This window comes from Columba livia, chromosome 2, assembly GCF_036013475.1.
Source record: "Columba livia isolate bColLiv1 breed racing homer chromosome 2, bColLiv1.pat.W.v2, whole genome shotgun sequence".
NCBI lineage: Eukaryota > Metazoa > Chordata > Aves > Columbiformes > Columbidae > Columba > Columba livia.
In genome coordinates this window covers 161,494,100-161,768,662 of record NC_088603.1, presented here as the reverse complement: position 1 = coordinate 161,768,662, position 274,563 = coordinate 161,494,100, and the positions used below count along the sequence as shown (strand labels likewise).

Here is a 274,563-nt window from a genome sequence, read left to right as displayed (position 1 = left end):
TGCACCTCCTTCTTCACTGACCTTGCTGTCTGCAGAGATTTTTCTCTCACATATATAACCCCTCTATTCCAGCTGCAAATTTGAAGTCATTTCTCCGCCTTCTTAAAGATGTTCACACATTTGTGTTACCACCATTGCTGATTGGCTCAGGTTTCACCATCAACCAGTCTGGTTGGAGCTGGCTGGTGCTATTGAATAGAATCAAAGAATTATTTCAGGTACAAAAGACCTTTAAGATCATCAAATCCAAGTGTTAACCAAGCAATACCAAGGTCACCACGAAACCATGTCCCCAAGCACCACATTTACACATCTTTTAAACACCTCCAGGGATGATGACTCCACCACTACCCTGCGCAGTCCATTCCAGTGTTTCGCAACACTTTTGGTAAATAAATTCCCCTAATATCCAATGTAAATTTCACCTGGTGCAGCTTAAGCACATTTTCTTTTGTCCTGATGCTTCTTTCTTGGTTAAGAGACAGAGACGTAGCTCCCTAAAACCTCCTTTCAGGTAGTTGTAGAGAGCGAGACGGTCTCCCCTCTGCCTCCCTTTCTCCAGGCTACGCTTACCGAGGGTCCACTCGATCCCCTCATCAGACCATGAAGACAGATATTAAACAGAACTGGCCCCAGCACTGAGCCCTGGGGAACACCACTTGTGAGCAGCCACCAACTGGATTTAACTCCAGTCACCACAGCTATTTGGGCCCAGCCATCCAGCCAGGTTTTTTGCCAGTGAAGGATACACCTGTCCAAGCCATGAGCAGCCACTTTCCCCAGTTGAATCAGTGTCAAAGGCTTTAATAAAGTCCAGGTGGACAACATCCACAGCCATTCCCTCCTCCACTAAGTGGGTCACCTTGTCAGAGAAGAAGATCAGGTTGCTCGAGCAGGACCTGCCTTTCATCACCCCATCCTGACTGGGCCAGATCGCCTGCTTGTCCTGTACTTGCTGTGTAATGTCACTCAACATAATCTGCACAATGACCTGACCTGGTACCAAGGTCAGACTGACAGGCCTGCAGATCCCTGGATCCCCCTTCTGTCCTTTCATCTTATATAAGCAGCACATTTTCCAACCTCCAGTCAAGTGGGACCTCCCTGGTGAGCCAGGACTGCAGATAAATGAAGCAAAATGGCTTGGTGAGCACCTCCGCCAGTTTCCTCAGTACCCTTGGCTGGATCCCATCAGGCCCCATAGATTTTTGAGTGTCTGACTGGTGTAGGAGGTTTCCAACCATTTCCCCGTGGATTCTGGGGGTTTGTTCTGCTCCCTGTCTTCTACATCAGAGGCTTGGTGTCCAGAGAACAACTGGTCTTATTAGAAAGACTGAGGCGAAGAAAGCATTAAAGCATTTTCCTCATCCTTTGCGCTGCGTGAGTGCCCCCACATCCAGTGAAGGATGGAGATTCTCATTAGCCCTCCTTTTGTTGATAATGTATGTCTGGAAAAAAATTCTTGTATTCTACAACTGTACCCAGATTATGTTGTACTTGCACATTCCCAATTCTAATTTTCCCCCTGCATAACCACATGACATCCCTGTAGTCCTCCTGAGATACCTGCTCCTTCCTGTAAAAGTCATAAACTCTGTTTTCCCTGAGATCCAGCTAAAGTTCTCTGTTTAACCTGGATGGTATTCTTCCCCACAGCTTCATATTTCTGCACATAGGGACTCTCTATGAACATTACAGAACCTTTGAGAACCTTACCTCAGAAAGCACCCCTGCAGCTCTCTTGCTCCAAAACCTGGTGTCATATAACAAATCCACACAGCTACAAGTTTAAAAGCAAGAGGGGCACAAAGACACAAACAGATCAAACCCAATCAGGGAAGCCAGGCCTAAAGACAGGCTTAGAGAGATGTTAGCAAAGAAGGGAGAGACCAAAGACCAAATAAGAGGCAGCTCCTCATGCTCGTCAGAGCTCCAGAGCCCAGAGCAGCCTGCCAGGGCTGTGAGAAAATGAGGCACCATCCACACAATGCAACCGCAAACCACACGAGTGCTGTGGGATGACCTCACTGACGAAACCCCACCTCCCCTGTGCTTCGGCCACATCCTCTGCCCGACCCGATACACACTATCAACGCCAAGTCTTTGGCCTCTAATGCTCGCACTTCAAAGCTGCCGCCAGGGCCAAGTGGACACGTCCTCAAGACAGGAACAAGAAATTGGAGCATTGCGGGAAGGAAAACACACCCTCCTCATTCCTGGCCAGGCTGTGGCATCAAAGAGCTGCTGGCTGCAAAATGCCGCCATGCGCAAAGGCTGTCCCGCCCCTCGGGGACCAGCATAAAAGCCGGCCCAGCGCCTCTCTCCCTCACACACTTCTCCTGACGCCTTCTCCTCCCTCCGCGCTCAACAAGGTGAGCCTCAACCCCCTTGCCCTCCTTCTCCTGCCCCGCCTGGCCCCTCTCTTCCAGCATGCTCTGCCCCAGCCTCAGCAGCCCTCACGCCTCCCCACCGCCACGCTCCCCACAGCCCCACACCAGCCTCCCCACTCCCTCGCCCTCCTGCAATACCGCTCCTCGCACCCCCACGCCCCTGCGCTTGCTCAACAGCCTCTCGTCCCTTCCAGGGCCCCTCCACACCACACACATGGCCTGCTACGATGCCTGCCGCTCCTGGGGACCCACCCCGCTGGCCAACAGCTGCAACGAGCCCTGTTCCCTGCAGTGCCAGGACTCCCGCGTCGTCATCCAGCCTCCCGCCGTGCTGGTCACCCTGCCAGGACCCATCCTCACCTCCCACCCCCAGAGCACCGCCGTCGGATCCTCCGCATCGGCTGCCGTGGGCAACGAACTCGGCGCCCAGGGAGTTGCTGTCAACTCCGGCAGCTTTGGCTACGGCTTCGGAGGCCTGGGCTGCTTTGGCGGCAGAAGGGGTGGATACATCTGCTAAGGGCTCTCGCCACCACCCGTGATGCCAACCACACACACCCTGGAAGCCACGCCACACATTCAGGACATGCACCTCTAGGCCCTTCCTGGCACATGGACCTGCTGTCCACAGCTCCTCGTCTGCAGGCACCAAGCACGGAAGCAGGGAAGTTGCCAGCCTGGGCTGCCTGCGTACCTCGATGAAGGTCCTTCTCCTCTTCTCCCACATCTTTCTTTGTACCTCAGACTTGTGCTGTTCCACTTGGGACTCCTGCCTTTTCACTCTTCTCCCTCAATAAAGTTCTCCTTCATCCCAGCTTGAGATGCAGCCTATTGTCTTTTTCTCCCACGGCTCGTCCAACTTCACTTGAGAACAACCAGGACTCAACAGCCCATCATGGTGGGTGGAAAAGAATAACACGACCTCTTCCAGGAAATATGCCACCACCACCACCAGTGCCCACTGCCTTCCAGGATGTGACACAAACCCATTCCTGGCTCAAGCAGAGCCTTCCACATGACAACGCTTCCCTGTGCACATCTTGGACAAGATCATGCCAGCACACACATCAATAACTCTCTTCCCCAGCATGACTCTCCAGCCCTACCAGCAAATAAACTTAATTTCCTCCCCTCTGAAATTTCCACATTGATAACATCCCCCATGTGCTCTTTCCCTCCTGGCTAAACATCCCAGCTCTCTCAGCCTCTCCTCCAGTGGAAGATGTTCCAGACCCTTTAGCATCTTCATGAAACTGCACTAACACATCCATGTCCTTCGTCCACTGGGGAACTCAGTCCTGCACGCAGGACTCCACATGGGACCTCACCAGTGCTGAGGAGACAAGAACAGCCACCTTCCTTAACCTCCTGTCAAGACTTTTCTCAATGCTGCCCTGGAGACTTGATGGACCCTTTTTATGTCAAGGGTTCATTGCCACCTTAGGGCCCCTTTCTTCTCCCCCAGAACCACAAGACCCTTCTCTGACAAGCTGTTTTCTGTTCAACTGTCCCCCAGTCATTCCTGCTGCCAGCTCTGAGTCCTCCCCAGAACAGGCCTTGGCCTCATCCCTTGCTCAGCTCCATGAGACTCACCCGTGGCCAGAGAAATCAGGAAGCTCCATCGGCAAATGTGTTTAAAACACGTTTTCCCACAGATTTCTACACATCCATATACACAACCCCCGCTTTCTAGGAAGCAGATGTGACTCCACCCGACTCACCAGCTCCGCCAGCCCAGCCCTGCACTGGCCCAACCTGCCTCTTGCCTGCCAGGTGCTCCAGCACCATCAACACACACGCACAGAGACCCTTCCTGCCCCACCTCATCTTCCTCACCAACAAACACTGCTCATGCGCTGAACAACCCTCACGACACTCACGACACATCTTGGGACTCCAGAAATGTTCTCGCTCATTACAAGCCAGCCAACGTTATTCCAGTTTGTAAAAAGGGCGTGACAGAAAATCCAGGAATCTGCAGACCTGTTAGTCTGACCACAGGACCTGGAAAATTATGAAGAAGGTGCAACCGAGTTATGCTGAAAGGCATTTAAGGGCAATGTAATCATCAGGTACAGTCAACAGGGGCTCGCTAAGGGAAAGTCCTGTGTAACTGATTTCCTTTCCTTCTACAATAAAGTCACCTGCCTTGTGCATGAAGGGAAGCTGGTGGACTTTGCTTTTCTGGATTTTAGTAAAGCTTTTGATCCTCTCCCAAATACAGGAGTATTGTGAACTGTTCCATGCTTTAACTTTTACTGAGCCCTGATCCGATCAGGCTTTTGGACTCAATAATCACGGTAGGTCCCTTCTAACTGGACTGGTCTAGTCCCGTCTTTTCTGCTTCAACAACCCTTTCCCATACAAACATCCCCTCGAGGTTCTCAGGTTCACAGCCCCGTGCACCACGCACGCCTCCCATTGCCCCTGCGCTACACCCAGTCCCACTCTGGCCCCACAAACACTGCACACAGAAATGGCCTCACCCCTCGGCGCTCACCCCACATTCACCCCCATAGCTGTCACTCACCAGCCTCCCCTGCCTGCCGGTCCCGCTCCCCTGGGCCTCTCACCGGCCTCACCAGCTCTCCCAGACCTCACCAGCCTCAGCCCCCAGTCGCAGCCTCCCCTCCCCACAGCCAGGCACTGCCTCAGCGCTCTCTGACCAGCCAATCAGGGGGCAGGTAACATCCTGACCATCAAGCAGCAGGTAACAACCTGCCAATCAGGGGGCAGATAACAATTTGACCATCGAGGGCAGCTGACAGGCACCAGCTGCTCTAGAAGCCCCTGGAAGGTTCCAGAAGGTGCCTGTCAGGACTTGAAAATCAACAGCGCCACTAGAATAAATAGATAATCTTCAGCAGACAAACACAAAACAACTGCTGGGAGTGCTGGTGGGTGAACAAGGAAATGAATGAGTAGAAATGCTGCTGAAATCTAAACCAAAGGCCTCGCAGGACAGCAGCTGGGGGACTTAAGAGGAGCAAGACGGTGTGAAAATGCCCTGATTAAATACCAACGCTGCTGAAAAAAATTCACTAAATCAATATATATCAACAGACACTGCACTTTGTGCCTGGCCTGCAGGTTCTCAGGTCCACCCATGTGGGATCCCGTCTCCACATCTCCCCTTCCTGCCAGAATCCCGTACAAACCAGACAAGGTACCCAGGTCACAACACCCTTGCTGAAGGGTCCTCAGCTGACCCAGGTGTGGGTCCTTGTTGCACTGTGAGCCTGGATAAACAGTCCCTGCTCCACCTACAAGGGAGTAACCGGCCACTGTCTCACCTTGTTACAGGGTGGAGCCCAGGGTAGAGCATCCCATCTTCATAGCAGGGCGACACAGTGACCCATGCAGGGAGTCTCTGGACCACCAGCCTCCCTGCTGCAGGGTCCATGGAGCACCACTGCAGGGGACACCAAGCAACTGTCCCTGCGCTCGGAGGTCACACAGAAAGCCCCTTTGTGAGGTCACCGTCCCCCTCAGTGTGGGGTCCCTGAGGCACAGCCTGGGGCACTGAGGACCAGGAGCAGGAACAAGCCTGTGACCCTGCTCTGCTGGCAAGATGGGGCTCTGGGCTGGCTTGACCTTGGCTGGATGGCAGGTGCCCACCAAGCTGCTCTATCACTCCCCCTCCTCAACTGTATGAGGGGAGAAAATCTGAGGAAAGGCTCCTGAGTCTTTGTAAGGACAGGGAGATCTCCAGAGGCTGCAGTGGGACAATCTGCTCCAGCGTGGGGTTCACAACGGGCTGCAGGGGAATCTCTGCTCCAGCACCAGGAGCACATCCTGCACCTCCTTCTTCACTGACCTTGCTGTCTGCAGAGATTTTTCTCTCACATATATAACCCCTCTATTCCAGCTGCAAATTTGAAGTCATTTCTCCCCCTCCTTAAAGATGTTCACACATTTGTGCTACCACCATTGCTGCTTGGCTCAGGTATCACCATCAACCAGTCTGGTTGGATCTGGCTGGTGCCATTGAACAGAATCAAATACTTGTTTCAGATACAAAAGACCTTTAAGATCATCAAACCCAAGTGTTAACCAAGCAATACCAAGGTCACCATTAAACCATGTCCCAAGCACCACATCTACACATCTTTTAAACACCTCCAGGGATGATGACTCCACCACTACCCTGGGCAGTCCATTCCAGTGTTTCGCAACACTTTTGGTAAATAAATTCCCCTAATATCCAATGTAAATTTCACCTGGTGCAGCTTAAGCACATTTTCTTTTGTCCTGATGCTTCTTTCTTGGTTAAGAGACAGAGATGTAGCTCCCTAAAACCTCCTTTCAAGTAGTTGTAGAGAGCGAGACGGTCTCCCCTCTGCCTCCCTATCTCCAGGCTACGCTTACCGAGGGTCCACTTGATCCCCTCATCAGACCATGAAGACAGATATTAAACAGAACTGGCCCCAGCACTGAGCCCTGGGGAACACCACTTGTGAGCAGCCACCAACTGGATTTAACTCCAGTCACCACAGCTATTTGGGCCCAGCCATCCAGCCAGGTTTTTTGCCAGTGAAGGATACACCTGTCCAAGCCATGAGCAGCCACTTTCTCCAGTTGAATCAGTGTCAAAGGCTTTAATAAAGTCCAGGTGGACAACATCCACAGCCATGCCCTCCTCCACTAAGTGGGTCACCTTGTCAGAGAAGAAGATCAGGTTGCTCGAGCAGGACCTGCCTTTCATCACCCCATCCTGACTGGGCCTGATCGCCTGGTTGTCCTGTACTTGCTGTGTAATGTCACTCAACATAATCTGCACAATGACCTGACCTGGTACCAAGGTCAGACTGACAGGCCTGCAGATCCCTGAATCCCCCTTCTGTCCTTTCATCTTATATAAGCAGCACATTTTCCAACCTCCAGTCAAGTGGGACCTCCCTGGTGAGCCAGGACTGCAGATAAATGATGCAAAGTGGCTTGATGAGCACCTCCGCCAGTTTCCTCAGTTCCCTTGGCTGGATCGCATCAGGCCCCATAGATTTTTGAGTGTCTAACTGGTGTAGGAGGTTTCCAACCATTTCCCTTTGGATTCTGGGGGTTTGTTCTGCTCCCTGTCTTCTACATCAGAGGCTTGGTATCCAGAGAACAACTGGTCTTATTAGAAAGACTGCGACAAAAAAAAACATAAATTATTTTCCTCATCCTTTGCTCTGCGTGAGTGCCCCCACATGCAGTGAAGGATGGAGATTCTCCTTAGCCCTCCTTTTGTTGATAATGTATGTCTGGAAAAAAATTCTTGTATTTTAAAACAGTACCCAGATTATATTGTACTTGCACATTCCCAATTCTAATTTTCCCCTGCATAACCTCATGACATCCCTGTAGTCCTCCTGAGGTACCTGCCCCTTCCTGTAAAAGTCATAAACTCTCTTTGTTTTCCCCGAGATCCAGCTAAAGTTCTCTGTTTAACCTGGATGGTATTCTTCCCCACAGCTTCATATTTCTGCACATAGGGACTCTCTATGAACATTACAGAACCTTTGAGAACCTTACCTCAGAAAGCACCCCTGCAGCTCTCTTGCTCCAAAACCTGGTGTCGTATAACAAATCCACACAGCTACAAGTTTAAAAGCAAGACGGGCACAAAGACACAAACAGATCAAACCCAATCAGGGAAGACAGTCCTAAAGACAGGCTTAGAGAGATGTTAGCAAAGAAGGGAGAGACCAAAGACCACATAAGAGGCAGCTCCTCATGCTCGTCAGAGCTCCAGAGCCCAGAGCAGCCTGCCAGGGCTGTGAGAAAATGAGGCACCATCCACACAATGCAACCGCAAACCACACGAGTGCTGTGGGATGACCTCAGTGATGACACCCCACATCTCCTGTGCTTCAGCAGCATCCTCTGCCCGACCCAATACACACCATCAACGCCAAGTCTTTGGCCTCTAATGCTCGCACTTCAAAGCTGCCACCAAGGCCAAGTGGACACGTCCTCAAGACAGGAACAAGAAATTGGAGCATTGCGGGAAGGAAAACACACCCTCCTCATTCCTGGCCAGGCTGTGGCATCAGACAGCTGCTGGCTGCAAATAGTCGCCATGCGCAAAGGCTGTCCCGCCCCTCGGGGACCAGCATAAAAGCCGGCCCAGCGCCTCTCTCCCTCACACACTTCTCCTGACGCCTTCTCCTCCCTCCGCGCTCAACAAGGTGAGCCTCAACCCCCTTGCCCTCCTTCTCCTGCCCCGCCTGGCCCCTCTCTTCCAGCACGCTCTGCCCCCAGCCTCAGCAGCCCTCACGCCTCCCCACCGCCAGGCTCCCCACAGCCCCACACCAGCCTCCCCACTCCCTCGCCCTCCTGCAATACCGCTCCTCGCACCCCCACGCCCCTGCGCTTGCTCAACAGCCTCTCGTCCCTTCCAGGGCCCCTCCACACCACACACATGGCCTGCTACGACGCCTGCCGCTCCTGGGGACCCACCCCGCTGGCCAACAGCTGCAACGAGCCCTGTTCCCTGCAGTGCCAGGACTCCCGTGTCCTCATCCAGCCTCCCGCCGTGCTGGTCACCCTGCCAGGACCCATCCTCACCTCCCACCCCCAAAGCACCGCCGTTGGATCCTCCTCATCGGCTGCCGTGGGCAACGAACTCGGTGCCCAGGGAGTTGCCATCAACTCCGGCGCTTTTGGCTACGGCTTCGGAGGCCTGGGCTGCTTTGGCGGCAGAAGGGGTGGCTACATCTGCTAAGGGCTCTCGCCACCACCCGTGATGCCAACCACACACACCCTGGAAGCCACGCCACACATTCAGGACATGCACCTCTAGGCCCTTCCTGGCACATGGACCTGCTGTCCATGGCTCCTCGTCTGCAGGCACCAAGCACGGAAGCAGGGAAGTTGCCAGCCTGGGCTGCCTTCGTACCTTGATGAAGGTCCTTCTCCTCTTCTCCCACATCTTTCTTTGCACCTCAGACTTGTGCTGTTCCACTTGGCACTCCTGCCTTTTCACTTTTCTCCCTCAATAAAGTTCTCCTTCAACCCAGCTTGAGATGCAGCCTATTGTCTTTTTCTCCCATGGCTCGTCCAACTTCACTTGAGAACAAACAGGACTCAATAGCCAATCATGGTGGGTGGAAAAGAATAACACGACCTCTTCCAGGAAATGTGGCGCCACCACCACCAGTGCCCACTGGCTTCCAGGATGTGACACAAACCCATCCCTGGCTCAAGCAGAGCCTTCCACATGAGAACGCTTCCCTGTGCACATCTTGGACAAGATCATGCCAACACACACATCAATAACTCTCTTCCCCAGCTCTCTCAGCCTCTTCTCCAGTGGAAGATGTTCCAGACCCTTTAGCATCTTCATTAAACTGCACTAACACATCCATGTCTTTCTTCCACTGGGGAACTCAGTCCTGCACGCAGGACTCCACATGGGACCTCACCAGTGCTGGGGAGAGAAGAACAGTCACCTTCCTTAACCTCCTGTCAAGTTTTTTCTCAATGCTGCCCTGGAGACTTGATGGCCCCTATTGCGTAGAGGGTTGATTTCCAGCTTAGGGCCCATTTCTTCTCCACCAGAACCACAAGACCCTCCTCTGACAAGCTGTTTTCTGTTCAACTGTCCCCCAGTCATTCCTGCTGCCAGCTCTGAGTCCTCCCCAGAACAGGACTTGGCCTCTCCCCTTGCTCAGGTCCATGAGACTCCTCTGTGGCCAGGGAAATCAGGAAGCTCCATCGGCAAACGTGTGTTTAAACCACATTTTCCCACAGATTTATACAGATCCATATACACAACATCCCCTTTCTAGGGGGCAGATATGAGTCCACTGGACTCACCGGCTCCACCAGCCCAGCCCTGCACTGGCCCAACCTGCCTCTTGCCTGGCAGGTGCTCCAGCACCATCAACACACACACACAGAGACCCTTCCTGCCCCACCTCATCTTCCTCACCAACAAACACTGCTCATGCGGTGAACAACCCTCACGACACATCTTGGGACTCCAGAGATGTTCTCACTCACTGCAAGCCAGCCAACGTTATTCCAGTTTGTAAAAAGGGCGTGAGTGAACAGCCAGGAATCTGCAGACCTGTTAGTCTGACCACAGTACCTGGAAAATTATGGAGAAGGTGCAACCGAGTTATGCTGAAAGGCATTTAAGGGCAATGTAATCATCAGGTACAGTCAACAGGGGCTCGCTAAGGGAAAGTCCTGTGTAAGTGATTTCCTTTCCTTCTACAATAAGGTCACCTGCCTCATGCATGAAGGGAAGATGGTGGACGTAGCTTTTCTGGATTTTAGTAAAGGTTTTGATCTATCCGAATGGGGGGAATATTGTGAGGTGTTCTGCGAGGTGTTTAAGAGGAATGTCAAGGTACTTGAAAGCACCCACAGGAGGGTAACAAAGTTGTATGAAGATCTGGAAGGCATGTCCTAAAGGAGCAACTGAGGACAGCGGGTTGGTCTAGTTTGGAGAGAAGGAGGCTGAGGGGCGACCTCATTGCTCTCTGCAGCTTCCTGAGGAGGGGACGTGGAGAGGGAGGTGCTGACCTCTTCTCCATCAGATCCAGTGACAGGACACTTGGGAATGGATCAAAGCTGCACCACTGCAGGTTTAAAATTGACATTAGAAACATTTATTTACAGGGACAGTGGTCAAACAGTGGAACAGGCTTCCTAGAGAGGTGGTCGATACCCCAAGCTTGTCAGTGTTTCAGAGGCATTTGGACACTGCTCTTAACACCACGCTTTATCTTTTACTGAGCCCTGATGTGCTCAAGCAGTGGGACTACATGGTCACTACTGGTCCCTTCCAACTGGCTTGCTATGGTCCCGTTTGTTCTGCTTCCCCAACCCTTTCCCATGCAAACATCCCCTCAATGGTCTCAGCTTCACAGCCCCAGGCACCACGCACGCCTCCCATTGCCCCTGCGCTACGCCCAGTCCCACTCTGGCCCCACAAACACTGCACACAGAAATGGCCTCACCCCTCGGCGCTCACCCCACATTCACCCCCAAAGCCGTCACTCACCAGCCTCCCCTGCCTGCCGGTCCCGCTCCCCTGGGCCTCTCACCGGCCTCACCAGCTCTCCCAGACCTCACCAGCCTCAGCCCCCAGTCGCAGCCTCCCCTCCCCACAGCCAGGCACTGCCTCAGCACTCTCTAACCAACCAATCAGCGGGCAGGTAACATCCTGACCATCAAGCAGCAGGTAACAACCTGCCAATCAGGGGACAGATAACATCCTTACCATCAAGCCACAGGTAGTTTACCTGCCAATCAGTGGGCAGCTTACAGGCACTATAGAAGCACCTGGAATGTTTCAGAAGGTGCCTTTCAGGACCTCAAAATCAACACTTCTTTTACAATACAAAGACCTCAGACTAGTGTAGTTCAGGGGACTTGGAAGAGTAAGATGGAGAGAAATTGTCCTGATTAAATAACACCCCAAAAAACTGTCATCAGTAAATAAATCAACAGACCCTGCACTGCTTGCCTGCTCTTGAGGTGCCAGGGCATCCATGTGGGGTCCCTGTCATGGCCCCCCCTTGCTGTGGTCCCCAGCCCAACCACCTGGCAGTGCCCATGACCCCATCTTCACTCACGATCAGGTTCCAGGGACAAAACCACAGAGTCCTGTATCCTGCGTCCCTTTGCTGCCAGGACCCCGGGCAACACATGCTGGGTCACCCCCCCCTTGCTGTGGGGTCCTCAGCTGACCCAAGTGTGGGTCCTTGTTGCACTGTCCCCCTGGCCACACAGTCCCAACTCCACCTACGCAGGAGTCCCCAGACGTCTATCTCACCTTGCTGTGCGGGACATAAAGCAACCGTCCCTGTGCTCTGAGGTCACACAGAAAGCCCCTTTGTGAGGTCACCGTCCCCCTCAGTGTGGGGTCCCTGAGGCACAGCCTGGGGCACTGAGGACCAGGAGCAGGAACAAGCCTGTGACCCTGCTCTGCTGGCAAGATGGGGCTCTGGGCTGGCTTGACCTTGGCTGGATGGCAGGTGCCCACCAAGCTGCTCTATCACTCCCCCTCCTCAACTGCATGAGGGGAGAAAATCTGAGGAAAGGCTCCTGAGTCTTTGTAAGGACAGGGAGATCTCCAGAGGCTGCAGTGGGACAATCTGCTCCAGCGTGGGGTTCACAACGGGCTGCAGGGGAATCTCTGCTCCAGCACCAGGAGCACATCCTGCACCTCATTCCTCATTGAACTTTCTGTTTGTAGAGATTTTTTCTATCACATCCATCCATCCCTCTCTCTCTTCCGGTTACAATTGTGCAATCATTTTCCCCCTTCTTAAAGATGTTCACACATTTGTGCTACCACCATTGCTGATTGGCTCAGGTTTCACCATCAACCAGTCTGGTTGGAGCTGGCTGGTGCCATTGAACAGAATCAAAGAATTGTTTCAGGTACAAAAGACCTTTAAGATCATCAAACCCAAGTGTTAACCAAGCAATACCAAGGTCACCACTAAACCATGTCCCCAAGCACCACATCTACACATCTTTTAAACACCTCCAGGGATCATGACTCCACTACTACCCTGGGCAGTAAATGCTTGACAACAATTTTAGTGAATAAATTTCCCTAATATCCAATGTAAATCTCCACTGGTGCAGCTTGAGGCCATTTTCTCTTGTCCTGTTCCTTGTTCCTTACGAAAAACACTGACACCTACCTCACTACAACCTCCTTTCAGGTAGTTATAGAGAGCGAGACGGTCTCCCCTCTGCCTCCCTCTCTCCAGGCTACGCTTACCGAGGGTCCACTCGATCCCCTCATCAGACCATGGAGACAGATATTAAACAGAACTGGTCCCAGCACTGAGCCCTGGGGAACACCACTTGTGAGCAGCCACCAACTGGATTTAACTCCAGCCACCACAGCTATTTGGGCCCACTCATCCAGCCAGGTTTTTTGCCAGTGAAGGACACACCTGTCCAAGCCATGAGCAGCCACTTTCTCCAGTTGAATCAGTGTCAAAGGCTTTAATAAAGTCCAGGTAGACAACATCCACAGCCATTCCCTCATCCACTAAGTGGGTCACCTTGTCAGAGAAGGAGATCAGGTTGGTCAAGCAGGACCTGCCTTTCATCACCCCATCCTGACTGGGCCCGATCCCCTGGTTGTCCTGTACTTGCTGTGTAATGTCACTCAACATGATCTGCTCCATGACCTGAAAGACTAAGGGGAAGAAATCATTTTCCCCATCCTTTGCCCTGTGATTGCCCCCACAACAAGTAAAGGATGGAAATTCTCATTAGCCCTCCTTTGGTTGATAATGTATGTCTAGAATCATTTTATTGTATTTTGTAACAGCACCCAGATTTTGTTGTAGTAGCGTCTTTGCAATCCTAATTTGCTCCCTGCACAACCTCATGACATCCCTGTAGTCCTCCTGAGTTACCTGCCCCTTCCTGTAAAAGTCATAAACTCTCTTTGTTTTACCAAGTTCCAGCTAAAGCTCTCTGTCTAGCTAGGATGGTCTTCTTCCCCATAGCTTCATATTATTGCCCAGGGGGACTCTATACGAACATTACAGAATCATTGTGAACCTCATCTCAGAAACCACCCTTGTAGCTCCCTTGCTCCAAAACCCTGTGTTGGATAACAAATCCACACAGATACAAGCTTAAAAGCAGGAGGGGCACCAAGACATGCACAGATCAAACCCAATCAGGAATCCAGGCCTAAAGACAGGCTTAGAGAGATGTTAGCAAAGAGGGAACAGACCAAAGCCCATCTTAGTGGCAGCTCCTCATGCCTGGCACAGCTCCAGAGCCAAGACCAGGTGGCCAGGCCTGAAAGGAAATTAGGCCACCTCTTCACAAAGCACCCGCAAACCACACGAGTGCCATGGGATGACCTCACTGACGACACCCCACCTTCTCCTACGCATTGGCTGCGTCCTCTGCCCGCCCTGACAAGCGCCATCAACGCCAAGTCCTTGGCCTCTACTGCTCGCACTTCAAAGCTGCTGCCAGGGCCAAGTGGACACGTCCTCAAGACAAGAACAAGAAACTGGAGCATTGCAGGAAGGAAAACACACCTTCCTCATTCCTGGCCAGGCTGTGGCATCAGACAGCTGCTGGTTGCGAATTGTCGCCATGCGCAAAGGCTGTCCCGCCCCTCGGGGACCAGCATAAAAGCCGGCCCAGCGCCTCTCTCCCTCACACACTTCTCCTGACGCCTTCTCCTCCCTCCGCGCTCAACAAGGTGAGCCTCAACCCCCTTCCCCTCCTTCTCCTGCCCCGCCTGGCCCCTCTCTTCCAGCACGCTCTGCCCCAGCCTCAGCAGCCCTCACGCCTCCCCACCGCCACGCTCCCCACAGCCCCACACCAGCCTCCCCACTCCCTCGCCCTCCTGCAACACCGCTCCTCGCACCCCCACGCCCCTGCGCTTGCTCAACAGCCTCTCGTCCCTTCCAGGGCTCCTCCATACCACACACATGGCCTGCTACGACGTCTGCCGCCCCTGCGGACCCACCCCGCTGGCCAACAGCTGCAACGAGCCCTGTTCCCTGCAGTGCCAGGACTCCCGCGTCGTCATCCAGCCTCCCGCCGTGCTGGTCACCCTGCCAGGACCCATCCTCACCTCCCACCCCCAGAGCACCGCCGTCGGATCCTCCGCATCGGCTGCCGTGGGCAACGAACTCGGTGCTCAGGGAGTTGCCATCAACTCCGGCGCTTTTGGCTACGGCTTCGGAGGCCTGGGCTGCTTTGGCGGCAGAAGGGCTGGATACATCTGCTAAGGGCTCTCGCCACCACCCGTGATGCCAACCACACACACCCTGGAAGCCACGCCACACATTCAGGACATGCACCTCTAGGCCCTTCCTGGCACATGGACCTGCTGTCCTTGGCTCCTCGTCTGCAGGCACCAAGCACGGAAGCAGGGAAGTTGCCAGCCTGGGCTACCTTCGTACCTTGATGAAGGTCCTTCTCCTCTTCTCCCACATCTTTCTTTGCACCTCAGACTTGTGCTGTTCCACTTGGCACTCCTGCCTTTTCACTCTTCTCCCTCAATAAAGTTCTCCTTCATCCCAGCTTGAGATGCAGCCTATTGTCTTTTTCTCCCACGGCTCGTCCAACTTCACTTGAGAACAACCAGGACTCAACAGCCCATCATGGTGGGTGGAAAAGAATAACACGACCTCTTCCAGGAAATATGCCACCACCACCAGTGCCCACTGGCTTCCAGGATGTGACACAAACCCATCCCTGGCTCAAGCAGAGCCTTCCACATGACAATGCTTCCCTGCACACATCTTGGACAAGATCATGCCAGCACACACATCAATAACTCTCTTCCCCAGCATGACTCTCCAGCCCTACCCGCAAATAAACTTCATTTCCTCCCCTCTGAAATTTCCACGTTAATAACATCCCCCATGTGCTCTTTTCCTCCTGGCTAAGCATCCCAGCTCTCTCAGCCTCTCCTCCAGTGGAAGATGTTCCACACCCTTTAGCATCTTCATGAAACTGCACTAACACATCCATGTCCTTCTTCCACTGGGGAACTCAGTCCTGCACGCAGGACTCCACATGAGACCTCACCAGTGCTGAGGAGAGAAGAACAGCCACCTTCCTTAACCTCCTGTCAAGTCTTTTCTCAATGCTGCCCTGGAGACTTGATGGACCCTTTTGCGTAGAGGGTTCATTGCCACCTTAGGGCCCATTTCTTCTCCACCAGAACCACAAGACCCTTCTCTGACAAGCTGTTTTCTTTTCAACTGTCCCCCAGTCATTCTGCTGCCAGCTCTGAGTCCTCCCCAGAACAGGACTTGGCCTCTCCCCTTGCTCAGCTCCATGAGACTCCCTTGTGCCAAGGAAATGAGAAAACTCCATCGTCAAGCGTGTGTTTAAACCACATTTTCCCACAGATTTATACACATCCATATACACAAGCCCCCCTTTCTAGGAAACAGATGTGAGTCCACCCGACTCACCGGCTCCGCCAGCCCAGCCCTGCACTGGCCCAACCTGCCTCTTGCCTGCCAGGCGCTCCAGCACCATCAACACACACGCACAGAGACCCTTCCTGCCCCACCTCATCTTCCTCACCGACAAACACTGCTCATGCGCTGAACAACCCTCACGACACTCACCTCCTCTGAATTCAGGCAGGTCTTGGGAGGCCAGAGATGTTCTCACTCACTGCAAGCCAGCCAATGTTATTACAGCTTGTAAAAAGGGCGTGAGTGAAGAGCCAGGAATCTACAGACCTGTTAGTCTGACCACAGTACCTGGAAAATTATGGAGAAGAAACAACTGAGTGCTGCTGAGAGACAATTAAAAGACAATGCAACCATCAGGCAGTCAACATGTGTTCACTAAGAGAAAGTCACATTTAGTTATTTTGATCCTCTTCTACAATAAGGTCACCTGCATCGTGGATAAAGAGAAGGAAATGGATGTAGCTTTTCTTGATTCTAGCATGTTTTTTGATTCTATCCATCAATGCGTAATTCTGGACAAGTTGTCCAGCTGTCAGATGAGCAGGGACCTGGTACACTGTGTGAAGACCTGGCTGAAGGCCAGAGCTCAAAGTGTTGGAGGCAATCTGGCTACGCATGGCTGGTCACTGGTCACCGGCGGTGTTACTCAGGACTCGGTCCGAGACCCAGCTCTTTTCCAGATTTTTATCTACGATCTACATGAAGGAGCTGATTGCATCATTAGCAAGTTTTCTGATGATACCAAACTCTGAGGTTCTGTTGATTCTCTTGAGGTACAAGAGGCCTTGCAGAGCCATCAACGTTGATCAGAACAATGGGCAAACATCAATTGCATTAAATTTAAAAGGAACAAATGCCAAATCCTTCACATGAAATGAAGCAATTCTGGACACAAGTACAGACTGGGAGAAGAGTGGCTGGAGAGCAGCCCTGCAGAAAGGGATCTGGAGTACTGGCTGACAGCCGCTGAACATGAGCCAGCAGTGTGTGCCCTGGCAGTCAAGAGCACAAAACCCATCCCGGGAAGCTTCAAACACAGAATCACCAGCGGCTCAAAGAGATTATTATCTCACTGTATTCTGTGCTGGTGTGGCCTCATCTTGAGTACTGTGGGAACTTCTGGACCCCACAATTTACAAAGGATCTCAAAGTGCTTGAAAGCATCCAGAGAAGGGCATCAAAGTCGGTCAAAGGGATGTAAGGCAAGTCCTAGAGGAGCAGCTGAGGACAATGACTTAGTCTAGATTGGAGAGAGGGAGGCTGAGGGGCGACCTCATTGCTCTCTGCAGCTTCCTGAGGAGGGGACGTGGAGAGGGAGGTGCTGAGCTCTTCTCCATCAGATCCAGTGACAGGACACATGGGAATGGTTCAAAGCTGCACCACTGCAAGTTTAGACTTGACATTAGGAAATATTTCTTCACTGAGCTGGTGGTCGAAGAAGCTTCCTAGAGAGGTGTTCGATACCCCGAGACTGTCGGTGCTTCTGAGGCATTTGGACACTGGTCTTAATACCATACTGTAACGTCTACTGAGCCCTGATGTGGTCAGGAATTTGGACTCAATAATCACTGTCCCTTCCAACTGGAGCACTGTAGCGTCATCTATTCTCCTTCACCAACCCTTTCCCATGCAGACATCCCCACCAGGTTCTCAGGCACACAGCCCCACACACCACGCACGCCTCCCATTGCCCCTCCACTATGCCCAGTCCCACTCTGGCCCCACAAACACTGCACACAGAAATGGCCCCACCCCTCAGTGCTCACCCCACATTCACCCCCCATAGCCGTCACTCACCAGCCTCCCCTGCCTGCCGGTCCCGCTCCCCTGGGCCTCTCACCGGCCTCACCAGCTCTCCCAGACCTCACCAGCCTCAGCCCCCAGTCGCAGCCTCCCCTCCCCACAGCCAGGCACTGCCTCAGCACTCACTGACCAGCCAATCGGGGGGCAGGTAACAGGCTGACCTTCAGGCAGCAGGTAACAACCTGCCAATCAGGGGGCAGATAACAATTTGACCATCGAGGGCAGCTGACAGGCACCAGCTGCTCTAGAAGCCCCTGGAAGGTTCCAGAAGGTGCCTGTCAGGACTTGAAAATCAACAGCGCCACTAGAATAAATAGATAATCTTCAGCAGACAAACACAAAACAACTGCTGGGAGGGCTGGTGGGTCAACAAGGAAATGAATGAGTAGAAATGCTGCTGAAAACTAAACCAAAGGCCTCGCAGGACAGCAGCTGGGGACTTAAGAGGAGCAAGATGGTGTGAAAATGCCATGATTAAATACCAACGCCGCTGAAAAAAAATTCACTAAATCAATATATATCAACAGACACTACACTTTGTGCCTGGCCTGCAGTTTCTCAGGTCCACCCATGTGGGATCCCATCTCCACATCTCCCCTTCCTGCCAGGAACCCGTACAAACCAGACAAGGTACCCAGGTCACAACGTCCTTGCTGTAGGGTCCTCAGCTGACCCAGGTGTGGGTCCTTGTTGCACTGTGAGCCTGGATGAACAGTCCCTGCTCCACCTACAAGGGAGTAACCGGCCACTGTCTCACCTTGTTACAGGGTGGAGCCCGGGGTAGAGCATCCCATCTTCATAGCAGGGCGACACAGTGACCCATGCAGGGGGTCTCTGGACCACCAGCCTCCCTGCTGCAGGGTCCATGGAGCACCAGTGCAGGGGACACCAAGCAACCACCCCTGTGCTCTGAGGTCACACAGAAAGCCCCTTTGTGAGGTCACCGTCCCCCTCAGTGTGGGGTCCCTGAGGCACAGCCTGGGGCACTGAGGACCAGGAGCAGGAACAAGCCTGTGACCCTGCTCTGCTGGCAAGATGGGGCTCTGGGCTGGCTTGACCTTGGCTGGATGGCAGGTGCCCACCAAGCTGCTCTATCACTCCCCCTCCTCAACTGCATGAGGGGAGAAAATCTGAGGAAAGGCTCCTGAGTCTTTGTAAGGACAGGGAGATCTCCAGAGGCTGCAGTGGGACAATCTGCTCCAGCGTGGGGTTCACAACGGGCTGCAGGGGAATCTCTGCTCCAGCAACAGGAGCACATCCTGCACCTCCTTCTTCACTGACCTTGCTGTCTGCAGAGATTTTTCTCTCACATATATAACCCCTCTATTCCAGCTGCAAATTTGAAGTCATTTCTCCCCCTCCTTAATGATGTTCACACATTTGTGCTACCACCATTGCTGCTTGGCTCAGGTTTCACCATCAACCAGTCTGGTTGGATCTGGCTGGTGCCATTGAACAGAATCAAATACTTGTTTCAGATACAAAAGACCTTTAAGATCATCAAACCCAAGTGTTAACCAAGCAATACCAAGGTCACCATTAAACCATGTCCCAAGCACCACATCTACACATCTTTTAAACACCTCCAGGGATGATGACTCCACCACTACCCTGGGCAGTCCATTCCAGTGTTTCGCAACACTTTTGGTAAATAAATTCCCCTAATATCCAATGTAAATTTCACCTGGTGCAGCTTAAGCACGTTTTCTTTTGTCCTGATGCTTCTTTCTTGGTTAAGAGACAGAGACGTAGCTCCCTAAAACCTCCTTTCAGGTAGTTGTAGAGAGCGAGACGGTCTCCCCTCTGCCTCCCTTTCTCCAGGCTACACTTATTGAGGGTCCACTCGATCCCCTCATCAGACCATGGAGACAGATATTAAACAGAACTGGCCCCAGCACTGAGCCCTGGGGAACACCACTTGTGAGCAGCCACCAACTGGATTTAACTCCAGTCACCACAGCTATTTGGGCCCAGTTATCCAGCCAGGTTTTTTGCCAGTGAAGGACACACCTGTCCAAGCCATGAGCAGCCACTTTCTCCAGTTGAATCAGTGTCAAAGGCTTTAATAAAGTCCAGGTGGACAACATCCACAGCCATGCCCTCCTCCACTAAGTGGGTCACCTTGTCAGAGAAGAAGATCAGGTTGCTCGAGCAGGACCTGCCTTTCATCACCCCATCCTGACTGGGCCCGATCCCCTGGTTGTCCTGTACTTGCTGTGTAATGTCACTCAACATAATCTGCACAATGACCTGACCTGGTACCAAGGTCAGACTGACAGGCCTGCAGATCCCTGAATCCCCCTTCTGTCCTTTCATCTTATATAAGCAGCACATTTTCCAACGTCCAGTCAAGTGGGACCTCCCTGGTGAGCCAGGACTGCAGATAAATGATGCAAAGTGGCTTGATGAGCGCCTCCGCCAGCTCTCTCAGTACCCTTGGCTGGATCGCATCAGGCCCCATAGATTTTTGAGTGTCTAACTGGTGTAGGAGGTTTCCAACCATTTCCCTTTGGATTCTGGGGGTTTGTTCTGCTCCCTGTCTTCTACATCAGAGGCTTGGTATCCAGAGAACAACTGGTCTTATTAGAAAGACTGTGACAAAAAAAAACATAGATTATTTTCCTCATCCTTTGCTCTGCGTGAGTGCCCCCACATGCAGTGAAGGATGGAGATTCTCCTTAGCCCTCCTTTTGTTGATAATGTATGTCTGGAAAAAAATTCTTTTATTTTAAAACAGTACCCAGATTATATTGTACTTGCACATTCCCAATTCTAATTTTCCCCTGCATAACCTCATGACATCCCTGTAGTCCTCCTGAGGTACCTGCCCCTTCCTGTAAAAGTCATAAACTCTCTTTGTTTTCCCCGAGATCCAGCTAAAGTTCTCTGTTTAACCTGGATGGTATTCTTCCCCACAGCTTCATATTTCTGCACATAGGGACTCTCTATGAACATTACAGAACCTTTGAGAACCTTACCTCAGAAAGCACCCCTGCAGCTCTCTTGCTCCAAAAACTGGTGTTGTATAACAAATCCACACAGCTACAAGTTTAAAAGCAAGACGGGCACAAAGACACAAACAGATCAAACCCAATCAGGGAAGACAGGCCTAAAGACAGGCTTAGAGAGATGTTAGCAAAGAAGGAAGAGACCAAAGACCACGTAAGAGGCAGCTCCTCATGCTCGTCAGAGCTCCAGAGCCCAGAGCAGCCTGCCAGGGCTGTGAGGAAATGAGGCACCATCCACACAATGCAACCGCAAACCACACGAGTGCTGTGGGATGACCTCAGTGATGACACCCCACCTCTCCTGTGCTTCAGCAGCATACTCTGCCCGACCCAATACACACCATCAACGCCAAGTCTTTGGCCTCTAATGCTCGCACTTCAAAGCTGCCACCAAGGCCAAGTGTACACGTCCTCAAGACAAGAACAAGAAATTGGAGCATTGCGGGAAGGAAAACACACCCTCCTCATTCCTGGCCAGGCTGTGGCATCATACAGCTGCTGGCTGCAAATTGTCGCCATGCGCAAAGGCTGTCCCGCCCCTCGGGGACCAGCATAAAAGCCGGCCCAGCGCCTCTCTCCCTCACACACTTCTCCTGACGCCTTCTCCTCCCTCCGCGCTCAACAAGGTGAGCCTCAACCCCCTTCCCCTCCTTCTCCTGCCCCGCCTGGCCCCTCTCTTCCAGCACGCTCTGCCCCCAGCCTCAGCAGCCCTCACGCCTCCCCACCGCCACGCTCCCCACAGCCCCACACCAGCCTCCCCACTCCCTCGACCTCCTGCAACACCGCTCCTCGCACTCCCACACCCCTGCGCTTGCTCAACAGCCTCTCGTCCCTTCCAGGGCTCCTCCACATCACACACATGGCCTGCTACGACGCCTGCCGCCCCTGCGGACCCACCCCGCTGGCCAACAGCTGCAACGAGCCCTGTTCCCTGCAGTGCCAGGACTCCCGCGTCGTCATCCAGCCTCCCGCCGTGCTGGTCACCCTGCCAGGACCCATCCTCACCTCCCACCCCCAGAGCACCGCCGTCGGATCCTCCGCATCGGCTGCCGTGGGCAACGAACTCGGTGCTCAGGGAGTTGCCATCAACTCCGGCGCTTTTGGCTACGGCAACGGCTATGGCTTCGGAGGCCTGGGCTGCTTCGGTGGCAGAAGGGGTGGCTACATCTGCTAAGGGCTCTCGCCACCACCCGTGATGCCAACCACACACACCCTGGAAGCCACGCCACACATTCAGGACATGCACCTCTAGGCCCTTCCTGGCACATGGACCTGCTGTCCACGGCTCCTCGTCTGCAGGCACCAAGCACGGAAGCAGGGAAGTTGCCAGCCTGGGCTGCCTGCGTACCTTGATGAAGGTCCTTCTCCTCTTCTTCCACATCTTTCTTTGCACCTCAGACTTGTGCTGTTCCACTTGGCACTCCTGCCTTTACACTTTTCTCCCTCAATAAAGTTCTCCTTCAACCCAGCTTGAGATGCAGCCTTTTGTCTTTTTCTCCCAAGGCTCATCCAGCTTCACTTGAGAACAACCAGGACTCAATAGCCCATCATGGTGGGTGGAAAAGAATTACACGACCTCTTCCAGGAAATGTGGCGCCACCACCACCATTGCCCACTGGCTTCCAGGATGTGACACAAACCCATCCCTGGCTCAAGCAGAGCCTTCCACATGAGAACGCTTCCCTGTGCACATCTTGGACAAGATCATGCCAACACACACATCAATAACTCTCTTCCCCAGCTCTCTCAGCCTCTTCTCCGGTGGAAGATGTTCCAGACCCTTTAGCATCTTCATTAAACTGCACTAACACATCCATGTCCTTCTTCCACTGGGGAACTCAGTCCTGCACGCAGGACTCCACATGGGACCTCACCAGTGCTGAGGAGAGAAGAACAGTCACCTTCCTTCACCTCCTGTCAAGTTTTTTCTCAATGCTGCCCTGGAGACTTGATGGCCCCTATTGCGTAGAGGGTTGATTTCCAGCTTAGGGCCCATTTCTTCTCCACCAGAACCACAAGACCCTTCTCTGACAAGCTGTTTTCTGTTCAACTGTCCCCCAGTCATTCCTGCTGCCAGCTCTGAGTCCTCCCCAGAACAGGACTTGGCCTCTCCCCTTGCTCAGGTCCATGAGACTCCTCTGTGGCCAGGGAAATCAGGAAGCTCCATCAGCAAACGTGTGTTTAAACCACATTTTCCCACAGATTTATACAGATCCATATACACAACATCCCCCTTTCTAGGGGGCAGATATGAGTCCACTGGACTCACCGGCTCCACCAGCCCAGCCCTGCACTGGCCCAACCTGCCTCTTGCCTGCCAGGTGCTCCAGCACCATCAACACACACACACAGAGACCCTTCCTGCCCCACCTCATCTTCCTCACCAACAAACACTGCTCATGCGCTGAACAACCCTCACGACACTCACGACACATCTTGAGACTCCAGAAATGTTCTCACTCACTGCAAGCCAGCCAACGTTATTCCAGTTTGTAAAAAGGGCGTGAGTGAACAGCCAGGAATCTGCAGACCTGTTAGTCTGACCACAGGACCTGGAAAATTATGGAGAAAGTGCAACCGAGTGATGCTGAAAGGCATTTAAGGGCAATGTAATCATCAGGTATAGTCAACAGGGGCTCGCTAAGGGAAAGTGCTGTGTAACTGATTTCCTTTCCTTCTACAATAAGGTCACCTGCCTCGTGCATGAAGGGAAGATGGTGGACGTAGCTTTTCTGGATTTTAGTAAAGGTTTTGATCTATCCGAATGGGGGGAATATTGTGAGGTGTTCTGCGAGGAGTTTAAGAGGAATGTCAAGGTACTTGAAAGCACCCACAGGAGGGTAACAAAGTTGTACGAAGATCTGGAAGGCATGTCCTAAAGGAGCAACTGAGGACAGTGGGTTGGTCTAGTTTGGAGAGAAGGAGGCTGAGGGGCGAGCTCATTGTTCTCTGCAGTTTCCTGAGGAGGGGACGTGGAGAGGGAGGTGCTGAGCTCTTCTCCATCAGATCCAGTGACAGGACACATGGGAATGGATCAAAGCTGCACCACTGCAGGTTTAAAATTGACATTAGAAACATTTATTTACAGGGACAGTGGTCAAACAGTGGAACAGGCTTCCTAGAGAGGTGGTCGATACCCCAAGCCTCTCAGTATGGCAGAGGCATTTGGACACTGCTCTTAACACCACGCTTTAACTTTTACTGAGCCCTGATGTGCTCGGGCAGTGGGACTACATGGTCACTGCTGGTCCCTTCCAACTGGCTTGCTATGGTCCCGTTTGTTCTGCTTCCCCAACCCTTTCCCATGCAAACATCCCCTCAAGGGTCTCAGCTTCACAGCCCCGCGCACCACGCACGCCTCCCATTGCCCCTGCGCTACGCCCAGTCCCACTCTGGCCCCACAAACACTGCACACAGAAATGGCCCCACCCCTCGGCGCTCACCCCACATTCACCCCCAAAGCCGTCACTCACCAGCCTCCCCTGCCTGCCGGTCCCGCTCCCCTGGGCCTCTCACCGGCCTCACCAGCTCTCCCAGACCTCACCAGCCTCAGCCCCCAGTCGCAGCCTCCCCTCCCCACAGCCAGGCACTGCCTCAGCACTCACTGACCAGCCAGTCAGGGGGCAGGTAACAGACTGACCATCAGGCAGCAGGTAACAACCTGCCAATCAGGGGGGCGGTTACAGCTGCTAAAGAAGCACCTGGAAGGTTCCAGAATGCACCTTTCAGGACCCCAAAATCAACACCTCTGCTACAATAAATAAGATAATCCTCACCAGACGGCCCCAAAACAACTGCAGGAGGGTGAACGAGGGAATGAATGAGTAGAAATGCTGCCAAAAACCAAACCAAGGCCTCGGACAAGAGTAGTTGAGGGGACTTGGAAGGGTGAACGAGGGAATGAATGAGTACAAATGCTGCCAAAAAACAAACCAAATGCCTCGGACAAGAGTAGTTGGGGGTATTTGGAAGGGTAAGATGCAGGGAAATTGTCCTGATTAAATAACACACCCAAAAAACTCTAATCAGTAAATACATCAAGAGAACGTGCACTTCTTTCCTGTGCTGCAGGTGTCAGGGCACCCATGTAGAGTCCCTGTCATGGCCCCCCCTTGCTGTGGTCCCCAGCCCAACCACCTGGCAGTGCCCATGACCCCATCTTCACTCACAATCAGGTTCGGGACAAAACCACGGAGTCCTGTATCCTGCGTCCCCTTGCTGCCAGGACCCCGGGGCAACACATGCTGGGCCCCCCCCCCCTTGCTGTGGGAACCTCAGCTGACCCAAGTGTGGGTCCTTGTTGCACTGTCCACCTGGCTGCATGGTTCCCGTTTCACCTATGCAGAAGTCCCCGGACTACAGTCTCACCTTGCTGTGGGGTTCACAAATGATCCCTTGGTGAGGAAGATCCCCAGGCCAGCATACCCTCTTCTCTGCCGGACCCACAAAGACCCATGCTGAGTGTCTATGGGCACCAGCCTTTCTGCTGCAGGGTCCATGGAGCACCAGTGCAGGGGACCCCAAGCAACAGTCCCTGTGCTCTGAGGTCACACAGAAAGCCCCTTTGTGAGGTCATCATCCTCCTCAGTGTGAGGTCCCTGAGGCACAGCCTGGGGCACTGAGGACCAGGAGCAGGAACAAGCCTGTGACCCTGCTCTGCTGGCAAGATGGGGCTCTGGGCTGGCTTGACCTTGGCTGGATGGCAGGTGCCCACCAAGCTGCCCTATCACTCCCCCTCCTCAACTGCATGAGGGGAGAAAATCTGAGGAAAGGCTCCTGAGTCTTTGTAAGGACAGGGAGATCTCCAGAGGCTGCAGTGGGACAATCTGCTCCAGCGTGGGGTTCACAACGGGCTGCAGGGGAATCTCTGCTCCAGCACCAGGAGCTCATCCTGCACCTCATTCCTCACTGACTTTGCTGACTATTGAGATTTTTCTATCACCTATATCCCCCCCTCTCTGCTACTTACAATTTTGCAGTCATATTTATCCTTCTTAAAGATGTTCACACATTTGTGTTACCACCCTTGCTGATTGGCTCAGGTTTCACCAGCAACCAGTCTGGTTGGAGCTGGCTGGTGCCACTGAATGGAATCAAAGAACTGTTTCAGGTACAAAAGACCTTTAAGATCATCAAACACAACTGTTAACCAAGCAACAGCAAGGTCACCACTAAACCATGTCCCCAAGCACCACATCAACACATCTTTTAAAAACCTCCAGGGATGATGACTCCACCACTACCCTGGGCAGTCCATTCCAGTGCTTCACAACACTTTCGGTGAATAAATTTCCCTAATATCCAATGTAAATCTCCACTGGTGCAGCTTGAGGCCATTTTCTCTTGTCCTGATGCTTATTCCTTGGGGAAGACCCTGACACCTACCTCCCTAAAACCTCCTTTCAGGTAGTTGTAGAGAGCGAGATGGTCTCCCCTCTGCCTCCCTTTCTCCAGGCTACGCTTACCGAGGGTGCACTCGATCCCCTCATCAGACCATGGAGACAGATATTAAACAGAACTGGCCCCAGCACTGAGCCCTGGGGAACACCACTTGTGAGCAGCCACCAACTGGATTTAACTCCAGTCACCACAGATATTTGGGCCCAGCCATCCAGCCAGGTTTTTTGCCAGTGAAGGATACACCTGTCCAAGCCATGAGCAGCCACTTTCTCCAGTTGAATCAGTGTCAAAGGCTTTAATAAAGTCCAGGTAGACAACATGCACAGCCATTCTCTCATCCACTAAGTGGGTCACCTTTTCAGAGAAGGAGACCAGGTTGCTCAAGCAGGACCTGCCTTTCATCACCCCATCCTGACTGGGCCTGAACGCCTGGTTGTCCCGTACATGCAGTGTGATGTCACTCAATATGATCTGTTCCATGACCTTCCCTGGTACCAAGGTCAGACTGACAGGTCTGCAGATCCTCAGATCCCCCTTCTGTCCCTGCTTCTTACATAAGCAGCACATTTTCCAACCTCCAGCCAAGCAGGACCTCCCTGGTGAGCCAGGACTGCAGATAAATGATGTAAAGTGGCTTGATGAGCGCCTCCGCCAGCTCTCTCAGTACCCTTGGCTGGATCCCATCAGGCCCCATACATTTGTGAGTGTCCAACTGGTGCAGGAGATTTCCAACCACTTCCCCTTGGATTCTGGGGGCTTCGTTCTGCTCCCTGTCTTCTACATCAGAGGCTTGGTATCCAGAGAATAATTGGTCTTATTAGAAAGACTGAGGCGAAGAAAGCATTAAAGCATTTTCCTCATCCTTTGCGCTGCGATTGCCCCCACATCCAGTAAAAGATGGAGATTCTCATTAGCCCTCCTTTTGTTGATAATGTATGTCTAGAATCATTTTATTGTATTTTGCAACAGTACCCAGATTATGTTGTAGTAGCACTTCTGCAATTCTAATTTTCTCCCTGCACAACATCATGACATTCCTGTAGTCCTCCTGAGTTATCTGCCCCTTCCTGTCAAAGTCATAACCTCTCATTGTTATCCCGAGATCCAGCTAACGTTCTCTGTTTAGTCAGGATGGTCTTATTCCCCACAGCTTCATATTTTCACACATGCAGACTCTCTTTCGAACGTGACAGAATGTTCTGAAAGTCATCTCAGAAACCACCCCTGCAGCTCCCTTGCTCCAAAACTTTGCGAAGTATAACAAATCCACCCAGCTACAAGCTGAAATGAAGGAAGGGCACCAAGGCATGCACAAAGTAAACCCAATCAGGAAGCCAGGCCTAAAGACAGGCTTAGAGACATATTAGCAAAGAGAAACCGAACACCATATAGGAGGCAGGTCCTCAAGCCTGGCACAGCTCCAAAGCCCAGACCAGCCTGACGGAGCTGCAAGGAAATCCGGCCCCCTGCTCACAATGCACCTGCAAACCACACCAGTGCATGGGATGAGCTCACTGATGACACCGCACCTCTCCTACGCTCTGGCCTCATACTCTGCCCACCGAACATGCGCCATCAATGCCAACACTTCGGCCTCTAATGCTCACACTTCAAAGCTGCCGAAAGGGCCAAGTGGACACGTCCTGAAGACAAAAACAAGAAATTGGAGCATTGCGGAAAGGAAAACACACCTTCCTCATTCCTGGCCAGCCTGTGGCATCAGACAGCTGCTGGCTGCAAAATTCCACCATGCTCAAATGCTGTCCCGCCCCTCGGGACCAGCATAAAAGCCGGCCCAGCGCCTCTCTCCCTCACACACTTCTCCTGACACCTTCTCTTCCCTCTGCGCTCAACAAGGTGAGCCTCAACCCCCTTCCCCTCCTTCTCCTGCCCCGCCTGGCCCCTCTCTTCCAGCACGCTCTGCCCCCAGCCTCAGCAGCGCTCACGCCTCCCCACCGCCACGCTCCCCACAGCCCCACACCAGCCTCCCCACTCCCTCGCCTTCCTGCAACATCACTCCTCGCACCCCCACACCCCTGCGCTTGCTCAACAGCCTCTCGTCCCTTCCAGGGCTCCTCCACACCACACACATGGCCTGCTACGACGCCTGCCGCCCCTGCGGACCCACCCCGCTGGCCAACAGCTGCAACGAGCCCTGTTCCCTGCAGTGCCAGGACTCCCGCGTCCTCATCCAGCCTCCCGCCGTGCTGGTCACCCTGCCAGGACCCATCCTCACCTCCCACCCCCAGAGCACCGCCGTCGGATCCTCCTCATCGGCTGCCGTGGGCAACGAACTCAGTGCCCAGGGAGTTGCCATCAACTCCGGCGCCTTTGGCTACGGCAACGGCTCTGGCTTTGGAGGCCTGGGCTGCTTTGGCGGCAGAAGGGGCCGCTACATCTGCTAAGGGCCCTCGCCAACACCCCTGACACCAACCACACACACCCTGGAAGCAACGGCATGGATTGAGGACACACACCTCTAGGCCCTTTCAGGCACACGGACCTGCTGTCCATTGCTCCTCTTCTCCGGGCAGCAAGCACAGAAGCAAGGAAGGGGCCAGCCTGGGCTGCCTTCATTCCTTGTCAAAATATCTTCTCCTCTTCTCCCACCTCTTTCTTTGTACCTCAGACTTGCTGTTTTCCACTTGGTACTCCTACCTTTGCACTCTTTTTGGTCCCAAATAAAGTTCTCTTGCACCCCAGCCTGAGATGCCTCCTCTTGCTTTCTTCTGCTATGGTTCATCCAATCTGACTGAGCAACAAAACAGGGCTCAAGGGGCCATCATGCTGGTGGGTGGAAAATGGCCACAAGACTTCTCTTAGCAAGTAAGTCTTCAGGAACATCACCCATGTGCATTTGGTGGCCTTCCAGGCTGTCATACAAGCCCTTCACTTACCCAAGGAAAAGGCTTGGAAAGTGTCATGCACTTCTACCCTGGCCTCTCACCCACGCTCCCCGTGGCAGCAGCTACTTGTCCAAATCACTTCCTCAGCACCACTCGCTGCCCATCACAGCAAACAGAATCATCGAGTGCACAAGGAACCTCTGGAGATCATCTCCTTCATACCAGCCTGCTCGATGGGGATGTCCATGCAACGTCCAATGAGGTGCTGAGTATGCCCAAAGATGGAGGTTTCACTATCTGACTATGCAACTAGTTCCACTGTTTGACCACCCTCTCACTGAAAAATCATTGCCTTCTCCTCCAAGGAAACAGCACAGCTTCTTCACCTCTTAGTTTTTGCTACGTGAGAGAAGAGTACAACATCCTCCTCTCTACACCCTCCTTTCAGGCAGTTGCACAGAGAAAGAAGATCTCTCTTCAGCCTCCTGTTCTCCTGGCAAAACACCCCCAGATCCCTCAGCTTCTCCCCATCCCACTTGTGCTCCAGATTCTTCACCAGATTCGTTGCCCTCCTCTGAACCCCCTCCAGCTCCTCAAAGGTCTTTCTTGTCATGACGGGCTCAAAAGTGAACGCCAGATTCTAGGTGCAGCCTCACCAGCACCAAATACAGGGGGATGCTCACTGCCCTGCTCCTGCTGGCCACACTGGTGATGAAACAGGCCAGAATGCTGTTGGCCTTGCCAGCCACACGCTGGCTCATGTTCTGCCAGCTGGTCAGCAGTAGCCCAGGTCCTTTTCCAACAGGCAGCTTTACAAACTGTCTTCCACCAAGCCTCTAGTGTTCCTTGGGGTGGTGGTGACACAAGTGCAGAACCCAACACTTGGCCTTGTTGAACCTCAGACAATTACCATCTTATCATCGATCCAGCCTGCCCAGATCCTTCTCTAGAATATTCTTACTGCCCAGCAGATCAACCTTCCTGCCCAACTTGATGTCATCTGCAAACGTACTGAGAGTGCACTCCATCCCCTTGTCCAGATCATGGACAAAGATATTAAACAGAACTGGCCCCAGTACTGAGCCCTGGGGAACCCCTCTTGTAAGCGGCCCCAACTGCATTTAACTCCAGTCATCACAACTCTTTGGGTTCACCCATCCAGCCAGTGTTTTAGCCAGTGAAGAGTACACCTGTATAAGCCATGAGAAGTCTCTTTCTCCAGGAGAAACGGTGTAAAGTCCAGGTAGACAACTTGGACAGCCATTCCCTCATGCACTAAGCAGGTCATCTTGCCGTTGCAGGAGATCAGGTTAGTCAGGCACAACTTGTCTTCCATAAACACATGCTGACTGGGCCTGATCTCCTGCTTGTACTCTGCATGCAGTGTGATGGCACTCAGCTTATCTTTTCCATAACCTTCCCTGGCACTGAGGTCAGACTGACAGGACTGTAGTTCCTTGGATCCTTCTTCCAGCCCTTCTTCTATATAAGTCTCACATTTGCCAATGTCCCGTCAATGGGGACCTCCCTGGTGAGTCAGAACTGCTGATAAATGACGGAAAGTGGCTTGGTGAGCACCTCCATCAGCTCCCTCTGTACACTTGGGTGGATCCCATCAGGCCCCATAGACTTGTGTGGGTCTAACTGGTGAGGCAGTTCACCAACCATTTCCCTTAGATTCCTGGGGCTTCGTTTGCCTCCCCATCCCTGTCTTCCATCCCACGGAGCTGCGTAACTGGAAAACTACTCCTTTTACAATTAAAGTCTGAGGCAAAAAAGGCACTAAGACATTTTACTCATCCTTTGTCATACTGTTTCCCTCGACTTCCACTAAAGAAAGGAGATTTTGTTTAGCCTGCTTTTTGATTCTAATTTCTGTGAACCAACTGTATCTATTGTCTTTTACGTCACTAAAGCGACTAAATTCCAGATGGGCTTCGGCATTTACAGTTTTCTCGATAAATATCCTCACAACATCCTTTTGGTCCTCCTGAGCGGCCTGCCCTTTCTTTCAAAGCTCATAAAGTATCTTTTATTTCCTGATTCTCAGCTAATGTTCTCTGTACAGCCGAGCCCACCATACTCCCCGCTGGCTCATCTTTTGGCACATGGAGACTCTCTATCTAACATGCAGGAAGCTTCTGGAACCTCACAGAAGCCAAGCACGTAGTCCCTTGGGAGCTGAAACCTTGCCATGGAAACCCACCACAGTAAGCTACAATGTTCCAAGACACAGGCTCACCAACACACCCACAGAGCACACCCAACATGAAAGGTCAGGCCTAAAGACAGGCATAGCAAGCTGACAGGCAGGAGGGAGTGACTATGGTACAACCAGGAGCCCTCATGCCTGAGAACACTGCAAAGCCACAACCAGGCTGCCAGGGCAGCGAGGAAAAGGGGCCCCGCTTCCCAACGCATCCACAAACCACAGCCAGGCAGCTTTCCAGCCACTCTTTCCCAAGCCTGTAGCGTTCATGGGGTTGTGGTGACCCAAGTGCAGGGCCCGGAACTTGGCCTTGTTGAATCTCATGCAATTGGTCTCGACCCATTCATCCAGCCTGTTTAGGGGCCTCTGTAGAGCCTTCCTACCCTCCAGCAGATCAACACTCCCACCTCCCTTAGTGGAGTCTGCAAAAAAGGGCACACCCGATAGATCCCCTCATCCAGATCATTGAGAAAGATATTCAACAGAAATGCCCCAAGTAGGCAGCCCTGGTGAACACCCCTTGTGACCAGCTGCCGACTGGCTTTAAGTCCACTCTCCACAACTCTTCAGGCTCAGCCATCCAGCCAGTGGTTTAGCCTGAGGAGAGGATGATCGTGCAAGCCATGAGCAGCCACTTTCTTTGGAGGAAATAGTGTCAAAGGCCTTACTAAATTCTTGGTAGACAAAATCCACAGCCATTCCATCATCCACTAAGCGGGTCCCCTTGTCACAGAAGGAGATCAGGTTAGTCAGGCAGGACCTGCCTTGCATAAACACATACTGACAGGACCTGATCACCTGCTTGCTTGTCCTGTACATGGAAGGTGATGGCACTCAGCATGATCTGCTCCATGACCTTCCATGGCACCAAGGTCAAATTGACAGAGCTGTAGTTTCCTAGGTCCTCGTTCCAGTCTTTCTTGTAGATAAGCATCACATTCGCCAACCTCCAGTCAACTGGGACTTCCCTGGTGAGCCAGGAGTGCTGAGAAAAGATGGGAAGTGGTTTAGGGAGCACGTCCAGAGCTCGCTCACAGCTCCTGGCTAGAACCCATCTGGCCCCAGTATCTTGTATATGTCTAACTGGTGTAGCAGGTCACCAGCCGTTTCCCATTGGATTCTGGGGGCTTTCTGCCACTCCCCATCCCTGTCTTGCAGCTCAGGTACCTGGGCACCCAGAGAACAACTAGTCTTATGATGAAAGACTGAGGTAAAGAAGGCATTTAGGCTTTTTCCTCATCCACTTTATCTGTGCAGACAACTGCCGCCAGTAAACCTTGGAGATTCACCTTAGCTCTCCTTCTCTTGCCAATGGATGTATAGAAATGTTTTTTATTACTTTGTACAGCAGTAGCCAGATGAAGTTCTAGTTGGGCTTTGCTGCTTCTAGTTTTCCCCCTGCTTAACCTCTCAACATTCTTGTGTTCCGGCTGAGTCACTGGTGTTTGGTTGCAAACGGCACAAACTCTCTTTTTTTTATGAATTCCAGCCAAACCTCCCTGCTAAGGCCAGGCCAGTCTGCTTCCCCAACGGTTCATCTTTCGGCAAATGGGGACTGTCCCACCACAGATGGCGGAATCTTCTGGTACCTTCTCACAGAAGACAAACCTGAAGCTCTTATCGTACCAAAACCTTGCCATGAAAACCCAATAACACCCAGCTACAAGTTCACAAACAAGAAGGTAACAAGACACCCACAAGGCACAGTCCAGGGGAAAGGCCAGAGCTAAAGACGGGCTTAGTAAGATGGCAGCAAGGCGGGCAGTCAGTGAATGTGATAGAGGCAGCAGCTGTCATGCCTGGCACAGCTCCAAAGACCAGACCAGCCTTTCAGGGCTGTGAATACTTGGGGCCCCTTCTGTACAATGCACCTTCTAAGCACACCATACAAGAGCATGGTCTCACCTTGCTGTGGGGTCTTCAACTGATCCCTTGGCGAGGGAGATCCCCAGGACACCATCCACTCTTCACTGCAGAGACCCACAGTGACGCATGCAGGGAGTCTCTGGACCACCAGCCTCCCTGCTGCAGGGTCCATGGAGCACCAGTCCAAGGGGCACCAAGCAACCGTCCCTGTGCTCTGAGGTCTCACAGAAAGAGCCTTTGTAAGGTCATTGTCCCCCTCAATGTAGGCTCCCTGGGGCCCTGAGGACCAGGAGCAGGAACAAGCCTGTGACCCTGCTCTGCTCGCATGATGCGGCTCTGGGTTGGGTTGACTTTGGCTGGATGGCAGTTGCCCACCAAGCTGCTCTATCACTCCCTCTCCTCAACTGGATGCAAAAAGAAAATATGAGATAGGGCTCCTGAGTCAAGGACAAGGAGGTCACTCAGCAATTACTGTCACGGGCAAAAAAGACACATCTAACTTTTCCAGCATCAGGTTCTCCACAGCCTGAAGGGGATCAACCTGTGATGTGCAAAGATATTTATCACAGCAGGCAGGGGAATCTCTGCTCTGGTGCCTGGGGCACCTCCTGCCTCTCTTTCTTCTCTGACCTTGGAGTCTCTACATTCATATGTTCCCATTTCTTTCTTCAAGTTATACAGTCAGTCTTTCTTCCTCTTCTTAAATAAATTCTCATAGGGGTAACACCACCATGGCTGATTAGCTCTGAAATGGCCAGCAAAAAGTCCCTACGCAAACCAGGTGGCACTGGCACTACTGAATGTCCTGGTTTTGCTAAAAACAAGTTTCTCTTTTAGTGAATTTGCCTGTCAGCTAAAGCCTTCGAATTAACTGCATTTTCCTGGAGAACCAGACACATGTTTTGGTAAACCTAGCAATGGAATGCAAACTTATTGATAAGCACGGATGGACATCTCGCGAGAGGGGCGACGAGAAACAAGTGACCAAGAAACTGACCAACTGTGTATAACATTGCATTCACGTTAATACTTCATATAAAAGTGCGAGATCACGAGGATCTCATCCCTTTTTTTTCCTTATGGCCGACATTAGGAGAGGACCTTGCTAGTCGTCCCTGCAAACTGAGGCCTAGTGAGAGACTGAATCCAGCTCCGATTGGCTACAGAGTCTAATCCAGGACTTCAGGTGCCGGCTCTGCAGTTGCTGAGACTTTCAAGATTGGTTTTGCATATTTTGTATTATTTTCTCTATTCTTATTAGTAGCATTAGTAAAACATCTTTAATTTTTTCCAGCTCTCTTCTCTCTGTCCTTCTTTTCCTCCCAATTGCCTCTCCTTAGTGGAAAGGGGGGAGAGGGAGGGGCAAAAAGGGGGAAGTGGGGGGGGAAGAGGGGGTTAACAATACATCTGCCAGGGTTTTATTGTCACCCCGCAATCTTAACCCTCGACACTGAACAAGATGGAAGCTTCTGGAAACTTCTCAGAGAAGCAACCAGTGTAGCTCCCTCACTACCCAAATCTTTCCGTGTAAACTAAGTATATGCAGCTACAAGTTTACATGCAAAAAAGCACTAAAACACCCATAGAGAACACTCAAGAGGAAAAGCCAGGCCTAAACACGAGCTTAGCAAGAGTACAGCAATGCAGAAGCCAAGCAAACACCATAGAAGGCACAGGCACTAACACCCAGCACAGATCCAAACTCACACCAGCCTGCCAGAAACGAGAGGAAATGGTGCCCCATCTTTGTAACGCAACCGCAAACCACAGAGTGCCTTGGGATGACCTCACTGACGACACGCAACCTCTCCTACGCTTTGGCCGCGTCCTCAGCCCGCCCGGACACGCGCCATCAACACCAAGTCATTGCCCTCTAATGCTCGCAGTTCAAAGATGCCACCAGGGCCAAGCGGACACGTCCTCAAGACAAAAACAAGAAACTGGAATGTTGCATGAAGGAAAACACACCCTCCTTATTCCTGGCGAGGGTGTGGCATCAAACAGCTGCTGGCTGCAAATTGTCGCCATGCGCAAAGGCTGTCCCACCCCTCCAGGACCAACATAAAAGCCGGCCCAGCACCTCTCTCCCTTACACACTTCTCCTGACGCCTTCTCCTCCCTCCGTGCTCAACAAGGTGAGCCTCAACCCCCTTCCCCTCCTTCTCCTGCCCCGCCTGGCCCCTCTCTTCCAGCACGCTCTGCCCCAGCCTCAGCAGCCCTCACGCCTCCCCACCGCCACGCTCCCCACAGCCCCACACCAGCCTCCCCACTCCCTCGCCCTCCTGCAACACCGCTCCTCGCACCCCCACGCCCCTGCGCTTGCTCAACAGCCTCTCGTCCCTTCCAGGGCCCCTCCACACCACACACATGGCCTGCTACGACGCCTGCCACCCCTGCGGACCCACCCCGCTGGCCAACAGCTGCAACGAGCCCTGTTCCCTGCAGTGCCAGGACTCCCGCGTCGTCATCCAGCCTCCCGCCGTGGTGGTCACCCTGCCAGGACCCATCCTCACCTCCCACCCCCAGAGCACCGCCGTCGGATCCTCCGCATCGGCTGCCGTGGGCAACGAACTCGGCGCTCAGGGAGTTGCCATCAACTCTGGCAGCTTTGGTTACGGCTTCGGGGGCCTGGGCGGCTTCGCCGGCAGAAGGGGTGGATACATCTGCTAAGGGCTCTCGCCACCAACCCTGACATACGCCAGCCACCGCTTTGAAGATACGGCATGAATCGTGGATTCACCTCTGGACCCTTCTGGGCATGTGGACCTGCTGTCCATGGCTCCTCTTCTAAAGGAGCCATGAAGATCTTGGTGCTCTGGCAAGATCTGTGTCACAGAAGCAACCTCAGCTGATGGTCGCCCTACGTGCAGCTTATATTTGTCACTGTGTTCTTGGTGCTCCTGCCTTTTCACTATTCTTTTTCGTCAATAAAGTTCTCCTGCATCCCAGCCTGAGACGTCTCCCTTTACTTTCTTCTCTCAAGGCTCTTCCAACCCCACCCAGAACAAAGCCAGGGCTCAAGAAGCAAATTGGATAGGGGGGAAAAGGGTAACAAGACCTGTCCCAGGAAATATGTCACCACCTATACCAGCAAAAACAGACCAGAATCTGGGGGTCTTCTAGAACATGATACAAGCCCGTCACAGAATCAAAGAAAGACTTTGACACAAGAACACTCTCCTCAACATGCCTCTGGTAAAACCTCCCTATGACAACACACACTTGACCATCCTTCTTCCCCACCATGACTCTCCGGCTCTACCAGGAGCAAAATCACAGAATAATTTAGTATTTAGACTTTCCTCATGGTTTCAGAGGTCCTGCCAATTCTGTGGTCCAACACAGGCTTCCTACAGGGTCACACCTCCTGTGCGTGCACCCACCTGCTCCAGCGTCATGTCCTCTACGGGCTCCAGGCGGTCATCTCCTCCACTGTGGACAACCCTTTTCTGGGAAGAAAATTTTCCTAATATCCAATCTAAACGCTCCCTGGCACAACTTAAGGCCATTTCCTCTTGTCCTGTCACTTGGGACTTGGGAAAAGAGACTGAATCCCTTCCTTACTACAACCTCCTTTCAGGTAGTTGCAGAGAGCCAGAAGGTCTCCCCTCACTTTTCTCCAGGCTATACGCCCCCAGGTCGCAAAGTGGGTCCTCCATCACACCTGTGCTCCCAACTTTTCACAAGTTCCATTCCCCTTGTCTGAAATTGCTTAGGAACCTGGACATCTTTCTTTTTGTCAAGGGCCCAAAACTGCACCCACGATTCAAGGTGTGGCCTCACCAGTGCCAAGGACAGGGGATGGTCACTGTCCTGCTCCTGCTGGACACACCAGTGCTGACACAAGCCAGGACGCCGGTGGCCGTCACGGCCACACACACTGGCTCATGTTCAGCCACTGTCGACCCACACCCCCAGGTCCTTGACCACCGGGCAGCTTTCCAGCCGCTCTTCCACAAGCTTGGAGCCTTCATGGGGTTGTGGTGAATCAAGTGCAGGACCTGACACTTAGCCTTGCTGAACCTCATGCAACTGGTCTCAGCCCATTGATCCAGGCTGTCCAGGGCCATCTGTAGAGCCTTCATAGTCCCAAGTGGGTCAACGCTCCTGCCTAACTTGATGTCATCTGCACATGTACTGAGAGTGCACTCAATTCCCTCAACCAGATCAAGAAGAAAGATATTAAACACAACTGTCCCATGGAATGAGCCGTGGGGAATACCCCTTGTGAGTCCCCACCAACTGGATTATACTCCAGTCCCCATAAACCTTTGGGTCTAGTCATCCAGCTAATTTTTCAGCCATCCAAGACTAAGGCTGTCCAAGCCAGGAGCATCCACATTCTCTGGGAGAAGCAGTATCAAAGGCTTTACTAAAGTCTTGGTAGATAAAATCACAGCAATTCCCTAACCCTTACATCCAGCGTAAGCAAATCAACACAGAAAGTTAAACGCGTGTACAACAGCGACTAGCTATATGTGTAAGCGCCTTGCCTAAATAAAGAGTCTTTTGGCTCACCTGCATCACAAGTCTTTGTCATCAATCCCTTCAGAGAACAACAGGTTTTGCAATTAAAGACTGAGGCAATGAGGGCACTAAGCATTTTCCACATCTTTTGTCTCTGTGTTTTCTTCCTGCGGCAAATAAATGAGGGAAATTCTCCTTAGCGCTCTGTTGCTGATCATGTATGTACAGAAACATTTTTAATGTGTTTTATAAAGTGGCAGATCAACATCTAGATGGGCTTTGGGAATTCTAATGTGCTGCCTGCATAACCTCTCAACATCCTTGCAAAGCGCCTGAGTACCCTGCACCTTCTTCCAGAATTCCTACCTTTCTCGTGTTTGTATCCTGAGTTCCAAACAAACCTCTCCCTTCAGCCAGGCTGGTCTTCTTCCCTGCCAGCTCATCTGCTACACACAGACACTGTCTATTAAACATGAGGAAACTTCTGGAACCTCGTCACAGCTTCCAACTGTGTAGCTCCTTCCCTGCTAAAACCTTGACACATGAACCCTGCACACCCAGCTCATGAGGAAAGCACACACCAAGACACGCAAAGAGCTCAACAAGCGTGGAAGGAAAGGCTTAGTGAGATGGAAGCAAAGAAGGCTGGGATGAAACACCATCCAGAGGCAATATTTCAATCCTGGATCAGCTCCGAAGCCCAGACCGGCCTGCAAGGTCTGTGACGAAAGGGGTCCCTCATCACAAAGCACCCGCAAACTACATGGATGCCATGGGATGAGCTCACTGACGACACCCCACCCCTCCTACGCTCTGGCCGCGTCCTCTGTCACTCTGACATGTGCAATCAACATCAAGCTTATGGCCTCGAATTCACGGACTTCAAAGCTGCTGCCAGGGTCAAGAGGACAAGTCCTCAAAACAAGAACAAGAAATGGGAATGTTGCATGAAGAAAAACACACCCTGCTCACTCCTGGCCAGCCTGTGGCATCCAACACACCCACAGAGTACAATCCAGACCAAAGGCCAGGCCTAATGAGACGCTTAATGAGATGGCAGCAGTCAGGTGAGGGGTCAAACACCATGGAAGAGGCAGACCCTCATGCCCAGAACAGCTCCAAAGCCCAGACCACTCTTCCAGCTCTGCAAGGAAATGAGGCCCCATCCACACAATGCAACTACAAACCACACGAGTGCCATGGGATGACCTCAGTGATGACACCCCACCTCTCCTACTCTTTGGCCGCGTCCTGTGATCGACCTGACACACACCATCAACGCCAAGTCTTCAGCCTCTAATACTCGCACTTCAAAGCTGCCGCCAGGACCAAGGGGACACGTCCTCAAGACAACAACAAGAAATTGGAGCATTGTGGGAAGGAAAACACACCCTCCTCATTCCTGGCCAGGCTGTGGCATCAAAGAGCTGCTGGCTGCAAAATGCCGCCATGCGCAAAGGCTGTCCCGCCCCTCGGGGACCAGCATAAAAGCCGGCCCAGCGCCTCTCGCCCTCACACACTCTCCTGACACCTTCTCCTCCCTCCGTGCTCAACAAGGTGAGCCTCAACCCCCTTCCCCTCCTTCTCCTGCCCCGCCTGGCCCCTCTCTTCCAGCACGCTCTGCCCCCAGCCTCAGCAGCCCTCACGCCTCCCCACCGCCACGCTCCCCACAGCCCCACACCAGCCTCCCCACTCCCTCACCCTCCTGCAACACCGCTCCTCGCACCCCCACGCCCCTGCGCTTGCTCAACAGCCTCTCGTCCCTTCCAGGGCCCCTCCACACCACACACATGGCCTGCTACGACGTCTGCCGCCCCTGCGGACCCACCCCGCTGGCCAACAGCTGCAACGAGCCCTGTTCCCTGCAGTGCCAGGACTCCCGTGTCCTCATCCAGCCTTCCACTGTTGTGGTCACCCTGCCAGGACCCATCCTCACCTCCCACCCCCAGAGCACCGCCGTTGGATCCTCCGCATCGGCTGCCGTGGGCAACGAACTCGGCGCTCAGGGAGTTGCTGTCAACTCCGGCAGCTTTGGCTACGGCTTCGGAGGCCTGGGTGGCTTCGGAGGCCGGGGCTGCTTCAATGGTAGAAGGGGTGGATACATCTGCTAAGGGCTCTTGCCACCACCCCTGATGCCAGCCACAAACACCCTGGAAGCCACAGCACGGATTGAGGACACGTACCTCTATGCTCTTCCTGGCACATGGACCTGCTGTCCTTGGCTCCTCCTCTCACAGCACCAAGCATGGAAGTAGGGAAGGGGCCAGCGTGGGCTGCCTGCAGATGTGGCGAATGGTCCTTCTCCCCTAGTCCCACATCTTTCTTTGCACCTCAGACTTGTGCTGTTTCACTTGGCACTCCTGCCTTTTCACTTTTCTCCCTCAATAAAGTTCTCCTTCATCCCAGCTTGAGATGCAGCCTTTTGTCTTTTTCTCCCACGGCTCGTCCAACTTCACGTAAGAAAAAACAGGACTCAGTAGCCCATCAGGGTGGGAGCAAAAGGGAAACAAGACCTCTCAAGGCTCTTCCAACCTCAACCAGCACAAAGCCAGGGCTGGCTCAAGAAGCAAACTGGATAGGGGGGAAAAGGGCCACAAGACCTGTCCCAGGAAATATGTCAACCCCTATACCACCAAGAACACAGACCGGAATCTGGGGGTCTTCCACAAAATTATACAAGCCCATCACTGGATCACAGAAAGATTTTGACACGAGAACACTCTCCTCAACATGCCTCTGGTGAGACCTCCCTATGACAACACACACTTGACCATCTTTCTTCCCCAGCATCACTCTCCGGCTCCACCAGGAGCAGAATCACAGAATCATTTAGTATTTAGACTTTCCTCACGGGTTCACAGGTCCTGCCAAGTCTGTGGTCCAACACAGGCTTTCTACAGGATCACATTTCCTGTGGGTGCACCCACCTGCTCCAGCATCAGGTCCTCTACAGGCTCCACGTGGTTATCTCCTGCACTGTGGACATCTCCTGCACTGTGGACCTCCATCAGCTGCAGCGGGACAACCTGCTTCAGCCCAGTTTTTCACCACAGCCTGCAGGGCAATATCTGCTCCAGAACCTAGAGCACCTCCCGCTCCTCCATCATCGTTGATCTTGGTGTCTCTTGAGATTTGTCTCCCACATTTATTCCCTCCCCTCTTACGGTTACTATTCTCAAGTAGCTTTTTCCCATCAGAAACATGTTTTTGGATCAACAAGTCCCGCTGTTAACCCAACAATAGTCTACAACTATTAACCTAACACAAGTCTACCACTAACCCCTGTCATCAAGCACCACATCTACGCATCTTCTGCACACCTTCAGAGATGGTGACTCCACCACTGCCCCGGGCAGCCTGTTCCAATGCCCCAAAACCCTTCAGGAAAAGCCATTTTTCCTAATAGCCACACTAAACCTCCCCTGGGGCAACTTCAAGCCACTTTCTCCAGTTCTGTCAGTTGGGAGAAGAGACCGACACCCGCCCCTCTACAACCTCCTTTCAGGCAGTTGCAGAGAGCGAGAAGGTCTCCCCTCAGCCTCCTGTTCTCCAGATTGAACCCTCCAACTCCCTCAGCTGCTCCCCATCCCAACTGTGCTCCAGACTTTTCACAAGATTCCTTCCCCTTTTCTCAATTCGCTGCAGAACCTCAAGCTCTTTCTTGTCATTAGGGGCCCAAAAACGAACCCCAGATTCTGCGTGCAGCCTCACCAGCACCAAATACAGGGGGATGCTCACTGCCCTGCTCCTGCTGGTCACAATTGTGATGACACAGGCCAGAATGCTGTTGGCCTTCCTGACCACCTGGCCACACGCTGGCTCATGTTCTGCCAGCTGGTCACCAGTAGCCCAGGTCCTTTTGAACAGGCAGCTTTACAGCCTGTCTTCCACCAAGCCTCTGGTGTTCCGTGGGGTGGTGGTGATGCACGTGCAGAAACCGACACTTGGCCTTGTTGAACCTCAAACAATTGGCAGCTTATCATCGATCCAGCCAGCCCAGATCCTTTTCTAGAGCTTTCTTACTGTCCAGCACATCAGCATTCCTGCCCAACTTGATGTCATCTGCAAACGTACTGAGAGTGCACTCCATGCCCTTGTCCAGATCACGGAGAAAGATATCAAACAGAACCGGCCCCAGTACTGAGCCCCAGGGAACCCCTCTTGTGAGCGCCCACCAACTGTATTTAACTCCAGTCATCACAACTCTTTGAACACAGCCATCCAGCCAGTGTTTTAGCCAGTGAAGATTACGCCTGTCTGAGCCATGAGCAGACACTTTCTCCAGGAGAAATTATGTCAAAGACTTTACCAAAATCTTACTACACAGCATACACAGCCATTCCCTCATCCAATAAAGTGGGTAACCTTGTTCATACCAAGAGATCAGGTTGGTCAGGAAGGACCTGCCTTTCATAAACCCATGCTGACTAGGTCTGATGACCTGCTGGTCCTGTACCTGCCATGTGATGGCACTCAGGATAATCTCTTCCACGACCTTACAAAGCAACAAGGTCCAACTGACACATCTTTAGTTTGGAGGAGACTAAGGGGGGACCTCATTAATGTTTATAAATATATAAAGGGTGAGTGCCATGAGGATGGAGCCAGGCTCTTCTCGGTGGCCAACAATGATAGGACAAGGGGTAATGGGATCAAGCTGGAACACAAGAGGTTCCGCTTAAATTTGAGAAAAAACTTCTTCTCAGTGAGGGTAACAGAGCACTGGAACAGGCTGCCCAGGAAGGTTGTGGAGTCTCCATCTCTGGAGACATTCAAAACCCACCTGGACATGTTCCTGTGCGACCTTACCTAGGCGTTCCTGCTCCAGCAGGGGGATTGGACTAGATGATCTTTTGAGGTCCCTTCCAATCCCAAACATACTGTGATACTGTGATACTGTGATCTGTAATTCCCCATATCCTCTTTTCGGTCCTTCTTCTAGACGGGTGCCACATTTGCTGACTTCCAGTCAATGGGGACCTCCCCAGAGAGTCAGGTCTGATGATATATGACGCAAAGTGGCTTGGGGAGCATCTCAGCCAGCTCTCTCACAACTCCTGGGGAGAACCAATCTGGCCCCATACACCTGTGTGGGCCAAGTGGTGTAGCACGTCACCAACCATTTCCCCTTGGATTCCTGTGCTTTGTTCTATGCCCCATCCCCATCTTCCAGCTCAGGGAGCTGGGTGCACAGAGAACAACTAGTTTTATGCTTAGAGACTGAGACAAAGAAGACATTAAGGCCTTTTCCTCATCCATTGTAAATGGGTTGCTCCCTGAATCCACTACAAGTTGGAGATAATCCTTAGCTCTCCTTCTGTTGCAAAAAATATACCGAAAAAAGTTTGTATTGTCTTCTATAGCAGGAGCTGGATTAGGTTCTAGTTGGGCTTTGGCCCTTCTAATTTCCCCAATGAATAACATCAAAATACCCTGGTGTTCCTCCTGAGTAACTTGTCTTATCTGGCAGACATCAAAAACTCTCTTTTTTCTCATCAGTTCAAGCCAAACCTCTCAGTTAAGGCCAGGCCAGTCTGCTTCCCTGCCAGCTTGTCTTTTGGCATACGGGGCATGTCCCTCACACATGGTGGAATCTTCTGGTACCTTCTCACAGAAGAAAACCATGACACCCATATGCTAAAAAATCTGTGCTGCCTAAAATTAATACACACAGCTATAAGCCTACAAGCAATAGGGCACCAACACACCCACAGAGCACAATCCAGACCAAAGGCCAGGCCTAATGAGACGCTTAATGAGATGGCAGCAGTCAGGTGAGGGATCAAACACCATGGAAGAGGCAGACCCTCATGCCCAGAACAGCTCCAAAGCCCAGACCACTCTTCCAGCTATGCAGGAAATGAGGCCCCATCCACACAATGCAACTACAAACCACACGAGTGCCATGGGATGACCTCAGTGATGACACCCCACCTCTCCTACTCTTTGGCCGCGTCCTGTGATCGACCTGACACACACCATCAACGCCAAGTCTTCAGCCTCTAATACTCGCACTTCAAAGCTGCTGCCAGGACCAAGAGGACACATCCTCAAGACAAGAACAAGAAATTGGAGCATTGTGGGAAGGAAAACACACCCTCCTCATTCCTGGCCAGGCTGTGGCATCAAAGAGCTGCTGGCTGCAAAATGCCGCCATGCACAAAGGCTGTCCCGCCCCTCGGGGACCAGCATAAAAGCCGGCCCAGCGCCTCTCGCCCTCACACACTCTCCTGACACCTTCTCCTCCCTCCGCGCTCAACAAGGTGAGCCTCAACCCCCTTCCCCTCCTTCTCCTGCCCCGCCTGGCCCCTCTCTTCCAGCACGCTCTGCCCCCAGCCTCAGCAGCCCTCACGCCTCCCCACCGCCACGCTCCCCACAGCCCCACACCAGCCTCCCCACTCCCTCGCCCTCCTGCAACACCGCTCCTCGCACCCCCACGCCCCTGCGCTTGCTCAACAGCCTCTCGTCCCTTCCAGGGCTCCTCCACACCACACACATGGCCTGCTACGACGCCTGCCGCCCCTGTGGACCCACCCCGCTGGCCAACAGCTGCAACGAGCCCTGTTCCCTGCAGTGTCAGGACTCTCGTGTCCTCATCCAGCCTTCCACCGTTGTGGTCACCCTGCCAGGACCCATCCTCACCTCCCACCCCCAGAGCACCGCCGTCGGATCCTCCGCATCGGCTGCCGTGGGCAACGAACTCAGCGCTCAGGGAGTTGCTGTCAACTCCGGCAGCTTTGGCTACGGCTTCGGAGGCCTGGGTGGCTTCGGAGGCCTGGGCTGCTTCAATGGTAGAAGGGGTGGATACATCTGCTAAGGGCTCTTGCCACCACCCCTGATGCCAGCCACAAACACCCTGGAAGCCACAGCACGGATTGAGGACACGCACCTCTATGCTCTTCCTGGCACATGGACCTGCTGTCCTTGGCTCCTCCTCTCACAGCACCAAGCATGGAAGTAGGGAAGGGGCCAGCGTGGGCTGCCTGCAGATGTGGCGAATGGTCCTTCTCCCCTAGTCCCACATCTTTCTTTGCACCTCAGACTTGTGCTGTTTCACTTGGCACTCCTGCCTTTTCACTTTTCTCCCTCAATAAAGTTCTCCTTCATCCCAGCTTGAGATGCAGCCTTTTGTCTTTTTCTCCCACGGCTCGTCCAACTTCATGTAAGAAAAAACAGGACTCAGTAGCCCATCAGGGTGGGTGCAAAAGGGAAACAAGACCTCTCCCAGGAAATATGCCATCAAGAACACCGGTGCCCAATGTCTTCCAGGATGTGACACAAACCCATCCCTGGCTCAGAGCCTTCCACATGAGAATGCTTCCCTGCGCACATCTTGGACAAGATCTATCCCATGTCAGCGCACACATCAATAACTCTCTTCCCCAGCATGACTCTCCAGCCCTCCCAGCAAACAGACTTCATTCCGTCCCCTCTGAAATTTCTACATTGATAACATCCCCCATGTGCTCTTTGCCTCCTGGCTAAAACATCCCAGCTCTCTCAGCCTCTGCTCAGGTAGAAGATGTTCCAGACCCTTTAGCATCTTCGTGAACTTGCACTTCTCCTGCACTCCATGCCCTTCTTCCTCTGGGGAGCTCAGACCTGCACACAGGACCCCACAGGGGACGTCACCAGTGCTGAACACAGAGGAACAGTCACCTCCTTTAACCTCCAGGTGCATTTGTTCTCCACCAAGGCCACAAGGCCCTCCTGTTCCAAGATACTTTCTCTCCAGACAGCCCCCAGCCTTTTCTATTAGCAGTGCTGAGTCCTCTCCAGACACAGGACTTGGCCTCTCACCTTTTGCTCATCTCCATAACATTCCTCTGCATCCACTTCAAGGAAATTAGGAAGCTTCTTCAGGAATCGTGTGTTTAAACCACCATTCCCCATGGACTTATGCACATCCAGATACACAACACCATCTTTTAGGGTCTAGACAGGAGTCCACCTGACTCATCACCCCCCACCACCCAGCCCTGCACTGGCCCAACCTGCCTCTTGCCTGCCAGGTACTCCAGCACCATCAACACACACACACAGAGACCCTTCCTGCCCCACCTCATCTTCCTCACCAACAAACAATGCTCATGCGCTGAACAACCCTCACGACACTCACCTCCTCTGAATTCAGGCAGGTCTTGGGAGGCAAGAGCTGTTCTCACTCACTGCAAGCCAGCCAGCGTTATTCCAGTTTGTAAAAAGGGCGTGAGTGAAGAGCCAGGAATCTGCAGACCTGTTAGTCTGACCACAGGACCTGTAAAATTGTGGAGAAGATGCAACTGAGCGCTGCTGAAAGGCATTTAAGGACAATGTAATCATCAGGTACAGTCAACAGGGGTTCACTAAGGGAAAGTCCTGTTTCACTGACTTCCTGTCCTTCTACAATAAGGTCACCTGCCTAGTGGGTGGAGGGAAAGTGGTGGACATAGCTTTTCTGGATATTAGTAAAGCTTTTGATCCGACTGCAACAGGGGAGAACTGTGAGCTGTTCAGGGTTGCACAATTAAAGACAAATGTCAAGGTACTTGAAAGCACCCACTGGAGGGCAACAAAGGTGATGAAAAGGCTGGAAAGCTTGTCCTAAAGGAGCAACTGAAGACAGTTGGCTTGTGTAGTTTGGGCAGAAGGAGGCTGAGGGGTGACCTCATTGCTCTCTTCTGCTTCCTGAGGAGGGGACGTGGAGAGGGAGGTGCTGAGCTCTTCTCCATCAGATCCAGTTACAGGACACATGGGAATGGATCAAAGCTGCAGCACTGCAGGTTTAAACCAGATATTAGGAAACATTTATTTACAGGGAGTGTGGTCAAACACTGGAAGAGGCTTCTTAGTGAGGTGATTGATACCCCAAGCCTGTCAGTGTTTCTGAGGCATTTGGACACTGCTTTTAAACACATGATTTAAATTATACTCAGCCCTGAAGTGCTCAGGCAGTGGGACTAGTTGATCACTGAAGGTCCCTTCCATCTGGACTGCTCTAGGCTCATCTATTCTGCTTCACCAAACTTTTCTCATGCAAACATCCCCTCGAGATTCTCAGGTTCACAGCCCCCGCACACCACGCACACCTCCCATTGTCCCTCCACTACGCCCAGTCCCACTCTGGCCCCACAAACACTGCACACAGAAATGGCCTCACCCCTCGGCGCTCACCCCACATTCACCCCCAAAGCCGTCACTCACCAGCCTCCCCTGCCTGCCAGTCCCGCTCCCCTGGGCCTCTCACCGGCCTCACCAGCTCTCCCAGACCTCACCAGCCTCAGCCCCCAGTCGCAGCCTCCCCTCCCCACAGCCAGGCACTGCAGGTGTCATGGCACCCTTGTAGAGTCCCTGTCATGGCCCCCCCTTGCTGTGGTCCCCAGCCCAACCACCTGGCAGTGCCCATGACCCCATCTTCACTCACAATCAGGTTCGGGACAAAACCACGGAGTCCTGTATCCTGCGTCCCCTTGCTGCCAGGACCCCGGGCAACACATACTGGGTCACCCCCCCCTTGCTGTGGGAACCTCAGCTGACCCAAGTGTGGGTCCTTGTTGCACTGTCCACCTGGCTGCATGGTTCCCGTTTCACCTATGCAGAAGTCCCCGGACTACAGTCTCACCTTGCTGTGGGGTTCACAAATGATCCCTTGGTGAGGGAGATCCCCAGGCCAGCATATTCTCTTCTCTGCCGGCCCCACAAAGACCCATGCTGAGTGTCTATGGACCACCAGCCTTTCTGCTGCAGGGTCCATGGAGCACCACTGCAGGGCACCCCAAGCAACAGTCCCTGTGCTCGAAGGTCACACAGAAAGCCCATTTGTGAGGTCACCGTCCCCCTCAGTGTGGGGTCCCTGAGGCACAGCCTGGGGCACTGAGGACCAGGAGCAGGAACAAGCCTGTGACCCTGCTCTGCTGGCAAGATGGGGCTCTGGGCTGCCTTGACCTTGGCTGGATGGCAGGTGCCCACCAAGCTGCTCTATCACTCCCCCTCCTCAACTGCATGAGGGGAGAAAATCTGAGGAAAGGCTCCTGAGTCTTTGTAAGGACAGGGAGATCTCCAGAGGCTGCAGTGGGACAATCTGCTCCAGTGTGGGGTTCACAACGGGCTGCAGGGGAATCTCTGCTCCAGCACCAGGAGCACATCCTGCACCTCCTTCTTCACTGACTTTGCTGACTATAGAGATTTTTCTATCACCTATATCCCCCCCTCTCTTCTACTTACAATTTTGCAGTCATATTTATCCTTCTTAAAGATGTTCACACATTTGTGTTACCACCCTTGCTGATTGGCTCAGGTTTCACCAGCAACCAGTCTGGTTGGAGCTGGCTGGTGCCATTGAATGGAATCAAAGAACTGTTTCAGGTACAAAAGACCTTTAAGATCATCAAACACAACTGTTAACCAAGCAACAGCAAGGTCACCACTAAACCATGTCCCCAAGCACCACATCTACACATCTTTTAAAAACCTCCAGGGATGATGACTCCACCACTACCCTGGGCAGTCCATTCCAGTGCTTCACAACACTTTCGGTGAATAAATTTCCCTAATATCCAATGTAAATCTCCCCTGGTGCAGCTTGAGGCCATTTTCTCTTGTCCTGATGCTTATTCCTTGGGGAAGACACTGACACCTACCTCACTACAACCTCCTTTCAGGTAGTTGTAGAGAGCGAGATGGTCTCCCCTCTGCCTCCCTTTCTCCAGGCTACGCTTACCGAGGGTCCACTCGATCCCCTCATCAGACCATGGAGACAGATATTAAACAGAACTGGCCCCAGCACTGAGCCCTGGGGAACACCACTTGTGAGCAGCCACCAACTGGATTTAACTCCAGTCACCACAGCTATTTGGGCCCAGTCATCCAGCCAGGTTTTTTGCCAGTGAAGGATACACCTGTCCAAGCCATGAGCAGCCACTTTCTCCAGTTGAATCAGTGTCAAAGGCTTTAATAAAGTCCAGGTAGACAACATGCACAGCCATTCCCTCATCCACTAAGTGGGTCACCTTGTCAGAGAAGGAGACCAGGTTGCTCAAGCAGGACCTGCCTTTCATCACCCCATCCTGACTGGGCCTGAACGCCTGGTTGTCCCGTACATGCAGTGTGATGTCACTCAATATGATCTGTTCCATGACCTTCCCTGGTACCAAGGTCAGACTGACAGGTCTGCAGATCCTCAGATCCTCCTTATGTCCCTGCTTCTTACATAAGCAGCACATTTTCCAACCTCCAGCCAAGCAGGACCTCCCTGGTGAGCCAGGACTGCAGATAAATGATGTAAAGTGGCTTGATGAGCGCCTCCGCCAGCTCTCTCAGTACCCTTGGCTGGATCCCATCAGGCCCCATACATTTGTGAGTGTCCAACTGGTGCAGGAGATTTCCAACCACTTCCCCTTGGATTCTGGGGGCTTCGTTCTGCTCCCTGTCTTCTACATCAGAGGCTTGGTATCCAGAGAATAATTGGTCTTATTAGAAAGACTGAGGCGAAGAAAGCATTAAAGCATTTTCCTCATCCTTTGCGCTGCGATTGCCCCCACATCCAGTAAAAGATGGAGATTCTCATTAGCCCTCCTTTTGTTGATAATGTATGTCTAGAATCATTTTATTGTATTTTGCAACAGTACCCAGATTATGTTGTAGTAGCACTTCTGCAATTCTAATTTTCTCCCTGCACAACATCATGACATTCCTGTAGTCCTCCTGAGTTATCTGCCCCTTCCTGTCAAAGTCATAACCTCTCATTGTTATCCCGAGATCCAGCTAACGTTCTCTGTTTAGTCAGGATGGTCTTATTCCCCACAGCTTCATATTTTCACACATGCAGACTCTCTTTCGAACGTGACAGAATGTTCTGGAAAGTCATCTCAGAAACCACCCCTGCAGCTCCCTTGCTCCAAAACTTTGCAACGTATAACGAATCCACCCAGCTACAAGCTGAAATGAAGGAAGGGCACCAAGGCATGCACAAAGTAAACCCAATCAGGAAGCCAGGCCTAAAGACAGGCTTAGAGACATATTAGCAAAGAGAAACCAAACACCATATAGGAGGCAGGTCCTCAAGCCTGGCACAGCTCCAAAGCCCAAACCAGCCTGACGGAGCTACAAGGAAATCCGGCCCCCTGCTCACAATGCACCTGCAAACCACACCAGTGCCATGGGATGAGCTCACTGATGACACCGCACCTCTCCTACGCTCTGGCCTCATACTCTGCCCACCGAACATGCGCCATCAATGCCAACACTTCGGCCTCTAATGCTCACACTTCAAAGCTGCCGAAAGGGCCAAGTGGACACGTCCTGAAGACAAAAACAAGAAATTGGAGCATTGCAGAAAGGAAAACACACCTTCCTCATTCCTGGCCAGCCTATGGCATCAAACAGCTGCTGGCTGCAAAATGCCACCACGCTCAAATGCTGTCCCGCCCCTCGGGACCAGCATAAAAGCCGGCCCAGCGCCTCTCTCCCTCACACACTTCTCCTGACGCCTTCTCCTCCCTCCGCGCTCAACAAGGTGAGCCTCAACCCCCTTCCCCTCCTTCTCCTGCCCCACCTGGCCCCTCTCTTCCAGCATGCTCTGCCCCCAGCCTCAGCAGCCCTCACGCCTCCCCACCGCCACGCTCCCCACAGCCCCACACCAGCCTCCCCACTCCCTCGCCCTCCTGATACACCGCTCCTCGCACCCCCACACACCTGCGCTTGCTCAACAGCCTCTCGTCCCTTCCAGGGCCCCTTCTCCCACCTCTTTCTTTGTACCTCAGACTTGCTGTTTTCCACTTGGTACTCCAACCTTTGCACTCTTTTTGGTCCCAAATAAAGTTCTCTTGCACTCCAGCCTGAGATGCATCCTCTTGCTTTCTTCTGCTATGGTTCATCCAATCTGACTGAGCAACAAAACAGGGCTCAAGGGGCCATGATGGTGGTGGGTGGAAAATGGCCACAAGACTTCTCTTAGCAAGTAATTCTTCAGGAACATCACCCATGTGCATTTGGTGGCCTTCCAGGCTGTCATACAAGCCCTTCACTTACTCAAGAAAAAGGCTTGGAAAGTGTCATGCACTTCTACCCTGGCCTCTCACCCACGCTCCCCGTGGCAGCAGCTACTTGTCCAAATCACTTCCTCAGCACCACTCGCTGCCCATCACAGCAAACAGAATCATCGAGTGCACAAGGAACCTCTGGAGATCATCTCCTTCATACCAACCTGCTCAAGCATGGTCAGCTCGATGGGGATGTCCATGCAACGTCCAATGAGGTGCTGAGTATGCCCAAAGATGGAGGTTTCACTATCTGACTATGCAACTAGTTCCACTGTTTGACCACCCTCTCACTGAAAAATCATTGCCTTCTCCTCCAAGGAAACAGCACAGCTTCTTCACCTCTTAGTTTTTGCTACGTGAGAGAAGAGTACAACATCCTCCTCTCTACACCCTCCTTTCAGGCAGTTGCACAGAGAAAGAAGATGTCTCTTCAGCCTCCTGTTCTCCTGGCAAAACACCCCCAGATCCCTCAGCTTCTCCCCATCCCACTTGTGCTCCAGATTCTTCACCAGATTCGTTGCCCTCCTCTGAACCCCCTCCAGCTCCTCAAAGGTCTTTCTTGTCATGACGGGCTCAAAAGTGAACGCCAGATTCTAGGTGCAGCCTCACCAGCACCAAATACAGGGGGATGCTCACTGCCCTGCTCCTGCTGGCCACACTGGTGATGAAACAGGCCAGAATGCTGTTGGCCTTCCCGGCCACACGCTGGCTCATGTTCTGCCAGCTGGTCACCAGTAGACCAGGTCCTTTTCCAACAGGCAGCTTTACAAACTGTCTTCCACCAAGCCTCTAGTGTTCCTTGGGGTGGTGGTGACACAAGTGCAGAACCCAACACTTGGCCTTGTTGAACCTCAGACAATTACCATCTTATCATCGATCCAGCCTGCCCAGATCCTTCTCTAGAATATTCTTACTGCCCAGCAGATCAACCTTCCTGCCCAACTTGATGTCATCTGCAAACGTACTGAGAGTGCACTCCATCCCCTTGTCCAGATCATGGACAAAGATATTAAACAGAACTGGCCCCAGTACTGAGCCCTGGGGAACCCCTCTTGTAAGCGGCCCCAACTGCATTTAACTCCAGTCATCACAACTCTTTGGGTTCACCCATCCAGCCAGTGTTTTAGCCAGTGAAGAGTAGACCTGTATAAGCCATGAGAAGACTCTTTCTCCAGGAGAAACGGTGTAACGGCCCTTCTTCTATATAAGTCTCACATTTGCCAATGTCCCGTCAATGGGGACCTCCCTGGTGAGTCAGAACTGCTGAAAAATGACGGAAAGTGGCTTGGTGAGCACCTCCATCAGCTCCCTCTGTACACTTGGGTGGATCCCATCAGGTCCCATAGACTTGTGTGGGTCTAACTGGTGAGGCAGTTCACCAACCATTTCCCTTAGATTCCTGGGGCTTCGTTCGCCTCCCCATCCCTGTCTTCCATCCCACGGAGCTGCGTAACTGGAAAACTACTCCTTTTACAATTAAAGTCTGAGGCAAAAAAGGCACTAAGACATTTTACTCATCCTTTGTCATACTGTTTCCCTCTACTTCCACTAAAGAAAGGAGATTTTGTTTAGCCTGCTTTTTGATTCTAATTTCTGTGAACCAACTGTATCTATTGTCTTTTACGTCACTAAAGCGACTAAATTCCAGCTGGGCTTCGGCATTTACAGTTTTCTCGATAAATATCCTCACAACATCCTTTTGGTCCTCCTGAGCGGCCTGCCCCTTCTTTCAAAGCTCATAAAGTATCTTTTATTTCCTGATTCTCAGCTAACGTTCTCTGTACAGCCCAGCCCATCATACTCCCCGCTGGCTCATCTTTTGGCACATGGAGACTCTCTATCTAACACGCAGGAAGCTTCTGGAACCTCACAGAAGCCAAGCACGTAGTCCCTTGGGAGCTGAAACTTTGCCATGGAAACCCACCACAGTAACCTACAATGTTCCAAGACACAGGCTCACCAACACACCCACAGAGCACACCCAACATGAAAGGCCAGGCCTAAAGACAGGCATAGCAAGTTGACAGGCAGAAGGGAGTGACTACGGTACAACCAGGAGCCCTCATGCCTGAGAACACTGCAAAGCCACGACCAGGCTGCCAGGGCAGCGAGGAAAAGGGGCCCCGCTTCCCAACGGATCCACAAACCACAGCCAGGCAGCTTTCCAGCCACTCTTTCCCAAGCCTGTAGCTTTCACGGGGTTGTGGTGACCCAAGTGCAGGGCCCGGAACTTGGCCTTGTTGAGTCTCATGCAATTGGTCTCGACCCATTCATCCAGCCTGTCCAGGGGTCTCTGTAGAGCCTTCCTACCCTCCAGCAGATCAACACTCCCACCTCACTTAGTGGAGTCTGCAAAAAAGGGCACACCCGATAGATCCCCTCATCCAGATCATTGAGAAAGATATTCAACAGAAATGCCCCAAGTAGGTAGCCCTGGTGAACACCCCTTGTGACCAGCTGCCGACTGGCTTTAAGTCCACTCTCCACAACTCTTCAGGCTCAGCCATCCAGCCAGTGGTTTAGCCTGAGGAGAGGATGATCGTGCAAGCCATGAGCAGCCACTTTCTTTGGAGGAAATAGTGTCAAAGGCCTTACTAAATTCTTGGTAGACAAAATCCACAGCCATTCCATCATCCACTCAGCGGGTCCCCTTGTCACAGAAGGAGATCAGGTTAGACAGGCAGGACCTGCCTTTCATAAACACATACTGACAGGACCTGATCACCTGCTTGCTTGTCCTGTACATGGAAGGTGATGGCACTCAGCATGATCTGCTCCATGACCTTCCATGGCACCAAGGTCAAATTGACAGAGCTGTAGTTTCCTAGATCCTCGTTCCAGTCTTTCTTGTAGATAAGCATCACATTCGCCAACCTACAGTCAACTGGGACTTCCCTGGTGAGCCAGGAGTGCTGAGAAAAGATGGGAAGTGGTTTAGGGAGCACGTCCAGAGCTCGCTCACAGCTCCTGGCTAGAACCCATCTGGCCCCAGTATCTTGTATATGTCTAACTGGTGTAGCAGGTCACCAGCCGTTTCCCATTGGATTCTGGGGGCTTTCTGCCACTCCCCATCCCTGTCTTGCAGCTCAGGTACCTGGGCACCCAGAGAACAACTAGTCTTATGATGAAAGACTGAGGTAAAGAAGGCATTTAGGCTTTTTCCTCATCCACTTTAACTGTGCAGACAACTGCCGCCAGTAAACCTTGGAGATTCCCCTTAGCTCTCCTTTTCTTGCTAATGGATGTATAGAAATGTTTTTTATTACTTTGTACAGCAGTAGCCAGATGAAGTTCTATTTGGGCTTTGCCGCTTCTAGTTTTCCCCCTGCGTAACCTCTCAACATTCTTCTGTTCCGGCTGAGTCACTGGTGTTTGGTTGCAAACGGCACAAACTCTCTTTTTTTTTATGAATTCCAGCCAAACCTCCCTGCTAAGGCCAGGCCAGTCTTCTTTCCTAATGGTTCATCTTTCGGCAAATGGGGACTGTCCCATCACAGATGGCGGAATCTTCTGGTACCTTCTCACAGAAGACAAACCTGAAGCTCTTATCGTACCAAAACCTTGCCATGAAAACCCAGTAACACCCAGCTACAAGTTCACAAACAAGAAGGTAACAAGACACCCACAAGGCACAGTCCAGGGGAAAGGCCAAGGCTAAAGACGGGCTTAGTAAGATGGCAGCAAGGCGGGCAGTCAGTGAACGTGATAGAGGCAGCAGCTGTCATGCCTGGCACAGCTCCAAAGACCAGACCAGCCTTTCAGGGCTGTGAATACTTGGGGCCCCTTCTGTACAATGCACCTTCTAAGCACACCATACAAGAGCATGGTCTCACCTTGCTGTGGGGTCTTCAACTGATCCCTTGGCGAGGGAGATCCCCAGGACACCATCCACTCTTCACTGCAGAAACCCACAGTGACGCATGCAGGGAGTCTCTGGACCACCAGCCTCCCTGCTGCAGGGTCCATGGAGCACCAGTCCAAGGGGCACCAAGCAACCGTCCCTGTGCTCTGAGGTCTCACAGAAAGCTCCTTTGTGAGGTCATTGTCCCCCTCAATGTAGGCTCCCTGGGGCACTGAGGACCAGGAGCAGGAACAAGCCTGTGACCCTGCTCTGCTGGCATGATGCGGCTCTGGGTTGGGTTGACTTTGGCTGGATGGCAGGTGCCCACCAAGCTGCTCTATCACTCCCTCTCCTCAATTGGATGCAAAAAGAAAATATGAGATAGGGCTCCTGAGTCAAGGACAAGGAGGTCACTCAGCAATTACTGTCACGGGCAAAAAAGACACATCTAACTTTTCCAGCATCAGTTCCTCCACAGCCTGAAGGGGATCAACCTGTGATGTGCAAAGATATTTATCACAGCAGGCAGGGGAATCTCTGCTCTGGTGCCTGGGGCACCTCCTGCCTCTCTTTCTTCTCTGACCTTGGAGTCTGTACATTCATATATTCCCATTTCATTCTTCAAGTTATACAGTCAGTCTTTCTTCCTCTTCTTAAATAAATTCTCATAGGGGTAACACCACCATGGCTGATTAGCTCTGAAGTGGCCAGCAAAGAGTCCCTACGCAAACCAGGTGGCACTGGCACTACTGAATGTCCTGGTTTTGCTAAAAACAAGTTTCTCTTTTAGTGAATTTGCCTGTCAGCTAAAGCCTTCGAATTAACTGCATTTTCCTGGAGAACCAGACACATGTTTTGGTAAACCTAGCAATGGAATGCAAACTTATTGATAAGCACGGATGGACATCTCGCGAGAGGGGCGACGAGAAACAAGTGACCAAGAAACTGACCAACTGTGTATAACATTCCATTCACGTTAATACTTCATATAAAAGTGCGAGATCACGAGGATCTCATCCCTTTTGTTTCCTTATGGCCGACGTTAGGAGAGGACCTTGCTAGTCGTCCCTGCAAACTGAGGCCTAGTGAGAGACTGAATCCAGCTCCGATTGGCTGCAGAATCTAATCCAGGACTTCAGGTGCCGGCTCTGCAGTTGCTGAGACTTTCAAGATTGGTTTTGCATATTTTGTATTATTTTCTCTATTCTTATTAGTAGCATTAGTAAAACATCTTTAATTTTTTCCAGCTCTCTTCTCTCTGTCCTTCTTTTCCTCCCAATTGCCTCTCCTTAGTGGAAAGGGGGGAGAGGGAGGGGCAAAAAGGGGGAAGTGGGGGGGGAAGAGGGGGTTAACAATACATCTGCCAGGGTTTTATTGTCACCCCGCAATCTTAACCCTCGACAATGAACAAGATGGAAGCTTCTGGAAACTTCTCAGAGAAGCAACTAGTGTAGCTCCCTCACTACATAAATCTTTCCGTGTAAACTAAGTATATGCAGCTAAAAGCTTACATGCAAAAAAGCACTAAAACACCCATAGAGAACACTCAAGAGGAAAAGTCAGGCCTAAACACGAGCTTAGCAAGAGTACAGCAATGCAGAAGCCAAGCAAACACCATAGAAGGCACAGGCACTAACACCCAGCACAGATCCAAACTCACACCAGCCTGCCAGAAACGAGAGGAAATGGTGCCCCATCTTTGTAACGCAACCACAAACCACAGAGTGCCTTGGGATGACCTCACTGACGACACACAACCTCTCCTACGCTTTGGCATCGTCCTCAGCCCGCCTGGACACGCGCCATCAACACCAAGTCATTGCCCTCTAATGCTCGCAGTTCAAAGACGCCACCAGGGCCAAGCGGACACGTCCTCAAGACAAAAACAAGAAACTGGAATGTTGCATGAAGGAAAACACACCCTCCTTATTCCTGGCCAGCCTGTGGCATCAGACAGCTGCTGGCTGCAGAATGCCGCCATGCGCAAAGGCTGTCCCACACCTCCAGGACCAACATAAAAGCCAGCCCAGCGCCTCTCTCCCTCACACACTTCTCCTGACGCCTTCTCCTCCCTCCGTGCTCAACAAGGTGAGCCTCAACCCCCTTCCCCTCCTTCTCCTGCCCCGCCTGGCCCCTCTCTTCCAGCAGGCTCTGCCCCCAGCCTCAGCAGCCCTCACGCCTCCCCACTGCCACGCTCCCCACAGCCCCACACCAGCCTCCCCACTCCCTCGCCCTCCTGCAAGACCGCTCCTCGCACCCCCACGCCCCTGCGCTTGCTCAACAGCCTCTCGTCCCTTCCAGGGCCCCTCCACACCACACACATGGCCTGCTACGACGCCTGCCGCCCCTGCGGACCCACCCCGCTGGCCAACAGCTGCAACGAGCCCTGTTCCCTGCAGTGCCAGGACTCCCGCGTCGTCATCCAGCCTCCCGCCGTGCTGGTCACCCTGCCAGGACCCATCCTCACCTCCCACCCCCAGAGCACCGCCGTCGGATCCTCCTCATCGGCTGCCGTGGGCAACGAACTCGGCGCTCAGGGAGTTGCCATCAACTCTGGCAGCTTTGGTTACGGCTTCGGGGGCCTGGGCGGCTTCGCCGGCAGAAGGGCTGGATACATCTGCTAAGGGCTCTCGCCACCAACCCTGACATACGCCAGCCACCGCTTTGAAGATACGGCATGAATCGTGGATTCACCTCTGGACCCTTCTTGGCATGTGGACCTGCTGTCCATGGCTACTCTTCTAAAGGAGCCACGAAGATCTTGGTGCTCTGGCAAGATCTGTGTCACAGAAGCAACCTCAGCTGATGGTCGCCCTACGTGCAGCTTATATTTGTCACTGTGTTCTTGGTGCTCCTGCCTTTTCACTATTCTTTTTCGTCAATAAAGTTCTCCTGCATCCCAGCCTGAGACATCTCGCTTTACTTTCTTCTCTCAAGGCTCTTCCAACCCCACCCAGCACAAAGCCAGGGCTCAAGAAGCAAATTGGATAGGGGGGAAAAGGGTAACAAGACCTGTCCCAGGAAATATGTCACCACCTACACCAGCAAAAACACAGACCAGAATCTGGGGGTCTTCTAGAACATGATACAAGCCCGTCACAGAATCAAAGAAAGACTTTGACACAAGAACACTCTCCTCAACATGCCTCTGGTAAAACCTCCCTATGACAACACACACTTGACCATCCTTCTTCCCCACCATGACTCTCCGGCTCTACCAGGAGCAAAATCACAGAATAATTTAGTATTTAGACTTTCCTCATGGTTTCAGAGGTCCTGCCAATTCTGTGGTCCAACACAGGCTTCCTACAGGGTCACACCTCCTGTGCGTGCACCCACCTGCTCCAGCGTCATGTCCTCTACGGGCTCCAGGTGGTCATCTCCTCCACTGTGGACAACCCTTTTCTGGGAAGAAAATTTTCCTAATATCCAATCTAAACGCTCCCTGGCACAACTTAAGGCCATTTCCTCTTGTCCTGTCACTTGGTACTTGGGAAAAGAGACTGAATCCCTTCCTTACTACAACCTCCTTTCAGGTAGTTGCAGAGAGCCAGAAGGTCTCCCCTCACTTTTCTCCAGGCTACACGCCCCAGGTCGCAAAGTGGGTCCTCCATCACACCTGTGCTCCCAACTTTTCACAAGTTCCATTCCCCTTCTCTGAAATTGCTTAGGAACCTGGACATCTTTCTTTTTGTCAAGGGCCCAAAACTGCACCCACGATTCAAGGTGTGGCCTCACCAGTGCCAAGGACAGGGGATGGTCACTGTCCTGCTCCTGCTGGCCACACCAGTGCTGACACAAGCCAGGACGCCGGTGGCCGTCACGGCCACACACACTGGCTCATATTCAGCCACTGTCGACCGACACCCTCAGGTCCTTGACCACCAGGCAGCTTTCTAGCCACTCTTCCACAAGCTTGGAGCCTTCATGGGGTTGTGGTGAATCAAGTGCAGGACCCGACACTTAGCCTTGCTGAACCTCATGCAGCTGGTCTCAGCCCATTGATCCAGGCTGTCCAGGGCCATCTGTAGAGCCTTCATAGTCCCAAGTGGGTCAACGCTCCTGCCTAACTTGATGTCATCTGCACATGTACTGAGGGTGCACTCAATTCCCTCAACCGGATCAAGAAGAAAGATATTAAACACAACTGTCCCATGGAATGAGCCCTGGGGAATACCCCTTGTGAGTCCCCACCATCTGGATTATACTCCAGTCCCCATAAACCTTTGGGTCTAGTCATCCAGCTAATTTTTCAGCCATCCAAGACTAAGGCTGTCCAAGCCAGTAGCATCCACATTCTCTGGGAGAAGCAGTATCAAAGGCTTTACTAAAGTCTTGGTAGATAAAATTCACAGCAATTCCCTAACCCTTACATCTAGAGTAAGCAAATCAACACAGAAAGTTAAGCACGTGTACAACAGCGACTAGCTATATGTGTAAGCGCCTTGCCTAAATAAAGAATCTTTTGGCTCACCTGCATCACAAGTCTCTGTCATCAATCCCTTCAGAGAACAACAGGTTTTGCAATTAAAGACTGAGGCAATGAGGGCACTAAGCATTTTCCTCATCTTTTGACTCTGTGTTTTCTTCCTGCGGCAAATAAATGAGGGAAATTCTCCTTAGCGCTCTGTTGCTGATCATGTATGTACAGAAACATTTTTAATGTGTTTTATAAAGTGGCAGATCAACATCTAGATGGGCTTTGGGAATTCTAATGTGCTGCCTGCATAACCTCTCAACATCCTTGCAAAGCGCCTGAGTACCCTGCACCTTCTTCCAGAATTCCTACCTTTCTCTTGTTTGTATCCTGAGTTCCAAACAAACCTCTCCCTTCAGCCAGGCTGGTCTTCTTCCCTGCCAGCTCATCTGCTACACACAGACACTGTCTATTAAACATGAGGAAACTTCTGGAACCTCGTCCCAGCTTCCAACTGTGTAGCTCCTTCCCTGCTAAAACCTTGACACATGAACCCTGCACACCCAGCTCATGAGGAAAGCACGCACCAAGACACGCAAAGAGCTCAACAAGCGTGGAAGGAGAGGCTTAGTGAGATGGAAGCAAAGAAGGCTGGGATGAAACACCATCCAGAGGCAATATTTCAATCCTGGATCAGCTCCGAAGCCCAGACCGGCCTGCAAGGTCTGTGACGAAAGGGGTCCCTCATCACAAAGCACCCGCAAACTACATGGATGCCATGGGATGAGCTCACTGACGACACCCCACCCCTCCTACGCTCTGGCCGCGTCCTCTGTCACTCTGACATGTGCAATCAACGTCAAGCTTATGGCCCCTAATTCACGGACTTCAAAGGTGCTGCCAGGGCCAAGTGGACACGTCCTCAAAACAAGAACAAGAAACTGGAATGTTGCATGAAGAAAAACACACCCTGCTCACTCCTGGCCAGGCTGTGGCATCAAACAGCTGCTGGCTGCAAATTGTCGCCATGCGCAAAGGCTGTCCCGCCCCTCGGGGACCAGCATAAAAGCCGGCCCAGCGCCTCTCTCCCTCACACACTTCACCTGACGCCTTCTCCTCCCTCCGCGCTCAACAAGGTGAGCCTCAACCCCCTTCCCCTCCTTCTCCTGCCCCGCCTGGCCCCTCTCTTCCAGCACGCTCTGCCCCAGCCTCAGCAGCCCTCACGCCTCCCCACCGCCATGCTCCCCACAGCCCCACACCAGCCTCCCCACTCCCTCGCCCTCCTGCAACACCGCTCCTCGCACCCCCACACACCTGCGCTTGCTCAACAGAGTCTTGTCCGTTCCAGGGCCCCTCCACACCACACACATGGCCTGCTACGACGTCTGCCGCCCCTGCGGACCCACCCCGCTGGCCAACAGCTGCAACGAGCCCTGTTCCCTGCAGTGCCAGGACTCCCGCGTCGTCATCCAGCCTCCCGCCGTGGTGGTCACCCTGCCAGGACCCATCCTCACCTCCCACCCCCAGAGCACCGCCGTCGGATCCTCCGCATCGGCTGCCGTGGGCAACGAACTCGGCGCCCAGGGAGTTGCTGTCAACTCCGGCAGCTTTGGCTACGGCTTCGGAGGCCTGGGTGGCTTCGGAGGCCTGGGCTGCTTCAATGGTAGAAGGGGTGGATACATCTGCTAAGGGCTCTTGCCATCACCCCTGATACCAGCCACAAACACCCTGGAAGCCACAGCATGGATTGTGGACATGCACCTCTATGCTCTTCCTGGCACATGGACCTGCTGTCCTTGGCTCTTCCTCTCACAGCACCAAACATGGAAGTAGGGAAGGGGCCAGCGTGGGCTGCCTGCAGATGTGGCGAATGGTCCTTCCCCCCTAGTCCCACATCTTTCTTTGCACCTCAGACTTGTGCTGTTTCACTTGGCACTCCTGCCTTTTCACTTTTCTCCGTCAATAAAGTTCTCCTTCATCTCAGCTTGAGATGCAGCCTTTTGTCTTTTTCTCCCACGGCTCGTCCAACTTCACGTAAGAAAAAACAGGACTCAGTAGCCCATCAGGGTCGGTGCAAAAGGGAAACAAGACCTCTCCCAGGAAATATGCCACCAAGAACACCAGTGCCCAATGTCTTCCAGGATGTGACACAAACCCTTCCCTGGCTCAAACAGAGCCTTCCACATGAGAACGCTTCCCTGCGCACATCTTGGACAAGATCTCTCCCATGTCAGCACACACATCAATAACTCTCTTCCCCAGCATGACTCTCCAGCCCTCCCAGCAAACAGACTTCATTCCGTCCCCTCTGAAATTTCCACATTGATAACATCCCCCATGTGCTCTTTGACTCCTGGCTAAAACATCCCAGCTCTCTCAGCCTCTGCTCAGGCAGAAGATGTTCCAGACCCTTTAGCATCTTCGTGAACTTGCACTTCTCCTGAACTCCATGCCCTTCTTCCTCTGGGGAGCTCAGACCTGCACACAGGACCCCACAGGGGACGTCACCAGTGCTGAGCACAGAGGAACGGTCACCTCCTTCAACCTCCAGGTTCATTTGTTCTCCACCAAGGCCACAGGGCCCTTCTGTTCCAGGATGCTTTCTATCCAGATAGCCCCAGCCTTTTCTATTAGCAGTGCTGAGTCCTCCCCAGGAACAGGACTTGGCCTCTCACCTTTTGCTCAGCCTCATGACATTCCTCTGCATCCACTTCAAGGAAATTAGGAAGCTTCTTCAGGAATCGTGTGTTTAAACCACCATTCCCCATGGACTTATGCACATCCAGATACACAACACCAACTTTTAGGGGCCAGACAGGAGTCCACCTGACTTATCACCTCCCACCACCCAGCCCTGCACTGGCCCAACCTGCGTCTTGCCTGCCAGGTGCTCCAGCACCATCAACACACACACACAGAGACCCTTCCTGCTCCACCTCATCTTCCTCACCAACAAACAATGCTCATGCGGTGAACAACCCTCACGACACTCACCTCCTCTGAATTCAGGCAGGTCTTGGGAGGCCAGAGATGTTCTCACTCACTGCAAGCCAGTCAACGTTATTCCAGTTTGTAAGAAGGGCGTGAGTGAAGAGCCAGGAATCTGCAGACCTGTTAGTCCGACCACAGGACCTGTAAAATTGTGGAGAAGATGCAACTGAGCGCTGCTGAAAGGCATTTAAGGACAATGTAATCATCAGGTACAGTCAACAGGGGTTCACTAAGGGAAAGTCCTGTTTCACTGACTTCCTGTCCTTCTACAATAAGGTCACCTGCCTAGTGGGTGGAGGGAAGGTGGTGGACATAGCTTTTCTGGATTTTAGTAAAGCTTTCGATCTGACTGCAATAGGGGAGAACTGTGAGCTGTTCAGGGTTGCACAATTAAAGACAAATGTCAAGGTACGTGAAAGCACCCACAGGAGGGCAACAAAGGTGATGAAAAGGCTGGAAAGCTTGTCCTAAAGGAGCAACTGAAGACAGTTGGCTTGTGTAGTTTGGACAGAAGGAGGCTGAGGGGCGACCTCATTGTTCTCTGCAGTTTCCTGAGGAGGGGACGTGGAGAGGGAGGTGCTGAGCTCTTCTCCATCAGATCCAGTTACAGGACACATGGGAATGGATCAAAGCTGCAGCACTGGAGGTTTAAACGAGATATTAGGAAACATTTATTTACAGGGAGGGTGGTCAAACACTGGAACAGGCTTCATAGTGAGGTGATTGATACCCCAAGCCTGTCAGTGTTTCTGAGGCATTTGGACACTGCTTTTAAACACATGATTTAAATTATACTCAGCCCTGAAGTGCTCAGGCAGTGGGACTAGTTGATCACTGAAGGTCCCTTCCATCTGGACTGCTCTAGGCTCATCTATTCTGCTTCCCCAACCCTTTCCCATGCAAACATCCCCTCAAGATTCTCAGGTTCACAGCCCCGTGCACCACGCACGCCTCCCATTGCCCCTCCGCTACGCCCAGTCCCACTCTGGCCCCACAAACCCTGCACACAGAAATGGCCTCACCCCTCGGCGCTCACCCCACATTCACCCCCCCAAAGCCGTCACTCACCAGCCTCCCCTGCCTGCCGGTCCCGCTCCCCTGGGCCTCTCACCGGCCTCACCAGCTCTCCCAGACCTCACCAGCCTCAGCCCCCAGTCGCAGCCTCCCCTCCCCACAGCCAGGCACTGCCTCAGCACTCACTGACCAGCCAGTCAGGGGGCAGGTAACAAACTGACCATCAGGCAGCAGGTAACAACCTGCCAATCAGGGGGGCGGTTACAGCTGCTACAGAAGCACCTGGAAGGTTCCAGAATGCACCTTTCAGGACCCCAAAATCAACACCTCTGCCACAATAAATAAGATAATCCTCACCAAATGGCCCCAAAACAGCTGCAGGAGGGTGAACGAGGGAATGAATGAGTACAAAGGATGTCAAAAAGCAAACCAAGGCCTCGGACAAGAGTAGTTGAGGGGACCTTGAAGGGTGAACGTGGGAATGAATGAGTACAAATGCTGCCAAAAAACAAACCAAATGCCTCGGACAAGAGTAGTTGGGGGTATTTGGAAGGGTAAGATGCAGGGAAATTGTCCTGATTAAATAACACACCCAAAAAGCTCTAATCAGTAAATACATCAAGAGACCATGTACTTCTTGCCTGTGCTGCAGGTGTCAGGGCACCCATGTAGAGTCCCTGTCATGGCCCCCCCTTGCTGTGGTCCCCAGCCCAACCACCTGGCAGTGCCCATGACCCCATCTTCACTCACGGTCAGGTTCGGGACAAAACCACGGAGTCCTGTATCCTGCGTCCCCTTGCTGCCAGGACCCCGGGGCAACACATGCTGGGCCCCCCCCCCCTTGCTGTGGGAACCTCAGCTGACCCAAGTGTGGGTCCTTGTTGAACTGTCCACCTGGCTGCATGGTTTCCGTTTCACCTATGCAGAAGTCCCCGGACTACAGTCTCACCTTGCTGTGGGGTTCACAAATGATCCCTTGGTGAGGGAGATCCCCAGGCCAGCATACCCTCTTCTATGCCGGCCCCACAAAGACCCCTGCTGAGTGTCTATGGACACCAGCCTTTCTGCTGCAGGGTCCATGGAGCACCACTGCAGGGGACCCCAAGCAATCGTCCCTGTGCTCGAAGGTCACACAGAAAGCCCCTTTGTGAGGTCATCGTCCTCCTCAGTGTGGGGTCCCTGAGGCACAGCCTGGGGCACTGAGGACCAGGAGCAGGAACAAGCCTGTGACCCTGCTCTGCTGGCAAGATGGGGCTCTGGGCTGCCTTGACCTTGGCTGGATGGCAGGTGCCCACCAAGCTGCTCTATCACTCCCCCTCCTCAACTGCATGAGGGGAGAAAATCTGAGGAAAGGCTCCTGAGTCTTTGTAAGGACAGGGAGACCTCCAGAGGCTGCAGTGGGACAATCTGCTCCAGCGTGGGGTTCACAACGGGCTGCAGGGGAATCTCTGCTCCAGCACCAGGAGCACATCCTGCACCTCCTTCTTCACTGACTTTGCTGACTATAGAGATTTTTCTATCACCTATATCCCCCCCTCTCTTCTACTTACAATTTTGCAGTCATATTTATCCTTCTTAAAGATGTTCACACATTTGTGTTACCACCCTTGCTGATTGGCTCAGGTTTCACCAGCAACCAGTCAGGTTGGAGCTGGCTGGTGCCATTGAATGGAATCAAAGAACTGTTTCAGGTACAAAAGACCTTTAAGATCATCAAACACAACTGTTAACCAAGCAACAGCAAGGTCACCACTAAACCATGTCCCCAACCACCACATCGACACATCTTTTAAAAACCTCCAGGGATGATGACTCCACCACTACCCTGGGCAGTCCATTCCAGTGCTTCACAACACTTTCAGTGAATAAATTTCCCTAATATCCAATGTAAATCTCCCCTGGTGCAGCTTGAGGCCATTTTCTCTTGTCCTGATGCTTATTCCTTGGGGAAGACACTGACACCTACCTCCCTAAAACCTCCTTTCAGGTAGTTGTAGAGAGCGAGACGGTCTCCCCTCTGCCTCCCTTTCTCCAGGCTACGCTTACCGAGGGTGCACTCGATCCCCTCATCAGACCATGGAGACAGATATTAAACAGAACTGGCCCCAGTACTGAGCCCTGGGGAACACCACTTGTGAGCAGCCACCAACTGGATTTAACTCCAGCCACCACAGATATTTGGGCCCAGCCATCCAGCCAAGTTTTTTGCCAGTGAAGGACACACCTGTCCAAGCCATGAGCAGCCACTTTCTCCAGTTGAATCAGTGTCAAAGGCTTTAATAAAGTCCAGGTAGACAACATGCACAGCCATTCTCTCATCCACTAAGTGGGTCACCTTTTCAGAGAAGGAGATCAGGTTGGTCAAGCAGGACCTGCCTTTCATCACCCCATCCTGACTGGGCCTGAACGCCTGGTTGTCCCGTACATGCAGTGTGATGTCACTCAATATGATCTGTTCCATGACCTTCCCTGGTACCAAGGTCAGACTGACAGGTCTGCAGATCCTCAGATCCTCCTTATGTCCCTCCTTCTTACATAAGCAGCACATTTTCCAACCTCCAGCCAAGCAGGACCTCCCTGGTGAGCCAGGACTGCAGATAAATGATGTAAAGTGGCTTGATGAGCGCCTCCGCCAGCTCTCTCAGTACCCTTGGCTGGATCCCATCAGGCCCCATACATTTGTGAGTGTCCAACTGGTGCAGGAGATTTCCAACCACTTCCCCTTGGATTCTGGGGGCTTCATTCTGCTCCCTGTCTTCTACATCAGAGGCTTGGTATCCAGAGAATAATTGGTCTTATTAGAAAGATGGAGGCGAAGAAAGCATTAAAGCATTTTCCTCATCCTTTGCGCTGCGATTGCCCCCACATCCAGTAAAAGATGGAGATTCTCATTAGCCCTCCTTTTGTTGATAATGATGACACCCCACCTCTCCTACGCTCTGGCCTCATACTCTGCCCACAGAACATGCGCCATCAATGCCAACACTTCGGCCTCTACTGCTCACACTTCAAAGCTGCCGAAACGGCCAAGTGGACACGTCCTGAAGACAAAAACAAGAAATTGGAGCATTGCAGAAAGGAAAACACAGCTTCCTCATTCCTGGCCAGCCTGTGGCATCAAACAGCTGCTGGCTGCAAAATTCCACCACGCTCAGATGCTGTCCCGCCCCTCGGGACCAGCATAAAAGCCGGCCCAGCGCCTCTCTCCCTCACACACTTCTCCTGACAGCTTCTCCTCCCTCCGCGCTCAACAAGGTGAGCCTCAACCCCCTTCCCCTCCTTCTCCTGCCCCGCCTGGCCCCTCTCTTCCAGCACGCTCTGCCCCAGCCTCAGCAGCCCTCACGCCTCCCCACCGCCACGCTCCCCACAGCCCCACACCAGCCTCCCCACTCCCTTGCCCTCCTGCAATACCGCTCCTCACACCCCCACACCCCTGCGCTTGCTCAACAGCCTCTCGTCCCTTCCAGGGCCCCTCCACACCACACACATGGCCTGCTACGACGCCTGCCGCCCCTGCGGACCCACCCCGCTGGCCAACAGCTGCAACGAGCCCTGTTCCCTGCAGTGCCAGGACTCCCGCGTCCTCATCCAGCCTTCCACCGTGGTGGTCACCCTGCCAGGACCCATCCTCACCTCCCACCCCCAGAGCACCGCCGTCGGATCCTCCTCATCTGCTGCCGTGGGCAACGAACTCGGTGCCCAGGGAGTTGCCATCAACTCCGGCGCTTTCGGCTACGGCAACGGCTATGGCTTTGGAGGCCTGGGCTGCTTTGGTGGCAGAAGGGGCCGCTACATCTGCTAAGAGCCCTCGCCAACACCCCTGACACCAACCACACACACCCTGGAAGCAACGGCATGGATTGAGGACACACACCTCTAGGCCCTTTCAGGCACATGGACCAGCTGTCCATTGCTCCTCTTCTCCGGGCAGCAAGCACAGAAGCAAGGAAGGGGCCAGCCTGGGCTGCCTTCATTCCTTGTCAAAATATCTTCTCCTCTTCTCCCACCTCTTTCTTTGTACCTCAGACTTGCTGTTTTCCACTTGGTACTCCTACCTTTGCACTCTTTTTGGTCCCAAATAAAGTTCTCTTGCAGTCCAGCCTGAGATGCCTCCTCTTGCTTTCTTCTGCTATGGTTCATCCAATCTGACTGAGCAACAAAACAGGGCTCAAGGGGCCATGATGGTGGTGGGTGGAAAATGGCCACAAGACTTCTCTTAGCAAGTAAGTCTTCAGGAACATCACCCATGTGCATTTGGTGGCCTTCCAGGCTGTCATACAAGCCCTTCACTTACTCAAGAAAAAGGCTTGGAAAGTGTCATGCACTTCTACCCTGGCCTCTCACCCACGCTCCCCGTGGCAGCAGCTACTTGTCCAAATCACTTCCTCAGCACCACTCGCTGCCCATCACAGCAAACAGAATCATCGAGTGCACAAGGAACCTCTGGAGATCATCTCCTTCATACCAACCTGCTCAAGCATGGTCAGCTCGATGGGGATGTCCATGCAACGTCCAATGAGGTGCTGAGTATGCCCAAAGATGGAGGTTTCACTATCTGACTATGCAACTAGTTCCACTGTTTGACCACCCTCTCACTGAAAAATCATTGCCTTCTCCTCCAAGGAAACAGCACAGCTTCTTCACCTCTTAGTTTTTGCTACGTGAGAGAAGAGTACAACATCCTCCTCTCTACACCCTCCTTTCAGGCAGTTGCAGAGAAAGAAGATCTCTCTTCAGCCTCCTGTTCTCCTGGCAAAACACCCCCAGATCCCTCAGCTTCTCCCCATCCCACTTGTGCTCCAGATTCTTCACCAGATTTGTTGCCCTCCTCTGAACCCCCTCCAGCTCCTCAAAGGTCTTTCTTGTCATGACGGGCTCAAAAGTGAACGCCAGATTCTAGGTGCAGCCTCACCAGCACCAAATACAGGGGGATGCTCACTGCCCTGCTCCTGCTGGCCACACTGGTGATGAAACAGGCCAGAATGCTGTTGGCCTTCCTGGCCACACGCTGGCTCATGTTCTGCCAGCTGGTCACCAGTAGACCAGGTCCTTTTCCAACAGGCAGCTTTACAAACTGTCTTCCACCAAGCCTCTAGTATTCCATGGGGTGGTGGTGACACAAGTGCAGAACCCAACACTTGGCCTTGTTGAACCTCAGACAATTACCATCTTATCATCGATCCAGCCTGCCCAGATCCTTGTCTAGAGCATTCTTACTGCCCAGCATATCAACCCTCCTGCCCAACTTGATGTCATCTGCAAACGTACTGAGAGTGCACTCCATCCCCTTGTCCAGATCATGGACAAAGATATTAAACAGAACTGGCCCCAGTACTGAGCCCTGGGGAACCCCTCTTGTAAGCGGCCCCAACTGCATTTAACTGCAGTCATCACAACTCTCTGGGTTCACCCATCCAGCCAGTGTTTTAGCCAGTGAAGAGTACACCTGTATAAGCCATGAGAAGTCTCTTTCCCCAGGAGAAATGGTGTAAAGTCCAGGTAGACAACTTGTACAGCCATTCCCTCATGCACTAAGCAGGTCATCTTGCCGTGGCAGGAGATCAGGTTAGTCAGGCACAACTTGTCTTCCATAAACACATGCTGACTGGGCCTGATCTCCTGCTTGTACTCTGCATGCAGTGTGATGGCACTCAGCTTATCTTTTCCATAACCTTCCCTGGCACTGAGGTCAGACTGACAGGACTGTAGTTCCTTGGATCCTTCTTCCAGCCCTTCTTCTATATAAGTCTTACATTTGCCAATGCCCCGTCAATGGGGACCTCCCTGGTGAGTCAGAACTGCTGATAAATGACGGAAAGTGGCTTGGTGAGCACCTCCATCAGCTCCCTCTGTACACTTGGGTGGATCCCATCAGGCCCCATAGACTTGTGTGGGTCTAACTGGTGAGGCAGTTCACCAACCATTTCCCTTAGATTCCTGGGGCTTTGTTCGCCTCCCCATCCCTGTCTTCCATCCCACGGAGCTGCGTAACTGGAAAACTACTCCTTTTACAATTAAAGTCTGAGGCAAAAAAGGCACTAAGACATTTTACTCATCCTTTGTCATACTGTTTCCCTCTACTTCCACTAAAGAAAGGAGATTTTGTTTAGCCTGCTTTTTGGTTCTAATTTCTGTGAACCAACTGTATCTATTGTCTTTTACGTCACTAAAGCGACTAAATTCCAGATGGGCTTCGGCATTTACAGTTTTCTCGATAAATATCCTCACAACATCCTTTTGGTCCTCCTGAGCGGCCTGCCCTTTCTTTCAAAGCTCATAAAGTATCTTTTATTTCCTGATTCTCAGCTAATGTTCTCTGTACAGCCCAGCCCACCATACTCCCCGCTGGCTCATCTTTTGGCACATGGAGACTCTCTATCTAACATGCAGGAAGCTTCTGGAACCTCACAGAAGCCAAGCACGTAGTCCCTTGGGAGCTGAAACCTTGCCATGGAAACCCACCACAGTAAGCTACAATGTTCCGAGACACAGGCTCACCGACACACCCACAGAGCACACCCAACATGAAAGGTCAGGCCTAAAGACAGGCATAGCAAGCTGACAGGCAGGAGGGAGTGACTATGGTACAACCAGGAGCCCTCATGCCTGAGAACACTGCAAAGCCACAACCAGGCTGCCAGGGCAGCGAGGAAAAGGGGCCCCGCTTCCCAACGCATCCACAAACCACAGCCAGGCAGCTTTCCAGCCACTCTTTCCCAAGCCTCTAGCGTTCATGGGGTTGTGGTGACCCAAGTGCAGGGCCCGGAACTTGGCCTTGTTGAATCTCATGCAATTGGTCTCGACCCATTCATCCAGCCTGTCCAGGGGCCTCTGTAGAGCCTTCCTACCCTCCAGCAGATCAACATTCCCACCTCACTTAGTGGAGTCTGCAAAAAAGGGCACACCCGATAGATCCCCTCATCCAGATCATTGAGAAAGATATTCAACAGAAATGCCCCAAGTAGGTAGCCCTGGTGAACACCCCTTGTGACCAGCTGCCGACTGGCTTTAAGTCCACTCTCCACAACTCTTCAGGCTCAGCCATCCAGCCAGTGGTTTAGCCAGAGGAGAGGATGATCGTGCAAGCCATGAGCAGCCACTTTCTTTGGAGGAAATAGTGTCAAAGGCCTTACTAAATTCTTGGTAGACAAAATCCACAGCCATTCCATCATCCACTAAGCGGGTCCCCTTGTCACAGAAGGAGATCAGGTTAGTCAGGCAGGACCTGCCTTTCATAAACGCATACTGACAGGACCTGATCACCTGCTTGCTTGTCCTGTATATGGAAGGTGATGGCACTCAGCATGACCAGCTCCATGACCTTCCATGGCACCAAGGTCAAACTGACAGAGCTGTAGTTTCCTAGATCCTCGTTCCAGTCTTTCTTGTAGATAAGCATCACATTCGCCAACCTACAGTCAACTGAGACTTCCCTGGTGAGCCAGGAGTGCTGAGAAAAGATGGGAAGTGGTTTAGGGAGCACGTCCAGAGCTCGCTCACAGCTCCTGGCTAGAACCCATCTGGCCCCATTATCTTGTATATGTCTAACTGGTGTAGCAGGTCACCAGCTGTTTCCCATTGGATTCTGGGGGCTTTCTGCCACTCCCCATCCCTGTCTTGCAGCTCAGGTACCTGGGCACCCAGAGAACAACTAGTCTTATGATGAAAGACTGAGGTAAAGAAGGCATTTAGGCTTTTTCCTCATCCACTTTATCTGTGCAGACAACTGCCGCCAGTAAACCTTGGAGATTCCCCTTAGCTCTCCTTTTCTTGCTAATGTATGTATAGAAATGTTTTTTATTACTTTGTACAGCAGTAGCCAGATGAAGTTCTATTTGGGCTTTGCCGCTTCTAGTTTTCCCCCTGCGTAACCTCTCAACATTCTTCTGTTCCGGCTGAGTCACTGGTGTTTGGTTGCAAACGGCACAAACTCTCTTTTTTTTTATGAATTCCAGCCAAACCTCCCTGCTAAGGCCAGGCCAGTCTTCTTTCCCAATGGTTCATCTTTCGGCAAATGGGGACTGTCCCATCACAGATGGCGGAATCTTCTGGTACCTTCTCACAGAAGACAAACCTGAAGCTCTTATCGTACCAAAACCTTGCCATGAAAACCCAGTAACACCCAGCTACAAGTTCACAAACAAGAAGGTAACAAGACACCCACAAGGCACAGTCCAGGGGAAAGGCCAGGGCTAAAGACGGGCTTAGTAAGATGGCAGCAAGGCGGGCAGTCAGTGAACGAGATAGAGGCAGCAGCTGTCATGCCTGGCACAGCTCCAAAGACCAGACCAGCCTTTCAGGGCTGTGAATACTTGGGGCCCCTTCTGTACAATGCACCTTCTAAGCACACCATACAAGAGCATGGTCTCACCTTGCTGTGGGGTCTTCAGCTGATCCCTTGGCGAGGGAGATCCCCAGGACACCATCCACTCTTCACTGCAGAAACCCACAGTGACGCATGCAGGGAGTCTCTGGACCACCAGCCTCCCTGCTGCAGGGTCCATGGAGCACCAGTCCAAGGGGCACCAAGCAACCGTCCCTGTGCTCTGAGGTCTCACAGAAAGCTCCTTTGTGAGGTCATTGTCCCCCTCAATGTAGGCTCCCTGGGGCACTGAGGACCAGGAGCAGGAACAAGCCTGTGACCCTGCTCTGCTGGCATGATGCGGCTCTGGGTTGGGTTGACTTTGGCTGGATGGCAGGTGCCCACCAAGCTGCTCTATCACTCCCTCTCCTCAACTGGATGCAAAAAGAAAATATGAGATAGGGCTCCTGAGTCAAGGACAAGGAGGTCACTCAGCAATTACTGTCACGGGCAAAAAAGACACATCTAACTTTTCCAGCATCAGTTCCTCCACAGCCTGAAGGGGATCAACCTGTGATGTGCAAAGATATTTATCACAGCAGGCAGGGGAATCTCTGCTCTGGTGCCTGGGGCACCTCCTGCCTCTCTTTCTTCTCTGACCTTAGAGTCTGTACATTCATATATTCCCATTTCATTCTTCAAGTTATACAGTCAGTCTTTCTTCCTCTTCTTAAATAAATTCTCATAGGGGTAACACCACCATGGCTGATTAGCTCTGAAATGGCCAGCAAAAAGTCCCTACGCAAACCAGGTGGCACTGGCACTACTGAATGTCCTGGTTTTGCTAAAAACAAGTTTCTCTTTTAGTGAATTTGCCTGTCAGCTAAAGCCTTCGAATTAACTGCATTTTCCTGGAGAACCAGACACATGTTTTGGTAAACCTAGCAATGGAATGCAAACTTATTGATAAGCACAGATGGACATCTCGCGAGAGGGGCGACGAGAAACAAGTGACCAAGAAACTGACCAACTGTGTATAACATTGCATTCACGTTAATACTTCATATAAAAGTGCGAGATCACGAGGATCTCATCCCTTTTTTTTCCTTATGGCCGACATTAGGAGAGGACCTTGCTAGTCGTCCCTGCAAACTGAGGCCTAGTGAGAGACTGAATCCAGCTCCGATTGGCTACAGAGTCTAATCCAGGACTTCAGGTGCCGGCTCTGCAGTTGCTGAGACTTTCAAGATTGGTTTTGCATATTTTGTATTATTTTCTCTATTCTTATTAGTAGCATTAGTAAAACATCTTTAATTTTTTCCAGCTCTCTTCTCTCTGTCCTTCTTTTCCTCCCAATTGCCTCTCCTTAGTGGAAAGGGGGGAGAGGGAGGGGCAAAAAGGGGGAAGTGGGGGGGGAAGAGGGGGTTAACAATACATCTGCCAGGGTTTTATTGTCACCCCGCAATCTTAACCCTCGACACTGAACAAGATGGAAGCTTCTGGAAACTTCTCAGAGAAGCAACCAGTGTAGCTCCCTCACTACCCAAATCTTTCCGTGTAAACTAAGTATATGCAGCTAAAAGCTTACATGCAAAAAAGCACTAAAACACCCATAGAGAACACTCAAGAGGAAAAGTCAGGCCTAAACACGAGCTTAGCAAGAGTACAGCAATGCAGAAGCCAAGCAAACACCATAGAAGGCACAGGCACTAACACCCAGCACAGATCCAAACTCACACCAGCCTGCCAGAAACGAGAGGAAATGTTGCCCCATCTTTGTAACGCAACCGCAAACCACAGAGTGCCTTGGGATGACCTCACTGACGACACCCAACCTCTCCTACGCTTTGGCCGCGTCCTCAGCCCGCCCGGACACGCGCCATCAACACCAAGTCATTGCCCTCTAATGCTCGCAGTTCAAAGATGCCACCAGGGCCAAGCGGACACGTCCTCAAGACAAGAACAAGAAACTGGAATGTTGCATGAAGGAAAACACACCCTCCTTATTCCTGGCCAGCCTGTGGCATCAAACAGCTGCTGGCTGCAAATTGTCGCCATGCGCAAAGGCTGTCCCACCCCTCCAGGACCAACATAAAAGCCGGCCCAGCACCTCTCTCCCTTACACACTTCTCCTGACGCCTTCTCCTCCCTCCGCGCTCAACAAGGTGAGCCTCAACCCCCTTCCCCTCCTTCTCCTGCCCCGCCTGGCCCCTCTCTTCCAGCACGCTCTGCCCCCAGCCTCAGCAGCCCTCACGCCTCCCCACCGCCACGCTCCCCACAGCCCCACACCAGCCTCCCCACTCCCTCGCCCTCCTGCAACACCGCTCCTTGCACCCCCACGCCCCTGCGCTTGCTCAACAGCCTCTCGTCCCTTCCAGGGCCCCTCCACACCACACACATGGCCTGCTACAACGCCTGCCACCCCTGCGGACCCACCCCGCTGGCCAACAGCTGCAACGAGCCCTGTTCCCTGCAGTGCCAGGACTCCCGCATCGTCATCCAGCCTCCCGCCGTGGTGGTCACCCTGCCAGGACCCATCCTCACCTCCCACCCCCAGAGCACCGCCGTCGGATCCTCCGCATCGGCTGCCGTGGGCAACGAACTTGGCGCTCAGGGAGTTGCCATAAACTCTGGCTTTGGTTACGGCTTCGGGGGCCTGGGCGGCTTCGCCGGCAGAAGGGGTGGATACATCTGCTAAGGGCTCTCGCCACCAACCCTGACATACGCCAGCCACCGCTTTGAAGATACGGCATGAATCGTGGATTCACCTCTGGACCCTTCTGGGCATGTGGACCTGCTGTCCATGGCTCCTCTTCTAAAGGAGCCATGAAGATCTTGGTGCTCTGGCAAGATCTGTGTCACAGAAGCAACCTCAGCTGATGGTCGCCCTACGTGCAGCTTATATTTGTCACTGTGTTCTTGGTGCTCCTGCCTTTTCACTATTCTTTTTCGTCAATAAAGTTCTCCTGCATCCCAGCCTGAGACATCTCCCTTTACTTTCTTCTCTCAAGGCTCTTCCAACCCCACCCAGAACAAAGCCAGGGCTCAAGAAGCAAATTGGATAGGGGGGAAAAGGGTAACAAGACCTGTTCCAGGAAATATGTCACCACCTATACCAGCAAAAACAGACCAGAATCTGGGGGTCTTCTAGAACATGATACAAGCCCGTCACAGAATCAAAGAAAGACTTTGACACAAGAACACTCTCCTCAACATGCCTCTGGTAAAACCTCCCTATGACAACACACACTTGACCATCCTTCTTCCCCACCATGACTCTCCGGCTCTACCAGGAGGAAAATCACAGAATAATTTAGTATTTAGACTTTCCTCATGGTTTCAGAGGTCCTGCCAATTCTGTGGTCCAACACAGGCTTCCTACAGGGTCACACCTCCTGTGCGTGCACCCACCTGCTCCAGCGTCATGTCCTCTACGGGCTCCAGGCGGTCATCTCCTCCACTGTGGACAACCCTTTTCTGGGAAGAAAATTTTCCTAATATCCAATCTAAACGCTCCCTGGCACAACTTAAGGCCATTTCCTCTTGTCCTGTCACTTGGGACTTGGGAAAAGAGACTGAATCCCTTCCTTACTACAACCTCCTTTCAGGTAGTTGCAGAGAGCCAGAAGGTCTCCCCTCACTTTTCTCCAGGCTATACGCCCCCAGGTCGCAAAGTGGGTCCTCCATCACACCTGTGCTCCCAACTTTTCACAAGTTCCATTCCCCTTCTCTGAAATTGCTTAGGAACCTGGACATCTTTCTTTTTGTCAAGGGCCCAAAACTGCACCCACGATTCAAGGTGTGGCCTCACCAGTGCCAAGGACAGGGGATGGTCACTGTCCTGCTCCTGCTGGACATACCAGTGCTGACACAAGCCAGGACGCCGGTGGCCGTCACGGCCACACACACTGGCTCATGTTCAGCCACTGTCGACCCACACCCCCAGGTCCTTGACCACCGGGCAGCTTTCCAGCCGCTCTTCCACAAGCTTGGAGCCTTCATGGGGTTGTGGTGAATCAAGTGCAGGACCCGACACTTAGCCTTGCTGAACCTCATGCAGCTGGTCTCAGCCCATTGATCCAGGCTGTCCAGGGCCATCTGTAGAGCCTTCATAGTCCCAAGTGGGTCAACGCTCCTGCCTAACTTGATGTCATCTGCACATGTACTGAGGGTGCACTCAATTCCCTCAACCAGATCAAGAAGAAAGATATTAAACACAACTGTCCCATGGAATGAGCCCTGGGGAATACCCCTTGTGAGTCCCCACCATCTGGATTATACTCCAGTCCCCATAAACCTTTGGGTCTAGTCATCCAGCTAATTTTTCAGCCATCCAAGACTAAGGCTGTCCAAGCCAGTAGCATCCACATTCTCTGGGAGAAGCAGTATCAAAGGCTTTACTAAAGTCTTGGTAGATAAAATTCACAGCAATTCCCTAACCCTTACATCTAGCGTAAGCAAATCAACACAGAAAGTTAAGCACGTGTACAACAGCGACTAGCTATATGTGTAAGCGCCTTGCCTAAATAAAGAATCTTTTGGCTCACCTGCATCACAAGTCTCTGTCATCAATCCCTTCAGAGAACAACAGGTTTTGCAATTAAAGACTGAGGCAATGAGGGCACTAAGCATTTTCCTCATCTTTTGACTCTGTGTTTTCTTCCTGCGGCAAATAAATGAGGGAAATTCTCCTTAGCGCTCTGTTGCTGATCATGTATGTACAGAAACATTTTTAATGTGTTTTATAAAGTGGCAGATCAACATCTAGATGGGCTTTGGGAATTCTAATGTGCTGCCTGCATAACCTCTCAACATCCTTGCAAAGCGCCTGAGTACCCTGCACCTTCTTCCAGAATTCCTACCTTTCTCTTGTTTGTATCCTGAGTTCCAAACAAACCTCTCCCTTCAGCCAGGCTGGTCTTCTTCCCTGCCAGCTCATCTGCTACACACAGACACTGTCTATTAAACATGAGGAAACTTCTGGAACCTCGTCCCAGCTTCCAACTGTGTAGCTCCTTCCCTGCTAAAACCTTGACACATGAACCCTGCACACCCAGCTCATGAGGAAAGCACACACCAAGACACGCAAAGAGCTCAACAAGCGTGGAAGGAGAGGCTTAGTGAGATGGAAGCAAAGAAGGCTGGGATGAAACACCATCCAGAGGCAATATTTCAATCCTGGATCAGCTCCGAAGCCCAGACCGGCCTGCAAGGTCTGTGACGAAAGGGGTCCCTCATCACAAAGCACCCGCAAACTACATGGATGCCATGGGATGAGCTCACTGACGACACCCCACCCCTCCTACGTTCTCGCCGCGTCCTCTGTCACTCTGACATGTGCAATCAACGTCAAGCTTATGGCCTCTAATTCACGGACTTCAAAGGTGCTGCCAGGGCCAAGTGGACACGTCCTCAAAACAAGAACAATAAACTGGAATGTTGCATGAAGAAAAACACACCCTGCTCACTCCTGGCCAGGCTGTGGCATCAGACAGCTGCTGGCTGCAAATTGTCGCCATGCGCAAAGGCTGTCCCGCCCCTCGGGGACCAGCATAAAAGCCGGCCCAGCGCCTCTCTCCCTCACACACTTCTCCTGACGCCTTCTCCTCCCTCCGCGCTCAACAAGGTGAGCCTCAACCCCCTTCCCCTCCTTCTCCTGCCCCGCCTGGCCCCTCTCTTCCAGGACACTCTGCCCCCAGCCTCAGCAGCCCTCACGCCTCCCCACCGCCACGCTCCCCACAGCCCCACACCAGCCTCCCCACTCCCTCGCCCTCCTGCAACACCGCTCCTCGCACCCCCACACCCCTGCGCTTGCTCAACAGAGTCTTGTCCGTTCCAGGGCCCCTCCACACCACACACATGGCCTGCTACGACGTCTGCCGCCCCTGCGGACCCACCCCGCTGGCCAACAGCTGCAACGAGCCCTGTTCCCTGCAGTGCCAGGACTCCCGCGTCGTCATCCAGCCTCCCGCCGTGGTGGTCACCCTGCCAGGACCCATCCTCACCTCCCACCCCCAGAGCACCGCCGTCGGATCCTCCGCATCGGCTGCCGTGGGCAACGAACTCGGCGCCCAGGGAGTTGCTGTCAACTCCGGCAGCTTTGGCTACGGCTTCGGAGGCCTGGGTGGCTTCGGAGGCCTGGGCTGCTTCAATGGTAGAAGGGGTGGATACATCTGCTAAGGGCTCTTGCCATCACCCCTGATGCCAGCCACAAACACCCTGGAAGCCACAGCATGGATTGTGGACATGCACCTCTATGCTCTTCCTGGCACATGGACCTGCTGTCCTTGGCTCTTCCTCTCACAGCACCAAACATGGAAGTAGGGAAGGGGCCAGCGTGGGCTGCCTGCAGATGTGGCGAATGGTCCTTCTCCCCTAGTCCCACATCTTTCTTTGCACCTCAGACTTGTGCTGTTTCACTTGGCACTCCTGCCTTTTCACTTTTCTCCGTCAATAAAGTTCTCCTTCATCTCAGCTTGAGATGCAGCCTTTTGTCTTTTTCTCCCACGGCTCGTCCAACTTCACGTAAGAAAAAACAGGACTCAGTAGCCCATCAGGGTCGGTGCAAAAGGGAAACAAGACCTCTCCCAGGAAATATGCCACCAAGAACACCAGTGCCCAATGTCTTCCAGGATGTGACACAAACCCTTCCCTGGCTCAAACAGAGCCTTCCACATGAGAACGCTTCCCTGCGCACATCTTGGACAAGATCTCTCCCATGTCAGCACACACATCAATAACTCTCTTCCCCAGCATGACTCTCCAGCCCTCCCAGCAAACAGACTTCATTCCGTCCCCTCTGAAATTTCCACATTGATAACATCCCCCATGTGCTCTTTGACTCCTGGCTAAAACATCCCAGCTCTCTCAGCCTCTGCTCAGGCAGAAGATGTTCCAGACCCTTTAGCATCTTCGTGAACTTGCACTTCTCCTGAACTCCATGCCCTTCTTCCTCTGGGGAGCTCAGACCTGCACACAGGACCCCACAGGGGACGTCACCAGTGCTGAGCACAGAGGAACGGTCACCTCCTTCAACCTCCAGGTTCATTTGTTCTCCACCAAGGCCACAGGGCCCTTCTGTTCCAGGATGCTTTCTATCCAGATAGCCCCAGCCTTTTCTATTAGCAGTGCTGAGTCCTCCCCAGGAACAGGACTTGGCCTCTCACCTTTTGCTCAGCCTCATGACATTCCTCTGCATCCACTTCAAGGAAATTAGGAAGCTTCTTCAGGAATCGTGTGTTTAAACCACCATTCCCCATGGACTTATGCACATCCAGATACACAACACCAACTTTTAGGGGCCAGACAGGAGTCCACCTGACTTATCACCTCCCACCACCCAGCCCTGCACTGGCCCAACCTGCCTCTTGCCTGCCAGGTGCTCCAGCACCATCAACACACACACACAGAGACCCTTCCTGCTCCACCTCATCTTCCTCACCAACAAACAATGCTCATGCGGTGAACAACCCTCACGACACTCACCTTCTCTGAATTCAGGCAGGTCTTGGGAGGCCAGAGATGTTCTCACTCACTGCAAGCCAGTCAACGTTATTCCAGTTTGTAAGAAGGGCGTGAGTGAAGAGCCAGGAATCTGCAGACCTGTTAGTCCGACCACAGTACCTGTAAAATTGTGGAGAAGATGCAACTGAGCGCTGCTGAAAGGCATTTAAGGACAATGTAATCATCAGGTACAGTCAACAGGGGTTCACTAAGGGAAAGTCCTGTTTCACTGACTTCCTGTCCTTCTACAATAAGGTCACCTGCCTAGTGGGTGGAGGGAAAGTGGTGGACATAGCTTTTCTGGATTTTAGTAAAGCTTTCGATCTGACTGCAATAGGGGAGAACTGTGAGCTGTTCAGGGTTGCACAATTAAAGACAAATGTCAAGGTACGTGAAAGCACCCACAGGAGGGCAACAAAGGTGATGAAAAGGCTGGAAAGCTTGTCCTAAAGGAGCGACTGAAGACAGTTGGCTTGTGTAGTTTGGACAGAAGGAGGCTGAGGGGCGACCTCATTGTTCTCTGCAGTTTCCTGAGGAGGGGACGTGGAGAGGGAGGTGCTGAGCTCTTCTCCATCAGATCCAGTGACAGGACACATGGGAATGGATCAAAGCTGCAGCACTGGAGGTTTAAACGAGATATTAGGAAACATTTATTTACAGGGAGGGTGGTCAAACACTGGAACAGGCTTCATAGTGAGGTGATTGATACCCCAAGCCTGTCAGTGTTTCTGAGGCATTTGGACACTGCTTTTAAACACATGATTTAAATTATACTCAGCCCTGAAGTGCTCAGGCAGTGGGACTAGTTGATCACTGAGGGTCCCTTCCATCTGGACTGCTCTAGTCTCATCTATTCTGCTTCACCAAACTTTTCTCATGCAAACATCCCCTCAAGGTTCTCAGGTTCACAGCCCCGTGCACCACACACACCTCCCATTGCCCCTGCGCTACGCCCAGTCCCACTCTGGCCCCACAAACACTGCACACAGAAATGGCCTCACCCCTCGGCGCTCACCCCACATTCACCCCCAAAGCCGTCACTCACCAGCCTCCCCTGCCTGCCGGTCCCGCTCCCCTGGGCCTCTCACCGGCCTCACCAGCTCTCCCAGACCTCACCAGCCTCAGTCCCCAGTCGCAGCCTCCCCTCCCCACAGCCAGGCACTGCCTCAGCACTCACTGACCAGCCAGTCAGGGGGCAGGTGACAGACTGACCTTCAGGCAGCAGGTAACAACCTGCCAATCAGGGGCTGGTTACAGCTGCTAAAGAAGCACCTGGAAGGTTCCAGAATGCACCTTTCAGGACCCCAAAATCAACACCTCTGCTACAATAAATAAGATAATCCTCACCAAACGGCCCCAAAACAACTGCAGGAGGGTGAACTAGGGTATGAGTACAAAGGATGTCAAAAACCAAACCAAGGCCTCGGACAAGAGTAGTTGAGGGGACCTTGAAGGGTGAACGTGGGAATGAATGAGTAGAAATGCTTCCAGAAACCAAACCAAATGCCTCGGACAAGAGTAGTTGGGGGTATTTGGAAGGGTAAGATGCAGGGAAATTGTCCTGATTAAATAACACACCCAAAAAGCTCTAATCAGTAAATACATCAAGAGACCATGTATTTCTTGCCTGTGCTGCAGGTGTCAGGGCACCCATGTAGAGTCCCTGTCATGGCCCCCCCTTGCTGTGGTCCCCAGCCCAACCACCTGGCAGTGCCCATGACCCCATCTTCACTCACGGTCAGGTTCGGGACAAAACCACGGAGTCCTGTATCCTGCGTCCCCTTGCTGCCAGGACCCCGGGCAACACATGCTGGGCCCCCCCCTCCTTGCTGTGGGAACCTCAGGTGACCCAAGTGTGGGTCCTTGTTGAACTGTCCACCTGGCTGCATGGTTCCCGTTTCACCTATGCAGAAGTCCCCGGACTACAGTCTCACCTTGCTGTGGGGTTCACAAATGATCCCTTGGTGAGGGAGATCCCCAGGCCAGCATACCCTCTTCTATGCCGGCCCCACAAAGACCCCTGCTGAGTGTCTATGGACACCAGCCTTTCTGCTGCAGGGTCCATGGAGCACCACTGCAGGGGACCCCAAGCAATCGTCCCTGTGCTCGAAGGTCACACAGCAAGCCCCTTTGTGAGGTCATCATCCTCCTCACTGTGGGGTCCCTGAGGCACAGCCTGGGGCACTGAGGACCAGGAGCAGGAACAAGCCTGTGACCCTGCTCTGCTGGCAAGATGGGGCTCTGGGCTGCCTTGACCTTGGCTGGATGGCAGGTGCCCACCAAGCTGCTCTATCACTCCCCCTCCTCAACTGCATGAGGGGAGAAAATCTGAGGAAAGGCTCCTGAGTCTTTGTAAGGACAGGGAGATCTCCAGAGGCTGCAGTGGGACAATCTGCTCCAGCGTGGGGTTCACAACGGGCTGCAGGGGAATTTCTGCTCCAGCACCAGGAGCACATCCTGCACCTCCTTCTTCACTGACTTTGCTGACTATAGAGATTTTTCTATCACCTATATCCCCCCCTCTCTGCTACTTACAATTTTGCAGTCATATTTATCCTTCTTAAAGATGTTCACACATTTGTGTTACCACCCTTGCTGATTGGCTCAGGTTTCACCAGCAACCAGTCAGGTTGGAGCTGGCTGGTGCCATTGAATGGAATCAAAGAACTGTTTCAGGTACAAAAGACCTTTAAGATCATCAAACACAACTGTTAACCAAGCAACAGCAAGGTCACCACTAAACCATGTCCCCAAGCACCACATCGACACATCTTTTAAAAACCTCCAGGGATGATGACTCCACCACTACCCTGGGCAGTCCATTCCAGTGCTTCAAAACACTTTCGGTGAATAAATTTCCCTAATATCCAATGTAAATCTCCCCTGGTGCAGCTTGAGGCCATTTTCTCTTGTCCTGATGCTTATTCCTTGGGGAAGACACTGACACCTACCTCCCTAAAACCTCCTTTCAGTTAGTTGTAGAGAGCGAGATGGTCTCCCCTCTGCCTCCCTTTCTCCAGGCTACGCTTACCGAGGGTGCACTCGATCCCCTCATCAGACCATGGAGACAGATATTAAACAGAACTGGCCCCAGCACTGAGCCCTGGGGAACACCACTTGTGAGCAGCCACCAACTGGATTTAACTCCAGTCACCACAGCTATTTGGGCCCAGCCATCCAGCCAAGTTTTTTGCCAGTGAAGGATACACCTGTCCAAGCCATGAGCAGCCACTTTCTCCAGTTGAATCAGTGTCAAAGGCTTTAATAAAGTCCAGGTAGACAACATGCACAGCCATTCTCTCATCCACTAAGTGGGTCACCTTTTCAGAGAAGGAGATCAGGTTGGTCAAGCAGGACCTGCCTTTCATCACCCCATCCTGACTGGGCCTGAACGCCTGGTTGTCCCGTACATGCAGTGTGATGTCACTCAATATGATCTGTTCCATGACCTTCCCTGGTACCAAAGTCAGACTGACAGGTCTGCAGATCCTCAGATCCTCCTTCTGTCCCTCCTTCTTACATAAGCAGCACATTTTCCAACCTCCAGCCAAGCAGGACCTCCCTGGTGAGCCAGGACTGCAGATAAATGATGTAAAGTGGCTTGATGAGCGCCTCCGCCAGCTCTCTCAGTACCCTTGGCTGGATCCCATCAGGCCCCATACATTTGTGAGTGTCCAACTGGTGCAGGAGATTTCCAACCACTTCCCCTTGGATTGTGGGGGCTTCATTCTGCTCCCTGTCTTCTACATCAGAGGCTTGGTATCCAGAGAATAATTGGTCTTATTAGAAAGATGGAGGCGAAGAAAGCATTAAAGCATTTTCCTCATCCTTTGCGCTGCGATTGCCCCCACATCCAGTAAAAGATGGAGATTCTCATTAGCCCTCCTTTTGTTGATAATGATGACACCCCACCTCTCCTACGCTCTGGCCTCATACTCTGCCCACAGAACATGCGCCATCAATGCCAACACTTCGGCCTCTACTGCTCACACTTCAAAGCTGCCGAAACGGCCAAGTGGACACGTCCTGAAGACAAAAACAAGAAATTGGAGCATTGCGGGAAGGAAAACACACCCTCCTCACTCCTGGCCAGCCTGTGGCATCAAACAGCTGCTGGCTGCAAAATTCCACCACGCTCAGATGCTGTCCCGCCCCTCGGGACCAGCATAAAAGCCGGCCCAGCGCCTCTCTCCCTCACACACTTCTCCTGACACCTTCTCCTCCCTCCGCGCTCAACAAGGTGAGCCTCAACCCCCTTCCCCTCCTTCTCCTGCCGCATCTGGCCCCTTTCTTCCAGCACGCTCTGCCCCCAGCCTCAGCAGCCCTCACGCCTCCCCACCACCACGCTCCCCACAGCCCCACACCAGCCTCCCCACTCCCTCGCCCTCCTGCAACACCGCTCCTCGCACCCCCACGCCCCTGCGCTTGCTCAACAGCCTCTCGTCCCTTCCAGGGCTCCTCCACACCACACACATGGCCTGCTACGACGCCTGCCGCCCCTGCGGACCCACCCCGCTGGCCAACAGCTGCAACGAGCCCTGTTCCCTGCAGTGCCAGGACTCCCGCGTCCTCATCCAGCCTTCCACCGTGGTGGTCACCCTGCCAGGACCCATCCTCACCTCCCACCCCCAGAGCACCGCCGTCGGATCCTCCTCATCTGCTGCCGTGGGCAACGAACTCGGTGCCCAGGGAGTTGCCATCAACTCCGGCGCTTTCGGCTACGGCAACGGCTATGGCTTTGGAGGCCTGGGCTGCTTTGGTGGCAGAAGGGGCCGCTACATCTGCTAAGAGCCCTCGCCAACACCCCTGACACCAACCACACACACCCTGGAAGCAACGGCATGGATTGAGGACACACACCTCTAGGCCCTTTCAGGCACATGGACCTGCTGTCCATTGCTCCTCTTCTCCGGGCAGCAAGCACAGAAGCAAGGAAGGGGCCAGCCTGGGCTGCCTTCATTCCTTGTCAAAATATCTTCTCCTCTTCTCCCACCTCTTTCTTTGTACCTCAGACTTGCTGTTTTCCACTTGGTACTCCTACCTTTGCACTCTTTTTGGTCCCAAATAAAGTTCTCTTGCAGTCCAGCCTGAGATGCCTCCTCTTGCTTTCTTCTGCTATGGTTCATCCAATCTGACTGAGCAACAAAACAGGGCTCAAGGGGCCATCATGCTGGTGGGTGGAAAATGGCCACAAGACTTCTCTTAGCAAGTAAGTCTTCAGGAACATCACCCATGTGCATTTGGTGGCCTTCCAGGCTGTCATACAAGCCCTTCACTTACTCAAGAAAAAGGCTTGGAAAGTGTCATGCACTTCTACCCTGGCCTCTCACCCACGCTCCCCGTGGCAGCAGCTACTTGTCCAAATCACTTCCTCAGCACCACTCGCTGCCCATCACAGCAAACAGAATCATCGAGTGCACAAGGAACCTCTGGAGATCATCTCCCTCATACCAACCTGCTCAAGCATGGTCAGCTCGATGGGGATGTCCATGCAACGTCCAATGAGGTGCTGAGTATGCCCAAAGATGGAGGTTTCACTATCTGACTATGCAACTAGTTCCACTGTTTGACCACCCTCTCTCTGAAAAATCATTGCCTTCTCCTCCAAGGAAACAGCACAGCTTCTTCACCTCTTAGTTTTTGCTACGTGAGAGAAGAGTACAACATCCTCCTCTCTACACCCTCCTTTCAGGCAGTTGCAGAGAAAGAAGATCTCTCTTCAGCCTCCTGTTCTCCTGGCAAAACACCCCCAGATCCCTCAGCTTCTCCCCATCCCACTTGTGCTCCAGATTCTTCACCAGATTTGTTGCCCTCCTCTGAACCCCCTCCAGCTCCTCAAAGGTCTTTCTTGTCATGACGGGCTCAAAAGTGAACGCCAGATTCTAGGTGCAGCCTCACCAGCACCAAATACAGGGGGATGCTCACTGCCCTGCTCCTGCTGGCCACACTGGTGATGAAACAGGCCAGAATGCTGTTGGCCTTCCTGGCCACACGCTGGCTCATGTTCTGCCAGCTGGTCACCAGTAGCCCAGGTCCTTTTCCAACAGGCAGCTTTACAAACTGTCTTCCACCAAGCCTCTAGTATTCCATGGGGTGGTGGTGACACAAGTGCAGAACCCAACACTTGGCCTTGTTGAACCTCAGACAATTACCATCTTATCATCGATCCAGCCTGCCCAGATCCTTCTCTAGAGCATTCTTACTGCCCAGCATATCAACCCTCCTGCCCAACTTGATGTCATCTGCAAACGTACTGAGAGTGCACTCCATCCCCTTGTCCAGATCATGGACAAAGATATTAAACAGAACTGGCCCCAGTACTGAGCCCTGGGGAACCCCTCTTGTAAGCGGCCCCAACTGCATTTAACTGCAGTCATCACAACTCTCTGGGTTCACCCATCCAGCCAGTGTTTTAGCCAGTGAAGAGTACACCTGTATAAGCCATGAGAAGTCTCTTTCCCCAGGAGAAACGGTGTAAAGTCCAGGTAGACAACTTGTACAGCCATTCCCTCATGCACTAAGCAGGTCATCTTGCCATGGCAGGAGATCAGGTTAGTCAGGCACAACTTGTCTTCCATAAACACATGCTGACTGGGCCTGATCTCCTGCTTGTACTCTGCATGCAGTGTGATGGCACTCAGCTTATCTTTTCCATAACCTTCCCTGGCACTGAGGTCAGACTGACAGGACTGTAGTTCCTTGGATCCTTCTTCCAGCCCTTCTTCTATATAAGTCTCACATTTGCCAATGTCCCGTCAATGGGGACCTCCCTGGTGAGTCAGAACTGCTGATAAATGACGGAAAGTGGCTTGGTGAGCACCTCCATCAGCTCCCTCTGTACACTTGGGTGGATCCCATCAGGCCCCATAGACTTGTGTGGGTCTAACTGGTGAGGCAGTTCACCAACCATTTCCCTTAGATTCCTGGGGCTTCGTTTGCCTCCCCATCCCTGTCTTCCATCCCACGGAGCTGCGTAACTGGAAAACTACTCCTTTTACAACTAAAGTCTGAGGCAAAAAAGGCACTAAGACATTTTACTCATCCTTTGTCATACTGTTTCCCTCTACTTCCACTAAAGAAAGGAGATTTTGTTTAGCCTGCTTTTTGGTTCTAATTTCTGTGAACCAACTGTATCTATTGTCTTTTACGTCACTAAAGCGACTAAATTCCAGATGGGCTTCGGCATTTACAGTTTTCTCGATAAATATCCTCACAACATCCTTTTGGTCCTCCTGAGTGGCCTGCCCTTTCTTTCAAAGCTCATAAAGTATCTTTTATTTCCTGATTCTCAGCTAATGTTCTCTGTACAGCCCAGCCCACCATACTCCCCGCTGGCTCATCTTTTGGCACATGGAGACTCTCTATCTAACATGCAGGAAGCTTCTGGAACCTCACAGAAGCCAAGCACGTAGTCCCTTGGGAGCTGAAACCTTGCCATGGAAACCCACCACAGTAAGCTACAATGTTCCGAGACACAGGCTCACCAACACACCCACAGAGCACACCCAACATGAAAGGTCAGGCCTAAAGACAGGCATAGCAAGCTGACAGGCAGGAGGGAGTGACTATGGTACAACCAGGAGCCCTCATGCCTGAGAACACTGCAAAGCCACAACCAGGCTGCCAGGGCAGCGAGGAAAAGGGGCCCCCGCTTCCCAACGCATCCACAAACCACAGCCAGGCAGCTTTCCAGCCACTCTTTCACAAGCCTGTAGCTTTCACGGGGTTGTGGTGACCCAAGTGCAGGGCCCGGAACTTGGCCTTGTTGAATCTCATGCAATTGGTCTCGACCCATTCATCCAGCCTGTCCAGGGGCCTCTGTAGAGCCTTCCTACCCTCCAGCAGATCAACACTCCCACCTCACTTAGTGGAGTCTGCAAAAAAGGGCACACCTGATAGATCCCCTCATCCAGATCACTGAGATTTCAACATTTCAACAGAAATGCCCCAAGTAGGTAGCCCTGGTGAACACCCCTTGTGACCAGCTGCCGACTGGCTTTAAGTCCACTCTCCACAACTCTTCAGGCTCAGCCATCCAGCCAGTGGTTTAGCCTGAGGAGAGGATGATCGTGCAAGCCATGAGCAGCCACTTTCTTTGGAGGAAATAGTGTCAAAGGCCTTACTAAATTCTTGGTAGACAAAATCCACAGCCATTCCATCATCCACTAAGCGGGTCCTCTTGTCACAGAAGGAGATCAGGTTAGTCAGGCAGGACCTGCCTTTCATAAACACATACTGACACGACCTGATCACCTGCGTGCTTGTCCTGTACATGGAAGGTGATGGCACTCAGCATGATCTGCTCCATGACCTTCCATGGCACCAAGGTCAAACTGACAGAGCTGTAGTTTCCTAGATCCTCGTTCCAGTCTTTCTTGTAGATAAGCATCACATTCGCCAACCTACAGTCAACTGAGACTTCCCTGGTGAGCCAGGAGTGCTGAGAAAAGATGGAAAGTGGTTTAGGGAGCACGTCCAGAGCTCGTTCACAGCTCCTGGCTAGAACCCATCTGACCCCATTATCTTGTATATGTCTAACTGGTGTAGCAGGTCACCAGCCGTTTCCCATTGGATTCTGGGGGCTTTCTGCCACTCCCCATCCCTGTCTTGCAGCTCAGGTACCTGGGCACCCAGAGAACAACTAGTCTTATGATGAAAGACTGAGGTAAAGAAGGCATTTAGGCTTTTTCCTCATCCACTTTAACTGTGCAGACAACTGCCGCCAGTAAACCTTGGAGATTCCCCTTAGCTCTCCTTTTCTTGCTAATGTATGTATAGAAATGTTTTTTATTACTTTGCACAGCAGTAGCCAGATGAAATTCTAGTTGGGGTTTGTCACTTCTAATTTTCCCCCTGCATAACCTCTCAACATTCTTGTGTTCCGGCTGAGTCACTGGTGTTTGGTTGCAAACGGCACAAACTCTCTTTTTTTTATGAATTCCAGCCAAACCTCCCTGCTAAGGCCAGGCCAGTCTTCTTCCCCAATGGTTCATTTTTCGGCAAATGGGGACTGTCCCATCACAGATGGCGGAATCTTCTGATACCTTCTCACAGAAGACAAACCTGAAGCTCTTATCGTACCAAAACCTTGCCATGAAAACCCAATAACACCCAGCTACAAGTTCACAAACAAGAAGGTAACAAGACACCCACAAGGCACAGTCCAGGGCTAAAGACGGGCTTAGTAAGATGGCAGCAAGGCGGGCAGTCAGTGAACGTGATAGAGGCAGCAGCTGTCATGCCTGGCACAGCTCCAAAGACCAGACCAGCCTTTCAGGGCTGTGAATACTTGGGGCCCCTTCTGTACAATGCACCTTCTAAGCACACCATACAAGAGCATGGTCTCACCTTGCTGTGGGGTCTTCAACTGATCCCTTGGCGAGGGAGATCCCCAGGACACCATCCACTCTTCACTGCAGAGACCCACAGTGACGCATGCAGGGAGTCTCTGGACCACCAGCCTCCCTGCTGCAGGGTCCATGGAGCACCAGTCCAAGGGACACCAAGCAACCATCCCTGTGCTCTGAGGTCTCACAGAAAGAGCCTTTGTGAGGTCATTGTCCCCCTCAATGTAGGCTCCCTGGGGCACTGAGGACCAGGAGCAGGAACAAGCCTGTGACCCTGCTCTGCTGGCAAGATAGGGCTCTGGGCTGGGTTGACTTTGGCTGGATGGCAGGTGCCCACCAAGCTGCTCTATCACTCCCTCTCCTCAATTGGATGCAAAAAGAAAATATGAGATAGGGCTCCTGAGTCAAGGACAAGGAGGTCACTCAGCAATTACTGTCACGGGCAAAAAAGACACATCTAACTTTTCCAACATCAGGTTCTCCACAGCCTGAAGGGGATCAACCTGTGATGTGCAAAGATATTTATCACAGCAGGCAGGGGAATCTCTGCTCTGGTGCCTGGGGCACCTCCTGCCCCACTTTCTTCTCCGACCTTGGAGTCTGTACATTCATATATTCCCATTTCTTTCTTCAAGTTATACAGTCAGTCTTTCTTCCTCTTCTTAAATAAATTCTCATAGGGGTAACACCACCATGGCTGATTAGCTCTGAAATGGCCAGCAAAAAGTCCCTACGCAAACCAGGTGGCACTAGCACTACTGAATGTCCTGGTTTTGCTAAAAACAAGTTTCTCTTTTAGTGAATTTGCCTGTCAGCTAAAGCCTTCAAATTAACTGCATTTTCCTGGAGAACCAGACACATGTTTTGGTAAACCTAGCAATGGAATGCAAACTTATTGATAAGCACGGATGGACATCTCGCGAGAGGGGCGACGAGAAACAAGTGACCAAGAAACTGACCAACTGTGTATAACATTCCATTCACGTTAATACTTCATATAAAAGTGCGAGATCACGAGGATCTCATCCCTTTTTTTTCCTTATGGCCGACATTAGGAGAGGACCTTGCTAGTCGTCCCTGCAAACTGAGGCCTAGTGAGAGACTGAATCCAGCTCCGATTGGCTGCAGAGTCTAATCCAGGACTTCAGGTGCCGGCTCTGCAGTTGCTGAGACTTTCAAGATTGGTTTTGTATATTTTGTATTATTTTCTCTATTCTTATTAGTAGCATTAGTAAAACATCTTTAATTTTTTCCAACTCTCTTCTTTCTGTCCTTCTTTTCCTCCCAATTGCCTCTCCTTAGTGGAAAGGGGGGAGAGGGAGGGGCAAAAAGGGGGAAGTGGGGGGGGAAGAGGGGGTTAACAATACATCTGCCAGGGTTTTATTGTCACCCCGCAATCTTAACCCTCGACACTGAACAAGATGGAAGCTTCTGGAAACTTCTCAGAGAAGCAACTAGCGTAGCTCCCTCACTACCCAAATCTTTCCGTGTAAACTAAGTATATGCAGCTAAAAGCTTACATGCAAAAAAGCACTAAAACACCCATAGAGAACACTCAAGAGGAAAAGTCAGGCCTAAACACGAGCTTAGCAAGAGTACAGCAATGCAGAAGCCAAGCAAACACCATAGAAGGCACAGGCACTAACACCCAGCACAGATCCAAACTCACACCAGCCTGCCAGAAACGAGAGGAAATGGTGCCCCATCTTTGTAACGCAACCGCGAACCACAGAGTGCCTTGGGATGACCTCACTGACGACACCCCACCTCTCCTACGCTTTGGCCGCGTCCTCAGCCCGCCTGGACACGCGCCATCAACACCAAGTCATTGCCCTCTAATGCTCGCAGTTCAAAGATGCCACCAGGGCCAAGTGGACACGTCCTCAAGACAAGAACAAGAAACTGGAATGTTGCATGAAGGAAAACACACCCTCCTTATTCCTGGCCAGCCTGTGGCATCAAACAGCTGCTGGCTGCAAATTGTCGCCATGCGCAAAGGCTGTCCCGCCCCTCGGGGACCGGCATAAAGGCCGGCCCAGCGCCTCTCTCCATCACACACTTCTCCTGACACCTTCTCCTCCCTCCGCACTCAACAAGGTGAGCCTCAACCCCCTTCCCCTCCTTCTCCTGCCCCGCCTGGCCCCTCTCTTCCAGCACGCTCTGCCCCAGCCTCAGCAGCCCTCACGCCTCCCCACCGCCACGCTCCCCACAGCCCCACACCAGCCTCCCCACTCCCTCGCTCTCCTGCAACACCGCTCTTCACAACCCCACACACCTGCGCTTGCTCAACAGCCTCTCGTCCCTTCCAGGGCCCCTCCACACCACACACATGGCCTGCTACGACGCCTGCCGCCCCTGCGGACCCACCCCGCTGGCCAACAGCTGCAACGAGCCCTGTTCCCTGCAGTGCCAGGACTCCCGTGTCCTCATCCAGCCTTCCACCGTGGTGGTCACCCTGCCAGGACCCATCCTCACCTCCCACCCCCAGAGCACCGCCGTCGGATCCTCCGCATCGGCTGCCGTGGGCAACGAACTCGGCGCTCAGGGAGTTGCCATCAACTCTGGCAGCTTTGGTTACGGCTTCGGGGGCCTGGGCGGCTTCGCCGGCAGAAGGGCTGGATACATCTGCTAAGGGCTCTCGCCACCAACCCTGACATACGCCAGCCACCGCTTTGAAGATACGGCATGAATCGTGGATTCACCTCTGGACCCTTCTTGGCATGTGGACCTGCTGTCCATGGCTACTCTTCTAAAGGAGCCACGAAGATCTTGGTGCTCTGGCAAGATCTGTGTCACAGAAGCAACCTCAGCTGATGGTCGCCCTACGTGCAGCTTATATTTGTCACTGTGTTCTTGGTGCTCCTGCCTTTTCACTATTCTTTTTCGTCAATAAAGTTCTCCTGCATCCCAGCCTGAGACATCTCGCTTTACTTTCTTCTCTCAAGGCTCTTCCAACCCCACCCAGCACAAAGCCAGGGCTCAAGAAGCAAATTGGATAGGGGGGAAAAGGGTAACAAGACCTGTCCCAGGAAATATGTCACCACCTACACCAGCAAAAACACAGACCAGAATCTGGGGGTCTTCTAGAACATGATACAAGCCCGTCACAGAATCAAAGAAAGACTTTGACACAAGAACACTCTCCTCAACATGCCTCTGGTAAAACCCCCCTATGACAACACACACTTGACCATCCTTCTTCCCCACCATGACTCTCCGGCTCTACCAGGAGCAAAATCACAGAATAATTTAGTATTTAGACTTTCCTCATGGTTTCAGAGGTCCTGCCAATTCTGTGGTCCAACACAGGCTTCCTACAGGGTCACACCTCCTGTGCGTGCACCCACCTGCTCCAGCGTCATGTCCTCTACGGGCTCCAGGCGGTCATCTCCTCCACTGTGGACAACCCTTTTCTGGGAAGAAAATTTTCCTAATATCCAATCTAAACGCTCCCTGGCACAACTTAAGGCCATTTCCTCTTGTCCTGTCACTTGGTACTTGGGAAAAGAGACTGAATCCCTTCCTTACTACAACCTCCTGTCAGGTAGTTGCAGAGAGCCAGAAGGTCTCCCCTCACTTTTCTCCAGGCTATACGCCCCCAGGTCGCAAAGTGGGTCCTCCATCACACCTGTGCTCCCAACTTTTCACAAGTTCCATTCCCCTTCTCTGAAATTGCTTAGGAACCTGGACATCTTTCTTTTTGTCAAGGGCCCAAAACTGCACCCACGATTCAAGGTGTGGCCTCACCAGTGCCAAGGACAGGGGATGGTCACTGTCCTGCTCCTGCTGGACACACCAGTGCTGACACAAGCCAGGACGCCGGTGGCCGTCACGGCCACACACACTGGCTCATATTCAGCCACTGTTGACCGACACCCCAGGTGCTTGACCACCGGGCAGCTTTCCAGCCACTCTTCCACAAGCCTGGAGCCTTCATGGGGTTGTGGTGAATCAAGTGCAGGACCCGACACTTAGCCTTGCTGAACCTCATGCAACTGGTCTCAGCCCATTGATCCAGGCTGTCCAGGGCCATCTGTAGAGCCTTCATAGTCCCAAGTGGGTCAATGCTCCTGCCTAACTTGATGTCATCTGCACTTGTACTGAGGGTGCACTCAATTCCCTCAACCAGATCAAGAAGAAAGATATTAAACACAACTGTCCCATGGAATGAGCCCTGGGGAATACCCCTTGTGAGTCCCCACCATCTGGATTATACTCCAGTCCCCATAAACCTTTGGGTCTAGTCATCCAGCTAATTTTTCAGCCATCCAAGACTAAGGCTGTCCAAGCCAGGAGCATCCACATTCTCTGGGAGAAGCAGTATCAAAGGCTTTACTAAAGTCTTGGTAGATAAAATTCACAGCAATTCCCTAACCCTTACATCTAGCGTAAGCAAATCAACACAGAAAGTTAAGCACGTGTACAACAGAGACTAGCTATATGTGTAAGCGCCTTGCCTAAATAAAGAATCTTTTGGCTCACCTGCATCACAAGTCTCTGTCATCAATCCCTTCAGAGAACAGGTTTTGCAATTAAAGACTGAGGCAATGAGGGCACTAAGCATTTTCCTCATCTTTTGACTCTGTGTTTTCTTCCTGCGGCAAATAAATGAGGGAAATTCTCCTTAGCGCTCTGTTGCTGATCATGTATGTACAGAAACATTTTTAATGTGTTTTATAAAGTGGCAGATCAACATCTAGATGGGCTTTGGGAATTCTAATGTGCTGCCTGCATAACCTCTCAACATCCTTGCAAAGCGCCTGAGTACCCTGCACCTTCTTCCAGAATTCCTACCTTTCTCTTGTTTGTATCCTGAGTTCCAACAAAACCTCTCCCTTCAGCCAGGGTGGTCTTATTCCCTGCCAGCTCATCTGCTACACACAGACACTGTCTATTAAACATGAGGAAACTTCTGGAACCTCGTCACAGCTTCCAACTGTGTAGCTCCTTCCCTGCTAAAACCTTGACACATGAACCCTGCACACCCAGCTCATGAGGAAAGCACACACCAAGACACGCAAAGAGCTCAACAAGCGTGGAAGGAGAGGCTTAGTGAGATGGAAGCAAAGAAGGCTGGGATGAAACACCATCCAGAGGCAATATTTCAATCCTGGATCAGCTCCGAAGCCCAGACCGACCTGCAAGGTCTGTGACGAAAGGGGTCCCTCATCACAAAGCACCCGCAAACTACATGGATGCCATGGGATGAGCTCACTGACGACACCCCACCCCTCCTACGTTCTCGCCGCGTCCTCTGTCACTCTGACATGTGCAATCAACGTCAAGCTTATGGCCTCTAATTCACGGACTTCAAAGGTGCTGCCAGGGCCAAGTGGACACGTCCTCAAAACAAGAACAAGAAACTGGAATGTTGCATGAAGAAAAACACACCCTGCTCACTCCTGGCCAGGCTGTGGCATCAGACAGCTGCTGGCTGCAAATTGTCGCCATGCGCAAAGGCTGTCCCGCCCCTCGGGGACCAGCATAAAAGCCGGCCCAGCGCCTCTCTCCCTCACACACTTCTCCTGACGCCTTCTCCTCCCTCCGCGCTCAACAAGGTGAGCCTCAACCCCCTTCCCCTCCTTCTCCTGCCCCGCCTGGCCCCTCTCTTCCAGGACACTCTGCCCCCAGCCTCAGCAGCCCTCACGCCTCCCCACCGCCACGCTCCCCACAGCCCCACACCAGCCTCCCCACTCCCTCGCCCTCCTGCAACACCGCTCCTCGCACCCCCACACACCTGCGCTTGCTCAACAGAGTCTTGTCCGTTCCAGGGCCCCTCCACACCACACACATGGCCTGCTACAACGCCTGCCGCCCCTGCGGACCCACCCCGCTGGCCAACAGCTGCAACGAGCCCTGTTCCCTGCAGTGCCAGGACTCCCGCGTCGTCATCCAGCCTCCCGCCGTGGTGGTCACCCTGCCAGGACCCATCCTCACCTCCCACCCCCAGAGCACCGCCGTCGGATCCTCCGCATCGGCTGCCGTGGGCAACGAACTCGGCGCCCAGGGAGTTGCTGTCAACTCCGGCAGCTTTGGCTACGGCTTCGGAGGCCTGGGTGTCTTCGGAGGCCTGGGCTGCTTCAATGGTAGAAGGGGTGGATACATCTGCTAAGGGCTCTTGCCACCACCCCTGATGCCAGCCACAAACACCCTGGAAGCCACAGCATGGATTGTGGACATGCACCTCAATGCTCTTCTGGCACATGGACCTGCTGTCCTTGGCTCTTCCTCTCACAGCACCAAACATGGAAGTAGGGAAGGGGCCAGCGTGGGCTGCCTGCAGATGTGGCGAATGGTCCTTCCCCCCTAGTCCCACATCTTTCTTTGCACCTCAGACTTGTGCTGTTTCACTTGGCACTCCTGCCTTTTCACTTTTCTCCGTCAATAAAGTTCTCCTTCATCTCAGCTTGAGATGCAGCCTTTTGTCTTTTTCTCCCACGGCTCGTCCAACTTCACGTAAGAAAAAACAGGACTCAGTAGCCCATCAGGGTCGGTGCAAAAGGGAAACAAGACCTCTCCCAGGAAATATGCCACCAAGAACACCAGTGCCCAATGTCTTCCAGGATGTGACACAAACCCTTCCCTGGCTCAAACAGAGCCTTCCACATGAGAACGCTTCCCTGCGCACATCTTGGACAAGATCTCTCCCATGTCAGCACACACATCAATAACTCTCTTCCCCAGCATGACTCTCCAGCCCTCCCAGCAAACAGACTTCATTCCGTCCCCTCTGAAATTTCCACATTGATAACATCCCCCTTGTGCTCTTTGACTCCTGGCTAAAACATCCCAGCTCTCTCAGCCTCTGCTCAGGCAGAAGATGTTCCAGACCCTTTAGCATCTTCGTGAACTTGCACTTCTCCTGAACTCCATGCCCTTCTTCCTCTGGGGAGCTCAGACCTGCACACAGGACCCCACAGGGGACGTCACCAGTACTGAGCACAGAGGAACGGTCACCTCCTTCAACCTCCAGGTTCATTTGTTCTCCACCAAGGCCACAGGGCCCTTCTGTTCCAGGATGCTTTCTATCCAGATAGCCCCAGCCTTTTCTATTAGCAGTGCTGAGTCCTCCCCAGGAACAGGACTTGGCCTCTCACCTTTTGCTCAGCCTCATGACATTCCTCTGCATCCACTTCAAGGAAATTAGGAAGCTTCTTCAGGAATCGTGTGTTTAAACCACCATTCCCCATGGACTTATGCACATCCAGATACACAACACCAACTTTTAGGGGCCAGACAGGAGTCCACCTGACTTATCACCTCCCACCACCCAGCCCTGCACTGGCCCAACCTGCGTCTTGCCTGCCAGGTGCTCCAGCACCATCAACACACACGCACAGAGACCCTTCCTGCTCCACCTCATCTTCCTCACCAACAAACAATGCTCATGCGGTGAACAACCCTCACGACACTCACCTTCTCTGAATTCAGGCAGGTCTTGGGAGGCCAGAGATATTCTCACTCACTGCAAGCCAGTCAACGTTATTCCAGTTTGTAAGAAGGGCGTGAGTGAAGAGCCAGGAATCTGCAGACCTGTTAGTCCGACCACAGGACCTGTAAAATTGTGGAGAAGATGCAACTGAGCGCTGCTGAAAGGCATTTAAGGACAATGTAATCATCAGGTACAGTCAACAGGGGTTCACTAAGGGAAAGTCCTGTTTCACTGACTTCCTGTCCTTCTACAATAAGGTCACCTGCCTAGTGGGTGGAGGGAAAGTGGTGGACATAGCTTTTCTGGATATTAGTAAAGCTTTCGATCTGACTGCAATAGGGGAGAACTGTGAGCTGTTCAGGGTTGCACAATTAAAGACAAATGTCAAGGTACGTGAAAGCACCCACAGGAGGGCAACAAAGGTGATGAAAAGGCTGGAAAGCTTGTCCTAAAGGAGCAACTGAAGACAGTTGGCTTGTGTAGTTTGGGCAGAAGGAGGCTGAGGGGCGACCTCATTGTTCTCTGCAGTTTCCTGAGGAGGGGACGTGGAGAGGGAGGTGCTGAGCTCTTCTCCATCAGATCCAGTGACAGGACACATGGGAATGGATCAAAGCTGCAGCACTGGAGGTTTAAATGAGATATTAGGAAACATTTATTTACAGGGAGGGTGGTCAAACACTGGAACAGGCTTCATAGTGAGGTGATTGATACCCCAAGCCTGTCAGTGTTTCTGAGGCATTTGGACACTGCTTTTAAACACATGATTTAAATTATACTCAGCCCTGAAGTGCTCAGGCAGTGGGACTAGTTGATCATTGAGGGTCCCTTCCATCTGGACTGCTCTAGTCTCATCTATTCTGCTTCACCAAACTATTCTCATGCAAACATCCCCTCAAGGTTCTCAGGTTCACAGCCCCGCGCACCACACACACCTCCCATTGCCCCTGCGCTACGCCCAGTCCCACTCTGGCCCCACAAACACTGCACACAGAAATGGCCTCACCCCTCGGCGCTCACCCCACATTCACCCCCAAAGCCGTCACTCACCAGCCTCCCCTGCCTGCCGGTCCCGCTCCCCTGGGCCTCTCACCGGCCTCACCAGCTCTCCCAGACCTCACCAGCCTCAGCCCCCAGTCGCAGCCTCCCCTCCCCACAGCCAGGCACTGCCTCAGCACTCACTGACCAGCCAGTCAGGGGGCAGGTGACAGACTGATCTTCAGGCAGCAGGTAACAACCTGCCAATCAGGGGCTGGTTACAGCTGCTAAAGAAGCACCTGGAAGGTTCCAGAATGCACCTTTCAGGACCCCAAAATCAACACCTCTGCTACAATAAATAAGATAATCCTCACCAAACGGCCCCAAAACAACTGCAGGAGGGTGAACTAGGGTATGAGTACAAAGGATGTCAAAAACCAAACCAAGGCCTCGGACAAGAGTAGTTGAGGGGACCTTGAAGGGTGAACGTGGGAATGAATGAGTAGAAATGCTTCCAGAAACCAAACCAAATGCCTCGGACAAGAGTAGTTGGGGGTATTTGGAAGGGTAAGATGCAGGGAAATTGTCCTGATTAAATAACACACCCAAAAAGCTCTAATCAGTAAATACATCAAGAGACCATGTACTTCTTGCCTGTGCTGCAGGTGTCAGGGCACCCATGTAGAGTCCCTGTCATGGCCCCCCCTTGCTGTGGTCCCCAGCCCAACCACCTGGCAGTGCCCATGACCCCATCTTCACTCACGGTCAGGTTCGGGACAAAACCACGGAGTCCTGTATCCTGCGTCCCCTTGCTGCCAGGACCCCGGGCAACACATGCTGGGCCCCCCCCCCCTTGCTGTGGGAACCTCAGGTGACCCAAGTGTGGGTCCTTGTTGAACTGTCCACCTGGCTGCATGGTTCCCGTTTCACCTATGCAGAAGTCCCCGGACTACAGTCTCACCTTGCTGTGGGGTTCACAAATGATCCCTTGGTGAGGGAGATCCCCAGGCCAGCATACCCTCTTTTATGCCGGCCCCACAAAGACCCCTGCTGAGTGTCTATGGACACCAGCCTTTCTGCTGCAGGGTCCATGGAGCACCACTGCAGGGGACCCCAAGCAATCGTCCCTGTGCTCGAAGGTCACACAGCAAGCCCCTTTGTGAGGTCATCATCCTCCTCAGTGTGGGGTCCCTGAGGCACAGCCTGGGGCACTGAGGACCAGGAGCAGGAACAAGCCTGTGACCCTGCTCTGCTGGCAAGATGGGGCTCTGGGCTGCCTTGACCTTGGCTGGATGGCAGGTGCCCACCAAGCTGCTCTATCACTCCCCCTCCTCAACTGCATGAGGGGAGAAAATCTGAGGAAAGGCTCCTGAGTCTTTGTAAGGACAGGGAGATCTCCAGAGGCTGCAGTGGGACAATCTGCTCCAGCGTGGGGTTCACAACGGGCTGCAGGGGAATTTCTGCTCCAGCACCAGGAGCACATCCTGCACCTCCTTCTTCACTGACTTTGCTGACTATAGAGATTTTTCTATCACCTATATCCCCCCCTCTCTTCTACTTACAATTTTGCAGTCATATTTATCCTTCTTAAAGATGTTCACACATTTGTGTTACCACCCTTGCTGATTGGCTCAGGTTTCACCAGCAACCAGTCTGGTTGGAGCTGGCTGGTGCCATTGAATGGAATCAAAGAACTGTTTCAGGTACAAAAGACCTTTAAGATCATCAAACACAACTGTTAACCAAGCAACAGCAAGGTCACCACTAAACCATGTCCCCAAGCACCACATCGACACATCTTTTAAAAACCTCCAGGGATGATGACTCCACCACTACCCTGGGCAGTCCATTCCAGTGCTTCACAACACTTTCGGTGAATAAATTTCCCTAATATCCAATGTAAATCTCCCCTGGTGCAGCTTGAGGCCATTTTCTCTTGTCCTGATGCTTATTCCTTGGGGAAGACACTGACACCTACCTCCCTAAAACCTCCTTTCAGGTAGTTGCAGAGAGCGAGATGGTCTCCCCTCTGCCTCCCTTTCTCCAGGCTACGCTTACCGAGGGTCGACTCGATCCCCTCATCAGACCATGGAGACAGATATTAAACAGAACTGGCCCCAGCACTGAGCCCTGGGGAACACCACTTGTGAGCAGCCACCAACTGGATTTAACTCCAGTCACCACAGCTATTTGGGCCCAGCCATCCAGCCAGGTTTTTTGCCAGTGAAGGACACACCTGTCCAAGCCATGAGCAGCCACTTTCTCCAGTTGAATCAGTGTCAAAGGCTTTAATAAAGTCCAGGTAGACAACATGCACAGCCATTCTCTCATCCACTAAGTGGGTCACCTTTTCAGAGAAGGAGATCAGGTTGGTCAAGCAGGACCTGCCTTTCATCACCCCATCCTGACTGGGCCTGAACGCCTGGTTGTCCCGTACATGCAGTGTGATGTCACTCAATATGATCTGTTCCATGACCTTCCCTGGTACCAAAGTCAGACTGACAGGTCTGCAGATCCTCAGATCCTCCTTATGTCCCTCCTTCTTACATAAGCAGCACATTTTCCAACCTCCAGCCAAGCAGGACCTCCCTGGTGAGCCAGGACTGCAGATAAATGATGTAAAGTGGCTTGATGAGCGCCTCCGCCAGCTCTCTCAGTACCCTTGGCTGGATCCCATCAGGCCCCATACATTTGTGAGTGTCCAACTGGTGCAGGAGATTTCCAACCACTTCCCCTTGGATTGTGGGGGCTTCATTCTGCTCCCTGTCTTCTACATCAGAGGCTTGGTATCCAGAGAATAATTGGTCTTATTAGAAAGATGGAGGCGAAGAAAGCATTAAAGCATTTTCCTCATCCTTTGCGCTGCGATTGCCCCCACATCCAGTAAAAGATGGAGATTCTCATTAGCCCTCCTTTTGTTGATAATGATGACACCCCACCTCTCCTACGCTCTGGCCTCATACTCTGCCCACAGAACATGCGCCATCAATGCCAACACTTCGGCCTCTACTGCTCACACTTCAAAGCTGCCGAAACGGCCAAGTGGACACGTCCTGAAGACAAAAACAAGAAATTGGAGCATTGCAGAAAGGAAAACACAGCTTCCTCATTCCTGGCCAGCCTGTGGCATCAAACAGCTGCTGGCTGCAAAATTCCACCACGCTCAGATGCTGTCCCGCCCCTCGGGACCAGCATAAAAGCCGGCCCAGCGCCTCTCTCCCTCACACACTTCTCCTGACACCTTCTCCTCCCTCCGTGCTCAACAAGGTGAGCCTCAACCCCTTTCCCCTCCTTCTCCTGCCTCTCTGGCCCCTCTCTTCCAGCACGCTCTGCCCCCAGCCTCAGCAGCCCTCACGCCTCCCCACCGCCACGCTCCCCACAGCCCCACACCAGCCTCCCCACTCCCTTGCCCTCCTGCAATACCGCTCCTCGCACCCCCACGCCCCTGCGCTTGCTCAACAGCCTCTCGTCCCTTCCAGGGCTCCTCCACACCACACACATGGCCTGCTACGACGCCTGCCACCCCTGCGGACCCACCCCGCTGGCCAACAGCTGCAACGAGCCCTGTTCCCTGCAGTGCCAGGACTCCCGCGTCCTCATCCAGCCTTCCACCGTGGTGGTCACCCTGCCAGGACCCATCCTCACCTCCCACCCCCAGAGCACCGCCGTCGGATCCTCCTCATCTGCTGCCGTGGGCAACGAACTCGGTGCCCAGGGAGTTGCCATCAACTCCGGCGCTTTCGGCTACGGCAACGGCTATGGCTTTGGAGGCCTGGGCTGCTTTGGTGGCAGAAGGGGCCGCTACATCTGCTAAGGGCCCTCGCCAACACCCCTGACACCAACCACACACACCCTGGAAGCAACGGCATGGATTGAGGACACACACCTCTAGGCCCTTTCAGGCACATGGACCTGCTGTCCATTGCTCCTCTTCTCCGGGCAGCAAGCACAGAAGCAAGGAAGGGGCCAGCCTGGGCTGCCTTCATTCCTTGTCAAAATATCTTCTCCTCTTCTCCCACCTCTTTCTTTGTACCTCAGACTTGCTGTTTTCCACTTGGTACTCCTACCTTTGCACTCTTTTTGGTCCCAAATAAAGTTCTCTTGCAGTCCAGCCTGAGATGCCTCCTCTTGCTTTCTTCTGCTATGGTTCATCCAATCTGACTGAGCAACAAAACAGGGCTCAAGGGGCCATCATGCTGGTGGGTGGAAAATGGCCACAAGACTTCTCTTAGCAAGTAAGTCTTCAGGAACATCACCCATGTGCATTTGGTGGCCTTCCAGGCTGTCATACAAGCCCTTCACTTACTCAAGAAAAAGGCTTGGAAAGTGTCATGCACTTCTACCCTGGCCTCTCACCCACGCTCCCCGTGGCAGCAGCTACTTGTCCAAATCACTTCCTCAGCACCACTCGCTGCCCATCACAGCAAACAGAATCATCGAGTGCACAAGGAACCTCTGGAGATCATCTCCCTCATACCAACCTGCTCAAGCATGGTCAGCTCGATGGGGATGTCCATGCAACGTCCAATGAGGTGCTGAGTATGCCCAAAGATGGAGGTTTCACTATCTGACTATGCAACTAGTTCCACTGTTTGACCACCCTCTCACTGAAAAATCATTGCCTTCTCCTCCAAGGAAACAGCACAGCTTCTTCACCTCTTAGTTTTTGCTACGTGAGAGAAGAGTACAACATCCTCCTCTCTACACCCTCCTTTCAGGCAGTTGCACAGAGAAAGAAGATCTCTCTTCAGCCTCCTGTTCTCCTGGCAAAACACCCCCAGATCCCTCAGCTTCTCCCCATCCCACTTGTGCTCCAGATTCTTCACCAGATTCGTTGCCCTCCTCTGAACCCCCTCCAGCTCCTCAAAGGTCTTTCTTGTCATGACGGGCTCAAAAGTGAACGCCAGATTCTAGGTGCAGCCTCACCAGCACCAAATACAGGGGGATGCTCACTGCCCTGCTCCTGCTGGCCACACTGGTGATGAAACAGGCCAGAATGCTGTTGGCCTTCCTGGCCACACGCTGGCTCATGTTCTGCCAGCTGGTCACCAGTAGCCCAGGTCCTTTTCCAACAGGCAGCTTTACAAACTGTCTTCCACCAAGCCTCTAGTGTTCCATGGGGTGGTGGTGACACAAGTGCAGAACCCAACACTTGGCCTTGTTGAACCTCAGACAATTACCATCTTATCATCGATCCAGCCTGCCCAGATCCTTCTCTAGAGCATTCTTACTGCCCAGCATATCAACCCTCCTGCCCAACTTGATGTCATCTGCAAACGTACTGAGAGTGCACTCCATCCCCTTGTCCAGATCATGGACAAAGATATTAAACAGAACTGGCCCCAGTACTGAGCCCTGGGGAACCCCTCTTGTAAGCGGACACCAACTGCATTTAACTGCAGTCATCACAACTCTCTGGGTTCACCCATCCAGCCAGTGTTTTAGCCAGTGAAGAGTACACCTGTATAAGCCATGAGAAGTCTCTTTCCCCAGGAGAAACGGTGTAAAGTCCAGGTAGACAACTTGTACAGCCATTCCCTCATGCACTAAGCAGGTCATCTTGCCGTGGCAGGAGATCAGGTTAGTCAGGCACAACTTGTCTTCCATAAACACATGCTGACTGGGCCTGATCTCCTGCTTGTACTCTGCATGCAGTGTGATGGCACTCAGCTTATCTTTTCCATAACCTTCCCTGGCACTGAGGTCAGACTGACAGGACTGTAGTTCCTTGGATCCTTCTTCCAGCCCTTCTTCTATATAAGTCTCACATTTGCCAATGTCCCGTCAATGGGGACCTCCCTGGTGAGTCAGAACTGCTGATAAATGACGGAAAGTGGCTTGGTGACCACCTCCATCAGCTCCCTCTGTACACTTGGGTGGATCCCATCAGGCCCCATAGACTTGTGTGGGTCTAACTGGTGAGGCAGTTCACCAACCATTTCCCTTAGATTCCTGGGGCTTCGTTTGCCTCCCCATCCCTGTCTTCCATCCCACGGAGCTGCGTAACTGGAAAACTACTCCTTTTACAATTAAAGTCTGAGGCAAAAAAGGCACTAAGACATTTTACTCATCCTTTGTCATACTGTTTCCCTCTACTTCCACTAAAGAAAGGAGATTTTGTTTAGCCTGCTTTTTGATTCTAATTTCTGTGAACCAACTGTATCTATTGTCTTTTACGTCACTAAAGCGACTAAATTCCAGATGGGCTTCGGCATTTACAGTTTTCTCGATAAATATCCTCACAACATCCTTTTGGTCCTCCTGAGCGGCCTGCCCTTTCTTTCAAAGCTCATAAAGTATCTTTTATTTCCTGATTCTCAGCTAATGTTCTCTGTACAGCCCAGCCCACCATACTCCCCGCTGGCTCATCTTTTGGCACATGGAGACTCTCTATCTAACATGCAGGAAGCTTCTGGAACCTCACAGAAGCCAAGCACGTAGTCCCTTGGGAGCTGAAACCTTGCCATGGAAACCCACCACAGTAAGCTACAATGTTCCGAGACACAGGCTCACCGACACACCCACAGAGCACACCCAACATGAAAGGTCAGGCCTAAAGACAGGCATAGCAAGCTGACAGGCAGGAGGGAGTGACTATGGTACAACCAGGAGCCCTCATGCCTGAGAACACTGCAAAGCCACAATCAGGCTGCCAGGGCAGCGAGGAAAAGGGGCCCCGCTTCCCAACGCATCCACAAACCACAGCCAGGCAGCTTTCCAGCCACTCTTTCCCAAGCCTCTAGCGTTCATGGGGTTGTGGTGACCCAAGTGTAGGGCCCGGAACTTGGCCTTGTTGAATCTCATGCAATTGGTCTCGACCCATTCATCCAGCCTGTCCAGGGGCCTCTGTAGAGCCTTCCTACCCTCCAGCAGATCAACACTCCCACCTCACTTAGTGGAGTCTGCAAAAAAGGGCACACCCGATAGATCCCCTCATCCAGATCATTGAGAAAGATATTAAACAGAAATGCCCCAAGTAGGTAGCCCTGGTGAACACCCCTTGTGACCAGCTGCCGACTGGCTTTAAGTCCACTCTCCACAACTCTTCAGGCTCAGCCATCCAGCCAGTGGTTTAGCCTGAGGAGAGGATGATCGTGCAAGCCATGAGCAGCCACTTTCTTTGGAGGAAATAGTGTCAAAGGCCTTACTAAATTCTTGGTAGACAAAATCCACAGCCATTCCATCATCCACTAAGCGGGTCCCCTTGTCACAGAAGGAGATCAGGTTAGTCAGGCAGGACCTGCCTTTCATAAACACATACTGACAGGACCTGATCACCTGCTTGCTTGTCCTGTACATGGAAGGTGATGGCACTCAGCATGACCAGCTCCATGACCTTCCATGGCACCAAGGTCAAACTGACAGAGCTGTAGTTTCCTAGATCCTCGTTCCAGTCTTTCTTGTAGATAAGCATCACATTCGCCAACCTACAGTCAACTGAGACTTCCCTGGTGAGCCAGGAGTGCTGAGAAAAGATGGGAAGTGGTTTAGGGAGCACGTCCAGAGCTCGCTCACAGCTCCTGGCTAGAACCCATCTGGCCCCAGTATCTTGTATATGTCTAACTGGTGTAGCAGGTCACCAGCCGTTTCCCATTGGATTCTGGGGGCTTTCTGCCACTCCCCATCCCTGTCTTGCAGCTCAGGTACCTGGGCACCCAGAGAACAACTAGTCTTATGATGAAAGACTGAGGTAAAGAAGGCATTTAGGCTTTTTCCTCATCCACTTTATCTGTGCAGACAACTGCCGCCAGTAAACCTTGGAGATTCCCCTTAGCTCTCCTTCTCTTGCCAATGGATGTATAGAAATGTTTTTTATTACTTTGTACAGCAGTAGCCAGATGAAGTTCTAGTTGGGCTTTGCTGCTTCTAGTTTTCCCCCTGCTTAACCTCTCAACATTCTTGTGTTCCGGCTGAGTCACTGGTGTTTGGTTGCAAACGGCACAAACTCTCTTTTTTTTATGAATTCCAGCCAAACCTCCCTGCTAAGGCCAGGCCAGTCTTCTTCCCCAATGGTTCATCTTTCGGCAAATGGGGACTGTCCCACCACAGATGGCGGAATCTTCTGGTACCTTCTCACAGAAGACAAACCTGAAGCTCTTATCGTACCAAAACCTTGCCATGAAAACCCAATAACACCCAGCTACAAGTTCACAAACAAGAAGGTAACAAGACACCCACAAGGCACAGTCCAGGGGAAAGGCCAGGGCTAAAGACGGGCTTAGTAAGATGGCAGCAAGGCGGGCAGTCAGTGAATGTGATAGAGGCAGCAGCTGTCATGCCTGGCACAGCTCCAAAGACCAGACCAGCCTTTCAGGGCTGTGAATACTTGGGGCCCCTTCTGTACAATGCACCTTCTAAGCACACCATACAAGAGCATGGTCTCACCTTGCTGTGGGGTCTTCAACTGATCCCTTGGCGAGGAAGATCCCCAGGACACCATCCACTCTTCACTGCAGAGACCCACAGTGACGCATGCAGGGAGTCTCTGGACCACCAGCCTCCCTGCTGCAGGGTCCATGGAGCACCAGTCCTAGGGGCACCAAGCAACCGTCCCTGTGCTCTGAGGTCTCACAGAAAGAGCCTTTGTAAGGTCATTGTCCCCCTCAATGTAGGCTCCCTGGGGCCCTGAGGACCAGGAGCAGGAACAAGCCTGTGACCCTGCTCTGCTGGCATGATGGGGCTCTGGGCTGGGTTGACTTTGGCTGGATGGCAGGTGCCCACCAAGCTGCTCTATCACTCCCTCTCCTCAACTGGATGCAAAAAGAAAATATGAGATAGGGCTCCTGAGTCAAGGACAAGGAGGTCACTCAGCAATTACTGTCACGGGCAAAAAAGACACATCTAACTTTTCCAGCATCAGGTTCTCCACAGCCTGAAGGGGATCAACCTGTGATGTGCAAAGATATTTATCACAGCAGGCAGGGGAATCTCTGCTCTGGTGCCTGGGGCACCTCCTGCCTCTCTTTCTTCTCTGACCTTGGAGTCTCTACATTCATATGTTCCCATTTCTTTCTTCAAGTTATACAGTCAGTCTTTCTTCCTCTTCTTAAATAAATTCTCATAGGGGTAACACCACCATGGCTGATTAGCTCTGAAATGGCCAGCAAAAAGTCCCTACGCAAACCAGGTGGCACTGGCACTACTGAATGTCCTGGTTTTGCTAAAAACAAGTTTCTCTTTTAGTGAATTTGCCTGTCAGCTAAAGCCTTCAAATTAACTGCATTTTCCTGGAGAACCAGACACATGTTTTGGTAAACCTAGCAATGGAATGCAAACTTATTGATAAGCACGGATGGACATCTCGCGAGAGGGGCGACGAGAAACAAGTGACCAAGAAACTGACCAACTGTGTATAACATTCCATTCACGTTAATACTTCATATAAAAGTGCGAGATCACGAGGATCTCATCCCTTTTTTTTCCTTATGGCCGACATTAGGAGAGGACCTTGCTAGTCGTCCCTGCAAACTGAGGCCTAGTGAGAGACTGAATCCAGCTCCGATTGGCTACAGAGTCTAATCCAGGACTTCAGGTGCCGGCTCTGCAGTTGCTGAGACTTTCAAGATTGCTTTTGCATATTTTGTATTATTTTCTCTATTCTTATTAGTAGCATTAGTAAAACATCTTTAATTTTTTCCAGCTCTCTTCTCTCTGTCCTTCTTTTCCTCCCAATTGCCTCTCCTTAGTGGAAAGGGGGGAGAGGGAGGGGCAAAAAGGGGGAAGTGGGGGGGGAAGAGGGGGTTAACAATACATCTGCCAGGGTTTTATTGTCACCCCGCAATCTTAACCCTCGACACTGAACAAGATGGAAGCTTCTGGAAACTTCTCAGAGAAGCAACTAGTGTAGCTCCCTCACTACCCAAATCTTTCCGTGTAAACTAAGTATATGCAGCTACAAGTTTACATGCAAAAAAGCACTAAAACACCCATAGAGAACACTCAAGAGGAAAAGTCAGGCCTAAACACGAGCTTAGCAAGAGTACAGCAATGCAGAAGCCAAGCAAACACCATAGAAGGCACAGGCACTAACACCCAGCACAGATCCAAACTCACACCAGCCTGCCAGAAACGAGAGGAAATGGTGCCCCATCTTTGTAACGCAACCGCAAACCACAGAGTGCCTTGGGATGACCTCACTGACGACACCCCACCTCTCCTACGCTTTCGCAGCGTCCTCAGACCGCCCGGACACGCGCCATCAACACCAAGTCATTGCCCTCTAATGCTCGCAGTTCAAAGATGCCACCAGGGCCAAGCGGACACGTCCTCAAGACAAAAACAAGAAACTGGAATGTTGCATGAAGGAAAACACACCCTGCTCCCTCCTGGCCAGGCTGTGGCATCAGACAGCTGCTGGCTGCAAAATGCCGCCATGCGCAAAGGCTGTCCCGCCCCTCGGGGACCAGCATAAAAGCCGGCCCAGCACCTCTCTCCCTTACACACTTCTCCTGACGCATTCTCCTCCCTCCGTGCTCAACAAGGTGAGCCTCAACCCCCTTCCCCTCCTTCTCCTGCCCCGCCTGGCCCCTCTCTTCCAGCACGCTCTGCCCCAGCCTCAGCAGCCCTCACGCCTCCCCACCGCCACGCTCCCCACAGCCCCACACCAGCCTCCCCACTCCCTCGCCCTCCTGCAACACTGCTCCTCGCACCCCCACGCCCCTGCGCTTGCTCAACAGCCTCTCGTCCCTTCCAGGGCCCCTCCACACCACACACATGGCCTGCTACGACGCCTGCCACCCCTGCGGACCCACCCCGCTGGCCAACAGCTGCAACGAGCCCTGTTCCCTGCAGTGCCAGGACTCCCGCGTCGTCATCCAGCCTCCCGCCGTGGTGGTCACCCTGCCAGGACCCATCCTCACCTCCCACCCCCAGAGCACCGCCGTCGGATCCTCCGCATCGGCTGCCGTGGGCAACGAACTCGGCGCTCAGGGAGTTGCCATCAACTCTGGCAGCTTTGGTTACGGCTTCGGGGGCCTGGGCGGCTTCGCCGGCAGAAGGGGTGGATACATCTGCTAAGGGCTCTCGCCACCAACCCTGACATACGCCAGCCACCGCTTTGAAGATACGGCATGAATCGTGGATTCACCTCTGGACCCTTCTTGACATGTGGACCTGCTGTCCATGGCTCCTCTTCTAAAGGAGCCACGAAGATCTTGGTGCTCTGGCAAGAGCTGTGTCACAGAAGCAACCTCAGCTGATGGTCGCCCTACGTGCAGCTTATATTTTTCACTGTGTTCTTTGTGCTCCTGCCTTTTCACTATTCTTTTTCGTCAATAAAGTTCTCCTGCATCCCAGCCTGAGACGTCTCCCTTTACTTTCTTCTCTCAAGGCTCTTCCAACCCCACCCAGAACAAAGCCAGGGCTCAAGAAGCAAATTGGATAGGGGGGAAAAGGGTAACAAGACCTGTCCCAGGAAATATGTCACCACCTATACCAGCAAAAACAGACCAGAATCTGGGGGTCTTCTAGAACATGATACAAGCCCGTCACAGAATCAAAGAAAGACTTTGACACAAGAACACTCTCCTCAACATGCCTCTGGTAAAACCTCCCTATGACAACACACACTTGACCATCCTTCTTCCCCACCATGACTCTCCGGCTCTACCAGGAGCAAAATCACAGAATAATTTAGTATTTAGACTTTCCTCATGGTTTCAGAGGTCCTGCCAATTCTGTGGTCCAACACAGGCTTCCTACAGGGTCACACCTCCTGTGCGTGCACCCACCTGCTCCAGCGTCATGTCCTCTACGGGCTCCAGGTGGTCATCTCCTCCACTGTGGACAACCCTTTTCTGGGAAGAAAATTTTCCTAATATCCAATCTAAACACTCCCTGGCACAACTTAAGGCCATTTCCTCTTGTCCAGTCACTTGGTACTTGGGAAAAGAGACTGAATCCCTTCCTTACTACAACCTCCTGTCAGGTAGTTGCAGAGAGCCAGAAGGTCTCCCCTCACTTTTCTCCAGGCTATACGCCCCCAGGTCGCAAAGTGGGTCCTCCATCACACCTGTGCTCCCAACTTTTCACAAGTTCCATTCCCCTTCTATGAAATTGCTTAGGAACCTGGACATCTTTCTTTTTGGCAAGGGCCCAAAACTGCACCCACGATTCAAGGTGTGGCCTCACCAGTGCCAAGGACAGGGGATGGTCACTGTCCTGCTCCTGCTGGACACACTAGTGCTGACACAGGCCAAGACGCCGGTGGCCGTCACGGCCACACACACTGGCTCATGTTCAGCCACTGTCGACCCACACCCCCAGGTCCTTGACCACTGGGCAGCTTTCCAGCCGCTCTTCCACAAGCTTGGAGCCTTCATGGGGTTGTGGTGAATCAAGTGCAGGACCTGACACTTAGCCTTGCTGAACCTCATGCAACTGGTCTCAGCCCATTGATCCAGGCTGTCCAGGGCCATCTGTAGAGCCTTCATAGTCCCAAGTGGGTCAACGCTCCTGCCTAACTTGATGTCATCTGCACATGTACTGAGGGTGCACTCAATTCCCTCAACCAGATCTAGAAGAAAGATATTAAACACAACTGTCCCATGGAATGAGCCGTGGGGAATACCCCTTGTGAGTCCCCACCAACTGGATTATACTCCAGTCCCCATAAACCTTTGGGTCTAGTCATCCAGCTAATTTTTCAGCCATCCAAGACTAAGGCTGTCCAAGCCAGGAGCATCCACATTCTCTGGGAGAAGCAGTATCAAAGGCTTTACTAAAGTCTTGGTAGATAAAATTCACAGCAATTCCCTAACCCTTACATCCAGCGTAAGCAAATCAACACAGAAAGTTAAACGCGTGTACAACAGCGACTAGCTATATGTGTAAGCGCCTTGCCTAAATAAAGAGTCTTTTGGCTCACCTGCATCACAAGTCTTTGTCATCAATCCCTTCAGAGAACAACAGGTTTTGCAATTAAAGACTGAGGCAATGAGGGCACTAAGCATTTTCCACATCTTTTGTCTCTGTGTTTTCTTCCTGCGGCAAATAAATGAGGGAAATTCTCCTTAGCGCTCTGTTGCTGATCATGTATGTACAGAAACATTTTTAATGTGTTTTATAAAGTGGCAGATCAACATGTAGATGGGCTTTGGGAATTCTAATGTGCTGCCTGCATAACCTCTCAACATCCTTGCAAAGCGCCTGAGTACCCTGCACCTTCTTCCAGAATTCCTACCTTTCTCTTGTTTGTATCCTGAGTTCCAACCAAAACTCTCTCTTCAGCCAGGCTGGTCTTCTTCCCTGCCAGCTCATCTGCTACACACAGACACTGTCTATTAAACATGAGGAAACTTCTGGAACCTCGTCCCAGCTTCCAACTGTGTAGCTCCTTCCCTGCTAAAACCTTGACACATGAACCCTGCACACCCAGCTCATGAGGAAAGCACACACCAAGACACGCAAAGAGCTCAACAAGCGTGGAAGGAAAGGCTTAGTGAGATGGAAGCAAAGAAGGCTGGGATGAAACACCATCCAGAGGCAATATTTCAATCCTGGATCAGCTCCGAAGCCCAGACCGGCCTGCAAGGTCTGTGACGAAAGGGGTCCCTCATCACAAAGCACCCGCAAACTACATGGATGCCATGGGATGAGCTCACTGACGACACCCCACCCCTCCTACGCTCTGGCCGCGTCCTCTGTCACTCTGACATGAGCAATGAACATCAAGCTTATGGCCTCGAATTCACGGACTTCAAAGCTGCTGCCAGGGTCAAGAGGACAAGTCCTCAAAACAAGAACAAGAAACTGGAATGTTGCATGAAGAAAAACACACCCTGCTCACTCCTGGCCAGCCTGTGGCATCCAACACACCCACAGAGTACAATCCAGACCAAAGGCCAGGCCTAATGAGACGCTTAATGAGATGGCAGCAGTCAGGTGAGGGATCAAACACCATGGAAGAGGCAGACCCTCATGCCCAGAACAGCTCCAAAGCCCAGACCACTCTTCCAGCTCTGCAAGGAAATGAGGCCCCATCCACACAATGCAACTACAAACCACACGAGTGCCATGGGATGACCTCAGTGACGACACCCCACCTCTCCTACTCTTTGGCCGTGTCCTGTGATCGACCTGACACACACCATCAACGCCAAGTCTTCAGCCTCTAATACTCGCACTTCAAAGCTGCCGCCAGGACCAAGAGGACACGTCCTCAAGACAACAACAAGAAATTGGAGCATTGTGGGAAGGAAAACACACCCTCCTCATTCCTGGCCAGGCTGTGGCATCAAAGAGCTGCTGGCTGCAAAATGCCGCCATGCGCAAAGGCTGTCCCGCCCCTCGGGGACCAGCATAAAAGCCGGCCCAGCGCCTCTCGCCCTCACACACTTCTCCTGACACCTTCTCCTCCCTCCGCGCTCAACAAAGTGAGCCTCAACCCCCTTCCCCTCCTTCTCCTGCCCCACCTCGCCCCTCTCTTCCAGCACGCTCTGCCCCAGCCTCAGCAGCCCTCACGCCTCCCCACCGCCACGCTCCCCACAGCCCCACACCAGCCTCCCCACTCCCTCGCCCTCCTGCAACACCGCTCCTCGCACCCCCACACCCCTGCGCTTGTTCAACAGCCTCTCGTCCCTTCCAGGGCCCCTCCACACCACACACATGGCCTGCTACGATGCCTGCCGCCCCTGCGGACCCACCCCGCTGGCCAACAGCTGCAACGAGCCCTGTTCCCTGCAGTGCCAGGACTCCTGTGTCCTCATCCAGCCTTCCACCGTGGTGGTCACCCTGCCAGGACCCATCCTCACCTCCCACCCCCAGAGCACCGCCGTTGGATCCTCCGCATCGGCTGCCGTGGGCAATGAACTCGGCGCTCAGGGAGTTGCTGTCAACTCCGGCAGCTTTGGCTACGGCTTCGGAGGCCTGGGTGGCTTCGGAGGCCGGGGCTGCTTCAATGGTAGAAGGGGTGGATACATCTGCTAAGGGCTCTTGCCACCACCCCTGATGCCAGCCACAAACACCCTGGAAGCCACAGCACGGATTGAGGACACGTACCTCTATGCTCTTCCTGGCACATGGACCTGCTGTCCTTGGCTCCTCCTCTCACAGCACCAAGCATGGAAGTAGGGAAGGGGCCAGCGTGGGCTGCCTGCAGATGTGGCGAATGGTCCTTCTCCCCTAGTCCCACATCTTTCTTTGCACCTCAGACTTGTGCTGTTTCACTTGGCACTCCTGCCTTTTCACTTTTCTCCCTCAATAAAGTTCTCCTTCATCCCAGCTTGAGATGCAGCCTTTTGTCTTTTTCTCCCACGGCTCGTCCAACTTCACGTAAGAAAAAACAGGACTCAGTAGCCCATCAGGGTGGGAGCAAAAGGGAAACAAGACCTCTCAAGGCTCTTCCAACCTCAACCAGCACAAAGCCAGGGCTGGCTCAAGAAGCAAACTGGATAGGGGGGAAAAGGGCCACAAGACCTGTCCCAGGAAATATGTCAACCCCTATACCACCAAGAACACAGACCGGAATCTGGGGGTCTTCCACAAAATTATACAAGCCCATCACTGGATCACAGAAAGATTTTGACACGAGAACACTCTCCTCAACATGCCTCTGGTGAGACCTCCCTATGACAACACACACTTGACCATCTTTCTTCCCCAGCATCACTCTCCGGCTCCACCAGGAGCAGAATCACAGAATCATTTAGTATTTAGACTTTCCTCACGGGTTCACAGGTCCTGCCAAGTCTGTGGTCCAACACAGGCTTTCTACAGGATCACATTTCCTGTGGGTGCACCCACCTGCTCCAGCATCAGGTCCTCTACAGGCTCCACGTGGTTATCTCCTGCACTGTGGACATCTCCTGCACTGTGGACATCTCCTGCACTGTGGACATCTCCTGCACTGTGGACCTCCATCAGCTGCAGCGGGACAACCTGCTTCAGCCCAGTTTTTCACCACAGCCTGCAGGGCAATATCTGCTCCAGAACCTAGAGCACCTCCCGCTCCTCCATCATCGTTGATCTTGGTGTCTCTTGAGATTTGTCTCCCACATTTATTCCCTCCCCTCTTACGGTTACTATTCTCAAGTAGCTTTTTCCCATCAGAAACATGTTTTTGGATCAACAAGTCCCGCTGTTAACCCAACAATAGTCTACAACTATTAACCTAACACAAGTCTACCACTAACCCCTGTCATCAAGCACCACATCTACGCATCTTCTGCACACCTTCAGAGATGGTGACTCCACCACTGCCCCGGGCAGCCTGTTCCAATGCCCCAAAACCCTTCAGGAAAAGCCATTTTTCCTAATAGCCACACTAAACCTCTCCTGGGGCAACTTCAAGCCACTTTCTCCAGTTCTGTCAGTTGGGAGAAGAGACCGACACCCGCCCCTCTACAACCTCCTTTCAGGCAGTTGCAGAGAGCGAGAAGGTCTCCCCTCAGCCTCCTGTTCTCCAGATTGAACCCTCCAACTCCCTCAGCTGCTCCCCATCCCAACTGTGCTCCAGCCTTTTCACAAGATTCCTTCCCCTTTTCTCAATTCGCTGCAGAACCTCAAGCTCTTTCTTGTCATTAGGGGCCCAAAAACGAACCCCAGATTCTGCGTGCAGCCTCACCAGCACCAAATACAGGGGGATGCTCACCGCCCTGCTCCTGCTGGTCACAATTGTGATGACACAGGCCAGAATGCTGTTCGCCTTCCTGACCACCTGGCCACATGCTGGCTCATGTTCTGCCAGCTGGTCACCAGTAGCCCAGGTCCTTTTGAACAGGCAGCTTTACAGCCTGTCTTCCACCAAGCCTCTGGTGTTCCGTGGGGTGGTGGTGATGCAAGTGCAGAACCCGACACTTGGCCTTGTTGAACCTCAAACAATTGGCAGCTTATCATCGATCCAGCCAGCCCAGATCCTTTTCTAGAGCTTTCTTACTGTCCAGCACATCAGTATTCCTGCCCAACTTGATGTCATCTGCAAACGTACTAAGGGTGCACTCCATGCCCTTGTCCAGATCACGGAGAAAGATATCAAACAGAACCGGCCCCAGTACTGAGCCCCAGGGAACCCCTCTTGTGAGCGCCCACCAACTGCATTTAACTCCAGTCATCACAACTCTTTGAACACAGCCATCCAGCCAGTGTTTTAGCCAGTGAAGATTACGCCTGTCTGAGCCATGAGCAGACACTTTCTCCAGGAGAAATTATGTCAAAGACTTTACCAAAATCTTACTACACAGCATACACAGCCATTCCCTCATCCAATAAAGTGGGTAACCTTGTTCATACCAAGAGATCAGGTTGGTCAAGAAGGACCTGCCTTTCATAAACCCATGCTGACTAGGTCTGATGACCTGCTGGTCCTGTACCTGCCATGTGATGGCACTCAGGATAATCTCTTCCACGACCTTACAAAGCAACAAGGTCCAACTGACACATCTTTAGTTTGGAGGAGACTAAGGGGGGACCTCATTAATGTTTATAAATATATAAAGGGTGAGTGCCATGAGGATGGAGCCAGGCTCTTCTCGGTGGCCAACAATGATAGGACAAGGGGTAATGGGATCAAGCTGGAACACAGGAGGTTCCGCTTAAATTTGAGAAAAAACTTCTTCTCAGTGAGGGTAACAGAGCACTGGAACAGGCTGCCCAGGGAGGTTGTGGAGTCTCCATCTCTGGAGACATTCAAAACCCACCTGGACATGTTCCTGTGCGACCTCACCTAGGCGTTCCTGCTCCAGCAGGGGGATTGGACTAGATGATCTTTTGAGGTCCCTTCCAATCCCAAACATACTGTGATACTGTGATACTGTGATCTGTAATTCCCCATATCCTCTTTTCGGTCCTTCTTCTAGACGGGTGCCACATTTGCTGACTTCCAGTCAATGGGGACCTCCCCAGAGAGTCAGGTCTGATGATATATGACGCAAAGTGGCTTGGGGAGCATCTCAGCCAGCTCTCTCACAACTCCTCGGGAGAACCAATCTGGCCCCATACACCTGTGTGGGCCAAGTGGTGTAGCAGGTCACCAACCATTTCCCCTTGGATTCCTGTGCTTTGTTCTATGCCCCATCCCCATCTTCCAGCTCAGGGAGCTGGGTGCACAGAGAACAACTAGTTTTATGCTTAGAGACTGAGACAAAGAAGACATTAAGGCCTTTTCCTCATCCATTGTAAATGGGTTGCTCCCTGAATCCACTACAAGTTGGAGATTCTCCTTAGCTCTCCTTCTGTTGCAAAAAATATACCGAAAAAAGTTTGTATTGTCTTCTATAGCAGGAGCTGGATTAGGTTCTAGTTGGGCTTTGGCCCTTCTAATTTCCCCAGTGAATAACATCAAAATACCCTGGTGTTCCTCCTGAGTATCTTGTCTTATCTGGCAGACATCAAAAACTCTCTTTTTTCTCATCAGTTCAAGCCAATCCTCTCAGTTAAGGCCAGGGCAGTCTGCTTCCCTGCCAGCTTGTCTTTTGGCATACGGGGCATGTCCCTCACACATGGTGGAATCTTCTGGTAATTTCTCACAGAAGAAAACCATGATGCCCATATGCTAAAAAATCTGTGCTGCATAAAATTAATACACACAGCTATAAGCTTACAAGCAATAGGGCACCAACACACACACAGAGCACAATCCAGACCAAAGGCCAGGCCTAATGAGACGCTTAATGAGATGGCAGCAGTCAGGTGAGGGATCAAATACCATGGAAGAGGCAGACCCTCATGCCCAGAACAGCTCCAAAGCCCAGACCACTCTTCCAGCTCTGCAAGGAAATGAGGCCCCATCCACACAATGCAACTACAAACCACACGAGTGCCATGGGATGACCTCAGTGACGACACCCCACCTCTCCTACTCTTTGGCCACGTCCTGTGATCGACCTGACACACACCATCAACGACAAGTCTTCAGCCTCTAATACTCGCACTTCAAAGCTGCCGCCAGGACCAAGAGGACACCTCCTCAAGACAACAACAAGAAATTGGAGCATTGTGGGAAGGAAAACACACCCTCCTCATTCCTGGCCAGGCTGTGGCATCAAAGAGCTGCTGGCTGCAAATTGTCGCCATGCGCAAAGGCTGTCCCGCCCCTCGGGGACCAGCATAAAAGCCGGCCCAGCGCCTCTCGCCCTCACACACTTCTCCTGACACCTTCTCCTCCCTCCGCGCTCAACAAGGTGAGCCTCAACCCCCTTCCCCTCCTTCTCCTGCCCCGCCTGGCCCCTCTCTTCCAGCACGCTCTGACCCCAGCCTCAGCAGCCCTCACGCCTCCCCACCGCCACGCTCCCCACAGCCCCACACCAGCCTCCCCACTCCCTCGCCCTCCTGCAACACCGCTTCTCGCACCCCCACACCCCTGCGCTTGCTCAACAGCCTCTCGTCCCTTCCAGGGCTCCTCCACACCACACACATGGCCTGCTACGACGCCTGCCGCCCCTGCGGACCCACCCCGCTGGCCAACAGCTGCAACGAGCCCTGTTCCCTGCAGTGCCAGGACTCCCGTGTCCTCATCCAGCCTTCCACCGTGGTGGTCACCCTGCCAGGACCCATCCTCACCTCCCACCCCCAGAGCACCGCCGTCGGATCCTCCTCATCGGCTGCCGTGGGCAACGAACTCGGTGCCCAGGGAGTTGCCATCAACTCCGGCGCCTTTGGCTATGGCAACGGCTATGGCTTTGGAGGCCTGGGCTGCTTTGGTGGCAGAAGGGGCCGCTACATCTGCTAAGGGCCCTCGCCAACACCCCTGACACCAACCACACACACCCTGGAAGCAACGGCATGGATTGAGGACACACACCTCTAGGCCCTTTCAGGCACGTGGACCTGTTGTCCATTGCTCCTCTTCTCCGGGCAGCAAGCACAGAAGCAAGGAAGGGGCCAGCCTGGGCTGCCTTCATTCCTTGTCAAAATATCTTCTCCTCTTCTCCCACCTCTTTCTTTGTACCTCAGACTTGCTGTTTTCCACTTGGTACTCCTACCTTTCCACTCTTTTTGGTCCCAAATAAAGTTCTCTTGCAGTCCAGCCTGAGATGCCTCCTCTTGCTTTCTTCTGCTATGGTTCATCCAATCTGACTGAGCAACAAAACAGGGCTCAAGGGGCCAGGATGCTGGTGGGTGGAAAATGGCCACAAGACTTCTCTTAGCAAGTAAGTCTTCAGGAACATCACCCATGTGCATTTGGTGGCCTTCCAGGCTGTCATACAAGCCCTTCACTTACTCAAGAAAAAGGCTTGGAAAGTGTCATGCACTTCTACCCTGGCCTCTCACCCACGCTCCCCGTGGCAGCAGCTACTTGTCCAAATCACTTCCTCAGCACCACTCGCTGCCCATCACAGCAAACAGAATCATCGAGTGCACAAGGAACCTCTGGAGATCATCTCCTTCATACCAACCTGCTCAAGCATGGTCAGCTCGATGGGGATGTCCGTGCAACGTCCAATGAGGTGCTGAGTATGCCCAAAGATGGAGGCTTCACTATCTGACTATGCAACTAGTTCCACTGTTTGACCACCCTCTCACTGAAAAATCATTGCCTTCTCCTCCAAGGAAACAGCACAGCTTCTTCACCTCTTAGTTTTTGCTACGTGAGAGAAGAGTACAGCATCCTCCTCTCTACACCCTCCTTTCAGGCAGTTGCACAGAGAAAGAAGATCTCTCTTCAGCCTCCTGTTCTCCTGGCAAAACACCCCCAGATCCCTCAGCTTCTCCCCATCCCACTTGTGCTCCAGATTCTTCACCAGATTCGTTGCCCTCCTCTGAACCCCCTCCGGCTCCTCAAAGGTCTTTCTTGTCATGACGGGCTCAAAAGTGAACGCCAGATTCTAGGTGCAGCCTCACCAGCACCAAATACAGGGGGATGCTCACTGCCCTGCTCCTGCTGGCCACACTGGTGATGAAACAGGCCAGAATGCTGTTGGCCTTCCTGGCCACATGCTGGCTCATGTTCTGCCAGCTGGTCACCAGTAGCCCAGGTCCTTTTCCAACAGGCAGCTTTACAGCCTGTTTTCCACCAAGCCTCTAGTGTTCCATGGGGTGGTGGTGACGCAAATGCAGAACCCGACACTTGCCCTTGTTGAACCTCAGACAATTGCCATCTTACCATTGATCCAGCCAACCCAGATCCTTCTCTAAGAGCATTTTTACTGGCCAGGAGATCAACATTCCTGCCCAACTTGATGTCATCTGCAAACTTACTGAGGGCGCACTCCATCCCCTTGTACAGACCACAGAGAAAGATATCAAACAGAACTGGCCCCAGTACTGAGCCCCAGGGAACCCCTCTTGTGAGCGTTCACCAACTGCATTTGAATCCAGTCACCACAACTCTTTGGGCCCAGTGATCCAGCCAGTGTTTTAGCCGGTGAAAAGTATACTCCTCTAAGCCATGAGGATAGACTTTCTTTAGGAGAAACAGTGTAAAGTCTCTACTGACGTCTAGGTAGACACCTTTTACAGCCATTCCCTCATGTACTAAGCAGGTCATCTTGCCATGGCAGGAGATCAGGTTAGTCAGGCATAACTTGTCTTCCATAAACACATGCTGACTGGGCCTGATCTCCTGCTTGTTCTCTGCGTGCAGCGTGATGGCACTCAGCTTATCTCTTCCATAACCTTCCCTGGCACTGAGGTCAGACTGACAGGACTGTAGTTCCCCGAACCCTTCTTCCAGCCCTTCTTCTGTATAAGTCTTACATTTGTCAATGCCCCGTCAACAGGGACCTGCTCAGTGAGTCAGAACTGCTAAGAAATGATGGAAAGTGGCTTGGTGAGCGCCTTCATCAGCTCCCTCCATACACTAGGGTGGATCCCATCAGGCCAGGGTGTATCCCAACACTCCCACCTCACTTAGTGGAGTCTGCAAAAAAGGGCACACCCGATAGATCCCCTCATCCAGGTCACGGAGAAAGATATTAAACAGAAACGGCCCAAGTAGTAAGCCCTGGTGAACACCCCTTGTGACCAGCTGCCGACTGGATTTAACTCCAGTCTCCACAACTCTTCAGGCTCAGCCATCCAGCCAGTGGTTTAGCCTGAGTAGAGGATGACCGTGCAAGCCATGAGCAGCCACTTTCTTCGGAGGAAATAATGTAAAGGCCTTACTAAAGTCTTGGTAGACAAAATCCACAGCCATTCCATCATCCACTAAGCGGGTCCCCCTGTCACAGAAGGAGATCAGGCTAGTCAGGTAGGACCTGCCTTTCATAAACACATACTGACAGGGCCTGATCACCTGCTTGCTTGTCCTGTGCATGGAAGGTGATGGCACTCAGCATGACCAGGTCCATGACCTTCCATGGCACCAAGGTCGGACTGACAGAGCTGTAGTTTCCCAGATCCTCCTTCCAGCCTGTCTTATAGATAAGCATCACATTTGACAACAGGCCTGTGACCCTGCCCTGCTGGCAAGATGGGGCTCTGGGCTGAGATGACTTTGGCTGGATGGCAGGTGCCCACCAAGCTGCTCTATCACTCCCTCTCCTCAATTGGATGCAAAAAGAAAGTATGAGAAAGGGCTCCTGAGTCGAGGACAAGAAGATCATTCAGTGATCACTGTCACAGGCAAAAAGACACATCTAACTTTGCCAGCATCATGGCCTCTACAGCCCACAGGGGATCAACCTGTGATGAGCAAAGATATCTATCACAGGAGGCAGGGGAATCTCTGCTCTGATGCCTGGGGCACCTCCTGCCCCTCTTTCTTCTCTGACCTTAGAGTCTCTAGACTCATATATTCTCACTTCTTTCTTCAAGTTATAGAGTCAGTCTTTCTTCCCCTTCTTAAATAAATTCTCATTTGGGTAACACCATCATGGCTGATTAGCTCTGAAATGGCCAGCAAAAAGTCCCTAAGGAAACCAGGTGTCAGTAGCACTACTGAACAAACTGGAAGCTTCTGGAAACTTCTCAGAGAAGCAACCACTGTACCTCCTTTGCTACCGAAGACTTTCCATGTAAAACAAGTATATCCAGCTAAAAGCTTACATGCAAGAAAGAACTAAAATACCCACAGACAACACTCAAGACAAAAAGCCAGGCCTAAATACAAGCTTAGCAAGAAGACAGCAATGCAGAAGCCAAGCAAACACCATAGAAGGAGCAACCACTAACACCGGGCACAGATCCAAACTCACACAAGCCCGCCAGAAATGGGACGAAATGGTGCCACCTCTTCGTAACGCACCTGCAAAGCACACGAGTGCCATGGGATGACCTCACTGACGACACCCCACCTCTGCTACGCCCTGGCCGCGTTCTTTGCCCGCCCTGACACGCGCCAGCAACGCCAAGTCTTTGGCCTCTAATGCTCGCACTTCAAAGCTGCTGCCAGGGCCAAGTGGACACGTCCTCAAGACAAGAACAAGAAATTGGAGCATTGCGGGAAGGAAAACACACCCTCCTCATTCCTGGCCAGGCTGTGGCATCAGACAGCTGCTGGCTGCAAATTGTCGCCATGCGCAAAGGCTGTCCCGCCCCTCGGGGACCAGCATAAAAGCCGGCCCAGCGCCTCTCTCCCTCACACACTTCTCCTGACGCCTTCTCCTCCCTCTGCGCTCAACAAGGTGAGCCTCAACCCCCTTCCCCTCCTTCTCCTGCCCCGCCTGGCCCCTCTATTCCAGCACGCTCTGCCCCCAGCCTCAGCAGCCCTCACGCCTCCCCACCGCCACACTCCCCACAGCCCCACACCAGCCTCCCCACTCCCTCGCCCTCCTGCAACACCGCTCCTCGCACCCCCACGCCCCTGCGCTTCTCAACAGCCTCTCGTCCCTTCCAGGGCTCCTCCACACCACACACATGGCCTGCTACAACGCCTGCCGCTCCTGGGGACCCACCCCGCTGGCCAACAGCTGCAACGAGCCCTGTTCCCTGCAGTGCCAGGACTCCCGCGTCGTCATCCAGCCTCCCGCCGTGCTGGTCACCCTGCCAGGACCCATCCTCACCTCCCACCCCCAGAGCACCGCCGTCGGATCCTCCTCATCGGCTGCTGTGGGCAACGAACTCAGTGCCCAGGGAGTTGCCATCAACTCCGGGGCCTTCGGCTACGGCAACGGCTATGGCTTTGGAGGCCAGGGCTGCTTTGGCGGCAGAAGGGCTGGATACATCTGCTAAGGGCCCTCGCCACCACCCCTGATGGACACCACCTACCGCATTGAAGCTACGCCATGGATTGTGGACTCACCTCTGGACCCTTCTTGCCACGTGGACCTGCTGTCCATGGTTCCTCCTTTAAAGGAGCCACGAAGATCTTGGTGCTCTGGCAAGATCTATGTCACAGAAGCAACCTCAGCTGATGGTCACCCTACGTGCAGCATATACTTGTCACCGCCTACTTGGTGCTCCTGCCTTTTCACTCTTTTGTTTCCTCAATAAAGGTCTCTTGCATCCCAGCCTGAGACATCTCGCTTTACTTTCTTCTCTCAAGGCTCTTTCAACCTCACCCAGCACAAAGCCAGGGCTCAAGAAGCAAACTGGATAGGGGGGAAAAGGGCCACAAGACTTCTCCCAGGAAATATGTCACCCCCTATACCACCAAAAACACAGACCAGAATCTGGGGTTCTTCCACAACATGATACAAGCCCATCACTGGACCAAAGAAAGATTTTGACACGAGAACACTCTCCTCAACATGCCTCTGGTGAGATCTCCCTATGACAACACAAACTTGACCATCTTCCTTCCCAAGCATCACTCTCCGGCTCCACCAGGAGCAGAATCACAGAATCATTTAGTATTTAGACTTTCCTCATGGGTTCACGGGTCCTGCCAATTCTGTGGTCCAACACAGGCTTCCTACAGGGTCACACCTCCTGTGCGTGCACCCACCTGCTCCAGCGTCAGGTCCTCTACAGGCTCCAGGTCGTCATCTCCTCCGCTGTGGACAACCCTTTTCTGGGAAGAAAATTTTCCTAATATCCAATCTAAACGCTCCCTGGCACAACTTAAGGCCATTTCCTCTTGTCCTGTCATTTGGTACTTGGGAAAAGAGACTGAATCTCTTCCTCACTACAACCTCCTTTCAGGCAGTCGCAGACAGACAGGAGGTCTCCCCTCACTTTTCTCCAGGCTATACACGCAAAAACCCAAAGTGGGTCCTCCATCACAGCTGTGCTCCAACTTTTCACAAGTTTCATTCTCCTTCTTTGAAATGGCTTAGGCACTTGAAGGTCTTTCTTTCCGTCTGGGGCCCAAAACTAAAACATACGATTCAAGGTGTAGCCTCACCAGTGCCAAGAATAGGGGATGCTCACTGTCCTGCTCCTGCTGGCCACACCAGTGCTGACACAAGCCAAGACGCCGGTGGCCGTCACGGCCACACACACTCGCTCATATTCAGCCACTGTCGACCCACACCCCCAGGTCCTTGACCACCGGGCAGCTTTCCAGCCGCTCTTCCACAGCTCTTGACAGTTACTGGAGTCTTCACGGCGTTGTGGTGACCCAAGTGCAGGACCCGACTCTTGGCTTTGTTGAACCTCATGCAATTGGTCTCAGCCCATTGATCCAACCTTTCCAGGGCAATCTGTAGAGCCTTCATAGCTCCAAGTGGCTCAACGCTCCTGCCTGTACTTGGTGTCACCTGCAGATGTACTGAGGGTGCACTCGATCCCCTCATCCAGATCAAGAAGAAAGATTATTAAACAGAACTGGACCCAGTATTGAGCCCTGGGGAAAAGCACTTGTGAGTGGCCACCAAATGGATTTAACTCCAGTACCACAACTCTTTGGGCTCTGCCATCCAGCCACTTTTTCAGCCACCAATGATTACGGTAGCCCAAGACATGAACACCCACTTTCTCTGGGAGAAACAGTGTCAGCTTGTTGTCTACACGCGTACACTGTCTATGTACCATGAGTAAACTTCTACAACCTCTGCTCAGCTTCCAACTGTGTAGCTCCTCCTGACTAAAACCTTAAAAAATAAACCCTGCACACACAGCTCATATGCAAGACACACACCAAGACCCCCATAGATCATAACGAGCGTGGAAGGAAAGGATTAGTCAGATAGAAGCAAGCAACGCATGGATCCTATTCCATGGAAGACACAATTCCTCGAGGCCAGCACAGCTCCAAAGCCCAGAGCAGATTGCCAGTGCTGAAAGGAAATGAGGCCCCCTCCACACAATGCAACCGCAAACCACACGAGTGCCATGGGATGACCTCACTGATGACACTCCACCTCTCCTGCGGTTTGGCTGCATCCTCTGACCGCCCTGACACGTGCCATCAAGGCCACGTCATAGTCATGTTTTAAAGCAGTAGGCAGATGAAGTTCTAACTGAGCTTTGGCCCTTCTGGTGTTCTCCCTGCATAAACTCACCACACTCATGTAGTCCTTCTAGCCATGTCATGGTCATGTTTTAAAGCAGTAGGCAGACGAAGTTCTAATTGAGCTATGGCCCTTCTGGTGTTCTCCCTGCATAAACTCACAACACCCATGTAGTCCTTCTAAGTTGCCTGCCCTGTCTTACAGAGGTCATAAACTCTCTTTTCCCGAGTTCCAGCCAGTCTTCTACCCCACTAGGTCATCTTGCTGCAGGTCAGACCTCTGTTTCACGCTTAGGGAAACTTCTGCAAGCTTCTGACAGAAAACAACCAAGCAGCTCCCTCGCAACCCAAACCTTGCCACGTAAGCCCAGTACACCCAGCTACAAGACTGCAGCAAGAGGTGTAACAAGACACCCATAAATTACACCCAGTGGGATAGGCCAGGCTTAAAGAAAGGCTTAGCAAGATGGTAGCAAGAAAGGGAGTGAAAGGACAATGGAAGTGGTAGCACTCATGACTACAAAAGCACAAAAGCCAGGACCAGCCTGTCAGGGCTGTGAGGAACTGGGGCCCCCTCTTCACAAGGCAACCGCAAACCACACGAGTGCCATGGGATGACCTCACTGACGACACCCCACCTCTGCTACGCCCTGGCCGCGTTCTTTGCCCGCCCTGACACGCGCCAGCAACGCCAAGTCTTTGGCCTCTAATGTTCACACTTCAAAGCTGCTGCCAGGGCCAAGTGGACACGTCCTCAAGACAAGAACAAGAAATTGGAGCATTGCGGGAAGGAAAACACACCCTCCTCATTCCTGGCCAGGCTGTGGCATCAGACAGCTGCTGGCTGCAAATAGTCGCCATGCGCAAAGGCTGTCCCGCCCCTCGGGGACCAGCATAAAAGCCGGCTCAGCGTCTCTCTCCCTCACACACTTCTCCTGACGCCTTCTCCTCCCTCCGCGCTCAACAAGGTGAGCCTCAACCCCCTTCCCCTCCTTCTCCTGCCCCGCCTGGCCCCTCTCTTCCAGCACGCTCTGCCCCCAGCAACAGCAGCGCTCACGCCTCCCCACCGCCACGCTCCCCACAGCCCCACACCAGCCTCCCCACTCCCTCGCCCTCCTGCAACACCGCTCCTCGCACCCCCACACCCCTGCGCTTGCTTAACAGACTCTCGTCCCTTCCAGGGCTCCTCCACACCACACACATGGCCTGCTACAACGCCTGCCGCTCCTGGGGACCCACCCCGCTGGCCAACAGCTGCAACGAGCCCTGTTCCCTGCAGTGCCAGGACTCCCGCGTCGTCATCCAGCCTCCTGCCGTGCTGGTCACCCTGCCAGGACCCATCCTCACCTCCCACCCCCAGAGCACCGCCGTCGGATCCTCCTCATCGGCTGCCGTGGGCAACGAACTCAGTGCCCAGGGAGTTGCCATCAACTCCGGGGCCTTCGGCTACGGCAACGGCTATGGCTTTGGAGGCCTGGGCTGCTTTGGCGGCAGAAGGGCTGGATACATCTGCTAAGGGCCCTCGCCACCACCCCTGACGGACACCACCTACCGCATTGAAGCTACGCCATGGTTTCTGGACTCACCTCTGGACCCTTCTTGCCACGTGGACCTGCTGTCCATGGCTCTTCCTCTAAAGGAGCCACGAAGATCTTGGTGCTCTGGCAAGATCTATGTCACAGAAGCAACCTCAGCTGATGGTCACCCTACGTGCAGCATATACTTGTCACCGCCTACTTGGTGCTCCTGCCTTTTCACTCTTTTGTTTCCTCAATAAAGGTGTCTTGCATCCCAGCCTGAGACATCTCGCTTTACTTTCTTCTCTAAAGGCTCTTCCAACCTCACCCAGCACAAAGCCAGGGCTCAAGAAGCAAACTGGATAGGGGGGAAAAGGGCCACAAGACTTCTCCCAGGAAATATGTCACCCCCTATACCACCAAGAACACAGACCAGAATCTGGGGTTCTTCCACAACATGATACAAGCCCATCACTGGACCAAAGAAAGATTTTGACACGAGAACACTCTCCTCAACATGCCTCTGGTGAGACCTCCCTATGACAACACACACTTGACCATCTTCGTTCCCCAGCGTCACTCTCCGGCTCCACCAGGAGCAGAATCACAGAATCATTTAGTATTTAGACCCTCCTCACGGGTTCACAGGTCCTGCCAATTCTGTGGTCCAACACAGGCTTCCTACAGGGTCACACCTCCTGTGCGTGCACCCACCTGCTCCAGCGTCAGGTCGTCTACAGGCTCCAGGTGGTCATCTCCTCCGCTGTGCACAATCCTTTTCTGGGAAGAAAATTTTCTAATTTCTAATTTTCTAAATTTCTAAATTTCTAATTTCTAATTTAAGGCCATTTCCTCTTGCCCTGTCGCTTGGTACTTGGGAAAAGAGACTGAATCCCTTCCTCACTACAACCTCCTTTCAGGCAGTTGCAGACAGACAGGAGGTCTCCCCTCACTTTTCTTTTCTCCAGGCTATACACGCCAAAACCCAAAGTGGGTCCTCCATCACAGCTGTGCTCCAACTTTTCACAAGTTTCATTCTCCTTCTTTGAAATGGCTTAGGCACTTGAAGGTCTTTCTTTCCGTCAGGGGCCCAAAACTGAACACACGATTCAAGGTGTAGCCTCACCAGTGCCAAGAATAGGGGATGCTCACTGTCCTGCTCCTGCTGGCCACACCAGTGCTGACACAAGCCAAGACGCCAGTGGCCGTCACGGCCACACACACTGGCTCATATTCAGCCACTGTCGACCCACACCCCCAGGTCCTTGACCACCGGGCAGCTTTCCAGGCGCTCTTCCACAGCTCTTGACAGTTACTGGAGTCTTCATGGCGTTGTGGTGACCCAAGTGCAGGACCCGACTCTTGGCTTTGTTGAACCTCATGCAATTGGTCTCAGCCCATTGATCCAGCCTTTCCAGGGCCATCTGTAGAGCCTTCATAGCTCCAAGTGGCTCAACGCTCCTGCCTGTACTTGGTGTCACCTGCAGATGTACTGAGGGTGCACTCGATCCCCTCATCCAGATCAAGAAGAAAGATTATTAAACAGAACTGGACCCAGTATTGAGCCCTGGGGAAAAGCACTTGTGAGTGGCCACCAAATGGATTTAACTCCAGGACCACAACTCTTTGGGCTCTGCCATCCAGCCAGTTTCTCAGCCACCAATGACTACGGTAGCCCAAGACATGAACACCCACTTACTCCGGAAGAAACAGTGTCAGCTTGTTGTCTACACGAGAACACTGTCTATGTACCATGAGTAAACTTCTACAACCTCTGCTCAGCTTCCAACTGTGTAGCTCCTCCTGACTAAAACCTTAAAAAATAAACCCTGCACACACAGCTCATATGCAAGACAAACACCAAGACCCCCATAGATCATAACGAGCGTGGAAGGAAAGGATTAGTCAGATGGAAGCAAGCCACGCAGGGATCCTATTCCATGGAAGAGACAATTCCTCGAGGCCAGCACAGCTCCAAAGCCCAGAGCAGATTGCCAGCGCTGCAAGGAAATGAGGCCCCCTCCACACAATGCAACTGCAAACCACACGAGTGCCATGGGATGACCTCACTGATGACACTCCACCTCTCCTGCGCTTTGGCTGCATCGTCTGACCGCCCTGACATGTGCCATCAAGGCCACGTCATGGTCATGTTTTAAAGCAGTAGGCAGATGAAGTTCTAACTGAGCTTTGGCCCTTCTGGTGTTCTCCCTGCATAAACTCACAACACTCATGTAGTCCTTCTAGCCATGTCATGGTCATGTTTTAAAGCAGTAGGCAGACGAAGTTCTAATTGAGCTATGGCCCTTCTGGTGTTCTCCCTGCATAAACTCACTACACTCATGTAGTCCTTCTAAGTTGCCTGCCCTGTCTTACAGAGGTCATAAACTCTCTTTTCCCGAGTTCCAGCCAGTCTTCTACCCCACTAGGTCATCTTGCTGTAGGTCAGACCTCTGTTTCACGCTTAGGGAAACTTCTGCATGCTTCTGACAGAAAACAACCAAGCAGCTCCCTCGCAACCCAAACCTTGCCACGTAAGCCCAGTACACCCAGCTACAAGCTTGCAGCAAGAGGTGCAACAAGACACCCATAAAGGACACCCAGTGGGATAGGCCAGGCTTAAAGAAAGGCTTAGCAAGATGGTAGCAAGAAAGGGAGTGAAAGGACAATGGAAGTGGTAGCCCTCATGACTACAAAAGCACAAAAGCCAGGACCAGCCTGTCAGGGCTGTGAGGAACTGAGGCCCCCTCTTCACAAGGCAACTGCAAACCACACGAGTGCCATGGGATGACCTCACTGACGACACCCCACCTCTGCTACGCCCTGGCCGCGTTCTTTGCCCGCCCTGACACGCGCCAGCAAGGCCAAGTCTTTGGCCTCTAATGCTCGCACTTCAAAGCTGCTGCCGGGGCCAAGTGGACACGTCCTCAAGACAAGAACAAGAAATTGGAGCATTGCGTGAAGGAAAATACACCCTCCTCATTCCTGGCCAGGCTGTGGCATCAGACAGCTGCTGGCTGGAGAATGCCGCCATGCGCAAAGGCTGTCCCACCCCTCCAGGACCAACATAAAAGCCGGCCCAGCGCCTCTCTCCCTCACACACTTCTCCTGACGCCTTCTACTCCCTCCGCGCTCAACAAGGTGAGCCTCAACCCCCTTCCCCTCCTTCTCCTGCCGCGCCTGGCCCCTCTCTTCCAGCACGCTCTGCCCCAGCCTCAGCAGCCCTCACGCCTCCCCACCGCCACGCTCCCCACAGCCCCACACCAGCCTCCCCACTCCCTCGCCCTCCTGCAATACCGCTCCTCGCACCCCCACGCCCCTGTGCTTCTCAACAGCCTCTCGTCCCTTCCAGGGCTCCTCCACACCACACACATGGCCTGCTACAACGCCTGCCGCTCCTGGGGACCCACCCCGCTGGCCAACAGCTGCAACGAGCCCTGTTCCCTGCAGTGCCAGGACTCCCGCGTCGTCATCCAGCCTTCCGCCGTGCTGGTCACCCTGCCAGGACCCATCCTCACCTCCCACCCCCAGAGCACCGCCGTCGGATCCTCCTCATCGGCTGCCGTGGGCAACGAACTCAGTGCCCAGGGAGTTGCCATCAACTCCGGGGCCTTCGGCTACGGCAACGGCTATGGCTTTGGAGGCCTGGGCTGCTTTGGCGGCAGAAGGGCTGGATACATCTGCTAAGGGCCCTCGCCACCACCCCTGACGGACACCACCTTTTGACACGAGAACACTCTCCTCAACATGCCTCTGGTGAGACCTCCCTATGACAACACACACTTGACCATCTTCCTTCCCCAGCATCACTCTCCCGCTCCACCAGGAGCAGAATCACAGAATCATTTAGTATTTAGACTTTCCTCAAGGGTTCACAGGTCCTGCCAATTCTGTGGTCCAACACAGGCTTCCTACAGGGTCACACCTCCTGTGCGTGCACCCACCTGCTCCAGCGTCAGGTCGTCTACAGGCTCCAGGTGGTCATCTCCTCCACTGTGGACAACCCTTTTCTGGAAAGAAAATTTTCTAATTTCTAATTTTCTAAATTTCTAAATTTCTAATTTCTCATTTAAGGCCATTTCCTCTTGCCCTGTCGCTTGGTACTTGGGAAAAGAGACTGAATCCCTTCCTCACTACAACCTCCTTTCAGGCAGTCGCAGACAGACAGGAGGTCTCCCCTCACTTTTCTCCAGGCTATACACGCCAAAACCCAAAGTGGGTCCTCCATCACAGCTGTGCTCCAACTTTTCACAAGTTTCATTCTCCTTCTTTGAAATGGCTTAGGCACTTGAAGGTCTTTCTTTCCGTCAGGGGCCCAAAACTGAACACACGATTCAAGGTGTAGCCTCACCAGTGCCAAGAATAGGGGATGCTCACTGTCCTGCTCCTGCTGGCCACACCAGTGCTGACACAAGCCAAGACGCCAGTGGCCGTCACGGCCACACACACTGGCTCATATTCAGCCACTGTCGACCCACACCCCCAGGTCCTTGACCACCGGGCAGCTTTCCAGCCGCTCTTCCACAGCTCTTGACAGTTACTGGAGTCTTCATGGCGTTGTGGTGACCCAAGTGCAGGACCCGACTCTTGGCTTTGTTGAACCTCATGCAATTGGTCTCAGCCCATTGATCCAGCCTTTCCAGGGCCATCTGTAGAGCCTTCATAGCTCCAAGTGGCTCAACGCTCCTGCCTGTACTTGGTGTCACCTGCAGATGTACTGAGGGTGCACTCGATCCCCTCATCCAGATCAAGAAGAAAGATTATTAAACAGAACTGGACCCAGTATTGAGCCCTGGGGAAAAGCACATGTGAGTGGCCACCAAATGGATTTAACTCCAGTACCACAACTCTTTGGGCTCTGCCATCCAGCCACTTTTTCAGCCACCAATGATTACGGTAGCCCAAGACATGAACACCCACTTTCTACGGGAGAAACAGTGTCAGCTTGTTGTCTACACGAGAACACTGTCTATGTACCATGAGTAAACTTCTACAACCTCTGCTCAGCTTCCAACTGTGTAGCTCCTCCTGACTAAAACCTTAAAATATAAACCCTGCACACACAGCTCATATGCAAGACAAACACCAAGACCCCCATAGATCATAACGAGCGTGGAAGGAAAGGATTAGTCAGATGGAAGCAAGCCACGCAGGGATCCTATTCCATGGAAGAGACAATTCCTCGAGGCCAGCACAGCTCCAAAGCCCAGAGCAGATTGCCAGCGCTGCAAGGAAATGAGGCCCCCTCCACACAATGCAACCGCAAACCACACGAGTGCCATGGGATGACCTCACTGATGACACTCCACCTCTCCTGCGCTTTGGCTGCATCGTCTGACCGCCCTGACATGTGCCATCCAGGCCACGTCATGGTCATGTTTTAAAGCAGTATGCAGACAAAGTTCTAATTGAGCTATGGCCCTTCTGGTGTTCTCCCTGCATAAACTCACTACACCCATGTAGTCCTTCTAAGTTGCCTGCCCTGTCTTACAGAGGTCATAAACTCTCTTTTCCCGAGTTCCAGCCAGTCTTCTACCCCACTACGTCATCTTGCTGCAGGTCAGACCTCTGTTTCACGCTTAGGGAAACTTCTGCAAGCTTCTGACAGAAAACAACCAAGCAGCTCCCTCGCAACCCAAACCTTGCCACGTAAGCCCAGTACACCCAGCTACAAGCTTGCAGCAAGAGGTGCAACAAGACACCCATAAAGGACACCCAGTGGGATAGGCCAGGCTTAAAGAAAGGCTTAGCAAGATGGTAGCAAGAAAGGGAGTGAAAGGACAATGGAAGTGGTAGCCCTCATGATTACAAAAGCACAAAAGCCAGGACCAGCCTGTCAGGGCTGTGAGGAACTGGGGCCCCCTCTTCACAAGGCAACCGCAAACCACACGAGTGCCATGGGATGACCTCACTGACGACACCCCACCTCTGCTACGCCCTGGCCGCGTTCTTTGCCCGCCCTGACACGCGCCAGCAACGCCAAGTCTTTGGCCACTAATGCTTGCACTTCAAAGCTGCTGCCGGGGCCAACATAAAAGCCGGCCCAGCGCCTCTCTCCCTCACACACTTCTCCTGACGCCTTCTCCTCCCTCCGCGCTCAACAAGGTGAGCCTCAACCCCCTTCCCCTCCTTCTCCTGCCCCGCCTGGCCCCTCTCTTCCAGCACGCTCTGCCCCCAGCCTCAGCAGCCCTCACGCCTCCCCACCGCCACGCTCCCCACAGCCCCACACCAGCCTCCCCACTCCCTCGCCCTCCTGCAACACCGCTCCTCGCACCCCCACGCCCCTGCGCTTCTCAACAGCCTCTCGTCCCTTCCAGGGCTCCTCCACACCACACACATGGCCTGCTACAACGCCTGCCGCTCCTGGGGACCCACTCCGCTGGCCAACAGCTGCAACGAGCCCTGTTCCCAGCAGTGCCAGGACTCCCGCGTCGTCATCCAGCCTCCTGCCGTGCTGGTCACCCTGCCAGGACCCATCCTCACCTCCCACCCCCAGAGCACTGCCGTCGGATCCTCCGCATCGGCTGCCGTGGGCAACGAACTCGGCGGTCAGGGAGTTGCCATCAACTCCGGGGCCTTCGGCTACGGCAACGGCTATGGCTTTGGAGGCCTGGGCTGCTTTGGCGGCAGAAGGGCTGGATACATCTGCTAAGGGCCCTCGCCACCACCCCTGACGGACACCACCTACCGCATTGAAGCTACGCCATGGTTTCTGGACTCACCTCTGGACCCTTCTTGCCACGTGGACCTGCTGTCCATGGCTCTTCCTCTAAAGGAGCCACGAAGATCTTGGTGCTCTGGCAAGATCTATGTCACAGAAGCAACCTCAGCTGATGGTCACCCTACGTGCAGCATATACTTGTCACCGCCTACTTGGTGCTCCTGCCTTTTCACTCTTTTGTTTCCTCAATAAAGGTCTCTTGCATCCCAGCCTGAGACATCTCGCTTTACTTTCTTCTCTCAAGGCTCTTCCAACCTCACCCAGCACAAAGCCAGGGCTCAAGAAGCAAACTGGATAGGGGGGAAAAGGGCCACAAGACTTCTCCCAGGAAATATGTCACCCCCTATACCACCAAGAACACAGACCAGAATCTGGGGTTCTTCCACAACATGATACAAGCCCATCACTGGACCAAAGAAAGATTTTGACACGAGAACACTCTCCTCAACATGCCTCTGGTGAGACCTCCCTATGACAACACACACTTGACCATCTTCCTTCCCCAGCGTCACTCTCCGGCTCCACCAGGAGCAGAATCACAGAATCATTTAGTATTTAGACCCTCCTCACGGGTTCACAGGTCCTGCCAATTCTGTGGTCCAACACATGCTTCCTACAGGGTCACACCTCCTGTGCGTGCACCCACCTGCTCCAGCGTCAGGTCCTCTACAGGCTCCAGGTGGTCATCTCCTCCACTGTGGACAACCCTTTTCTGGGAAGAAAATTTTCTAATTTCTAATTTTCTAAATTTCTAAATTTCTAATTTCTCATTTAAGGCCATTTCCTCTTGCCCTGTCGCTTGGTACTTGGGAAAAGAGACTGAATCCCTTCCTCACTACAACCTCCTTTCAGGCAGTTGCAGACAGACAGGAGGTCTCCCCTCACTTTTCTTTTCTCCAGGCTATACACCCCAAAACCCAAAGTGGGTCCTCCATCACAGCTGTGCTCCAACTTTTCACAAGTTTCATTCTCCTTCTTTGAAATGGCTTAGGCACTTGAAGGTCTTTCTTTCCGTCAGGGGCCCAAAACTGAACACACGATTCAAGGTGTAGCCTCACCAGTGCCAAGAATAGGGGATGCTCACTGTCCTGCTCCTGCTGGCCACACCAGTGCTGACACAAGCCAGGACGCCGGTGGCCGTCACGGCCACACACACTGGCTCATATTCAGCCACTGTCGACCCACACCCCCAGGTCCTTGACCACCGGGCAGCTTTCCAGCCGCTCTTCCACAGCTCTTGACAGTTACTGGAGTCTTCACGGCGTTGTGGTGACCCAAGTGCAGGACCCGACTCTTGGCTTTGTTGAACCTCATGCAATTGGTCTCAGCCCATTGATCCAGCCTTTCCAGGGCCATCTGTAGAGCCTTCATAGCTCCAAGTGGCTCAACGCTCCTGCCTGTACTTGGTGTCATCTGCAGATGTACTGAGGGTGCACTCGATCCCCTCATCCAGATCAAGAAGAAAGATTATTAAACAGAACTGGACCCAGTATTGAGCCCTGGGGAAAAGCACTTGTGAGTGGCCACCAAATGGATTTAACTCCAGTACCACAACTCTTTGGGCTCTGCCATCCAGCCACTTTTTCAGCCACCAATGACTACGGTAGCCCAAGACATGAACACCCACTTTCTCCGGAAGAAACAGTGTCAGCTTGTTGTCTACACGAGAACACTGTCTATGTACCATGAGTAAACTTCTACAACCTCTGCTCAGCTTTCAACTGTGTAGCTCCTCCTGACTAAAACCTTAAGAAATAAACCCTGCACACACAGCTCATACGCAAGACACACACCAAGACCCCCATAGATCATAACGAGCGTGGAAGGAAAGGATTAGTCAGATGGAAGCAAGCCACGCAGGGATCCTATTCCATGGAAGAGACAATTCCTCGAGGCCAGCACAGCTCCAAAGCCCAGAGCAGATTGCCAGCGCTGCAAGGAAATGACGCCCCCTCCACACAATGCAACCGCAAACCACACGAGTGCCATGGGATGACCTCACTGATGACACTCCACCTCTCCTGCGCTTTGGCTGCATCCTCTGACCGCCCTGACACGTGCCATCAAGACCACATCATGGTCATGTTTTAAAGCAGTAGGCAGACGAAGTTCTAACTGAGCTTTGGCCCTTCTGGTGTTCTCCCTGCATAAACTCACAACACTCATGTAGTCCTTCTAGCCATGTCATGGTCATGTTTTAAAGCAGTAGGCAGACGAAGTTCTAATTGAGCTATGGCCCTTCTGGTGTTCTCCCTGCACAAACTCACTACACCCATGTAGTCCTTCTAAGTTGCCTGCCCTGTCTTACAGAGGTCATAAACTCTCTTTTCCCGAGTTCCAGCCAGTCTTCTACCCCACTAGGTCATCTTGCTGCAGGTCAGACCTCTGTTTCACGCTTAGGGAAACTTCTGCATGCTTCTGACAGAAAACAACCAAGCAGCTCCCTCGCAACCCAAACCTTGCCACGTAAGCCCAGTACACCCAGCTACAAGCTTGCAGCAAGAGGTGCAACAAGACACCCATAAAGGACACCCAGTGGGATAGGCCAGGCTTAAAGAAAGGCTTAGCAAGATGGTAGCAAGAAAGGGAGTGAAAGGACAGTGGAAGTGGTAGCCCTCATGACTACAAAAGCACAAAAGCCAGGACCAGCCTGTCAGGGCTGTGAGGAACTGAGGCCCCCTCTTCACAAGGCAACCGCAAACCACACGAGTGCCATGGGATGACCTCACTGACGACACCCCACCTCTGCTACGCCCTGGCCGCGTTCTTTGCCCGCCCTGACACGCGCCAGCAAGGCCAAGTCTTTGGCCTCTAATGCTCGCACTTCAAAGCTGCTGCCGGGGCCAAGTGGACACGTCCTCAAGACAAGAACAAGAAATTGGAGCATTGCGGGAAGGAAAACACACCTTCCTCATTCCTGGCCAGGCTGTGGCATCAGACAGCTGCTGGCTGCAAATTGTCGCCATGCGCAAAGGCTGTCCCGCCCCTCGGGGACCAGCATAAAAGCCGGCCCAGCGCCTCTCTCCCTCACACACTTCTCCTGACGCCTTCTCCTCCCTCCGCGCTCAACAAGGTGAGCCTCAACCCCCTTCCCCTCCTTCTCCTGCCCCGCCTGGCCCCTCTCTTCCAGCACGCTCTGCCCCAGCCTCAGCAGCCCTCACGCCTCCCCACCGCCACGCTCCCCACAGCCCCACACCAGCCTCCCCACTCCCTCGCCCTCCTGCAACACCGCTCCTCGCACCCCCACGCCCCTGTGCTTGCTCAACAGCCTCTCGTCCCTTCCAGGGCTCCTCCACACCACACACATGGCCTGCTACAACGCCTGCCGCTCCTGGGGACCCACCCCGCTGGCCAACAGCTGCAACGAGCCCTGTTCCCTGCAGTGCCAGGACTCCCGTGTCCTCATCCAGCCTTCCACTGTGGTGGTCACCCTGCCAGGACCCATCCTCACCTCCCACCCCCAGAGCACCGCCGTCGGATCCTCCGCATCGGCTGCCGTGGGCAACGAACTCGGCGCCCAGGGAGTTGCTGTCAACTCCGGCAGCTTTGGCTACGGCTTCGGAGGCCTGGGCTGCTTCAATGGTAGAAGGGGTGGATACATCTGCTAAGGGCTCTTGCCACCACCCCTGATGCCAGCCACAAACACCCTGGAAGCTACAGCACGGATTGAGGACATGCACCTCTAATGCTCTTCCTGGCACATGGACCTGCTGTCCTTGGCTCCTCCTCTCACAGCACCAAGCAAGGAAGTAGGGAAGGGGCCAGCGTGGGCTGCCTGCAGATGTGGCGAATGGTCCTTCTCCCCTAGTCCCACATCTTTCTTTGCACCTCAGACTTGTGCTGTTCCACTTGGCACTCCTGCCTTTTCACTTTTCTCCCTCAATAAAGTTCTCCTTCATCCCAGCTTGAGATGCAGCCTTTTGTCTTTTTCTCCCACGGCTCGTCCAACTTCACGTAAGAAAAAACAGGACTCAGTAGCCCATCAGGGTGGGAGCAAAAGGGAAACAAGACCTCTCAAGGCTCTTCCAAACTCAACCAGCACAAAGCCAGGGCTGGCTCAAGAAGCAAACTGGATAGGGGGAAAAAGGGCCACAAGACCTGTCCCAGGAAATATGTCAACCCCTATACCACCAAGAACACAGACCGGAATCTGGGGGTCTTCCACAAAATTATACAAGCCCATTACTGGATCACAGAAAGATTTTGACACAAGAACACTCTCCTCAACATGCCTCTGGTGAGACCTCCCTATGACAACACACACTTGACCATCTTTCTTCCCCAGCATCACTCTCCGGCTCCACCAGGAGCAGAATCACAGAATCATTTAGTATTTAGACTTTCCTCACGGGTTCACAGGTCCTGCCAATTCTGTGGTCCAACACAGGCTTTCTACAGGATCACATTTCCTGTGGCTGCACCCACCTGCTCCAGCATCAGGTCCTCTACAGGCTCCACGTGGTTATCTCCTGCACTGTGGACATCTCCTGCACTGTGGACATCTCCTGCACTGTGGACATCGCCTGCACTGTGGACATCTCCATCAGCTGCAGCGGGACAACCTGCTTCAGCCCAGTTTTTCACCACAGCCTGCAGGGCAATATCTGCTCCAGAACCTAGAGCACCTCCCGCTCCTCCATCATCGTTGATCTTGGTGTCTCTTGAGATTTGTCTCCCACATTTATTCCCTCCCCTCTTATGGTTACTATTCTCAAGTAGTTTTTTTCCCATCATAAACATGTTTTTGGATCAACAAGTCCCGCTGTTAACCCAACAATAGTCTACGACTATTAACCTAACACAAGTCTACCACTAACCCCTGTCATCAAGCACCACATCTACGCATCTTCTGCACACCTCCAGAGATGGTGACTCCACCACTGCCCCGGGCAGCCTGTTCCAATGCCCCAAAACCCTTCAGGAAAAGCCATTTTTCCTAATAGCCACACTAAACCTCCCCTGGGGCAACTTCAAGCCACTTTCTCCAGTTCTGTCAGTTGGGAGAAGAGACCGACACCCGCCCCTCTACAACCTCCTTTCAGGCAGTTGCAGAGAACGAGAAGGTCTCCCCTCAGCCTCCTGTTCTCCAGATTGAACCCTCCAACTCCCTCAGCTGCTCCCCATCCCAACTGTGCTCCAGCCTTTTCACAAGATTCCTTCCCCTTTTCTCAATTCGCTGCAGAACCTCAAGCTCTTTCTTGTCATTAGGGGCCCAAAAACGAACCCCAGATTCTGCGTGCAGCCTCACCAGCACCAAATACAGGGGGATGCTCACTGCCCTGCTCCTGCTGGTCACAATTGTGATGATACAGGCCAGAATGCTGTTGGCCTTCCTGACCACCTGGCCACACGCTGGCTCATGTTCTGCCAGCTGGTCACCAGTAGCCCAGGTCCTTTTGAACAGGCAGCTTTACAGCCTGTCTTCCACCAAGCCTCTGGTGTTCCATGGGGTGGTGGTGATGCACGTGCAGAAACCGACACTTGGCCTTGTTGAACCTCAAACAATTGGCAGCTTATCATCGATCCAGCCAGCCCAGATCCTTTTCTAGAGCTTTCTTACTGTCCAGCACATCAGCATTCCTGCCCAACTTGATGTCATCTGCAAACGTACTGAGAGTGCACTCCATGCCCTTGTCCAGATCACGGAGAAAGATATCAAACAGAACCGGCCCCAGTACTGAGCCCCAGGGAACCCCTCTTGTGAGCGCCCACCAACTGTATTTAACTCCAGTCATCACAACTCTTTGAACACAGCCATCCAGCCAGTGTTTTAGCCAGTGAAGATTACGCCTGTCTGAGCCATGAGCAGACACTTTCTCCAGGAGAAATTATGTCAAAGACTTTACCAAAATCTTACTACACAGCATACACAGCCATTCCCTCATCCAATAAAGTGGGTAACCTTGTTCATACCAAGAGATCAGGTTGGTCAGGAAGGACCTGCCTTTCATAAACCCATGCTGACTAGGTCTGATGACCTGCTGGTCCTGTACCTGCCATGTGATGGCACTCAGGATAATCTCTTCCACGACCTTACAAAGCAACAAGGTCCAACTGACACATCTTTAGTTTGGAGGAGACTAAGGGGGGACCTCATTAATGTTTATAAATATATAAAGGGTGAGTGCCATGAGGATGGAGCCAGGCTCTTCTCGGTGGCCAACAATGATAGGACAAGGGGTAATGGGATCAAGCTGGAACACAAGAGGTTCCGCTTAAATTTGAGAAAAAGCTTCTTCTCAGTGAGGGTAACAGAGCACTGGAACAGGCTGCCCAGGAAGGTTGTGGAGTCTCCATCTCTGGAGACATTCAAAACCCACCTGGACATGTTCCTGTGCGACCTTACCTAGGCGTTCCTGCTCCAGCAGGGGGATTGGACTAGATGATCTTTTGAGGTCCCTTCCAATCCCAAACATACTGTGATACTGTGATACTGTGATCTGTAATTCCCCATATCCTCTTTTCGGTCCTTCTTCTAGACGGGTGCCACATTTGCTGACTTCCAGTCAATGGGGACCTCCCCAGAGAGTCAGGTCTGATGATATATGACGCAAAGTGGCTTGGGGAGCATCTCAGCCAGCTCTCTCACAACTCCTGGGGAGAACCAATCTGGCCCCATACACCTGTGTGGGCCAAGTGGTGTAGCACGTCACCAACCATTTCCCCTTGGATTCCTGTGCTTTGTTCTATGCCCCATCCCCATCTTCCAGCTCAGGGAGCTGGGTGCACAGAGAACAACTAGTTTTATGCTTAGAGACTGAGACAAAGAAGACATTAAGGCCTTTTCCTCATCCATTGTAAATGGGTTGCTCCCTGAATCCACTACAAGTTGGAGATAATCCTTAGCTCTCCTTCTGTTGCAAAAAATATACCGAAAAAAGTTTGTATTGTCTTCTATAGCAGGAGCTGGATTAGGTTCTAGTTGGGCTTTGGCCCTTCTAATTTCCCCAATGAATAACATCAAAATACCCTGGTGTTCCTCCTGAGTACCTTGTCTTATCTGGCAGACATCAAAAACTCTCTTTTTTTCTCATCAGTTCAAGCCAAACCTCTCAGTTAAGGCCAGGCCAGTCTGCTTCCCTGCCAGCTTGTCTTTTGGCATACGGGGCACGTCCCTCACACATGGTGGAATCTTCTGGTAATTTCTCACAGAAGAAAACCATGACACCCATATGCTAAAAAATCTGTGCTGCATAAAATTAATACACACAGCTATAAGCTTACAAGAAATAGGGCACCAACACACCCACAGAGCACAATCCAGACCAAAGGCCAGGCCTAATGAGACGCTTAATGAGATGGCAGCAGTCAGGTGAGGGATCAAACACCATGGAAGAGGCAGACCCTCATGCCCAGAACAGCTCCAAAGCCCAGACCACTCTTCCAGCTATGCAGGAAATGAGGCCCCATCCACACAATGCAACTACAAACCACACGAGTGCCATGGGATGACCTCAGTGATGACACCCCACCTCTCCTACTCTTTGGCCGCGTCCTGTGATCGACCTGACACACACCATCAACGCCAAGTCTTCAGCCTCTAATACTCGCACTTCAAAGCTGCTGCCAGGACCAAGAGGACACATCCTCAAGACAACAACAAGAAATTGGAGCATTGTGGGAAGGAAAACACACCCTCCTCATTCCTGGCCAGGCTGTGGCATCAAAGAGCTGCTGGCTGCAAAATGCCGCCATGCACAAAGGCTGTCCCGCCCCTCGGGGACCAGCATAAAAGCCGGCCCAGCGCCTCTCGCCCTCACACACTCTCCTGACACCTTCTCCTCCCTCCGCGCTCAACAAGGTGAGCCTCAACCCCCTTCCCCTCCTTCTCCTGCCCCGCCTGGCCCCTCTCTTCCAGCACGCTCTGCCCCAGCCTCAGCAGCCCTCACGCCTCCCCACCGCCACGCTCCCCACAGCCCCACACCAGCCTCCCCACTCCCTCGCCCTCCTGCAACACCGCTCCTCGCACCCCCACGCCCCTGCGCTTGCTCAACAGCCTCTCGTCCCTTCCAGGGCTCCTCCACACCACACACATGGCCTGCTACGACGCCTGCCGCCCCTGTGGACCCACCCCGCTGGCCAACAGCTGCAACGAGCCCTGTTCCCTGCAGTGTCAGGACTCTCGTGTCCTCATCCAGCCTTCCACCGTTGTGGTCACCCTGCCAGGACCCATCCTCACCTCCCACCCCCAGAGCACCGCCGTCGGATCCTCCGCATCGGCTGCCGTGGGCAACGAACTCGGCGCTCAGGGAGTTGCTGTCAACTCCGGCAGCTTTGGCTACGGCTTCGGAGGCCTGGGTGGCTTCGGAGGCCTGGGCTGCTTCAATGGTAGAAGGGGTGGATACATCTGCTAAGGGCTCTTGCCACCACCCCTGATGCCAGCCACAAACACCCTGGAAGCCACAGCACGGATTGAGGACACGCACCTCTATGCTCTTCCTGGCACATGGACCTGCTGTCCTTGGCTCCTCCTCTCACAGCACCAAGCATGGAAGTAGGGAAGGGGCCAGCGTGGGCTGCCTGCAGATGTGGCGAATGGTCCTTCTCCCCTAGTCCCACATCTTTCTTTGCACCTCAGACTTGTGCTGTTTCACTTGGCACTCCTGCCTTTTCACTTTTCTCCCTCAATAAAGTTCTCCTTCATCCCAGCTTGAGATGCAGCCTTTTGTCTTTTTCTCCCACGGCTCGTCCAACTTCACGTAAGAAAAAACAGGACTCAGTAGCCCATCAGGGTGGGTGCAAAAGGGAAACAAGACCTCTCCCAGGAAATATGCCATCAAGAACACCGGTGCCCAATGTCTTCCAGGATGTGACACAAACCCATCCCTGGCTCAGAGCCTTCCACATGAGAATGCTTCCCTGCGCACATCTTGGACAAGATCTCTCCCATGTCAGCGCACACATCAATAACTCTCTTCCCCAGCATGACTCTCCAGCCCTCCCAGCAAACAGACTTCATTCCGTCCCCTCTGAAATTTCCACATTGATAACATCCCCCATGTGCTCTTTGACTCCTGGCTAAAACATCCCAGCTCTCTCAGCCTCTGCTCAGGCAGAAGATGTTCCAGACCCTTTAGCATCTTCGTGAACTTGCACTTCTCCTGAACTCCATGCCCTTCTTCCTCTGGGGAGCTCAGACCTGCACACAGGACCCCACAGGGGACGTCACCAGTGCTGAGCACAGAGGAACAGTCACCTCCTTTAACCTCCAGGTGCATTTGTTCTCCACCAAGGCCACAAGGCCCTCCTGTTCCAAGATACTTTCTCTCCAGACAGCCCCCAGCCTTTTCTATTAGCAGTGCTGAGTCCTCTCCAGGAACAGGACTTGGCCTCTCACCTTTTGCTCATCTCCATAACATTCCTCTGCATCCACTTCAAGGAAATTAGGAAGCTTCTTCAGGAATCGTGTGTTTAAACCACCATTCCCCATGGACTTATGCACATCCAGATACACAACACCATCTTTTAGGGTCTAGACAGGAGTCCACCTGACTCATCACCCCCCACCACCCAGCCCTGCACTGGCCCAACCTGCCTCTTGCCTGCCAGGTGCTCCAGCACCATCAACACACACACACAGAGACCCTTCCTTCCCCACCTCATCTTCCTCACCAACAAACACTGCTCATGCGCTGAACAACCCTCACGACACTCACCTCCTCTGAATTCAGGCAGGTCTTGGGAGGCAAGAGCTGTTCTCACTCACTGCAAGCCAGTCAACGTTATTCCAGTTTGTAAGAAGGGCTTGAGTGAAGAGCCAGGAATCTGCAGACCTGTTAGTCTGACCACAGTACCTGTAAAATTGTGGAGAAGATGCAACTGAGCGCTGCTGAAAGGCATTTAAGGACAATGTAATCATCAGGTACAGTCAACAGGGGTTCACTAAGGGAAAGTCCTGTTTCACTGACTTCCTGTCCTTCTACAATAAGGTCACCTGCCTAGTGGGTGGAGGGAAAGTGGTGGACATAGCTTTTCTGGATATTAGTAAAGCTTTTGATCCGACTGCAACAGGGGAGAACTGTGAGCTGTTCAGGGTTGCAACTGAAGACAGTTGGCTTGTGTAGTTTGGGCAGAAGGAGGCTGAGGGGTGACCTCATTGCTCTCTTCTGCTTCCTGAGGAGGGGACGTGGAGAGGGAGGTGCTGAGCTCTTCTCCATCAGATCCAGTTACAGGACAGGACACATGGGAATGGATCAAAGCTGCAGCACTGCAGGTTTAAACCAGATATTAGGAAACATTTATTTACAGGGAGTGTGGTCAAACACTGGAACAGGCTTCTTAGTGAGGTGATTGATACCCCAAGCCTGTCAGTGTTTCTGAGGCATTTGGACACTGCTTTTAAACACATGATTTAAATTATACTCAGCCCTGAAGTGCTCAGGCAGTGGGACTAGTTGATCACTGAAGGTCCCTTCCATCTGGACTGCTCTAGGCTCATCTATTCTGCTTCACCAAACTTTTCTCATGCAAACATCCCCTCGAGATTCTCAGGTTCACAGCCCCCGCACACCACGCACACCTCCCATTGTCCCTCCACTACGCCCAGTCCCACTCTGGCCCCACAAACACTGCACACAGAAATGGCCTCACCCCTCGGCGCTCACCCCACATTCACCCCCAAAGCCGTCACTCACCAGCCTCCCCTGCCTGCCGGTCCCGCTCCCCTGGGCCTCTCACCGGCCTCACCAGCTCTCCCAGACCTCACCAGCCTCAGCCCCCAGTCGCAGCCTCCCCTCCCCACAGCCAGGCACTGCAGGTGTCATGGCACCCTTGTAGAGTCCCTGTCATGGCCCCCCCTTGCTGTGGTCCCCAGCCCAACCACCTGGCAGTGCCCATGACCCCATCTTCACTCACAATCAGGTTCGGGACAAAAACACAGAGTCCTGTATCCTGTGTCACCTTGCTGCCAGGACCCCGGGGCAACACATGCTGGGTTACCACCCCCTTGCTGTGGGATCCTCAGCTGACCCAAGTGTGGGTCCTTGTTGAACTGTCCACCTGGCTGCATGGTTCCCGTTTCACCTATGCAGAAGTCCCCGGACTACAGTCTCACCTTGCTGTGGGGTTCACAAATGATCCCTTGGTGAGGGAGATCCCCAGGCCAGCATACCCTCTTCTCTGCCGGCCCCACAAAGACCCATGCTGAGTGTCTATGGACCACCAGCCTTTCTGCTGCAGGGTCCATGGAGCACCACTGCAGGGCACCCCAAGCAACAGTCCCTGTGCTCGAAGGTCACACAGAAAGCCCATTTGTGAGGTCACCGTCCCCCTCAGTGTGGGGTCCCTGAGGCACAGCCTGGGGCACTGAGGACCAGGAGCAGGAACAAGCCTGTGACCCTGCTCTGCTGGCAAGATGGGGCTCTGGGCTGGCTTGACCTTGGCTGGATGGCAGGTGCCCACCAAGCTGCTCTATCACTCCCCCTCCTCAACTGCATGAGGGGAGAAAATCTGAGGAAAGGCTCCTGAGTCTTTGTAAGGACAGGGAGATCTCCAGAGGCTGCAGTGGGACAATCTGCTCCAGCGTGGGGTTCACAACGGGCTGCAGGGGAATCTCTGCTCCAGCACCAGGAGCACGTCCTGCACCTCCTTCTTCACTGACTTTGCTGACTATAGAGATTTTTCTATCACCTATATCCCCCCCTCTCTTCTACTTACAATTTTGCAGTCATATTTATCCTTCTTAAAGATGTTCACACATTTGTGTTACCACCCTTGCTGATTGGCTCAGGTTTCACCAGCAACCAGTCTGGTTGGAGCTGGCTGGTGCCATTGAATGGAATCAAAGAACTGTTTCAGGTACAAAAGACCTTTAACATCATCAAACACAACTGTTAACCAAGCAACAGCAAGGTCACCACTAAACCATGTCCCCAAGCACCACATCTACACATCTTTTAAAAACCTCCAGGGATGATGACTCCACCACTACCCTGGGCAGTCCATTCCAGTGCTTCACAACACTTTCGGTGAATAAATTTCCCTAATATCCAATGTAAATCTCCCCTGGTGCAGCTTGAGGCCATTTTCTCTTGTCCTGATGCTTATTCCTTGGGGAAGACACTGACACCTACCTCACTACAACCTCCTTTCAGGTAGTTGTAGAGAGCGAGATGGTCTCCCCTCTGCCTCCCTTTCTCCAGGCTACGCTTACCGAGGGTCCACTCGATCCCCTCATCAGACCATGGAGACAGATATTAAACAGAACTGGCCCCAGCACTGAGCGCTGGGGAACACCACTTGTGAGCAGCCACCAACTGGATTTAACTCCAGTCACCACAGCTATTTGGGCCCAGTCATCCAGCCAGGTTTTTTGCCAGTGAAGGATACACCTGTCCAAGCCATGAGCAGCCACTTTCTCCAGTTGAATCAGTGTCAAAGGCTTTAATAAAGTCCAGGTAGACAACATGCACAGCCATTCCCTCATCCACTAAGTGGGTCACCTTGTCAGAGAAGGAGATCAGGTTGCTCAAGCAGGACCTGCCTTTCATCACCCCATCCTGACTGGGCCTGATCGCCTGGTTGTCCCGTACATGCAGTGTGATGTCACTCAATATGATCTGTTCCATGACCTTCCCTGGTACCAAGGTCAGACTGACAGGTCTGCAGATCCTCAGATCCTCCTTATGTCCCTGCTTCTTACATAAGCAGCACATTTTCCAACCTCCAGCCAAGCAGGACCTCCCTGGTGAGCCAGGACTGCAGATAAATGATGTAAAGTGGCTTGATGAGCGCCTCCGCCAGCTCTCTCAGTACCCTTGGCTGGATCCCATCAGGCCCCATACATTTGTGAGTGTCCAACTGGTGCAGGAGATTTCCAACCACTTCCCCTTGGATTCTGGGGGCTTCGTTCTGCTCCCTGTCTTCTACATCAGAGGCTTGGTATCCAGAGAATAATTGGTCTTATTAGAAAGACTGAGGCGAAGAAAGCATTAAAGCATTTTCCTCATCCTTTGCGCTGCGATTGCCCCCACATCCAGTAAAAGATGGAGATTCTCATTAGCCCTCCTTTTGTTGATAATGTATGTCTAGAATCATTTTATTGTATTTTGCAACAGTACCCAGATTATGTTGTAGTAGCACTTCTGCAATTCTAATTTTCTCCCTGCACAACATCATGACATCCCTGTAGTCCTCCTGAGTTATCTGCCCCTTCCTGTCAAAGTCATAACCTCTCATTGTTATCCCGAGATCCAGCTAACGTTCTCTGTTTAGTCAGGATGGTCTTATTCCCCACAGCTTCATATTTTCACACATGCAGACTCTCTTTCGAACGTGACAGAATGTTCTGGAAAGTCATCTCAGAAACCAGCCCTGCAGCTCCCTTGCTCCAAAACTTTGCAACGTATAACGAATCCACCCAGCTACAAGCTGAAATGAAGGAAGGGCACCAAGGCGTGCACAAAGTAAACCCAATCAGGAAGCCAGGCCTAAAGACAGGCTTAGAGACATATTAGCAAAGAGAAACCAAACACCATATAGGAGGCAGGTCCTCAAGCCTGGCACAGCTCCAAAGCCCAAACCAGCCTGACGGAGCTACAAGGAAATCCGGCCCCCTGCTCACAATGCACCTGCAAACCACACCAGTGCCATGGGATGAGCTCACTGATGACACCGCACCTCTCCTACGCTCTGGCCTCATACTCTGCCCACCGAACATGCGCCATCAATGCCAACACTTCGGCCTCTAATGCTCACACTTCAAAGTTGCCGAAAGGGCCAAGTGGACACGTCCTGAAGACAAAAACAAGAAATTGGAGCATTGCAGAAAGGAAAACACACCTTCCTCATTCCTGGCCAGCCTATGGCATCAAACAGCTGCTGGCTGCAAAATGCCACCACGCTCAAATGCTGTCCCGCCCCTCGGGACCAGCATAAAAGCCGGCTCAGCGCCTCTCTCCCTCACACACTTCTCCTGACGCCTTCTCCTCCCTCCGCGCTCAACAAGGTGAGCCTCAACCCCCTTCCCCTCCTTCTCCTGCCCCACCTGGCCCCTCTCTTCCAGCATGCTCTGCCCCCAGCCTCAGCAGCCCTCACGCCTCCCCACCGCCACGCTCCCCACAGCCCCACACCAGCCTCCCCACTCCCTCGCCCTCCTGATACACCGCTCCTCGCACCCCCACACACCTGCGCTTGCTCAACAGCTTCTCGTCCCTTCCAGGGCCCCTTCTCCCACCTCTTTCTTTGTACCTCAGACTTGCTGTTTTCCACTTGGTACTCCAACCTTTGCACTCTTTTTGGTCCCAAATAAAGTTCTCTTGCACTCCAGCCTGAGATGCATCCTCTTGCTTTCTTCTGCTATGGTTCATCCAATCTGACTGAGCAACAAAACAGGGCTCAAGGGGCCATGATGGTGGTGGGTGGAAAATGGCCACAAGACTTCTCTTAGCAAGTAAGTCTTCAGGAACATCACCCATGTGCATTTGGTGGCCTTCCAGGCTGTCATACAAGCCCTTCACTTACTCAAGAAAAAGGCTTGGAAAGTGTCATGCACTTCTACCCTGGCCTCTCACCCACGCTCCCCGTGGCAGCAGCTACTTGTCCAAATCACTTCCTCAGCACCACTCGCTGCCCATCACAGCAAACAGAATCATCGAGTGCACAAGGAACCTCTGGAGATCATCTCCTTCATACCAACCTGCTCAAGCATGGTCAGCTCGATGGGGATGTCCATGCAACGTCCAATGAGGTGCTGAGTATGCCCAAAGATGGAGGTTTCATTATCTGACTATGCAACTAGTTCCACTGTTTGACCACCCTCTCACTGAAAAATCATTGCCTTCTCCTCCAAGGAAACAGCACAGCTTCTTCACCTCTTAGTTTTTGCTACGTGAGAGAAGAGTACAACATCCTCCTCTCTACACCATCCTTTCAGGCAGTTGCACAGAGAAAGAAGATCTCTCTTCAGCCTCCTGTTCTCCTGGCAAAACACCCCCAGATCCCTCAGCTTCTCCCCATCCCACTTGTGCTCCAGATTCTTCACCAGATTCGTTGCCCTCCTCTGAACCCCCTCCAGCTCCTCAAAGGTCTTTCTTGTCATGACGGGCTCAAAAGTGAACGCCAGATTCTAGGTGCAGCCTCACCAGCACCAAATACAGGGGGATGCTCACTGCCCTGCTCCTGCTGGCCACACTGGTGATGAAACAGGCCAGAATGCTGTTGGCCTTCCCGGCCACACGCTGGCTCATGTTCTGCCAGCTGGTCACCAGTAGACCAGGTCCTTTTCCAACAGGCAGCTTTACAAACTGTCTTCCACCAAGCCTCTAGTGTTCCTTGGGGTGGTGGTGACACAAGTGCAGAACCCAACACTTGGCCTTGTTGAACCTCAGACAATTACCATCTTATCATTGATCCAGCCTGCCCAGATCCTTCTCTAGAATATTCTTACTGCCCAGCAGATCAACCTTCCTGCCCAACTTGATGTCATCTGCAAACGTACTGAGAGTGCACTCCATCCCCTTGTCCAGATCATGGACAAAGATATTAAACAGAACTGGCCCCAGTACTGAGCCCTGGGGAACCCCTCTTGTAAGCGGCCCCAACTGCATTTAACTCCAGTCATCACAACTCTTTGGGTTCACCCATCCAGCCAGTGTTTTAGCCAGTGAAGAGTAGACCTGTATAAGCCATGAGAAGACTCTTTCTCCAGGAGAAACGGTGTAACGGCCCTTCTTCTATATAAGTCTCACATTTGCCAATGTCCCGTCAATGGGGACCTCCCTGGTGAGTCAGAACTGCTGATAAATGACGGAAAGTGGCTTGGTGACCACCTCCATCAGCTCCCTCTGTACACTTGGGTGGATCCCATCAGGTCCCATAGACTTGTGTGGGTCTAACTGGTGAGGCAGTTCACCAACCATTTCCCTTAGATTCCTGGGGCTTCGTTCGCCTCCCCATCCCTGTCTTCCATCCCACGGAGCTGCGTAACTGGAAAACTACTCCTTTTACAATTAATGTCTGAGGCAAAAAAGGCACTAAGACATTTTACTCATCCTTTGTCATACTGTTTCCCTCTACTTCCACTAAAGAAAGGAGATTTTGTTTAGCCTGCTTTTTGATTCTAATTTCTGTGAACCAACTGTATCTATTGTCTTTTACGTCACTAAAGCGACTAAATTCCAGATGGGCTTCGGCATTTACAGTTTTCTCGATAAATATCCTCACAACATCCTTTTGGTCCTCCTGAGCGGCCTGCCCTTTCTTTCAAGTATCATAAAGTATCTTTTATTTCCTGATTCTCAGCTAATGTTCTCTGTACAGCCCAGCCCATCATACTCCCCGCTGGCGCATCTTTTGGCACATGGACACTCTCTATCTAATACGCAGGAAGCTTCTGGAACCTCACAGAAGCCAAGCACGTAGTCCCTTGGGAGCTGAAACCTTGCCATGGAAACCCACCACAGTAAGCTACAATGTTCCAAGACACAGGTTCACCAACACACCCACAGAGCACACCCAACATGAAAGGCCAGGCCTAAAGACAGGCATAGCAAGCTGACAGGCAGGAGGGAGTGACTACGGTACAACCAGGAGCCCTCATTCCTGAGAACACTGCAAAGCCACGACCAGGCTGCCAGGGCAGCGAGGAAAAGGGTCCCCGCTTCCCAACGCATCCACAAACCACAGCCAGGCAGCTTTCCAGCCACTCTTTCCCAAGCCTCTAGCGTTCATGGGGTTGTGGTGACCCAAGTGCAGGGCCCGGAACTTGGCCTTGTTGAATCTCATGCAATTGGTCTCGACCCATTCATCCAGCCTGTCCAGGGGCCTCTGTAGAGCCTTCCTACCCTCCAGCAGATCAACACTCCCACCTCACTTAGTGGAGTATGCAAAAAAGGGCACACCCGATAGATCCCCTCATCCAGATCATTGAGAAAGATATTCAACAGAAATGCCCCAAGTAGGTAGCCCTGGTGAACACCCCTTGTGACCAGCTGCCGACTGGCTTTAAGTCCACTCTCCACAACTCTTCAGGCTCAGCCATCCAGCCAGTGGTTTAGCCTGAGGAGAGGATGATCGTGCAAGCCATGAGCAGCCACTTTCTTTGGAGGAAATAGTGTCAAAGGCCTTACTAAATTCTTGGTAGACAAAATCCACAGCCATTCCATCATCCACTAAGCGGGTCCCCTTGTCACAGAAGGAGATCAGGTTAGTCAGGCAGGACCTGCCTTTCATAAACACATACTGACAGGACCTGATCACCTGCTTGCTTGTCCTGTACATGGAAGGTGATGGTACTCAGCATGATCTGCTCCATGACCTTCCATTGCACCAAGGTCAAACTGACAGAGCTGTAGTTTCCTAGATCCTCGTTCCAGTCTTTCTTGTAGATAAGCATCACATTCGCCAACCTACAGTCAACTGAGACTTCCCTGGTGAGCCAGGAGTGCTGAGAAAAGATGGGAAGTGGTTTAGGGAGCACGTCCAGAGCTCGCTCACAGCTCCTGGCTAGAACCCATCTGGCCCCAGTATCTTGTATATGTCTAACTGGTGTAGCAGGTCACCAGCCATTTCCCATTGGATTCTGGGGGCTTTCTGCCACTCCCCATCCCTGTCTTGCAGCTCAGGTACCTGGGCACCCAGAGAACAACTAGTCTTATGATGAAAGACTGAGGTAAAGAAGGCATTTAGGCTTTTTCCTCATCCACTTTATCTGTGCAGACAACTGCCGCCAGTAAACCTTGGAGATTCCCCTTAGCTCTCCTTCTCTTGCCAATGGATGTATAGAAATGTTTTTTATTACTTTGTACAGCAGTAGCCAGATGAAGTTCTAGTTGGGCTTTGCTGCTTCTAGTTTTCCCCCTGCTTAACCTCTCAACATTCTTGTGTTCCGGCTGAGTCACTGGTGTTTGGTTGCAAACGGCACAAACTCTCTTTTTTTTATGAATTCCAGCCAAACCTCCCTGCTAAGGCCAGGCCAGTCTTCTTCCCCAATGGTTCATTTTTCGGCAAATGGGGACTGTCCCGCCACAGATGGCGGAATCTTCTGGTACCTTCTCACAGAAGACAAACCTGAAGCTCTTATCGTACCAAAACCTTGCCATGAAAACCCAATAACACCCAGCTACAAGTTCACAAACAAGAAGGTAACAAGACACCCACAAGGCACAGTCCAGGGGAAAGGCCAGAGCTAAAGACGGGCTTAGTAAGATGGCAGCAAGGCGGGCAGTCAGTGAATGTGATAGAGGCAGCAGCTGTCATGCCTGGCACAGCTCCAAAGACCAGACCAGCCTTTCAGGGCTGTGAATACTTGGGGCCCCTTCTGTACAATGCACCTTCTAAGCACAAGATACAAGAGCATGGTCTCACCTTGCTGTGGGGTCTTCAACTGATCCCTTGGCGAGGGAGATCCCCAGGACACCATCCACTCTTCACTGCAGAGACCCACAGTGACGCATGCAGGGAGTCTCTGGACCACCAGCCTCCCTGCTGCAGGGTCCATGGAGCACCAGTCCAAGGGACACCAAGCAACCGTCCCTGTGCTCTGAGATCTCACAGAAAGCTCCTTTGTGAGGTCATTGTCCCCCTCAATGTAGGCTCCCTGGGGCCCTGAGGACCAGGAGCAGGAACAAGCCTGTGACCCTGCTCTGCTGGCATGATGCGGCTCTGGGCTGGGTTGACTTTGGCTGGATGGCAGGTGCCCACCAAGCTGCTCTATCACTCCCTCTCCTCAATTGGATGCAAAAAGAAAATATGAGATAGGGCTCCTGACTCAAGGACAAGGAGGTCACTCAGCAATTACTGTCACGGGCAAAAAAGACACATCTAACTTTTCCAGCATCAGGTTCTCCACAGCCTGAAGGGGATCAACCTGTGATGTGCAAAGATATTTATCACAGCAGGCAGGGGAATCTCTGCTCTGGTGCCTGGGGCACCTCCTGCCTCTCTTTCTTCTCTGACCTTGGAGTCTCTACATTCATATGTTCCCATTTCTTTCTTCAAGTTATACAGTCAGTCTTACTTCCTCTTCTTAAATAAATTCTCATAGGGGTAACACCACCATGGCTGATTAGCTCTGAAATGGCCAGCAAAAAGTCCCTACGCAAACCAGGTGGCACTGGCACTACTGAATGTCCTGGTTTTGCTAAAAACAAGTTTCTCTTTTAGTGAATTTGCCTGTCAGCTAAAGCCTTCAAATTAACTGCATTTTCCTGGAGAACCAGACACATGTTTTGGTAAACCTAGCAATGGAATGCAAACTTATTGATAAGCACGGATGGACATCTCGCGAGAGGGGCGACGAGAAACAAGTGACCAAGAAACTGACCAACTGTGTATAACATTCCATTCACGTTAATACTTCATATAAAAGTGCGAGATCACGAGGATCTCATCCCTTTTTTTTCCTTATGGCCGACATGAGGAGGGGACCTTGCTAGTCGTCCCTGCAAACTGAGGCCTAGTGACAGACTGAATCCAGCTCTGATTGGCTGCAGAGTCTAATCCAGGACTTCAGGTGCCGGCTCTGCAGTTGCTGAGACTTTCAAGATTGGTTTTGCATATTTTGTATTATTTTCTCTATTCTTATTAGTAGCATTAGTAAAACATCTTTAATTTTTTCCAGCTCTCTTCTCTCTGTCCTTCTTTTCCTCCCAATTGCCTCTCCTTAGTGGAAAGGGGGGAGAGGGAGGGGCAAAAAGGGGGAAGTGGGGGGGGAAGAGGGGGTTAACAATACATCTGCCAGGGTTTTATTGTCACCCCGCAATCTTAACCCTCGACACTGAACAAGATGGAAGCTTCTGGAAACTTCTCAGAGAAGCAACCAGTGTAGCTCCCTCACTACCCAAATCTTTCCGTGTAAACTAAGTATATGCAGCTACAAGTTTACATGCAAAAAAGCACTAAAACACCCATAGAGAACACTCAAGAGGAAAAGTCAGGCCTAAACACGAGCTTAGCAAGAGTACAGCAATGCAGAAGCCAAGCAAACACCATAGAAGGCACAGGCACTAACACCCAGCACAGATCCAAACTCACACCAGCCTGCCAGAAACGAGAGGAAATGGTGCCCCATCTTTGTAACGCAACCGCGAACCACAGAGTGCCTTGGGATGACCTCACTGACGACACCCAACCTCTCCTACGCTTTGGCAGCGTCCTCAGCCTGCCCGGACACGCGCCATCAACACCAAGTCATTGCCCTCTAATGCTCGCAGTTCAAAGATGCCACCAGGGCCAAGCGGACACGTCCTCAAGACAAAAACAAGAAACTGGAATGTTGCATGAAGGAAAACACACCCTCCTTATTCCTGGCCAGCCTGTGGCATCAAACAGCTGCTGGCTACAGAATGCCGCCATGCGCAAAGGCTGTCCCGCCCCTCGGGGACCAGCATAAAAGCCGGCCCAGCACCTCTCTCCCTTACACACTTCTCCTGACGCCTTCTCCTCCCTCCGTGCTCAACAAGGTGAGCCTCAACCCCCTTCCCCTCCTTCTCCTGCCCCGCCTGGCCCCTCTCTTCCAGCACGCTCTGCCCCCAGCCTCAGCAGCCCTCATGCCTCCCCACCGCCACGCTCCCCACAGCCCCACACCAGCCTCCCCACTCCCTCGCCCTCCTGCAACACCGCTCCTCGCACCCCCACGCCCCTGCGCTTGCTCAACAGCCTCTCGTCCCTTCCAGGGCCCCTCCACACCACACACATGGCCTGCTACGACGCCTGCCGCCCCTGCGGACCCACCCCGCTGGCCAACAGCTGCAACGAGCCCTGTTCCCTGCAGTGCCAGGACTCCCGCGTCGTCATCCAGCCTCCCGCCGTGGTGGTCACCCTGCCAGGACCCATCCTCACCTCCCACCCCCAGAGCACCGCCGTCGGATCCTCCGCATCGGCTGCCGTGGGCAACGAACTCGGCGCTCAGGGAGTTGCTGTCAATTCCGGCAGCTTTGGCTACGGCTTCGGAGGCCTGGGTGGCTTCGGAGGCCTGGGCTGCTTCAATGGTAGAAGGGGTGGATACATCTGCTAAGGGCTCTTGCCACCACCCCTGATGCCAGCCACAAACACCCTGGAAGCCACAGCACGGATTGAGGACACGCACCTCTATGCTCTTCCTGGCACATGGACCTGCTGTCCTTGGCTCCTCCTCTCACAGCACCAAACATGGAAGTAGGGAAGGGGCCAGCGTGGGCTGCCTGACAACGTGGCGAATGGTCCTTCTCCCCTAGTCCCACATCTTTCTTTGCACCTCAGACTTGTGCTGTTCCACTTGGCACTTCTGCATTTTCACTTTTCTCCCTCAATAAAGTTCTCCTTCATCCCAGCTTGAGATGCAGCCTTTTGTCTTTTTCTCCCACGGCTCGTCCAACTTCACGTAAGAAAAAACAGGACTCAGTAGCCCATCGGGGTGGGTGCAAAAGGGAAACAAGACCTCTCCCAGGAAATATGCCACCAAGAACACCGGTGCCCAATGTCTTCCAGGACGTGACACAAACCCATCCCTGGCTCAAACAGAGCCTTCCACATGAGACGCTTCCCTGTGCACATCTTGGACAAGATCTTTCCCATGTCAGCACACACATCAATAACTCTCTTCCCCAGCATGACTCTCCAGCCCTCCCAGCAAACAGACTTCATTCCGTCCCCTCTGAAATTTCCACATTGATAACATCCCCCATGTGCTCTTTGCCTCCTGGCTAAAACATCCCAGCTCTCTCAGCCTCTGCTCAGGCAGAAGATCTTCCACACCCTTTAACATCTTCGTGAACTTGCACTTCTCCTGCACTCCATGCCCTTCTTCCTCTGGGGAGCTCAGACCTGCACACAGGACCCCACAGGGGACGTCACCAGTGCTGAGCACAGAGGAACGGTCACCTCCTTCAACCTCCAGGTGCATTTGTTCTCCACCAAGGCCACAAGGCCCTCCTGTTCCAGGATGCTTTCTATCCAGATAGCCCCCAGCCTTTTCTATTAGCAGTGCTGAGTCCTCCCCAGGAACAGGACTTGGCCTCTCACCTTTTGCTCAGCTCCATGACATTCCTCTGCATCCACTTCAAGGAAATTAGGAAGCTTCTTCAGGAATCGTGTGTTTAAACCACCATTCCCCATGGACTTATGCACATCACCCTCTTTTAGGGGCCAGACAGGAGTCCACCTGACTCATCACCCCCCACCACCCAGCTCTGCACTGGCCCAACCTGCCTCTTGCCTGCCAAGTGCTCCAGCACCATCAACAGACACACACAGAGACCCTTCCTGCCCCACCTCATCTTCCTCACCAACAAACACTGCTCATGTGGTGAACAACCCTCAAGACACTCACCTCCTCTGAATTCAGGCAGGTCTTGGGAGGCCAGAGATGTTCTCACTCACTGCAAGCCAGCCAACGTTATTCCAGTTTGTAAGAAGGGCGTGAGTGAAGAGCCAGGAATCTGCAGACCTGTTAGTCTGACCACAGGACCTGGAAAATTGTGGAGAAGATGCAACTGAGCGCTGCTGAAAGGCATTTAAGGACAATGTAATCATCAGGTACAGTCAACATGGGTTCACTAAGGGAAAGTCCTGTTTCACTGACTTCCTGTCCTTCTACAATAAGGTCACCTGCCTAGCGGGTGGAGGGAAAGTGGTGGACATAGCTTTTCTGGATATTAGTAAAGCTTTTGATCCATCTGCAATAGGGGAGAACTGTGAGCTGTTCAGGGTTACACAATTAACGACAAATGTCAAGGTACTTGAAAGCACCCACAGGAGGGCAACAAAGGTGATGAAAAGGCTGGAAAGCTTGTCCTAAAGGAGCAACTGAAGACATCTGGTTTGTGTAGTTTGGGCAGAAGGAGGTGCGGGAAGAAAAGTCCCAGCAGAGATCCAGACCCGAGCGGACGGAGAAGAAATGCGGTCGACCCAATATGAGTGATAAAGCATACTTCAACTTTATTGCCCGAGATAGCGTGCATTTATACCAAATACCATAATTATGCATACTTGTCTCTATCTAATAGGCTAAGCACATTTACTTACTCCACCTACTTGGGTTTAGCTAGCTATGCGCATCCCACATTCTTCTGACTCTTATCTCTTCAAAAATATCCTGACCCTGCCTTAGTTAGTACTTTTCCGTTCCCCCCTTTCCCACGGCCTAATAGACAAGCTAACTAAGGCCTACTTATGTCAACTAAAATGGGCTCTGCTCGTACAGTTGCTTGGTGGACTCATGTCTGTGCTCCTTGAGCCAATCCCCGACAAGGAGGCTGAGGGGTGACCTCATTGTTCTCTGCAGTTTCCTGAGGAGGGGGACATGGAGAGGGAGGTGCTGAGCTCTTCTCCATCAGATCCAGTGACAGGACACATGGGAATGGATCAAAGCTGCAGCACTGCAGGTTTAAACTTGACATTAGGAAACATTCATTTACAGGGACAGTTATCAAACAGTGGAACAGGCTTCCTAGACAGGTGATCGATACCTCAAGCCTGTCAGTGTGGCAGAGTCATTTGGACAATACCTTTAATACCATGCTCACTTTTGCCTCCCCTGCCTGCCGGTCCCGCTCCCCTGGGCCTCTCACCGGCCTCACCAGCTCTCCCAGACCTCACCAGCCTCAGCCCCCCGTCGCAGCCTCCCCTCCCCACAGCCAGGCACTGCCTCAGCACTCACTGACCAGCCAGTCAGGGGGCAGGTAACAGACTGACCTTCAGGCAGCAGGTAACAACCTGCCAATCAGGGGCTGGTTACAGCTGCTACAGAAGCACCTGGAAGGTTCCAGAATTCACCTTTCAGGACCCCAAAATCAACACCTCTGGTACAATAAATAAGATAATCCTCACCAGACAGCCCCAAAACAACTGCAGGAGGGTGAACGAGGGAATGAATGAGTACAAGGGATGTCAAAAACCAAATCAAGGCCTCGGACAAGAGTAGTTGAGGGGACTTGGAAGGGTGAACGAGGGAATGAATGAGTACAAATGCTGCCAAAAACCAAACCAAATGCCTCGGACAAGAGTAGTTGGGGGTATTTGGAAGGGTAAGATGCAGGGAAATTCTCCTGATTAAATAACACACCCAAAAAACTCTAATCAGTAAATACATCAAGAGAACGTGCACTTCTTGCCTGTGCTGCAGGTGTCAGGGCACCCATGTAGAGTCCCTGTCATGGCCCCCCCTTGCTGTGGTCCCCAGCCCAACCACCTGGCAGTGCCCATGACCCCATCTTCACTCACAATCAGGTTCGGGACAAAACCACGGAGTCCTGTATCCTGCGTCCCCTTGCTGTCAGGACCCTGGGGCAACACATGCTGGGTCACCCCCCCCTTGCTGTGGGAACCTCAGCTGACCCAAGTGTGGGTCCTTGTTGAACTGTCCACCTGGCTGCATGGTTCCCGTTTCACCTATGCAGAAGTCCCCGGACTACAGTCTCACCTTGCTGTGGGGTTCACAAATGATCCCTTGGTGAGGGAGATCCCCAGGACAGCATACCCTCTTCTCTGCCGGCCCCACAAAGACCCATGCTGAGTGTCTATGGGCACCAGCCTTTCTGCTGCAGGGTCCATGGAGCACCACTGCAGGGGACCCGAAGCAATCGTCCCTGTGCTCGAAGGTCACACAGAAAGCCCCTTTGTGAGGTCATCGTCCTCCTCAGTGTGGCGTCCCTGAGGCACAGCCTGGGGCACTGAGGACCAGGAGCAGGAACAAGCCTGTGACCCTGCTCTGCTGGCAAGATGGGGCTCTGGGCTGGCTTGACCTTGGCTGGATGGCAGGTGCCCACCAAGCTGCTCTATCACTCCCCCTCCTCAACTGCATGAGGGGAGAAAATCTGAGGAAAGGCTCCTGAGTCTTTGTAAGGACAGGGAGATCTCCAGAGGCTGCAGTGGGACAATCTGCTCCAGCGTGGGGTTCACAACGGGCTGCAGGGGAATCTCTGCTCCAGCACCAGGAGCACATCCTGCACCTCCTTCTTCACTGACTTTGCTGACTATAGAGATTTTTCTATCACCTATATCCCCCCCTCTCTTCTACTTACAATTTTGCAGTCATATTTATCCTTCTTAAAGATGTTCACACATTTGTGTTACCACCCTTGCTGATTGGCTCAGGTTTCACCAGCAACCAGTCTGGTTGGAGCTGGCTGGTGCCATTGAATGGAATCAAAGAACTGTTTCAGGTACAAAAGACCTTTAAGATCATCAAACACAACTGTTAACCAAGCAACAGCAAGGTCACCACTAAACCATGTCCCCAAGCACCACATCGACACATCTTTTAAAAACCTCCAGGGATGATGACTCCACCAGTACCCTGGGCAGTACATTCCAGTGCTTCACAACACTTTCAGTGAATAAATTTCCCTAATATCCAATGTAAATCTCCCCTGGTGCAGCTTGAGGCCATTTTCTCTTGTCCTGATGCTTATTCCTTGGGGAAGACACTGACACCTACCTCCCTAAAACCTCCTTTCAGTTAGTTGTAGAGAGCGAGACAGTCTCTCCTCTGCCTCCCTTTCTCCAGGCTACGCTTACCGAGGGTCCACTTGAACCCCTCATCAGACCATGGAGACAGATATTAAACAGAACTGGTCCCAGCACTGAGCCCTGGGGAACACCACTTGTGAGCAGCCACCAACTGGATTTAACTCCAGTCACCACAGCTATTTGGGCCCAGCCATCCAGCCAGGTTTTTTGCCAGTGAAGGACACACCTGTCCAAGCCATGAGCAGCCACTTTCTCCAGTTGAATCAGTGTCAAAGGCTTTAATAAAGTCCAGGTAGACAACATGCACAGCCATTCTCTCATCCACTAAATGGGTCACCTTGTCAGAGAAGGAGACCAGGTTGGTCAAGCAGGACCTGCCTTTCATCACCCCATCCTGACTGGGCCTGAACGCCTGCTTGTCCCGTACATGCAGTGTGATGTCACTCAACATGATCTGTTCCATGACCTTCCCTGGTACCAAGGTCAGACTGACAGGTCTGCAGATCCTCAGATCCTCCTTATGTCCCTCCTTCTTACATAAGCAGCACATTTTCCAACCTCCAGCCAAGCAGGACCTCCCTGGTGAGCCAGGACTGCAGATAAATGATGTAAAGTGGCTTGATGAGCGCCTCCGCCAGCTCTCTCAGTACCCTTGGCTGGATCCCATCAGGCCCCATACATTTGTGAGTGTCCAACTGGTGCAGGAGATTTCCAACCACTTCCCCTTGGATTCTGGGGGCTTCATTCTGCTCCCTGTCTTCTACATCAGAGGTTTGGTATCCAGAGAATAACTGGTCTTATTAGAAAGACTGAGGCGAAGAAAGCATTAAAGCATTTTCCTCATCCTTTGCGCTGCGATAGCCCCCACATCCAGTAAAAGATGGAGATTCTCATCAGCCCTCCTTTTGTTGATAATGTATGTCTAGAATCATTTTATTGTATTTTGCAACAGTACCCAGATTATGTTGTAGTAGCACTTCTGCAATTCTAATTTTCTCCATGCACAACATCATGACATTCCTGTAGTCCTCCTGAGTTATCTGCCCCTTCCTGTCAAAGTCATAACCTCTCATTGTTATCCCGAGATCCAGCTAACGTTCTCTGTTTAGTCAGGATGGTCTTATTCCCCACAGCTTCATATTTTCACACATGCAGACTCTCTTTCGAACGTGACAGAATGTTCTGGAAAGTCATCTCAGAAACCAGCCCTGCAGCTCCCTTGCTCCAAAACTTTGCGAAGTATAACGAATCCACCCAGCTACAAGCTGAAATGAAGGATGGGCACCAAGGCATGCACAAAGTAAACCCAATCAGGAAGCCAGGCCTAAAGACAGGCTTAGAGACATATTAGCAAAGAGAAACCGAACACCATATAGGAGGCAGGTCCTCAAGCCTGGCACAGCTCCAAAGCCCAGACCAGCCTGACGGAGCTACAAGGAAATCCGGCCCCCTGCTCACAGTGCACCTGCAAACCACACCAGTGCCATGGGATGAGCTCACTGATGACACCGCACCTCTCCGACGCTCTGGCCTCATACTCTGCCCACCGAACATGCGCCATCAATGCCAACACTTCGGCCTCTAATGCTCACACTTCAAAGCTGCCGAAAGGGCCAAGTGGACACGTCCTGAAGACAAAAACAAGAAATTGGAGCATTGCGGAAAGGAAAACACACCTTCCTAATTCCTGGCCAGCCTGTGGCATCAAACAGCTGCTGGCTGCAAAATGCCACCACGCTCAAAGGCTGTCCCGCCCCTCGGGACCAGCATAAAAGCCGGCCCAGCGCCTCTCTCCCTCACACACTTCTCCTGACGCCTTCTCCACGCTCCGCGCTCAACAAGGTGAGCCTCAACCCCCTTCCCCTCCTTCTCCTGCCCCGCCTGGCCCCTCTCTTCCAGCACGCTCTGCCCCCAGCCTCAGCAGCCCTCACGCCTCCCCACCGCCACGCTCCCCACAGCCCCACACCAGCCTCCCCACTCCCTCACCCTCCTGCAACACCGCTCCTCGCACCCCCACACCCCTGCGCTTGCTCAACAGCCTCTCGTCCCTTCCAGGGCTCCTCCACACCACACACATGGCCTGCTACGACGCCTGCCGCCCCTGCGGACCCACCCCGCTGGCCAACAGCTGCAACGAGCCCTGTTCCCTGCAGTGCCAGGACTCCCGCGTCCTCATCCAGCCTTCCACTGTGGTGGTCACCCTGCCAGGACCCATCCTCACCTCCCACCCCCAGAGCACCGCCGTCGGATCCTCCTCATCTGCTGCCGTGGGCAACGAACTCAGTGCCCAGGGAGTTGCCATCAACTCCGGCGCCTTTGGCTACGGCAATGGCTATGGCTTTGGAGGCCTGGGCTGCTTTGGTGGCAGAAGGGGCCGCTACATCTGCTAAGGGCCCTTGCCAACACCCCTGACGCCAACCACACACACCCTGGAAGCAACGGCATGGATTGAGGACACACACCTCTAGGCCCTTTCAGGCACACGGACCTGCTGTCCACTGCTCCTCTTCTCCGGGCAGCAAGCACAGAAGCAAGGAAGGGGCCAGCCTGGGCTGCCTTCATTCCTTGTCAAAATATCTTCTCCTCTTCTCCCACCTCTTTCTTTGTACCTCAGACTTGCTGTTTTCCACTTGGTACTCCAACCTTTGCACTCTTTTTGGTCCCAAATAAAGTTCTCTTGCAGTCCAGCCTGAGATGACTCCTCTTGCTTTCTTCTGCTATGGTTCATCCAATCTGACTGAGCAACAAAGCAGGGCTCAAGGGGCCAGGATGCTGGTGGGTGGAAAATGGCCACAAGACTTCTCTTAGCAAGTAAGTCTTCAGGAACATCACCCATGTGCATTTGGTGGCCTTCCAGGCTGTCATACAAGCCCTTCACTTACCCAAGGAAAAGGCTTGGAAAGTGTCATGTCCAAATCACTTCCTCAGCACCACTCGCTGCCCATCACAGCAAACAGAATCATCGAGTGCACAAGGAACCTCTGGAGATCATCTCCTTCATACCAACCCGCTCGATGGGGATGTCCATGCAACGTCCAATGAGGTGCTGAGTATGCCCAAAGATGGAGGCTTCACTATCTGACTATGCAACTAGTTCCACTGTTTGACCACCCTCTCACTGAAAAATCATTGCCTTCTCCTCCAAGGAAACAGCACAGCTTCTTCACCTCTTAGTTTTTGCTACGTGAGAGAAGAGTACAACATCCTCCTCTCTACACCCTCCTTTCAGGCAGTTGCACAGAGAAAGAAGATCTCTCTTCAGCCTCCTGTTCTCCTGGCAAAACACCCCCAGATCCCTCAGCTTCTCCCCACCCCACTTGTGCTCCAGATTCTTCACCAGATTCGTTGCCCTCCTCTGAACCCCCTCCAGCTCCTCAAAGGTCTTTCTTGTCATGACGGGCTCAAAAGTGAACGCCAGATTCTAGGTGCAGCCTCACCAGCACCAAATACAGGGGGATGCTCACTGCCCTGCTCCTGCTGGCCACACTGGTGATGAAACAGGCCAGAATGCTGTTGGCCTTCCCGGCCACACGCTGGCTCATGTTCTGCCAGCTGGTCACCAGTAGCCCAGGTCCTTTTCCAACAGGCAGCTTTACAAACTGTCTTCAACCAAGCCTCTAGTGTTCCTTGGGGTGGTGGTGACACAAGTGCAGAACCCAACACTTGGCCTTGTTGAACCTCAGACAATTACCATCTTATCATCGATCCAGCCTGCCCAGATCCTTCTCTAGAATATTCTTACTGCCCAGCAGATCAACCTTCCCGCCCAACTTGATGTCATCTGCAAACGTACTGAGAGTGCACTCCATCCCCTTGTCCAGATCATGGACAAAGATATTAAACAGAACTGGCCCCAGTACTGAGCCCTGGGGAACCCCTCTTGTAAGCGGCCCCAACTGCATTTAACTCCAGTCATCACAACTCTTTGGGTTCACCCATCCAGCCAGTGTTTTAGCCAGTGAAGAGTACACCTGTATAAGCCATGAAAAGACTCTTTCTCCAGGAGAAACGGTCTAAAGTCCAGGTAGACAACTTGTACAGCCATTCCCTCATGCACTAAGCAGGTCATCTTGCCGTGGCAGGAGATCAGGTTAGTCAGGCACAACTTGTCTTCCATAAACACATGCTGACTGGGCCTGATCTCCTGCTTGTACTCTGCATGCAGTGTGATGGCACTCAGCTTATCTTTTCCATAACCTTCCCTGGCACTGAGGTCAGACTGACAGGACTGTAGTTCCTTGGATCCTTCTTCCAGCCCTTCTTCTATATAAGTTTCACATTTGCCAATGTCCCGTCAATGGGGACCTCCCTGGTGAGTCAGAACTGCTGATAAATGACAGAAAGTGGCTTGGTGAGCACATCTATCAGCTCCCTCTGTACACTTGGGTGGATCCCATCAGGCCCCATAGACTTGTGTGGGTCTAACTGGTGAGGCAGGTCACTAACCATTTCCCTTAGATTCCTGGGGCTTCGTTCGCCTCCCCCTCCCTGTCTTCCACCCCACGGAGCTGCGTAACTGGAAAACTACTCCTTTTACAATTAAAGTCTGAGGCAAAAAAGGCACTAAGACATTTTACTCATCCTTTGTCATACTGTTTCCCTCTACTTCCACTAAAGAAAGGAGATTTTGTTTAGCCTGCGTTTTGATTCTAATTTCTGTGAACCAACTGTATTCATTGTATTTTACATCACTAAAGCGACTAAATTCTAGCTGGGCTTCGGCATTTACAGTTTTCTCGATAAATATCCTCACAACATCCTTTTGGTCCTCCTGAGCGGCCTGCCCCTTCTTTCAAAGCTCATAAAGTATCTTTTATTTCCTGATTCTCAGCTAACGTTCTCTGTACAGCCCAGCCCATCATACTCCCCGCTGGCTCATCTTTTGGCACATGGAGACTCTCTATCTAACACGCAGGAAGCTTCTGGAACCTCACAGAAGCCAAGCACGTAGTCCCTTGGGAGCTGAAACCTTGCCATGGAAACCCACCACAGTAAGCTACAATGTTCCAAGACAGAGGCTCACCAACACACCCACAGAGCACACCCAACATGAAAGGTCAGGCCTAAAGACAGGCATAGCAAGCTGACAGGCAGGAGGGAGTGACTATGGTACAACCAGGAGCCCTCATGCCTGAGAACACTGCAAAGCCACGACCAGGCTGCCAGGGCAGCGAGGAAAAGGGGCCCCCTCTTCCCAACGCATCCACAAACCACAGCCAGGCAGCTTTCCAGCCACTCTTTCACAAGCCTGTAGCTTTCACGGGGTTGTGGTGACCCAAGTGCAGGGCCCGGAACTTGGCCTTGTTGAATCTCATGCAATTGGTCTCGACCCATTCATCCAGCCTGTCCAGGGGCCTCTGTAGAGCCTTCCTACCCTCCAGCAGATCAACACTCCCACCTCACTTAGTGGAGTATGCAAAAAAGGGCACACCTGATAGATCCCCTCATCCAGATCACTGAGATTTCAACATTTCAACAGAAATGCCCCAAGTAGGTAGCCCTGGTGAACACCCCTTGTGACCAGCTGCCGACTGGCTTTAAGTCCACTCTCCACAACTCTTCAGGCTCAGCCATCCAGCCAGTGGTTTAGCCTGAGGAGAGGATGATCGTGCAAGCCATGAGCAGCCACTTTCTTTGGAGGAAATAGTGTCAAAGGCCTTACTAAATTCTTGGTAGACAAAATCCACAGCCATTCCATCATCCACTAAGCGGGTCCTCTTGTCACAGAAGGAGATCAGGTTAGTCAGGCAGGACCTGCCTTTCATAAACACATACTGACAGGACCTGATCACCTGCGTGCTTGTCCTGTACATGGAAGGTGATGGCACTCAGCATGATCTGCTCCATGACCTTCCATGGCACCAAGGTCAAACTGACAGAGCTGTAGTTTCCTAGATCCTTGTTCCAGTCTTTCTTGTAGATAAGCATCACATTCGCCAACCTCCAGTCAACTGGGACTTCCCTGGTGAGCCAGGAGTGCTGAGAAAAGATGGAAAGTGGTTTAGGGAGCACGTCCAGAGCTCGTTCACAGCTCCTGGCTAGAACCCATCTGGCCCCATTATCTTGTATATGTCTAACTGGTGTAGCAGGTCACCAGCCGTTTCCCATTGGATTCTGGGGGCTTTCTGCCACTCCCCATCCCTGTCTTGCAGCTCAGGTACCTGGGCACCCAGAGAACAACTAGTCTTATGATGAAAGACTGAGGTAAAGAAGGCATTTAGGCTTTTTCCTCATCCACTTTAACTGTGCAGACAACTGCCGCCAGTAAACCTTGGAGATTCCCCTTAGCTCTCCTTTTCTTGCTAATGTATGTATAGAAATGTTTTTTATTACTTTGTACAGCAGTAGCCAGATGAAATTCTAGTTGGGGTTTGTCACTTCTAATTTTCCCCCTGCATAACCTCTCAACATTCTTGTGTTCCGGCTGAGTCACTGGTGTTTGGTTGCAAACGGCACAAACTCTCTTTTTTTTTATGAATTCCAGCCAAACCTCCCTGCTAAGGCCAGGCCAGTCTTCTTCCCCAATGGTTCATTTTTCGGCAAATGGGGACTGTCCCATCACAGATGGCGGAATCTTCTGATACCTTCTCACAGAAGACAAACCTGAAGCTCTTATCGTACCAAAACCTTGCCATGAAAACCCAATAACACCCAGCTACAAGTTCACAAACAAGAAGGTAACAAGACACCCACAAGGCACAGTCCAGGGGAAAGGCCAGGGCTAAAGACGGGCTTAGTAAGATGGCAGCAAGGCGGGCAGTCAGTGAACGTGATAGAGGCAGCAGCTGTCATGCCTGGCACAGCTCCAAAGACCAGACCAGCCTTTCAGGGCTGTGAATACTTGGGGCCCCTTCTGTACAATGCACCTTCTAAGCACACCATACAAGAGCATGGTCTCACCTTGCTGTGGGGTCTTCAACTGATCCCTTGGCGAGGGAGATCCCCAGGACACCATCCACTCTTCACTGCAGAGACCCACAGTGACGCATGCAGGGAGTCTCTGGACCACCAGCCTCCCTGCTGCAGGGTCCATGGAGCACCAGTCCAAGGGGCACCAAGCAACCGTCCCTGTGCTCTGAGGTCTCACAGAAAGCTCCTTTGTGAGGTCATTGTCCCCCTCAATGTAGGCTCCCTGGGGCCCTGAGGACCAGGAGCAGGAACAAGCCTGTGACCCTGCTCTGCTGGCAAGATGCGGCTCTGGGCTGGGTTGACTTTGGCTGGATGGCAGGTGCCCACCAAGCTTCTCTATCACTCCCTCTCCTCAATTGGATGCAAAAAGAAAATATGAGATAGGGCTCCTGACTCAAGGACAAGGAGGTCACTCAGCAATTACTGTCATGGGCAAAAAAGACACATCTAACTTTTCCAGCATCAGGTCCTCCACAGCCTGAAGGGGATCAACCTGTGATGTGCAAAGATATTTATCACAGCAGGCAGGGGAATCTCTGCTCTGGTGCCTGGGGCACCTCCTGCCTCTCTTTCTTCTCTGACCTTGGAGTCTCTACATTCATATGTTCCCATTTCTTTCTTCAAGTTATACAGTCAGTCTTTCTTCCTCTTCTTAAATAAATTCTCATAGGGGTAACACCACCATGGCTGATTAGCTCTGAAATGGCCAGCAAAAAGTCCCTACGCAAACCAGGTGGCACTGGCACTACTGAATGTCCTGGTTTGCTAAAAACAAGTTTCTCTTTTAGTGAATTTGCCTGTCAGCTAAAGCCTTCAAATTAACTGCATTTTCCTGGAGAACCAGACACATGTTTTGGTAAACCTAGCAATGGAATGCAAACTTATTGATAAGCACGGATGGACATCTCGCGAGAGGGGCGACGAGAAACAAGTGACCAAGAAACTGACCAACTGTGTATAACATTCCATTCACGTTAATACTTCATATAAAAGTGCGAGATCACGAGGATCTCATCCCTTTTTCTTCCTTATGGCCGACATTAGGAGAGGACCTTGCTAGTCGTCCCTGCAAACTGAGGCCTAGTGAGAGACTGAATCCAGCTCCGATTGGCTACAGAGTCTAATCCAGGACTTCAGGTGCCGGCTCTGCAGTTGCTGAGACTTTCAAGATTGGTTTTGCATATTTTGTATTATTTTCTCTATTCTTATTAGTAGCATTAGTAAAACATCTTTAATTTTTTCCAGCTCTCTTCTCTCTGTCCTTTTCCTCCCAATTGCCTCTCCTTAGTGGAAAGGGGGGAGAGGGAGGGGCAAAAAGGGGGAAGTGGGGGGGGAAGAGGGGGTTAACAATACATCTGCCAGGGTTTTATTGTCACCCCGCAATCTTAACCCTCGACACTGAACAAGATGGAAGCTTCTGGAAACTTCTCAGAGAAGCAACCAGTGTAGCTCCCTCACTACCCAAATCTTTCCGTGTAAACTAAGTATATGCAGCTAAAAGCTTACATGCAAAAAAGCACTAAAACACCCATAGAGAACACTCAAGAGGAAAAGTCAGGCCTAAACACGAGCTTAGCAAGAGTACAGCAATGCAGAAGCCAAGCAAACACCATAGAAGGCACAGGCACTAACACCCAGCACAGATCCAAACTCACACCAGCCTGCCAGAAACGAGAGGAAATGGTGCCCCATCTTTGTAACGCAACCGCAAACCACAGAGTGCCTTGGGATGACCTCACTGACGACACCCAACCTCTCCTACGCTTTGGCCGCGTCCTCAGCCCGCCTGGACACGCGCCATCAACACCAAGTCATTGCCCTCTAATGCTCGCACTTCAAAGATGCCACCAGGGCCAAGCGGACTCGTCCTCAAGACAAAAACAAGAAACTGGAATGTTGCATGAAGGAAAACACACCCTGCTCCCTCCTGGCCAGCCTGTGGCATCAAACAGCTGCTGGCTGCAAACTGTCGCCATGCGCAAAGGCTGTCCCGCCCCTCGGGGACCAGCATAAAAGCCGGCCCAGCGCCTCTCTCCCTCACACACTTCTCCTGACGCCTTCTCCTCCCTCCGCGCTCAACAAGGTGAGCCTCAACCCCCTTCCCCTCCTTCTCCTGCCCCGCCTGGCCCCTCTCTTCCAGCACGCTCTGCCCCCAGCCTCAGCAGCCCTCACGCCTCCCCACCGCCACGCTCCCCACAGCCCCACACCAGCCTCCCCACTCCCTCGCCCTCCTGCAACACCGCTCCTCGCACCCCCACGCCCCTGCGCTTGCTCAACAGCCTCTCGTCCCTTCCAGGGCCCCTCCATACCACACACATGGCCTGCTACGACGTCTGCCGCCCCTGCGGACCCACCCCGCTGGCCAACAGCTGCAACGAGCCCTGTTCCCTGCAGTGCCAGGACTCCCGCGTCGTCATCCAGCCTCCCGCCGTGGTGGTCACCCTGCCAGGACCCATCCTCACCTCCCACCCCCAGAGCACCGCCGTCGGATCCTCCGCATCGGCTGCCGTGGGCAACGAACTCGGCGCTCAGGGAGTTGCCATCAACTCTGGCAGCTTTGGTTACGGCTTCGGGGGCCTGGGCGGCTTCGCCGGCAGAAGGGGTGGATACATCTGCTAAGGGCTCTCGCCACCAACCCTGACATATGCCAGCCACCGCTTTGAAGATACGGCATGAATCGTGGATTCACCTCTGGACCCTTCTTGGCATGTGGACCTGCTGTCCATGGCTCCTCTTCTAAAGGAGCCACGAAGATCTTGGTGCTCTGGCAAGATCTGTGTCACAGAAGCAACCTCAGCTGATGGTCGCCCTACGTGCAGCTTATATTTGTCACTGTGTTCTTGGTGCTCCTGCCTTTTCACTATTCTTTTTCGTCAATAAAGTTCTCCTGCATCCCAGCCTGAGACATCTCGCTTTACTTTCTTCTCTCAAGGCTCTTCCAACCCCACCCAGAACAAAGCCAGGGCTCAAGAAGCAAACTGGATAGGGGGGAAAAGGGTAACAAGACCTGTCCCAGGAAATATGTCACCACCTATACCAGCAAAAACACAGACCAGAATCTGGGGGTCTTCTAGAACATGATACAAGCCCGTCACAGAATCAAAGAAAGACTTTGACACAAGAACACTCTCCTCAACATGCCTCTGGTAAAACCTCCCTATGACAACACACACTTGACCATCCTTCTTCCCCACCATGACTCTCCGGCTCTACCAGGAGCAAAATCACAGAATAATTTAGTATTTAGACTTTCCTCATGGTTTCAGAGGTCCTGCCAATTCTGTGGTCCAACACAGGCTTCCTACAGGGTCACACCTCCTGTGCGTGCACCCACCTGCTCCAGCGTCATGTCCTCTACGGGCTCCAGGCGGTCATCTCCTCCACTGTGGACAACCCTTTTCTGGGAAGAAAATTTTCCTAATATCCAATCTAAACGCTCCCTGGCACAACTTAAGGCCATTTCCTCTTGTCCTGTCACTTGGTACTTGGGAAAAGAGACTGAATCCCTTCCTTACTACAACCTCCTTTCAGGTAGTTGCAGAGAGCCAGAAGGTCTCCCCTCACTTTTCTCGAGGCTACACGCCCCCAGGTCGCAAAGTGGGTCCTCCATCACACCTGTGCTCCCAACTTTTCACAAGTTCCATTCCCCTTCTATGAAATTGCTTAGGGACCTGGACATCTTTCTTTTTGTCAAGGGCCCAAAACTGCACCCACGATTCAAGGTGTGGCCTCACCAGTGCCAAGGACAGGGGATGGTCACTGTCCTGCTCCTGCTGGACATACCAGTGCTGACACAAGCCAGGACGCCGGTGGCCGTCACGGCCACACACACTGGCTCATGTTCAGCCACTGTCGACCCACACCCCCAGGTCCTTGACCACCGGGCAGCTTTCCAGCCGCTCTTCCACAAGCTTGGAGCCTTCATGGGGTTGTGGTGAATCAAGTGCAGGACCTGACACTTAGCCTTGCTGAACCTCATGCAACTGGTCTCAGCCCATTGATCCAGGCTGTCCAGGGCCATCTGTAGAGCCTTCATAGTCCCAAGTGGGTCAACGCTCCTGCCTAACTTGATGTCATCTGCACATGTACTGAGGGTGCACTCAATTCCCTCAACCAGATCAAGAAGAAAGATATTAAACACAACTGTCCCATGGAATGAGCCGTGGGGAATACCCCTTGTGAGTCCCCACCAACTGGATTATACTCCAGTTCCCATAAACCTTTGGGTCTAGTCATCCAGCTAATTTTTCAGCCATCCAAGACTAAGGCTGTCCAAGCCAGGAGCATCCACATTCTCTGGGAGAAGCAGTATCAAAGGCTTTACTAAAAGTCTTGGTAGATAAAATCACAGCAATTCCCTAACCCTTACATCCAGCGTAAGCAAATCAACACAGAAAGTTAAACGCGTGTACAACAGCGACTAGCTATATGTGTAAGCGCCTTGCCTAAATAAAGAGTCTTTTGGCTCACCTGCATCACAAGTCTTTGTCATCAATCCCTTCAGAGAACAACAGGTTTTGCAATTAAAGACTGAGGCAATGAGGGCACTAAGCATTTTCCACATCTTTTGTCTCTGTGTTTTCTTCCTGCGGCAAATAAATGAGGGAAATTCTCCTTAGCGCTCTGTTGCTGATCATGTATGTACAGAAACATTTTTAATGTGTTTTATAAAGTGGCAGATCAACATCTAGATGGGCTTTGGGAATTCTAATGTGCTGCCTGCATAACCTCTCAACATCCTTGCAAAGCGCCTGAGTACCCTGCACCTTCTTCCAGAATTCCTACCTTTCTCGTGTTTGTATCCTGAGTTCCAAACAAACCTCTCCCTTCAGCCAGGCTGGTCTTCTTCCCTGCCAGCTCATCTGCTACACACAGACACTGTCTATTAAACATGAGGAAACTTCTGGAACCTCGTCCCAGCTTCCAACTGTGTAGCTCCTTCCCTGCTAAAACCTTGACACATGAACCCTGCACACCCAGCTCATGAGGAAAGCACACACCAAGACACGCAAAGAGCACAACAAGCGTGGAAGGAAAGGCTTAGTGAGATGGAAGCAAAGAAGGCTGGGATGAAACACCATCCAGAGGCAATATTTCAATCCTGGATCAGCTCCGAAGCCCAGACCGGCCTGCAAGGTCTGTGACGAAAGGGGTCCCTCATCACAAAGCACCCGCAAACTACATGGATGCCATGGGATGAGCTCACTGACGACACCCCACCCCTCCTACGTTCTCGCCGCGTCCTCTGTCACTCTGACATGTGCAATCAACGTCAAGCTTATGGCCTCTAATTCACGGACTTCAAAGGTGCTGCCAGGGCCAAGTGGACACGTCCTCCAAACAAGAACAAGAAACTGGAATGTTGCATGAAGAAAAACACACCCTGCTCACTCCTGGCCAGGCTGTGGCATCAAACAGCTGCTGGCTGCAAATTGTCGCCATGCGCAAAGGCTGTCCCGCCCCTCGGGGACCAGCATAAAAGCCGGCCCAGCGCCTCTCTCCCTCACACACTTCTCCTGACGCCTTCTCCTCCCTCCGCGCTCAACAAGGTGAGCCTCAACCCCCTTCCCCTCCTTCTCCTGCCCCACCTCGCCCCTCTCTTCCAGCACGCTCTGCCCCCAGCCTCAGCAGCCCTCACGCCTCCCCACCGCCACGCTCCCCACAGCCCCACACCAGCCTCCCCACTCCCTCGCCCTCCTGCAGCAATGCTCCTCGCACCCCCACACCCCTGCGCTTGCTCAACAGCCTCTCGTCCCTTCCAGGGCCCCTCCACACCACACACATGGCCTGCTACAACGCCTGCCGCTCCTGGGGACCCACCCCGCTGGCCAACAGCTGCAACGAGCCCTGTTCCCTGCAGTGCCAGGACTCCCGCGTCGTCATCCAGCCTCCCGCCGTGCTGGTCACCCTGCCAGGACCCATCCTCACCTCCCACCCCCAGAGCACCGCCGTCGGATCCTCCGCATCGGCTGCCGTGGGCAACGAACTCGGCGCCCAGGGAGTTGCTGTCAACTCCGGCAGCTTTGGCTATGGCTTCGGAGGCCGGGGCTGCTTCAATGGTAGAAGGGGTGGATACATCTGCTAAGGGCTCTTGCCACCACCCCTGATGCCAGCCACAAACACCCTGGAAGCCACAGCACGGATTGAGGACACGCACCTCTATGCTCTTCCTGGCACATGGACCTGCTGTCCTTGGCTCCTCCTCTCACAGCACCAAGCATGGAAGTAGGGAAGGGGCCAGCGTGGGCTGCCTGACAACGTGGCGAATCGCCTTCTCCCCTAGTCCCACATCTTTCTTTGCACCTCAGTCTTGCGCTGCTTCACTTGGCACTCATGCATTTTCACTTTTCTCCCTCAATAAAGTTCTCCTTCATCTCAGCTTGAGATGCAGCCTTTTGTCTTTTTCTCCCACAGCTCGTCCAACTTCACGTAAGAAAAAACAGGACTCAGTAGCCCATCAGGGTGGGTGCAAAAGGGAAACAAGACCTCTTCCAGGAAATATGCCACCAAGAACACCGGTGCCCAATGTCTTCCAGGACGTGACACAAACCCATCCCTGGCTCAAACAGAGCCTTCCACATGAGACGCTTCCCTGTGCACATCTTGGACAAGATCTCTCCCATGTCAGCACACACATCAATAACTCTCTTCCCCAGCATGACTCTCCAGCCCTCCCAGCAAACAGACTTCATTCCGTCCCCTCTGAAATTTCCACATTGATAACATCCCCCATGTGCTCTTTGCCTCCTGGCTAAAACATCCCAGCTCTCTCAGCCTCTGCTCAGGCAGAAGATGTTCCACACCCTTTAGCATCTTCGTGAACTTGCACTTCTCCTCCACTCCATGCCCTTCTTCCTCTGGGGAGCTCAGACCTGCACACAGGACCCCACAGGGGACGTCACCAGTGCTGAGCACAGAGGAACGGTCACCTCCTTCAACCTCCAGGTGCATTTGTTCTCCACCAAGGCCACAAGGCCCTTCTGTTCCAGGATGCTTTCTATCCAGATAGCCCCCAGACTTTTCTATTAGCAGTGCTGAGTCCTCCCCAGGAACAGGACTTGGCCTCTCAACTTTTCCTCAGCTCCATGACATTCTGGATATTAGTAAAGCTTTTGATCCGTCTGCAATAGGGGAGAACTGTGAGATGTTCAGGGTTACACAATTAAAGACAAATGTCAAGGTACTTGAAGCACCCACAGGAGGGCAACAAAGGTGATGAAAAGGCTGGAAAGCTTGTCCTAAAGGAGCAACTGAAGACAGGTGGTTTGTGTAGTTTGGGCAGAAGGAGGCTGAGGGGTGACCTCATTGCTCTCTTCAGCTTCCTGAGGAGGGGACGTGGAGAGGGAGGTGCTGAGCTCTTCTCCATCAGATTCAGTGACAGGACACATGGGAATGGATCAAAGCTGCAGCACTGCAGGTTTAAACTTGACATTAGGAAACATTCATTTACAGGGACAGTGATCAAACAGTGGAACAGGCTTCCTAGAGAGGTGATCGATACCTCAAGCCTGTCAGTATGGCAGAGTCATTTGGACAATACCTTTAATACCATACTCACTTTTGCCTCCCCTGCCTGCCGGTCCCGCTCCCCTGGGCCTCTCACCGGCCTCACCAGCTCTCCCAGACCTCACCAGCCTCAGCCCCCAGTCGCAGCCTCCCCTCCCCACAGCCAGGCACTGCCTCAGCACTCACTGACCAGCCAGTCAGGGGGCAGGTGACAGACTGACCTTCAGGCAGCAGGTAACAACCTGCCAATCAGGGGCTGGTTACAGCTGCTAAAGAAGCACCTGGAAGGTTCCAGAATGCACCTTTCAGGACCCCAAAATCAACACCTCTGCTACAATAAATAAGATAATCCTCACCAGACAGCCCCAAAACAACTGCAGGAGGGTGAACGAGGGAATGAATGAGTAGAAATGCTGCCAAAAACCAAACCAAATGCCTCGGACAAGAGTAGTTGGGGGTATTTGGAAGGGTAAGATGCAGGGAAATTGTCCTAATTAAATAACACACCCAAAAAGCTCTAATCAGTAAATACATCAAGAGACCATGTACTTCTTGCCTGTGCTGCAGGTGTCAGGGCACCCTTGTAGAGTCCCTGTCAAGGCCCCCCCTTGCTGTGGTCCCCAGCCCAACCACCTGGCAGTGCCCATGACCCCATCTTCACTCACGATCAGGTTCGGGACAAAAACACAGAGTCCTGTATCCTGCGTCCCCTTGCTGCCAGGACCCCGGGGCAACACATGCTGGGCCACCCCCCCCTTGCTGTGCGGTCCTCAGCTGACCCAAGTGTGGGTCCTTGTTGCACTGTCCACCTGGCTGCATGGTTCCCGTTTCACCTATGCAGAAGTCCCCGGACTACAGTCTCACCTTGCTGTGGGGTTCACAAATGATCCCTTGGTGAGGAAGATCCCCAGGCCAGCATACCCTCTTCTCTGCCGGCCCCACAAAGACCCATGCCGAGTGTCTATGGGCACCAGCCTTTCTGCTGCAGGGTCCATGGAGCACCACTGCAGGGGACCCCAAGCAATCGTCCCTGTGCTCGAAGGTCACACAGAAAGCCCCTTCGTGAGGTCATCGTCCTCCTCAGTGTGGGGTCCCTGAGGCACAGCCTGGGGCACTGAGGACCAGGAGCAGGAACAAGCCTGTGACCCTGCTCTGCTGGCAAGATGGGGCTCTGGGCTGCCTTGACCTTGGCTGGATGGCAGGTGCCCACCAAGCTGCTCTATCACTCCCCCTCCTCAACTGCATGAGGGGAGAAAATCTGAGGAAAGGCTCCTGAGTCTTTGTAAGGACAGGGAGATCTCCAGAGGCTGCAGTGGGACAATCTGCTCCAGCGTGGGGTTCACAACGGGCTGCAGGGGAATCTCTGCTCCAGCACCAGGAGCACATCCTGCACCTCCTTCTTCACTGACTTTGCTGACTATAGAGATGTTTCTATCATATATATCCCCCCCTCTCTGCTACTTACAATTTTGCAGTCATATTTATCCTTCTTAAAGATGTTCACACATTTGTGTTACCACCCTTGCTGATTGGCTCAGGTTTCACCAGCAACCAGTCTGGTTGGAGCTGGCTGGTGCCATTGAATAGAATCAAAGAACTGTTTCAGGTACAAAAGACCTTTAAGATCATCAAACACAACTGTTAACCAAGCAACAGCAAGGTCACCACTAAACCAGGTCCCCAAGCACAACATCTACACACCTTTTAAAAACCTCCAGGGATGATGATTCCTCCACTACCCTGGGCAGTCCATTCCAGTGCTTCACAACACTTTCGGTGAATAAATTTCCCTAATATCCAATGTAAATCTCCCCTGGTGCAGCTTGAGGCCATTTTCTCTTGTCCTGATGCTTATTCCTTGGGGAAGACACTGACACCTACCTCCCTAAAACCTCCTTTCAGATAGTTGTAGAGAGCGAGATGGTCTCCCCTCTGCCTCCCTTTCTCCAGGCTACGCTTACCGAGGGTCCACTTGATCCCCTCATCAGACCATGGAGACAGATTTTAAACAGAACTGGCCCCAGTACTGAGCCCTGGGGAACACCACTTGGAAGCAGCCACCAACTGGATTTAACTCCAGTCACCACAGCTATTTGGGCCCAGCCATCCAGCCAGGTTTTTTGCCAGAGAAGGATACACCTGTCCAAGCCATGAGCAGCCACTTTCTCCAGTTGAATCACTGTCAAAGGCTTTAATAAAGTCCAGGTGGACAACATCCACAGCCATTCTCTCATCCACTAAGTGGGTCACCTTGTCAGAGAAGGAGATCAGGTTGCTCAAGCAGGACCTGCCTTTCATCACCCCATCCTGACTGGGCCTGATCGCCTGCTTGTCCCGTACATGCAGTGTGATGTCACTCAACATGATCTGCTCCATGACCTTCCCTGGTACCAAGGTCAGACTGACAGGTCTGCAGATCCCCAGATCCTCCTTCTGTCCCTTCATCTTATATAAGCAGCACATTTGCCAACCTCCAGCCAAGCAGGACCTCCCTGGTGAGCCAGGACTGCAGATAAATGATGCAAAGTGGCTTGGTGAGCGCCTCCGCCAGCTGTCTCAGTACCCTTGGCTGGATCCCATCAGGCCCCATACATTTGTGAGTGTCCAACTGGTTTAGGAGGTTTCCAACCACTTCCCCTTGGATTCTGGGGGCTTCATTCTGCTCCCTGTCTTCTACATCAGAGGCTTGGTATCCAGAGAATAACTGGTCTTATTAGAAAGACTGAGGCGAAGAAAGCATTAAAGCATTTTCCTCATCCTTTGCGCTGCGATTGCCGCCACATCCAGTAAAAGATGGAGATTCTCATTAGCCCTCCTTTTGTTGATAATGTATGTCTAGAATCATTTTATTGTATTTTGCAACAGTACCCAGATTATGTTGTAGTAGCACTTCTGCAATTCTAATTTTCTCCCTGCACAACATCATGACATCCCTGTAGTCCTCCTGAGTTATCTGCCCCTTCCTGTAAAAGTCATAACCTCTCATTGTTATCCCGAGATCCAGCTAACGTTCTCTGTTTAGTCAGGATGGTCTTATTCCCCACAGCTTCATATTTTCACACATGCAGACTCTCTTTCGAACGTGACAGAATGTTCTGGAAAGTCATCTCAGAAACCACCCCTGCAGCTCCCTTGCTCCAAAACTTTGCGAAGTATAACGAATCCACCCAGCTACAAGCTGAAATGAAGGAAGGGCACCAAGGCATGCACAAAGTAAACCCAATCAGGAAGCCAGGCCTAAAGACAGGCTTAGAGACATATTAGCAAAGAGAAACCGAACACCATATAGGAGGCAGGTCCTCAAGCCTGGCACAGCTCCAAAGCCCAGACCAGCCTGACAGAGCTACAAGGAAATCCGGCCCCCTGCTCACAGTGCACCTGCAAACCACACCAGTGCCATGGGATGAGCTCACTGATGACACCGCACCTCTCCGACGCTCTGGCCTCATACTCTGCCCACCGAACATGCGCCATCAATGCCAACACTTCGGCCTCTAATGCTCACACTTCAAAGCTGCCGAAAGGGCCAAGTGGACACGTCCTGAAGACAAAAACAAGAAATTGGAGCATTGCGGAAAGGAAAACACACCTTCCTAATTCCTGGCCAGCCTGTGGCATCAAACAGCTGCTGGCTGCAAAATGCCACCACGCTCAAAGGCTGTCCCGCCCCTCGGGACCAGCATAAAAGCCGGCCCAGCGCCTCTCTCCCTCACACACTTCTCCTGACGCCTTCTCCACGCTCCGTGCTCAACAAGGTGAGCCTCAACCCCCTTCCCCTCCTTCTCCTGCCCCGCCTGGCCCCTCTCTTCCAGCACGCTCTGCCCCAGCCTCAGCAGCCCTCACGCCTCCCCACCGCCACGCTCCCCACAGCCCCACACCAGCCTCCCCACTCCCTCACCCTCCTGCAACACCGCTCCTCGCACCCCCACACCCCTGCGCTTGCTCAACAGCCTCTCGTCCCTTCCAGGGCTCCTCCACACCACACACATGGCCTGCTACGACGCCTGCCGCCCCTGCGGACCCACCCCGCTGGCCAACAGCTGCAACGAGCCCTGTTCCCTGCAGTGCCAGGACTCCCGCGTCCTCATCCAGCCTTCCACCGTGGTGGTCACCCTGCCAGGACCCATCCTCACCTCCCACCCCCAGAGCACCGCCGTCGGATCCTCCTCATCTGCTGCCGTGGGCAACGAACTCAGTGCCCAGGGAGTTGCCATCAACTCCGGCGCCTTTGGCTACGGCAATGGCTATGGCTTTGGAGGCCTGGGCTGCTTTGGTGGCAGAAGGGGCCGCTACATCTGCTAAGGGCCCTTGCCAACACCCCTGACGCCAACCACACACACCCTGGAAGCAACGGCATGGATTGAGGACACACACCTCTAGGCCCTTTCAGGCACACGGACCTGCTGTCCACTGCTCCTCTTCTCCGGGCAGCAAGCACAGAAGCAAGGAAGGGGCCAGCCTGGGCTGCCTTCATTCCTTGTCAAAATATCTTCTCCTCTTCTCCCACCTCTTTCTTTGTACCTCAGACTTGCTGTTTTCCACTTGGTACTCCTACCTTTGCACTCTTTTTGGTCCCAAATAAAGTTCTCTTGCAGTCCAGCCTGAGATGACTCCTCTTGCTTTCTTCTGCTATGGTTCATCCAATCTGACTGAGCAACAAAGCAGGGCTCAAGGGGCCAGGATGCTGGTGGGTGGAAAATGGCCACAAGACTTCTCTTAGCAAGTAAGTCTTCAGGAACATCACCCATGTGCATTTGGTGGCCTTCCAGGCTGTCATACAAGCCCTTCACTTACCCAAGGAAAAGGCTTGGAAAGTGTCATGTCCAAATCACTTCCTCAGCACCACTCGCTGCCCATCACAGCAAACAGAATCATCGAGTGCACAAGGAACCTCTGGAGATCATCTCCTTCATACCAACCCGCTCGATGGGGATGTCCATGCAACGTCCAATGAGGTGCTGAGTATGCCCAAAGATGGAGGTTTCACTATCTGACTATGCAACTAGTTCCACTGTTTGACCACCCTGTCACTGAAAAATCATTGCCTTCTCCTCCAAGGAAACAGCACAGCTTCTTCACCTCTTAGTTTTTGCTACGTGAGAGAAGAGTACAACATCCTCCTCTCTACACCCTCCTTTCAGGCAGTTGCACAGAGAAAGAAGATCTCTCTTCAGCCTCCTGTTCTCCTGGCAAAACACCCCCAGATCCCTCAGCTTCTCCCCATCCCACTTGTGCTCCAGATTCTTCACCAGATTCGTTGCCCTCCTCTGAACCCCCTCCGGCTCCTCAAAGGTCTTTCTTGTCATGACGGGCTCAAAAGTGAACGCCAGATTCTAGGTGCAGCCTCACCAGCACCAAATACAGGGGGATGCTCACTGCCCTGCTCCTGCTGGCCACACTGGTGATGAAACAGGCCAGAATGCTGTTGGCCTTCCCGGCCACACGCTGGCTCATGTTCTGCCAGCTGGTCACCAGTAGCCCAGGTCCTTTTCCAACAGGCAGCTTTACAAACTGTCTTCCACCAAGCCTCTAGTGTTCCTTGGGGTGGTGGTGACACAAGTGCAGAACCCAACACTTGGCCTTGTTGAACCTCAGACAATTACCATCTTATCATCGATCCAGCCTGCCCAGATCCTTCTCTAGAATATTCTTACTGCCCAGCAGATCAACCTTCCCGCCCAACTTGATGTCATCTGCAAACGTACTGAGAGTGCACTCCATCCCCTTGTCCAGATCATGGACAAAGATATTAAACAGAACTGGCCCCAGTACTGAGCCCTGGGGAACCCCTCTTGTAAGCGGCCCCAACTGCATTTAACTCCAGTCATCACAACTCTTTGGGTTCACCCATCCAGCCAGTGTTTTAGCCAGTGAAGAGTACACCTGTATAAGCCATGAAAAGACTCTTTCTCCAGGAGAAACGGTCTAAAGTCCAGGTAGACAACTTGTACAGCCATTCCCTCATGCACTAAGCAGGTCATCTTGCCGTGGCAGGAGATCAGGTTAGTCAGGCACAACTTGTCTTCCATAAACACATGCTGACTGGGCCTGATCTCCTGCTTGTACTCTGCATGCAGTGTGATGGCACTCAGCTTATCTTTTCCATAACCTTCCCTGGCACTGAGGTCAGACTGACAGGACTGTAGTTCCTTGGATCCTTCTTCCAGCCCTTCTTCTATATAAGTTTCACATTTGCCAATGTCCCGTCAATGGGGACCTCCCTGGTGAGTCAGAACTGCTGATAAATGACAGAAAGTGGCTTGGTGAGCACCACTTGGGTGGATCCCATCAGGCCCCATAGACTTGTGTGGGTCTAACTGGTGAGGCAGGTCACTAACCATTTCCCTTAGATTCCTGGGGCTTCGTTCGCCTCCCCCTCCCTGTCTTCCACCCCACGGAGCTGCGTAACTGGAAAACTACTCCTTTTACAATTAAAGTCTGAGGCAAAAAAGGCACTAAGACATTTTACTCATCCTTTGTCATACTGTTTCCCTCTGCTTCCACTAAAGAAAGGAGATTTTGTTTAGCCTGCTTTTTGATTCTAATTTCTGTGAACCAACTGTATCTATTGTCTTTTACGTCACTAAAGCGACTAAATTCCAGCTGGACTTCGGCATTTACAGTTTTCTCGATAAATATCCTCACAACATCCTTTTGGTCCTCCTGAGCGGCCTGCCCTTTCTTTCAAAGCTCATAAAGTATCTTTTATTTCCTGATTCTCAGCTAATGTTCTCTGTACAGCCCAGCCCACCATACTCCCCGCTGGCTCATCTTTTGGCACATGGAGACTCTCTATCTAACATGCAGGAAGCTTCTGGAACCTCACAGAAGCCAAGCACGTAGTCCCTTGGGAGCTGAAACCTTGCCATGGAAACCCACCACAGTAAGCTACAATGTTCCAAGACACAGGCTCACCAACACACCCACAGAGCACACCCAACATGAAAGGTCAGGCCTAAAGACAGGCATAGCAAGTTGACAGGCAGGAGGGAGTGACTATGGTACAACCAGGAGCCCTCATGCCTGAGAACACTGCAAAGCCACGACCAGGCTGCCAGGGCAGCGAGGAAAAGGGTCCCCGCTTCCCAACGCATCCACAAACCACAGCCAGGCAGCTTTCCAGCCACTCTTTCCCAAGCCTGTAGCTTTCACGGGGTTGTGGTGACCCAAGTGCAGGGTTCGGAACTTGGCCTTGTTGAATCTCATGCAACTGGTCTCGACCCATTCATCCAGCCTGTCCAGGGGCCTCTGTAGAGCCTTCCTACCCTCCAGCAGATCAACACTCCCACCTCACTTAGTGGAGTCTGCAAAAAAGGGCACACCTGATAGATCCCCTCATCCAGATCACTGAGATTTCAACATTTCAACAGAAATGCCCCAAGTAGGTAGCCCTGGTGAACACCCCTTGTGACCAGCTGCCGACTGGCTTTAAGTCCACTCTCCACAACTCTTCAGGCTCAGCCATCCAGCCAGTGGTTTAGCCTGAGGAGAGGATGATCGTGCAAGCCATGAGCAGCCACTTTCTTCGGAGGAAATAATGTAAAGGCCTTACTAAAGTCTTGGTAGACAAAATCCACAGCCATTCCATCATCCACTAAGCGGGTCCCCTTGTCACAGAAGGAGATCAGGTTAGTCAGACAGGACCTGCCTTGCATAAACACATACTGACAGGACCTGATCACCTGCTTGCTTGTCCTGTACATGGAAGGTGATGGCACTCAGCATGACCAGCTCCATGACCTTCCATGGCACCAAGGAGCTGTAGTTTCCTAGATCCTCGTTCCAGTCTTTCTTGTAGATAAGCATCACATTCGCCAACCTCCAGTCAACTGGGACTTCCCTGGTGAGCCAGGAGTGCTGAGAAAAGATGGGAAGTGGTTTAGGGAGCACGACCAGAGCTCGCTCACAGCTCCTGGCTAGAACCCATCTGGCCCCATTATCTTACATCTAGCGTAAGCAAATCAACACAGAAAGTTAAACGCGTGTACAACAGCGACTAGCTATATGTGTAAGCGCCTTGCCTAAATAAAGAGTCTTTTGGCTCACCTGCATCACAAGTCTTTGTCATCAATCCCTTCAGAGAACAACAGGTTTTGCAATTAAAGACTGAGGCAATGAGGGCACTAAGCATTTTCCTCATCTTTTGTCTCTGTGTTTTCTTCCTGCGGCAAATAAATGAGGGAAATTCTCCTTAGCGCTCTGTTGCTGATCATGTATGTACAGAAACATTTTTAATGTGTTTTATAAAGTGGCAGATCAACATCTAGATGGGCTTTGGGAATTCTAATGTGCTGCCTGCATAACCTCTCAACATCCTTGCAAAGCGCCTGAGTACCCTGCACCTTCTTCCAGAATTCCTACCTTTCTCTTGTTTGTATCCTGAGTTCCAACCAAACCTCTCTCTTCAGCCAGGCTGGTCTTCTTCCCTGCCAGCTCATCTGCTACACACAGACACTGTCTATTAAACATGAGGAAACTTCTGGAACCTCGTCACAGCTTCCAACTGTGTAGCTCCTTCCCTGCTAAAACCTTGACACATGAACCCTGCACACCCAGCTCATGAGGAAAGCACACACCAAGACACGCAAAGAGCACAACAAGCGTGGAAGGAAAGGCTTAGTGAGATGGAAGCAAAGAAGGCTGGGATGAAACACCATCCAGAGGCAATATTTCAATCCTGGATCAGCTCCGAAGCCCAGACCAGCCTGCAAGGTCTGTGACGAAAGGGGTCCCTCATCACAAAGCACCCGCAAACTACATGGATGCCATGGGATGAGCTCACTGACGACACGCCACCCCTCCTACGTTCTCGCCGCGTCCTCTGTCACTCTGACATGTGCAATCAACATCAAGCTTATGGCCTCTAATTCACGGACTTCAAAGGTGCTGCCAGGGCCAAGTGGACATGTCCTCAAGACAAGAACAAGAAATTGGAGCATTGCGGGAAGGAAAACACACCCTCCTCATTCCTGGCCAGGCTGTGGCATCAGACAGCTGCTGGCTGCAAATTGTCGCCATGCGCAAAGGCTGTTCCGCCCCTCGGGGACCAGCATAAAAGCCGGCCCAGCGCCTCTCTCCCTCACACACTTCTCCTGACGCCTTCTCCTCCCTCCGCGCTCAACAAGGTGAGCCTCAACCCCCTTCCCCTCCTTCTCCTGCCCCGCCTGGCCCCTCTCTTCCAGCACGCTCTGCCCCAGCCTCAGCAGCCCTCACGCCTCCCCACCGCCACGCTCCCCACAGCCCCACACCAGCCTCCCCACTCCCTCGCCCTCCTGCAATACCGCTCCTCGCACCCCCACGCCCCTGCGCTTGCTCAACAGCCTCTCGTCCCTTCCAGGGCTCCTCCACACCACACACATGGCCTGCTACGACGTCTGCCGCCCCTGCGGACCCACCCCGCTGGCCAACAGCTGCAACGAGCCCTGTTCCCTGCAGTGCCAGGACTCCCGCGTCGTCATCCAGCCTCCCGCCGTGGTGGTCACCCTGCCAGGACCCATCCTCACCTCCCACCCCCAGAGCACCGCCGTCGGATCCTCCGCATCGGCTGCCGTGGGCAACGAACTCGGCGCTCAGGGAGTTGCCATCAACTCTGGCAGCTTTGGTTACGGCTTCGGGGGCCTGGGCAGCTTCGCCGGCAGAAGGGGTGGATACATCTGCTAAGGGCTCTCGCCACCAACCCTGATATACGCCAGCCACCGCTTTGAAGATACGGCATGAATCGTGGATTCACCTCTGGACCCTTCTTGGCATGTGGACCTGCTGTCCATGGCTCCTCTTCTAAAGGAGCCATGAAGATCTTGGTGCTCTGGCAAGAGCTGTGTCACAGAAGCAACCTCAGCTGATGGTTGCCCTACGTGCAGCTTATATTTGTCACTGTGTTCTTGGTGCTCCTGCCTTTTCACTATTCTTTTTCGTCAATAAAGTTCTCCTGCATCCCAGCCTGAGACGTCTCGCTTTACTTTCTTCTCTCAAGGCTCTTCCAACCCCACCCAGCACAAAGCCAGGGCTCAAGAAGCAAATTGGATAGGGGGGAAAAGGGTAACAAGACCTGTCCCAGGAAATATGTCACCGCCTATACCAGCAAAAACAGACCAGAATCTGGGGGTCTTCTAGAACATGATACAAGCCCGTCACAGAATCAAAGAAAGACTTTGACACAAGAACACTCTCCTCAACATGCCTCTGGTAAAACCTCCCTATGACAACACACACTTGACCATCCTTCTTCCCCACCATGACTCTCCGGCTCTACTAGGAGCAGAATCACACAATAATTTAGTATTTAGACTTTCCTCATGGTTTCAGAGGTCCTGCCAATTCTGTGGTCCAACACAGGCTTCCTACACTATCACACCTCCTGTGCGTGCACCCACCTGCTCCAGCGTCAGGTCCTCTACGGGCTCCAGGTGGTCATCTCCTCCACTGTGGACAACCCTTTTCTGGGAAGAAAATTTTCCTAATATCCAATCTAAACACTCCCTGGCACAACTTAAGGCCATTTCCTCTTGTCCTGTCACTTGGTACTTGGGAAAAGAGACTGAATCCCTTCCTCACTACATCCTCCTTTCAGGTAGTTGCAGAGAGCCAGAAGGTCTCCCCTCACTTTTCTCCAGGCTATACGCCCCCAGGTCGCAAAGTGGGTCCTCCATCACACCTGTGCTCCCAACTTTTCACAAGATCCATTCCCCTTCTCTGAAATTGCTTAGGAACCTGGACATCTTTCTTTTTGTCAAGGGCCCAAAACTGCACCCACGATTCAAGGTGTGGCCTCACCAGTGCCAAGAATAGGGGATGGTCACTGTCCTGCTCCTGCTGGACACACCAGTGCTGACACAAGCCAGGACGCCGGTGGCCGTCACGGCCACACACACTGGCTCATGTTCAGCCACTGTCGACCCACATCCCCAGGTCCTTGACCACCGGGCAGCTTTCCAGCCGCTCTTCCACAAGCTTGGAGCCTTCATGGGGTTGTGGTGAATCAAGTGCAGGACCCGACACTTAGCCTTGCTGAACTTCATGCAACTGGTCTCAGCCCATTGATCTAGACTGTGCAGGGCCATCTCTAGAGCCTTCATAGTCCCAAGTGGGTCAACGCTCCTGCCTAACTTGATGTCATCTGCACATGTACTGAGGGTGCACTCAATTCCCTCAACCAGATCAAGAAGAAAGATATTAAACACAACTGTGCCATGGAATGAGCCCTGGGGAATACCCCTTGTGAGTCCCCACCAACTGGATTTTACTCCAGTCCCCATAAACCTTTGGTTCTAGCCATCCAGCTAATTTTTCAGCCATCCAAGACTAAGGCTGTCCAAGCCAGGAGCATCCACATTCTCTGGGAGAAGCAGTATCAAAGGCTTTACTAAAGTCTTGGTAGATAAAATTCACAGCAATTCCTTCACCCACCAAGTGGGTCTTCTTGTCATAGAAGAGATCAGGTTAGTCAGGCTCGACCTGCCTTTCATAACCATACGCAGACTGGGCCTGATCACCTCCTGGGTTGTCTTGTATGTGTGGTATGATGACACTCAGCATGATCTGCTCCAAGACCTTGCCTGGCAGCAAGCTCAGAGTGAAAGGGCTGTGATTTCTCACATACTCCTCCCAGCCCTTCTTGCAGAAATGCCTCACATTTGCCATCCTCCAGTCAACTGAGACTTCCCAGGTGAGCCAGGACTGCTGAGAAATGATGTCAAGTGGCTTGGTGAGCATGTCCGCCAGGTCCCTCAATACCCTTGGCTGGATACCATCTGGTCCCATGTCCAACTGGTGTAGCAGGTCATCAACCATTTCCCCTTGGATTCTGGCACTTCATTCTGCTCCTCATCCCTGTCTTCCAGCTCAGGGGGCTGAGCAGCCAGAGAACTGTGGAAGGTCTTACAGAGAGTCACCTTGAGTTACTGGAACGACCTTGACCAAAATGGAATGAGGAACCAGAATGTTTTTGTACAAGAAAAAACATTTACAATGTGTTAGCCAAATTGCCAGAGTGCCTGCAAGCTCAAGTAAACCAATCACATGATAATTTTAAACGCGTGAACATCTAGCGTAAGCAAATCAACACAGAAAGTTAAACGTGTGTACAACAGCGACTAGCTATATGTGTAAGCGCCTTGCCTAAATAAAGAGTCTTTTGGCTCACCTGCATCACAAGTCTTTGTCATCAATCCCTTCAGAGAACAACAGGTTTTGCAATTAAAGACTGAGGCAATGAGGGCACTAAGCATTTTCCTCATCTTTTGACTCTGTGTTTTCTTCCTGCGGCAAATAAATGAGGGAAATTCTCCTTAGCGCTCTGTTGCTGATCATGTATGTACAGAAACATTTTTAATGTGTTTTATGAAGTGGCAGATCAACATCTAGATGGGCTTTGGGAATTCTAATGTGCTGCCTGCATAACCTCTCAACATCCTTGCAAAGCGCCTGAGTACCCTGCACCTTCTTCCAGAATTCCTACCTTTCTCGTGTTTGTATCCTGAGTTCCAACCAAACCTCTCCCTTCAGCCAGGCTGGTCTTCTTCCCTGCCAGCTCATCTGCTACACACAGACACTGTCTATTAAACATGAGGAAACTTCTGGAACCTCGTCCCAGCTTCCAACTGTGTAGCTCCTTCCCTGCTAAAACCTTGACACATGAACCCTGCACACCCAGCTCATGAGGAAAGCACACACCAAGACACGCAAAGAGCTCAACAAGCGTGGAAGGAAAGGCTTAGTGAGATGGAAGCAAAGAAGGCTGGGATGAAACACCATCCAGAGGCAATATTTCAATCCTGGATCAGCTCCGAAGCCCAGACCGGCCTGCAAGGTCTGTGACGAAAGGGGTCCCTCATCACAAAGCACCCGCAAACTACATGGATGCCATGGGATGAGCTCACTGACGACACCCCACCCCTCCTACGCTCTGGCCGCGTCCTCTGTCACTCTGACATGTGCAATCAACGTCAAGCTTATGGCCCCTACCTAATTCACGGACTTCAAAGCTGCTGCCAGGGTCAAGAGGACAAGTCCTCAAAACAAGAACAAGAAACTGGAATGTTGCATGAAGAAAAACACACCCTGCTCACTCCTGGCCAGCCTGTGGCATCCAACACACCCGCAGAGTACAATCCAGACCAAAGGCCAGGCCTAATGAGACGCTTAATGAGATGGCAGCAGTCAGGTGAGGGATCAAACACCGTGGAAGAGGCAGACCCTCATGCCCAGAACAGCTCCAAAGCCCAGACCACTCTTCCAGCTCTGCAAGGAAATGAGGACCCATCCACACAATGCAACTACAAACCACACGAGTGCCATGGGATGACCTCACTGACGACACCCCACCTCTCCTACTCTTTGGCCGCGTCCTGTGATCGACCTGACACACACCAACAATGCCAAGTCTTCAGCCTCTAATACTCGCACTTCAAAGCTGCCGCCAGGACCAAGGGGACACGTCCTCAAGACATCAACAAGAAATTGGAGCATTGTGGGAAGGAAAACACACCCTCCTCATTCCTGGCCAGGCTGTGGCATCAAAGAGCTGCTGGCTGCAAAATGCCGCCATGCGCAAAGGCTGTCCCGCCCCTCGGGGACCAGCATAAAAGCCGGCCCAGCGCCTCTCGCCCTCACACACTTCTCCTGACACCTTCTCCTCCCTCCGCGCTCAACAAGGTGAGCCTCAACCCCCTTCCCCTCCTTCTCCTGCCCCGCCTGGCCCCTCTCTTCCAGCACGCTCTGCCCCCAGCCTCAGCAGCCCTCACGCCTCCCCACCGCCACGCTCCCCACAGCCCCACACCAGCCTCCCCACTCCCTCGCCCTCCTGCAACACCGCTCCTCGCACCCCCACACCCCTGCGCTTGCTCAACAGCCTCTCGTCCCTTCCAGGGCCCCTCCACACCACACACATGGCCTGCTACGACGCCTGCCGCCCCTGCGGACCCACCCCGCTGGCCAACAGCTGCAACGAGCCCTGTTCCCTGCAGTGCCAGGACTCCCGTGTCCTCATCCAGCCTTCCACCGTGGTGGTCACCCTGCCAGGACCCATCCTCACCTCCCACCCCCAGAGCACCGCCGTTGGATCCTCCGCATCGGCTGCCGTGGGCAACGAACTCGGCGCTCAGGGAGTTGCTGTCAACTCCGGCAGCTTTGGCTACGGCTTCGGAGGCCTGGGTGGCTTCGGAGGCCGGGGCTGCTTCAATGGTAGAAGGGGTGGATACATCTGCTAAGGGCTCTTGCCACCACCCCTGATGCCAGCCACAAACACCCTGGAAGCCACAGCACGGATTGAGGACACGTACCTCTATGCTCTTCCTGGCACATGGACCTGCTGTCCTTGGCTCCTCCTCTTACAGCACCAAGCATGGAAGTAGGGAAGGGGCCAGCGTGGGCTGCCTGCAGATGTGGCGAATGGTCCTTCTCCCCTAGTCCCACATCTTTCTTTGCACCTCAGACTTGTGCTGTTTCACTTGGCACTCCTGCCTTTTCACTTTTCTCCGTCAATAAAGTTCTCCTTCATCCCAGCTTGAGATGCAGCCTTTTGTCTTTTTCTCCCACGGCTCGTCCAACTTCACGTAAGAAAAAACAGGACTCAGTAGCCCATCAGGGTGGGAGCAAAAGGGAAACAAGACCTCTCAAGGCTCTTCCAACCTCAACCAGCACAAAGCCAGGGCTGGCTCAAGAAGCAAACTGGATAGGGGGGAAAAGGGCCACAAGACCTGTCCCAGGAAATATGTCAACCCCTATACCACCAAGAACACAGACCGGAATCTGGGGGTCTTCCACAAAATTATACAAGGCCATCACTGGATCACAGAAAGATTTTGACACGAGAACACTCTCCTCAACATGCCTCTGGTGAGACCTCCCTATGACAACACACACTTGACCATCTTTCTTCCCCAGCATCACTCTCCGGCTCCACCAGGAGCAGAATCACAGAATCATTTAGTATTTAGACTTTCCTCACGGGTTCACAGGTCCTGCCAAGTCTGTGGTCCAACACAGGCTTCCTACAGGATCACATTTCCTGTGGGTGCACCCACCTGCTCCAGCATCAGGTCCTCTACAGGCTCCACGTGGTTATCTCCTGCACTGTGGACATCTCCTGCACTGTGGACATCTCCTGCAGTGTGGACATCTCCTGCACTGTGGACATCTCCTGCACTGTGGACCTCCATCAGCTGCAGCGGGACAACCTGCTTCAGCCCAGTTCTTCACCACAGCCTGCAGGGCAATCTCTGCTCCAGAACCTAGAGCACCTCCCGCTCCTCCATCATCGTTGATCTTGGTGTCTCTTGAGATTCGTCTCCCACATTTATTCCCTCCCCTCTTACGGTTACTATTCTCAAGTAGTTTTTTTCCCATCATAAACATGTTTTTGGATCAACAAGTCCCGCTGTTAACCCAACAATAGTCTACAACTATTAACCTAACACAAGTCTACCACTAACCCCTGTCATCAAGCACCACATCTACGCATCTTCTGCACACCTTCAGAGATGGTGACTCCACCACTGCCCTGGGCAGCCTGTTCCAATGCCCCAAAACCCTTCAGGAAAAGCCATTTTTCCTAATAGCCACACTAAACCTCCCCTGGGGCAACTTCAAGCCACTTTCTCCAGTTCTGTCAGTTGGGAGAAGAGACCGACACCCGCCCCTCTACAACCTCCTTTCAGGCAGTTGCAGAGAGCGAGAAGGTCTCCCCTCAGCCTCCTGTTCTCCAGATTGAACCCTCCAACTCCCTCAGCTGCTCCCCATCCCAACTGTGCTCCAGCCTTTTCACAAGATTCCTTCCCCTTTTCTCAATTCGCTGCAGAACCTCAAGCTCTTTCTTGTCATTAGGGGCCCAAAAACGAACCCCAGATTCTGCGTGCAGCCTCACCAGCACCAAATACAGGGGGATGCTCACTGCCCTGCTCCTGCTGGTCACAATTGTGATGACACAGGCCAGAATGCTGTTGGCCTTCCTGACCACCTGGCCACACGCTGGCTCATGTTCTGCCAGCTGGTCACCAGTAGCCCAGGTCCTTTTGAACAGGCAGCTTTACAGCCTGTCTTCCACCAAGCCTCTGGTGTTCCGTGGGGTGGTGGTGATGCAAGTGCAGAACCCGACACTTGGCCTTGTTGAACCTCAAACAATTGGCAGCTTATCATCGATCCAGCCAGCCCAGATCCTTTTCTAGAGCTTTCTTACTGTCCAGCACATCAGCATTCCTGCCCAACTTGATGTCATCTGCAAACGTACTAAGGGTGCACTCCATGCCCTTGTCCAGATCACGGAGAAAGATATCAAACAGAACCGGCCCCAGTACTGAGCCCCAGGGAACCCCTCTTGTGAGCGCCCACCAACTGTATTTAACTCCAGTCATCACAACTCTTTGAACATAGCCATCCAGCCAGTGTTTTAGCCAGTGAAGACTACGCCTGTCCGAGCCATGAGCAGACACTTTCTCCAGGAGAAATTATGTCAAAGACTTTACCAAAATCTTACTACACAGCATACACAGCCATTCCCTCATCCAATAAAGTGGGTAACCTTGTTCATACCAAGAGATCAGGTTGGTCAAGAAGGACCTGCCTTTCATAAACCCATGCTGACTAGGTCTGATGACCTGCTGGTCCTGTACCTGCCATGTGATGGCACTCAGGATAATCTCTTCCACGACCTTACAAAGCAACAAGGTCCAACTGACACATCTTTAGTTTGGAGAAGAGGAGACTAAGGGGGGACCTCATTAATGTTTATAAATATATAAAGGGTGAGTGCCATGAGGATGGAGCCAGGCTCTTCTCGCTGGCCAACAATGATAGGACAAGGGGTAATGGGATCAAGCTGGAACACAAGAGGTTCCGCTTAAATTTGAGAAAAAACTTCTTCTCAGTGAGGGTAACAGAGCACTGAAACAGGCTCCCCAGGGAGGTTGTGGAGTCTCCATCTCTGGAGACATTCAAAACCTGCCTGGACATGTTCATGTGCGACCTCACCTAGGCTTTCCTGCTCCAGCAGGGGGATTGGACTAGATGATCTTTTGAGGTCCCTTCCAATCCCAAACATACTGTGATACTGTGATACTGTGATCTGTAATTCCCCATATCCTCTTTTCGGTCCTTCTTCTAGACGGGTGCCACATTTGCTGACTTCCAGTCAATGGGGACCTCCCCAGAGAGTCAGGTCTGATGATATACGACGCAAAGTGGCTTGGGGAGCATCTCAGCCAGCTCTCTCACAACTCCTGGGGAGAACCAATCTGGCCCCATACACCTGTGTGGGCCAAGTGGTGTAGCACGTCACCAACCATTTCCCCTTGGATTCCTGTGCTTTGTTCTATGCCCCATCCCCATCTTCCAGCTCAGGGAGCTGGGTGCACAGAGAACAACTAGTTTTATGCTTAGAGACTGAGACAAAGAAGACATTAAGGCCTTTTCCTCATCCATTGTAAATGGGTTGCTCCCTGAATCCACTACAAGTTGGAGATTCTCCTTAGCTCTCCTTCTGTTGCAAAAAATATACCGAAAAAAGTTTGTATTGTCTTCTATAGCAGGAGCTGGATTAGGTTCTAGTTGGGCTTTGGCCCTTCTAATTTCCCCAATGAATAACATCAAAATACCCTGGTGTTCCTCCTGAGTATCTTGTCTTATCTGGCAGACATCAAAAACTCTCTTTTTTCTCATCAGTTCAAGCCAAACCTCTCAGTTAAGGCCAGGCCAGTCTGCTTCCCTGCCAGCTTGTCTTTTGGCATACGGGGCATGTCCCTCACACATGGTGGAATCTTCTGGTAATTTCTCACAGAAGAAAACCATGATGCCCATATGCTAAAAAATCTGTGCTACATAAAATTAATACACACAGCTATAAGCTTACAAGCAATAGGGCACCAACACACAGAGAGCACAATCCAGATCAAAGGCCAGGCTTAATGAGACGCTTAATGAGATGGCAGCAGTCAGGTGAGGGATCAAATACCATGGAAGAGGCAGACCCTCATGCCCAGAACAGCTCCAAAGCCCAGACCACTCTTCCAGCTCTGCAAGGAAATGAGGCCCCATCCACACAATGCAACTACAAACCACACGAGTGCCATGGGATGACCTCAGTGACGACACCCCACCTCTCCTACTCTTTGGCCACGTCCTGTGATCGACCTGACACACACCATCAACGCCAAGTCTTCAGCCTCTAATACTCGCACTTCAAAGCTGCCGCCAGGACCAAGAGGACACGTCCTCAAGACAACAACAAGAAATTGGAGCATTGTGGGAAGGAAAACACACCCTCCTCATTCCTGGCCAGGCTGTGGCATCAAAGAGCTGCTGGCTGCAAATTGTCGCCATGCGCAAAGGCTGTCCCGCCCCTCGGGGACCAGCATAAAAGCCGGCCCAGTGCCTCTCGCCCTCACACACTTCTCCTGACACCTTCTCCTCCCTCCGCGCTCAACAAGGTGAGCCTCAACCCCCTTCCCCTCCTTCTCCTGCCCCGCCTGGCCCCTCTCTTCCAGCACGCTCTGACCCCAGCCTCAGCAGCCCTCACGCCTCCCCACCGCCACGCTCCCCACAGCCCCACACCAGCCTCCCCACTCCCTCGCCCTCCTGCAACACCGCTTCTCGCACCCCCACACCCCTGCGCTTGCTCAACAGCCTCTCGTCCCTTCCAGGGCTCCTCCACACCACACACATGGCCTGCTACGACGCCTGCCGCCCCTGCGGACCCACCCCGCTGGCCAACAGCTGCAACGAGCCCTGTTCCCTGCAGTGCCAGGACTCCCATGTCCTCATCCAGCCTTCCACCGTGGTGGTCACCCTGCCAGGACCCATCCTCACCTCCCACCCCCAGAGCACCGCCGTCGGATCCTCCTCATCGGCTGCCGTGGGCAACGAACTCAGTGCCCAGGGAGTTGCCATCAACTCCGGCGCCTTTGGCTACGGCAACGGCTCTGGCTTTGGAGGCCTGGGCTGCTTTGGTGGCAGAAGGGGCCGCTACATCTGCTAAGGGCCCTCGCCAACACCCCTGACGCCAACCACACACACCCTGGAAGCAACGGCATGGATTGAGGACACACACCTCTAGGCCCTTTCAGGCACGTGGACCTGTTGTCCATTGCTCCTCTTCTCCGGGCAGCAAGCACAGAAGCAAGGAAGGGGCCAGCCTGGGCTGCCTTCATTCCTTGTCAAAATATCTTCTCCTCTTCTCCCACCTCTTTCTTTGTACCTCAGACTTGCTGTTTTCCATTTGGTACTCCTACCTTTGCACTCTTTTTGGTCCCAAATAAAGTTCTCTTGCAGTCCAGCCTGAGATGCCTCCTCTTGCTTTCTTCTGCTATGGTTCATCCAATCTGACTGAGCAACAAAACAGGGCTCAAGGGGCCAGGATGCTGGTGGGTGGAAAATGGCCACAAGACTTCTCTTAGCAAGTAAGTCTTCAGGAACATCACCCATGTGCATTTGGTGGCCTTCCAGGCTGTCATACAAGCCCTTCACTTACTCAAGAAAAAGGCTTGGAAAGTGTCATGCACTTCTACCCTGGCCTCTCACCCACGCTCCCCGTGGCAGCAGCTACTTGTCCAAATCACTTCCTCAGCACCACTCGCTGCCCATCACAGCAAACAGAATCATCGAGTGCACAAGGAACCTCTGGAGATCATCTCCTTCATACCAACCTGCTCAAGCATGGTCAGCTCGATGGGGATGTCCATGCAACGTCCAATGAGGTGCTGAGTATGCCCAAAGATGGAGGCTTCACTATCTGACTATGCAACTAGTTCCACTGTTTGACCACCCTCTCACTGAAAAATCATTGCCTTCTCCTCCAAGGAAACAGCACAGCTTCTTCACCTCTTAGTTTTTGCTACGTGAGAGAAGAGTACAGCATCCTCCTCTCTACACCCTCCTTTCAGGCAGTTGCACAGAGAAAGAAGATCTCTCTTCAGCCTCCTGTTCTCCTGGCAAAACACCCCCAGATCCCTCAGCTTCTCCCCATCCCACTTGTGCTCCAGATTCTTCACCAGATTCGTTGCCCTCCTCTGAACCCCCTCCGGCTCCTCAAAGGTCTTTCTTGTCATGACGGGCTCAAAAGTGAACGCCAGATTCTAGGTGCAGCCTCACCAGCACCAAATACAGGGGGATGCTCACTGCCCTGCTCCTGCTGGCCACACTGGTGATGACACAGGCCAGAATGCTGTTGGCCTTCCTGGCCACATGCTGGCTCATGTTCTGCCAGCTGGTCACCAGTAGCCCAGGTCCTTTTCCAACAGGCAGCTTTACAGCCTGTTTTCCACCAAGCCTCTAGTGTTCCTTGGGGTGGTGGTGACGCAAATGCAGAACCCGACACTTGCCCTTGTTGAACCTCAGACAATTGCCATCTTACCATTGATCCAGCCAACCCAGATCCTTCTCTAAGAGCATTTTTACTGGCCAGGAGATCAACATTCCTGCCCAACTTGATGTCATCTGCAAACTTACTGAGGGTGCACTCCATCCCCTTGTACAAACCACAGAGAAAGATATCAAACAGAACTGGCCCCAGTACTGAGCCCCAGGGAACCCCTCTTGTGAGCGTTCACCAACTGCATTTGAATCCAGTCACCACAACTCTTTGGGCCCAGTGATCCAGCCAGTGTTTTAGCCGGTGAAAAGTATACTCCTCTAAGCCATGAGGATAGACTTTCTTTAGGAGAAACAGTGTAAAGTCTCTACTGACGTCTATGTAGACACCTTTTACAGCCATTCCCTCATGCACTAAGCAGGTCATCTTGCCGTGGCAGGAGATCAGGTTAGTCAGGCATAACTTGTCTTCCACAAACACATGCTGACTGGGCCTGATCTCCTGCTTGTTCTCTGCGTGCAGCGTGATGGCACTCAGCTTATCTCTTCCATAACCTTCCCTGGCACTGAGGTCAGACTGACAGGACTGTAGTTCCCCGAATCCTTCTTCCAGCCCTTCTTCTGTATAAGTCTTACATTTGCCAATGCCCTGTCAACAGGGACCTGCTCAGTGAGTCAGAACTGCTAAGAAATGATGGAAAGTGGCTTGGTGAGCGCCTTCATCAGCTTCCTCCATACACTAGGGTGGATCCCATCAGGCCAGGGTGTATCCCAACACTCCCACCTCACTTAGTGAAGTCTGCAAAAAAGGGCACACCCGATAGATCCCCTCATCCAGGTCACGGAGAAAGATATTAAACAGAAACGGCCCAAGTAGGTAGCCCTGGTGAACACCGCTTGTGACCAGCTGCCGAATGGATTTAACTCCAGTCTCCACAACTCTTCAGGCTCAGCCATCCAGCCAGTGGTTTAGCCTGAGTAGAGGATGACCGTGCAAGCCATGAGCAGCCACTTTCTTCGGAGGAAATAATGTAAAGGCCTTACTAAAGTCTTGGTAGACAAAATCCACAGCCATTCCATCATCCACTAAGCGGGTCCCCCTGTCACAGAAGGAGATCAGGCTAGTCAGGTAGGACCTGCCTTTCATAAACACATACTGACAGGGCCTGATCACCTGCTTGCTTGTCCTGTGCATGGAAGGTGATGGCACTCAGCATGACCAGGTCCATGACCTTCCATGGCACCAAGGTCGGACTGACAGAGCTGTAGTTTCCCAGATCCTCCTTCCAGCCTGTCTTGTAGATAAGCATCACATTTGACAACAGGCCTGTGACCCTGCCCTGCTGGCAAGATGGGGCTCTGGGCTGAGATGACTTTGGCTGGATGGCAGGTGCCCACCAAGCTGCTCTATCACTCCCTCTCCTCAATTGGATGCAAAAAGAAAGTATGAGAAAGGGCTCCTGAGTTGAGGAGAAGAAGATCATTCAGTGATCACTGTCACGGGCAAAAAGACACATCTAACTTTGCCAGCATCATGGCCTCTACAGCCCACAGGGGATCAACCTGTGATGAGCCAAGATATCTATCACAGGAGGCAGGGGAATCTCTGCTCTGGTGCCTGGGGCACCTCCTGCCCCTCTTTCTTCTCTGACCTTAGAGTCCCTAGACTCATATATTCTCATTTCTTTCTTCAAGTTATAGAGTCAGTCTTTCTTCCCCTTCTTAAATAAATTCTCATTTGGGTAACACCATCATGGCTGATTAGCTCTGAAATGGCCAGCAAAAAGTCCCTAAGGAAACCAGGTGTCAGTGGCACTACTGAACAAACTGGAAGCTTCTGGAAACTTCTCAGAGAAGCAACCACTGTACCTCCTTTGCTACCGAAGACTTTCCATGTAAAACAAGTATATCCAGCTAAAAGCTTACATGCGAGAAAGAACTAAAATACCCACAGACAACACTCAAGACAAAAAGAGAGGCCTAAATACAAGCTTAGCAAGAAGACAGCAATGCAGAAGCCAAGCAAACACCATAGAAGGTGCAAACACTAACACCGGGCACAGATCCAAGCTCACACAAGCCCGCCAGAAATGGGACGAAATGGTGCCACCTCTTCGTAACGCACCTGCAAACCACACGAGTGCCATTGGATGACCTCACTGATGACACCCCACCTCTGCTACGCCCTGGCCGCGTTCTTTGCCCGCCCTGACACGCGCCAGCAACGCCAAGTCTTTGGCCTCTAATGCTCGCACTTCAAAGCTGACGCCAGGGCCAAGCGGACACGTCCTCAAGACAAGAACAAGAAATTGGAGCATTGCGGGAAGGAAAACACACCCTCCTCATTCCTGGCCAGGCTGTGGTGTCAGACAGCTGCTGGCTGCAAATTGTGGCCATGCGCAAAGGCTGTCCCGCCCCTCGGGGACCAGCATAAAAGCCGGCCCAGCGCCTCTCTCCCTCACACACTTCTCCTGACGCCTTCTCCTCCCTCCGCGCTCAACAAGGTGAGCCTCAACCCCCTTCCCCTCCTTCTCCTGCCCCGCCTGGCCCCTCTCTTCCAGCACGCTCTGCCCCAGCCTCAGCAGCCCTCACGCCTCCCCACCGCCACGCTCCCCACAGCCCCACACCAGCCTCCCCACTCCCTCGCCCTCCTGCAATACCGCTCCTCGCACCCCCACGCCCCTGCGCTTGCTCAACAGCCTCTCGTCCCTTCCAGGGCTCCTCCACACCACACACATGGCCTGCTACAACGCCTGCCGCTCCTGGGGACCCACCCCGCTGGCCAACAGCTGCAACGAGCCCTGTTCCCAGCAGTGCCAGGACTCCCGTGTCCTCATCCAGCCTCCCGCCGTGCTGGTCACCCTGCCAGGACCCATCCTCACCTCCCACCCCCAGAGCACCGCCGTCGGATCCTCCTCATCGGCTGCCGTGGGCAACGAACTCAGTGCCCAGGGAGTTGCCATCAACTCCGGGGCCTTTGGCTATGGCAACGGCTATGGCTTTGGAGGCCTGGGCTGCTTTGGTGGCAGAAGGGCTGGATACATCTGCTAAGGGCCCTCGCCACCACCCCTGATGGACACCACCTACCGCATTGAAGCTACGCCATGGATTGTGGACTCACCTCTGGACCCTTCTTGCCACGTGGACCTGCTGTCCATGGCTCTTCCTCTAAAGGAGCCACGAAGATCTTGGTGCTCTGGCAAGATCTATGTCACAGAAGCAACCTCAGCTGATGGTCACCCTACGTGCAGCATATACTTGTCACAGCCTACTTGGTGCTCCTGCCTTTTTACTCTTTTGTTTCCTCAATAAAGGTCTCTTGCATCCCAGCCTGAGACATCTCGCTTTACTTTCTTCTCTCAAGGCTCTTCCAACCTCACCCAGCACAAAGCCAGGGCTCAAGAAGCAAACTGGACAGGGGGGAAAAGGGCCACAAGACTTCTCCCAGGAAATATGTCACCCCCTATACCACCAAGAACACAGACCAGAATCTGGGGTTTTTCCACAACATGATACAAGCCCATCACTGGACCAAAGAAAGATTTTGACACGAGAACACTCTCCTCAACATGCCTCTGGTGAGATCTCCCTGTGACAACACAAACTTGACCATCTTCCTTCCCAAGCATCACTCTCCGGCTCTACCAGGAGCAGAATCAAAGAATCATTTAGTATTTAGACTTTCCTCACGGGTTCACAGGTCATGCCAACTCTGTGGTCCAACACAGGCTTCCTACAGGGTCACACCTCCTGTGCGTGCACCCACCTGCTCCAGCGTCAGGTCCTGAACAGGCTCCAGGTGGTCATCTCCTCTGCTGTGCACAACCCTTTTCTGGGAAGAAAATTTTCCTAATATCCAATCTAAATGCTCCCTGGCACAACTTAAGACCATTTCCACTTGTCCTGTCACTTGGTACTTGGGAAAAGAGACTGAATCCCTTCCTCACTACAACCTCCTTTCAGGCAGTCGCAGACAGACAGGAGGTCTCCCCTCACTTTTCTTTTCTCCAGGCTATACACCCCAAAACCCAAAGTGGTTCCCCCATCACAGCTGTGCTCCAACTTTTCACAAGTTTCATTCTCCTTCTTTGAAATGGCTTAGGCACTTGAAGGTCTTTCATTCCGTCAGGGGCCCAAAACTGAACACACGATTCAAGGTGTGGCCTCACCAGTGCCAAGAATAGGTGATGCTCACTGTCCTGCTCCTGCTGGCCACACCAGTGCTGACACAAGCCAAGACGCCGGTGGCAGTCACGGCCACACACACTGGCTCATATTCAGCCACTGTCGACCCACACCCCCACGTTCTTGACCACCGGGCAGCTTTCCAGCCGCTCTTCCACAGCTCTTGACAGTCTTCACGGCGCTGTGGTGACCCAAGTGCAGGATCCGACTCTTGGCTTTGTTGAACCTCATGCAATTGGTCTCAGCCCATTGATCCAGCCTTTCCAGGGCCATCTCTAGAGCCTTCATAGCTCCAAGTGGCTCAACGCTCCTGCCTGTACTTGGTGTCATCTTCAGATGTACTGAGGGTGCACTCGATCCCCTCATCCAGATCAAGAAGAAAGATTATTAAACAGAACTGGACCCAGTATTGAGCCCTGGGGAAAACCACTTGTGAGTGGCCACCAAATGGATTTAACTCCAGCACCACAACACTTTGGGCTCTGCCATCCGGCCACTTTTTCAGCCACCAATGACTACGGTAGCCCAAGACATGAACACCACCCACTTTCTCCGGGAGAAACAGTGTCAGCTTGTTGTCTACACGAGAACACTGTCTATGTACCATGAGTAAACTTCTACAACCTCTGCTCAGCTTCCAACTGTGTAGCTCCTCCTGACTGAAACCTTAAAAAATAAACCCTGCACACCCAGCTCATATGCAAGACACACACCAAGACCCCCATAGATCATAACGAGCATGGAAGGAAAGGATTAGGCAGATGGAAGCAAGCCACGCAGGGATCCTGTTCCATGGAAGAGACAATTCCTCGAGGCCAGCACAGCTCCAAAGCTCAGAGCAGATTGCCAGCGCTGCAAGGAAATGAGGCCCCCTCCACACAATGCAACCGCAAACCACACGAGTGCCATGGGATGACCTCACTGATGACACTCCACCTCTCCTGTGCTTTGGCTGCATGCTCTGACCGCCCTGACACGTACCATCAAGGCCACGTCATGGTCATGCTTTAAAGCAGCAGGCAGACGAAGTTCTAATTGAGCTATGGCCTTTCTGGTGTTCTCCCTGCAAAAACTCACAACACCCACGTAGTCCTTCTAAGTTGCCTGCCCTGTCTTACAGAGGTCATAAACTCTCTTTTCACGAGTTCCAGCCAGTCTTCTACCCCACTAGGTCATCTTGCTGCAGGTCAGACCTCTGTTTCATGCTTAGGGAAACTTCCGCAAGCTTCTGACACAAAACAACCAAGCAGCTCCCTCGCAACCCAAACCTTGCCACGTAAGCCCAGTACACCCAGCTACAAGCTTGCAGCAAGAGGTGCAACAAGACACCCATAAAGGACACCCAGTGGGATAGGCCAGGCTTAAAGAAAGGCTTAGCAAGATGGTAGCAAGAAAGGGAGTGAAAGGACAATGGAAGTGGTAGCCCTCATGACTACAAAAGCACAACAGCCAGGACCAGCCTGTCAGGGCTGTGAGGAACTGGGGCCCCCTCTTCACAAGGCAACCGCAAACCACACGAGTGCCATGGGATGACCTCACTGACGACACCCCACCTCTGCTACGCCCTGGCCGCGTTCTTTGCCCGCCCTGACACGCGCCAGCAAGGCCAAGTCTTTGGCCACTAATGCTCGCACTTCAAAGCTGCTGCCGGGGCCAAGTGGACACGTCCTCAAGACAAGAACAAGAAATTGGAGCATTGCGGGAAGGAAAACACACCCTCCTCATTCCTGGCCAGGCTGTGGCATCAGACAGCTGCTGGCTGCAAATTGTCGCCATGCGCAAAGGCTGTCCCGCCCCTCGGGGACCAGCATAAAAGCCGGCCCAGCGCCTCTCTCCCTCACACACTTCTCCTGACGCCTTCTCCTCCCTCCGCGCTCAACAAGGTGAGCCTCAACCCCCTTCCCCTCCTTCTCCTGCCCCGCCTGGCCCCTCTCTTCCAGCACGCTCTGCCCCAGCCTCAGCAGCCCTCACGCCTCCCCACCGCCACACTCCCCACAGCCCCACACCAGCCTCCCCACTCCCTCGCCCTCCTGCAACACCGCTCCTCGCACCCCCACGCCCCTGCGCTTGCTCAACAGCCTCTCGTCCCTTCCAGGGCTCCTCCACACCACACACATGGCCTGCTACAACGCCTGCCGCTCCTGGGGACCCACCCCGCTGGCCAACAGCTGCAACGAGCCCTGTTCCCAGCAGTGCCAGGACTCCCGCGTCGTCATCCAGCCTCCCGCCGTGCTGGTCACCCTGCCAGGACCCATCCTCACCTCCCACCCCCAGAGCACCGCCGTCGGATCCTCCTCATCGGCTGCCGTGGGCAACGAACTCAGTGCCCAGGGAGTTGCCATCAACTCCGGGGCCTTCGGCTACGGCAACGGCTATGGCTTTGGAGGCCTGGGCTGCTTTGGCGGCAGAAGGGCTGGATACATCTGCTAAGGGCCCTCGCCACCACCCCTGACGGACACCACCTACCGCATTGAAGCTACGCCATGGATTGTGGACTCACCTCTGGACCCTTCTTGCCACGTGGACCTGCTGTCCATGGCTCTTCCTCTAAAGGAGCCACGAAGATCTTGGTGCTCTGGCAAGATCTATGTCACAGAAGCAACCTCAGCTGATGGTCACCCTACGTGCAGCATATACTTGTCACCGCCTACTTGGTGCTCCTGCCTTTTCACTCTTTTGTTTCCTCAATAAAGGTCTCTTGCATCCCAGCCTGAGACATCTCGCTTTACTTTCTTCTCTCAAGGCTCTTCCAACCTCACCCAGCACAAAGCCAGGGCTCAAGAAGCAAACTTGATAGGGGGGAAAAGGGCCACAAGACTTCTCCCAGGAAATACGTCACCCCCTATACCACCAAGAACACAGACCAGAATCTGGGGTTCTTCCACAACATGATACAAGCCCATCACTGGACCAAAGAAAGATTTTGACACGAGAACACTCTCCTCAACATGCCTCTGGTGAGACCTCCCTATGACAACACACACTTGACCATCTTCCTTCCCCAGCGTCACTCTCCGGCTCCACCAGGAGCAGAATCACAGAATCATTTAGTATTTAGACCCTCCTCACGGGTTCACAGGTCCTGCCAATTCTGTGGTCCAACACAGGCTTCCTACAGGGTCACACCTCCTGTGCGTGCACCCACCTGCTCCAGCGTCAGGTCCTCTACAGGCTCCAGGTGGTCATCTCCTCCACTGTGGACAACCCTTTTCTAGGAAGAAAATTTTCTAATTTCTAATTTTCTAAATTTCTAAGTTTCTAATTTCTCATTTAAGGCCATTTCCTCTTGCCCTGTCATTTGGTACTTGTGAAAAGAGACTGAATCCCTCCCTCACTACAACCTCCTTTCAGGCAGTCGCAGACAGACAGGAGGTCTCCCCTCACTTTTCTTTTCTCCAGGCTATACACCCCAAAACCCAAAGTGGTTCCCCCATCACAGCTGTGCTCCAACTTTTCACAAGTTTCATTCTCCTTCTTTGAAATGGCTTAGGCACTTGAAGGTCTTTCTTTCCGTCAGGGGCCCAAAACTGAACACACGATTCAAGGTGTGGCCTCACCAGTGCCAAGAATAGGTGATGCTCACTGTCCTGCTCCTGCTGGCCACACCAGTGCTGACACAAGCCAAGACGCCGGTGGCAGTCACGGCCACACACACTGGCTCATATTCAGCCACTGTCGACCCACACCCCCACGTTCTTGACCACCGGGCAGCTTTCCAGCCGCTCTTCCACAGCTCTTGACAGTTACTGGAGTCTTCATGGCGTTGTGGTGACCCAAGTGCAGGACCCGACTCTTGGCTTTGTTGAACCTCATGCAATTGGTCTCAACCCATTGATCCAGCCTTTCCAGGGCCATCTCTAGAGCCTTCCTAGCTCCAAGTGGCTCAACGCTCCTGCCTGTACTTGGTGTCATCTTCAGATGTACTGAGGGTGCACTCGATCCCCTCATCCAGATCAAGAAGAAAGATTATTAAACAGAACTGGACCCAGTATTGAGCCCTGGGGAAAACCACTTGTGAGTGGCCACCAAATGGATTTAACTCCAGCACCACAACACTTTGGGCTCTGCCATCCGGCCACTTTTTCAGCCACCAATGACTACGGTAGCCCAAGACATGAACACCACCCACTTTCTCCGGGAGAAACAGTGTCAGCTTGTTGTCTACACGAGAACACTGTCTATGTACCATGAGTAAACTTCTACAACCTCTGCTCAGCTTCCAACTGTGTAGCTCCTCCTGACTGAAACCTTAAAAAATAAACCCTGCACACCCAGCTCATATGCAAGACACACACCAAGACCCCCATAGATCATAACGAGCATGGAAGGAAAGGATTAGGCAGATGGAAGCAAGCCACGCAGGGATCCTGTTCCATGGAAGAGACAATTCCTCGAGGCCAGCACAGCTCCAAAGCTCAGAGCAGATTGCCAGCGCTGCAAGGAAATGAGGCCCCCTCCACACAATGCAACCGCAAACCACACGAGTGCCATGGGATGACCTCACTGATGACACTCCACCTCTCCTGTGCTTTGGCTGCATGCTCTGACCGCCCTGACACGTACCATCAAGGCCACGTCATGGTCATGCTTTAAAGCAGCAGGCAGACGAAGTTCTAATTGAGCTATGGCCTTTCTGGTGTTCTCCCTGCAAAAACTCACAACACCCACGTAGTCCTTCTAAGTTGCCTGCCCTGTCTTACAGAGGTCATAAACTCTCTTTTCACGAGTTCCAGCCAGTCTTCTACCCCACTAGGTCATCTTGCTGCAGGTCAGACCTCTGTTTCATGCTTAGGGAAACTTCCGCAAGCTTCTGACAGAAAACAACCAAGCAGCTCCCTCGCAACCCAAACCTTGCCACGTAAGCCCAGTACACCCAGCTACAAGCTTGCAGCAAGAGGTGCAACAAGACACCCATAAAGGACACCCAGTGGGATAGGCCAGGCTTAAAGAAAGGCTTAGCAAGATTGTAGCAAGAAAGGGAGTGAAAGGACAATGGAAGTGGTAGCCCTCATGACTACAAAAGCACAACAGCCAGGACCAGCCTGTCAGGGCTGTGAGGAACTGGGGCCCCCTCTTCACAAGGCAACCGCAAACCACACGAGTGCCATGGGATGACCTCACTGACGACACCCCACCTCTGCTACGCCCTGGCCGCGTTCTTTGCCCGCCCTGACACGCGCCAGCAAGGCCAAGTCTTTGGCCACTAATGCTCGCACTTCAAAGCTGCTGCCGGGGCCAAGTGGACACGTCCTCAAGACAAGAACAAGAAATTGGAGCATTGCGGGAAGGAAAACACACCCTCCTCATTCCTGGCCAGGCTGTGGCATCAGACAGCTGCTGGCTGCAAATTGTCGCCATGCGCAAAGGCTGTCCCGCCCCTCGGGGACCAGCATAAAAGCCGGCCCAGCGCCTCTCTCCCTCACACACTTCTCCTGACGCCTTCTCCTCCCTCCGCGCTCAACAAGGTGAGCCTCAACCCCCTTCCCCTCCTTCTCCTGCCCCGCCTGGCCCCTCTCTTCCAGCACGCTCTGCCCCAGCCTCAGCAGCCCTCACGCCTCCCCACCGCCACACTCCCCACAGCCCCACACCAGCCTCCCCACTCCCTCGCCCTCCTGCAATACCGCTCCTCGCACCCCCACGCCCCTGCGCTTGCTCAACAGCCTCTCGTCCCTTCCAGGGCTCCTCCACACCACACACATGGCCTGCTACAACGCCTGCCGCTCCTGGGGACCCACCCCGCTGGCCAACAGCTGCAACGAGCCCTGTTCCCAGCAGTGCCAGGACTCCCGCGTCGTCATCCAGCCTCCCGCCGTGCTGGTCACCCTGCCAGGACCCATCCTCACCTCCCACCCCCAGAGCACCGCCGTCGGATCCTCCTCATCGGCTGCCGTGGGCAACGAACTCAGTGCCCAGGGAGTTGCCATCAACTCCGGGGCCTTCGGCTACGGCAACGGCTATGGCTTTGGAGGCCTGGGCTGCTTTGGCGGCAGAAGGGCTGGATACATCTGCTAAGGGCCCTCGCCACCACCCCTGACGGACACCACCTACCGCATTGAAGCTACGCCATGCATTGTGGACTCACCTCTGGACCCTTCTTGCCACGTGGACCTGCTGTCCATGGCTCTTCCTCTAAAGGAGCCACGAAGATCTTGGTGCTCTGGCAAGATCTATGTCACAGAAGCAACCTCAGCTGATGGTCACCCTACGTGCAGCATATACTTGTCACCGCCTACTTGGTGCTCCTGCCTTTTCACTCTTTTGTTTCCTCAATAAAGGTCTCTTGCATCCCAGCCTGAGACATCTCGCTTTACTTTCTTCTCTCAAGGCTCTTCCAACCTCACCCAGCACAAAGCCAGGGCTCAAGAAGCAAACTGGATAGGGGGGAAAAGGGCCACAAGACTTCTCCCAGGAAATATGTCACCCCCTATACCACCAAGAACACAGACCAGAATCTGGGGTTCTTCCACAACATGATACAAGCCCATCACTGGACCAAAGAAAGATTTTGACACGAGAACACTCTCCTCAACATGCCTCTGGTGAGACCTCCCTATGACAACACACACTTGACCATCTTCCTTCCCCAGCGTCACTCTCCGGCTCCACCAGGAGCAGAATCACAGAATCATTTAGTATTTAGACCCTCCTCACGGGTTCACAGGTCCTGCCAATTCTGTGGTCCAACACAGGCTTCCTACAGGGTCACACCTCCTGTGCGTGCACCCACCTGCTCCAGCGTCAGGTCCTCTACAGGCTCCAGGTGGTCATCTCCTCCACTGTGGACAACCCTTTTCTAGGAAGAAAATTTTCTAATTTCTAATTTTCTAAATTTCTAAGTTTCTAATTTCTCATTTAAGGCCATTTCCTCTTGCCCTGTCATTTGGTACTTGTGAAAAGAGACTGAATCCCTCCCTCACTACAACCTCCTTTCAGGCAGTCGCAGACAGACAGGAGGTCTCCCCTCACTTTTCTTTTCTCCAGGCTATACACCCCAAAACCCAAAGTGGTTCCCCCATCACAGCTGTGCTCCAACTTTTCACAAGTTTCATTCTCCTTCTTTGAAATGGCTTAGGCACTTGAAGGTCTTTCTTTCCGTCAGGGGCCCAAAACTGAACACACGATTCAAGGTGTGGCCTCACCAGTGCCAAGAATAGGTGATGCTCACTGTCCTGCTCCTGCTGGCCACACCAGTGCTGACACAAGCCAAGACGCCGGTGGCAGTCACGGCCACACACACTGGCTCATATTCAGCCACTGTCGACCCACACCCCCAGGTCCTTGACCACCGGGCAGCTTTCCAGCCGCTCTTCCACAGCTCTTGACAGTTACTGGAGTCTTCATGGCGTTGTGGTGACCCAAGTGCAGGACCCGACTCTTGGCTTTGTTGAACCTCATGCAATTGGTCTCAACCCATTGATCCAGCCTTTCCAGGGCCATCTCTAGAGCCTTCATAGCTCCAAGTGGCTCAACGCTCCTGCCTGTACTTGGTGTCATCTTCAGATGTACTGAGGGTGCACTCGATCCCCTCATCCAGATCAAGAAGAAAGATTATTAAACAGAACTGGACCCAGTATTGAGCCCTGGGGAAAACCACTTGTGAGTGGCCACCAAATGGATTTAACTCCAGCACCACAACACTTTGGGCTCTGCCATCCGGCCACTTTTTCAGCCACCAATGACTACGGTAGCCCAAGACATGAACACCACCCACTTTCTCCGGGAGAAACAGTGTCAGCTTGTTGTCTACACGAGAACACTGTCTATGTACCATGAGTAAACTTCTACAACCTCTGCTCAGCTTCCAACTGTGTAGCTCCTCCTGACTGAAACCTTAAAAAATAAACCCTGCACACCCAGCTCATATGCAAGACACACACCAAGACCCCCATAGATCATAACGAGCATGGAAGGAAAGGATTAGGCAGATGGAAGCAAGCCACGCAGGGATCCTGTTCCATGGAAGAGACAATTCCTCGAGGCCAGCACAGCTCCAAAGCTCAGAGCAGATTGCCAGCGCTGCAAGGAAATGAGGCCCCCTCCACACAATGCAACCGCAAACCACACGAGTGCCATGGGATGACCTCACTGATGACACTCCACCTCTCCTGTGCTTTGGCTGCATGCTCTGACCGCCCTGACACGTACCATCAAGGCCACGTCATGGTCATGCTTTAAAGCAGCAGGCAGACGAAGTTCTAATTGAGCTATGGCCTTTCTGGTGTTCTCCCTGCAAAAACTCACAACACCCACGTAGTCCTTCTAAGTTGCCTGCCCTGTCTTACAGAGGTCATAAACTCTCTTTTCACGAGTTCCAGCCAGTCTTCTACCCCACTAGGTCATCTTGCTGCAGGTCAGACCTCTGTTTCATGCTTAGGGAAACTTCCGCAAGCTTCTGACACAAAACAACCAAGCAGCTCCCTCGCAACCCAAACCTTGCCACGTAAGCCCAGTACACCCAGCTACAAGCTTGCAGCAAGAGGTGCAACAAGACACCCATAAAGGACACCCAGTGGGATAGGCCAGGCTTAAAGAAAGGCTTAGCAAGATTGTAGCAAGAAAGGGAGTGAAAGGACAATGGAAGTGGTAGCCCTCATGACTACAAAAGCACAACAGCCAGGACCAGCCTGTCAGGGCTGTGAGGAACTGGGGCCCCCTCTTCACAAGGCAACCGCAAACCACACGAGTGCCATGGGATGACCTCACTGACGACACCCCACCTCTGCTACGCCCTGGCCGCGTTCTTTGCCCGCCCTGACACGCGCCAGCAAGGCCAAGTCTTTGGCCACTAATGCTCGCACTTCAAAGCTGCTGCCGGGGCCAAGTGGACACGTCCTCAAGACAAGAACAAGAAATTGGAGCATTGCGGGAAGGAAAACACACCCTCCTCATTCCTGGCCAGGCTGTGGCATCAGACAGCTGCTGGCTGCAAATTGTCGCCATGCGCAAAGGCTGTCCCGCCCCTCGGGGACCAGCATAAAAGCCGGCCCAGCGCCTCTCTCCCTCACACACTTCTCCTGACGCCTTCTCCTCCCTCCGCGCTCAACAAGGTGAGCCTCAACCCCCTTCCCCTCCTTCTCCTGCCCCGCCTGGCCCCTCTCTTCCAGCACGCTCTGCCCCAGCCTCAGCAGCCCTCACGCCTCCCCACCGCCACACTCCCCACAGCCCCACACCAGCCTCCCCACTCCCTCGCCCTCCTGCAATACCGCTCCTCGCACCCCCACGCCCCTGCGCTTGCTCAACAGCCTCTCGTCCCTTCCAGGGCTCCTCCACACCACACACATGGCCTGCTACAACGCCTGCCGCTCCTGGGGACCCACCCCGCTGGCCAACAGCTGCAACGAGCCCTGTTCCCAGCAGTGCCAGGACTCCCGCGTCGTCATCCAGCCTCCCGCCGTGCTGGTCACCCTGCCAGGACCCATCCTCACCTCCCACCCCCAGAGCACCGCCGTCGGATCCTCCTCATCGGCTGCCGTGGGCAACGAACTCAGTGCCCAGGGAGTTGCCATCAACTCCGGGGCCTTCGGCTACGGCAACGGCTATGGCTTTGGAGGCCTGGGCTGCTTTGGCGGCAGAAGGGCTGGATACATCTGCTAAGGGCCCTCGCCACCACCCCTGACGGACACCACCTACCGCATTGAAGCTACGCCATGGATTGTGGACTCACCTCTGGACCCTTCTTGCCACGTGGACCTGCTGTCCATGGCTCTTCCTCTAAAGGAGCCACGAAGATCTTGGTGCTCTGGCAAGATCTATGTCACAGAAGCAACCTCAGCTGATGGTCACCCTACGTGCAGCATATACTTGTCACCGCCTACTTGGTGCTCCTGCCTTTTCACTCTTTTGTTTCCTCAATAAAGGTCTCTTGCATCCCAGCCTGAGACATCTCGCTTTACTTTCTTCTCTCAAGGCTCTTCCAACCTCACCCAGCACAAAGCCAGGGCTCAAGAAGCAAACTGGATAGGGGGGAAAAGGGCCACAAGACTTCTCCCAGGAAATATGTCACCCCCTATACCACCAAGAACACAGACCAGAATCTGGGGTTCTTCCACAACATGATACAAGCCCATCACTGGACCAAAGAAAGATTTTGACACGAGAACACTCTCCTCAACATGCCTCTGGTGAGACCTCCCTATGACAACACACACTTGACCATCTTCCTTCCCCAGCGTCACTCTCCGGCTCCACCACGAGCAGAATCACAGAATCATTTAGTATTTAGACCCTCCTCACGGGTTCACAGGTCCTGCCAATTCTGTGGTCCAACACAGGCTTCCTACAGGGTCACACCTCCTGTGCGTGCACCCACCTGCTCCAGCGTCAGGTCCTCTACAGGCTCCAGGTGGTCATCTCCTCCACTGTGGACAACCCTTTTCTGGGAAGAAAATTTTCTAATTTCTAATTTTCTAAATTTCTAGATTTCTAATTTCTCATTTAAGGCCATTTCCTCTTGCCCTGTCGCTTGGTACTTGGGAAAAGAGACTGAATCCCTTCCTCACTACAACCTCCTTTCAGGCAGTTGCAGACAGACAGGAGGTCTCCCCTCACTTTTCTTTTCTCCAGGCTATACACCCCAAAACCCAAAGTGGTTCCCCCATCACAGCTGTGCTCCAACTTTTCACAAGTTTCATTCTCCTTCTTTGAAATGGCTTAGGCACTTGAAGGTCTTTCTTTCCGTCAGGGGCCCAAAACTGAACACACGATTCAAGGTGTGGCCTCACCAGTGCCAAGAATAGGGGATGCTCACTGTCCTGCTCCTGCTGGCCACACCAGTGCTGACACAAGCCAGGACGCAGGTGGCCGTCACGGCCACACACACTGGCTCATATTCAGCCACTGTCGACCCACACCCCCAGGTCCTTGACCACCGGGCAGCTTTCCAGCCGCTCTTCCACAGCTCTTGACAGTTACTGGAGTCTTCACGGCGTTGTGGTGACCCAAGTGCAGGACCCGACTCTTGGCTTTGTTGAACCTCATGCAATTGGTCTCAGCCCATTGATCCAGCCTTTCCAGGGCCATCTGTAGAGCCTTCCTAGCTCCAAGTGGCTCAACGCTCCTGCCTGTACTTGGTGTCATCTGCAGATGTACTGAGGGTGCACTCGATCCCCTCATCGAGATCAAGAAGAAAGATTATTAAACAGAACTGGACCCAGTATTGAGCCCTGGGGAAAAGCACTTGTGAGTGGCCACCAAATGGATTTAACTCCAGTACCACAACTCTTTGGGCTCTGCCATCCAGCCACTTTTTCAGCCACCAATGACTACGGTAGCCCAAGACATGAACACCCACTTTCTCCGGGAGAAACAGTGTCAGCTTGTTGTCTACACACGAACACTGTCTGTGTACCATGAGTAAACTTCTACAACCTCTGCTCAGCTTTCAACTGTGTAGCTCCTCCTGACTAAAACCTTAAAAAATAAACCCTGCACACCCAGCTCCTATGCAAGACACACACCAAGACCCCCATAGATCATAACGAGCGTGGAAGGAAAGGATTAGTCAGATGGAAGCAAGCCACGCAGGGATCCTATTCCATGGAAGAGACAATTCCTCGAGGCCAGCACAGCTCCAAAGCCCAGAGCAGATTGCCAGCGTTGCAAGGAAATGAGGCCCCCTCCACACAATGCAACCGCAAACCACACGAGTGCCATGGGATGACCTCACTGATGACACTCCACCTCTCCTGCGCTTTGGCTGCATCCTCTGACCGCCCTGACATGTGCCATCAAGGCCACGTCATGGTCATGTTTTAAAGCAGTAGGCAGACGAAGTTCTAATTGAGCTATGGCCCTTCTGGTGTTCTCCCTGCATAAACTCACTACACCCATGTAGTCCTTCTAAGTTGCCTGCCCTGTCTTACAGAGGTCATAAACTCTCTTTTCCCGAGTTTCAGCCAGTCTTCTACCCTACTAGGTCATCTTGCTGCAGGTCAGACCTCTGTTTCACGCTTAGGGAAACTTCTGCAAGCTTCTGACAGAAAACAACCAAGCAGCTCCCTCGCAACCCAAACCTTGCCACGTAAGCCCAGTACACCCAGCTACAAGCTTGCAGCAAGACGTGCAACAAGACACCCATAAAGGACACCCAGTGGGATAGGCCAGGCTTAAAGAAAGGCTTAGCAAGATGGTAGCAAGAAAGGGAGTGAAAGGACAATGGAAGTGGTAGCCCTCATGACTACAAAAGCACAAAAGCCAGGACCAGCCTGTCAGGGCTGTGAGGAATTGGGGCCCCCTCTTCACAAGGCAACTGAAAACCAGAGTGCCATGGGATGACCTCACTGACGACACCCCACCTCTGCTACGCCCTGGCCGCGTTCTTTGCCCGCCCTGACACGCGCCAGCAAGGCCAAGTCTTTGGCCACTAATGCTCGCACTTCAAAGCTGCTGCCGGGGCCAAGTGGACACGTCCTCAAGACAAGAACAAGAAATTGGAGCATTGCGGGAAGGAAAACACACCCTCCTCATTCCTGGCCAGGCTGTGGCATCAGACAGCTGCTGGCTGCAAATTGTCGCCATGCGCAAAGGCTGTCCCGCCCCTCGGGGACCAGCATAAAAGCCGGCTCAGCGCCTCTCTCCCTCACACACTTCTCCTGACGCCTTCTCCTCCCTCCGCGCTCAACAAGGTGAGCCTCAACCCCCTTCCCCTCCTTCTCCTGCCCCGCCTGGCCCCTCTCTTCCAGCACGCTCTGCCCCCAGCCTCAGCAGCCCTCACGCCTCCCCACCGCCACGCTCCCCACAGCCCCACACCAGCCTCCCCACTCCCTCGCCCTCCTGCAATACCGCTCCTCGCACCCCCACGCCCCTGCGCTTGCTCAACAGCCTCTCGTCCCTTCCAGGGCTCCTCCACACCACACACATGGCCTGCTACAACGCCTGCCGCTCCTGGGGACCCACCCCGCTGGCCAACAGCTGCAACGAGCCCTGTTCCCTGCAGTGCCAGGACTCCCGCGTCGTCATCCAGCCTCCCGCCGTGCTGGTCACCCTGCCAGGACCCATCCTCACCTCCCACCCCCAGAGCACCGCCGTCGGATCCTCCTCATCGGCTGCCGTGGGCAACGAACTCAGTGCCCAGGGAGTTGCCATCAACTCCGGGGCCTTCGGCTACGGCAACGGCTATGGCTTTGGAGGCCTGGGCTGCTTTGGCGGCAGAAGGGCTGGATACATCTGCTAAGGGCCCTCGCCACCACCCCTGACGGACACCACCTACCGCATTGAAGCTACGCCATGGATTGTGGACTCACCTCTGGACCCTTCTTGCCACGTGGACCTGCTGTCCATGGCTCTTCCTCTAAAGGAGCCACGAAGATCTTGGTGCTCTGGCAAGATCTATGTCACAGAAGCAACCTCAGCTGATGGTCACCCTACGTGCAGCATATACTTGTCACCGCCTACTTGGTGCTCCTGCCTTTTCACTCTTTTGTTTCCTCAATAAAGGTCTCTTGCATCCCAGCCTGAGACATCTCGCTTTACTTTCTTCTCTCAAGGCTCTTCCAACCTCACCCAGCACAAAGCCAGGGCTCAAGAAGCAAACTGGACAGGGGGGAAAAGGGCCACAAGACTTCTCCCAGGAAATATGTCACCTCCTATACCACCAAGAACACAGACCAGAATCTGGGGTACTTCCACAACATGATACAAGCCCATCACTGGACCAAAGAAAGATTTTGACACGAGAACACTCTCCTCAACATGCCTCTGGTTGGACCTCCCTGTGACAACACACACTTGACCATCTTCCTTCCCCAGCATCACTCTCCGGCTCCACCAGGAGCAGAATCACAGAATCATTTAGTATTTAGACTTTCCTCACGGGTTCACGGGTCCTGCCAATTCCGTGGTCCAACACAGGCTTCCTACAGGGTCACACCTCCTGTGCGTGCACCCACCTGCTCCAGCGTCAGGTGCTCTACAGGCTCCAGGTGGTCATCTCCTCCACTGTGGACAACCCTTTTCTGGGAATAAAATTTTCTAATTTCTAATTTTCTAAATTCCTAAATTTCTAATTTCTAATTTAAGGCCATTTCCTCTTGTCCTGTCGCTTGGTACTTGGGAAAAGAGACTGAATCCCTTCCTCACTACAACCTCCTTTCAGGCAGTTGCAGACAGACAGGAGGTCTCCCCTCACTTTTCTTTTCTCCAGGCTATACACGCCAAAACCCAAAGTGGTTCCCCCATCACAGCTGTGCTCCAACTTTTCACAAGTTTCATTCTCCTTCTTTGAAATGGCTTAGGCACTTGAAGGTCTTTCTCTCCGTCAGGGGCCCAAAACTGAACACACGATTCAAGGTGTGGCCTCACGAGTGCCAAGAATAGGGGATGCTCACTGTCCTGCTCCTGCTGGCCACACCAGTGCTGACACAAGCCAAGACGCCGGTGGCCATCACGGCCACACACACTGGCTCATATTCAGCCACTGTCGACCCACACCCCCAGGTTCTTGACCACCGGGCAGCTTTCCAGCCGCTCTTCCACAGCTCTTGACAGTTACTGGAGTCTTCATGGCGTTGTGGTGACCCAAGTGCAGGACCCGACTCTTGGCTTTGTTGAACCTCATGCAATTGGTCTCAGCCCATTGATCCAGCCTTTCCAGGGCCATCTGTAGAGCCTTCCTAGCTCCAAGTGGCTCAACGCTCCTGACTGTACTTGGTGTCATCTGCAGATGTACTGAGGGTGCACTCGATCCCCTCATCCAGATCAAGAAGAAAGATTATTAAACAGAACTGGACCCAGTATTGAGCCCTGGGGAAAAGCACTTGTGAGTGGCCACCAAATGGATTTAACTCCAGTACCACAACTCTTTGGGCTCTGCCATCCAGCCACTTTTTCAGCCACCAATGACTACGGTAGCCCAAGACATGAACACCCACTTTCTCCGGGAGAAACAGTGTCAGCTTGTTGTCTACACACGAACACTGTCTGTGTACCATGAGTAAACTTCTACAACCTCTGCTCAGCTTTCAACTGTGTAGCTCCTCCTGACTAAAACCTTAAAAAATAAACCCTGCACACCCAGCTCCTATGCAAGACACACACCAAGACCCCCATAGATCATAACGAGCGTGGAAGGAAAGGATTAGTCAGATGGAAGCAAGCCACGCAGGGATCCTATTCCATGGAAGAGACAATTCCTCGAGGCCAGCACAGCTCCAAAGCCCAGAGCAGATTGCCAGCGCTGCAAGGAAATGAGGCCCCCTCCACACAATGCAACCGCAAACCACACGAGTGCCATGGGATGACCTCACTGATGACACTCCACCTCTCCTGCGCTTTGGCTGCATCCTCTGACCGCCCTGACATGTGCCATCAAGGCCACGTCATGGTCATGTTTTAAAGCAGTAGGCAGACGAAGTTCTAATTGAGCTATGGCCCTTCTGGTGTTCTCCCTGCATAAACTCACTACACCCATGTAGTCCTTCTAAGTTGCCTGCCCTGTCTTACAGAGGTCATAAACTCTCTTTTCCCGAGTTTCAGCCAGTCTTCTACCCTACTAGGTCATCTTGCTGCAGGTCAGACCTCTGTTTCACGCTTAGGGAAATTTCTGCAAGCTTCTGACAGAAAACAACCAAGCAGCTCTCTCGCAACCCAAACCTTGCCACGTAAGCCCAGTACACCCAGCTACAAGCTTGCAGCAAGACGTGCAACAAGACACCCATAAAGGACACCCAGTGGGATAGGCCAGGCTTAAAGAAAGGCTTAGCAAGATGGTAGCAAGAAAGGGAGTGAAAGGACAATGGAAGTGGTAGCCCTCATGACTACAAAAGCACAAAAGCCAGGACCAGCCTGTCAGGGCTGTGAGGAATTGGGGCCCCCTCTTCACAAGGCAACTGAAAACCAGAGTGCCATGGGATGACCTCACTGACGACACCCCACCTCTGCTACGCCCTGGCCGCGTTCTTTGCCCGCCCTGACACGCGCCAGCAACGCCAAGTCTTTGGCCACTAATGCTCGCACTTCAAAGCTGCTGCCGGGGCCAAGTGGACACGTCCTCAAGACAAGAACAAGAAATTGGAGCATTGCGGGAAGGAAAACACACCCTCCTCATTCCTGGCCAGGCTGTGGCATCAGACAGCTGCTGGCTGCAAATTGTCGCCATGCGCAAAGGCTGTCCCGCCCCTCGGGGACCAGCATAAAAGCCGGCTCAGCGCCTCTCTCCCTCACACACTTCTCCTGACGCCTTCTCCTCCCTCCGCGCTCAACAAGGTGAGCCTCAACCCCCTTCCCCTCCTTCTCCTGCCCCGCCTGGCCCCTCTCTTCCAGCACGCTCTGCCCCCAGCCTCAGCAGCCCTCACGCATCCCCACCGCCACGCTCCCCACAGCCCCACACCAGCCTCCCCACTCCCTCGCCCTCCTGCAATACCGCTCCTCGCACCCCCACGCCCCTGCGCTTGCTCAACAGCCTCTCGTCCCTTCCAGGGCTCCTCCACACCACACACATGGCCTGCTACAACGCCTGCCGCTCCTGGGGACCCACCCCGCTGGCCAACAGCTGCAACGAGCCCTGTTCCCTGCAGTGCCAGGACTCCCGCGTCGTCATCCAGCCTCCCGCCGTGCTGGTCACCCTGCCAGGACCCATCCTCACCTCCCACCCCCAGAGCACCGCCGTCGGATCCTCCTCATCGGCTGCCGTGGGCAACGAACTCAGTGCCCAGGGAGTTGCCATCAACTCCGGGGCCTTCGGCTACGGCAACGGCTATGGCTTTGGAGGCCTGGGCTGCTTTGGCGGCAGAAGGGCTGGATACATCTGCTAAGGGCCCTCGCCACCACCCCTGACGGACACCACCTACCGCATTGAAGCTACGCCATGGATTGAGGACTCACCTCTGGACCCTTCTTGCCACGTGGACCTGCTGTCCATGGCTCTTCCTCTAAAGGAGCCACGAAGATCTTGGTGCTCTGGCAAGATCTATGTCACAGAAGCAACCTCAGCTGATGGTCACCCTACGTGCAGCATATACTTGTCACCGCCTACTTGGTGCTCCTGCCTTTTCACTCTTTTGTTTCCTCAATAAAGGTCTCTTGCATCCCAGCCTGAGACATCTCGCTTTACTTTCTTCTCTCAAGGCTCTTCCAACCTCACCCAGCACAAAGCCAGGGCTCAAGAAGCAAACTGGACAGGGGGGAAAAGGGCCACAAGACTTCTCCCAGGAAATATGTCACCTCCTATACCACCAAGAACACAGACCAGAATCTGGGGTACTTCCACAACATGATACAAGCCCATCACTGGACCAAAGAAAGATTTTGACACGAGAACACTCTCCTCAACATGCCTCTGGTTGGACCTCCCTGTGACAACACACACTTGACCATCTTCCTTCCCCAGCATCACTCTCCGGCTCCACCAGGAGCAGAATCACAGAATCATTTAGTATTTAGACTTTCCTCACGGGTTCACGGGTCCTGCCAATTCCGTGGTCCAACACAGGCTTCCTACAGGGTCACACCTCCTGTGCGTGCACCCACCTGCTCCAGCGTCAGGTGCTCTACAGGCTCCAGGTGGTCATCTCCTCCACTGTGGACAACCCTTTTCTGGGAAGAAAATTTTCTAATTTCTAATTTTCTAAATTCCTAAATTTCTAATTTCTAATTTAAGGCCATTTCCTCTTGTCCTGTCGCTTGGTACTTGGGAAAAGAGACTGAATCCCTTCCTCACTACAACCTCCTTTCAGGCAGTTGCAGACAGACAGGAGGTCTCCCCTCACTTTTCTTTTCTCCAGGCTATACACGCCAAAACCCAAAGTGGTTCCCCCATCACAGCTGTGCTCCAACTTTTCACAAGTTTCATTCTCCTTCTTCGAAATGGCTTAGGCACTTGAAGGTCTTTCTCTCCGTCAGGGGCCCAAAACTGAACACACGATTCAAGGTGTGGCCTCACGAGTGCCAAGAATAGGGGATGCTCACTGTCCTGCTCCTGCTGGCCACACCAGTGCTGACACAAGCCAAGACGCCGGTGGCCATCACGGCCACACACACTGGCTCATATTCAGCCACTGTTGACCCACACCCCCAGGTTCTTGACCACCGGGCAGCTTTCCAGCCGCTCTTCCACAGCTCTTGACAGTTACTGGAGTCTTCATGGCGTTGTGGTGACCCAAGTGCAGGACCCGACTCTTGGCTTTGTTGAACCTCATGCAATTGGTCTCAGCCCATTGATCCAGCCTTTCCAGGGCCATCTGTAGAGCCTTCCTAGCTCCAAGTGGCTCAACGCTCCTGACTGTACTTGGTATCATCTGCAGATGTACTGAGGGTGCACTCGATCCCCTCATCCAGATCAAGAAGAAAGATTATTAAACAGAACTGGACCCAGTATTGAGCCCTGGGGAAAAGCACTTGTGAGTGGCCACCAAATGGATTTAACTCCAGTACCACAACTCTTTGGGCTCTGCCATCCAGCCACTTTTTCAGCCACCAATGACTACGGTAGCCCAAGACATGAACACCCACTTTCTCCGGGAGAAACAGTGTCAGCTTGTTGTCTACACACGAACACTGTCTGTGTACCATGAGTAAACTTCTACAACCTCTGCTCAGCTTTCAACTGTGTAGCTCCTCCTGACTAAAACCTTAAAAAATAAACCCTGCACACCCAGCTCCTATGCAAGACACACACCAAGACCCCCATAGATCATAACGAGCGTGGAAGGAAAGGATTAGTCAGATGGAAGCAAGCCACGCAGGGATCCTATTCCATGGAAGAGACAATTCCTCGAGGCCAGCACAGCTCCAAAGCCCAGAGCAGATTGCCAGCGCTGCAAGGAAATGAGGCCCCCTCCACACAATGCAACCGCAAACCACACGAGTGCCATGGGATGACCTCACTGATGACACTCCACCTCTCCTGCGCTTTGGCTGCATCCTCTGACCGCCCTGACATGTGCCATCAAGGCCACGTCATGGTCATGTTTTAAAGCAGTAGGCAGACGAAGTTCTAATTGAGCTATGGCCCTTCTGGTGTTCTCCCTGCATAAACTCACTACACCCATGTAGTCCTTCTAAGTTGCCTGCCCTGTCTTACAGAGGTCATAAACTCTCTTTTCCCGAGTTTCAGCCAGTCTTCTACCCTACTAGGTCATCTTGCTGCAGGTCAGACCTCTGTTTCACGCTTAGGGAAACTTCTGCAAGCTTCTGACAGAAAACAACCAAGCAGCTCCCTCGCAACCCAAACCTTGCCACGTAAGCCCAGTACACCCAGCTACAAGCTTGCAGCAAGACGTGCAACAAGACACCCATAAAGGACACCCAGTGGGATAGGCCAGGCTTAAAGAAAGGCTTAGCAAGATGGTAGCAAGAAAGGGAGTGAAAGGACAATGGAAGTGGTAGCCCTCATGACTACAAAAGCACAAAAGCCAGGACCAGCCTGTCAGGGCTGTGAGGAATTGGGGCCCCCTCTTCACAAGGCAACTGAAAACCAGAGTGCCATGGGATGACCTCACTGACGACACCCCACCTCTGCTACGCCCTGGCCGCGTTCTTTGCCCGCCCTGACACGCGCCAGCAAGGCCAAGTCTTTGGCCACTAATGCTCGCACTTCAAAGCTGCTGCCGGGGCCAAGTGGACACGTCCTCAAGACAAGAACAAGAAATTGGAGCATTGCGGGAAGGAAAACACACCCTCCTCATTCCTGGCCAGGCTGTGGCATCAGACAGCTGCTGGCTGCAAATTGTCGCCATGCGCAAAGGCTGTCCCGCCCCTCGGGTCCAGCATAAAAGCCGGCTCAGCGCCTCTCTCCCTCACACACTTCTCCTGACGCCTTCTCCTCCCTCCGCGCTCAACAAGGTGAGCCTCAACCCCCTTCCCCTCCTTCTCCTGCCTCTCTGGCCCCTCTCTTCCAGCACGCTCTGCCCCCAGCCTCAGCAGCCCTCACGCCTCCCCACCGCCACGCTCCCCACAGCCCCACACCAGCCTCCCCACTCCCTCGCCCTCCTGCAACACCGCTCCTCGCACCCCCACGCCCCTGCGCTTGCTCAACAGCCTCTCGTCCCTTCCAGGGCTCCTCCACACCACACACATGGCCTGCTACAACGCCTGCCGCTCCTGGGGACCCACCCCACTGGCCAACAGCTGCAACGAGCCCTGTTCCCTGCAGTGCCAGGACTCCCGCGTCGTCATCCAGCCTCCCGCCGTGCTGGTCACCCTGCCAGGACCCATCCTCACCTCCCACCCCCAGAGCACCGCCGTCGGATCCTCCTCATCGGCTGCCGTGGGCAACGAACTCAGTGCCCAGGGAGTTGCCATCAACTCCGGGGCCTTCGGCTACGGCAACGGCTATGGCTTTGGAGGCCTGGGCTGCTTTGGCGGCAGAAGGGCTGGATACATCTGCTAAGGGCCCTCGCCACCACCCCTGACGGACACCACCTACCGCATTGAAGCTACGCCATGGATTGTGGACTCACCTCTGGACCCTTCTTGCCACGTGGACCTGCTGTCCATGGCTCTTCCTCTAAAGGAGCCACGAAGATCTTGGTGCTCTGGCAAGATCTATGTCACAGAAGCAACCTCAGCTGATGGTCACCCTACGTGCAGCATATACTTGTCACCGCCTACTTGGTGCTCCTGCCTTTTCACTCTTTTGTTTCCTCAATAAAGGTCTCTTGCATCCCAGCCTGAGACATCTCGCTTTACTTTCTTCTCTCAAGGCTCTTCCAACCTCACCCAGCACAAAGCCAGGGCTCAAGAAGCAAACTGGACAGGGGGGAAAAGGGCCACAAGACTTCTCCCAGGAAATATGTCACCTCCTATACCACCAAGAACACAGACCAGAATCTGGGGTACTTCCACAACATGATACAAGCCCATCACTGGACCAAAGAAAGATTTTGACACGAGAACACTCTCCTCAACATGCCTCTGGTTGGACCTCCCTGTGACAACACACACTTGACCATCTTCCTTCCCCAGCATCACTCTCCGGCTCCACCAGGAGCAGAATCACAGAATCATTTAGTATTTAGACTTTCCTCACGGGTTCACGGGTCCTGCCAATTCTGTGGTCCAACACAGGCTTCCTACAGGGTCACACCTCCTGTGCGTGCACCCACCTGCTCCAGCGTCAGGTGCTCTACAGGCTCCAGGTGGTCATCTCCTCCACTGTGGACAACCCTTTTCTGGGAAGAAAATTTTCTAATTTCTAATTTTCTAAATTCCTAAATTTCTAATTTCTAATTTAAGGCCATTTCCTCTTGTCCTGTCGCTTGGTACTTGGGAAAAGAGACTGAATCCCTTCCTCACTACAACCTCCTTTCAGGCAGTTGCAGACAGACAGGAGGTCTCCCCTCACTTTTCTTTTCTCCAGGCTATACACGCCAAAACCCAAAGTGGTTCCCCCATCACAGCTGTGCTCCAACTTTTCACAAGTTTCATTCTCCTTCTTCGAAATGGCTTAGGCACTTGAAGGTCTTTCTCTCCGTCAGGGGCCCAAAACTGAACACACGATTCAAGGTGTGGCCTCACGAGTGCCAAGAATAGGGGATGCTCACTGTCCTGCTCCTGCTGGCCACACCAGTGCTGACACAAGCCAAGACGCAGGTGGCCGTCACGGCCACACACACTGGCTCATATTCAGCCACTGTCGACCCACACCCCCAGGTCCTTGACCACCGGGCAGCTTTCCAGCCGCTCTTCCACAGCTCTTGACAGTTACTGGAGTCTTCATGGCGTTGTGGTGACCCAAGTGCAGGACCCGACTCTTGGCTTTGTTGAACCTCATGCAATTGGTCTCAGCCCATTGATCCAGCCTTTCCAGGGCCATCTGTAGAGCCTTCATAGCTCCAAGTGGCTCAACGCTCCTGCCCGTACTTGGTGTCATCTGCAGATGTACTGAGGGTGCACTCGATCCCCTCATCCAGATCAAGAAGAAAGATTATTAAACAGAACTGGACCCAGTATTGAGCCCTGGGGAAAAGCACTTGTGAGTGGCCACCAAATGGATTTAACTCCAGTACCACAACTCTTTGGGCTCTGCCATCCAGCCACTTTTTCAGCCACCAATGACTACGGTAGCCCAAGACATGAACACCCACTTTCTCCGGGAGAAACAGTGTCAGCTTGTTGTCTACACACGAACACTGTCTGTGTACCATGAGTAAACTTCTACAACCTCTGCTCAGCTTTCAACTGTGTAGCTCCTCCTGACTAAAACCTTAAAAAATAAACCCTGCACACCCAGCTCCTATGCAAGACACACACCAAGACCCCCATAGATCATAACGAGCGTGGAAGGAAAGGATTAGTCAGATGGAAGCAAGCCACGCAGGGATCCTATTCCATGGAAGAGACAATTCCTCGAGGCCAGCACAGCTCCAAAGCCCAGAGCAGATTGCCAGCGTTGCAAGGAAATGAGGCCCCCTCCACACAATGCAACCGCAAACCACACGAGTGCCATGGGATGACCTCACTGATGACACTCCACCTCTCCTGCGCTTTGGCTGCATCCTCTGACCGCCCTGACATGTGCCATCAAGGCCACGTCATGGTCATGTTTTAAAGCAGTAGGCAGACGAAGTTCTAATTGAGCTATGGCCCTTCTGGTGTTCTCCCTGCATAAACTCACTACACCCATGTAGTCCTTCTAAGTTGCCTGCCCTGTCTTACAGAGGTCATAAACTCTCTTTTCCCGAGTTTCAGCCAGTCTTCTACCCTACTAGGTCATCTTGCTGCAGGTCAGACCTCTGTTTCACGCTTAGGGAAACTTCTGCAAGCTTCTGACAGAAAACAACCAAGCAGCTCCCTCGCAACCCAAACCTTGCCACGTAAGCCCAGTACACCCAGCTACAAGCTTGCAGCAAGACGTGCAACAAGACACCCATAAAGGACACCCAGTGGGATAGGCCAGGCTTAAAGAAAGGCTTAGCAAGATGGTAGCAAGAAAGGGAGTGAAAGGACAATGGAAGTGGTAGCCCTCATGACTACAAAAGCACAAAAGCCAGGACCAGCCTGTCAGGGCTGTGAGGAATTGGGGCCCCCTCTTCACAAGGCAACTGCAAACCACACGAGTGCCATGGGATGACCTCACTGACGATACCCCACCTCTGCTACGCCCTGGCCGCGTTCTTTGCCCGCCCTGACACGCGCCAGCAAGGCCAAGTCTTTGGCCACTAATGCTCGCACTTCAAAGCTGCTGCCGGGGCCAAGTGGACACGTCCTCAAGACAAGAACAAGAAATTGGAGCATTGCGGGAAGGAAAACACACCCTCCTCATTCCTGGCCAGGCTGTGGCATCAGACAGCTGCTGGCTGCAAATTGTCGCCATGCGCAAAGGCTGTCCCGCCCCTCGGGGACCAGCATAAAAGCCGGCCCAGCGCCTCTCTCCCTCACACACTTCTCCTGACGCCTTCTCCTCCCTCCGCGCTCAACAAGGTGAGCCTCAACCCCCTTCCCCTCCTTCTCCTGCCCCGCCTGGCCCCTCTCTTCCAGCACGCTCTGACCCAGCCTCAGCAGCCCTCACGCCTCCCCACCGCCACGCTCCCCACAGCCCCACACCAGCCTCCCCACTCCCTCGCCCTCCTGCAATACCGCTCCTCGCACCCCCACGCCCCTGCGCTTGCTCAACAGCCTCTCGTCCCTTCCAGGGCTCCTCCACACCACACACATGGCCTGCTACAACGCCTGCCGCTCCTGGGGACCCACCCCGCTGGCCAACAGCTGCAACGAGCCCTGTTCCCTGCAGTGCCAGGACTCCCGCGTCGTCATCCAGCCTCCCGCCGTGCTGGTCACCCTGCCAGGACCCATCCTCACCTCCCACCCCCAGAGCACCGCCGTCGGATCCTCCTCATCGGCTGCCGTGGGCAACGAACTCAGTGCCCAGGGAGTTGCCATCAACTCCGGGGCCTTCGGCTACGGCAACGGCTATGGCTTTGGAGGCCTGGGCTGCTTTGGCGGCAGAAGGGCTGGATACATCTGCTAAGGGCCCTCGCCACCACCCCTGACGGACACCACCTACCGCATTGAAGCTACGCCATGGATTGTGGACTCACCTCTGGACCCTTCTTGCCACGTGGACCTGCTGTCCATGGCTCTTCCTCTAAAGGAGCCACGAAGATCTTGGTGCTCTGGCAAGATCTATGTCACAGAAGCAACCTCAGCTGATGGTCACCCTACGTGCAGCATATACTTGTCACCGCCTACTTGGTGCTCCTGCCTTTTCACTCTTTTGTTTCCTCAATAAAGGTCTCTTGCATCCCAGCCTGAGACATCTCGCTTTACTTTCTTCTCTCAAGGCTCTTCCAACCTCACCCAGCACAAAGCCAGGGCTCAAGAAGCAAACTGGACAGGGGGGAAAAGGGCCACAAGACTTCTCCCAGAAAATATGTCACCTCCTATACCACCAAGAACACAGACCAGAATCTGGGGTTCTTCCACAACATGATACAAGCCCATCACTGGACCAAAGAAAGATTTTGACACGAGAACACTCTCCTCAACATGCCTCTGGTTGGACCTCCCTGTGACAACACACACTTGACCATCTTCCTTCCCCAGCATCACTCTCCGGCTCCACCAGGAGCAGAATCACAGAATCATTTAGTATTTAGACTTTCCTCACGGGTTCACGGGTCCTGCCAATTCCGTGGTCCAACACAGGCTTCCTACAGGGTCACACCTCCTGTGCGTGCACCCACCTGCTCCAGCGTCAGGTGCTCTACAGGCTCCAGGTGGTCATCTCCTCCACTGTGGACAACCCTTTTCTGGGAAGAAAATTTTCTAATTTCTAATTTTCTAAATTCCTAAATTTCTAATTTCTAATTTAAGGCCATTTCCTCTTGTCCTGTCGCTTGGTACTTGGGAAAAGAGACTGAATCCCTTCCTCACTACAACCTCCTTTCAGGCAGTTGCAGACAGACAGGAGGTCTCCCCTCACTTTTCTTTTCTCCAGGCTATACACGCCAAAACCCAAAGTGGTTCCCCCATCACAGCTGTGCTCCAACTTTTCACAAGTTTCATTCTCCTTCTTCGAAATGGCTTAGGCACTTGAAGGTCTTTCTCTCCGTCAGGGGCCCAAAACTGAACACACGATTCAAGGTGTGGCCTCACGAGTGCCAAGAATAGGGGATGCTCACTGTCCTGCTCCTGCTGGCCACACCAGTGCTGACACAAGCCAAGACGCAGGTGGCCGTCACGGCCACACACACTGGCTCATATTCAGCCACTGTCGACCCACACCCCCAGGTCCTTGACCACCGGGCAGCTTTCCAGCCGCTCTTCCACAGCTCTTGACAGTTACTGGAGTCTTCATGGCGTTGTGGTGACCCAAGTGCAGGACCCGACTCTTGGCTTTGTTGAACCTCATGCAATTGGTCTCAGCCCATTGATCCAGCCTTTCCAGGGCCATCTGTAGAGCCTTCATAGCTCCAAGTGGCTCAACGCTCCTGCCCGTACTTGGTGTCATCTGCAGATGTACTGAGGGTGCACTCGATCCCCTCATCCAGATCAAGAAGAAAGATTATTAAACAGAACTGGACCCAGTATTGAGCCCTGGGGAAAAGCACTTGTGAGTGGCCACCAAATGGATTTAACTCCAGTACCACAACTCTTTGGGCTCTGCCATCCAGCCACTTTTTCAGCCACCAATGACTACGGTAGCCCAAGACATGAACACCCACTTTCTCCGGGAGAAACAGTGTCAGCTTGTTGTCTACACACGAACACTGTCTGTGTACCATGAGTAAACTTCTACAACCTCTGCTCAGCTTTCAGCTGTGTAGCTCCTCCTGACTAAAACCTTAAAAAATAAACCCTGCACACCCAGCTCCTATGCAAGACACACACCAAGACCCCCATAGATCATAACGAGCGTGGAAGGAAAGGATTAGTCAGATGGAAGCAAGCCACGCAGGGATCCTATTCCATGGAAGAGACAATTCCTCGAGGCCAGCACAGCTCCAAAGCCCAGAGCAGATTGCCAGCGCTGCAAGGAAATGAGGCCCCCTCCACACAATGCAACCGCAAACCACACGAGTGCCATGGGATGACCTCACTGATGACACTCCACCTCTCCTGCGCTTTGGCTGCATCCTCTGACCGCCCTGACATGTGCCATCAAGGCCACGTCATGGTCATGTTTTAAAGCAGTAGGCAGACGAAGTTCTAATTGAGCTATGGCCCTTCTGGTGTTCTCCCTGCATAAACTTACTACACCCATGTAGTCCTTCTAAGTTGCCTGCCCTGTCTTACAGAGGTCATAAACTCTCTTTTCCCGAGTTTCAGCCAGTCTTCTACCCTACTAGGTCATCTTGCTGCAGGTCAGACCTCTGTTTCACGCTTAGGGAAATTTCTGCAAGCTTCTGACAGAAAACAACCAAGCAGCTCCCTCGCAACCCAAACCTTGCCACGTAAGCCCAGTACACCCAGCTACAAGCTTGCAGCAAGACGTGCAACAAGACACCCATAAAGGACACCCAGTGGGATAGGCCAGGCTTAAAGAAAGGCTTAGCAAGATGGTAGCAAGAAAGGGAGTGAAAGGACAATGGAAGTGGTAGCCCTCATGACTACAAAAGCACAAAAGCCAGGACCAGCCTGTCAGGGCTGTGAGGAACTGGGGCCCCCTCTTCACAAGGCAACTGCAAACCACACGAGTGCCATGGGATGACCTCACTGACGACACCCCACCTCTGCTACGCCCTGGCCGCGTTCTTTGCCCGCCCTGACACGCGCCAGCAAGGCCAAGTCTTTGGCCACTAATGCTCGCACTTCAAAGCTGCTGCCGGGGCCAAGTGGACACGTCCTCAAGACAAGAACAAGAAATTGGAGCATTGCGGGAAGGAAAACACACCCTCCTCATTCCTGGCCAGGCTGTGGCATCAGACAGCTGCTGGCTGCAAATTGTCGCCATGCGCAAAGGCTGTCCCGCCCCTCGGGGACCAGCATAAAAGCCGGCCCAGCGCCTCTCTCCCTCACACACTTCTCCTGACGCCTTCTCCTCCCTCCGCGCTCAACAAGGTGAGCCTCAACCCCCTTCCCCTCCTTCTCCTGCCCCGCCTGGCCCCTCTCTTCCAGCATGCTCTGCCCCCAGCCTCAGCAGCCCTCACGCCTCCCCACCGCCAGGCTCCCCACAGCCCCACACCAGCCTCCCCACTCCCTCGCCCTCCTGCAATACCGCTCCTCGCACCCCCACGCCCCTGCGCTTGCTCAACAGCCTCTCGTCCCTTCCAGGGCTCCTCCACACCACACACATGGCCTGCTACAACGCCTGCCGCTCCTGGGGACCCACCCCGCTGGCCAACAGCTGCAACGAGCCCTGTTCCCTGCAGTGCCAGGACTCCCGCGTCGTCATCCAGCCTCCCGCCGTGCTGGTCACCCTGCCAGGACCCATCCTCACCTCCCACCCCCAGAGCACCGCCGTCGGATCCTCCTCATCGGCTGCCGTGGGCAACGAACTCAGTGCCCAGGGAGTTGCCATCAACTCCGGGGCCTTCGGCTACGGCAACGGCTATGGCTTTGGAGGCCTGGGCTGCTTTGGCGGCAGAAGGGCTGGATACATCTGCTAAGGGCCCTCGCCACCACCCCTGACGGACACCACCTACCGCATTGAAGCTACGCCATGGATTGTGGACTCACCTCTGGACCCTTCTTGCCACGTGGACCTGCTGTCCATGGCTCTTCCTCTAAAGGAGCCACGAAGATCTTGGTGCTCTGGCAAGATCTATGTCACAGAAGCAACCTCAGCTGATGGTCACCCTACGTGCAGCATATACTTGTCACCGCCTACTTGGTGCTCCTGCCTTTTCACTCTTTTGTTTCCTCAATAAAGGTCTCTTGCATCCCAGCCTGAGACATCTCGCTTTACTTTCTTCTCTCAAGGCTCTTCCAACCTCACCCAGCACAAAGCCAGGGCTCAAGAAGCAAACTGGACAGGGGGGAAAAGGGCCACAAGACTTCTCCCAGAAAATATGTCACCTCCTATACCACCAAGAACACAGACCAGAATCTGGGGTTCTTCCACAACATGATACAAGCCCATCACTGGACCAAAGAAAGATTTTGACACGAGAACACTCTCCTCAACATGCCTCTGGTTGGACCTCCCTGTGACAACACACACTTGACCATCTTCCTTCCCCAGCATCACTCTCCGGCTCCACCAGGAGCAGAATCACAGAATCATTTAGTATTTAGACTTTCCTCACGGGTTCACGGGTCCTGCCAATTCCGTGGTCCAACACAGGCTTCCTACAGGGTCACACCTCCTGTGCGTGCACCCACCTGCTCCAGCGTCAGGTGCTCTACAGGCTCCAGGTGGTCATCTCCTCCACTGTGGACAACCCTTTTCTGGGAAGAAAATTTTCTAATTTCTAATTTTCTAAATTCCTAAATTTCTAATTTCTAATTTAAGGCCATTTCCTCTTGTCCTGTCGCTTGGTACTTGGGAAAAGAGACTGAATCCCTTCCTCACTACAACCTCCTTTCAGGCAGTTGCAGACAGACAGGAGGTCTCCCCTCACTTTTCTTTTCTCCAGGCTATACACGCCAAAACCCAAAGTGGTTCCCCCATCACAGCTGTGCTCCAACTTTTCACAAGTTTCATTCTCCTTCTTCGAAATGGCTTAGGCACTTGAAGGTCTTTCTCTCCGTCAGGGGCCCAAAACTGAACACACGATTCAAGGTGTGGCCTCACGAGTGCCAAGAATAGGGGATGCTCACTGTCCTGCTCCTGCTGGCCACACCAGTGCTGACACAAGCCAAGACGCAGGTGGCCGTCACGGCCACACACACTGGCTCATATTCAGCCACTGTCGACCCACACCCCCAGGTCCTTGACCACCGGGCAGCTTTCCAGCCGCTCTTCCACAGCTCTTGACAGTTACTGGAGTCTTCATGGCGTTGTGGTGACCCAAGTGCAGGACCCGACTCTTGGCTTTGTTGAACCTCATGCAATTGGTCTCAGCCCATTGATCCAGCCTTTCCAGGGCCATCTGTAGAGCCTTCATAGCTCCAAGTGGCTCAACGCTCCTGCCCGTACTTGGTGTCATCTGCAGATGTACTGAGGGTGCACTCGATCCCCTCATCCAGATCAAGAAGAAAGATTATTAAACAGAACTGGACCCAGTATTGAGCCCTGGGGAAAAGCACTTGTGAGTGGCCACCAAATGGATTTAACTCCAGTACCACAACTCTTTGGGCTCTGCCATCCAGCCACTTTTTCAGCCACCAATGACTACGGTAGCCCAAGACATGAACACCCACTTTCTCCGGGAGAAACAGTGTCAGCTTGTTGTCTACACACGAACACTGTCTGTGTACCATGAGTAAACTTCTACAACCTCTGCTCAGCTTTCAGCTGTGTAGCTCCTCCTGACTAAAACCTTAAAAAATAAACCCTGCACACCCAGCTCCTATGCAAGACACACACCAAGACCCCCATAGATCATAACGAGCGTGGAAGGAAAGGATTAGTCAGATGGAAGCAAGCCACGCAGGGATCCTATTCCATGGAAGAGACAATTCCTCGAGGCCAGCACAGCTCCAAAGCCCAGAGCAGATTGCCAGCGCTGCAAGGAAATGAGGCCCCCTCCACACAATGCAACCGCAAACCACACGAGTGCCATGGGATGACCTCACTGATGACACTCCACCTCTCCTGCGCTTTGGCTGCATCCTCTGACCGCCCTGACATGTGCCATCAAGGCCACGTCATGGTCATGTTTTAAAGCAGTAGGCAGACGAAGTTCTAATTGAGCTATGGCCCTTCTGGTGTTCTCCCTGCATAAACTCACTACACCCATGTAGTCCTTCTAAGTTGCCTGCCCTGTCTTACAGAGGTCATAAACTCTCTTTTCCCGAGTTTCAGCCAGTCTTCTACCCTACTAGGTCATCTTGCTGCAGGTCAGACCTCTGTTTCACGCTTAGGGAAATTTCTGCAAGCTTCTGACAGAAAACAACCAAGCAGCTCCCTCGCAACCCAAACCTTGCCACGTAAGCCCAGTACACCCAGCTACAAGCTTGCAGCAAGACGTGCAACAAGACACCCATAAAGGACACCCAGTGGGATAGGCCAGGCTTAAAGAAAGGCTTAGCAAGATGGTAGCAAGAAAGGGAGTGAAAGGACAATGGAAGTGGTAGCCCTCATGACTACAAAAGCACAAAAGCCAGGACCAGCCTGTCAGGGCTGTGAGGAATTGGGGCCCCCTCTTCACAAGGCAACTGAAAACCAGAGTGCCATGGGATGACCTCACTGACGACACCCCACCTCTGCTACGCCCTGGCCGCGTTCTTTGCCCGCCCTGACACGCGCCAGCAACGCCAAGTCTTTGGCCACTAATGCTCGCACTTCAAAGCTGCTGCCGGGGCCAAGTGGACACGTCCTCAAGACAAGAACAAGAAATTGGAGCATTGCGGGAAGGAAAACACACCCTCCTCATTCCTGGCCAGGCTGTGGCATCAGACAGCTGCTGGCTGCAAATTGTCGCCATGCGCAAAGGCTGTCCCGCCCCTCGGGTCCAGCATAAAAGCCGGCTCAGCGCCTCTCTCCCTCACACACTTCTCCTGACGCCTTCTCCTCCCTCCGCGCTCAACAAGGTGAGCCTCAACCCCCTTCCCCTCCTTCTCCTGCCTCTCTGGCCCCTCTCTTCCAGCACGCTCTGCCCCCAGCCTCAGCAGCCCTCACGCCTCCCCACCGCCACACTCCCCACAGCCCCACACCAGCCTCCCCACTCCCTCGCCCTCCTGCAACACCGCTCCTCGCACCCCCACGCCCCTGCGCTTGCTCAACAGCCTCTCGTCCCTTCCAGGGCTCCTCCACACCACACACATGGCCTGCTAAAACGCCTGCCGCTCCTGGGGACCCACCCCGCTGGCCAACAGCTGCAACGAGCCCTGTTCCCTGCAGTGCCAGGACTCCCGCGTCGTCATCCAGCCTCCCGCCGTGCTGGTCACCCTGCCAGGACCCATCCTCACCTCCCACCCCCAGAGCACCGCCGTCGGATCCTCCTCATCGGCTGCCGTGGGCAACGAACTCAGTGCCCAGGGAGTTGCCATCAACTCCGGGGCCTTCGGCTACGGCAACGGCTATGGCTTTGGAGGCCTGGGCTGCTTTGGCGGCAGAAGGGCTGGATACATCTGCTAAGGGCCCTCGCCACCACCCCTGACGGACACCACCTACCGCATTGAAGCTACGCCATGGATTGTGGACTCACCTCTGGACCCTTCTTGCCACGTGGACCTGCTGTCCATGGCTCTTCCTCTAAAGGAGCCACGAAGATCTTGGTGCTCTGGCAAGATCTATGTCACAGAAGCAACCTCAGCTGATGGTCACCCTACGTGCAGCATATACTTGTCACCGCCTACTTGGTGCTCCTGCCTTTTCACTCTTTTGTTTCCTCAATAAAGGTCTCTTGCATCCCAGCCTGAGACATCTCGCTTTACTTTCTTCTCTCAAGGCTCTTCCAACCTCACCCAGCACAAAGCCAGGGCTCAAGAAGCAAACTGGACAGGGGGGAAAAGGGCCACAAGACTTCTCCCAGGAAATATGTCACCTCCTATACCACCAAGAACACAGACCAGAATCTGGGGTACTTCCACAACATGATACAAGCCCATCACTGGACCAAAGAAAGATTTTGACACGAGAACACTCTCCTCAACATGCCTCTGGTTGGACCTCCCTGTGACAACACACACTTGACCATCTTCCTTCCCCAGCATCACTCTCCGGCTCCACCAGGAGCAGAATCACAGAATCATTTAGTATTTAGACTTTCCTCACGGGTTCACGGGTCCTGCCAATTCCGTGGTCCAACACAGGCTTCCTACAGGGTCACACCTCCTGTGCGTGCACCCACCTGCTCCAGCGTCAGGTGCTCTACAGGCTCCAGGTGGTCATCTCCTCCACTGTGGACAACCCTTTTCTGGGAAGAAAATTTTCTAATTTCTAATTTTCAAAATTCCTAAATTTCTAATTTCTAATTTAAGGCCATTTCCTCTTGTCCTGTCGCTTGGTACTTGGGAAAAGAGACTGAATCCCTTCCTCACTACAACCTCCTTTCAGGCAGTTGCAGACAGACAGGAGGTCTCCCCTCACTTTTCTTTTCTCCAGGCTGTACACCCCAAAACCCAAAGTGGTTCCCCCATCACAGCTGTGCTCCAACTTTTCACAAGTTTCATTCTCCTTCTTTGAAATGGCTTAGGCACTTGAAGGTCTTTCTCTCCGTCAGGGGCCCAAAACTGAACACACGATTCAAGGTGTGGCCTCACGAGTGCCAAGAATAGGGGATGCTCACTGTCCTGCTCCTGCTGGCCACACCAGTGCTGACACAAGCCAAGACGCCGGTGGCCATCACGGCCACACACACTGGCTCATATTCAGCCACTGTCGACCCACACCCCCAGGTTCTTGACCACCGGGCAGCTTTCCAGCCGCTCTTCCACAGCTCTTGACAGTTACTGGAGTCTTCATGGCGTTGTGGTGACCCAAGTGCAGGACCCGACTCTTGGCTTTGTTGAACCTCATGCAATTGGTCTCAGCCCATTGATCCAGCCTTTCCAGGGCCATCTGTAGAGCCTTCCTAGCTCCAAGTGGCTCAACGCTCCTGACTGTACTTGGTGTCATCTGCAGATGTACTGAGGGTGCACTCGATCCCCTCATCCAGATCAAGAAGAAAGATTATTAAACAGAACTGGACCCAGTATTGAGCCCTGGGGAAAAGCACTTGTGAGTGGCCACCAAATGGATTTAACTCCAGTACCACAACTCTTTGGGCTCTGCCATCCAGCCACTTTTTCAGCCACCAATGACTACGGTAGCCCAAGACATGAACACCCACTTTCTCCGGGAGAAACAGTGTCAGCTTGTTGTCTACACACGAACACTGTCTGTGTACCATGAGTAAACTTCTACAACCTCTGCTCAGCTTTCAGCTGTGTAGCTCCTCCTGACTAAAACCTTAAAAAATAAACCCTGCACACCCAGCTCCTATGCAAGACACACACCAAGACCCCCATAGATCATAACGAGCGTGGAAGGAAAGGATTAGTCAGATGGAAGCAAGCCACGCAGGGATCCTATTCCATGGAAGAGACAATTCCTCGAGGCCAGCACAGCTCCAAAGCCCAGAGCAGATTGCCAGCGCTGCAAGGAAATGAGGCCCCCTCCACACAATGCAACCGCAAACCACACGAGTGCCATGGGATGACCTCACTGATGACACTCCACCTCTCCTGCGCTTTGGCTGCATCCTCTGACCGCCCTGACATGTGCCATCAAGGCCACGTCATGGTCATGTTTTAAAGCAGTAGGCAGACGAAGTTCTAATTGAGCTATGGCCCTTCTGGTGTTCTCCCTGCATAAACTCACTACACCCATGTAGTCCTTCTAAGTTGCCTGCCCTGTCTTACAGAGGTCATAAACTCTCTTTTCCCGAGTTTCAGCCAGTCTTCTACCCTACTAGGTCATCTTGCTGCAGGTCAGACCTCTGTTTCACGCTTAGGGAAATTTCTGCAAGCTTCTGACAGAAAACAACCAAGCAGCTCCCTCGCAACCCAAACCTTGCCACGTAAGCCCAGTACACCCAGCTACAAGCTTGCAGCAAGACGTGCAACAAGACACCCATAAAGGACACCCAGTGGGATAGGCCAGGCTTAAAGAAAGGCTTAGCAAGATGGTAGCAAGAAAGGGAGTGAAAGGACAATGGAAGTGGTAGCCCTCATGACTACAAAAGCACAAAAGCCAGGACCAGCCTGTCAGGGCTGTGAGGAACTGGGGCCCCCTCTTCACAAGGCAACTGCAAACCACACGAGTGCCATGGGATGACCTCACTGACGACACCCCACCTCTGCTACGCCCTGGCCGCGTTCTTTGCCCGCCCTGACACGCGCCAGCAAGGCCAAGTCTTTGGCCACTAATGCTCGCACTTCAAAGCTGCTGCCGGGGCCAAGTGGACACGTCCTCAAGACAAGAACAAGAAATTGGAGCATTGCGGGAAGGAAAACACACCCTCCTCATTCCTGGCCAGGCTGTGGCATCAGACAGCTGCTGGCTGCAAATTGTCGCCATGCGCAAAGGCTGTCCCGCCCCTCGGGGACCAGCATAAAAGCCGGCCCAGCGCCTCTCTCCCTCACACACTTCTCCTGACGCCTTCTCCTCCCTCCGCGCTCAACAAGGTGAGCCTCAACCCCCTTCCCCTCCTTCTCCTGCCCCGCCTGGCCCCTCTCTTCCAGCACGCTCTGCCCCCAGCCTCAGCAGCCCTCACGCCTCCCCACCGCCAGGCTCCCCACAGCCCCACACCAGCCTCCCCACTCCCTCGCCCTCCTGCAATACCGCTCCTCGCACCCCCACGCCCCTGCGCTTGCTCAACAGCCTCTCGTCCCTTCCAGGGCTCCTCCACACCACACACATGGCCTGCTACAACGCCTGCCGCTCCTGGGGACCCACCCCGCTGGCCAACAGCTGCAACGAGCCCTGTTCCCTGCAGTGCCAGGACTCCCGCGTCGTCATCCAGCCTCCCGCCGTGCTGGTCACCCTGCCAGGACCCATCCTCACCTCCCACCCCCAGAGCACCGCCGTCGGATCCTCCTCATCGGCTGCCGTGGGCAACGAACTCAGTGCCCAGGGAGTTGCCATCAACTCCGGGGCCTTCGGCTACGGCAACGGCTATGGCTTTGGAGGCCTGGGCTGCTTTGGCGGCAGAAGGGCTGGATACATCTGCTAAGGGCCCTCGCCACCACCCCTGACGGACACCACCTACCGCATTGAAGCTACGCCATGGATTGTGGACTCACCTCTGGACCCTTCTTGCCACGTGGACCTGCTGTCCATGGCTCTTCCTCTAAAGGAGCCACGAAGATCTTGGTGCTCTGGCAAGATCTATGTCACAGAAGCAACCTCAGCTGATGGTCACCCTACGTGCAGCATATACTTGTCACCGCCTACTTGGTGCTCCTGCCTTTTCACTCTTTTGTTTCCTCAATAAAGGTCTCTTGCATCCCAGCCTGAGACATCTCGCTTTACTTTCTTCTCTCAAGGCTCTTCCAACCTCACCCAGCACAAAGCCAGGGCTCAAGAAGCAAACTGGACAGGGGGGAAAAGGGCCACAAGACTTCTCCCAGGAAATATGTCACCTCCTATACCACCAAGAACACAGACCAGAATCTGGGGTACTTCCACAACATGATACAAGCCCATCACTGGACCAAAGAAAGATTTTGACACGAGAACACTCTCCTCAACATGCCTCTGGTTGGACCTCCCTGTGACAACACACACTTGACCATCTTCCTTCCCCAGCATCACTCTCCGGCTCCACAAGGAGCAGAATCACAGAATCATTTAGTATTTAGACTTTCCTCACGGGTTCACGGGTCCTGCCAATTCCGTGGTCCAACACAGGCTTCCTACAGGGTCACACCTCCTGTGCGTGCACCCACCTGCTCCAGCGTCAGGTGCTCTACAGGCTCCAGGTGGTCATCTCCTCCACTGTGGACAACCCTTTTCTGGGAAGAAAATTTTCTAATTTCTAATTTTCTAAATTCCTAAATTTCTAATTTCTAATTTAAGGCCATTTCCTCTTGTCCTGTCGCTTGGTACTTGGGAAAAGAGACTGAATCCCTTCCTCACTACAACCTCCTTTCAGGCAGTTGCAGACAGACAGGAGGTCTCCCCTCACTTTTCTTTTCTCCAGGCTGTACACCCCAAAACCCAAAGTGGTTCCCCCATCACAGCTGTGCTCCAACTTTTCACAAGTTTCATTCTCCTTCTTTGAAATGGCTTAGGCACTTGAAGGTCTTTCTCTCCGTCAGGGGCCCAAAACTGAACACACGATTCAAGGTGTGGCCTCACGAGTGCCAAGAATAGGGGATGCTCACTGTCCTGCTCCTGCTGGCCACACCAGTGCTGACACAAGCCAAGACGCCGGTGGCCATCACGGCCACACACACTGGCTCATATTCAGCCACTGTCGACCCACACCCCCAGGTTCTTGACCACCGGGCAGCTTTCCAGCCGCTCTTCCACAGCTCTTGACAGTTACTGGAGTCTTCATGGCGTTGTGGTGACCCAAGTGCAGGACCCGACTCTTGGCTTTGTTGAACCTCATGCAATTGGTCTCAGCCCATTGATCCAGCCTTTCCAGGGCCATCTGTAGAGCCTTCCTAGCTCCAAGTGGCTCAACGCTCCTGACTGTACTTGGTGTCATCTGCAGATGTACTGAGGGTGCACTCGATCCCCTCATCCAGATCAAGAAGAAAGATTATTAAACAGAACTGGACCCAGTATTGAGCCCTGGGGAAAAGCACTTGTGAGTGGCCACCAAATGGATTTAACTCCAGTACCACAACTCTTTGGGCTCTGCCATCCAGCCACTTTTTCAGCCACCAATGACTACGGTAGCCCAAGACATGAACACCCACTTTCTCCGGGAGAAACAGTGTCAGCTTGTTGTCTACACACGAACACTGTCTGTGTACCATGAGTAAACTTCTACAACCTCTGCTCAGCTTTCAACTGTGTAGCTCCTCCTGACTAAAACCTTAAAAAATAAACCCTGCACACCCAGCTCCTATGCAAGACACACACCAAGACCCCCATAGATCATAACGAGCGTGGAAGGAAAGGATTAGTCAGATGGAAGCAAGCCACGCAGGGATCCTATTCCATGGAAGAGACAATTCCTCGAGGCCAGCACAGCTCCAAAGCCCAGAGCAGATTGCCAGCGCTGCAAGGAAATGAGGCCCCCTCCACACAATGCAACCGCAAACCACACGAGTGCCATGGGATGACCTCACTGATGACACTCCACCTCTCCTGCGCTTTGGCTGCATCCTCTGACCGCCCTGACATGTGCCATCAAGGCCACGTCATGGTCATGTTTTAAAGCAGTAGGCAGACGAAGTTCTAATTGAGCTATGGCCCTTCTGGTGTTCTCCCTGCATAAACTCACTACACCCATGTAGTCCTTCTAAGTTGCCTGCCCTGTCTTACAGAGGTCATAAACTCTCTTTTCCCGAGTTTCAGCCAGTCTTCTACCCTACTAGGTCATCTTGCTGCAGGTCAGACCTCTGTTTCACGCTTAGGGAAATTTCTGCAAGCTTCTGACAGAAAACAACCAAGCAGCTCCCTCGCAACCCAAACCTTGCCACGTAAGCCCAGTACACCCAGCTACAAGCTTGCAGCAAGACGTGCAACAAGACACCCATAAAGGACACCCAGTGGGATAGGCCAGGCTTAAAGAAAGGCTTAGCAAGATGGTAGCAAGAAAGGGAGTGAAAGGACAATGGAAGTGGTAGCCCTCATGACTACAAAAGCACAAAAGCCAGGACCAGCCTGTCAGGGCTGTGAGGAATTGGGGCCCCCTCTTCACAAGGCAACTGAAAACCAGAGTGCCATGGGATGACCTCACTGACGACACCCCACCTCTGCTACGCCCTGGCCGCGTTCTTTGCCCGCCCTGACACGCGCCAGCAAGGCCAAGTCTTTGGCCACTAATGCTCGCACTTCAAAGCTGCTGCCGGGGCCAAGTGGACACGTCCTCAAGACAAGAACAAGAAATTGGAGCATTGCGGGAAGGAAAACACACCCTCCTCATTCCTGGCCAGGCTGTGGCATCAGACAGCTGCTGGCTGCAAATTGTCGCCATGCGCAAAGGCTGTCCCGCCCCTCGGGTCCAGCATAAAAGCCGGTTCAGCGCCTCTCTCCCTCACACACTTCTCCTGACGCCTTCTCCTCCCTCCGCGCTCAACAAGGTGAGCCTCAACCCCCTTCCCCTCCTTCTCCTGCCTCTCTGGCCCCTCTCTTCCAGCACGCTCTGCCCCCAGCCTCAGCAGCCCTCACGCCTCCCCACCGCCAGGCTCCCCACAGCCCCACACCAGCCTCCCCACTCCCTCGCCCTCCTGCAATACCGCTCCTCGCACCCCCACGCCCCTGCGCTTGCTCAACAGCCTCTCGTCCCTTCCAGGGCTCCTCCACACCACACACATGGCCTGCTACAACGCCTGCCGCTCCTGGGGACCCACCCCGCTGGCCAACAGCTGCAACGAGCCCTGTTCCCTGCAGTGCCAGGACTCCCGCGTCGTCATCCAGCCTCCCGCCGTGCTGGTCACCCTGCCAGGACCCATCCTCACCTCCCACCCCCAGAGCACCGCCGTCGGATCCTCCTCATCGGCTGCCGTGGGCAACGAACTCAGTGCCCAGGGAGTTGCCATCAACTCCGGGGCCTTCGGCTACGGCAACGGCTATGGCTTTGGAGGCCTGGGCTGCTTTGGCGGCAGAAGGGCTGGATACATCTGCTAAGGGCCCTCGCCACCACCCCTGACGGACACCACCTACCGCATTGAAGCTACGCCATGGATTGTGGACTCACCTCTGGACCCTTCTTGCCACGTGGACCTGCTGTCCATGGCTCTTCCTCTAAAGGAGCCACGAAGATCTTGGTGCTCTGGCAAGATCTATGTCACAGAAGCAACCTCAGCTGATGGTCACCCTACGTGCAGCATATACTTGTCACCGCCTACTTGGTGCTCCTGCCTTTTCACTCTTTTGTTTCCTCAATAAAGGTCTCTTGCATCCCAGCCTGAGACATCTCGCTTTACTTTCTTCTCTCAAGGCTCTTCCAACCTCACCCAGCACAAAGCCAGGGCTCAAGAAGCAAACTGGACAGGGGGGAAAAGGGCCACAAGACTTCTCCCAGGAAATATGTCACCTCCTATACCACCAAGAACACAGACCAGAATCTGGGGTACTTCCACAACATGATACAAGCCCATCACTGGACCAAAGAAAGATTTTGACACGAGAACACTCTCCTCAACATGCCTCTGGTTGGACCTCCCTGTGACAACACACACTTGACCATCTTCCTTCCCCAGCATCACTCTCCGGCTCCACCAGGAGCAGAATCACAGAATCATTTAGTATTTAGACTTTCCTCACGGGTTCACGGGTCCTGCCAATTCCGTGGTCCAACACAGGCTTCCTACAGGGTCACACCTCCTGTGCGTGCACCCACCTGCTCCAGCGTCAGGTGCTCTACAGGCTCCAGGTGGTCATCTCCTCCACTGTGGACAACCCTTTTCTGGGAAGAAAATTTTCTAATTTCTAATTTTCTAATTTTCTAAATTTCTAATTTCTAACTTAAGGCCATTTCTTTTTGCCCTGTCGCTTGGTACTTGGGAAAAGAGACTGAATCCCTTCCTCACTACAACCTCTTTCAGGCAGTTGCAGACAGACAGGAGGTATCCCCTCACTTTTCTTTTCTCCAGGCTATACACCCCAAAACCCAAAGTGGGTCCTCCATCACAGCTGTGCTCCAACGTTTCACAAGTTTCATTCTCCTTCTTTGAAAGGGCTCAGGCACTTGAAGGTCTTTCTCTCCGTCAGGGGCCCAAAACTGAACACACGATTCAAGGTGTAGACTCACCAGTGCCAAGAATAGGGGATGCTCACTGTCCTGCTCCTGCTGGCCACACCAGTGCTGACACAAGCCAAGACGCCGGTGGCCGTCACGGCCACACACACTGGCTCATATTCAGCCACTGTCGACCCACACCCCCAGGTCCTTGACCACCGGGCAGCTTTCCAGCCGCTCTTCCACAGCTCTTGACAGTTACTGGAGTCTTCATGGCGTTGTGGTGACCCAAGTGCAGGACCCGACTCTTGGCTTTGTTGAACCTCATGCAATTGGTCTCAGCCCATTGATCCAGCCTTTCCAGGGCCATCTGTAGAGCCTTCATAGCTCCAAGTGGCTCAACGCTCCTGCCCGTACTTGGTGTCATCTGCAGATGTACTGAGGGTGCACTCGATCCCCTCATCCAGATCAAGAAGAAAGATTATTAAACAGAACTGGACCCAGTATTGAGCCCTGGGGAAAAGCACTTGTGAGTGGCCACCAAATGGATTTAACTCCAGTACCACAACTCTTTGGGCTCTGCCATCCAGCCACTTTTTCAGCCACCAATGACTACGGTAGCCCAAGACATGAACACCCACTTTCTCCGGGAGAAACAGTGTCAGCTTGTTGTCTACACACGAACACTGTCTGTGTACCATGAGTAAACTTCTACAACCTCTGCTCAGCTTTCAGCTGTGTAGCTCCTCCTGACTAAAACCTTAAAAAATAAACCCTGCACACACAGCTCATATGCAAGACACACACCAAGACCCCCATAGATCATAACGAGCGTGGAAGGAAAGGATCAGTCAGATGGAAGCAAGCCACGCAGGGATCCTATTCCATGGAAGAGACAATTCCTCGAGGCCAGCACAGCTCCAAAGCCCAGAGCAGATTGCCAGCGCTGCAAGGAAATGAGGCCCCCTCCACACAATGCAACCGCAAACCACACGAGTGCCATGGGATGACCTCACTGATGACACTCCACCTCTCCTGCGCTTTGGCTGCATCCTCTGACCGCCCTGACATGTGCCATCAAGGCCACGTCATGGTCATGTTTTAAAGCAGTAGGCAGACGAAGTTCTAATTGAGCTATGGCCCTTCTGGTGTTCTCCCTGCATAAACTCACTACACCCATGTAGTCCTTCTAAGTTGCCTGCCCTGTCTTACAGAGGTCATAAACTCTCTTTTCCCGAGTTCCAGCCAGTCTTCTACCCCACTAGGTCATCTTGCTGCAGGTCAGACCTCTGTTTCACGCTTAGGGAAATTTCTGCAAGCTTCTGACAGAAAACAACCAAGCAGCTCCCTCGCAACCCAAACCTTGCCACGTAAGCCCAGTACACCCAGCTACAAGCTTGCAGCAAGACGTGCAACAAGACACCCATAAAGGACACCCAGTGGGATAGGCCAGGCTTAAAGAAAGGCTTAGCAAGATGGTAGCAAGAAAGGGAGTGAAAGGACAATGGAAGTGGTAGCCCTCATGACTACAAAAGAACAAAAGCCAGGACCAGCCTGTCAGGGCTGTGAGGAATTGGGGCCCCCTCTTCACAAGGCAACTGAAAACCAGAGTGCCATGGGATGACCTCACTGACGACACCCCACCTCTGCTACGCCCTGGCCGCGTTCTTTGCCAGCCCTGACACGCGCCAGCAACGCCAAGTCTTTGGCCACTAATGCTCGCACTTCAAAGCTGCTGCCGGGGCCAAGTGGACACGTCCTCAAGACAAGAACAAGAAATTGGAGCATTGCGGGAAGGAAAACACACCCTCCTCATTACTGGCCAGGCTGTGGCATCAGACAGCTGCTGGCTGCAAATTGTCGCCATGCGCAAAGGCTGTCCCGCCCCTCGGGGACCAGCATAAAAGCCGGCCCAGCGCCTCTCTCCCTCACACACTTCTCCTGACGCCTTCTCCTCCCTCCGCGCTCAACAAGGTGAGCCTCAACCCCCTTCCCCTCCTTCTCCTGCCCCGCCTGGCCCCTCTCTTCCAGCACGCTCTGCCCCCAGCCTCAGCAGCCCTCACGCCTCCCCACCGCCAGGCTCCCCACAGCCCCACACCAGCCTCCCCACTCCCTCGCCCTCCTGCAATACCGCTCCTCGCACCCCCACGCCCCTGCGCTTGCTCAACAGCCTCTCGTCCCTTCCAGGGCTCCTCCACACCACACACATGGCCTGCTACAACGCCTGCCGCTCCTGGGGACCCACCCCGCTGGCCAACAGCTGCAACGAGCCCTGTTCCCTGCAGTGCCAGGACTCCCGCGTCGTCATCCAGCCTCCCGCCGTGCTGGTCACCCTGCCAGGACCCATCCTCACCTCCCACCCCCAGAGCACCGCCGTCGGATCCTCCTCATCGGCTGCCGTGGGCAACGAACTCAGTGCCCAGGGAGTTGCCATCAACTCCGGGGCCTTCGGCTACGGCAACGGCTATGGCTTTGGAGGCCTGGGCTGCTTTGGCGGCAGAAGGGCTGGATACATCTGCTAAGGGCCCTCGCCACCACCCCTGACGGACACCACCTACCGCATTGAAGCTACGCCATGGATTGTGGACTCACCTCTGGACCCTTCTTGCCACGTGGACCTGCTGTCCATGGCTCTTCCTCTAAAGGAGCCACGAAGATCTTGGTGCTCTGGCAAGATCTATGTCACAGAAGCAACCTCAGCTGATGGTCACCCTACGTGCAGCATATACTTGTCACCGCCTACTTGGTGCTCCTGCCTTTTCACTCTTTTGTTTCCTCAATAAAGGTCTCTTGCATCCCAGCCTGAGACATCTCGCTTTACTTTCTTCTCTCAAGGCTCTTCCAACCTCACCCAGCACAAAGCCAGGGCTCAAGAAGCAAACTGGACAGGGGGGAAAAGGGCCACAAGACTTCTCCCAGGAAATATGTCACCTCCTATACCACCAAGAACACAGACCAGAATCTGGGGTTCTTCCACAACATGATACAAGCCCATCACTGGACCAAAGAAAGATTTTGACACGAGAACACTCTCCTCAACATGCCTCTGGTTGGACCTCCCTGTGACAACACACACTTGACCATCTTCCTTCCCCAGCATCACTCTCCGGCTCCACCAGGAGCAGAATCACAGAATCATTTAGTATTTAGACTTTCCTCACGGGTTCACGGGTCCTGCCAATTCCGTGGTCCAACACAGGCTTCCTACAGGGTCACACCTCCTGTGCGTGCACCCACCTGCTCCAGCGTCAGGTGCTCTACAGGCTCCAGGTGGTCATCTCCTCCACTGTGGACAACCCTTTTCTGGGAAGAAAATTTTCTAATTTCTAATTTTCTAATTTTCTAAATTTCTAATTTCTAACTTAAGGCCATTTCTTTTTGCCCTGTCGCTTGGTACTTGGGAAAAGAGACTGAATCCCTTCCTCACTACAACCTCTTTCAGGCAGTTGCAGACAGACAGGAGGTATCCCCTCACTTTTCTTTTCTCCAGGCTATACACCCCAAAACCCAAAGTGGGTCCTCCATCACAGCTGTGCTCCAACGTTTCACAAGTTTCATTCTCCTTCTTTGAAAGGGCTCAGGCACTTGAAGGTCTTTCTCTCCGTCAGGGGCCCAAAACTGAACACACGATTCAAGGTGTAGACTCACCAGTGCCAAGAATAGGGGATGCTCACTGTCCTGCTCCTGCTGGCCACACCAGTGCTGACACAAGCCAAGACGCCGGTGGCCGTCACGGCCACACACACTGGCTCATATTCAGCCACTGTCGACCCACACCCCCAGGTCCTTGACCACCGGGCAGCTTTCCAGCCGCTCTTCCACAGCTCTTGACAGTTACTGGAGTCTTCATGGCGTTGTGGTGACCCAAGTGCAGGACCCGACTCTTGGCTTTGTTGAACCTCATGCAATTGGTCTCAGCCCATTGATCCAGCCTTTCCAGGGCCATCTGTAGAGCCTTCATAGCTCCAAGTGGCTCAACGCTCCTGCCCGTACTTGGTGTCATCTGCAGATGTACTGAGGGTGCACTCGATCCCCTCATCCAGATCAAGAAGAAAGATTATTAAACAGAACTGGACCCAGTATTGAGCCCTGGGGAAAAGCACTTGTGAGTGGCCACCAAATGGATTTAACTCCAGTACCACAACTCTTTGGGCTCTGCCATCCAGCCACTTTTTCAGCCACCAATGACTACGGTAGCCCAAGACATGAACACCCACTTTCTCCGGGAGAAACAGTGTCAGCTTGTTGTCTACACACGAACACTGTCTGTGTACCATGAGTAAACTTCTACAACCTCTGCTCAGCTTTCAGCTGTGTAGCTCCTCCTGACTAAAACCTTAAAAAATAAACCCTGCACACACAGCTCATATGCAAGACACACACCAAGACCCCCATAGATCATAACGAGCGTGGAAGGAAAGGATCAGTCAGATGGAAGCAAGCCACGCAGGGATCCTATTCCATGGAAGAGACAATTCCTCGAGGCCAGCACAGCTCCAAAGCCCAGAGCAGATTGCCAGCGCTGCAAGGAAATGAGGCCCCCTCCACACAATGCAACCGCAAACCACACGAGTGCCATGGGATGACCTCACTGATGACACTCCACCTCTCCTGCGCTTTGGCTGCATCCTCTGACCGCCCTGACATGTGCCATCAAGGCCACGTCATGGTCATGTTTTAAAGCAGTAGGCAGACGAAGTTCTAATTGAGCTATGGCCCTTCTGGTGTTCTCCCTGCATAAACTCACTACACCCATGTAGTCCTTCTAAGTTGCCTGCCCTGTCTTACAGAGGTCATAAACTCTCTTTTCCCGAGTTCCAGCCAGTCTTCTACCCCACTAGGTCATCTTGCTGCAGGTCAGACCTCTGTTTCACGCTTAGGGAAATTTCTGCAAGCTTCTGACAGAAAACAACCAAGCAGCTCCCTCGCAACCCAAACCTTGCCACGTAAGCCCAGTACACCCAGCTACAAGCTTGCAGCAAGACGTGCAACAAGACACCCATAAAGGACACCCAGTGGGATAGGCCAGGCTTAAAGAAAGGCTTAGCAAGATGGTAGCAAGAAAGGGAGTGAAAGGACAATGGAAGTGGTAGCCCTCATGACTACAAAAGAACAAAAGCCAGGACCAGCCTGTCAGGGCTGTGAGGAATTGGGGCCCCCTCTTCACAAGGCAACTGAAAACCAGAGTGCCATGGGATGACCTCACTGACGACACCCCACCTCTGCTACGCCCTGGCCGCGTTCTTTGCCAGCCCTGACACGCGCCAGCAACGCCAAGTCTTTGGCCACTAATGCTCGCACTTCAAAGCTGCTGCCGGGGCCAAGTGGACACGTCCTCAAGACAAGAACAAGAAATTGGAGCATTGCGGGAAGGAAAACACACCCTCCTCATTACTGGCCAGGCTGTGGCATCAGACAGCTGCTGGCTGCAAATTGTCGCCATGCGCAAAGGCTGTCCCGCCCCTCGGGGACCAGCATAAAAGCCGGCCCAGCGCCTCTCTCCCTCACACACTTCTCCTGACGCCTTCTCCTCCCTCCGCGCTCAACAAGGTGAGCCTCAACCCCCTTCCCCTCCTTCTCCTGCCCCGCCTGGCCCCTCTCTTCCAGCACGCTCTGCCCCCAGCCTCAGCAGCCCTCACGCCTCCCCACCGCCAGGCTCCCCACAGCCCCACACCAGCCTCCCCACTCCCTCGCCCTCCTGCAATACCGCTCCTCGCACCCCCACGCCCCTGCGCTTGCTCAACAGCCTCTCGTCCCTTCCAGGGCTCCTCCACACCACACACATGGCCTGCTACAACGCCTGCCGCTCCTGGGGACCCACCCCGCTGGCCAACAGCTGCAACGAGCCCTGTTCCCTGCAGTGCCAGGACTCCCGCGTCGTCATCCAGCCTCCCGCCGTGCTGGTCACCCTGCCAGGACCCATCCTCACCTCCCACCCCCAGAGCACCGCCGTCGGATCCTCCTCATCGGCTGCCGTGGGCAACGAACTCAGTGCCCAGGGAGTTGCCATCAACTCCGGGGCCTTCGGCTACGGCAACGGCTATGGCTTTGGAGGCCTGGGCTGCTTTGGCGGCAGAAGGGCTGGATACATCTGCTAAGGGCCCTCGCCACCACCCCTGACGGACACCACCTACCGCATTGAAGCTACGCCATGGATTGTGGACTCACCTCTGGACCCTTCTTGCCACGTGGACCTGCTGTCCATGGCTCTTCCTCTAAAGGAGCCACGAAGATCTTGGTGCTCTGGCAAGATCTATGTCACAGAAGCAACCTCAGCTGATGGTCACCCTACGTGCAGCATATACTTGTCACCGCCTACTTGGTGCTCCTGCCTTTTCACTCTTTTGTTTCCTCAATAAAGGTCTCTTGCATCCCAGCCTGAGACATCTCGCTTTACTTTCTTCTCTCAAGGCTCTTCCAACCTCACCCAGCACAAAGCCAGGGCTCAAGAAGCAAACTGGACAGGGGGGAAAAGGGCCACAAGACTTCTCCCAGGAAATATGTCACCTCCTATACCACCAAGAACACAGACCAGAATCTGGGGTACTTCCACAACATGATACAAGCCCATCACTGGACCAAAGAAAGATTTTGACACGAGAACACTCTCCTCAACATGCCTCTGGTTGGACCTCCCTGTGACAACACACACTTGACCATCTTCCTTCCCCAGCATCACTCTCCGGCTCCACCAGGAGCAGAATCACAGAATCATTTAGTATTTAGACTTTCCTCACGGGTTCACGGGTCCTGCCAATTCCGTGGTCCAACACAGGCTTCCTACAGGGTCACACCTCCTGTGCGTGCACCCACCTGCTCCAGCGTCAGGTGCTCTACAGGCTCCAGGTGGTCATCTCCTCCACTGTGGACAACCCTTTTCTGGGAAGAAAATTTTCTAATTTCTAATTTTCTAATTTTCTAAATTTCTAATTTCTAACTTAAGGCCATTTCTTTTTGCCCTGTCGCTTGGTACTTGGGAAAAGAGACTGAATCCCTTCCTCACTACAACCTCTTTCAGGCAGTTGCAGACAGACAGGAGGTATCCCCTCACTTTTCTTTTCTCCAGGCTATACACCCCAAAACCCAAAGTGGGTCCTCCATCACAGCTGTGCTCCAACGTTTCACAAGTTTCATTCTCCTTCTTTGAAAGGGCTCAGGCACTTGAAGGTCTTTCTCTCCGTCAGGGGCCCAAAACTGAACACACGATTCAAGGTGTAGACTCACCAGTGCCAAGAATAGGGGATGCTCACTGTCCTGCTCCTGCTGGCCACACCAGTGCTGACACAAGCCAAGACGCCGGTGGCCGTCACGGCCACACACACTGGCTCATATTCAGCCACTGTCGACCCACACCCCCAGGTCCTTGACCACCGGGCAGCTTTCCAGCCGCTCTTCCACAGCTCTTGACAGTTACTGGAGTCTTCATGGCGTTGTGGTGACCCAAGTGCAGGACCCGACTCTTGGCTTTGTTGAACCTCATGCAATTGGTCTCAGCCCATTGATCCAGCCTTTCCAGGGCCATCTGTAGAGCCTTCATAGCTCCAAGTGGCTCAACGCTCCTGCCCGTACTTGGTGTCATCTGCAGATGTACTGAGGGTGCACTCGATCCCCTCATCCAGATCAAGAAGAAAGATTATTAAACAGAACTGGACCCAGTATTGAGCCCTGGGGAAAAGCACTTGTGAGTGGCCACCAAATGGATTTAACTCCAGTACCACAACTCTTTGGGCTCTGCCATCCAGCCACTTTTTCAGCCACCAATGACTACGGTAGCCCAAGACATGAACACCCACTTTCTCCGGGAGAAACAGTGTCAGCTTGTTGTCTACACACGAACACTGTCTGTGTACCATGAGTAAACTTCTACAACCTCTGCTCAGCTTTCAGCTGTGTAGCTCCTCCTGACTAAAACCTTAAAAAATAAACCCTGCACACACAGCTCATATGCAAGACACACACCAAGACCCCCATAGATCATAACGAGCGTGGAAGGAAAGGATCAGTCAGATGGAAGCAAGCCACGCAGGGATCCTATTCCATGGAAGAGACAATTCCTCGAGGCCAGCACAGCTCCAAAGCCCAGAGCAGATTGCCAGCGCTGCAAGGAAATGAGGCCCCCTCCACACAATGCAACCGCAAACCACACGAGTGCCATGGGATGACCTCACTGATGACACTCCACCTCTCCTGCGCTTTGGCTGCATCCTCTGACCGCCCTGACATGTGCCATCAAGGCCACGTCATGGTCATGTTTTAAAGCAGTAGGCAGACGAAGTTCTAATTGAGCTATGGCCCTTCTGGTGTTCTCCCTGCATAAACTCACTACACCCATGTAGTCCTTCTAAGTTGCCTGCCCTGTCTTACAGAGGTCATAAACTCTCTTTTCCCGAGTTCCAGCCAGTCTTCTACCCCACTAGGTCATCTTGCTGCAGGTCAGACCTCTGTTTCACGCTTAGGGAAATTTCTGCAAGCTTCTGACAGAAAACAACCAAGCAGCTCCCTCGCAACCCAAACCTTGCCACGTAAGCCCAGTACACCCAGCTACAAGCTTGCAGCAAGACGTGCAACAAGACACCCATAAAGGACACCCAGTGGGATAGGCCAGGCTTAAAGAAAGGCTTAGCAAGATGGTAGCAAGAAAGGGAGTGAAAGGACAATGGAAGTGGTAGCCCTCATGACTACAAAAGAACAAAAGCCAGGACCAGCCTGTCAGGGCTGTGAGGAATTGGGGCCCCCTCTTCACAAGGCAACTGAAAACCAGAGTGCCATGGGATGACCTCACTGACGACACCCCACCTCTGCTACGCCCTGGCCGCGTTCTTTGCCAGCCCTGACACGCGCCAGCAACGCCAAGTCTTTGGCCACTAATGCTCGCACTTCAAAGCTGCTGCCGGGGCCAAGTGGACACGTCCTCAAGACAAGAACAAGAAATTGGAGCATTGCGGGAAGGAAAACACACCCTCCTCATTACTGGCCAGGCTGTGGCATCAGACAGCTGCTGGCTGCAAATTGTCGCCATGCGCAAAGGCTGTCCCGCCCCTCGGGTCCAGCATAAAAGCCGGCTCAGCGCCTCTCTCCCTCACACACTTCTCCTGACGCCTTCTCCTCCCTCCGCGATCAACAAGGTGAGCCTCAACCCCCTTCCCCTCCTTCTCCTGCCTCTCTGGCCCCTCTCTTCCAGCACGCTCTGCCCCCAGCCTCAGCAGCCCTCACGCCTCCCCACCGCCAGGCTCCCCACAGCCCCACACCAGCCTCCCCACTCCCTCGCCCTCCTGCAATACCGCTCCTCGCACCCCCACGCCCCTGCGCTTGCTCAACAGCCTCTCGTCCCTTCCAGGGCTCCTCCACACCACACACATGGCCTGCTACAACGCCTGCCGCTCCTGGGGACCCACCCCGCTGGCCAACAGCTGCAACGAGCCCTGTTCCCTGCAGTGCCAGGACTCCCGTGTCGTCATCCAGCCTCCCGCCGTGCTGGTCACCCTGCCAGGACCCATCCTCACCTCCCACCCCCAGAGCACCGCCGTCGGATCCTCCTCATCGGCTGCCGTGGGCAACGAACTCAGTGCCCAGGGAGTTGCCATCAACTCCGGGGCCTTCGGCTACGGCAACGGCTATGGCTTTGGAGGCCTGGGCTGCTTTGGCGGCAGAAGGGCTGGATACATCTGCTAAGGGCCCTCGCCACCACCCCTGACGGACACCACCTACCGCATTGAAGCTACGCCATGGATTGTGGACTCACCTCTGGACCCTTCTTGCCACGTGGACCTGCTGTCCATGGCTCTTCCTCTAAAGGAGCCACGAAGATCTTGGTGCTCTGGCAAGATCTATGTCACAGAAGCAACCTCAGCTGATGGTCACCCTACGTGCAGCATATACTTGTCACCGCCTACTTGGTGCTCCTGCCTTTTCATTCTTTTGTTTCCTCAATAAAGGTCTCTTGCATCCCAGCCTGAGACATCTCGCTTTACTTTCTTCTCTCAAGGCTCTTCCAACCTCACCCAGCACAAAGCCAGGGCTCAAGAAGCAAACTGGACAGGGGGGAAAAGGGCCACAAGACTTCTCCCAGGAAATATGTCACCTCCTATACCACCAAGAACACAGACCAGAATCTGGGGTACTTCCACAACATGATACAAGCCCATCACTGGACCAAAGAAAGATCTTGACACGAGAACACTCTCCTCAACATGCCTCTGGTTGGACCTCCCTGTGACAACACACACTTGACCATCTTCCTTCCCCAGCATCACTCTCCGGCTCCACCAGGAGCAGAATCACAGAATCATTTAGTATTTAGACTTTCCTCACGGGTTCACGGGTCCTGCCAATTCCGTGGTCCAACACAGGCTTCCTACAGGGTCACACCTCCTGTGCGTGCACCCACCTGCTCCAGCGTCAGGTGCTCTACAGGCTCCAGGTGGTCATCTCCTCCACTGTGGACAACCCTTTTCTGGGAAGAAAATTTTCTAATTTCTAATTTTCTAATTTTCTAAATTTCTAATTTCTAACTTAAGGCCATTTCTTTTTGCCCTGTCGCTTGGTACTTGGGAAAAGAGACTGAATCCCTTCCTCACTACAACCTCTTTCAGGCAGTTGCAGACAGACAGGAGGTATCCCCTCACTTTTCTTTTCTCCAGGCTATACACCCCAAAACCCAAAGTGGGTCCTCCATCACAGCTGTGCTCCAACGTTTCACAAGTTTCATTCTCCTTCTTTGAAAGGGCTCAGGCACTTGAAGGTCTTTCTCTCCGTCAGGGGCCCAAAACTGAACACACGATTCAAGGTGTAGACTCACCAGTGCCAAGAATAGGGGATGCTCACTGTCCTGCTCCTGCTGGCCACACCAGTGCTGACACAAGCCAAGACGCCGGTGGCCGTCACGGCCACACACACTGGCTCATATTCAGCCACTGTCGACCCACACCCCCAGGTCCTTGACCACCGGGCAGCTTTCCAGCCGCTCTTCCACAGCTCTTGACAGTTACTGGAGTCTTCATGGCGTTGTGGTGACCCAAGTGCAGGACCCGACTCTTGGCTTTGTTGAACCTCATGCAATTGGTCTCAGCCCATTGATCCAGCCTTTCCAGGGCCATCTGTAGAGCCTTCATAGCTCCAAGTGGCTCAACGCTCCTGCCCGTACTTGGTGTCATCTGCAGATGTACTGAGGGTGCACTCGATCCCCTCATCCAGATCAAGAAGAAAGATTATTAAACAGAACTGGACCCAGTATTGAGCCCTGGGGAAAAGCACTTGTGAGTGGCCACCAAATGGATTTAACTCCAGTACCACAACTCTTTGGGCTCTGCCATCCAGCCACTTTTTCAGCCACCAATGACTACGGTAGCCCAAGACATGAACACCCACTTTCTCCGGGAGAAACAGTGTCAGCTTGTTGTCTACACACGAACACTGTCTGTGTACCATGAGTAAACTTCTACAACCTCTGCTCAGCTTTCAGCTGTGTAGCTCCTCCTGACTAAAACCTTAAAAAATAAACCCTGCACACACAGCTCATATGCAAGACACACACCAAGACCCCCATAGATCATAACGAGCGTGGAAGGAAAGGATCAGTCAGATGGAAGCAAGCCACGCAGGGATCCTATTCCATGGAAGAGACAATTCCTCGAGGCCAGCACAGCTCCAAAGCCCAGAGCAGATTGCCAGCGCTGCAAGGAAATGAGGCCCCCTCCACACAATGCAACCGCAAACCACACGAGTGCCATGGGATGACCTCACTGATGACACTCCACCTCTCCTGCGCTTTGGCTGCATCCTCTGACCGCCCTGACATGTGCCATCAAGGCCACGTCATGGTCATGTTTTAAAGCAGTAGGCAGACGAAGTTCTAATTGAGCTATGGCCCTTCTGGTGTTCTCCCTGCATAAACTCACTACACCCATGTAGTCCTTCTAAGTTGCCTGCCCTGTCTTACAGAGGTCATAAACTCTCTTTTCCCGAGTTTCAGCCAGTCTTCTACCCTACTAGGTCATCTTGCTGCAGGTCAGACCTCTGTTTCACGCTTAGGGAAATTTCTGCAAGCTTCTGACAGAAAACAACCAAGCAGCTCCCTCGCAACCCAAACCTTGCCACGTAAGCCCAGTACACCCAGCTACAAGCTTGCAGCAAGACGTGCAACAAGACACCCATAAAGGACACCCAGTGGGATAGGCCAGGCTTAAAGAAAGGCTTAGCAAGATGGTAGCAAGAAAGGGAGTGAAAGGACAATGGAAGTGGTAGCCCTCATGACTACAAAAGCACAAAAGCCAGGACCAGCCTGTCAGGGCTGTGAGGAATTGGGGCCCCCTCTTCACAAGGCAACTGAAAACCAGAGTGCCATGGGATGACCTCACTGACGACACCCCACCTCTGCTACGCCCTGGCCGCGTTCTTTGCCCGCCCTGACACGCGCCAGCAACGCCAAGTCTTTGGCCACTAATGCTCGCACTTCAAAGCTGCTGCCGGGGCCAAGTGGACACGTCCTCAAGACAAGAACAAGAAATTGGAGCATTGCGGGAAGGAAAACACACCCTCCTCATTCCTGGCCAGGCTGTGGCATCAGACAGCTGCTGGCTGCAAATTGTCGCCATGCGCAAAGGCTGTCCCGCCCCTCGGGTCCAGCATAAAAGCCGGCTCAGCGCCTCTCTCCCTCACACACTTCTCCTGACGCCTTCTCCTCCCTCCGCGCTCAACAAGGTGAGCCTCAACCCCCTTCCCCTCCTTCTCCTGCCTCTCTGGCCCCTCTCTTCCAGCACGCTCTGCCCCCAGCCTCAGCAGCCCTCACGCCTCCCCACCGCCAGGCTCCCCACAGCCCCACACCAGCCTCCCCACTCCCTCGCCCTCCTGCAATACCGCTCCTCGCACCCCCACGCCCCTGCGCTTGCTCAACAGCCTCTCGTCCCTTCCAGGGCTCCTCCACACCACACACATGGCCTGCTACAACGCCTGCCGCTCCTGGGGACCCACCCCGCTGGCCAACAGCTGCAACGAGCCCTGTTCCCTGCAGTGCCAGGACTCCCGCGTCGTCATCCAGCCTCCCGCCGTGCTGGTCACCCTGCCAGGACCCATCCTCACCTCCCACCCCCAGAGCACCGCCGTCGGATCCTCCTCATCGGCTGCCGTGGGCAACGAACTCAGTGCCCAGGGAGTTGCCATCAACTCCGGGGCCTTCGGCTACGGCAACGGCTATGGCTTTGGAGGCCTGGGCTGCTTTGGCGGCAGAAGGGCTGGATACATCTGCTAAGGGCCCTCGCCACCACCCCTGACGGACACCACCTACCGCATTGAAGCTACGCCATGGATTGTGGACTCACCTCTGGACCCTTCTTGCCACGTGGACCTGCTGTCCATGGCTCTTCCTCTAAAGGAGCCACGAAGATCTTGGTGCTCTGGCAAGATCTATGTCACAGAAGCAACCTCAGCTGATGGTCACCCTACGTGCAGCATATACTTGTCACCGCCTACTTGGTGCTCCTGCCTTTTCACTCTTTTGTTTCCTCAATAAAGGTCTCTTGCATCCCAGCCTGAGACATCTCGCTTTACTTTCTTCTCTCAAGGCTCTTCCAACCTCACCCAGCACAAAGCCAGGGCTCAAGAAGCAAACTGGACAGGGGGGAAAAGGGCCACAAGACTTCTCCCAGGAAATATGTCACCTCCTATACCACCAAGAACACAGACCAGAATCTGGGGTACTTCCACAACATGATACAAGCCCATCACTGGACCAAAGAAAGATTTTGACACGAGAACACTCTCCTCAACATGCCTCTGGTGAGACCTCCCTATGACAACACACACTTGACCATCTTCCTTCCCCAGCGTCACTCTCCGGCTCCACCAGGAGCAGAATCACAGAATCATTTAGTATTTAGACTTTCCTCACGGGTTCACAGGTCCTGCCAATTCTGTGGTCCAACACAGGCTTCCTACAGGGTCACACCTCCTGTGCGTGCACCCACCTGCTCCAGCGTCAGGTCGTCTACAGGCTCCAGGTGGTCATCTCCTCCACTGTGGACAACCCTTTTCTGGGAAGAAAATTTTCTAATTTCTAATTTTCTAATTTTCTAAATTTCTAATTTCTAATTTAAGGCCATTTCTTTTTGCCCTGTCGCTTGGTACTTGGGAAAAGAGACTGAATCCCTTCCTCACTACAACCTCCTTTCAGGCAGTTGCAGACAGACAGGAGGTATCCCCTCACTTTTCTTTTCTCCAGGCTATACACCCCAAAACCCAAAGTGGGTCCTCCATCACAGCTGTGTTCCAACGTTTCACAAGTTTCATTCTCCTTCTTTGAAAGGGCTCAGGCACTTGAAGGTCTTTCTCTCCGTCAGGGGCCCAAAACTGAACACACGATTCAAGGTGTAGACTCACCAGTGCCAAGAATAGGGGATGCTCACTGTCCTGCTCCTGCTGGCCACACCAGTGCTGACACAAGCCAAGACGCCGGTGGCCGTCACGGCCACACACACTGGCTCATATTCAGCCACTGTCGACCCACACCCCCAGGTCCTTGACCACCGGGCAGCTTTCCAGCCGCTCTTCCACAGCTCTTGACAGTTACTGGAGTCTTCATGGCGTTGTGGTGACCCAAGTGCAGGACCCGACTCTTGGCTTTGTTGAACCTCATGCAATTGGTCTCAGCCCATTGATCCAGCCTTTCCAGGGCCATCTGTAGAGCCTTCATAGCTCCAAGTGGCTCAACGCTCCTGCCTGTACTTGGTGTCATCTGCAGATGTACTGAGGGTGCACTCGATCCCCTCATCCAGATCAAGAAGAAAGATTATTAAACAGAACTGGACCCAGTATTGAGCCCTGGGGAAAAGCACTTGTGAGTGGCCACCAAATGGATTTAACTCCAGTACCACAACTCTTTGGGCTCTGCCATCCAGCCACTTTTTCAGCCACCAATGACTACGGTAGCCCAAGACATGAACACCCACTTTCTCCGGGAGAAACAGTGTCAGCTTGTTGTCTACACACGAACACTGTCTGTGTACCATGAGTAAACTTCTACAACCTCTGCTCAGCTTTCAGCTGTGTAGCTCCTCCTGACTAAAACCTTAAAAAATAAACCCTGCACACCCAGCTCATATGCAAGACACACACCAAGACCCCCATAGATCATAACGAGCGTGGAAGGAAAGGATTAGTCAGATGGAAGCAAGCCACGCAGGGATCCTATTCCATGGAAGAGACAATTCCTCGAGGCCAGCACAGCTCCAAAGCCCAGAGCAGATTGCCAGCGCTGCAAGGAAATGAGGCCCCCTCCACACAATGCAACCGCAAACCACACGAGTGCCATGGGATGACCTCACTGATGACACTCCACCTCTCCTGCGCTTTGGCTGCATCCTCTGACCGCCCTGACATGTGCCATCAAGGCCACGTCATGGTCATGTTTTAAAGCAGTAGGCAGACGAAGTTCTAATTGAGCTATGGCCCTTCTGGTGTTCTCCCTGCATAAACTCACTACACCCATGTAGTCCTTCTAAGTTGCCTGCCCTGTCTTACAGAGGTCATAAACTCTCTTTTCCCGAGTTTCAGCCAGTCTTCTACCCTACTAGGTCATCTTGCTGCAGGTCAGACCTCTGTTTCACGCTTAGGGAAATTTCTGCAAGCTTCTGACAGAAAACAACCAAGCAGCTCCCTCGCAACCCAAACCTTGCCACGTAAGCCCAGTACACCCAGCTACAAGCTTGCAGCAAGACGTGCAACAAGACACCCATAAAGGACACCCAGTGGGATAGGCCAGGCTTAAAGAAAGGCTTAGCAAGATGGTAGCAAGAAAGGGAGTGAAAGGACAATGGAAGTGGTAGCCCTCATGACTACAAAAGCACAAAAGCCAGGACCAGCCTGTCAGGGCTGTGAGGAATTGGGGCCCCCTCTTCACAAGGCAACTGAAAACCAGAGTGCCATGGGATGACCTCACTGACGACACCCCACCTCTGCTACGCCCTGGCCGCGTTCTTTGCCCGCCCTGACACGCGCCAGCAACGCCAAGTCTTTGGCCACTAATGCTCGCACTTCAAAGCTGCTGCCGGGGCCAAGTGGACACGTCCTCAAGACAAGAACAAGAAATTGGAGCATTGCGGGAAGGAAAACACACCCTCCTCATTCCTGGCCAGGCTGTGGCATCAGACAGCTGCTGGCTGCAAATTGTCGCCATGCGCAAAGGCTGTCCCGCCCCTCGGGGACCAGCATAAAAGCCGGCCCAGCGCCTCTCTCCCTCACACACTTCTCCTGACGCCTTCTCCTCCCTCCGCGCTCAACAAGGTGAGCCTCAACCCCCTTCCCCTCCTTCTCCTGCCCCGCCTGGCCCCTCTCTTCCAGCACGCTCTGCCCCCAGCCTCAGCAGCCCTCACGCCTCCCCACCGCCAGGCTCCCCACAGCCCCACACCAGCCTCCCCACTCCCTCGCCCTCCTGCAATACCGCTCCTCGCACCCCCACGCCCCTGCGCTTGCTCAACAGCCTCTCGTCCCTTCCAGGGCTCCTCCACACCACACACATGGCCTGCTACAACGCCTGCCGCTCCTGGGGACCCACCCCGCTGGCCAACAGCTGCAACGAGCCCTGTTCCCTGCAGTGCCAGGACTCCCGCGTCGTCATCCAGCCTCCCGCCGTGCTGGTCACCCTGCCAGGACCCATCCTCACCTCCCACCCCCAGAGCACCGCCGTCGGATCCTCCTCATCGGCTGCCGTGGGCAACGAACTCAGTGCCCAGGGAGTTGCCATCAACTCCGGGGCCTTCGGCTACGGCAACGGCTATGGCTTTGGAGGCCTGGGCTGCTTTGGCGGCAGAAGGGCTGGATACATCTGCTAAGGGCCCTCGCCACCACCCCTGACGGACACCACCTACCGCATTGAAGCTACGCCATGGATTGTGGACTCACCTCTGGACCCTTCTTGCCACGTGGACCTGCTGTCCATGGCTCTTCCTCTAAAGGAGCCACGAAGATCTTGGTGCTCTGGCAAGATCTATGTCACAGAAGCAACCTCAGCTGATGGTCACCCTACGTGCAGCATATACTTGTCACCGCCTACTTGGTGCTCCTGCCTTTTCACTCTTTTGTTTCCTCAATAAAGGTCTCTTGCATCCCAGCCTGAGACATCTCGCTTTACTTTCTTCTCTCAAGGCTCTTCCAACCTCACCCAGCACAAAGCCAGGGCTCAAGAAGCAAACTGGACAGGGGGGAAAAGGGCCACAAGACTTCTCCCAGGAAATATGTCACCTCCTATACCACCAAGAACACAGACCAGAATCTGGGGTACTTCCACAACATGATACAAGCCCATCACTGGACCAAAGAAAGATTTTGACACGAGAACACTCTCCTCAACGTGCCTCTGGTTGGACCTCCCTGTGACAACACACACTTGACCATCTTCCTTCCCCAGCATCACTCTCCGGCTCCACCAGGAGCAGAATCACAGAATCATTTAGTATTTAGACTTTCCTCACGGGTTCACGGGTCCTGCCAATTCCGTGGTCCAACACAGGCTTCCTACAGGGTCACACCTCCTGTGCGTGCACCCACCTGCTCCAGCGTCAGGTGCTCTACAGGCTCCAGGTGGTCATCTCCTCCACTGTGGACAACCCTTTTCTGGGAAGAAAATTTTCTAATTTCTAATTTTCTAAATTCCTAAATTTCTAATTTCTAATTTAAGGCCATTTCCTCTTGTCCTGTCGCTTGGTACTTGGGAAAAGAGACTGAATCCCTTCCTCACTACAACCTCCTTTCAGGCAGTTGCAGACAGACAGGAGGTCTCCCCTCACTTTTCTTTTCTCCAGGCTATACACGCCAAAACCCAAAGTGGTTCCCCCATCACAGCTGTGCTCCAACTTTTCACAAGTTTCATTCTCCTTCTTTGAAATGGCTTAGGCACTTGAAGGTCTTTCTCTCCGTCAGGGGCCCAAAACTGAACACACGATTCAAGGTGTAGACTCACCAGTGCCAAGAATAGGGGATGCTCACTGTCCTGCTCCTGCTGGCCACACCAGTGCTGACACAAGCCAAGACGCAGGTGGCCGTCACGGCCACACACACTGGCTCATATTCAGCCACTGTCGACCCACACCCCCAGGTCCTTGACCACCGGGCAGCTTTCCAGCCGCTCTTCCACAGCTCTTGACAGTTACTGGAGTCTTCATGGCGTTGTGGTGACCCAAGTGCAGGACCCGACTCTTGGCTTTGTTGAACCTCATGCAATTGGTCTCAGCCCATTGATCCAGCCTTTCCAGGGCCATCTGTAGAGCCTTCATAGCTCCAAGTGGCTCAACGCTCCTGCCTGTACTTGGTGTCATCTGCAGATGTACTGAGGGTGCACTCGATCCCCTCATCCAGATCAAGAAGAAAGATTATTAAACAGAACTGGACCCAGTATTGAGCCCTGGGGAAAAGCACATGTGAGTGGCCACCAAATGGATTTAACTCCAGTACCACAACTCTTTGGGCTCTGCCATCCAGCCACTTTTTCAGCCACCAATGACTACGGTAGCCCAAGACATGAACACCCACTTACTCCTGAAGAAACAGTGTCAGCTTGTTGTCTACATGAGAACACTGTCTATGTACCATGAGTAAACTTCTACAACCTCTGCTCAACTTCCAACTGTGTAGCTCCTCCTGACTAAAACCTTAAAAAATAAACCCTGCACACCCAGCTCCTATGCAAGACACACACCAAGACCCCCATAGATCATAACGAGCGTGGAAGGAAAGGATGAGTCAGATGGAAGCAAGCCACGCAGGGATCCTATTCCATGGAAGAGACAATTCCTCGAGGCCAGCACAGCTACAAAGCCCAGAACAGATTGCCAGCGCTGCAAGGAAATGAGGCCCCCTCCACACAATGCAACCGCAAACCACACGAGTGCCATGGGATGACCTCACTGATGACACTCCACCTCTCCTGCGCTTTGGCTGCATCCTCTGACCGCCCTGACACGTGCCATCCAGGCCACGTCATGGTCATGTTTTAAAGCAGTAGGCAGACGAAGTTCTAACTGAGCTTTGGCCCTTCTGGTGTTCTCCCTGCATAAACTCACAACACTCATGTAGTCCTTCTAGTCATGTCATGGTCATGTTTTAAAGCAGTAGGCCTTACGAAGTTCTGATTGAGCTATGGCCCTTCTGGTGTTCTCCCTGCATAAACTCACTACACCCATGTAGTCCTTCTAAGTTGCTGGCCCTGTGTTACACAGGTCATAAACTCTCTTTTCCCGAGTTCCAGCCAGTCTTCTACCCCACTAGGTCATCTTGCTGCAGGTCAGACCTCTGTTTCACGCTTAGGGAAACTTCCACAAGCTTCTGACAGAAAACAACCAAGCAGCTCCCTCGCAACCCAAACCTTGCCACGTAAGCCCAGTACACCCAGCTACAAGCTTGCAGCAAGAGGTGCAACAAGACACCCATAAAGGACACCCAGTGGGATAGGCCAGGCTTAAAGAAAGGCTTAGCAAGACGGTAGCAAGAAAGGGAGAGAAAGGACAATGGAAGTGGTAGCCCTCATGACTACAAAAGCACAAAAGCCAGGACCAGCCTGTCAGGGCTGTGAGGAACTGGGGCCCCCTCTTCACAAGGCAACCGCAAACCACACGAGTGCCCTGGGATGACCTCACTGACGACACCCCACCTCTGCTACGCCCTGGCCGCGTTCTTTGCCCGCCCTGACACGCGCCAGCAACGCCAAGTCTTTGGCCTCTAATGCTCGCACTTCAAAGCTGCTGCCAGGGCCAAGTGAACACGTCCTCAAGACAAGAAGAAGAAATTGGAGCATTGCGGGAAGGAAAACACACCCTCCTCATTCCTGGCCAGGCTGTGGCATCAGACAGCTGCTGGCTGCAAATTGTCGCCATGCGCAAAGGCTGTCCCGCCCCTCGGGGACCAGCATAAAAGCCGGCCCAGCGCCTCTCTCCCTCACACACTTCTCCTGACGCCTTCTCCTCCCTCTGCGCTCAACAAGGTGAGCCTCAACCCCCTTCCCCTCCTTCTCCTGCCCCGCCTGGCCCCTCTCTTCCAGCACGCTCTGCCCCCAGCCTCAGCAGCCCTCATGCCTCCCCACCGCCACGCTCCCCACAGCCCCACACCAGCCTCCCCACTCCCTCGCCCTCCTGCAATACCGCTCCTCGCACCCCCACGCCCCTGCGCTTGCTCAACAGCCTCTCGTCCCTTCCAGGGCTCCTCCACACCACACACATGGCCTGCTACAACGCCTGCCGCTCCTGGGGACCCACCCCGCTGGCCAACAGCTGCAACGAGCCCTGTTCCCTGCAGTGCCAGGACTCCCGCGTCGTCATCCAGCCTCCCGCCGTGCTGGTCACCCTGCCAGGACCCATCCTCACCTCCCACCCCCAGAGCACCGCCGTCGGATCCTCCTCATCGGCTGCCGTGGGCAACGAACTCAGTGCCCAGGGAGTTGCCATCAACTCCGGGGCCTTCGGCTACGGCAACGGCTATGGCTTTGGAGGCCTGGGCTGCTTTGGCGGCAGAAGGGCTGGATACATCTGCTAAGGGCCCTCGCCACCACCCCTGACGGACACCACCTACCGCATTGAAGCTACGCCATGGATTGTGGACTCACCTCTGGACCCTTCTTGCCACGTGGACCTGCTGTCCATGGCTCTTCCTCTAAAGGAGCCACGAAGATCTTGGTGCTCTGGCAAGATCTATGTCACAGAAGCAACCTCAGCTGATGGTCACCCTACGTGCAGCATATACTTGTCACCGCCTACTTGGTGCTCCTGCCTTTTCACTCTTTTGTTTCCTCAATAAAGGTCTCTTGCATCCCAGCCTGAGACATCTCGCTTTACTTTCTTCTCTCAAGGCTCTTCCAACCTCACCCAGCACAAAGCCAGGGCTCAAGAAGCAAACTGGACAGGGGGGAAAAGGGCCACAAGACTTCTCCCAGGAAATATGTCACCTCCTATACCACCAAGAACACAGACCAGAATCTGGGGTACTTCCACAACATGATACAAGCCCATCACTGGACCAAAGAAAGATTTTGACACGAGAACACTCTCCTCAACATGCCTCTGGTGAGACCTCCCTATGACAACACACACTTGACCATCTTCCTTCCCCAGCGTCACTCTCCGGCTCCACCAGGAGCAGAATCACAGAATCATTTAGTATTTAGACTTTCCTCACGGGTTCACAGGTCCTGCCAATTCTGTGGTCCAACACAGGCTTCCTACAGGGTCACACCTCCTGTGCGTGCACCCACCTGCTCCAGCGTCAGGTCGTCTACAGGCTCCAGGTGGTCATCTCCTCCACTGTGGACAACCCTTTTCTGGGAAGAAAATTTTCTAATTTCTAATTTTCTAATTTTCTAAATTTCTAATTTCTAATTTAAGGCCATTTCTTTTTGCCCTGTCGCTTGGTACTTGGGAAAAGAGACTGAATCCCTTCCTCACTACAACCTCCTTTCAGGCAGTTGCAGACAGACAGGAGGTATCCCCTCACTTTTCTTTTCTCCAGGCTATACACCCCAAAACCCAAAGTGGGTCCTCCATCACAGCTGTGTTCCAACGTTTCACAAGTTTCATTCTCCTTCTTTGAAAGGGCTCAGGCACTTGAAGGTCTTTCTCTCCGTCAGGGGCCCAAAACTGAACACACGATTCAAGGTGTAGACTCACCAGTGCCAAGAATAGGGGATGCTCACTGTCCTGCTCCTGCTGGCCACACCAGTGCTGACACAAGCCAAGACGCCGGTGGCCGTCACGGCCACACACACTGGCTCATATTCAGCCACTGTCGACCCACACCCCCAGGTCCTTGACCACCGGGCAGCTTTCCAGCCGCTCTTCCACAGCTCTTGACAGTTACTGGAGTCTTCATGGCGTTGTGGTGACCCAAGTGCAGGACCCGACTCTTGGCTTTGTTGAACCTCATGCAATTGGTCTCAGCCCATTGATCCAGCCTTTCCAGGGCCATCTGTAGAGCCTTCATAGCTCCAAGTGGCTCAACGCTCCTGCCTGTACTTGGTGTCATCTGCAGATGTACTGAGGGTGCACTCGATCCCCTCATCCAGATCAAGAAGAAAGATTATTAAACAGAACTGGACCCAGTATTGAGCCCTGGGGAAAAGCACTTGTGAGTGGCCACCAAATGGATTTAACTCCAGTACCACAACTCTTTGGGCTCTGCCATCCAGCCACTTTTTCAGCCACCAATGACTACGGTAGCCCAAGACATGAACACCCACTTTCTCCGGGAGAAACAGTGTCAGCTTGTTGTCTACACACGAACACTGTCTGTGTACCATGAGTAAACTTCTACAACCTCTGCTCAGCTTTCAACTGTGTAGCTCCTCCTGACTAAAACCTTAAAAAATAAACCCTGCACACACAGCTCATATGCAAGACACACACCAAGACCCCCATAGATCATAACGAGCGTGGAAGGAAAGGATTAGTCAGATGGAAGCAAGCCACGCAGGGATCCTATTCCATGGAAGAGACAATTCCTCGAGGCCAGCACAGCTCCAAAGCCCAGAGCAGATTGCCAGCGCTGCAAGGAAATGAGGCCCCCTCCACACAATGCAACCGCAAACCACACGAGTGCCATGGGATGACCTCACTGATGACACTCCACCTCTCCTGCGCTTTGGCTGCATCCTCTGACCGCCCTGACATGTGCCATCAAGGCCACGTCATGGTCATGTTTTAAAGCAGTAGGCAGACGAAGTTCTAATTGAGCTATGGCCCTTCTGGTGTTCTCCCTGCATAAACTCACTACACCCATGTAGTCCTTCTAAGTTGCCTGCCCTGTCTTACAGAGGTCATAAACTCTCTTTTCCCGAGTTTCAGCCAGTCTTCTACCCTACTAGGTCATCTTGCTGCAGGTCAGACCTCTGTTTCACGCTTAGGGAAATTTCTGCAAGCTTCTGACAGAAAACAACCAAGCAGCTCCCTCGCAACCCAAACCTTGCCACGTAAGCCCAGTACACCCAGCTACAAGCTTGCAGCAAGACGTGCAACAAGACACCCATAAAGGACACCCAGTGGGATAGGCCAGGCTTAAAGAAAGGCTTAGCAAGATGGTAGCAAGAAAGGGAGTGAAAGGACAATGGAAGTGGTAGCCCTCATGACTACAAAAGCACAAAAGCCAGGACCAGCCTGTCAGGGCTGTGAGGAATTGGGGCCCCCTCTTCACAAGGCAACTGAAAACCAGAGTGCCATGGGATGACCTCACTGACGACACCCCACCTCTGCTACGCCCTGGCCGCGTTCTTTGCCCGCCCTGACACGCGCCAGCAACGCCAAGTCTTTGGCCACTAATGCTCGCACTTCAAAGCTGCTGCCGGGGCCAAGTGGACACGTCCTCAAGACAAGAACAAGAAATTGGAGCATTGCGGGAAGGAAAACACACCCTCCTCATTCCTGGCCAGGCTGTGGCATCAGACAGCTGCTGGCTGCAAATTGTCGCCATGCGCAAAGGCTGTCCCGCCCCTCGGGTCCAGCATAAAAGCCGGCTCAGCGCCTCTCTCCCTCACACACTTCTCCTGACGCCTTCTCCTCCCTCCGCGCTCAACAAGGTGAGCCTCAACCCCCTTCCCCTCCTTCTCCTGCCTCTCTGGCCCCTCTCTTCCAGCACGCTCTGCCCCCAGCCTCAGCAGCCCTCACGCCTCCCCACCGCCAGGCTCCCCACAGCCCCACACCAGCCTCCCCACTCCCTCGCCCTCCTGCAATACCGCTCCTCGCACCCCCACGCCCCTGCGCTTGCTCAACAGCCTCTCGTCCCTTCCAGGGCTCCTCCACACCACACACATGGCCTGCTACAACGCCTGCCGCTCCTGGGGACCCACCCCGCTGGCCAACAGCTGCAACGAGCCCTGTTCCCTGCAGTGCCAGGACTCCCGCGTCGTCATCCAGCCTCCCGCCGTGCTGGTCACCCTGCCAGGACCCATCCTCACCTCCCACCCCCAGAGCACCGCCGTCGGATCCTCCTCATCGGCTGCCGTGGGCAACGAACTCAGTGCCCAGGGAGTTGCCATCAACTCCGGGGCCTTCGGCTACGGCAACGGCTATGGCTTTGGAGGCCTGGGCTGCTTTGGCGGCAGAAGGGCTGGATACATCTGCTAAGGGCCCTCGCCACCACCCCTGACGGACACCACCTACCGCATTGAAGCTACGCCATGGATTGTGGACTCACCTCTGGACCCTTCTTGCCACGTGGACCTGCTGTCCATGGCTCTTCCTCTAAAGGAGCCACGAAGATCTTGGTGCTCTGGCAAGATCTATGTCACAGAAGCAACCTCAGCTGATGGTCACCCTACGTGCAGCATATACTTGTCACCGCCTACTTGGTGCTCCTGCCTTTTCACTCTTTTGTTTCCTCAATAAAGGTCTCTTGCATCCCAGCCTGAGACATCTCGCTTTACTTTCTTCTCTCAAGGCTCTTCCAACCTCACCCAGCACAAAGCCAGGGCTCAAGAAGCAAACTGGACAGGGGGGAAAAGGGCCACAAGACTTCTCCCAGGAAATATGTCACCTCCTATACCACCAAGAACACAGACCAGAATCTGGGGTACTTCCACAACATGATACAAGCCCATCACTGGACCAAAGAAAGATTTTGACACGAGAACACTCTCCTCAACATGCCTCTGGTGAGACCTCCCTATGACAACACACACTTGACCATCTTCCTTCCCCAGCATCACTCTCCGGCTCCACCAGGAGCAGAATCACAGAATCATTTAGTATTTAGACTTTCCTCACGGGTTCACAGGTCCTGCCAATTCTGTGGTCCAACACAGGCTTCCTACAGGGTCACACCTCCTGTGCGTGCACCCACCTGCTCCAGCGTCAGGTCGTCTACAGGCTCCAGGTGGTCATCTCCTCCACTGTGGACAACCCTTTTCTGGGAAGAAAATTTTCTAATTTCTAATTTTCTAATTTTCTAAATTTCTAATTTCTAATTTAAGGCCATTTCTTTTTGCCCTGTCGCTTGGTACTTGGGAAAAGAGACTGAATCCCTTCCTCACTACAACCTCCTTTCAGGCAGTTGCAGACAGACAGGAGGTATCCCCTCACTTTTCTTTTCTCCAGGCTATACACCCCAAAACCCAAAGTGGGTCCTCCATCACAGCTGTGCTCCAACGTTTCACAAGTTTCATTCTCCTTCTTTGAAAGGGCTCAGGCACTTGAAGGTCTTTCTCTCCGTCAGGGGCCCAAAACTGAACACACGATTCAAGGTGTAGACTCACCAGTGCCAAGAATAGGGGATGCTCACTGTCCTGCTCCTGCTGGCCACACCAGTGCTGACACAAGCCAAGACGCCGGTGGCCGTCACGGCCACACACACTGGCTCATATTCAGCCACTGTCGACCCACACCCCCAGGTCCTTGACCACCGGGCAGCTTTCCAGCCGCTCTTCCACAGCTCTTGACAGTTACTGGAGTCTTCATGGCGTTGTGGTGACCCAAGTGCAGGACCCGACTCTTGGCTTTGTTGAACCTCATGCAATTGGTCTCAGCCCATTGATCCAGCCTTTCCAGGGCCATCTGTAGAGCCTTCATAGCTCCAAGTGGCTCAACGCTCCTGCCTGTACTTGGTGTCATCTGCAGATGTACTGAGGGTGCACTCGATCCCCTCATCCAGATCAAGAAGAAAGATTATTAAACAGAACTGGACCCAGTATTGAGCCCTGGGGAAAAGCACTTGTGAGTGGCCACCAAATGGATTTAACTCCAGTACCACAACTCTTTGGGCTCTGCCATCCAGCCACTTTTTCAGCCACCAATGACTACGGTAGCCCAAGACATGAACACCCACTTTCTCCGGGAGAAACAGTGTCAGCTTGTTGTCTACACACGAACACTGTCTGTGTACCATGAGTAAACTTCTACAACCTCTGCTCAGCTTTCAGCTGTGTAGCTCCTCCTGACTAAAACCTTAAAAAATAAACCCTGCACACCCAGCTCATATGCAAGACACACACCAAGACCCCCATAGATCATAACGAGCGTGGAAGGAAAGGATTAGTCAGATGGAAGCAAGCCACGCAGGGATCCTATTCCATGGAAGAGACAATTCCTCGAGGCCAGCACAGCTCCAAAGCCCAGAGCAGATTGCCAGCGCTGCAAGGAAATGAGGCCCCCTCCACACAATGCAACCGCAAACCACACGAGTGCCATGGGATGACCTCACTGATGACACTCCACCTCTCCTGCGCTTTGGCTGCATCCTCTGACCGCCCTGACATGTGCCATCAAGGCCACGTCATGGTCATGTTTTAAAGCAGTAGGCAGACGAAGTTCTAATTGAGCTATGGCCCTTCTGGTGTTCTCCCTGCATAAACTCACTACACCCATGTAGTCCTTCTAAGTTGCCTGCCCTGTCTTACAGAGGTCATAAACTCTCTTTTCCCGAGTTTCAGCCAGTCTTCTACCCTACTAGGTCATCTTGCTGCAGGTCAGACCTCTGTTTCACGCTTAGGGAAATTTCTGCAAGCTTCTGACAGAAAACAACCAAGCAGCTCCCTCGCAACCCAAACCTTGCCACGTAAGCCCAGTACACCCAGCTACAAGCTTGCAGCAAGACGTGCAACAAGACACCCATAAAGGACACCCAGTGGGATAGGCCAGGCTTAAAGAAAGGCTTAGCAAGATGGTAGCAAGAAAGGGAGTGAAAGGACAATGGAAGTGGTAGCCCTCATGACTACAAAAGCACAAAAGCCAGGACCAGCCTGTCAGGGCTGTGAGGAATTGGGGCCCCCTCTTCACAAGGCAACTGAAAACCAGAGTGCCATGGGATGACCTCACTGACGACACCCCACCTCTGCTACGCCCTGGCCGCGTTCTTTGCCCGCCCTGACACGCGCCAGCAACGCCAAGTCTTTGGCCACTAATGCTCGCACTTCAAAGCTGCTGCCGGGGCCAAGTGGACACGTCCTCAAGACAAGAACAAGAAATTGGAGCATTGCGGGAAGGAAAACACACCCTCCTCATTCCTGGCCAGGCTGTGGCATCAGACAGCTGCTGGCTGCAAATTGTCGCCATGCGCAAAGGCTGTCCCGCCCCTCGGGGACCAGCATAAAAGCCGGCCCAGCGCCTCTCTCCCTCACACACTTCTCCTGACGCCTTCTCCTCCCTCCGCGCTCAACAAGGTGAGCCTCAACCCCCTTCCCCTCCTTCTCCTGCCCCGCCTGGCCCCTCTCTTCCAGCACGCTCTGCCCCCAGCCTCAGCAGCCCTCACGCCTCCCCACCGCCAGGCTCCCCACAGCCCCACACCAGCCTCCCCACTCCCTCGCCCTCCTGCAATACCGCTCCTCGCACCCCCACGCCCCTGCGCTTGCTCAACAGCCTCTCGTCCCTTCCAGGGCTCCTCCACACCACACACATGGCCTGCTACAACGCCTGCCGCTCCTGGGGACCCACCCCGCTGGCCAACAGCTGCAACGAGCCCTGTTCCCTGCAGTGCCAGGACTCCCGCGTCGTCATCCAGCCTCCCGCCGTGCTGGTCACCCTGCCAGGACCCATCCTCACCTCCCACCCCCAGAGCACCGCCGTCGGATCCTCCTCATCGGCTGCCGTGGGCAACGAACTCAGTGCCCAGGGAGTTGCCATCAACTCCGGGGCCTTCGGCTACGGCAACGGCTATGGCTTTGGAGGCCTGGGCTGCTTTGGCGGCAGAAGGGCTGGATACATCTGCTAAGGGCCCTCGCCACCACCCCTGACGGACACCACCTACCGCATTGAAGCTACGCCATGGATTGTGGACTCACCTCTGGACCCTTCTTGCCACGTGGACCTGCTGTCCATGGCTCTTCCTCTAAAGGAGCCACGAAGATCTTGGTGCTCTGGCAAGATCTATGTCACAGAAGCAACCTCAGCTGATGGTCACCCTACGTGCAGCATATACTTGTCACCGCCTACTTGGTGCTCCTGCCTTTTCACTCTTTTGTTTCCTCAATAAAGGTCTCTTGCATCCCAGCCTGAGACATCTCGCTTTACTTTCTTCTCTCAAGGCTCTTCCAACCTCACCCAGCACAAAGCCAGGGCTCAAGAAGCAAACTGGACAGGGGGGAAAAGGGCCACAAGACTTCTCCCAGGAAATATGTCACCTCCTATACCACCAAGAACACAGACCAGAATCTGGGGTACTTCCACAACATGATACAAGCCCATCACTGGACCAAAGAAAGATTTTGACACGAGAACACTCTCCTCAACGTGCCTCTGGTTGGACCTCCCTGTGACAACACACACTTGACCATCTTCCTTCCCCAGCATCACTCTCCGGCTCCACCAGGAGCAGAATCACAGAATCATTTAGTATTTAGACTTTCCTCACGGGTTCACGGGTCCTGCCAATTCCGTGGTCCAACACAGGCTTCCTACAGGGTCACACCTCCTGTGCGTGCACCCACCTGCTCCAGCGTCAGGTGCTCTACAGGCTCCAGGTGGTCATCTCCTCCACTGTGGACAACCCTTTTCTGGGAAGAAAATTTTCTAATTTCTAATTTTCTAAATTCCTAAATTTCTAATTTCTAATTTAAGGCCATTTCCTCTTGTCCTGTCGCTTGGTACTTGGGAAAAGAGACTGAATCCCTTCCTCACTACAACCTCCTTTCAGGCAGTTGCAGACAGACAGGAGGTCTCCCCTCACTTTTCTTTTCTCCAGGCTATACACGCCAAAACCCAAAGTGGTTCCCCCATCACAGCTGTGCTCCAACTTTTCACAAGTTTCATTCTCCTTCTTTGAAATGGCTTAGGCACTTGAAGGTCTTTCTCTCCGTCAGGGGCCCAAAACTGAACACACGATTCAAGGTGTAGACTCACCAGTGCCAAGAATAGGGGATGCTCACTGTCCTGCTCCTGCTGGCCACACCAGTGCTGACACAAGCCAAGACGCAGGTGGCCGTCACGGCCACACACACTGGCTCATATTCAGCCACTGTCGACCCACACCCCCAGGTCCTTGACCACCGGGCAGCTTTCCAGCCGCTCTTCCACAGCTCTTGACAGTTACTGGAGTCTTCATGGCGTTGTGGTGACCCAAGTGCAGGACCCGACTCTTGGCTTTGTTGAACCTCATGCAATTGGTCTCAGCCCATTGATCCAGCCTTTCCAGGGCCATCTGTAGAGCCTTCATAGCTCCAAGTGGCTCAACGCTCCTGCCTGTACTTGGTGTCATCTGCAGATGTACTGAGGGTGCACTCGATCCCCTCATCCAGATCAAGAAGAAAGATTATTAAACAGAACTGGACCCAGTATTGAGCCCTGGGGAAAAGCACATGTGAGTGGCCACCAAATGGATTTAACTCCAGTACCACAACTCTTTGGGCTCTGCCATCCAGCCACTTTTTCAGCCACCAATGACTACGGTAGCCCAAGACATGAACACCCACTTACTCCTGAAGAAACAGTGTCAGCTTGTTGTCTACATGAGAACACTGTCTATGTACCATGAGTAAACTTCTACAACCTCTGCTCAACTTCCAACTGTGTAGCTCCTCCTGACTAAAACCTTAAAAAATAAACCCTGCACACCCAGCTCCTATGCAAGACACACACCAAGACCCCCATAGATCATAACGAGCGTGGAAGGAAAGGATGAGTCAGATGGAAGCAAGCCACGCAGGGATCCTATTCCATGGAAGAGACAATTCCTCGAGGCCAGCACAGCTACAAAGCCCAGAACAGATTGCCAGCGCTGCAAGGAAATGAGGCCCCCTCCACACAATGCAACCGCAAACCACACGAGTGCCATGGGATGACCTCACTGATGACACTCCACCTCTCCTGCGCTTTGGCTGCATCCTCTGACCGCCCTGACACGTGCCATCCAGGCCACGTCATGGTCATGTTTTAAAGCAGTAGGCAGACGAAGTTCTAACTGAGCTTTGGCCCTTCTGGTGTTCTCCCTGCATAAACTCACAACACTCATGTAGTCCTTCTAGTCATGTCATGGTCATGTTTTAAAGCAGTAGGCCTTACGAAGTTCTGATTGAGCTATGGCCCTTCTGGTGTTCTCCCTGCATAAACTCACTACACCCATGTAGTCCTTCTAAGTTGCTGGCCCTGTGTTACACAGGTCATAAACTCTCTTTTCCCGAGTTCCAGCCAGTCTTCTACCCCACTAGGTCATCTTGCTGCAGGTCAGACCTCTGTTTCACGCTTAGGGAAACTTCCACAAGCTTCTGACAGAAAACAACCAAGCAGCTCCCTCGCAACCCAAACCTTGCCACGTAAGCCCAGTACACCCAGCTACAAGCTTGCAGCAAGAGGTGCAACAAGACACCCATAAAGGACACCCAGTGGGATAGGCCAGGCTTAAAGAAAGGCTTAGCAAGACGGTAGCAAGAAAGGGAGAGAAAGGACAATGGAAGTGGTAGCCCTCATGACTACAAAAGCACAAAAGCCAGGACCAGCCTGTCAGGGCTGTGAGGAACTGGGGCCCCCTCTTCACAAGGCAACCGCAAACCACACGAGTGCCCTGGGATGACCTCACTGACGACACCCCACCTCTGCTACGCCCTGGCCGCGTTCTTTGCCCGCCCTGACACGCGCCAGCAACGCCAAGTCTTTGGCCTCTAATGCTCGCACTTCAAAGCTGCTGCCAGGGCCAAGTGAACACGTCCTCAAGACAAGAAGAAGAAATTGGAGCATTGCGGGAAGGAAAACACACCCTCCTCATTCCTGGCCAGGCTGTGGCATCAGACAGCTGCTGGCTGCAAATTGTCGCCATGCGCAAAGGCTGTCCCGCCCCTCGGGGACCAGCATAAAAGCCGGCCCAGCGCCTCTCTCCCTCACACACTTCTCCTGACGCCTTCTCCTCCCTCTGCGCTCAACAAGGTGAGCCTCAACCCCCTTCCCCTCCTTCTCCTGCCCCGCCTGGCCCCTCTCTTCCAGCACGCTCTGCCCCCAGCCTCAGCAGCCCTCATGCCTCCCCACCGCCACGCTCCCCACAGCCCCACACCAGCCTCCCCACTCCCTCGCCCTCCTGCAATACCGCTCCTCGCACCCCCACGCCCCTGCGCTTGCTCAACAGCCTCTCGTCCCTTCCAGGGCTCCTCCACACCACACACATGGCCTGCTACAACGCCTGCCGCTCCTGGGGACCCACCCCGCTGGCCAACAGCTGCAACGAGCCCTGTTCCCTGCAGTGCCAGGACTCCCGCGTCGTCATCCAGCCTCCCGCCGTGCTGGTCACCCTGCCAGGACCCATCCTCACCTCCCACCCCCAGAGCACCGCCGTCGGATCCTCCTCATCGGCTGCCGTGGGCAACGAACTCAGTGCCCAGGGAGTTGCCATCAACTCCGGGGCCTTCGGCTACGGCAACGGCTATGGCTTTGGAGGCCTGGGCTGCTTTGGCGGCAGAAGGGCTGGATACATCTGCTAAGGGCCCTCGCCACCACCCCTGACGGACACCACCTACCGCATTGAAGCTACGCCATGGATTGTGGACTCACCTCTGGACCCTTCTTGCCACGTGGACCTGCTGTCCATGGCTCTTCCTCTAAAGGAGCCACGAAGATCTTGGTGCTCTGGCAAGATCTATGTCACAGAAGCAACCTCAGCTGATGGTCACCCTACGTGCAGCATATACTTGTCACCGCCTACTTGGTGCTCCTGCCTTTTCACTCTTTTGTTTCCTCAATAAAGGTCTCTTGCATCCCAGCCTGAGACATCTCGCTTTACTTTCTTCTCTCAAGGCTCTTCCAACCTCACCCAGCACAAAGCCAGGGCTCAAGAAGCAAACTGGACAGGGGGGAAAAGGGCCACAAGACTTCTCCCAGGAAATATGTCACCTCCTATACCACCAAGAACACAGACCAGAATCTGGGGTTCTTCCACAACATGATACAAGCCAATCACTGGACCAAAGAAAGATTTGACACGAGAACACTCTCCTCAACATGCCTCTGGTTGGACCTCCCTGTGACAACACACACTTGACCATCTTCCTTCCCCAGCGTCACTCTCCGGCTCCACCAGGAGCAGAATCACAGAATCATTTAGTATTTAGACCCTCCTCACGGGTTCACAGGTCCTGCCAATTCTGTGCTCCAACACAGGCTTCCTACAGGGTCACACCTCCTGTGCGTGCACCCACCTGCTCCAGCGTCAGGTCCTCTACAGGCTCCAGGTGGTCATCTCCGCCTCTGTGGACAACCCTTTTCTGGGAAGAAAATTTTCCTAATATCCAATCTAAACGTTCCCTGGCACAACTTAAGGCCATTTCCTCTTGTCCTGTCGTTTGGTACTTGGGAAAAGAGACTGAATCCCTTCCTCACTACAGCCTCCTGTCAGGCAGTTGCAGACAGACAGGAGGTCTCCCCTCACTTTTCTTTTCTCCAGGCTGTACACCCCAAAACCCAAAGTGGGTCCTCCATCACAGCTGCGCTCCAACTTTTCACAAGTTTCATTCTCCTTCCTTGAAATGGCTTAGGCACTTGAAGGCCTTTCTCTCCGTCAGGGGCCCAAAACTGAACACACGATTCAAGGTGTGGCCTCACCAGTGCCAAGCATAGGGGATGCTCACTGTCCTGCTCCTGCTGGCCACACCAGTGCTGACACAAGCCAAGACGCAGGTGGCCGTCACGGCCACACACACTGGCTCATATTCAGCCACTGTCGACCCACACCCCCAGGTCCTTGACCACCGGGCAGCTTTCCAGCCACTCTTCCACAGCTCTTGACAGTTACTGGAGTCTTCATGGCGTTGTGGTGACCCAAGTACAGGGCCCGACTTTTGGCTTTGTTGAACCTCATGCAATTGGTCTCAGTCCATTGATCCAGCCTTTCCAGGGCCATCTGTAGAGCCTTCATAGCTCCAAGTGGCTCAACGCTCCTGCCTGCACCTTCCTAGCTCCAAGTGGCTCAACGCTCCTGCCTGTACTTGGTGTCATCTGCAGATGTACTGAGGGTGCACTCGATCCCCTCATCCAGATCAAGAAGAAAGATTATTAAACAGAACCGGCCCCAGTATTGAGCCCTGGGGAAAAGCACTGGTGAGTGGCCACCAAATGGATTTAACTCCAGTACCACAACTCTATGGGCTCTGCCATCCAGCCAGTTTCTCAGCCACCAATGACTACAGTAGCCCAAAACGTGAACACCCACTTTCTCCGGGAGAAACAGTGTCAGCTTGTTGTCTAGACGCGAACACTGTCTATGTACCATGAGGAAACTTCTACAATCTCTGCTCAGCTTCCAGCTGCGTAGCTCCTCCTGAATAAAACCTTAAGAAATAAACCCTGCACACCCAGCTCATACACAAGACACACACCAAGACCCCCACAGATCATAACGAGCGTGGAAGGAAAGGATTAATCAGATGGAAGCAAGCCACGCAGGGATCCTATTCCATGGAAGAGACAACTCCTCGAGGCCAGCACAGCTCCAAAGCCCAGAGCAGATTGCCAGCGCTGCAAGGAAATGAGGCCCCCTCCACACAATGCAACCGCAAACCACACGAGTGCCATGGGATAACCTCACTGATGACACTCCACCTCTCCTGCGCTTTGGCTGCATCCTCTGACCGCCCTGACACGTGCCATCAAGGCCACGTCATGGTCATGTTTTAAAGCAGTAGGCAGACGAAGTTCTAACTGAGCTTTGGCCCTTCTGGTGTTCTCCCTGCATAAACTCACAACACTCATGTAGTCCTTCTAGCCATGTCATGGCCATGTTTTAAAGCAGTAGGCAGATGAAGTTCTAATTGAGCTATGGCCTTTCGGGTGTTCTCCGTGCATAAACTCACAACAACCATGTAGTCCTTCTAAGTTGCCTGCCCTGTCTTACAGAGGTCATAAACTCTCTTTTCCCGAGTTCCAGCCAGTCTTCTACCCCACTAGGTCATCTTGCTGCAGGTCAGACCTCTGTTTCACGCTTAGGGAAACTTCCACAAGCTTCTGACAGAAAACAACCAAGCAGCTCCCTCGCAACCCAAACCTTGCCACGTAAGCCCAGTACACCCAGCTACAAGCTTGCAGCAAGAAGTGCAACAAGACACCCATAAAGGACACCCAGTGGGACAGGCCAGGCTTACAGAAAGGCTTAGCAAGATGGTAGCAAGAAAGGGAGTGAAAGGACAATGGAAGTGGTAGCCCTCATGACTACAAAAGCACAAAAGCCAGGACCAGCCTGTCAGGGCTGTGAGGAACTGGGGCCCCCTCTTCACAAGGCAACCGCAAACCACTCGAGTGCCATGGGATGACCTCACTGACGACACCCCACCTCTGCTACGCCCTGGCCGCGTTCTTTGCCAGCCCTGACACGCGCCAGCAACGCCAAGTCTTTGGCCTCTAATGCTTGCACTTCAAAGCTGCTGCCGGGGCCAAGTGGACACGTCCTCAAGACAAGAACAAGAAATTGTATCATTGACGGAAGGAAAACACACCCTCCTCATTCCTGGCCAGGCTGTGGCATCAGACAGCTGCTGGCTGCAAATTGTCGCCATGCGCAAAGGCTGTCCCGCCCCTCGGGGACCAGCATAAAAGCCGGCCCAGCGCCTCTCTCCCTCACACACTTCTCCTGACGCCTTCTCCTCCCTCCGCGCTCAACAAGGTGAGCCTCAACCCCCTTCCCCTCCTTCTCCTGCCCCGCCTGGCCCCTCTCTTCCAGCACGCTCTGCCCCAGCCTCAGCAGCCCTCACGCCTCCCCACCGCCACGCTCCCCACAGCCCCACACCAGCCTCCCCACTCCCTCGCCCTCCTGCAATACCGCTCCCCGAACTCCCACACACCTGCGCTTGCTCAACAGCCTCTCGTCCCTTCCAGGGCCCCTCCAAACCACACACATGGCCTGCTACAACGCCTGCCGCTCCTGGGGACCCACCCCGCTGGCCAACAGCTGCAACGAGCCCTGTTCCCAGCAGTGCCAGGACTCCCGCGTCGTCATCCAGCCTCCCGCCGTGCTGGTCACCCTGCCAGGACCCATCCTCACCTCCCACCCCCAGAGCACCGCCGTCGGATCCTCCTCATCGGCTGCCGTGGGCAACGAACTCAGTGCCCAGGGAGTTGCCATCAACTCCGGGGCCTTCGGCTACGGCAACGGCTATGGCTTTGGAGGCCTGGGCTGCTTTGGCGGCAGAAGGGCTGGATACATCTGCTAAGGGCCCTCGCCACCACCCCTGACGGACACCACCTACCGCATTGAAGCTATGCCATGGATTGTGGACTCACCTCTGGACCCTTCTTGCCACGTGGACCTGCTGTCCATGGCTCTTCCTCTAAAGGAGCCATGAAGATCTTGGTGCTCTGGCAAGATCTATGTCACAGAAGCAACCTCAGCTGATGGTCACCCTACATGCAGCTTATACTTGTCACCGCCTACTTGGTGCTCCTGCCTTTTCACTCTTGTCTTTCCTCAATAAAGTTCTCTTGCATCCCAGCCTGAGACATCTCGCTTTACTTTCGTCTCTCAAGGCTCTTCCAACCTCACCCAGCACAAAGCCAGGGCTCAAGAAGCAAACTGGATAGGGGGAAAAGGGCCACAAGACTTCTCCCAGGAAATATGTCACCCCCTATTCCACCGAGAACACAGACCAGAATCTGGGGGTCTTCCACAACATGATACAAGCCCATCACTGGACCAAAGAAAGATTTTGACATGAGAAAACTATCCTCAACATGCCTCTGGTGAGACCTCCCTATGACAACACACACTTGACCATCTTCCTTCCCCAGCATCACTCTCCGGATCCACCAGGAGCAGAATCACAGAATCATTTAGTATTTAGACCCTCCTCACGGGTTCACGGGTCCTGCCAATTCTGTGCTCCAACACAGGCTTCCTACAGGGTCACACCTCCTGTGCGTGCACCCACCTGCTCCAGCATCAGGTCCTCTACGGGCTCCAGGTGGTCATCTCCGCCACTGTGGACAACCCTTTTCTGTGAAGAAAATTTTCCTAATATCCAATCTAAACGTTCCCTGGCACAACTTAAGGCCATTTCCTCTTGTCCTGTCGTTTGGTACTTGGGAAAAGAGACTGAATCCCTTCCTCACTACAGCCTCCTGTCAGGCAGTTGCAGACAGACAGGAGGTCTCCCCTCACTTTTCTTTTCTCCAGGCTGTACACCCCAAAACCCAAAGTGGGTCCTCCATCACAGCTGCGCTCCAACTTTTCACAAGTTTCATTCTCCTTCCTTGAAATGGCTTAGGCACTTGAAGGCCTTTCTTTCCGTCAGGGGCCCAAAACTGAACACACGATTCAAGGTGTGGCCTCACGAGTGCCAAGAATAGGGGATGCTCACTGTCCTGCTCCTGCTGGCCACACCAGTGCTGACACAAGCCAAGACGCAGGTGGCCGTCACGGCCACACACACTGGCTCATATTCAGCCACTGTCGACCCACACCCCCAGGTCCTTGACCACCGGGCAGCTTTCCAGCCACTCTTCCACAGCTCTTGACAGTTACTGGAGTCTTCATGGCGTTGTGGTGACCCAAGTGCAGGACCCGACTCTTGGCTTTGTTGAACCTCATGCAATTGGTCTCAGCCCATTGATCCAGCCTTTCCAGGGCCATCTGTAGAGCCTTCATAGCTCCAAGTGGCTCAACGCTCCTGCCTGTACTTGGTGTCATCTGCAGATGTACTGAGGGTGCACTCGATCCCCTCATCCAGATCAAGAAGAAAGATTATTAAACAGAACTGGACCCAGTATTGAGCCCTGGGGAAAAGCACATGTGAGTGGCCACCAAATGGATTTACCTCCAGTACCACAACTCTATGGGCTCTGCCATCTAGCCAGTTTCTCAGCCACCAATGTCTACAGTAGCCCAAGACGTGAACACCCACTTTCTCCGGGAGAAACAGTGTCAGCTTGTTGTCTACACGCGAACACTGTCTATGTACCATGAGGAAACTTCTACAACCTCTGCTCAGCTTCCAACTGCGTAGCTCCTCCTGAATAAAACCTTAAGAAATAAACCCTGCACACCCAGCTCATACACAAGACACACACCAAGACCCCCACAGATCATAACGAGCGTGGAAGGAAAGGATTAATCAGATGGAAGCAAGCCACGCAGGGATCCTATTCCATGGAAGAGACAACTGCTCGAGGCCAGCACATCTCCAAAGCCCAGAGCAGATTGCCAGCCCTGCAAGGAAATGACGCCCCCTTCACCCAATGCAACCGCAAACCACACGAGTGCCATGGGATGACCTCACTGATGACAATCCACCTCTCCTGCACTTTGGCTGCATCCTCTGCCCACCCTGACACGCGCCATCAAGGCCATGTCATGGTCATGTTTTAAAGCAGTAGGCAGATGAAGTCCTAACTGAGCTTTGGACCTTCTGGTGTTCTCCCTGCATAAACTCATTACACTCATGTAGTCCTTCTAAGTTGCCTGCCCTGTCTTACACAGGTCATAAACTCTCTTTTCCTGAGTTCCACCCAGTCTTCTACCCCACTAGGTCATCTTGCTGCAGGTCAGACCTCTGTTTCATGCCTAGGGAAATTTCTGCAAGCTTCTGGCAGAGAACAACCAAGCAGCTCCCTTGCAACCCAAACCTTGCCACGTAAGACCAGTACACCAGCTACAAGCTTGCAGCGAGAGGTGCAACAAGACACCCGTAAAGGAAACCCAGTGGGATAGACCAGGCCTAAAGAAAAGCTTAGCGAGATGGCAGCAAGAAAGGGAGTGAAATGCCAATGGAAGTGGTAGCACTCATGACTACAAAAGCCCAAAAGTCAGGACCAGCCAGTCATAGCTGTGAGAAACTGGGGCCCCCTCTTCACAAGGCAACCGCAAACCACACGAGTGCCATGCGATGATCTCACTGACAACACCCCACCTCTGCTACGCCCTGGCCGCGTTCTCTGCCCGCCTTGACACGCGCCATCAACGCCAAGTCTTTGGCCTCTAATACTCGCACTTCAAAGCTGCTGCCAGGGCCAAGTGGACACGTCCTCAAGACAAGAACAAGAAATTGGACCATTGTGGGAAGGAAAATACACCCTCCTCATTCCTGGCCAGGCTGTGGCATCAGACAGCTGCTGGCTGCAAACTGTCGCCATGCGCAAAGGCTGTCCCGCCCCTCGGGGACCAGCATAAAAGCCGGCCCAGCGCCTCTCTCCCTCACACACTTCTCCTGACGCCTTCTCCTCCCTCCGCGCTCAACAAGGTGAGCCTCAACCCCCTTCCCCTCCTTCTCCTGCCCCGCCTGGCCCCTCTCTTCCAGCACACTCTGCCCCCAGCCTCAGCAGCCCTCACGCCTCCCCACCGCCACGCTCCCCACAGCCCCACACCAGCCTCCCCACTCCCTCGCCCTCCTGCAATACCGCTCCCCGCACCCCCACGCCCCTGCGCTTGCTCAACAGCCTCTCGTCCCTTCCAGGGCACCTCCGCACCACACACATGGCCTGCTACGACGCCTGCCGCCCCTGCGGACCCACCCCGCTGGCCAACAGCTGCAACGAGCCCTGTTCCCTGCAGTGCCAGGACTCCCGTGTCCTCATCCAGCCTTCCACCGTGGTGGTCACCCTGCCAGGACCCATCCTCACCTCCCACCCCCAGAGCACCGCCGTCGGATCCTCCTCATCGGCTGCCGTGGGCAACGAACTCGGCGCCCAGGGAGTTGCCATCAACTCCGGTGCCTTTGGCTACGGCAACGGCTATGGCTTTGGAGGCCTGGGCTGCTTTGGCGGCAGAAGGGCTGGATACATCTGCTAAGGGCCCTCGCCACCACCCCTGACGGACACCACCTACCGCATTGAAGCTACGCCATGGATTGTGGAATCACCTCTGGACCCTTCTTGCCAAGTGGACCATGGCTCTTCCTCTAAAGGAGACACGAAGATCTTGGTGCTCTGGCAAGACCTATGTCACAGAAGCAACCTCAGCTGATGGTCACCCTACATGCAGCTTATACTTGTCACCACCTACTTGGTGCTCCTGCCTTTTCACTCTTGTCTTTCCTCAATAAAGTTCTCTTGCATCCCAGCCTGAGACATCTCGCTTTACTTTCGTCTCTCAAGGCTCTTCCAACCTCACCCAGCACAAAGCCAGGGCTCAAGAAGCAAACTGGATAGGGGGAAAAGGGCCACAAGACTTCTCCCAGGAAATATGTCACCCCCTATTCCACCGAGAACACAGACCAGAATCTGGGGGTCTTCCACAACATGATACAAGCCCATCACTGGACCAAAGAAAGATTTTGACATGAGAAAACTATCCTCAACATGCCTCTGGTGAGACCTCCCTATGACAACACACACTTGACCATCTTCCTTCCCCAGCATCACTCTCCGGATCCACCAGGAGCAGAATCACAGAATCATTTAGTATTTAGACTTTCCTCACGGGTTCACGGGTCCTGCCAATTCTGTGCTCCAACACAGGCTTCCTACAGGGTCACACCTCCTGTGCGTGCACCCACCTGCTCCAGCATCAGGTCCTCTACGGGCTCCAGGTGGTCATCTCCGCCACTGTGGACAACCCTTTTCTGGGAAGAAAATTTTCCTAATATCCAATCTAAACGTTCCCTGGCACAACTTAAGGCCATTTCCTCTTGTCCTGTCGTTTGGTACTTGGGAAAAGAGACTGAATCCCTTCCTCACTACAGCCTCCTGTCAGGCAGTTGCAGACAGACAGGAGGTCTCCCCTCACTTTTCTTTTCTCCAGGCTGTACACCCCAAAACCCAAAGTGGGTCCTCCATCACAGCTGTGCTCCAACTTTTCACAAGTTTCATTCTCCTTCTTTGAAATGGCTTAGGCACTTGAAGGTCTTTCTTTCCGTCAGGGGCCCAAAACTGAACACACGATTCAAGGTGTGGCCTCACCAGTGCCAAGCATAGGGGATGCTCACTGTCCTGCTCCTGCTGGCCACACCAGTGCTGACACA

The 274,563-nt window shown here is 53.1% G+C and overlaps 52 protein-coding genes across 53 annotated transcripts in view; all 52 read left to right on the top strand.

Annotated features, from left to right (window-relative positions):
- LOC135578629 (uncharacterized) overlaps window positions 1–3,207 on the top strand; it is a 6,789-nt gene extending 3,582 nt beyond the window's left edge. Inside the window, exon 2 of the mRNA XM_065053526.1 lies at window positions 2,585–3,207. Within this exon, the coding sequence (XP_064909598.1) occupies window positions 2,585–2,907 (323 nt within the window). The 3' untranslated portion in view covers window positions 2,908–3,207. The remainder of the gene's footprint in view (window positions 1–2,584) is intronic.
- A 5,583-nt stretch (window positions 3,208–8,790) lies between these two features.
- LOC135578628 (feather keratin-like) lies at window positions 8,791–9,093 on the top strand. The gene has a single exon (XM_065053524.1). It carries the CDS (start codon window positions 8,791–8,793, stop codon window positions 9,091–9,093), a length of 303 nt encoding a protein of 100 aa, XP_064909596.1.
- A 5,697-nt stretch (window positions 9,094–14,790) lies between these two features.
- Window positions 14,791–15,409, top strand: LOC135578736 (feather keratin 1-like). The gene has a single exon (XM_065054652.1). The coding sequence runs from the start codon at window positions 14,807–14,809 to the stop codon at window positions 15,107–15,109; it is 303 nt and encodes a 100-aa protein (XP_064910724.1). The 5' UTR covers window positions 14,791–14,806; the 3' UTR covers window positions 15,110–15,409.
- A 6,560-nt stretch (window positions 15,410–21,969) lies between these two features.
- LOC135578734 (feather keratin-like) lies at window positions 21,970–22,594 on the top strand. Its single transcript, XM_065054650.1, has one exon. It carries the CDS (start codon window positions 21,986–21,988, stop codon window positions 22,298–22,300), a length of 315 nt encoding a protein of 104 aa, XP_064910722.1. The 5' UTR covers window positions 21,970–21,985; the 3' UTR covers window positions 22,301–22,594.
- A 5,764-nt stretch (window positions 22,595–28,358) lies between these two features.
- LOC135578735 (feather beta keratin-like) lies at window positions 28,359–36,395 on the top strand. Its single transcript, XM_065054651.1, has 2 exons — window positions 28,359–28,383; window positions 35,795–36,395. Exon 2 carries the CDS (start codon window positions 35,815–35,817, stop codon window positions 36,115–36,117), a length of 303 nt encoding a protein of 100 aa, XP_064910723.1. The 5' UTR covers window positions 28,359–28,383; window positions 35,795–35,814; the 3' UTR covers window positions 36,118–36,395.
- On the top strand, window positions 28,565–29,228 carry LOC135578733 (feather keratin 1-like). Its single transcript, XM_065054649.1, has one exon. The coding sequence runs from the start codon at window positions 28,617–28,619 to the stop codon at window positions 28,929–28,931; it is 315 nt and encodes a 104-aa protein (XP_064910721.1). The 5' UTR covers window positions 28,565–28,616; the 3' UTR covers window positions 28,932–29,228.
- Window positions 36,396–39,327: 2,932 nt separating the features above from the next.
- Window positions 39,328–40,319, top strand: LOC135578731 (feather beta keratin-like). The gene is made up of 2 exons (XM_065054647.1): window positions 39,328–39,471; window positions 39,685–40,319. The coding sequence occupies exon 2, from the start codon at window positions 39,705–39,707 to the stop codon at window positions 40,023–40,025; it is 321 nt and encodes a 106-aa protein (XP_064910719.1). The 5' UTR covers window positions 39,328–39,471; window positions 39,685–39,704; the 3' UTR covers window positions 40,026–40,319.
- Window positions 40,320–44,111: 3,792 nt separating this feature from the next.
- On the top strand, window positions 44,112–45,025 carry LOC135578732 (feather keratin-like). Its single transcript, XM_065054648.1, has 2 exons — window positions 44,112–44,177; window positions 44,391–45,025. Exon 2 carries the CDS (start codon window positions 44,411–44,413, stop codon window positions 44,729–44,731), a length of 321 nt encoding a protein of 106 aa, XP_064910720.1. The 5' UTR covers window positions 44,112–44,177; window positions 44,391–44,410; the 3' UTR covers window positions 44,732–45,025.
- An 11,809-nt stretch (window positions 45,026–56,834) lies between these two features.
- LOC135578730 (feather beta keratin-like) lies at window positions 56,835–57,676 on the top strand. Its single transcript, XM_065054646.1, has 2 exons — window positions 56,835–56,862; window positions 57,076–57,676. The coding sequence occupies exon 2, from the start codon at window positions 57,096–57,098 to the stop codon at window positions 57,396–57,398; it is 303 nt and encodes a 100-aa protein (XP_064910718.1). The 5' UTR covers window positions 56,835–56,862; window positions 57,076–57,095; the 3' UTR covers window positions 57,399–57,676.
- A 2,836-nt stretch (window positions 57,677–60,512) lies between these two features.
- Window positions 60,513–61,174, top strand: LOC135578729 (feather keratin-like). Its single transcript, XM_065054645.1, has one exon. It carries the CDS (start codon window positions 60,560–60,562, stop codon window positions 60,878–60,880), a length of 321 nt encoding a protein of 106 aa, XP_064910717.1. The 5' UTR covers window positions 60,513–60,559; the 3' UTR covers window positions 60,881–61,174.
- A 5,476-nt stretch (window positions 61,175–66,650) lies between these two features.
- Window positions 66,651–67,295, top strand: LOC135578885 (feather keratin-like). The gene has a single exon (XM_065055258.1). It carries the CDS (start codon window positions 66,684–66,686, stop codon window positions 66,996–66,998), a length of 315 nt encoding a protein of 104 aa, XP_064911330.1. The 5' UTR covers window positions 66,651–66,683; the 3' UTR covers window positions 66,999–67,295.
- A 10,022-nt stretch (window positions 67,296–77,317) lies between these two features.
- On the top strand, window positions 77,318–77,972 carry LOC135578727 (feather keratin-like). Its single transcript, XM_065054643.1, has one exon. It carries the CDS (start codon window positions 77,358–77,360, stop codon window positions 77,676–77,678), a length of 321 nt encoding a protein of 106 aa, XP_064910715.1. The 5' UTR covers window positions 77,318–77,357; the 3' UTR covers window positions 77,679–77,972.
- A 5,247-nt stretch (window positions 77,973–83,219) lies between these two features.
- Window positions 83,220–84,086, top strand: LOC135578728 (feather keratin-like). The gene is made up of 2 exons (XM_065054644.1): window positions 83,220–83,241; window positions 83,455–84,086. The coding sequence occupies exon 2, from the start codon at window positions 83,475–83,477 to the stop codon at window positions 83,787–83,789; it is 315 nt and encodes a 104-aa protein (XP_064910716.1). The 5' UTR covers window positions 83,220–83,241; window positions 83,455–83,474; the 3' UTR covers window positions 83,790–84,086.
- Window positions 84,087–90,637: 6,551 nt separating this feature from the next.
- Window positions 90,638–91,258, top strand: LOC135578884 (feather beta keratin-like). The gene has a single exon (XM_065055257.1). It carries the CDS (start codon window positions 90,678–90,680, stop codon window positions 90,978–90,980), a length of 303 nt encoding a protein of 100 aa, XP_064911329.1. The 5' UTR covers window positions 90,638–90,677; the 3' UTR covers window positions 90,981–91,258.
- A 2,837-nt stretch (window positions 91,259–94,095) lies between these two features.
- On the top strand, window positions 94,096–94,753 carry LOC135578883 (feather keratin-like). Its single transcript, XM_065055256.1, has one exon. It carries the CDS (start codon window positions 94,140–94,142, stop codon window positions 94,458–94,460), a length of 321 nt encoding a protein of 106 aa, XP_064911328.1. The 5' UTR covers window positions 94,096–94,139; the 3' UTR covers window positions 94,461–94,753.
- A 5,481-nt stretch (window positions 94,754–100,234) lies between these two features.
- On the top strand, window positions 100,235–100,866 carry LOC135578726 (feather keratin-like). Its single transcript, XM_065054642.1, has one exon. The coding sequence runs from the start codon at window positions 100,255–100,257 to the stop codon at window positions 100,567–100,569; it is 315 nt and encodes a 104-aa protein (XP_064910714.1). The 5' UTR covers window positions 100,235–100,254; the 3' UTR covers window positions 100,570–100,866.
- A 6,339-nt stretch (window positions 100,867–107,205) lies between these two features.
- On the top strand, window positions 107,206–108,049 carry LOC135578882 (feather beta keratin-like). The gene is made up of 2 exons (XM_065055255.1): window positions 107,206–107,236; window positions 107,449–108,049. The coding sequence occupies exon 2, from the start codon at window positions 107,469–107,471 to the stop codon at window positions 107,769–107,771; it is 303 nt and encodes a 100-aa protein (XP_064911327.1). The 5' UTR covers window positions 107,206–107,236; window positions 107,449–107,468; the 3' UTR covers window positions 107,772–108,049.
- Window positions 108,050–115,847: 7,798 nt separating this feature from the next.
- Window positions 115,848–116,715, top strand: LOC135578725 (feather keratin-like). Its single transcript, XM_065054641.1, has 2 exons — window positions 115,848–115,870; window positions 116,084–116,715. The coding sequence occupies exon 2, from the start codon at window positions 116,104–116,106 to the stop codon at window positions 116,416–116,418; it is 315 nt and encodes a 104-aa protein (XP_064910713.1). The 5' UTR covers window positions 115,848–115,870; window positions 116,084–116,103; the 3' UTR covers window positions 116,419–116,715.
- A 3,515-nt stretch (window positions 116,716–120,230) lies between these two features.
- Window positions 120,231–152,446, top strand: LOC135578724 (feather keratin-like). Of its 2 annotated transcripts, none has more exons than XM_065054640.1 (2): window positions 120,231–120,253; window positions 151,812–152,446. In XM_065054640.1, the coding sequence occupies exon 2, from the start codon at window positions 151,832–151,834 to the stop codon at window positions 152,150–152,152; it is 321 nt and encodes a 106-aa protein (XP_064910712.1). In that variant the 5' UTR covers window positions 120,231–120,253; window positions 151,812–151,831; the 3' UTR covers window positions 152,153–152,446. The 2 variants fall into 2 exon arrangements, with proteins under 2 accessions (XP_064910712.1, XP_064910711.1); XM_065054639.1 differs by lacking the exon at window positions 120,231–120,253 and adding an exon at window positions 151,566–151,598.
- LOC135578627 (feather keratin 4-like) lies at window positions 120,486–120,800 on the top strand. The gene has a single exon (XM_065053523.1). The coding sequence runs from the start codon at window positions 120,486–120,488 to the stop codon at window positions 120,798–120,800; it is 315 nt and encodes a 104-aa protein (XP_064909595.1).
- On the top strand, window positions 124,163–124,735 carry LOC135578881 (feather keratin 4-like). The gene has a single exon (XM_065055254.1). The coding sequence runs from the start codon at window positions 124,163–124,165 to the stop codon at window positions 124,475–124,477; it is 315 nt and encodes a 104-aa protein (XP_064911326.1). The 3' UTR covers window positions 124,478–124,735.
- Window positions 127,851–128,191, top strand: LOC135578880 (feather keratin 4-like). Its single transcript, XM_065055253.1, has one exon. It carries the CDS (start codon window positions 127,851–127,853, stop codon window positions 128,163–128,165), a length of 315 nt encoding a protein of 104 aa, XP_064911325.1. The 3' UTR covers window positions 128,166–128,191.
- On the top strand, window positions 130,816–131,130 carry LOC135578626 (feather keratin-like). The gene has a single exon (XM_065053522.1). The coding sequence runs from the start codon at window positions 130,816–130,818 to the stop codon at window positions 131,128–131,130; it is 315 nt and encodes a 104-aa protein (XP_064909594.1).
- LOC135578723 (feather keratin-like) lies at window positions 138,953–139,847 on the top strand. Its single transcript, XM_065054638.1, has 2 exons — window positions 138,953–139,000; window positions 139,213–139,847. Exon 2 carries the CDS (start codon window positions 139,233–139,235, stop codon window positions 139,551–139,553), a length of 321 nt encoding a protein of 106 aa, XP_064910710.1. The 5' UTR covers window positions 138,953–139,000; window positions 139,213–139,232; the 3' UTR covers window positions 139,554–139,847.
- A 6,176-nt stretch (window positions 152,447–158,622) lies between the features above and the next one.
- LOC135578722 (feather keratin-like) lies at window positions 158,623–159,272 on the top strand. Its single transcript, XM_065054637.1, has one exon. It carries the CDS (start codon window positions 158,661–158,663, stop codon window positions 158,973–158,975), a length of 315 nt encoding a protein of 104 aa, XP_064910709.1. The 5' UTR covers window positions 158,623–158,660; the 3' UTR covers window positions 158,976–159,272.
- A 6,538-nt stretch (window positions 159,273–165,810) lies between these two features.
- LOC135578625 (feather beta keratin-like) lies at window positions 165,811–166,113 on the top strand. Its single transcript, XM_065053521.1, has one exon. The coding sequence runs from the start codon at window positions 165,811–165,813 to the stop codon at window positions 166,111–166,113; it is 303 nt and encodes a 100-aa protein (XP_064909593.1).
- Window positions 166,114–168,542: 2,429 nt separating this feature from the next.
- On the top strand, window positions 168,543–169,579 carry LOC135578624 (feather keratin-like). The gene is made up of 2 exons (XM_065053520.1): window positions 168,543–168,630; window positions 169,257–169,579. The coding sequence occupies exons 1-2, from the start codon at window positions 168,543–168,545 to the stop codon at window positions 169,577–169,579; spliced, it is 411 nt and encodes a 136-aa protein (XP_064909592.1).
- Window positions 169,580–174,724: 5,145 nt separating this feature from the next.
- On the top strand, window positions 174,725–175,599 carry LOC135578721 (feather keratin-like). The gene is made up of 2 exons (XM_065054636.1): window positions 174,725–174,755; window positions 174,968–175,599. The coding sequence occupies exon 2, from the start codon at window positions 174,988–174,990 to the stop codon at window positions 175,300–175,302; it is 315 nt and encodes a 104-aa protein (XP_064910708.1). The 5' UTR covers window positions 174,725–174,755; window positions 174,968–174,987; the 3' UTR covers window positions 175,303–175,599.
- Window positions 175,600–180,357: 4,758 nt separating this feature from the next.
- Window positions 180,358–180,660, top strand: LOC135578623 (feather keratin 1-like). The gene has a single exon (XM_065053519.1). It carries the CDS (start codon window positions 180,358–180,360, stop codon window positions 180,658–180,660), a length of 303 nt encoding a protein of 100 aa, XP_064909591.1.
- Window positions 180,661–184,622: 3,962 nt separating this feature from the next.
- Window positions 184,623–194,603, top strand: LOC135578622 (uncharacterized). The gene is made up of 3 exons (XM_065053518.1): window positions 184,623–184,653; window positions 184,867–185,205; window positions 194,015–194,603. Exons 2-3 carry the CDS (start codon window positions 184,887–184,889, stop codon window positions 194,347–194,349), a joined length of 654 nt encoding a protein of 217 aa, XP_064909590.1. The 5' UTR covers window positions 184,623–184,653; window positions 184,867–184,886; the 3' UTR covers window positions 194,350–194,603.
- On the top strand, window positions 189,610–190,264 carry LOC135578720 (feather keratin 1-like). The gene has a single exon (XM_065054635.1). The coding sequence runs from the start codon at window positions 189,653–189,655 to the stop codon at window positions 189,965–189,967; it is 315 nt and encodes a 104-aa protein (XP_064910707.1). The 5' UTR covers window positions 189,610–189,652; the 3' UTR covers window positions 189,968–190,264.
- Window positions 194,604–197,557: 2,954 nt separating the features above from the next.
- On the top strand, window positions 197,558–198,173 carry LOC135578878 (feather keratin 4-like). Its single transcript, XM_065055252.1, has one exon. It carries the CDS (start codon window positions 197,599–197,601, stop codon window positions 197,911–197,913), a length of 315 nt encoding a protein of 104 aa, XP_064911324.1. The 5' UTR covers window positions 197,558–197,598; the 3' UTR covers window positions 197,914–198,173.
- Window positions 198,174–200,953: 2,780 nt separating this feature from the next.
- On the top strand, window positions 200,954–201,542 carry LOC135578877 (feather keratin 4-like). The gene has a single exon (XM_065055251.1). It carries the CDS (start codon window positions 201,181–201,183, stop codon window positions 201,493–201,495), a length of 315 nt encoding a protein of 104 aa, XP_064911323.1. The 5' UTR covers window positions 200,954–201,180; the 3' UTR covers window positions 201,496–201,542.
- Window positions 201,543–204,535: 2,993 nt separating this feature from the next.
- Window positions 204,536–205,337, top strand: LOC102084714 (feather keratin 4). Its single transcript, XM_005504263.3, has one exon. It carries the CDS (start codon window positions 204,763–204,765, stop codon window positions 205,075–205,077), a length of 315 nt encoding a protein of 104 aa, XP_005504320.2. The 5' UTR covers window positions 204,536–204,762; the 3' UTR covers window positions 205,078–205,337.
- A 3,002-nt stretch (window positions 205,338–208,339) lies between these two features.
- LOC135578876 (feather keratin 4-like) lies at window positions 208,340–209,462 on the top strand. Its single transcript, XM_065055250.1, has one exon. It carries the CDS (start codon window positions 208,340–208,342, stop codon window positions 208,652–208,654), a length of 315 nt encoding a protein of 104 aa, XP_064911322.1. The 3' UTR covers window positions 208,655–209,462.
- A 2,454-nt stretch (window positions 209,463–211,916) lies between these two features.
- Window positions 211,917–212,231, top strand: LOC135578621 (feather keratin 4-like). The gene has a single exon (XM_065053517.1). The coding sequence runs from the start codon at window positions 211,917–211,919 to the stop codon at window positions 212,229–212,231; it is 315 nt and encodes a 104-aa protein (XP_064909589.1).
- A 3,244-nt stretch (window positions 212,232–215,475) lies between these two features.
- On the top strand, window positions 215,476–216,458 carry LOC135578875 (feather keratin 4-like). Its single transcript, XM_065055249.1, has one exon. It carries the CDS (start codon window positions 215,492–215,494, stop codon window positions 215,804–215,806), a length of 315 nt encoding a protein of 104 aa, XP_064911321.1. The 5' UTR covers window positions 215,476–215,491; the 3' UTR covers window positions 215,807–216,458.
- A 2,612-nt stretch (window positions 216,459–219,070) lies between these two features.
- LOC135578874 (feather keratin 4-like) lies at window positions 219,071–219,762 on the top strand. Its single transcript, XM_065055248.1, has one exon. The coding sequence runs from the start codon at window positions 219,071–219,073 to the stop codon at window positions 219,383–219,385; it is 315 nt and encodes a 104-aa protein (XP_064911320.1). The 3' UTR covers window positions 219,386–219,762.
- A 2,888-nt stretch (window positions 219,763–222,650) lies between these two features.
- LOC135578873 (feather keratin 4-like) lies at window positions 222,651–223,342 on the top strand. Its single transcript, XM_065055247.1, has one exon. The coding sequence runs from the start codon at window positions 222,651–222,653 to the stop codon at window positions 222,963–222,965; it is 315 nt and encodes a 104-aa protein (XP_064911319.1). The 3' UTR covers window positions 222,966–223,342.
- A 6,463-nt stretch (window positions 223,343–229,805) lies between these two features.
- Window positions 229,806–230,120, top strand: LOC135578620 (feather keratin 4-like). Its single transcript, XM_065053516.1, has one exon. It carries the CDS (start codon window positions 229,806–229,808, stop codon window positions 230,118–230,120), a length of 315 nt encoding a protein of 104 aa, XP_064909588.1.
- A 3,013-nt stretch (window positions 230,121–233,133) lies between these two features.
- Window positions 233,134–234,474, top strand: LOC135578872 (feather keratin 4-like). Its single transcript, XM_065055245.1, has one exon. It carries the CDS (start codon window positions 233,381–233,383, stop codon window positions 233,693–233,695), a length of 315 nt encoding a protein of 104 aa, XP_064911317.1. The 5' UTR covers window positions 233,134–233,380; the 3' UTR covers window positions 233,696–234,474.
- Window positions 234,475–236,956: 2,482 nt separating this feature from the next.
- Window positions 236,957–237,648, top strand: LOC135578871 (feather keratin 4-like). Its single transcript, XM_065055244.1, has one exon. The coding sequence runs from the start codon at window positions 236,957–236,959 to the stop codon at window positions 237,269–237,271; it is 315 nt and encodes a 104-aa protein (XP_064911316.1). The 3' UTR covers window positions 237,272–237,648.
- Window positions 237,649–240,532: 2,884 nt separating this feature from the next.
- On the top strand, window positions 240,533–241,626 carry LOC135578870 (feather keratin 4-like). The gene has a single exon (XM_065055243.1). The coding sequence runs from the start codon at window positions 240,533–240,535 to the stop codon at window positions 240,845–240,847; it is 315 nt and encodes a 104-aa protein (XP_064911315.1). The 3' UTR covers window positions 240,848–241,626.
- A 2,439-nt stretch (window positions 241,627–244,065) lies between these two features.
- On the top strand, window positions 244,066–244,650 carry LOC135578869 (feather keratin 4-like). The gene has a single exon (XM_065055242.1). It carries the CDS (start codon window positions 244,107–244,109, stop codon window positions 244,419–244,421), a length of 315 nt encoding a protein of 104 aa, XP_064911314.1. The 5' UTR covers window positions 244,066–244,106; the 3' UTR covers window positions 244,422–244,650.
- Window positions 244,651–247,431: 2,781 nt separating this feature from the next.
- On the top strand, window positions 247,432–248,445 carry LOC135578868 (feather keratin 4-like). The gene has a single exon (XM_065055241.1). It carries the CDS (start codon window positions 247,681–247,683, stop codon window positions 247,993–247,995), a length of 315 nt encoding a protein of 104 aa, XP_064911313.1. The 5' UTR covers window positions 247,432–247,680; the 3' UTR covers window positions 247,996–248,445.
- A 2,812-nt stretch (window positions 248,446–251,257) lies between these two features.
- LOC135578867 (feather keratin 4-like) lies at window positions 251,258–252,022 on the top strand. Its single transcript, XM_065055240.1, has one exon. It carries the CDS (start codon window positions 251,258–251,260, stop codon window positions 251,570–251,572), a length of 315 nt encoding a protein of 104 aa, XP_064911312.1. The 3' UTR covers window positions 251,573–252,022.
- Window positions 252,023–254,948: 2,926 nt separating this feature from the next.
- LOC135578866 (feather keratin 4-like) lies at window positions 254,949–255,713 on the top strand. Its single transcript, XM_065055238.1, has one exon. The coding sequence runs from the start codon at window positions 254,949–254,951 to the stop codon at window positions 255,261–255,263; it is 315 nt and encodes a 104-aa protein (XP_064911310.1). The 3' UTR covers window positions 255,264–255,713.
- A 2,561-nt stretch (window positions 255,714–258,274) lies between these two features.
- Window positions 258,275–259,288, top strand: LOC135578865 (feather keratin 4-like). Its single transcript, XM_065055237.1, has one exon. The coding sequence runs from the start codon at window positions 258,524–258,526 to the stop codon at window positions 258,836–258,838; it is 315 nt and encodes a 104-aa protein (XP_064911309.1). The 5' UTR covers window positions 258,275–258,523; the 3' UTR covers window positions 258,839–259,288.
- A 2,812-nt stretch (window positions 259,289–262,100) lies between these two features.
- LOC135578863 (feather keratin 4-like) lies at window positions 262,101–263,260 on the top strand. The gene has a single exon (XM_065055235.1). The coding sequence runs from the start codon at window positions 262,101–262,103 to the stop codon at window positions 262,413–262,415; it is 315 nt and encodes a 104-aa protein (XP_064911307.1). The 3' UTR covers window positions 262,416–263,260.
- Window positions 263,261–265,791: 2,531 nt separating this feature from the next.
- LOC135578864 (feather keratin 4-like) lies at window positions 265,792–266,506 on the top strand. Its single transcript, XM_065055236.1, has one exon. It carries the CDS (start codon window positions 265,792–265,794, stop codon window positions 266,104–266,106), a length of 315 nt encoding a protein of 104 aa, XP_064911308.1. The 3' UTR covers window positions 266,107–266,506.
- Window positions 266,507–269,492: 2,986 nt separating this feature from the next.
- On the top strand, window positions 269,493–269,865 carry LOC135578862 (feather keratin 4-like). Its single transcript, XM_065055234.1, has one exon. It carries the CDS (start codon window positions 269,509–269,511, stop codon window positions 269,821–269,823), a length of 315 nt encoding a protein of 104 aa, XP_064911306.1. The 5' UTR covers window positions 269,493–269,508; the 3' UTR covers window positions 269,824–269,865.
- Window positions 269,866–273,045: 3,180 nt separating this feature from the next.
- LOC135578861 (feather keratin-like) lies at window positions 273,046–273,662 on the top strand. The gene has a single exon (XM_065055233.1). The coding sequence runs from the start codon at window positions 273,078–273,080 to the stop codon at window positions 273,390–273,392; it is 315 nt and encodes a 104-aa protein (XP_064911305.1). The 5' UTR covers window positions 273,046–273,077; the 3' UTR covers window positions 273,393–273,662.
- The last annotated feature ends 901 nt before the right edge of the window (window positions 273,663–274,563 follow it).

Coding starts and splice junctions, on each gene's coding strand:
- LOC135578628 (XM_065053524.1), top strand. CDS start 8,791: ATGGCCTGCTACGACGCCTGCCGCTCCTGGGGACCCACCCCGCTGGCC.
- LOC135578736 (XM_065054652.1), top strand. CDS start 14,807: ATGGCCTGCTACGACGTCTGCCGCCCCTGCGGACCCACCCCGCTGGCC.
- LOC135578734 (XM_065054650.1), top strand. CDS start 21,986: ATGGCCTGCTACGACGCCTGCCGCCCCTGCGGACCCACCCCGCTGGCC.
- LOC135578733 (XM_065054649.1), top strand. CDS start 28,617: ATGGCCTGCTACGACGCCTGCCGCCCCTGCGGACCCACCCCGCTGGCC.
- LOC135578735 (XM_065054651.1), top strand. CDS start 35,815: ATGGCCTGCTACGACGCCTGCCACCCCTGCGGACCCACCCCGCTGGCC.
- LOC135578731 (XM_065054647.1), top strand. CDS start 39,705: ATGGCCTGCTACGACGTCTGCCGCCCCTGCGGACCCACCCCGCTGGCC.
- LOC135578732 (XM_065054648.1), top strand. CDS start 44,411: ATGGCCTGCTACGACGCCTGCCGCCCCTGTGGACCCACCCCGCTGGCC.
- LOC135578730 (XM_065054646.1), top strand. CDS start 57,096: ATGGCCTGCTACGACGCCTGCCGCCCCTGCGGACCCACCCCGCTGGCC.
- LOC135578729 (XM_065054645.1), top strand. CDS start 60,560: ATGGCCTGCTACGACGTCTGCCGCCCCTGCGGACCCACCCCGCTGGCC.
- LOC135578885 (XM_065055258.1), top strand. CDS start 66,684: ATGGCCTGCTACGACGCCTGCCGCCCCTGCGGACCCACCCCGCTGGCC.
- LOC135578727 (XM_065054643.1), top strand. CDS start 77,358: ATGGCCTGCTACGACGTCTGCCGCCCCTGCGGACCCACCCCGCTGGCC.
- LOC135578728 (XM_065054644.1), top strand. CDS start 83,475: ATGGCCTGCTACGACGCCTGCCGCCCCTGCGGACCCACCCCGCTGGCC.
- LOC135578884 (XM_065055257.1), top strand. CDS start 90,678: ATGGCCTGCTACGACGCCTGCCGCCCCTGCGGACCCACCCCGCTGGCC.
- LOC135578883 (XM_065055256.1), top strand. CDS start 94,140: ATGGCCTGCTACAACGCCTGCCGCCCCTGCGGACCCACCCCGCTGGCC.
- LOC135578726 (XM_065054642.1), top strand. CDS start 100,255: ATGGCCTGCTACGACGCCTGCCACCCCTGCGGACCCACCCCGCTGGCC.
- LOC135578882 (XM_065055255.1), top strand. CDS start 107,469: ATGGCCTGCTACGACGCCTGCCACCCCTGCGGACCCACCCCGCTGGCC.
- LOC135578725 (XM_065054641.1), top strand. CDS start 116,104: ATGGCCTGCTACGACGCCTGCCGCCCCTGCGGACCCACCCCGCTGGCC.
- LOC135578627 (XM_065053523.1), top strand. CDS start 120,486: ATGGCCTGCTACAACGCCTGCCGCTCCTGGGGACCCACCCCGCTGGCC.
- LOC135578881 (XM_065055254.1), top strand. CDS start 124,163: ATGGCCTGCTACAACGCCTGCCGCTCCTGGGGACCCACCCCGCTGGCC.
- LOC135578880 (XM_065055253.1), top strand. CDS start 127,851: ATGGCCTGCTACAACGCCTGCCGCTCCTGGGGACCCACCCCGCTGGCC.
- LOC135578626 (XM_065053522.1), top strand. CDS start 130,816: ATGGCCTGCTACAACGCCTGCCGCTCCTGGGGACCCACTCCGCTGGCC.
- LOC135578723 (XM_065054638.1), top strand. CDS start 139,233: ATGGCCTGCTACGACGCCTGCCGCCCCTGTGGACCCACCCCGCTGGCC.
- LOC135578724 (XM_065054640.1), top strand. CDS start 151,832: ATGGCCTGCTACGACGCCTGCCGCCCCTGCGGACCCACCCCGCTGGCC.
- LOC135578722 (XM_065054637.1), top strand. CDS start 158,661: ATGGCCTGCTACGACGCCTGCCGCCCCTGCGGACCCACCCCGCTGGCC.
- LOC135578625 (XM_065053521.1), top strand. CDS start 165,811: ATGGCCTGCTACGACGTCTGCCGCCCCTGCGGACCCACCCCGCTGGCC.
- LOC135578624 (XM_065053520.1), top strand. CDS start 168,543: ATGGAAGCAAAGAAGGCTGGGATGAAACACCATCCAGAGGCAATATTT. Junction 168,631..169,256: donor AGCCCAGACCGGCCTGCAAG/GTCTGTGACGAA, acceptor CGTCCCTTCCAG/GGCCCCTCCACACCACACAC.
- LOC135578721 (XM_065054636.1), top strand. CDS start 174,988: ATGGCCTGCTACGACGCCTGCCGCCCCTGCGGACCCACCCCGCTGGCC.
- LOC135578623 (XM_065053519.1), top strand. CDS start 180,358: ATGGCCTGCTACGACGTCTGCCGCCCCTGCGGACCCACCCCGCTGGCC.
- LOC135578622 (XM_065053518.1), top strand. CDS start 184,887: ATGGCCTGCTACGACGCCTGCCGCCCCTGCGGACCCACCCCGCTGGCC. Junction 185,206..194,014: donor AAGGGGTGGATACATCTGCT/AAGGGCTCTTGC, acceptor CGTCCCTTCCAG/GGCTCCTCCACACCACACAC.
- LOC135578720 (XM_065054635.1), top strand. CDS start 189,653: ATGGCCTGCTACGACGCCTGCCGCCCCTGCGGACCCACCCCGCTGGCC.
- LOC135578878 (XM_065055252.1), top strand. CDS start 197,599: ATGGCCTGCTACAACGCCTGCCGCTCCTGGGGACCCACCCCGCTGGCC.
- LOC135578877 (XM_065055251.1), top strand. CDS start 201,181: ATGGCCTGCTACAACGCCTGCCGCTCCTGGGGACCCACCCCGCTGGCC.
- LOC102084714 (XM_005504263.3), top strand. CDS start 204,763: ATGGCCTGCTACAACGCCTGCCGCTCCTGGGGACCCACCCCGCTGGCC.
- LOC135578876 (XM_065055250.1), top strand. CDS start 208,340: ATGGCCTGCTACAACGCCTGCCGCTCCTGGGGACCCACCCCGCTGGCC.
- LOC135578621 (XM_065053517.1), top strand. CDS start 211,917: ATGGCCTGCTACAACGCCTGCCGCTCCTGGGGACCCACCCCGCTGGCC.
- LOC135578875 (XM_065055249.1), top strand. CDS start 215,492: ATGGCCTGCTACAACGCCTGCCGCTCCTGGGGACCCACCCCACTGGCC.
- LOC135578874 (XM_065055248.1), top strand. CDS start 219,071: ATGGCCTGCTACAACGCCTGCCGCTCCTGGGGACCCACCCCGCTGGCC.
- LOC135578873 (XM_065055247.1), top strand. CDS start 222,651: ATGGCCTGCTACAACGCCTGCCGCTCCTGGGGACCCACCCCGCTGGCC.
- LOC135578620 (XM_065053516.1), top strand. CDS start 229,806: ATGGCCTGCTACAACGCCTGCCGCTCCTGGGGACCCACCCCGCTGGCC.
- LOC135578872 (XM_065055245.1), top strand. CDS start 233,381: ATGGCCTGCTACAACGCCTGCCGCTCCTGGGGACCCACCCCGCTGGCC.
- LOC135578871 (XM_065055244.1), top strand. CDS start 236,957: ATGGCCTGCTACAACGCCTGCCGCTCCTGGGGACCCACCCCGCTGGCC.
- LOC135578870 (XM_065055243.1), top strand. CDS start 240,533: ATGGCCTGCTACAACGCCTGCCGCTCCTGGGGACCCACCCCGCTGGCC.
- LOC135578869 (XM_065055242.1), top strand. CDS start 244,107: ATGGCCTGCTACAACGCCTGCCGCTCCTGGGGACCCACCCCGCTGGCC.
- LOC135578868 (XM_065055241.1), top strand. CDS start 247,681: ATGGCCTGCTACAACGCCTGCCGCTCCTGGGGACCCACCCCGCTGGCC.
- LOC135578867 (XM_065055240.1), top strand. CDS start 251,258: ATGGCCTGCTACAACGCCTGCCGCTCCTGGGGACCCACCCCGCTGGCC.
- LOC135578866 (XM_065055238.1), top strand. CDS start 254,949: ATGGCCTGCTACAACGCCTGCCGCTCCTGGGGACCCACCCCGCTGGCC.
- LOC135578865 (XM_065055237.1), top strand. CDS start 258,524: ATGGCCTGCTACAACGCCTGCCGCTCCTGGGGACCCACCCCGCTGGCC.
- LOC135578863 (XM_065055235.1), top strand. CDS start 262,101: ATGGCCTGCTACAACGCCTGCCGCTCCTGGGGACCCACCCCGCTGGCC.
- LOC135578864 (XM_065055236.1), top strand. CDS start 265,792: ATGGCCTGCTACAACGCCTGCCGCTCCTGGGGACCCACCCCGCTGGCC.
- LOC135578862 (XM_065055234.1), top strand. CDS start 269,509: ATGGCCTGCTACAACGCCTGCCGCTCCTGGGGACCCACCCCGCTGGCC.
- LOC135578861 (XM_065055233.1), top strand. CDS start 273,078: ATGGCCTGCTACGACGCCTGCCGCCCCTGCGGACCCACCCCGCTGGCC.